Below are 288,358 nucleotides of genomic sequence, written 5' to 3' on the forward strand. Positions count from 1 at the left end.
TCTAGAGGTTTACAAGTTGATTTCTTTTTTTTTTTGAGAGAAGGAAAGAAAAATAAATAATAAGTAAGGGAGAGGAAGAAAGAGGAAGAGAAAGAGGGAGAGTAAATGGAAATATTGCTTTATTTTGAAAAAAATTGAGTATTAATAATGGCCAATCAATGTTTCATTTAAACTTATGGGTAGGTGTGATGTGGTATTGACAAGAATGTATATTTTGTGTATTTGAAGTGGAGAGCTCTATGAATATTTATTAAGTTTACTTGTTCCGGATCTGGTTCAAGTCCTTGATATCCTTATTAATTTTCTGTCTCATTGAATCTAAGTCTCTATGTATCTGGGTGTTAGGATCGTTAGCTCTTGTTGTTGCATTGATCCTTTTACCATTATATCTTTGTTGCTTTAAAATCTATTTTCTCCGATAAGAGAATTGCAACTCCTGCTTTTTATTTATTTATTATTTATTTTTGCTCTCCATTTGGTTGGTAAATCTTTCTCCATCCCTTTGTTTTGAGTCTTTGTGTATCCTTGCATGTGAAACAGGTCTGGATGTAACATGCCATTGGGTTTTGGCTGTGTCTTTTGATTGGGGGATTTAGTCAATTTAAATGTAGGTTTACTGCCATTTGATGTTGACTGGCTGTTTTATCCATTCGTTGGTGTAAATTCGTCTTTATGTTGGTGCTCTTTACTTTTTGGTGTATTTTTAGAAAGGCTAATACTGGTTGTTTCTTTCTGTGTGTAAACCTTCTTTCAGAAGCTCTTGTAAAGCAAGCCTGGTGGTAATAAAATCTCTGAGTTCTTGCTTGTTCATAAAAGATTTTATTTTTCCTTCAGTTGTGAAGCTTAGTTTGGCTGGATATGAAATTCTGGGCTGAAGGTTCTATTCTTTGAGAATGTTGAATATTGGCCCCCACTCTCTTCTGGCTTGTAGAGTTTCTGCTGAGAGATCTGCTGTAAGTCTGATAAGCTTGCCTTTGTGGGTAACATGACCTTTCTCTCTGGCTGCCCTTAGTATTTTCTCCTTCGTTTCAACCCTGGTGAATCTAACGATTATGTGCCTTGGGGTTGCTCTTCTTGAGGAATATCTTTGTGGTGTTCTCTGTATTACCTGGGGTTGAATTTTGACCTGCTTTGCTAGTTTAGGAAAATTTTCCTGAATAATATCCTGAAGGGTATTTTCCAGCTTGGATTCATTCTCTCCGTCGCATTCAGGTACACCTATCAAACGTAAATTTGGTCTTTTCACATAGTCCCACATTTCTTGGAGACTTTGCTCATTCCTTTTTATCCTTTTTTCTCTAATCTTTTCTTCACGTTTTATTTCATTAAGTTGGACTTTGACCTCTGATATCCCTTCTTCTGCTTGAACAATTCGAGTGTTTAAACCTATGCATACTTCTCGGAGTTCCTGTATTGTATTCTTTAGTTCCATTAATTCACTCATACTCCGCTCTAAGTTGTCTATTCTCAATAGGATTTCATCAAACCTTTTTTCAAAGTTCCTAGTTTCTTTACGTTGGGCTACAACATGGTCTTTTAACTCACCGAAGTTTCTTATTATCCATTCCTTGAAGAGTGATTCTGTCATTGGGATGCGCTCGTTCTCCATCAAGCCTTGTTCCATTGTTGATGTGGAACTGTGATCATCTTTAGAGGGAGAGGCGTTCTGATTTTGAGTATTCTCAGCTTTTTTACGCTGGTTTCTTCCCATCATTGTAAATTTATCCTCCTGTCTCTTTGAAATTACCAACTTTCAGATTAGGTCTCTTGAGTGGACGTCCAGGTTGTTAGTTCCCAGGGCCAGAGCAGCGGCGTTAAAACTGATGGTGCTTTTCTGCCCAGGATTCTCCTGTCGGGCTTCCTTCTAGTTTCCGTAGTAGGCGACTCTGCCTTCCCGGGGCTCCAAACCTCGGTCAGAAGGGGAACCGGTCCTGTTTGCTCTGCGCCGAGCGCTCCCGCGCCGAGGTGCCGTCGCAGCTGCTGCCGGGCTCTGGTGTCCTGCTGGGGACCCGGGCTGGTCCTCCGAACCTGTTTACTTTGCTCCGAGAGCTGCCGCGCCAAGGTGCCGGCAGAACCGCTGCACCGGCCACGAGAGTCGCGCTGGCCACCCGTGTGTTTCCTCCACTGGGGGATCTCCTGCTCCGTGAGCGACCAGAATTTGTCTGAAAGTGTGGCGTCCTCTAGTTCTCCTCGCCTTCCCTGAGAGCTGCAATCCTGGGATGTTAGCGATCGGCCATCTTGGCTCGTCCCCTATTTCTTTTCTTTTCTTTTCGAAGTTTTTACTCTTGTTGCCCAGGCTGGAGTGCAGTGACGCAATCTTGGCTCACTGCAACCTCTGTTTCCCAGGTTCAAGTGATTCTCCTGCCTCAACCTCCCAAATAGCTGGGATTACAGGGGCCCGCCACTACAAGCAGCTAGTTTTTGTATTTTTAGTAGAGACGGGGTTTTGCTATGCCGGCCAGACTGGTCTCAAACAGCCGACCTAAGGTGATCCGCCCACCTTGGCCTCCCAAAGTGCTGGGATTACGGGCATGAGCCACCGCTGGGCCTGGTTGCCCTTTATTTCTTTCTCTTGTCTGATTGCTCTGGCTAGGACCTCCAGTACTGTTGAAGAGGAGTGGTGAGAGTGGCATCCTTGTCTTGTTCCCATTCTAAAAGGGAATGTTTTCAACTTTTTCCCATTCAGTATTATGTTGGCCATGGGCCTGTCATAGATGGCTTTTATTACATTAAGTTATGTCCCTTGTACGCCAATTTTGCTGAGAGTTTTAATCATAAAGGGATGCTGGATTTTGTAGAATGCTTTGCCTGCGTCTATTATCATGTGATTCTTGTTTTTAATTCTATTTATGTGGTTATCACATTTATTCACTTGCATATATTAAACCATTCCTGCATCCCTGGTATGAAACCCACATATTAGGGTGGATTATCTTTTTGATATGTTGTTGGATTCAGTTACCTAGTATTTTGTTAAGGATTTTAGTATCTCGTTCATTAAGGGTATCGGTCTGTAGTTTTCTTTTTTGGTTATGTTCTTCCCTGGTTTTGGAATTAGGGTAATGCTGGCTTCATAGAATGAATTAGGGAGGGTTCCTTCTTTCTCTATCTTGTGGAATAGTGTCAAAAGGATTGGTATCAATTCTTTGAATGTCTGCTAGAATTCTGCTGTGAATCTGTGTGGTCCTGGACTTTTTTTGTTGGTAATTTTTAAATTACCATTTCAATCTCACTGTTTGTTCTTGGTCTGTTCAGGGTATCTAATTCTTCCTGGTTTAAGCTACGAGGGTTGTATTTTTCCGGGAAAGTATCCACCTTTTCTAGGTTTTCCAGTTTATATGAGTAAGTGTGTCCATAGCAGCCTTGAACGATCGTTTGTAATTCAGTGGTGTCAGTTGTAATATCTCCTGTTTTGTTTCTTAGTGAGCTTATTTGGATTTTCTCTCTTCTTTCCTTGGTTAATCTTGCTAATGGTCTATCAATTTTATTTATCTTTTCAAAGAACCAGCTTTCTGTTTCATTGATCTTTTGTATTTTTCATTTGTTTGTTTGTTTCAATTTCATTAAGCTCTGCTCTGATCTTGGTTATTTCCTTTCTTCTGCTGGGTTTGGGTTTGGTTTGTTCTTGTTTCTCTAGTTCCTGAGGTGTGACCTTAGAATGTGAGTTTGTGCTCTTTCAGACTTTTCAATGTAGGCTTTTAGGGCTGTAACTTTCCTCTTCGCGCTGCCTTTGCTGCATCCCAGAGGTTTTGATAGGTTGTGTCGTTGTCATTCAGTTCAAAGAATTTTTAAATTTCCATCTTGATTTTGTTTTTGACCCAATGCTCATTCAGGAGCAGATTATTTAATTTCCATGTATTTGCGTGGTTTTGAAGGTTCCTTTTAGAGTTGATTTCCAGTTTTATTTCTCTGTGGTCTGAGAGAGCACTTGATATAATTTCAATTTTCTTAAATTGATTGAAGCTCATTTCCTGGCCTATCATATGGTCCTTCTTGGAGAAAGTTCCATGCACGGTTGAATAGAATGTATATTCTGCAGTTGTTGAATGAAATGTTTTGTATATATCTGTTAGGTCCATTAGTTCCAAGGTGTAGTTTAAATCCATTATCTCTTGGTTGACTTTCTGTATGAATGATCTGTCTAGTGCTGTCGGTGGAGTTTGAAGCCCCCCATTATTATTATGCTGCTGTCTATCTCATTCCTTAAGTCTATTAGTAGTTGTTTTATAAATTTGGGAGCTCCAGTGTTAGGTGCGCATACATTTAGGATTGTGATCTTTTCCCATTGAACAAGGCCTTTTACCATCACATACTGTCCATTACATACCGTCCCTCTTTGTCTCTTTTAACCACTGTTGCTTTCAAGTTCGTTTTGTCTGATGTTAGAATAGCTACCCCTGCTTGCTTTTGGTCCATTTTCATGAAGTGCCTTTTTCCCCCCTTTTACTTTAAGTTATTGTAAGTCCTTATGTGTTAGGTGAATCTCCTAAAGGCAGCAGGTAGTTGGTTGGTGAGTTCTCTCTCTTTTTTTTTTTTTTTTTTGAGACAGAGTCTCACTCTGTTGCCCAGGCTGCAGTGGTGCAATCTCCACCTCCCAGGTTCAAGCAATTCTCCTATCTCAGCCTCCCACGTAGCTGGGACTACAGGTTCATGCCACCATGCCCAGGCTAATTTTTTTTTTTTTTTTTTTGTATTTTTAGAGATGGTGTTTCACCATATTGGTCAGACTGGTCTCGAACTCCTGACTTCAGGTGATCCACCCTCTTTGGCCTCCCAAAGTACTAGGATTACAGCCATGGGCCACTGCGCCCAGCCGGTTGGTGAGTTCTGTATCGTTTCAGTGGAGCATTTAGGCCATCTACGTTCAATATTAGTACTGAAATGTGAGGTACCATTGATTCACTGTGCTCTTTGTTGCCTGCATACTTTGGTTTTTGGTTTTGCTTATTAATTTGTATTTTTGTTTTATAGGTCCCATGTGATTTATGCTTTAGAAAGGTTCTTTTTTGATGTGTTTCCAGAATAGGTTTCAAGATTTAGAGCTCTTTTTAGGAGTTCTTATAGTGGTGGTTTGGTAATGGCAAATTATCTCAGCATTTGTTTGTCTGAAAATGATTGTACTTTCCTTCATATATGATGCTTAGTTTCACTGGATAGAAAATTCTTGGCTGATACTTGTTTTGTTTGAGAAGGCTGAAGGTAGGGTGGCAATTCCTTCTAGCTTGTAGAGTTTCTGCTGAGAAATCTGCAAGGTTTCTTGCTAATCGATTAATCTGATCGGTTTTTCTGTTTAAGTTACCTGGTGCTTCTGTCTCACAGCTCTTAAGATTCTTTCCTTTCCCTTGACTTTAGATAACTTGATGGCAATGTGCCTAGGTGAAGATCCTTTTTGCAATGAATTTCCCAAAAAAGTGTTCTTTGTGCTTCTTGTATTTGAATGTTTAGGTCTCTCACAAGGCCAGGGAAGTTTTCCTCAATTATTCCCCCGAATATGTTTTCCAGGCTTTTATAATTCTCTTCTTGCTCAGGGACGCCGATTATTTTTAGGTTTTATAACTTAATGTAATCCCAGACTTCTGGGAGGCTTTGTGCATTTCTTCTTATTCTTTCTTCTTTGTTTTTGTTGGATTGGGTTCATACGAAGACCTTGTCCTCAAGTGCTGAATTTCTGTCTTCTACTTGTTCAATTCTATTGCTGAGACTTTCCAGAGCATTTCGCATTTCTAAAACTGTGTCCAAAATTTCCTGAAATTTTTTTTTATTGTTTTTTCTTTAAGCTATCTATTTCCACGAATGTTTCTCCCTTCACTTCTTGTATCACTTTTTAGATTCCCTTGTATAGGAACTCATCTTTCTCTGGTCCCTCCCCGATTCACTTAATAACTAATCACCTGAATTCTTCTCAGGTAAATCAGGGGTTTCTTCTTGGTTTGCATCTATTGCTGGTGAACTAGTGTGATTTCTGGGGTGGGGAGTGGGGTTGAGAGCCTTGTTTTGCCACATTACTAGGGTTGGTTTTCTGGTTCCTTCTCATTTGGGTAGGCTCTGTCAGAGGGAAGGTCTAAGGCCGAAGGCTGTTGTTCATATTATTTTGTCCCATGGGGTGTTCCCTTGATGTCGTTCTCTCTCTTTTTTCCTGTGGATATGGCTTCCTGTGAGCTGAACTGCAGCGATTGTTGTTTCTCTTCAGAGTCTAGCCACCCAGCGAGTCTACCCTGTTCTGGGCTGGTACTAGGGGTTGTCTTCACAACTGCCCTCCTGTGATGTGAACTGTCTATGGGTTGCTCAGCCATGGATATCAGCGCCTGTTCTGATGGAGGTGGCGGAGGGTGCAATGGACTTAGTGAAGGTCCTTAGCTTTGGTAGCTTAATGTTCTATGTTTGTGCTGGTTGGCCTCCTACCACGAGGTCGTGCTTTCCAGAAAGCATCAGCTCTAGTAGTGTGGAGAGGGACCAGTGGTGGGCATGGCCCTAGAACTCCCAAGATTATATTCCCTGGGCCGGGTGCGGTGGCTCACGCCTATAATCCCAGCACTTTGGGAGGCCAAGGCGGGTGGATCACGAGGTCAAGAGATCGAAACCATCCTGGTCAACAAGATGAAACCCCATCTCTACTAAATATACAACAATTAGCTGGGCATGGTGGCGCGCACCTGTAGTGCCAGCTACTTGGGAGGCTGAGGCAGGAGAATTGCCTGAACCCAGGAGGCGGAGGTTGCGTTGAGCCGAGATCGCGCCATTGCACTCCAGCCTGGGTAACAAGAGTGAAACTCCGTCTCAAAAAAAAAAAAAAAAAAAGATTATATGCCCTTTGTGTTCCATTCAGGGTGGATAATCAAGGACCATCAGGTAGGGGTGGGGCTCAGCATGTCTGATTTCAGACTCTCCTTGGGCTGGTCTCGTTGTGGCTGCTGTGGGGGATGGAGGTGAGAGTCCCAGGTCACTCAAATTCTGTACTTAGGAGGATTATGGCTGCCTCTGCTGAATCATGGAGGTTGTCAGGGAATTGGGGGAAAAGCTGGCAGTCACAAGCCTCACCAGCTTCCGCACAAACGAAAGGACCTGTCTCCCTCCCACCGTGCCTCCACCCAAAGCCCCAAGTCTGTTTTCAGGCTGCAGGTAACAGGGTTGAAAACTTGCCCGAGGCTATCCGCCAGCTGGGAGAAAAAAAGGCTTCAGTTCTTCCCCTGCCTGTGAAGTCTCCACGATTCACACCCTCCCCAGCATTCTGGCCAGGAGACTTCTTGCCCAGTTCAAGTTGTTATAAAGTTCAACTAGAGAATTGCTTCTTCCTGTGGAGTTTTACCCCCTGCTCCTCTGGCCACCCTCCCGATGGAGCTCTGTGGTGCCAGGCAGGAATGGGCTCCTTGGGGACCCAGAGAGCTCCCAAGACCTTTCTGCTGCTTCCTCTACCCCTGTCTTTCCCTTGGCTCTGTAACTTGACTCATCGCCAGGTAAAGTCAGAAACTTCTCCCACAAACAGAACTTCAGCTTCTCCACTGGGGGTGTATGTTTGTGAGAGGAGGATCTCTCCCTTTTCCACGTGCACAGTTGGGACACTCACAGTATTTGGAGTGTCTCCCGGGTCCTGCATGAGCAGTCCGCCTCCTTCAGAGGGTCTGTGGGCCCTCTTGGGATTGCAGGTTTGTTCTTGCAGTGGATCTGGGGCTGAAATTCACAATATGAACCTCTGCGTGCTGCTCTTTCCGGAGCTGCACCCTAGTCCTGCCTCCCACCTGCCACAACCCCTTCTAATCTACATTTAGCTACTTAAAAGATATTTAGTCCCTGCAGCAGTCCCATGAGATGGGTACTAATATTATGCCCATTAGGCAGATGAAAAAATGGAGGCAGACAGAGAGTAATCCAATGTCTCACCTCAAAGGGGGACAGGATTTGAACCTGAGAAGTCTGGTTCAGAGGCATCAAAACACACCAGGAATGCGTTGAAAGCTTTAGGTCCCAAACTACTGAGCCCAGGGAAGGTGCCTCATGAGATGGGACTTGACACATAAACCAAGTAAAGACACCAAGGCCCAATGTCACTGTTTTTAAGATTTTAAAATGTTAATTATATCAAAATGGAAGTTTTCGTCTTTTTCCTCCCCACTTTGGCGCCCCTGCTAGGAAGAGCGGAGAGGAGGGCGTTGTACCAGGTCCTGGCCACCAGGGGGCGCGCGGACACCACCCACCCCACGAGGCCAGGCCACCCTCCCAGCCGCCTGGAAGCGGGAAGGACCGCAGGGACGCCTTGTGCAGAGCTGGCCCTCAGGAGTCCTCCAGCCCACCCAGGTCTTTCCTAGCCCAAATCGTTCCCAGGGCCGTCCCTGGGATAAGCAAACCTGCTGTGACAGTCAGCTGATACCCGGGTGGGACCCTCCTAGAGTCGCAGAGACAGAAGGTGCCACGGGGGAGATGGTCTCTGAACACCTGCCTGCCTTGATGATTTCTGGGAACACCTGTCGGGGTTTCTGCTAGACGAAAAGGTTCAGGGCGCCCCTCACGCTTGCAAACTTTAGCGCTCACACCCAGGCGTGCTCCCCACATTCCAAAGACGCCAAAAACGACGTCTGGCTTTTCCCTGGCGCCTCCTCGCCCAGGCGGTGACTCCGAGGTGGCACTCTCACAGCGGGTGGGTGCGGGAGAAAGGAAAGCCTCTGGCATCCTCACCCCCAGGGCCAGCGGGACGAGGGGTGCCCTCCGCCCCGAGCCACCTGCGTCTTGAATTCCGTCCCTTCACAGAAAGGGCAATGCTTAAGCCCATGGAAGTTGGGCGAGGGGCAGCATTGGAAGTCAGAGGCTGAAATGCTCCCATAAATGCAGAAGACGGTTCCTTCTTTCAGTGCCAGTGAGAAGGGTATCTGGAACATGAGGAATACAGCAGCAAGCAAGACAGAGGTGCCTGCTTTCCCAGGAGACAAACAACAAACAAATAAGCACCACACTTTCCTGCCGAGCTAAGTGACATCCATGAAACAAGGCAACGGGATAAGAAGAGGCTGGGGAAAGGCTTGGCTGTGATTTTGCTTTCCGCAGTTTGAGTTGCCCATGTTCAACTGAGGTTCAAAAATATTAAATGGAAAATTTCAGAAATAAGCAATCATAAGTTTAAATTGCATGCCATTCTGAGCAGCGTGATGAAATCTTGCGCCCTCTCTCCCGGTCCTGCCCCGGGTGTGACGCATCCCTTTGTCCAGCGTGTCCACGTTGCACATGCTCCAGGCCTGTCAGTTACTTAGTAGCCATCTCAGTTTTTCAGATGACATCCTGGTATGGTAGCTTGCGTTCAAGTCACCTTAATTTAATTAACAATAGCTCCAAAGCATAATGACCATAGTGATGCTAGCAATCTGAATATGCCAAAAGAAGCTGCAAGGTGCTTTCTTTAAGGGAAAAAGTCAAAGGTCCAGACTTAATCAGCAGCCTTAGCTGAGGATGCTAAGATCTGTGATAACAAGGAATCTTCTATTCATGAAATTCTGAAGATGGAGAAAGAAATAGGTGCTCGAACTGCAAAGTAATGACCATGGTGCATTATAAGAGCTTAGTTAAGATGGAAAAGGCGTTGGTGTGGATAGAAACATGACGGAAATGTGTTCTGATTGATGGCAATCAGGATCAGTATTATCCATGGTCCCAGCATGCACTGGGGATGTTGGAATGCATCCCCCGTGGATAAGAGGAGACTATCGTATCCTTGACTGGGGCATTGCTATGGATGGATGCATTTGGCCAAACTCTCCCAACTGGTCACTTCAGATAGGTGTGTTTCATTGTATGCACATTTTTCAACAAAAATATTTTCCTTTTCTCAAAAATGGGAAAGGAAGACATTAACTAGGGTGGTCAGGATGGCCTCTTGCAAAGGGGACATTTGAGCTGAGACCTGAAAAGTGAGAATGAACTAGAAGGAATTATCCATGCCAGGATCTTGTCTCTTCCCGCCAAGATACTGCCCGCAGAGGAAATGCTGCATGAGAAGGCCCACGGCAAGAATACAACGAGGGCATGGGGAGATCATTGTGAGCAAGGGGAGCAGGAGGGCAGGGAAGTGAGAGGAGGTCAAGGCCAGGGGCTGCTGCTGAGGGACTTGAAGTCTGTGTAGGAGGTCTAAGTTCATTCTAGGTGCAATCGAAAGTCAATGGAGGACCACATGGAGGAAAGATACAGGTCCCCAACCTGATCACCCTTGGGACCACCTCCAGGCGGTCTAAAGAGGGAGAGCGGGCGCAATGGCTTACACCTATAATCCCAGCATTTCAGGAGGCTGAGGCAGGCAGATCCCTTGAGCTCAGGAGTTCGAGACCAGCCTGGGCAACATCGCGAAGCTCTGTCTCTACAAAAAATACAAAAATTAGATGGGTGTAGGTATGCCTGCATTCCCAGCTACTCAGGTGGCTGAGGCAATAGGATCGCCTGAGCACAGGAGATTGAGGCTGCAATGAGCCAACATTCTGCCGCTGCACTCCAGCCTGAATGACAGAGCAAGCGCCTGTCTCAAAAATGAAAAAAGCAAAAACAGAAAAACCTATAGCCTAAATTCCAAATACCAGAGACCAAAATTACCAGCCTTGCTAAGGGAACATCTCAATGTTTGAAACTTTATTGTGTTTTTCTTTGTTTGTAGATGGGGTCTCGCTATGTTGCCCAGGCTGGTCTCAAACTCCCATGCTCAAGCAATACTCCCACCCCAGCCTTTTGAGTAGCTGGTACTACAGGCAGGCACCACCGCTCCCGGCTTACTGGTGGTGTAATAAGTCATTCTCTGTACTGGTTTGTTGTGGTTACAAAGATTAGCTGCTTTATAACCACAGAGCAAGAAGAGTCAAGTTGAATATCTCAGGTGGGGCCATCAGAGAATGGAGGTGACCTCATCCAAGGTGGGACAAGTCGGAGCAAATCATTTGGGAGGAAAGCAAGGAAACAAAGGGGCAATTTCAGCATGTCACTCAGGCTTCCACAGAGGAGGGTCTGGCCCTCCCAAAGGGCTCCACTCCTGGGAGGCACTCTCTCCAGAGGGGAAAACACTCTTTCTTGTCTCTCTCTGCCTGAGATCTTGTTTCCAGTGTCAAATGAAGGACTGGGGAAAGAACCAAAGCTTCCCCAGTTCACTAACTGCTCTGGGAATTACCCAGAATTTCGTGACAGCATTGAGCAGTTGGCATAGAAGAAGAGAAGAGGGGAAGTGGGGTGCTGAGAGCTGGTCTGAGGTTAGCCCTGCTTCAGCCACATTCACTCCCTTTATCGCTCATGACTGGGCAACGCATCAGACTTCCCATGTTGTGTATCTTCTTGTCTGTTAAACAGGGTTATCCAACTGATTGAGGACATTTCTTTCTTTTTCCAACCTCCCTTTTTCCAAACTAGTTCAGATCTTCCAGAGTGTGGTAGGCTGAAAAATATCCCCCCAAAATATCAGGTCCTAATCCCTGGAACCTATGCATATTGCCTTATCTAGGAAAAAGGGGTCTTTGCAAATTGCATTACCTCGAGGATCTTGAGAGAGGGAGGTTGTTTTGGATTATTAATATTTTTAGGCAGACCCAAAATAAATTCCAAGAATGTCATCTGGAGTGGAGGAAAGGGTATTTTTTAAGGATGTTCAGGAAATTAAAAGATGATGAAATGCCCAAAGAAGTATACAAAAGTGTAGAATAGTTTAATATCCACTCGCCATGTCTGTGCACATATGCCTCTAATGGCCATCCACTGTGTCCCTTGGCCTTCAGGCTTTTTTGGCCACCAGAGCCTGCTCTGCCTGTCTACACAGCAGATGTGTCAGGGAATTAATGCCTCTCCAGCCCCCAAGAGCAGCCCTCAACCAGTGCCTAATGGAATTTGGTATATAAATACCCCCGCTCCCTCACCCCCAGGTGGAAGAACTCCGAGGTACCTCCCACACTGGCTCGCAGAGGTCTCCACTGGGCCTGAGCTCCAGTTGGCCACCATCAGAACTTACTTAAGGACACACCCTAATCAGCTTCCTTCCCCTCCCTGTTGCACTTCCCCACTCCACTTCCATTGTTTTCTAGAATCAAGTCCCAAATAAACTACTAGCCCTCAAATCCTGGTCTTAATATCTGCTTCTGAAGGACCCCAAACTAAGACACTCTTGCATCTCATTTAGGGAGAATGTCAGAAACATGTATTGAAGGCCCTTCATGAATTTGAACCTGAGTCAATGGTCCTCCTGGCCCTCTCACATCAGGAGGCAACTGGAGCAGAGTTGGGAAAGCTGACCCAAGCCAGGGTAAGATTTCAGTGGCTTGAAGGTGATGGAATGCATAGCTATGTGTGTGAAAATGAGCACACGGGCCTGTGGGGCAAGTGCACGGCCAGGTGCCTGCCAGACCTTGAGGCAGAGGTGCTCCCCTGCTGGGACTTGAGGAGAGAGGCTCTGCTGCCTCCCCACCTTCCAGGCCACGGGGACATCCAGGGTGTTCTGCGGAGATGGAAAGGTTGTGCCCTGATAGCCAAGGGCATGCACCTCACCTGCAGTGGCTGGAAGGATGGAGATGCAAGTGTGATGATGGCAAGAGGAATGAACTTTATCTCAGGGAGGGGGTGAACCCAGGCTCCACAACCAGTACCTGTCTCAAATGTCAAGCTCCAAGTCAAACCCTTGTGACTACAGAAACCCTCAACAAATCTTGTAAGGCCAGCAGCTCCCCTCCATTTGTTTTTGGATGGGGAAATACATGTGTTTTCTTCTAATCTTCTAAACATATAGAATTCTAAAGTTTTTAAATTTTTGTTGTTGTTTTGAGACAGAACCTCTCTCTGTTGCCCAGGCTGGAGTGCAGTGGCACGATCTTGGCTCACTGCAACCTCCACCTCTCAGGTTCAAGAGATTCCCCTTCCTCAGCCTCCTGAGTAACTGAGGGCACAGGCATGTGCCACTATGTCTGGCTAATTTTTCTATTTTTAGTAGAGACAGGGTTTCACCACGTTGGCCAGGCTGGTTTTGAACTCCTCAGCCTCCCAAAGTGCTGGGATTACAGGTGTGAGCCACTGTGCCCAGTCTAAACTCTTAATGATCTTGAACTATAGCACTCAAGGATATAGGCATGGCCCGGGAGACCAGTTTAATGTTAGTTAGATTGAGTTAACCAGAGTAGCGATAACAAAATGGTAGCCTACAAGCCAATCGAGGTGACAGTCTTTCTCTGTCTGGCATAGTGTTTTTTTTTTAAAAAAAAAAAAACAGATTCTGATAATAATCTGTGTTTCTGTGTTTTCTTGAAAAATCAGAAACTCCTGAATCCCATGGGGCTTTCATTCTACAGGATGGCATTGCCTGAGAAGTCAGAATTTACAATCCTGCTAGGATTGTCAATCCAAAAGAGGAAGGTGTGGTTTGCAAGAAAGAGGAAATAAAGATGAAGAGAGAGTGTGTGTGTGTGCAACACAAACCCCAGTAGATGATGAAGAGAGACCCCTGCTGACAGCCAGCACTGGGCTGAGAGTCACCCCCAGGGGACGGGTATCCAAGGAGACACAGTGGGTAGAATGCTGGGGGAGACTGATGAGAGGTTGAGAGAATTTGGGACAAGTATGAGGCTGAATTCATGAAAAATACATTAAAACCTAGTCAAATGAAAGGACAGTTTTTAACTTCAAGGAAAACAAAAAGTTGTGCTAAAAATGGAGAAATAAGCCCAGTGCAGCACACATTCATCTTTGCAGAGCATGTTTATACAGCTATACAGCGCAAAGGCTTGACGTGTGTTAACCACAAATTATGATCAGCAGGATGGAGACTCAAGAACTGGGGAGGGAGGTGGAGAAAGATAAGGCCCCAGATGAGCAAATCAGGAAGAGCGATACCAACATGCTACTTACAGATAAGGTGGCAAGCACCAAAGAATCAGCTAGAAGAATTGAAGCGTGTGGGGAGGAAGGGGAGGTAGAGGGTGGAAGGAGCAAGAGACAGCTGGTTTTGTTTGACTTTCTAAACCATGCGCATGTCTGTCATTGAATAAAAGACAAACTATGTTTCAAAAAAAGTTAATTGAACACAGGTAAAGCCATGACCCCCAGCCCCCATCCTTGCCTCATGATAACCCTTAACAATTATATCCTTCCAATCTTTATATATACATGAAGACTGTTGAGGTTTAGAGTCATTTAAAGCAAATTTTAATTTGTAAGGGCCCTTAGGGAGGTATAAGGCTTCAGATCTGGCTGGGCCCAGTGGCTCACGCCTGTAATCCCAGCACTTTGGGAGGCTGAGGCAAGTGGATCACCTGAGGTCAAGAGTTTGAGACCAGCTTGGCCAACATGGTGGAACCCTGTCTCTACTGAAATACAAAGAATTAGCTGGGTGTGGTGGCGGGCCCCTGTAATCCCAGCTACTCAGGAGGCTAAGGCAGGAGAATCGCTTGAACCTGGGAGGTGGACATCACAGTGAGCTGAGATCCCGCCATTGCACTCCAGCCTGGGCAACGAGAACAAAACTCTGTCTCAAAAACAAAACAAAACAAAAGGCTTAAAATCTCTTAGTCTACTGAGATCTATCTATCTATCTATCTATCTATCTATCTATCTATCTATCTATCTATCTAAGGATTTTGTATATATATAAATTAACTTTCATGTATATGTGATACATAAATAGTATCATCCTGTATGTATTTTTTAACCAACTATCCGTTTTCACTTAACATTATGTCTTGGCATCTACTTTTAGCTAGTGGAATTGGTATGGTGATAGGTCTGTCAGCTTTAATATCCTTCCTCTACAAATTCAGAATAAAGAAATTTTTACACAGACCAATTTTTATTACCAGGACTTGAATCTCGTTTATGTAGCCCATTGAAAATAAAATGCTATCTTTCAATATGTCCCCCCAAGAAAGACAGTATCATGGATCTTGAACTTCCTGGGAGATCCATATTTGCAGCATCTTCCTTGGTCGGGATAAAGCAGTGTAAGTCATGATCCCTCAGCATAATTCATTTATAATATCACATGTGAATTACTGTCCTTTGAGTACCTACTCCTGGACATTCTCCCCCTCTTTTCTCAACATGCTGAATGTCACACTGTCCTGAAGAGCAATGTTACCGCTGCAGGGCTAACTTATATTTCATCTCATAAAGGCCCAAATCTGCATTATTTTTTATCTCAATTCAGGATGAATTTGGTGATTAAATTGAGAAAAACATGGCTCGTGATCCTCAAATGGATTTTTGGATCCCAGTTCAAAAGTGGAATGTTAGAAATATGAGTTCATCTTACCTTGTAATAATGACCTCGGTGATAGGCATGCATGTGGGCTTAGAGTAGAGAGCGCCGTGGTAAAGCTTGATGATGGAATATCAGAGTTAGCCTCACAGTTGGCTATCTTAATACTGCATTGTCATTATTTAGGGTTTAGGGTTTAACATTGAGATTATTAGAGTTTAGGGCCCTTGGGATCAGAGTCAAAGTTACATTTAGGAACAAGAAAAGCCTCAGGGCAGTCTCTGTTACTCTTACGTCACTGGGATTATTAGGTGAAGGTACCTGATCATTAAGAAGAGAGATGTAGGGTTTGGGTTCAGGTCAGGGTATATACAAGTCTGCTCCAACCTTTTTACAGAATTTAGGGTTCAGAGTCATTGCTTTATAATAATCAGACTTTTAGGGTTATCAGCGTCAAGGGGGTCAGGGTCAACCATCCATTAATTTATCATCATTTAGAATTCAGAGTCTTCTGGTGTAACATCAATAGGATCCCTAAGTCAGGGTTCCAGTCCGAGCACACAGAGCTCTGCTCTTTGGGTAACAGAGGAATCACTGAGGTATGGGGTAATGAGGGTCAGGACAGGTCACTGACGAGGTGTCTGCTCCATTGCCTGTTAGGGTTTAGGATTGTTGAGTCGTTAGTGTCAAGGCCACTGGAGTTAGCATTAATGTTGTTGAGGCTGAGGAGGTTGGGCTCATTAGATTTGGGTTCCTTTGAAACTATTTAAGGTCACTTTAGGTTTAGGATAATTTTGGAGCAATTAGAATAGTTTAGAATAGTTTGGGTATTTTAGGTGCAATTATCATCTCTTGGATCTTTTAAAGTCTTTTGGACTGTTGGGGTTTACAGTCATTTAAAGCAAATTTAAATTTTTAAGGGCTCTTAGGGAGGTATAAGGCTGAAGATCTCTTAGAGTCTATTGAGATCCTTAGGGTCATTTAGAGTTGTCTGGGTCAGTTTAGGGTTATGTGAGATAATCTAGGGCTTAACGTTTTAAGCATCACTTAAGAAACTTTAGCATGTTTAGAGTTGTTTAGGATTTAGGATTGTCTGGACTCTCTGAGGGCGTTTTAGAATTTAGGGTCGTTTTAATTGGCTTAGGATCCTCTGGGTTTGTATAGCTTGTAGCTTTGCTATTCCAAGTGTGGCCTCTGGATCAGCAGCATCCACATCCCCTGGGAGTTTGGTAGAAAGGTGGTGCCTCACACCTCACCCCAGGTCTGCTGAATCTGAGTCAACGTTCTAACGAGATCCTCTCCGGAATCATAGAACTTGCATATCAAGTTCTGTGGTAGTTTAGGGGCATCTGAGGTCACTTCCGAGTATTGGGTCTCTAAGGTTGTTAGATACATTACCATAGGGTCATTTAAATGATTGGTTCTTTAGAGTGCTTAGACTCCAAAGAATATCCTGAAATCATTCATTCAGGATATTTTATGCATTTGAGTTAGGATTGTTTAGGATTCAAATGCCTTAAAAGTCTTATAGAGATTTTTAAGGTTTAGCTTCTATTTTGATTGCTTAGAGCTTTTTAAGGGTGATTTTTGTCACTTGGCACCATTTATATTCATGGAAAATTATTTAGCATTTAAAGTTGTTTTTTTTTTTCTTTTTTTTTGAGAGAAGGAATGAAAAAAATGAGTAAAGGAGAGGAAGAAAGGAAGAGAAAGAGGGAGGGTGAACGGAAATATTGCTTTATTCTGATAAAAAATGGGTATTAATAATGGCCAATCAATGTTTCATTTAAACCTATGAGTAGGTGTGATGTGGTATTGACAAGAATGTGTATTTTGTGTATTTGAAGTGGAGAGCTCTATAAATATTTATTAAGTTTACTTGATCCGGATCTGAGTTCGAGTCCTTGATACCCTTATTAATTTTCTGTCTCATTGAATCTAAGTCTCTATGTATCTGGGTGATAGGATCGTTAGCTCTTGTTGTTGCATTGATCCTTTTACCACTATATCTTTGTTGCTTTAAAATCTATTTTATCTGATACGAGAATCGCAACTCCTGCTTTTTATTTATTTATTTATTTTTGCTCTCCATTTGGTTGGTAAATCTTTCTCCATCCCTTTGTTTTGAGTCTTTGTGTATCCTTGCATGTGAAACAGGTCTGGATATAACATGCCTTTGGGTTTTGGCTGTGTCTTTTGATTGGGGGGATTTAGTCGATTTAAATTTAGGGTTATTGCCATTTGATGTTAACTGGCTGTTTTATCCATTCGTTGATGTAAATTCTTCTTTATGTTGGTGCTCTTTACTTTTTGGTATATTTTTAGAACGGCTAATACTGGTTGTTTCTTTCTGTGTGTAATGCTTCTTTCAGAAGCTCTTGTAAAGCAGGCCTGGTGGTAATAAAATCTCTGAGTACTTGTTTGCTCATAAAAGATTTTATTTTTCCTTCAGTTGTGAAGCTTAGTTTGGCTGGATATGAAATTCTGGGCTGAAGGTTCTGTTCTTTGAGGATGTTGAATATTGGCCCCCACTCTCTTCTGGCTTGTAGAGTTTCTGCTGAGAGATCTGCTTTAAGTCTGATAGGCTTGCCTTTGTGGGTAACCTGACCTTTCTCTCTAGCTGCCCTTAGTATTTTCTCCTTTGTTTCAACCCTGGTGAATCTAACGATTATGTGCCTTGGGGTTGCTCTTCTTGAGGAATATCTTTGTGGTGTTCTCTGTATTACCTGGGGTTGAATATTGACCTGCTTTGCTAGTTTAGGAAAATTTTTCTGAATAATATCCTGAAGGGTATTTTCCAGCTTGGATTCATTCTCTCCGTCGCATTCAGGTACACCTATCAAATGTAAATTTGGTCTTTTCACATAGTCCCACATTTCTTGGAGACTTTGCTCATTCCTTTTTATCCTTTTTTCTCTAATCTTGTCTTCTCGTTTTCTTTCATTAAGTTGGACTTTGACCTCTGTTATCCTTTCTTCTGCTTGAACAATTCGAGTGTTTAAACCTGTGCATACTTCTCGGAGTTCCTGTATTGTATTCTTCAGTTCCATTAATTCACTTATATTCCTCTCTAAATTGTCTATTCTCAATAGGATTTCGTCAAACCTTTTTTCAAAGTTCCTAGTTTCTTTACGTTGGGCTACAACATGTTCTTTTAACTCACAGAAGTTTCTTATTATCCATTCCCTGAAGCGTGATTCTGATATTGGGATGCGCTCATTCTCCATCAAGCCTTGTTCCATTGTTGATGTGGAACTGTGATCATCTTTAGAGGGAGAGGCGTTCTGATTTTGAGTATTCTCAGCCTTTTTACACTGGTTTCTTCCCATCATTGTAAATTTATCCTCCTGTCATCTTTGAAATTACCAACTTTCAGATTAGGTCTCTTGAGTGGACATCCAAGTTGTTAGTTCCCAGGGCCAGAACAGCGGCGTTAAGACTGATGGTGCTTTTCTGCCCAGGACTCTCCTGTCTGGCTTCCTTCTTGTGTCTGTAATAGGCGACTCTGCCTTCCCGGGGCTCCAAACCTCGGTCAGAAGGGGAGCCGGCCCTGTTTACTCTGCTCCGAGAGCTGCTGAGCCGAGGTGCCGGCGAAACCGCTGCGCCGGCCACAAGAGTCGCGCTGGCGATCCGTGGAGCTCCTCCACCAGGGTTCTTCTGCTCCGTGAGCGACCAGAATTTGTCTGAAAGTGTGGCGTCCTCCAGTTCTCTGTGCTTCCACTGAGAGCTGCAATCCCGAGATGTTAGCGATCAGCCATCTTGGATCGTTCCTCCTAAAGTTGTTTTGAGTAATTTACACCTCTTCAGAATCTCTAAGAGGGTCTGAAGTCTTATACCACTTTGGGTAGTTTAGGATCACAAAGGATTTAGGACCATTTGAGGTGATTTAATAGCTTAGGATCATGTAAGTACATTTTAAGGATTACACTTGTTAGTGAGTTTGGGTCAGAACTTAGAGGCTGTTAGCATTGGCACGTGAGGTCTTGGTGTTTACGGTACATTTGGATATTCATTCATTACACAAATATTACCACAGTGTTGCAAATCAAAGAAAATGACCAAGGTGGGTCTCGGTCATTTTAAGAGATTTATTTGTCAAGGTTGAAGGCACACCCAGAAAAAGAACACAAAAGCTCAGGAAAAATCTGTGGTCCTCACTTTTTCCAAAGAGTATCCAGGGTCCTCAATATTTAAAGGGGAAAAAAGCAAATATTGTAGGGAAAAGAAAGGAACTTTTTTAACGGGTAAGCAATAAGAAAGGCAAGCAGTTGCAGTCTTTTCAGTCTTCTTTGCTCACTGACTGCACATCATACATGTGAGAAAGGGGTAGAGGAGTAGTCAGTTACGCATTCGTCTGGTGCTCAGTGAATCGGCATTTTTACATAAGATAAAATAGACACAGGGATGAAGAAGCAGTTACACATTTGTGTCGGGTGAACAAAGGGATGACTTATTTATTTATTTATTTATTATTTTTTTATTGCATTTTAGGTTTTGGGATACATGTACAGAACATGCAAGACAGTTGCATAGGTACACACATGGCAGTGTGTTTTGCTTGCTTTCTCCCCTTCACCCACATTTGGCATTTCTCCCCAAGCTATCCCTCCCCACCTCCCCCTCCCACGGGCCCTCCCCTTTCCCCCCAATAGACCCCAGTGTTTAGTACTCCCCTCTCTGTGTCCATGTGTTCTCATTTTTCATCACCCGCCTATGAGTGAGAATATGCGATGTTTCATTTTCTGTTCTTGTGTCAGTTTGCTGAGAATGATGTTCTCCAGATTCATCCATGTCCCTACAAACGACACAAACTCATCACTTCTGATTGCTGCATAATATTCCATGGTGTATATGTGCCACCTTTTCCCAATCCAGTCTATCATCAATGGGCATTTGGGTTGATTCCAGGTCTTTGCTATTGTAAACAATGCTGCAATGAACATTTGTGTGCATGTGTCCTTATAGTAGAACGATTTATAATCCTTTGGATATATACTCAGTAATGGGATTGCTGGGTCAAATGGAATTTCTATTTCTAAGGCCTTGAGGAATCGCCACACTGTCTTCCACAATGGTTGAACTAATTTACACTCCCACCAACAGTGTAAAAGTGTTCCTTTTTCTCCACATCCTCTCCAGCATCTGTTGTCTCCAGATTTTTTAATGATCGCCATTCTAACTGGCGTGAGATGGTATCTCAATGTGGTTTTGATTTGCATCTCTCCGATGACCAGTGACGATGAGCATTTTTTCATATGATTGTTGGCCTCATATATGTCTTCTTTCGTAAAGTGTCTGTTCATATCCTTTGCCCAATTTTGAATGGGCTTGTTTGTTTTTTTCCTGTAAATCTGTTTGAGTTTTTTGTTAATTCTGGAAATCAGCCCTTTGTCAGATGGGTAAACTGCAAAATTTTTTCCCATTCTGTTGCTTGCCGATTCACTCTAGTGACTGTTTCTTTTGCTGTGCAGAAGCTGTGGAGTTTCATTAGGTCCCATTTGTCTATTTTGGCTTTTGTTGCCAATGCTTTTGGTGTTTTGTTCATGAAGTCCTTGCCTACTCCTATGTCCTGGATGGTTTTGCCTAGATTTCCTTCTAGGGTTTTTATGGTGCCAGGTCCTATGTTTAAGTCTTTAATCCATCTGGAGTTAATTTTAGTGTAAGGGGTCAGGAAGGGGTCCAGTTTCTGCTTTCTGCACATGGCTAGCCAGTTTTCCCAACACCATTTGTTAAACAGGGAATCCTTTCCCCATTGCTTGTTTTTGTCAGGTTTATCAAAGATTGTATGGTTGTAGATATGTTGTGTTACCTCCGATGCCTCTGTTTTGTTCCATTGGTCTATATCTCTGTTTTGGTACCAGTACCATGCTGTTTTGATTACTGTAGCCTTGTAGTATAGTTTGAAATCCGGTAGTGTGATGCCCCCCGCTGTGTTCTTTTTGCTTAGAATTGACTTGGCTATGCGGGCTCTCTTTTGGTTCCATATGAAGTTCATGGTGGTTTTTTCCAGTTCTGTGAAGAAAGTCAATGGTAGCTTGATGTGGATAGTGTTGATTCTGTAAATTACTTTGGGCAGTATAGCCATTTTCATGATATTAATTCTTCCTAACCATAATGACTTTTAGTTCTGTTCTTTGTCCTGTATGTGTGAAGATCAGGGTGTAACTCAACAAAACTGCTTTAAAGTAAAGATCCTGGGACCCATGCTCGCTTCGGCAGCACATATACTAAAATTGGAATGATACAGAGAAGATTAGCATGGCCCCTGCACAAGGATGACACACAAATTCGTGAAGAGTTTCATATTAAAATAATAATAATAAATAAAGATCTTGGGACCCACAAGGAATTTCCCTGTGGTCATATTGCGAGGGAAGTATGTAGCTCTTTCTATCTTTGTAGCTATCTTTTTCTGAACAAAATGGGAAGCAGGTTTACATGACCCATTTCCTAACTTGACTTTTGCCTTTGGCTTAGTGAGGTGGGGGTCTTGAGGTTTATCTTCCTTTCACAGTGTGTACCAAGGATCAAGTGCTGCTCTAGGTGGTCTGGATGCCTCCACAGAGCTTAGATTCTAGTGGAGGAGATACATAAATCAACAAATACATTCAGACTGCAAAAAGCACTTTGAAGAGTGTGGAAGCAGAGGATAACTGGCAGGAGGGCAGCTGATTCAGGTGTTCAGGAAAGGTCTTGCTAGGAAAGAATAGTTTAGCTGAGACCTGAATCAAAAAGGAGGCGAGCATGTAATGTGCTGGGGGGAGGAGTGTCCCAAAAAGACCAAGTGGCAAGTGCCAGTCCCAGAAGCAGGACAGGTCTGGATATGCTTGAAGGGCAGCAAGGCCAGTGGAGCTGAAGCCCAGGGACCCTCTAGGAGGGTGGAGGCCATGGGGTCCCAAGAAGAGGCCTGAGGTAGACCATGTAGGTCTGAAACTAACCCAGTTGGTCCCATAGAGCTGATGTTTATGATTTCTTTTTTGTTGTTGTTATTTTGTTTTGTTTCCTGAGATGGAGTTTCGCTCTTGTTACCCAGACCGGAGTGCAATGGCGTAATCGGCTCACTGCAACCTCCGCCTCCTGGGTTCAATCAATTCTCCTGCCTCAGCCTCCCGAGTAGCTGGGACTACAGGTGCACACCACCATGCCCAGCTAATTTTTTTATTTTTAGCATAGAGATGAGATTTCACCATGTTGACCAGGATGGTCTCAATCTCTTGACTTCGTGATCCACCCACCTTGGTCTCCCAAAGTGCTGGGATTATAGGCATGAGCCACCGGGCCTGGCCTGGTTTCTTTGAAGAAACAGAGAAATTGATCCTCTCAGTCTTAAACCTGAGAAAGTGACACTTGTCTTAGCTGAGTTCCTTTCTCAGGAAACCAGCTATCAGGCCTCCTAGACAGCATCAAGGATCTGACACTCACCAGATCATTGCATCTGGTGAGGCAAAACCCCTCGCCCATCATGATTGCCTAAGCGACCACCTGCCTCCTGTTGACCAACTCCTCTTGCTTACCCCTCCCTAATTCCTGTTTTCCCATGCATGGTTACATTTCTTTCTGGCTATATAAACTCCTAATTTTAGTCTCTCAGGGAGATGGATTTGAGACTGATCTTCTGTCTCCTCAGCTACAGCACTTGACTGAAGCCCTCTTCCTTGGCAAGGCTCATTGTCTCAGTGATTGACTTTCTGGGAGGCAGGCGTTAGGACATAGCCTGAATTCCTGGTGTTTCAGTAGCAGGTCCAGGTAGGCTAGATAAGGACTTGGGATTAAAAAAAAAAAAAAACAAAAACAAGATTTGAGGTTATTTAGAATCACTGAATAGCATTTGGATTCTTTGTTTTTTGTTTTTGTTTTCGTTTTTGTTTTGATACAGAGTCTCAGCCCAGCATGGTGGCTCACACCTATGATCCCAGCACTTTGGGAGGCTGAGGCTGGTGGATCATGAGGTCAAGAGATCAAGACCATCCTGGTCAACAAGGTGAAACACCGTCTCTACTAAAAATACAAAAATTAGCTGGGCATGGTGGCACGCACCTGTAGTCCCAGCTACTCGGGAGGTTGAGGCAGGAGAATTGCTTGAACCCAGGAGGCGGAGGTTGCGGTGAGCCAAGATCATGCCATTGCACTCCAGCCTGCGTAACAAGAGTGAAACTCCGTCTCAAAACAAAAAACAAAAAACGAGACAGAGTCTCGCTCTGTCACCAGGCGCCAGGCTGGAGTGCAGTGGTGCAATCTCAGCTCACTGCAACCTCTACCCCCGAAGGTCAAGCAATTCTACTGCCTTGGCCTCCCAAGTAGCTGGGACTACAGGCATGTGCCACCATGCCCAGCTACTAATTTTTGTATTTTTCAGTAGAGATGGGGTTTTTACCATGTTGGCCAGGATGGTCTTGATCTCTTGACCTCATGATCCACCCACCTCAGCCTCCCAAAGTGCTGGGATTACAGGTGTGAGCCACCTCGCCTGGCTGGGTTCTTTGTTTTTAAAGTTGGGTCATTCAAGGTTTAGGAACCTCTAGGGGTGTTAGGAGTCACCACAGGTCATTTAGAATATTTTGTGGCTATTTAGAATCTTTTACTATTATGTATGATTTTTGAAATTCATTTTTGGGATGATTTAGGGTTATTGTTTCAAGGGTTTGGTTTCAAAGTTTTTAGATTTACAGTTGGTAGGACCCTGGCAGGTCCATTTGTTGTCATTTAGGCCTTTTTGTTATATCTTAATTTTATTAAAGTTATTTAGGACATTTTTCAATTATTACAGCATTTAAATTTGTTTCTAGAGTTTATGGTCACTAAAAGTTATTTCGCATCTTTTAGGGTCCTCTGGGATCATTTAGGGTTGACTAATAGTATTTAGGAATCTTAGTGTCATTTTATTGTTTGTCATTTTAATTGTCTAGCCCAGCAAGGCCAGCATGTCCGGCCAGCAGCCGTTAGCTCCTTCAGCTGAGTGGCCACGGACACCCCCAGCCCACTCTTTCACTGTATCCTGTGTCTGAGTGAATTTATTCATCTGTCGTGGGGTTGGGGTCTGCTTGTCAACCCTGACAGGGACAGAGTCAAACCATATCAGTTAGTAAGGAAGAGGCAGTATTAAAAATTCTACTGCCAATGCCACAGCCCAGAAGAATTGAACCACAATCTCTTGGTATGGAATAAAGACATCGGTGTTCTAAAAAACTCCCCAGGTGATTACAGTGTTCCCCTTAGACTCATTTAGAAAAGTTAGTGCACCAGAAACATCAGCATCACCTGAGAACTTCATTAGAGATGCAGATTCTCTGCCCTACTCCATCTGCTGAATCAGGAACTCTGGTGTTGGGGCCCGGCAATTAACAGAGGTCAAAGCCACTAGCATGAGGTTTATAGAAATCTTCAGGATCCTTGAGGCTTTTTAGGGTGGGGGAATTCTAAGGGCATTTTAAGAACACTTAAGTCATTTGGGTTATTTTGGGGTTATATATTGTTAACTTAGTGTGCGTATCCTGAAAAGGTACCAGTAGGTACCTGAGTGAATTATTTTTAAATTCAGTTTATTTGACAATCATCTGAGTCAGCCCAGAAATCATGTTCACCACCAGTGTCCCTGCCTTTATGGGGATGAAGGTCAGAACAGCTCCTCAGCTCCTGACTCAGGCCCCAGGTGCATGGGGTGGGCTGGGGGAGCAGGGGGTGTCCCATGTGCCCAGGCAGGGCGAGGCACACATTTATCCAGAAGACACCAAGCAAAGGGCTTTGTGAATCAGGCACTGCATCTGGTACCCAATTCCTAATCAAGAGAACTTCAGAATGTAAGAAACTGAAAGTGAAACTGTCCAACGGCACACTCTGGCTAACTTCAGATTAGAGTATATATTTTTCTCTTCTTTTGAAAAGTTTCAAGTGTCCAATTTCTGAAAGGAGAATTGAGAGCACAGTTTCAAAGTGCGTTTGGTATTCAGGGTGACTGACCCTAAACGCAGGGAGTTTCCCAATTCCTCACATAGGGTCTCCATCCTCAGGCTCCTGCATACTCAAGATGGCATGGCATGGTGGCTGGTTTTCTCAAAGGCCCTAGAACTATTGATGTAATCTTTCCGTTTTGTGTGTGTGTATTACATATGTGTGTATTTACATTACATATATATATATATATATATATGATTTTGGTATATGGGACTGCATTTCCATTGCATAATGGGCCTCCTATTTTTCTAGGAATTCTGAAGTCTAGTGCTTGGAAAAACTGACCCTACCAGGGACACAAAGGCCTGGTCTTCTGGCCATGGTTTTTGTTGTTGTTTTGTTTTGTATGTCTTTATATGTTTTTGGATTCTTAACATTTTTGGAGTTACTAAGCAGGAAATTTTAACTTAAAAGCCAGTGTAATAGAAGCATTAAGAAAATCTAATACCACTCCCCAACATAACTTTTTTCATAGACCTTTACATATAGGCCTACAATTATATTGAACATACTATTTTATTTACTTTACATAGCAATATTTTCCATGGCTCTACATAAACTATTATGTAATTTCACCTAGTCTCACTCTGTCACCCAGGTTGGAGTACAGTAGCAAGATCTTGGCTCACTGCAGCCTCTGCCTCCCAGTTCAAGTGATTCTTCTGCCTCAGCCTCCTGAGTAGCTGGGATTATAGGCACCCACAACCACACTTGGCTAATTTTTGTATTTTTAGTAGAGATAAGGTTTCACCAAGTTGGCCAGGCTGGTGTCGAACTCCTGACTTCAGGTGATCCACCCGCCTCAGTCTCCCAAAGTGCTGGGATTACAGCTGTGAGCCACCATGCCTGGCCTTCTACATAAACTTGATAATTATACTTTCAGTAGCAGAATAATATTCATGCTTATTGTTTTTATTTTACCTATACCATTATCACAAGGAAGGAGGAAAGCAAGGAGAAAAACGTACTTGGCTTTTTATTTGGATTACTTAAATCTATAGACAATTTGGGGGAGATCTCCTAAATTTTGAATCCATAAATGAGGTATATCTTTCCATTTTATAAATTTTATTTTTAATCTTTTATTAGATTATACACCTAGAAATGCATAGAAATACATTTTTATATATTTTTCTTGTTTTAGCAACCTTGCAAAATTCATTTCATATTTGTAATAATTGATCTCTAGATTATTATGACCAACTTAATTCAAATTTTATTTGCTGGTTTATTTTGATGGGTCATGGATGTTATAGTTTGCTTTTTTGCTTAGTGATTTTTGTGACAACTTGTATTATAGCCATATTTAGCTATGGAACTTTAACGCTTGAAGTTGAACACAAACGGGAAAGCTTCCCTTGTCCCCCTTGCCGGGCTCAGGGCGTGTGACAGGGGGTGTGGCTTCCTTCTTCAGTGCCGGGCTGCTCAAACCTCTAGAGGACCATACAGACGGGCAGGCTGTGGGGCTGCTATCCCACAGCAGGGTCTAGGAGGGTGAATGTTTACAGCTCCTGAAGCCCCAATGGGCGTGTGTTACAGGGTCCTCTTTTAGTTTAGCCGTCCATAGGCGGCTTGTGTTAACCAGCTCAATTAGACCCTCTACCTTGTGGCAAGTACAGAGGGCTTTTCTGTATACCGGGGTTCTTGCGTTGGTGTACCGGAAGAATTGGATCACAGGTGGGCTTGGAGAAAGAGTGCAAGGTTTTTTTTGAGTGGAAGTAGCTCTCAGCAAATGGGGGAGACAGAAGGGAGATGGATTTCCCCTGGAGTCAGGCCACTTGGGCCCGGGCTCTCCTCTGATTGCCCCTGCCAAACTCCACGCCGTTCTGCCTGTTGGTGGCCTGCTGGCGTGCCAGTGCCTGCTGATGTGATCCTCTCCAGGTCCTCATGCGTTCCTCTCGATGATCAGCCGCTTCTGTCTCTGCCTTACTAGGGTCTCCGGTTTTTATAGGCACAAGATGGGGCACGGCAGGCCAGGGTGTTCTTGGGAAATGCCACATTTGTGCAGGAAAACAAAAATGCCTGTCCTCACCTAGGTCCGTGGGGGTAGATCCCTCACTAGGGACCACGCCCTCCTCTACCCAGCACTTCACTTCCCCACTTCGATATCATTTAAAGGGACCATGCTCTTCCCTTCCCAGAGCATCAGTATCAATTACATTTCTCAAATGTGCCCTTACCTTTAAGATCTTCCCTTGGTTTCATTTTGGAATCAAGGCTCTTTGTAGTCCCAGACATCCAATATCCACAATGCTTGGGAGTTAAGCAGTTTGTTCCCAAAACTATACTCCAGACATCGCTGAGACATAATTACTTTCCATCAGCAAGACATACCCACACTCTCATGTTTGCTCCGCTCCAGTGTTGGTCACCAGCTACCTCTCAGAAACCCAGGGTTGTCCCAAGGAAGGATGTTGTAAAATACCCCAATCTAGGTGCTGTTGACCCCATAGATGGCTCTGCAGGTGAGGTAGGTGGCATCAAGGGAAGCTTAGAGAGGCTTAATGACTAGCAGGGGACATTAAAAATCATGAATTATTGAGTTGTGGAAATTTGAATGTTAACCCCTTATCAGATACATGGTTTTTCTTCCATTCTGACGAGATCAGGTGTATTCAGGTTGGTGTGGCCATAGACTATTTTCTTCCATTCTATAGGTTGTCTTCTCATCTCATTGTTTCCTTTGTTGTGTAGAAGCTTTTCAGTTTGATGTAGTCCCAATTGTTTATTTTTGTCTTTTTTTTTTTTTTTTTCTTTGAGACAGTATTTCACTCTGTCACCCAGACTGGAGTGCATGTGATTTCAGCCCACTGCAACCTCAGCCTTCTGGGCTCAAGCAATCCTCCTACCTCCACCTCCCAAGTAAGTGGGACTACCAGTGCATGACACCCTGCCCAGCTAATTTTGGGGGGTATTTTTTTTGTAGAGATGGGTTTTGCCATGTTGCCCAGGCTGGTCTCAAACTCCTATGCTCAAGCAACTCACCCACCTTAGCCTTCCAAAATGCTAGGATTACAGGCATGAGCCATGGCACCAGGTCTATTTTTGCTCTTGTTGCCTGTGCTTTTGGTGTCATATCCTAAAAATCAGGGAACAAATACTCAGTAACAAGGAAACTTCTAGGGATCTATACAGTGCTGTGACTATAGTTAATAGTACAGTATTGTTTACTTGAAATTTGCTAAGAAAGGAGATCTTTGACATTTTGGGCCAGATGAAAAAAAAAATCAGTAGATCTGAAGTGTCCTCATATCACACACACACACACACTGGCAACTGTGTGATGGTAGATGTGTTAACGTGATGTGGTAATCATTTCACAATGTATGTGTGAAATGTACCTATACAACAATTATCAGGTTATACACCTTGAATATGTCATTTTTATTTGTCAATTATACCACAATAAAACTGAAAACTAAATAATTTTCAAATTAAAAATAATATTCATGCTTATGGCTTATGAGTTAATCAGTCCAAGTTTAAAACTCCACTAAGAAAAATTTGTCGAGCCAGGCATGGTGGCTCACACCTGTGAGCCCAAAATCCCAGCACTTTGGGAGGCTGAGGCAGGTGGATCATGAGGTCATGAGGTCAAGGGTTTGAGACCAACCTAACCAACATGGTGAAACCCGGTCTCTACTTTAAAAAATACAAAAATTAGCCAGGCGTGGTGGTGCACACCTGTAATCCCAGCTACTAGGGAGGCTGAGGCAGGAGAATTGCTTGAACCCGGGAGGCAGAGGTTGCGTTAAGCCAAGAGCACACCATTGCACTCCCGCCTGGGCAACAGAGCAAGACTCTGCCTCAAAAAAAAAAAAAAGTCTACTCTAGTGCAAGAACAATTAAATCAGGGTTAGCAAAACACTGATATATAAAAATCCATATTATATTCTGCATTAAGCCAAAACATATGTTTAGCTTCCAGTTTTTCCTGAAGTTTAAACTTAACACTTAAATTCCAACTTATGGTTGCTGCTTTAAAAACATCTCAACAAAATTATGATTAGCTGCTCTTTGGCCCACGCATAGGGTGGTCAGATTTATCATCCATCCTGGACATTTTGAGAGTAAAAGGGGATTCTGTTAATAATTACATATAACCACAGAATAAAGTGGAAGCATCCCAAGCAAACCAGGACTTATGGTCCCTACCAGTGGGTCTACCTACCATTTTAAAACTCCTAAAGTTAACTTATATACTTATAAAGCATACACTTATAATTTATTACTTATATAAAGTTAACTTACTTATATAATGTAACTACTTAAACCATAAGTCACAATTTCTATTCTGCATTTCTTCTTTTCTTCTTTCTGTCCCATATGATCTGCAGAAAACTTTGCATGGTTTTAAAAGGAAAATAGCAATGTCAATTTTACTTAAGTTCAATTTTCAGCAGTGTTTTCTTTCATTTAAACATTTCAGCAACCTACTCAAATGTCTTCAAAGCTTCACAGGGAGGTCTTGTACTCACAGCAAACTCCATTCAGTAATAACTTCCTTACCTAAAATAGACAAAACCAAATTACTTCATAAAATCTGTTTCCGTAAAACAAGCCAAGAACTGCCAGCCCCTTTGGCAGAAGGCTATTAGAATTTTCCGGGTGATTTTAGGCACTGTAACTCCTACAAGGCTCACTGCCTTTTGGGGAGTCTTGGTTGGACCCCAAATGAACCATTTATCTTCAGTCTATATCACCTACATCTACATGATGAGCTGTACAAAAGTCTCACTACTTTGGAGGGTAATTGCCTGCTCATCTGTTTCACCCAACTTAGTCAATGCAGCAACTGAAAAGCTATCTTTGAATTAAAAACTCTAAATATGGGAAATCAAAACAACACTCAAAGGGAACTGTGATGTATCCAAACTTTTTGTCTCTCTCTCCCCACTTCCCCACCTCTCTCTCTCTGTCTACTTACATATGCATTGTTTACAGAAGCATCATTAAAAATCTTGTCTCGGTTGTTTCCTTCTTCTAGAGGCCAAATTCCGACGGTCACTATTTATGCTCCATGGCCAGATTTCTTAGGAAGACACTGTCAAATCACATATTAAACTTTATGAACCAATGAAGTAATTTCTGTGTATTAGGGTTCTCCAAAGGGGTGTGTGTCTGTGTGTGTGTGTGTGTTTGTGTGTGTGTGTGTGTGTGGAGAGAGAGAAAGAGAGAGGTGGGGGTGTGAGGAGACAGAACTGAAGGAAATGGTTCACATAATTCATGTTGCAGTTCAAGTTCAAAGGCAGTCTTGAGGCAGAATTCCTTTGGCTCTGGGATCTCAGTCTTTTTTCTTAAGGCCTTCAACTGATTGGGTGAGGCCCACCCACATTATGGAGGGCAGTCTGCTCAAAGTCTACTGATTTAAATGTTAATCTCAACTATAAAAAAAAAACCAGATTCACAGTAACATCTAGACTAATGTTTGACCAAATATCTGGGCTCCATGGCCTAGCCAAGTTAAGATATAAAATTACATATGCTATCTCCCCCATACTGTAGGGTGAAACTTGGGCCCTAGTCTAAAAATCCCACAACTGGGGACCCATGAGGTGATGCTTCCAACAGAAGCAAGCCCAGGCGCCCAGCCCCTGCAGCGTGGCTTGGCCATTTTACACATGAGAAAACCAAGTCCTAGAGAAAGGCTCACTGAGCTGGTCCCAGGGTCCCAGAGCCAGCAATGGAGTCAGAGTGGAAATCCAGCGTCACTGAGCAGGCGTTCCAAGCTCTTTCTTCCTCAACTCCTCGGTCTCCAGAGCCCCTCAACTGGGAGCTTCTAAAACAACCTTCTTATTTCATGTCCTATTTTGGACGACCAGCCAGCCCCAAGCACGTTCAAACCATAAACTGCAGGGAAAAAATTAACTCATCTGGTGGGTGCTCCTTCCTGTTCCTGCCCCCAACTTTACAACCACCCTCTCACAACACAGAGCTCCTGCGCCCAGCAATCACACACAGACTCATCCTCCGGGGGGCATCTCTTTGAAAAGTGCTTTATTTCAAGAAGATCTAAGTCAGGTGCATTAAAACATATCAAATTGTTACAAAAATGTATGGCTCCCTAATGAGGCCTTGTCAGATTATGTTTAGATGAGTAAACACATCAGTGTGTAAGTTCAAAACCAAACATTGAACCAGGTCATGTACCATTGCGAAAGGCAAGTTATAATTAAGAAAAGAATACTTCACAAGGCTAAAACAATTGGGGAAACCTTCAGAAACACTAGCAATTACACACCAGCAACATCAGCCTGGATACAGGTCTGTGATCTACAGGGAAGACTCCAAAGGTAAACTGAGGCTTTCCTGTCATAGCTCGTGCATCTTGTGCTCAAACACAGTTAAAACGCAAGGGGCACTTAAACCCCACCCCTTGTAATAGGGTGAAGCTTTCTATTACATCTGAACAAAGGGGCGCCACATTCATTTTTATTTTTACGTCTCTAGGAAATCATATTTCATCTCTTCTGACTGAAGCAAGACTTTGTGCTCAACAACTTAAGTGAAAATGTGAAAATGTGTGCTGCTTTATGAGGGACGCTCATGGTGATATCCTGTCTCCCATCTCATTCTCCACGTCATGGTTTGGCCGCTTTAAGACACTGAAATTGCCTCGTCCATGTAGAAGTTTCTCTCTTGACAATGTATCTATGACATTCTTTTTTTTTTTTTTTTTTTTTTTTTTAATCCTGCCTCAGGTTTATTTGTACAAATAGCACAGGAGGACCCCAGCCCCATGCAGATGGCAGCCCCAGGGGAGTTACACCAGTCCTTCTGTCCTCACATTGGCAGACAAAGATATCTATTCTGAAGCCTTTGTAGGGGCCTGGGCACCTTTGAGAGCCTGAGCTGGAACTGAAACTGGAGCTGAAGCCTGGGCCTTGGTTTGATCCTTGGCCTTGGCCTTGACCTTGACCTTTGGCCGGCAGAGCCTGAGCCCCTTGGCAATGCGTGCCCGAGCACGCTTCCCAAGCTTGGGGTGGGCAATGTAGGCAAGTCGATCGAGCTTGCGGCTGACACCCTTTGGGATCTTGGGCTTAACCTCCTTGGGCTTTACGAGGGCCTTGATGGCCTCAGCTCGTGCACTCATGGCCTTGGCATTGTTGGCCTGCATCTTCTTTAGGCCCTTCTTGTTGTGCTTCTTGGCAAAGCGCATGTTCCTCAGGAACTTGGGGTCCACCCCCTTAAGAGACTCGTATCTTTGTGATCGGGGTTTCTTGATACCATTTCTGTGCCATTTTCGGGACTGGTTGTGTGTGGTGTGGTTCTTGGACTTGGCCATGTCTGCACCCAAGCCGCGGTTCCCCACACATTCTTTGTGCTATAGAGCTTTGACGTAAAATGTAGTTTTTGGTTGATATGGTGGTGGTGCTGGTGTTTTTTTTAAAGATAACTTCCCTTTTCTTAAGAGAGCTTCTTGCCCTTCTGTGGTCACTTTCTTTCTTCACCCTCCCAACTTTGAAATAACCAGTCAACTCCACAGAATTCTTATCGAGATTTTTTTGCATGGAGAACAGATTGGGAGGGGCCATTGTATGCCACCGATATTAGGATAAAATGTCTTTACCTAGAGGTTTCTAGCAGAGAGCACTGTTTCGTTGGTGAGGGAAGAGAGGATGGTGAAAATATTTCTTCTTGAAGCATCAGCATGTCTCAGGCCAAAATCTTGGCGCAAGGCCCTGGCATTTTTCTTGGAGATGGGTGGCTAATATCCTGAAATCCTCTTGCCTCATCTCAACTTCAAGACCAATGTGTGCGTTCTTCACCAACACGTACGGGTAAGACGTCCTTTGTGCCTTTCAGCCTCTCCCCAAGATAACCGCCCACTGCCCCAGCCCCCACCATTTCAGTCATCACCTTCCCTCTCATGTGATCATGGAGAATGTGACCTTGTGCTTAATTCCACCATCCCAGCCAGATGGGCTCAGGTTTTTCCTTCACTTGATCACGTTGTAACATAAGCCCCGGGGAGGGGAAAAAAAAAAAAAAAAAAAAAGCCAGATGCAACTAAACTGCTTTTCACAAATTGGGGGGAAAAAAACCCTATAAATTGGTATTTTGTTCTTTATGCAATTTCAGGTTCCTTGTACACAATTACATAAACTCCCACAAGTCGGTCGAAGAGTTCAAAACTGCAAGACTATGTGATACCAGTGAGAAAATCTGTTCCATGCTGTGGCAAAGCGTCTCTGTTTCAACTGCTGCTATTCCAAAGGATCTTTCCAAAATTTCTCATCAGGTTCTTAGGATGTGAGAAATGACCTCTAAAAAAGGCAGGACAGAATCCAAAAGTGTGGTCTGCATCACGTGGAAGTGTGTTGTGTAAGATGGGATCTCCTCTTTCACTTCCACCTCCTGACCTCCCATCTTTAAAAAGGCTGGTCTGCCTTAATATTGCTCCCTTGGAAAGTGACCTGGCCAACTAAATATGTTGCACTATTTCCATGTTTAACACTGTCATAGTGCTGGTGCAAATCAAAGAGAACTCTTATAAACCAGAAATCGCTGTCCAATAATAGTGGTTAGTAGTTTGCTTTGTGGAAATTCTTCTCGCAAGTCCTCCAAGGAGAATTACTGGAGCCAACTAAGGCTTTGAACATTCAAAATAAAAATTATCAGAAGAGTTCTCCAAATTATTTTCTCAAATGCAAAACTCAGGAAGTGTTTGCATTCACAGAATGGTTCTTTCCCATCTGTAACAAAGGAAGCCTCTCCTGGTGCCCACTCCTTGTCTTCCTACACCAATTCTGTGCAGTTTGCAGAAGCCCTTCTGGGTTTCCACTCTATGCCCCACAGGGCTGGTGCTGCTGACCCTATGGAGGAAGGAGGCTTGCTATAACACCCATGGCAAAATGCCAGGGGCAGCATGCCATCTCTTTGCAGTCTACATTGAGACCACAGCTTTGAGGCTTTCAAAGATGCCATAGGTATGAATAGGGGCAGGAGGGTGCCTGGGGTAGAAACATCTCCACCAAAAAGGTCCACCTTCCTTTGGAGGCACCAACCAGCATCTGTCCTTTCCTCAACTGCCCAGCTCTGCAAACCTTCCTTGGAGAGAAGGTGAGAAGAGATGGGCAGTATCTTACCCCAGCTAGGCTCAGAGATGTCAGAGACGCCCACTCTTAGAAGCTCCTGGTCTTGCTTGATTGATCTCTACAGCCAGGTACCCAGGTCCAAGCATCTGTCTCCCTCCTCAAACTGGATCAGCCACACTGATGCCCCGCTGCCTGGCAAGCTTCCTGATGGGAGTCCCAGAACACAGACTGTTCTTGCCCTTTCCCTGCATTGGGGTTGACTCTAAAGATCACCTAGGTGGCTACTAAGAGAAGCTAAGAAAGAAGCTCCATCTTCCCCATGCACCTTCACCAGGTGGCCTAAAGAGCTTCCCTGAACCCCATAGTCAGTACCAAGATGAGGCTTCATTCTTGGAATGCATTTCCACACACAAGATGAGGGCAACTTGCAAGAACCCAGAGGTTGGAAAGAATAAAGTCTTGACTGCAAACATGGCCCCAGCTTCAAGTGCAGGAAGACCCTTGATGCCGTGAAGATGGGCTGGGTTCAAGGCACCTGTCATTTCTGCAGGTAGCCTCGACACTTCCCTTCAGCCTGAAACTTCCTGGCCACGAGGCCCTGGCCACACTAGCTGGGCAGCACCATGTGCACACCAGTGAGATCTTTGTTTCTTGAGACCTTTCCTTTCACTCAAAGAAGTGCCAGAGAGATGGGTTGACAGCTGGGTACAGAGAAACACACAGGATCCTCTCTGTCTCCTAGAGGTAGCCATGGAGGCAAGGACGGAGGCAGAATCCACTTTTTACAGGTTTCCACGTAGAACATCACACAGGTCTTTGTCATTTAAAACGATCAAAGTTTCCAGTGTAAAAACATGGGGGCTATTGCATCTACCCCCGGATGGTTTATCTTTTTATTTCCATCAGACTGCCCTCAAGATTATGTGGCTGTTATTTTGTTAATTTCCAAGGCTCTCACATTCACTGGTCCTTCCAGGAATACAGGGAGAATTTCTACCAACATATAAACAACCCAAATGGTGAACCTGGAGAACCCTCTTCCCTTTCTAAACACAGGCAGACATGTGGCTTCTCCCTGGCACTTGAGAGGTGAAATCTTTCCTTCAACCTAAAAGCTCCTCAGAACGTGGTTCCTCTGTTTTCTGGCCCATAAGCAGCACATTGGCCAGGCTCATGGCTCTTGTGCTGGTTGCCTGGAATTTAATTACATGTGAAAATATCAGGTAGGCACATGGACACGTACCATGTGTGCACACACATGTACACACACACATTTTGGGTCCTCCTTATAACCAAAATCAAAAGTCCTTATGAGTGGAAAAAAGGAGAACAGGGGTCCAGGGATGGGGGGGCTGTCTGCTGACTTCTACATCCAGCTCCTCGTAGCAAATGGTGGCTTGGCCGCAGCTGGGGAGGTTTGCATCTAAAAGTTTCCATGGAAAGAAAGTGCCCAGCTTCCTGGGGGTCTTATGGCAATGGCGGCTCCTGGGGTGCCCAGATCCCCTCATTCTCGTGGCTCAGATTGTTGCTGGGGTCTCGGCTATCTCCTCTAGCCTCTGCCGAATCATCAGCCGGAGCACAGTGTACCTGGAGACAAGAAACAGGCTCAGGTGGAGAGCAGCCAGCAATGCACACTTCCCTAGGACCTTCCCGGCCACCCAGGTAACACCAAGGTCACACCAGGTACCAGTGCAGTCAAGTGCCCTGCTCCTTTGCTTCCATTACTGACCCCTACCCCTCTTTAGCTACTTTGTTGCTTATGTTCATTCCTACAACACAACCAGAGGAAATAAAGAGGCCAAATCCAAATTAGATTATTTTACTATGGGTAGAACATCTGGTCAAAAAAAAAAGGTAAAAAAAATAACAACAGCAATAACAAGCATTCTACAAATTCAGTGTGTTTGCTTACTATGTCCAAGACTGTATGCATAGTACTTCATATGTACAGTAGCTCATGAACCCTCACCTAGGCTAGATGAGATAAAATTGCTAACAGTTGACCCTCTTGGGGAGTCCCACAAAAATGGCAACTCCATATGGTCCAACCCTATATCAGAACCTGCATTTTGCAGAAGCCATAGCAGCTACTAGGCATGGAGGTCCGTGGCTTGGGGGCAGTTCAGTTTTCCCATGACTTCCCTGAGCTACGGCACTGCAGCTGCAGGAGTGGGCACTGTCATGCAGGATAAAAAGACATATTCCTTATGTCTTTAAACATATTCCTTTAAACTTTAAACTCTTTAAAGTTTAGGACAGAGTTGGCCAGGCACAGTGGCTCACGCCTGTAATCCCAACACTTTGGGAGGCCGAGGCGAGTGGATCACTTGAGGTCAGGAGTTCAAGACCAGCCTGGCCAACATGGCAAAACCCCATCTCTACTAAAAATACAAAAAAAAAAAAAAAAAACAGCAGAGATCGTGTTACCACACTCCAGCCTGGATGACAGAGTGAGACTCCATGTCAAAAAAAAAGTTTAGGACATAGTAAGTGTTCAGTAAATGTTATCAGACTAGTTATGGTCATCGATACAGAAAATCCAGCACTGGCTCTATTTTCCAGTGGCAAACATTAATCACTTATTCAACCACATCTATGAAAGGCAATCTCTTTTATGACTACACTTGGCAAATAAATCACAAAATCCTCCCCAAAAAGAAGCTTTGGTTTTCAGTCAAAATGCAATTTCCAGAAGAGAAATGTTACCAAGGGAGGAAGGGGGAGAAGAAAGGATTTTAGAGGTCAGTAGGGCAGGCTACTTCCACTGCTAAGACAGCCTTCCTGAAATCTCAAACCTCCGGGTCTTGGTTAGCACTCTTTGCCCTCACCCCTCAGGCAAGCGGTGATAACACTAGCCCCAGGGACTGCACTACCCCTTGAAGTTACCCCAGACTCTGCCCAAGTCTTTATAAATAGCCCCTCTATCAAACACCCTTCCAAGACCCTCATCGGAGTGAGCATCTATCTCCTGCTGGGAACCTGATCATATACTTCAGAAACCAGGGCACAGTCACCTCCCCTATTTTTGAATCTAGACCCCAGAGAAATTTTAAACCAACACCTTTTCAGAGTCTTTCCATAAGAAGGAGGACAAAAGACACTCTGATGTCCCATCTGATGTCCCAAAATGAGAAGCTGACACAAGAAGTAGAGAGATGAACACATGACACTGTCATGTCCGCACTTGAAATACAGATTTGTCAACGGGCAGCCCTCCCGAAGAAAGCCCAGAGACCCAGGCCCACGCAGCAGCTCAGCACAGGCCCAGGAGAAGTGCACCCCGGGCCCCAGAGGCCACTCGTACTTGCGCATCAGCTTCTTCACTTCCCGATCTTCTTCCTCCTGGAGCTTCTGAATGAAGCTTTTAAGTACCGGCATCTCAAACTTTATATACTGGGCCACCTGGGGAGAAAGAAGCGAGTCTGGGTGCATGCCCTTCCCAGCATCAATTCCTTTCAGGGCTATCCTCATACAAGGCACAAAGCCTTGGGAAGTCTATTTTTTTTTCCCAGAAACCCAGGATTTACTTAAAGGCAGGAGCTAAGTCTCATTCCTCTCCAGGCTGGGAAGGAGTCTGTGACGATCACTTCACTTATGTGACACCATCTCACAACTTCTCATTTTTCATGTAATGCATTCAGTTCATGATGAAGTGACGCCAAACATAGAAAAGCACTTTCTCTTGATACAGGAATGCAGAGAAAGAACTGAATCCATTATGTTTAATAAACCCCTTTGCTCTGCCCTAAGAGAATGGAAGGAACCAGGGTTCAGAATGACAAATTGGGTCTCAAGTTTTAAACAAGCATCCAAATATGAACTTGCTTTGGAGAGGCTGTGGGTGCCTCTGGGGTGAGTTAAAAGTTTAAAAATGGCACCAGGCACGGTGGTTCATGCCTGCACTTTGGGAGGCTGAGGCCAGTGGATCACTTGAGGTCAAGAGTTTAAGACCAGTCTGGCCAACATGGTGAAACCCTGTCTCTACTAAAAATACAAAAATTAGCCAGGCGTGGTGGCACACACCTGTAGTTCCAGCTCCTTGGGAGTCTGAGGCAGGTGCCACTGCACTCCAGCCTGGGCAACAGAGCGAGACTCCATCTCAAAAAAAAACATTAAAAAATGGCTTCCCTTCCCCCACCAGAATCCCCACCCTGCTCTATCAACTCTCTGGCCTGGGAGAAGTATATTTCTCTACCCTATTAATGTTGAGCTCATCCATGTGACTGGCTTTGGCCAATGGAATGTGTGTGGACATGACACACCAAATCTGAGTGGAGGCTTCAAATATGCTTACATGATTTGGCCTGGTTTCTCATGCTCCACCATCTGCCATGAGGAGCACCCCTATGAGCAGTAACTACTGCCCCAAGACCCTGGGGCTCTGGATGAGTCACATAATGGCAGACCTGAACTCAACCCACACTTAGAGTAGACCCATTGCTAACAGACCACAGAATCATGGGCAAAAAAGTAAATGTTTGCTGTTCTAAGCTATTAAGATTTGGAGATGTTTGTTACCATAGCAAAAGCTGACTATTACATGGCTCACTTCTTGTATTTTTTTTTTTTTTTTATGACAGGGTCTTGCTGTATCTACCACCCAGGCTGAAGTGCAGTGGTGTCATCACAGGTCACTGCAGCCTAAACCACTTGGGCTCAACTGATCCTCCCACCTCAGCATCCCAAGTAGCTGGGACCACATGCACACACCACCATGCCTGATTTTAAAACTTTTAAAAAGTTTTTTGTAGAGACAGGGTCTCGTTTTGTTGCCTGGACTAGTCTCAAATCCCTGATCTCAAGCAGTCCTCCTGCAGCGACCTCCCAAAGCGTTGGGATTACAGGAGTGAGCCACCACAACCAGCCAACTGCTAACTTCCTAGCATCGCTAAGAGTGTTTGCAGACATTTCTCATCCCTCTCACAGTACCCTAGGAAGGTTCAAGCAATTTATTCCTTCTATGGAAATCACTTTCTGCCTGGGCATTCCTCCAGTAACTCCCACCTTCAACCTGGCTTCAAGAGAACCTGGTACTGAAGAACAGCAGTAAAAGGGAGCATTGGTCAAAAATGTCATTCTATACCCTAGTTGCAGGTGACCCAACCAAATCCCCACCCTCCTGAGGACAGACCACCTGACCCAAGGGGGACTCACATCATAGGTGACTTCCTCCACCTGGTCCTTCTCCATGAGAAACACTTTGGAGACCTGCTCACATGGGCCCTGGAGGATTCGGGCAATCAGCGGGTAATCGGTGGTCTTCAGCTTCTGTTTCTCTGCAATCACACACAACCAGGGGCAGCCCTGAGTTTGGCCTGAGGCCTTTCTCACATTAAGTAGTGGTCAATGCAGGGGTTCAAATGGACCAGGACCTTAGGAGATGCTGCCATATAAGTAAGGAGACTGATTTACAAATGAACTATTCCATAGATGTAAAAAGCAACCTACTCCCACTCCCCGCCCCTCAACAGTACCACCATGCCTCAAACCCCTTGGAGGAATTGGGTTTATCTGTCTCTTGAGAAAATCTAGTTCCTTTTTTAATAGGCAGTTAGGTTTAGGATTTTTTTACTGGCCACATAAGGCAATCCCCGGTGGACTCACACAGCAAGCCCATCAGCCTTGAAAGCAAACAACATTTGGAAGTTTCCAAAACCCAAACAACAAGAAAAGGAGACAGAGGTATTTTTTTAACTTGCTATTTTGAGATAATTAGAAGTTTTAAAGTACACTGTGTCCTTCAGACTTACCACCACTCGTATGGACCACGTACAAGGCAAACTCCTCTGCTGAATTCTCAATCTGAAGCAGGAACAAAAGATACTTATTGAAAGTATCTATTTAAACATCCCAACTTCGAGGCTTTTTCTCTTCTTTAACAATACAAAGCTAAGTATATTTTAGGCTGTTCTGAGGGGAGAGCTATTTATCTACAACTCTCAGAAGTGATGAGAAGATCGAGAAGGCAGATGAGTTTATCAATAATACAGTCATGCGCTTAACCAAGAGGATGCATTCTGAGAAAGCGCATGTTAAGCGCATGACTGATTTCATTGTTGTGCAAACATCACAGAGTGTACTTACACAAACCTGGATGGCAGAGCCTACTACACACCTAAGCCATATGGTACAGCTATTGCTCCTGGGCTACAAACCTGTACAGCATGTTACTAAACTCAATGCCGTAGGCACTTCTAACACTGGGAAGCATTTGTATGTCTAAACATACGTCAACACAGAAAAGGTACAGTAAAAAAATTGATTATAATCTTAGTAAAAAAAATAATAATAATCTTATGGGACCACTGTCGTATATGTGGTGCATCATTGACCAAATGGGTCGTTCTGAGGCACATGACTGGGACAGATAATAGCTGCCATCTATTGCAATATGCCAGGCATAGTTCTACAAGCGTTAAAGGTTTCAACCCATCTAATGCTCCTGACAGCTCCTGACAATACCATAGCGAGGTCCCATTATCCTCATTTTACGATGATGAAGCAGAGGCAGAGGTACGTTAAGTCGCCCGCCCAATTCATCCAACTCACAGGTGCTCAATGGAGATCTAAACCCAGAGCCTGTGCTCTTAGGTTGCTAGGCTACACTGGCTTCCATTAAAAATAAGAATACCTGGTCTCCAAGAGATTGTGGAAAACACAGAGCAACAGGACTTTAAAAGCACTCCTGCACTATAATTTGCACATCTATTTAAGTATCATATTTCATATCTCAAAGTAGGTTTCCCAGCTGTGTCCCAGAAGTCAATCTTTGCACTGAGCCCAAAACCAGTCATCAGGCCCTAGGGTCCTTCTAAAGTAGCCAGTAGCCCATGAAGGATTTGAGGACTGATGTTTCTCAAACTTTGGTAGGCACCGAACCCCCTCCCCTGCAGGTTTGTTAGACGGCGTCCCCGGCCTACCCCTCACAATTTCGGATTCAGTGGGTCTGGGGTGGGGACTGAGAATCTGAATTTCTAACAAGCACCCAGGTGATGCTGATGCTGTGGACCTTGTCTTGGATCATGAGAATCTAAAGAACCCAAGCCCTTTGCCCAGCATCCTGCAAACCATACCATTCCCATAACTCCCCGCACAACCACTCTAGGGGTCCCAAGGCACATCTGTGACCCTATCTGTGGCCAGCCAACAAAGGGAACTTGCCTTAAATTTGTTGAGCAGAAGCTTCAGGACCTGTGGGGTGGTCATGGTGCTATTGATGCGGACGTTGGTGACAGAGCCATAGGCTGGAGTGAACACGGATGTCTGTCAATAGAAGGGGCCAGCTCAGGGTGGGAGTGGGAACAAGGACCCAGTGCTAAAATCCAGGTGCGGTACAGGGCACAGTGACGATACTCACAGTGTACCCCCTGGAGCCCTCGGCAGCCTGGCAAGCAGCAGGCTTTACAGACAAAGCAGCCCTCCGGGTTTGCATAATTCAGTTCATGCTCTACACTCACAAAGACCCTTCCTCTGGGACTTCAGCACAAGGCTGTCTCTGACTATTCTCCCACCATGCACTTCCCTCCAGGGGTAGGATTTGAACAGAGCAGGAGGAAAGGAGGGGTCAGCTAGCTCGGGCAGGGTTGGTGGTGCACTGACACCCCCAGGACTGAGACCTGCAGCTCTGCTTCGGAAGCAGCCCTGAGCTCCAGGAAAAGCCAGACCATACACCAACTAGGGGCACAGTGTGCAAGAAGAGGGCGTAACATGGATTTTCTTGGGAGGGACTGAGAAGCTGTGTTTATGGGATCTTCAAGGATACGGCAGGGACTGCTTTGTATAACCCCACTGAATTCACCCACCACCCTAGGGGGGAACCCACAGGGGGACTCTGAGCCTTCTGACCTGGGGTCCCTCCACCCTCAGGAGCCAGCAGGGCTTGCAGCCCACCCACAACCCAAAGACTAAACAGCAGCACACACTTGGCTTCCCAGGCATGGCCATGGCTGTAGCCCTGAGGTGGCAGCTGCCCAGGAAGGGGTCCTCCCCCTCCCTGTCCCCCCATCCACTTTACCTTATGGTTGTAGAAATGGCCATTGATGGAGAAGCGATGGCGTCTGATTCGCCGCTGGTCACTAGGCGTCCTCACATTGCCACGGCGACGCACCCCAACATCACTGCGTGTGCGCATCAGCTGTGGGGTGTCCTCCTGCAGGGGCTTCAGGCCCCTGGAGTCTGAAAAGTAGAGGCAAATGAGCTGTCTGTCTGGACCTGGGACATGGCACATGGTCCTCTCTTTGTGGCCAGTGCTACAGCACGCACTGTCTCCAAAAACATGTATTTTATACAAATAGTATTCTCTGCTGGGAGAAGACATAATGCAGCATTTACTGAGAATCTACACAGTGAAAAGTTCAGAAAACACTTCAGACCCGAACTCCCTGGGTTCAAATCCCAGCTCCATGATTGCCATATATCACTAACCTGTCCGGGCCTCAGTATTTTTATATATAAAATGGGGATAATAATAATATCCATCAGAGGAATGAGTTGATACACATAAAGTGCTTAGGCTAGTGCCTGGCACAGGATAAGCACGATATAAGGGCTAACGAGATACTGCAAATGAACTCTGACACATGCTACACAGGGATGAACCTTGAGGACCTTATGCTCAGTGCAACAAGTCAATTACAAAATAGCGAATACTGAATGATTCCCGCTGTATGAGGTACTTAGAGTGCACCTCACATAAGTGTACTTCATATAACCGAGGTACACTCTTAGTACATTCTAGGTACATTCAAAATTACAGAGACAGAGAGTAGAATGGTGGTTGCCAGAGGCTAGAGGGAAAGGATATGGGGAGCTATTGGGAGTTTAACGGGTACAGTGTTTCAGTTTCACAAGATGGGAAGAGCTGTGGAGATGGATGGTGGTCATGCTTTGCATTATGAGTATATTTCACACCACCGAACTGTACATTCGAAATGGTTAAGATGGTAAATGTTATGTAGATCTTACCACAATAAAAAAAATTAGAAAAAATAATGCTTAATAGAGCATACATATAAAAATACATGGTGTTCCCATGGCATATTTCTATCTTGTATGTATATAAATATAAAATATTGACATTAATCATAAGCAGGTTAATCTTATTAAAATATATTTAATCCATGTTATCTATAAAAGATTTTGCAAACTGACAATATCCATGAAAATTTAAACCCAGAAATTCCACTTGAAAGAATCATATGTGCTGACGAATGTGTGACGTGACACATGTGTAAGGCTACCGACTGCAAACTTGTCAGAGCAGAGACTGAAAATGACTTAACTGTCTACCAAAAAGGAGTGATGACATACATTATCCTTTTTCCATACAATGAAATAATGTAGAGCTGTAAAGAATAAGGAAGTTCTTTATAAATTTGTAAGGAAAAGTTCTCCAGATAAACCGATCAATGAAAGCAAATGTGCAAAATGCTACCACCTGCAGAAATAGGGAAAGAAAAGAGACTACTTCTGACCAGGCACAGTGGCTCATGCCTATAATCCCAGCACTTTGGGAGGCTGAGGTGGGCAGAGCACTTGAGGCCAGGAGTTCAAGACCAGCCTGGCCAACACAGCAAAACCCTGTCACCACTAAAAATACAAAACTTACCTGGGCTTGGTGCACATGCCTTTACTCCTAGCTCCTCAGGAGGCTGAAGAGGGGAGATCACTTGAACCCAGGAGGCACAGAGCCAAGATTCATGAAGGAAGGAAGGTAGAAAGGAAGGAGGAAGGGAGGGAGAGAGGAAAGGAGGGAGGGAGGGAGAGAAGGAAAGGACAGAAGGGGAAGGAGGGAGAGAGAGAGGGAAGGAGGGAGGGAGGGAGGGAGGGAGAGAAGGAAAGGACAGAAGGGGAAGGAGGGAGGGAGGATGGGAAGGAAAGGAGGAAAGAAATGGAAGGAGGGAGGGAGGGCAGAAAAACTACATCCGCCCATAAAGGTATGTCGATGTGTTTTGCCTGTATTTGGATAGACTATCTGAGGAAGGATGTTCTTGGGATGCTTCTAGGTAGGTGGATGAGGTGGGTGACTTCATTCTCTCCCTTTGAATCTTGAACCATACACATTTTATATTCTCAAAAATAATTAACAGTTTATACCATGTACCACAGCGGTCTTCACATGGTTGGTCCCTAGCTGGAAGCACCTTCCCCCACACATGTACCTGTGGGGCTTGGCATCTGGTCACCCTCCGGAGGCGCATCCACCTCTGAGATCTGAACATTGGGCACAGTCAGGGGCTTCAGGATGGTTCTGGGGGTGGAGAAGACAAAGGGGAGAGGAGAGACAAGTTTAACCCCTGTGGAGAGATGCCCCCACACCTGCTGGAGAACCCCACTCCTGCAAGGGGAGAACTTTGCTATGCCAGGCTGGGTACTGGCACACATCAGGTGATGAAGGGTGCAGATGGGCTACGCCGAGCATCCCATGAGGCTAGCCCAGCTCCTAGGCCAAGCGGTGGGTGGAGAGGGGGCAGTTCTGGAGGGAGAAGATGTTCTTTTCCAGCAGCTGCAGCAACACAAGCATCCACTTCATCAAGCCCAGGATAGAGGATACCAAAGAACAAAACCCATGTGCTGCCTGCACTGCTTCTAAGCTTGTATGGGTTCTGTGGCTTATTTGGAAAACTCCAATAATAGCCATTTGTTTTGCAGGGCGATTCCCGTTCAGACTCACTGCTGTTGAAGAAATAACTCATAATTGCTTCTGCCATTGAAAAGGAATGGAGAATAATAGGTTGACCACTACAAGGGCCAGGACAGCTTTGGAAGGGGCACTGACAGTGCTCTCAGGGTTGCAAGGACGGAGTCCTCATCTAAGCTGAAGAAAGGGTTACGAGGAGGCAGTCCAAGCTGAGACCCTGGTTTGCCATCATAACTGGCAAATAATTTCTTGAAGCCAAAAAGGACAAAGAGAGCCGCTCAGAAAAACATTCAAAATCAACAGAGGATTTGGCTGGAAAGGAGAATCATATTTGACCAATGAGGACCAACGCATGGTGAGAAGAGCATGGGCTCCCTGGGGCCCAGCAGAGACAAACTTCATGTTCTAGGTAGGATAGTTTTAAGGGAGGACAATTAAAATGGAAAATCTGAAAGAACTTCCTATTGTAATTTAACTCATATACTTCTGAGCCACAAGATGAACCTGGCCAGAGCCTCTGGGGAATGGTGAACCCTTGGCAGCCAGAGCAGCCAGTCCCCACTCCCTGATTTAAAGCCCTCATTCTTGCTGAAGCAGGAACTGGTCTCAGTATCCTTCACTTTTTTTTTTTTTTTTTTTGGCAGGGGTCAGGGGGCAGAGTCTCTGTCACCCAAGCTGGAGTGCAGTGGCGTGATCTTGGCTCACTGCAATCTCTGCCTCCCAGATTCCAGTGATTCTCCTGCCTCAGCCTCCTAAATAGCTGAGATTACAGCCGTGCACTGTGCCCAGCTTATTTTTATTTATTTATTTATTCACTTTGTAGAGTCAAAGGTTTCACCATGTTGCCCAGGCTGTTCTCAAAACTCCTGAGCTCAAGTGATCTGCCTACCTCAGCCTCTCAAAGTGCTAGGGTTATAGGTGTGATCCTCAAAGTGCTAGGGTTATAGGTGTGATCCTCAAAGTGCTAGGGTTATAGGTGTGATCCTCAAAGTGCTAGGGTTATAGGTGTGATCCACCATGCCCAGCCTCAGGGTCCTGCTATACACAGTAGTCTAGGCATTCAGTTTATTATAGCTGACATCTAAAGGACATCATTTACCAGTCCTGAAAATTCTACCAAAGTATTTTGCAGGTTGCAAGAGTCAACCAAGACGAGCCTGATACCACAGGGAAGGGAGAAGAAGCAGGCGGAGTGAGGGAGCCCTTGGCAGCCCAAACCAAAGGCGGCAGGGCCAAATGAAATCTTCAAAGTCATCTCACTTAGGGAATAGAATATAAGTGTGAGGTCAGGGTCAGGCTGTGAAATGGACTTGGCCATTGGAAATCAAACACAGCCATAACGTTGGGCGTGGTGGCTCACAGCAATAATCCCAGCACTTTGGGAGGTCACGATGGGAGGACTGTCTGAGGCCAAGAGTTTGAGACCAACCTGGGCAACATAGTGAGACCCCATCTCTACAAAAAATACAAAAATTAGCCAGGTAGGGCTGGGTGTGATGGCTCACATCTGTGGTCCCAGAACTTTGGGAGGTCAAGGTGGGTGGACAGCTTGAGGTCAGGAGTTTGAGACTAGCCTGGCCAACATGGTCTCTACCAAACCCCCTCTCTACCAAAAAATACAAAAATCGGCTGGGTGTGGTGGTGGGCACCTGTAATCCCAGCTACTCAGAGAATCCCTTGAACCAAGAGGCAGAGGTTGCAATGAGCCGAGATCACACCACTGAAATCCAGCCTGAGCAACAGAAAAAAAAAGACAGAGGGTGTGCACCTGTAGTCCCAGTTGCTGGGGAGCCTGAGGTGAGGGAATCGCTTGAGCCTGGGAGGTTGAGGCTGTAGTAAGCTGTGAATATGCCACCGAACTCCAGCCTGGGAAACAGAGTAAGACCTTGTCTCAACCAAAACAAAACAAAAACACAGTGATAGTGCTGAAAGCAAAGCAGAGCATGAAACCAGCAAAGTTAGATGAAGCCAAAGAACCTGGGGGTATAGCTCAGTGGTAGAGCATCTGACTGCAAGAACAAGGAACCTGAACCAGACACCTAGCGCCTATGGGGTGGGCAACAATTTTCCTCCTTAACTCCCCTTGGAAAGAAACCAGACCAGCTCCAGGGTTTGGCCACATAGTAGGGTTCTCTCAATTGTAGAGAAACGTAGATTTGGCCACGGAGTTTAGCAAAGTGTTCAATGTGGCCAACAGAGATGGTTTGGTTCTCATTTAAACCAGAAAAATAAAGGTCACTGTGGTTTTGGCTGAGAGGCAAGCATACTCCACCCAGGCTGGGGCCGGAGGCAGTCAGCATCGGCAGGTTTCAGGATGGAGCCAGGTTAGTCACTTGATCCTAAAACTCAAGTCCCAGAAAGACAATAAAGAAGGCATTCAGCAGCACATTCGGTGGCTTACTCAGCCATGGAGGATAACAACGGACAGCATAGGTCTTCCCGGCGCTTCTGGTGGGGACTTGGACTACCCACCATCATACCACACCCTGGCTCCCCATGTGGTCTGCAGGGAGCACACCCCTGGCTGATGTCACTTGGCTGACTCTGACAGAGCCTGACATTCCTTTTCCTCTTCCAGTTTCCCCCAAGATTCAGAGAGTTTTGGTCAGAAGTTTCAAGTCATAAATGCTTTGGAGCAGGGCCATTCTATGAGGAATGGTCCCAGTGCGGAGGATGCTGGGGCATGTGGTGCCCTGTTAGAAATCTGCAAGCTGGGCCTCACTAGCCACCAGCAACTCTGCTGAGAGCTCTCCCTGAGGGAGGACTCTGTGACTCAACAGCTCCCTCCTATGACTCAGCGGCTCCCCTCCTGTGACCTCATCAGTGATTGTGGTGACAGGAAGGGGGCCCAATCACAACCACATCTGCCCCTTGTTCCTCATTCCAAGCCCAAGACAGGTGGAGAGTAAAGGTGGTAGGAGGAGGAGCCAGGATCAGGGCTGGATAGAAGAAGTCAGCTTTATCTGCTTGAGACACATAGAATCCCCAGGCATCCTGGTCATCTCCCGTCCCCATCTCTCCTCACTCACCCCTGAGCCCCCAGGTTACAGCCAGAGTGCCAGGAGGAAGAGGACGGAGGGGGCCGAATGCGCTCGTTGTCATCCTGCATCTGCAAGCGGATGGGCCGGCGTAGGCCCCAGGAGATGTTCAGGAGCCCCTCCACGATGAACTCATCTTCTTCCTGCCCACAAAGCAATTGGAGTGGTGAGCCCAGAAAAGCCCCCACCGAAGCCAAGACTGTGCTGAAGGACAAATGACACATTCTTCATATGTCCTAGCTGGGTGCCCCCAGTTTGTATTCACAGGATGGGGGAAGCTGCCCAGTTCACACCCCAGCTCTGAAACACCTTTCCCCAGCCCTGAAGCTGACCTCACAGATCAGCACAAAAGTTGCGGTGAAATTCAAATACATATGTGCAAATTATAAAAGCATTGTTTTTCTTTTTATCCTAATGACTTTTAAAGAAAGCAGAATACATGTCTTAAAAGAAGTGAGACTGGCCTTGCTAACAGAAGCGAGAACTGAATGCTTGCGTTAGCTACATCCCGTCCCCTACTACGGAAAACGATGTTTTGAGCTTTAAGTGTTTAGCAATCCAACCCAGTGGTTGAAGGAAACTTAAAGCAACACTTCCTGAAGTTTATTCAACAGAACACAAGCTCCTCTAACAGATGAACTGTTGTCTTTAAGAGGGTGTCGAGTGATCACGAGCTGGGAGAGGCTGTGCTAATCAGATTTCCTAACAGCAGACCGTCCCAGGTTCTGTAATAAACTAACGGGCTACATGACAACTTTCCAGCAGGTGAATAAATTTTGCAGGAGTCCCTAATTCATACTCAAAGGTTGCTGACTAATTAGAAGTTAAATGTAAAACCATTCTAAGGCCATTTATAAGTTCTATCGCAAAGAATTGGGACTCACGACTATGAAATCCTTTACTCATGGAGCACTTCTGATCATTTCTTCTATAGGACACACCCCAGGAAAGCTATTTAAGAACGAAAATCTTGCATAGCCCTGCTACTGATTAGTAAAAGCTTGGAGGGAAATCCCTAAACGAATCAGCTCTCCTCTCCCTAGTCTCAGAAAAACCTTTCTCAACCCATGTTTTATGGGCTGAACTAGTGTCAGTTCTGGGTCATGGCCACATCTTCAGGACAAGCCCCATACATGAAAATGACATCAGCCCAATGAGCAACTCACTTGGGCCCCAAAATCATCCTCCAAGAGGGAGGAAGGAATAAAAGAGGGCAGGAGAGACATGAAACCATTTTAGGGCACTTAGGAGTCTTGGGGAGAAAAGCTTCATGTAAACACAGGCGATTTACACGGCCTTCCCCCGGTCAAGTTGGGCATCATTAGTTTACATAATTGTAGGTCAAAATTTAACCCAAAACAGGATTTTTGTCTAAGTGGAGTGGTTTGAAGGACACGGAATAGGCCACTACATCCTAGGTACTGTCCCCAAGCAACCTGCCCTAGCAGCTGAAATTCTACCATCTGTTATCTCTATCTATGGATTAAATCAACACAGCTTGATAACCTGAAAATGTGTTTCAAAGGGCATTACACATATGGACCTTTCTATCAGTCAAGAGTGCTTGAGTATAAAGTGCTCCATCAGACTCCTTCATAACTCATCATCTATCTGATAACAGCCTGCAGAGAAATGGATACGGGAAGAGTAAGCTCGGTTTCGGGATGCAGGCCAGATGAGTGACAAAGGCAACCTAGGATGACCAGGTGTGGGGACAGGCCGAGTGCTACCATCCTGAGCTTGTGTGCTTTGCCCAGGTCACTGCAGTGACAGGACTTGGGCCCAGATGTTTAAACCCAGAGGACTGGGTGAGTTCCCAGATTGCCCAACAAGAGGAGTCTGCTTAGGAGCTACCTAGAAAGGTCATTTCATGAAAGTTCCCTCTGGAGAATCTCCTCCATGAGACTGGGCTAGCCCAGCCACGCATCTACAGGAACGTCTCTGGAACACATCTCTGAAAGCTTCATCCTTTTTAGAACAAAACTGGGCCTGGAGTCTTCTTCCAAAGGAACCCAAGGACTCTCACTAGCATCGTAAATGAGAAACAGGAGAGGCAGGGATCTGTTGGGACCTCAGGGACCTTCAGACCCAGGACAGATGGTGACAAGGCCTGGACTAGCCAATCAGGGTCTTCTCTGAAGACTCCTTACCTCCCGGTGCCGGAGCTGTAAATTCTGGCCTTCATAGTATAAGTTGTAGGTCTTCAGATGCAAAAGAAGTTCATTTCTTAGGAGAAAAATACAAGAGATATAACATTAGCAGCTGAAGCCACTTATTATGCAGTTGTTCCCTCTTTCTCTCACCTCTCACCTGGCCTTCAGTCACCCCACTTTGGGCGTTTGTCCACATGTACATACACACACATGCACACGCACACAGGATACTGCCGCCGCCACCCCATAACCATCTTCCCCCAGGGTCAAAGTCAAGAGTGAGCAACAAGGCTGAATGTAAGGAGCAACTCAGGATACCAAGGTGGACATTGGCGGCAAGACTCCCAAACCCAAGCTGAATGAGCAGGTGTTAATAAGCCACAGATTAACTGAGACAAGCACTTCAGAGCCCGCAAACAGCGATTCTCCTGCCTGGCTGTGGGCTCTTCTCCCTCAAGCACGCTGTGAGTAAGGAAAAGACAATAACGAAAAGCCTTCACAAGACTCAGAAGCTGGCCAGGCGCGGTGGCTCACCCCTGTAATCCCAACACTTTTGGAGGCCGAGGCCGGTGGACCACTTGGTTGGGAGTCCGAGAGCAGCCTGGCCAACATGGTGAACCCCCGTCTCTAATAAAAATACAAAAAATTAGCCAGGCGTGGTGGTGCAAGCCTGTATTCCCAGCTACTCAGGAGGCTGAGATGGGAGAATCACCTGAACCTGGGAGGCAGAGGTTGCAATCAGCTGAGATCACACCACTGTACTCCAGACTGGGTGACAGAGTGAGACTCCGTCAAAAAAAATTTAAAAAAAAAAAGAAAGAAAGAGAGAAAGAGAGAGAGAGAGAGAGAGAGAGAAAGAAAGAAAGAAAGAAAGAAAGAAAGAAAGAAAGAAAGAAAGAAAGAAAGAAAGAGAAAGAAAGAAAGAAAGAAAGAAAGAAAAAGAAAAGAAAAAAGGAAGGAAAAAAAAGACTCAGAAGCTTCCAGGCTGTTCAGAAGCTAAACAGGACAGGTTTGAGCCACACTAACTTATGCTTCATGGGGATGACCTCATCATGTGTTTAAAAACTTGCCAACTCCCATCAACAGCAGAATGGATGAATAAAGGAAGCAATAGCCACACAACAGAACACTATCAGCGAAGAGAATGTGAATGAACTACATGGCTGGGGGTGACTCTCATGGGAATTATAGGATATGTGCTTTTTCTTAAATCTAGCCTCTTTCACAAAAAAGCAAAAAAAAAAAAAAAAAGACACAAGAAAAACATGTCATATTCCATTGATATAAAGTTCAAAATAGGGTGTTAGAATTCAGGATAGTGGTTCACCTTGGGGAGTACTGACAAGAAGTGGGCATGAGGCAGCTTCCAGGCCCAGCAATACTTTTTCAGGTCATAAAATTAGGGCAGGGAGTGGTGGCTCATGCCTGTAATCCCAGGACATTGGGAGGCTGAGGTGGGCAGATCACGAGTTCAGGAGATTGAGACCATCCTGGCTAACACAGTGAAACCCCATCTCCACTAAAAATACAAAAAATTAGCCAGGCGTGGTGCCAGGCACCTGTAGTTCCAGATACTCAGGAAGCTGAGGCAGGAGAATCACTTGAACCTGGGAGGCGGAGGTTGCAATGAACTGAGATCGAACCATTGCACTCCAGCCTGGGCGACAGAACCAGACTCCATCTCAAAGAAAAATTAAAAATAAAAATAAATAAACCCCTAGAAACTCCCCCTCTGAAGCCTGGTACTGGGCTTCCTTAGCCACCAGGTTTTCCAAGTGGTTGCCATGGGAGTCTAGCTCTACTGCACATGGCCAGAGAGGAGGTTTCACCTTCTCTGTGATCAGGGAAATCCCTATCAACCCTGAGAATGCATGAGTCAAGTTTCACCTAAAAGTGGATGTTTTCTACTCCATGTGGGATGAGAGGGGAGAGAGGTGGAGGGGGTCAGGGTTGCTGTGTGCCTTTGTTTAGTCTCAGGTAAGAGGTGACAGAGTTCAGCTCCTCTGAACCCAGCCATTCAGTGGAGAGATCTGGGACCATGCCAGGAGTCAAAACCCACTGGAAGGCCAAGAAATTCCTGACGAGTTAAACCTAGATAGATCAGTATGATTCTATGCAAGCTGAAATGAATTTGTGGAAAATGAGATTCCAAATAATCTAAGACAAAAAGCTGTTTGGTACTTTTGAACACACAGATCTGAAACTGGGAGAGAAAATCACTGGTTGGTACAAGTCCCTGGGGATATCTGTCCATAAAGAGATAGGAATGGTCAGATGATACCAAACATGCTCACGCCTGTAGCTTTGGGAGGCTGAGGCAAGTGGATCTTGAGGTCAGAAGATCAAGACCATCTGACTAACACAGTGAAACCTTGTCTCTACTAAAAATATTTAAAAAATAGCTGGGTGTGGTGGCAGGTGCCTGTAGTCCCAACTACCTGGGAGGCTGAGGCAGGAGAATCACTTGAACGTGGGAGGCAGAGGTTGCAGTGAGCCGAGATTGTGCCACTGCACTCCAGCCTGGGCAACAGAGTGAGACTCCATCTCAAAAAAAAAAAATTGTCAAGTGTGTCTGAGGACTTAAAACAATTTAGTCTCAGATAAATTAAATATTTAATTAAGATAGAGAAATCCTGGCTGGGCGCAGTGGCTCACACCTGCAATCCCAACACTTTGGGAGGCCCAGGCAGGTGGATCACTTGAGGCCGGGCCAACAAGGTGAAACCTTGTCTCTACTAAAAGTACAAAAATTAGCTGGGTGTGGTGGCACAGGCCTATAATCCCAGCTACTCAGGAGGCTGAAGCAGGAGAATCGCTTGAACCCAGAAGGCAGAGGTTACCATGAGCTGAGATGGCGCCACTGTACTCCAGCCTGGGTGACAGAGGGAGACTCCTTCTCAAAAAAAAAAGGAAAAGAAAAAGATAGGGAAATCCCTATGCTGGACATAAAAATATGTCCTTGAACTTCCAATTCAAGGGTCTATTTTGGCTCAAGCCTAGTCACATTAGCAAAAAGCCTGAGCTTAAGAGATTTTAGTGCATAGAAAGCAATTAAATTGTCCCCTTCTATTCAGAGGCACCTGTGCCAATTTTAGCCAGAACCAGAGCAGCCCAGGGACACACTACCCCAGCCAGAACTCCCCGGGAACACCACGGACAGGACAGAGAGCAACGTCTAAGTTTGTTCTGGCTGCCGTACCACACCCTGGGTGGCTTCTAAACAACAGAAATTCAGTTCTCACAGTTCTGTGGCCAGGAAGTCCAAGGTCAAGGTAGAGTCAGTGTCTGATGATAGCCCTCTCCTCACAGACAGTGCCTTCTCACTGCGTCCTCACACCGTGGAAGGAAACACAAGCTCCCTTGGCCTCTTTTATAAGGGTGCTTAGATCTAATCATAGCTCGGAGGTCCCAGCTCTTATACCATCACCTTGCGGTTAAATTTCCACATAGGAATTTGGGGGAGACACAAACATTCAGAAGATAGCGAACAGCCACCAGCCAACTCCTCCTCCTAGAAGCCTTGCAGGACACCACACCTTTTGAGCCCCCAAGTCAAAGGTCTTGACTTCCCATTTACTTCCCCTCCAGGCTGGGCTCTGGGGCATGTTTTTATCTCTAGCAGCAGCCCTGATGCTCTCACAAGCCCAAGTTCAGCTTGACTCTTTCCCACACACAGGAGCCCTGCCAGTCTGACACACAGGGGAGGCCCCTGCCAGTGGCTGCCATCCACCCCCAACACCCCAGCAGGGACTGGCCACTGGGGACACAACACTCCAGCAAAATGTCTTACTTGGAAATGTATTTATCTTGTCCACATGGGACTAGGGACGTTTGGTGACTGTAATCCATTCTTCCTTTCTCTTTTCATCGGAAGGAGAGGCCTGTATTTGAAAGGAGAAGACAGACGTTAAAGTCAGGTTGTGTCCTTGGGAACTCAGCAGATCTTGGGGTGGGGGGGCACGACACTGGACACCATGGTTCTCCATTCCTCCTCACCCAGATCCCAGCTAACACTGACCCAAGGCTATGAGAGGCAACACTGCTGACTGCTTCCTCTGCTGGCCACAGCCTCTGAGAATAAACATCCAGAGGAAAGACAATGCAAGCACAAATGCCCCAGCCACAGAGCACACGGACACCCTTGCTGGTTCCCAGAATGACGGATGAGTCCTCCTCTCTGAAGAGACCGATGCAACACAGAATAGAGACTTATCTCGGGGACAGGCTGATTGTACTGAAGTCTGCTGGGGACGGGTAAACCACCTAAAAATGCCTAATTGCAGCCAAGCGCGAGAAATCACAGCATGTGTCTACAGTTGCCACTAAAATATGACAATGTGAAAGACAATTTAATTATAACAATACATTATAAAAACACAGGTAACAAAGCTGTCAGTCCAATTTTGTTTAAAATCTATGTAAAAACACTTTGGGAGGCCGAGGCGGGTGAATCACGAGGTCAAGAGATCAAGACCATCCTGGTCAACATGGTGAAGCCCTGTCTCTACTAAAAATAAAAAAATTAGCTGGGCATGGTGGCGCATGCCTGTAATCCCAGCTACTCGGGAGGCTGAGGTAGGAGAAGCCTGAACCCAGGAGGCAGAGGTTGCGGTGAGCCGAGATCGCGCCATTGCACTCCAGCCTGGGTAACAAGAACTCAAAAAAAAAAAAAAAAAATCTATGTAAGTATAAAATATGCAGATACATACACACATTTACATGTATAAATATTCAGATAGGTATAATATGTCAGGATTCTCAACCTTGGCACTATTACCATTTGTTTTGTTTTGTTTTTCTGAGACGGAGTCTCGCTCTCTTCGCCCAGGCTGGAGTGCAGTGATGCAATCTCAGATCACTGCAACCCCCATCTCCTGGGTTCAAGCGATTCTCCTGCCTCAGCCTCCTGAGTAGCTCAGATTACAGGTGCCTATCATCATGCCTGGCTTCACCATGTTGGCCAGGCTAGTCTCGAACTCCTGACGTCAGGTGATCCGCCCGCCTCTGCCTCCCAAAGTGCTGGTGTGAGCCACCATGCCCAGCCACATTATTACCATTTGGAACTGGCCCATTATTTTTTTAATTTCTATTTGTAGAGATGGGATGACATTTTGTCACCCAAGCTGGGAGTGCAGTGGCATGATCATAGCTCACTGCAGCCTCAAATCCCTGGGCTCCATCGATTCCTCCCCCGCCCACCATCTCAGCCTCCCGAGTAGCTGGGACTACAGGTGTGCCCCACCACCCCTGGCCTTGGACTGTTCTTTGTTGTGGGGCTGTCTTGTGCGTTGCAATTGTTCAGCAGCAAGCAGCATCACTCCAGCAATGATGACCAAAACGTTGCCAGACACTACTAAGCGTCCCTGGGGCAAAGTCACATTATTCACAATAGCCAAAAGGTGGAAGCAACCCAAGTGTCCTCTGATGGATGAGCAGATGAGCAACATGGAGTATGCATCCAATGGAATATTATTCAGCCTTCAAAAGGAAGGAAATTCTGACACACGGCAGAACATGGGTAAATCCTGAAGACATTATGACAGGCCACACCCAAAAGGAAAAATACTGTATGATTCCACTTTTATGAGACACCTAGAGTAGTCAGAATCAGAGACTGATTTTGTAGAATTGCAGTTCTTCAAAAAGTGGAATGGTGGTTGCCAGGGGCTGGGAGGAAGGGGAAATGGAGAGTTGCTTAATGGGTACAGACTGTGCAAGATGAAGAGAGTTCTGGAGATAGAAGGCAGGATGGTTACACAACACTGAAGGTACTTATTGCCACTAAACTGTACACTTAAAAATGGTTAAGATGGTAAACTTGAGGTGTATTTTACCATTATGTGTGTGTGTGTGTGTGTGTGTGTGTGTGTGTGTGTGTGTATTTTTGAGACAGGGACTCACTCTGTCACCCAGGCTGGAGTGCAGTGGTGTAATCTCAGCTCACTACAGCCTCGACCTCCCCAGGCTCAGGTGATCCTCCCACCTCAGCCTCCCAAGTAGCTAGAACTAAAGGCAGGTGCCACTATGCTCAGCTAGTTTTTTCCATTTTTAGTAGAGATGGGGTTTCGATTAAAGGAAGACTCAAGGAATCTGCTTGCCTGGGCCTCCCAAACCGCTGGTATTACAGGTGTGAGCCACCACACCCAGCCCACAATATATTTTTTAAGTGGAAGAGGAAGACACAGATGCCAGTATTATAGTGACACAATGTGTGAAGGATTGGGCCTCCTGGAAGAAGGATCCATCACCCAAGGGATATAAACAGCCTCTAGAAGCTGGAAAAGCAAGAAAACGGACTTGCCCTAGAGTCTCCAGAAAAGAACACATCCCTGTTGATACTGTGATGTTAGCCCAGTGAGATTCACGTCAGACCTTTGATCTACAAAACTGTGAGATTATCAATTAGTGTTGGCCAGGCATGGTGGCTCATGCCTATAATTGCAACTTTGTGAAGCCGAAGCAGGAGAATCACTCGAGGCCAGGAGTTCGAGACCAGCCTGGGCAACAGCAGTAGACTCCTGTCTCTACAAAAAAAAAAAAAAAATTTAAGTTAGCTGGATGTGATGGCAAGCATCTGTAGTCCTAGCTACTTGGGAGTCTAAGGTAGGAGGATTGCTTGAGCCCAGGAGCTCAGGGTTGCAGTGAGCTATGATCATACTGCTGCACTCCAGCCTGGGCTACAGAATAAGACCTTGTCTCTAAAAAAAATAATAAAATAGCCGGGCATGGTCCTCACACCTGTAATCCCAGCACTTTAGGCGGCCGACGTGGGTGGATCACCTGAGGTCAGGAGTTCAAAACCACCCTGATTAACAAGGTGAAACCCCATCTCTTATTTAAAAAATAAAAAAAGAAAAAAAGAAAGAATAATAAAATAAGGCCAGGCACAGTGGCTCACACTTGTAATTGCAGCACTTTGGGAAGCTGAGGAGGAAGGATCACTTGAGCACAGGAGTTCAAGACCAGCCTGTGCAACACAGGGAGATCTCTTCGCTACAAAAAATAAAAGATTAGCCAGATGTGGTAGCATGTACCTCTGGTCCCAGCTACTAGGGAGGCTGAGGCAGGAGGATAAATTGGGCCCAGGAATTCAAGGCTGCAGTGAGCCACAATCATGCCACCGCACTCTATCCTGGTTGAAAGAGTGAGAGCATCTCTTAATTCATTAAATAAAATAATAAAATAAAAATAAATTCATGTTGTTTTCAGTCACTAAGTTTTGGTAGCTTGTTACTGCAAGTGACCATGGGCTGATTCCATTCAGGAAACTGAGACCCTACCAGTGTACCCAAAGTGGTACCCTGAGAACACAATTGGTCTCTCTAAATTTTAAATTTTATTTTATTTTTTTACTTGTCCAAAAAGGAAGAATAATCTGATCATGAAAACCGGAGTACACATGTAATGCAGAAAAAGAAAAAAGGGAAGTCAGGCTAGTGAGAAAGCTTTTCTTGAAGTGATAATTCCCCATAACTAGGGAGTGCCCCTTTTTCTAAAAAGGTGCCCCTTCCACACATGTGTAAATTGACACATTCAACAAGCATTTATTGTGTGTCTACAATGTATTAAGCATCGTGCTTCATGATGGTGGCTCAGCAGCCAAGGAAACAAGGTATGTGGAGGAGGGGAATGCGTGGGGGCAGAGGGCTCTGTCAAGGGAGGGTGAGTGCTATGGTAGCCAACAGGAAGGAGGCCTATGGGTGAGCACGGGGTCCTGGGGGGCTTTCTAGAGGAGGAGACCTCTAAAAGTAAACTTCAGTGTTGGCAAAGATGAGGGGTGAATGGGTCCAGGCAGAAAGCACAGGCATCTCAGAACTGCGCGAGACAGAGTGGCACCAGCAGAACCCAGGCCTGGTGAGGAGTCTGGACTTCAGCTGGTGGGCAGTGCTGGGCCATGTGAATGTGGAGGATGAAGAATGCCCCCAGAGATACCCAGGTGCGGACCCTGGAACCTGTGAATATCACCTTACATGGAAACAGGGAGTCTGTGGATGTGATTAAATGAAGAATCTTGACATGAAGAGACTATCCTGGATTATCTAGGGGGCCCTAAATGGAACCACTGGTGTTCTTATAGGGGGGAGGCTCTGCTGCACATAGCAGAGAGGAGGCGACAGGACAGCTGCAGCAGAGGCAGGAACGTGCAGACGTCGCATTGTGGACAAAGGCGGAGGAGGGGGCCACGAACCCAGAAGGCAGCTCACAAGCTGGGAAATGCAAGGACATGGATTTGCCCCAGAGCCCCCAGTGCAAGCAGAACCCTACCAACACCTTAGTTCTGGCCCAGAGAAACTGGCTTAGAAACCTGGACTCCAGAATGTGAATATTAAATTTTTGTTGTTTTAAACCACCAAGACCAGCTGGGCGCGGTGGCTCATGCCTGTAATCCCAGCACTTTGGGAGGCCGAGGCAGACGAATCACAAGGTCAGGAGGATATCAAGACCATCCTGGCCAACTTGGTGAAGCCCCATCTCTACTAAAAATACAAAAATCAGCTGGGCATGGTGACAGGCGCCTGTAGTCCCAGCTACTCAGGAGGCTGAGGCAGGAGAATTGCTTGAACCTGGAAGGTGGAGGTTGCGGTGAGCCAAGATCACACCACTGCACTCCAGCCTGGGCAACAGAGTGAGATTCCATCTCAAAAAATAAATAAAGAAACCACCAAAACCGTAGTCATTTTTTTCAGCAGCAAGAAGAAAACAAGGGGAATTCCAAGGGGAGGGATATGATCTGATACATATTTTTGAAAGGTCACCCACCCAATGCCTTGCTTTGTGGACAAATAATCTGGGAGAAGAGTGGCCAGGGAACCAGTTGAGAGGCCAGAGGCTGAGTTAGAGAGACAGAGTCTAGAGAGTTCGAAGAGGTAGAGGAAAGTCGTGATGAGTTAATGAAATTTGGGGAAAGGGAGTGCTGCTGGATTAAACGTGAGGGGACAGGCAGAGTCCTGGTGACGCACGGGCTGCTGGAGAGGACCGCAACGTAGGCAGAGGTGCCACCTTCACAGTCACTGATGTGAGGACCAGGGCTGAGTTTCAGGCAGGCCTATGGAAACTTCCGGTGCCAATAACCAGAGGTACAGCGGGCCTGAGGCCCAGGAGAGTGATTCCCGGCACGTGAGGTCAAGGGAAGAGGACGAGGGCATCGGGAAAGAAGAGAGGGGGCAGGGCCAAGGGCAGGGCTTTGAAGAATCCAATGGGTCAGCATGGGCAGAGGAAGGAGTCCCTGGAGAAAGAGAAAGAGGGAAAACGGGAGACAGGGCACCAAGGAAGCCCAGGAAACAAGGGGCCTTGAGGAGGAGGCCAAGCTCAGCAGAGCCGGGAGCTGGTGGTTGGAGCCCAAGGAAGGGGAATCTCAGCAGCTTCTGATTTAAGCCACACAAACGTCATGCGGGATCTCGGCTAAGGCTGATTGCGCAGCCTGGTTGGAGTGGAAGTCAGGGGAACGGTGCCTGCTGTTGGCAGCCCTTCTCACTCTCAACACTGGAGTCTTTCTTCAGCCAGAGGAAATGTTATTCTCCTTCTTTGATTACTTTCCTTTCTTCCTCCCATTCTTGGTTCCTTTCCATTTTTGTGACAGGGTCTTGTTCTGTTACCCAGGCAGGGGTACAGTGGAGTCATCATAGTTCACTGCAGCCTCAAAATCCTGGCCTCAAAAGATCCTCCCACCTCAGCCTCCTGAAGGAACTACCGGCATGGGCCATTACACCCAGCTAATTTTTTTCTTAATTTTTCTTTTATAGAGACAGGATCTTGTTATGTTAACCAAGCTGGTCTTAAACTCCTGGTCTCAAGTGATTCTCCCACCTCAGCCTCCCAAAGCACTGGGATGACAGCGAGCCACAGCACCCGGCTCATTCTTGGTCCTTCTGCAATCTCTTCATCTCTTCTCTCTCTAGCATTGGCCATCCATCCACCCCGGCAGCTACCCTCCATCTCCTTATTTTTCTCAGAATTCTCCAACTAATCTTCTAATTCACCAATTGAATTTTCTCCAGGGCTCTCTCTTTTATTCTTTGCCTTCTACATAATCCATGACTTGGTAATTGAGTTCTGCATCGGTCCTGCTCTTAAGACAATTCTTTTTGTTACCATGTCTTCTTAAATATACTGAGAATACCAGTTAGAGAATTTCATTCTTAAGACTATTTGGTTCTACAGAAAAAAAATAGGCAGAGCAATGAAACAATAAACATATAGAAATAGATCCAAATGTTGAAGACATTAATACCAACCTGTGAAAATTTTAAACTTCTATTTAGAAAAAAAAGTACACTACACAAGTCAAAAAAGCAAATTAAAAACTGGGGAAAAATATTTACAAAACATATGGGACAGGGCTAATGTCCTTAATACATAAGGGCTGTAATCAATCAGTAAGAAGGCCAGGCACGGTGGCTCAAGCCCGTAATCCCATAACTTTGGGAGGCTGAGGCGGGTGGATTATCTGAGGTTAAGAGTTCGAGACCAACCTGACCAACATGGAGAAACCCCATCTCCAAGGGCATGGTGGTGCATGCCTGTAATCACAGCTACTCGGGAGGCTAAGGCAGGAGAATTGCTTGAACCTGGGAGGCAGAGTTTGCAGTGAGCCACCTCTCCAGCCTGGGGAACAAGAACAAAACTCCACCTCAAACATAAATAAATAAATAAAATCAGTAAGAAAAAGGTCCTATGCTCATTTATAAAATGGGCAAAGGACATGCACAATAGTTCCTGGAAAAGTCAATTCAAGAATTAACAAATCTATGAAAAAGTGTTCAACTTCCCTCCTGACCCTGCTTTTTCCCTGCCACACTGATACAGATCAGACAGTGTGATGCCCTGACTGTGGGATTTTCTAGGGCACAGCCACTCTCTACCTGTTGGGTGATCTCACTGAGGTCATAGCTATAATTCCAACCTATGGGCTCATGTTGTCCCATCTTGGTCTATGGCCTGACTTCTCCCCACCTTTTTTCTGAGACGAGTCTTGCTCTTGTCACCCAGGCTGGAGTGCAATGGCATGATCTTGACTCACTGCAACCTCCACCTTCCAGGTTCAAGCGATTCTCCCGCCTCAGCCACCCGAGTAGCTGGGATTACAGGCATGTGACACCCCCAGCTAAATTTTTGTATTTTTAGTAGAGATGGGGTTTCGCCATGTTGGCCAGGCTAGTCTCAAACTCCTGACCTCATGATCTGCCTGCCTCAGCCTCCCAAAGCGCTGGGATTACAGGCGTCAGCCACCGCACCTGGCCTCTTTTTCTTACATTTACATGTCTTGGGAAAAGAGTGTTAAGAACATATTCACATAGCCTTCCCCATAGTGCAACTGAAATTACAGGCAGGTGATTCTGGGATCCAGTTCCTCTTTTGCCCCCCTCAGGGCATCCACAGCTTTCTTCACAAACTTTCCAACCACACTCACAAAGCACTGGCTCCCGGCAGCCAGACGAGGCTACATTCGCATCCACCTCAAGGCAAACAGCAGCAGCAGCAGCAGCAGTACTTTTGGAGGGCCGGAAATTCACAGGGAATTCTGATATTTCTTAAACAGAGCATTGTTCCTCACACAAGGAAGCTCAGAGGAAGATGGTCTGTGGAACAGGAATGTGGATTCAATTGGACACTTCCTTCAAGGGCACCTGCCGGTATCTGTGGCCTTGGATCAGGGATTCGCTCAGCTGGCAGGCCCAGCGCTTCTGCCTCGCTGTTATTATCCAGACCTTATGGAGCGCTCCTGGGCCCCAAAATGCCTTGTAAGAACCATTTATGATCATCACTTCCCACAGTGCCTTGGGAATACAGACTGATGGTTGTCATGTCTTATAGGAGGGAAACTGAGGCAAGGAGGAAAGAGGGGCTTCCCACATCAGCCAGTATCTAGGCACAGAACCAAAACACCTCATAATCTACCAATACAGCAAGAAGAGGGGCAGAAAGGAGACAAGAAAAAAGGAGCAGATTTTACACATATCTTTTTCTTTTTCTTTTTTGAGACAGGGTCTCATTCTGTCACCCAGGCTGGAGTGCAGTGGCACAATCACAGCTCACTGCAGCCTTGACCTCCTGGGCTCAAGTGATTCTCTCACCTCCGCCTCCTGAGTAGCTGGGACCACAGGTGCACACCATCATACATGGCTAATTTTTTATTTTTTGTAGAGATGGGTTCTCACTATGTTGCCCAGGCTGGTCTCAAACTCCTGGCCTCAAGCAATCCTCCTGTTTTGGCTTCCCACAGTGCTGTGATTACAGGCGTGAGCCACCTCTCCTGGCCCAAAACTCATTTTTAATGTAGAACCACTCTTTGGAAGTCTAAAACATATTTAAATCTACTGAACTTCCTGTATGAACATGGTTACTTACCCCCTCTAGAATTTTAAATCAGTACTTCTTTTTAGAAAAAACACTTTAGAAAATACAGCATATATTGAATGTCTATTAACCAAAAAGCATGTCTGCTAAAATGGCTGGAGATGTGACTACAGCTGGGCTTGCCTAGTTGAGACAAGAGCCTCCCAGGTTCCAGTTATGCTGGAACCCTGTTGGGGCCACCAAACCAGTCAGTTTTCCCCTGGCACTGGCTTCACGCTCTGGCAGAATGTTCTGGATTCTCCTCAACTCCATTAAATGCCTGGGCAATGCCATTCTGCTTGTCAGTCGAATTCAGCTGGTTACATGGAGACCCATTCATGACTTCCTGACTGCCTGAAAGACAACTTGGGGGTGTGACCTTCCCTAAGACCCAGGAGGACGTTTTTACAAACGGAAGGTCCTTCAGCTGTTCAGTATGATGACATCCCAGCCACAGAGAACTTTCCGGACCCACTTTTCCCGCTCTTTGAGTGTGCCCATGCTCCCGCTTAGCCCCAGATTCACATGTTCTAGCCTTGACCCTAATCAAAACTTACCTCCCACTATAAACGACCCCTGAGGCCCCTGGACAATGTGGGGACAGGCACTCCAACTTTGTCCTGCCCTTCAGCACAGCACATACCCCACACAGAAGTCATCTGCTGGTGTTTCGGTCCCTTCCTGGGCCTGGAGCTTCCTCTCTGGGCCACCAGCTCCCAGCTCCCAGCCTGTGCCTCTCTCTTACACCCGTTCCAGTTATCATGATTACTGCTTCCAGGAAGGGAATGGGATCAACAGTCTGCCCAAGGACACTAACCTGCTCTCTCAGGCCAGGGGATTCCTAGAAGCAGAGCCTGAGAGACAGCTGACACATGATTTATTGTGCAGGTGTTTTCAGGAGAAATCTGTAAGGGAATGGGGGAGGCTGGGCAGGGGCAGGGGGAGGAGCTAGGAATGAGGTGGGTTCAGGTGAGTCCAGCCACAGCTGATCCCCTGGGGAGCTCTGGGGTGTGAAGGGCCACCAGAGTTGTCCTACCTGGAGGCCGGCAGGTGGGGCTTCCGGGCCCCTGCATGTCAGTCATTGGCTGAAAGCCAGCCCTAGGCATTTCCCTGCAAGAGCAATTCTCAGGAAAAGTGTGCAGCTGAGACCCAGCACTGTCAACACTCACAGCACACAAGAAAGGGGACCTGGGTGGTCCAGCAGCAGCCATTACACCTGCTCCATATCTGGGATTGAAGCAACTACTGGGTCTGTCACTGTCCTCCACCCACTCTCAAGTTGGGAGGAAACAGCTGCCCCCTCAGGACCAGCCTGGCGCTGGAGCCTAGGCTGCAGGAATGGGGTCAGAGTCACCAGGCTCTGGACCAGCTGAAGCCCTGCAGCGGTTGCACAAAGGATCCTTTCCCTTCCTTCCCACAGACCCCACTCACAGGTGTTTCCAGCCTCCCACACAAGGCCTTCCCAAGAATAAATGCAGGGCTGTCCAAGCCCTTGAAATTCACAGGCTCAGCTTCCTGAGAGGAGAGCAAACACCAAGTCCTCAAGACGCTCAAGGAGGTGGGAAAGGAATCTGCAGCTCTCACCAAAGACAGCAGAAGCCCCTCTGCTCTTAGGTCTTGCTTCCTCCAAAGGTCCCGTGACCAGGGAGCCCAGAACGCGCCACCGTTCCTCAGTCTCAGAGCATCCCCAGGGTGCTCACCCTACATGGTTTCAGTTCCAGCTGGAGACCCAGCACCTCTCCTCTTATTTATGAACTGGAAAGTCCTCCGAGGGAGGGGACAGCCCTAGTGGGAAAGTCCAGGGTGAGAGAGGTGAAGCGCTCCCTTTGGTGATCACTTTTGTTTTTTATTTCCTGAATTGTCTTCCTGGTTGTAGAGCAGGGGCCCACCCCCACCTCAGCTCCTGGTGGGGGTGGGGGAGGGAGAGCAACAGTTGATCTGTAGGACTCAGGCAGCCCCAGTCTCTGAGACAGGCTTGGGAAGGACAGGGCTTTCCATAGAGAATTCCTGGGGTGGCAAACCCCACTGAGCCACCACCAGACCAGTGGGAGGGCCGGGCACTTGCCAAAGCCTTGACTGAAACCAAGGATGTGGGGCGGTGGGAAGTTGTGGCTTAGAGACACCTGACATCAAAGGGCTTCCGACTCCGGGTGCTCATGAGACTCTCCCAGAGCAGGGGCAGGGAGGGGATGGGGAGAGAGGTTGTTTTAAAAATCCTGATGTCAGCGAGGCATGGTGGCTCATGCAACACTTTGGGAGGCCACGGCACAAGGACGACTTGGGGCCAGAAGTTCAAGATCATCCTGGGCAACACAGTAAGACCCCATCTCTACAAAAAATTTAAAAATAAAAAATTAGCCAAGCACAGTTAATGCCCATAAACCTAGCTACTCAGGAGGTATGCCCCTGTAGTCCTAGCTACTCAGGAGGCTGAGGTGGGAGGATCACTTGAGCACAGGAGTTCTAGGTTGCAGTGGGCTGTCATTGTACCACTGCATTCCAGTCTGGGTGATAGAGTGAACCCTCGTCTTCAAAAAAATAAAATTAAATAAAATCCTGACCTGATGGCAGCCAGATCAATTACATCAGACTCTAGGGGAGGGGCCCAGGCAGAAGCATTTCCAAAGCCTCCCCAGGTCATGCCAGGGTACGTCCAGGGCTGAGCGCCACTGTGGAATCTGGTAGGAAAAAGAGCTGTTTAGATTGAGGACACCACCATAAGTATTTCAAAGCAGCCCTTCAAGAAAGGAAGGGGTGGAATTTTCTAAAAGCAAACTGAGTTGCGTATTTAGCCCCCTCTCCCTACTATTATTTCCAAGGAGAAGAGGGACAGTGTAGAGCATCCCGCAGGGTCCGTGTGTTCAGGCACTGAACCGATGCAAAGGGCTCCTTCTTGCAAGCCAGAATCCCAGCCCCAGGCCCCAGGTCTCTTGCAAAGGAAAGGCTCATTGGAGGCCCGCAGCTTCCCCTTTTGGGGCCTGTGCACGCCTCTTCTCTGAGCCCTGCCCCCACCCCCAGGACACCCTGGATCTCCTGCATTAGAGAAGTTGCCGGACACAGAGCTTTACACTACAGTGTTAAAGACCGACTGGCCAGGTGTCCTGAGGGAACCTGCTCTTTAACCAAGCAGTGGGAGAGGAGATAGTGCTGATCCCTCTGCGATTTGGCCACCTCATAGCGGGGCAGGAAGCCATGTGGATGGCAAACAGGAAACCCCAACCCATTGCACCACACGAGGAAGGAGACTTGAGCTGCAGGCTGGGGCTCTGCCAAGACCTAGAGTTGACAAGAGATGCCAGATCATGCTTCCCAAACCTGAGCCTGTCCTGGGCATGGGCAAAATGTGGGCTGCCTCGGAAGGAAATGGCACACTCTGCCTTCTGCCCTTCTGCTTCATGCAATAGAAGGCCCCTCTCTGATTGGGCTCCTTTAATCCCTATGGCAACCTCATTAAGAAATAACTTTATTATCCTCATTTTGCAGTTGAGCAGCTGAGGCACAGAGAAGCTAAGCCACTTGCCCAAAGACACACAGCTAGGAAAGTGGGGGAGCTGAGGCTCAAATCCAGGGCAGTGCAGCTGCAAAGCGGAACCCCTGGAGACTACAGCTTCTCTTGGGGTGATAAGGAAGAAAGTGCTTTCAGCCAAAAATCAGCCACCCAACTATATTCTGGAGGAGCGTGTATCGGAATCCCTCCAAGGGCTTGTTAAAATACAGATTGCAGGTCCCATTGCCCTAGCTTCTGATTCAGTAATTCTGGGGTGCGGTCTGAGAAGGTGCAGTTCTAATAAGCATCCCGGGCGGCTGCTGCTGCTACTGGTGGTAGCAGGCTCTAGGCGCTTTATCTTAGTCCCTCCAAGAACCCCAGCGGGGAGGTTTTACTTTCACCATTTTACAGATGAGGAAACAGAAGGTCCCAGAGGTTAGGTGGTTTGTCCCAGGTGACACAGCTGACACGAAGCCCTGTGCTCCCGTGGCTCCCTGGCTGAGCGCAGGATCTGAGAAACTCACTATGTGAGCAGCAGATGCAGGCTGGCTTCAGTTACCAGCCTACAGCAGGCTGGGGGGGCCTGGGGGTGGGAGGAAAGTGAGTGACCAGCCCAGAGGATAAGCTGTGGGAAAGGCAGACCCTGCAGGGGCCGCGGGGAGAGGCCCAGAGCCGCAGGTCCAGGACGTGGGCACTTGCAGTCACAAAGCCACTGACTCTCAGTCCCGTATTACCCATTGGGTGGGACACTGAGGGGACAATGAAATACCCCTCCCACTCACAGGCCCCACAGACCATCCCCACCCCATTCCCAGAAAAAACTTGATGCTTGGTAAATGACAGGCACAGGCCCTTCCTGGCAAGCTGCCCCACTCCCATCCCTGGAGCTGCCCCTGCCCAGCCCACGGACACAGAAGGAAATGAGACACAGTAAGGGCCATGCTGGAATTTCTCCTTTAAGAAGTTCAGCCCCCTCTTCCGCCACCCACTGGGGCCCCAGCCCAACCTTCCCTGGCAGGGCCTTCTGCACAGGTCGGGTTCCCAGGCGTGACTGCCAGAGATGGAAGGAAGCGGTCCTTGGACTCCTGCTGGGCAGTGGGCTGGTGGCCAGGTGAGTGACCTGGAAGGCCACCAGTGGGCCCACCCAGACAATGGCCTTGAAGGCTGGAGGAGCAGCCACGTGTTTATAGGGAAGCCCCACTGGCGTCCACAAATGCCTGACCTTTAGGTTGGATGTTTAGAAGGAAACTCAGAGCCCTTATCCTCTAATCAGAGAACCAGGGCGCTGGAGCAAGACGGAGAAGGAAGCACAGACTCCAGAGAAGCAGCTGTGTGCGTGGGTGCGAGCACAGGCCCGGGTGGGAGTGGGAGTCCAGTGTGGTGTGTGTGTGTATATGGAGGGCATGGTGGGGGGGAGTTGTATGGCTGTGTATGTGTGCGTGTCCACATGTATTGTGTGTGTGCTTGGGATGTGTAGAATTAGACTCTGGCTCAGAGAAACTAAAGACCTAGAATGCTAACCGGCCAAGACCCAGCCCCTCGTGGGCTCAAATTCAGTCAACTGAGAAATTCCGTGTGACTGTGGGACCCAAGGGGAGAGTGAAGAGTTGGTAGAGACAACACTGGCCTCAATAAAGCAAATAAGACAAGACACTCCCTGACCTGCATTTCTTAAAGCTGGGGCCAGTTTATAGGGTAGTTTTCATGTCCCTGCTGGGGAAGAGCAAGGTAAGTTTCTTTTTAGTCAAGTAACTACAGGATTTAAGTGGAGCCCTCGTTCCACAGGGAGGCCACTTTGCAGGGAGGGCCCAGGGCCTGTGTCCCCAAGTGCTCCCCGCTCACCCATCTGAGGGTTCATCTCCTAGCTGTGCAGAGACAGAGACAGACTGATCCGGGCAGGTAAGGAGGGGCTGCCTCCAGGTCCCCTATTTCCTATAAGCTCAGATTTCTTTGGTAGCCACACTTCCTGTTTACCGAGTGGTTTCCAAGTCACAGGCCACTGTGAGACTCATTTCTGACTTCACATCCCCTTCCTCAAGGGAACCCCAGCATTCTTCCTTTTTTGGTGCTATAGGCTGAGACTCTGAGCTCTGTGTGCAGAGATCTACTCACCACCTGGGGCCAGGACTAAAAACCCAAGCCAGGATCGCTGGCCTCCTCCACCCCCAGACCTCGACAGGTTCCTTGGACTTGAAAAGCAGTGAGTGGGATGAGTAAAGGAAGCACTGGGTGTGTCCAGAGCCCTGGGGTGGGGAGCAGCCACTGCGGCCCATCTGACACCCACCCTCGTTTAACCTCGAGTTAACGCACTCACAATATGTGTGAGGGAAGTCCCTGCTCACAGCAGATCTCAGACCCCTCCAGTGCCAGGAGAGATGGCACATCGGGGGGTTTCCAGACAAACCATTTCCAGGGGAAGTTTGCCACTGCAGCACATTCACACTGTCCTCTGTCCGCCCTAGGTCCAGCTGACCAACCCTAAAGGAAAGTCAGCCCCGTGAAAAGCAGAACTGCTCCTCCACGTGGCCCGCAGAAGCGACTCTGTCAAATTTCTGTACAACCCCATGACTGCCTAAGATGAAAAGGGCAGCCGCCCACTGGGCAGGGCCAGGTGAAGAGACCCTGAGCGCCCTCCCAGACCCATGCTCTCACCAACTCACCGGAGGAGCCACGGGCGTTTCAGGGAACTCATGTAACAAGGAACTTACAACATTTGCCTCAGAGCAAATGTCCCAGAGAAAAGCTACCTGACTCACTCCCATGACCCCTGAATAGAGTTATGTGACTTGGTTTCCCAGTTCTGGGTCCTGCAGCTTCCTGAGCTGACCGGAGGGCATACTCTGCCTCATCAGCTCCCCAGCCTGTGGCACCATGGCCCCAACTGGCCACATGAGAGCCATCCTGGCCCCAAATGTCTGTATGATCAGTTGTAAGACCCGCATGACACTTTAGGAAGGGGCGCGGATTATCCGAGGCTACTACCCATCTTCCAGAGTACCTGAGGCCTCGTGAACCCCACTGGCTAAAGTCCCTGCACCCATGCCACACTACAGACCAAACATTCAACAGCCAGCCCCACAGCCACTGGGATGGGTATCAGCAAGGCAAGGGTTTGGTACACACAGGATGCTTGAAATAGAAAGGCAGAGACAGTAAGTAGTTACCAGGAGCTGGAAGGAGAAAGGAATGAGGGGGTTATTGTTTAGTGGGTACAGAGTTTCTGTTTGGAATGATGAAAAGTTCTGAACACAGATAATGGTGACGGGTTGCCCAACATTGTGAATGGAGTTAATGCCACTAATTTGTACACTTGGAAATGGTTAAGAGGGTAAATGTTATGGTATGCATATTTTACAACAATAAAAAATAAAAATAAATTATTACATATGAAAAAAAACGAAAATCAAAATCTCCCCAAACTCCACCACCCAGAGTTAATCCCTATTAATGTTTTACCACACATCCTTCCAGACGCCAATAGAAATGGGTGATATATTTTGCAGAAATAACACACAATTTGGCAAACTGCTTCTTAAAAATATATTGTATTCTGGTGGCTCACGCCTATAATCCCTTCATTATGGAAGGCTGAGGCGGGTGGATCGCCTGAGATCAGGAGTTCAAAACCAGCCTGGCCAACATGGTGAAACCCTGTCTCTACTAAAAATCAAAAAATTAGCTGGGCATGGTGGCACATGCCTGTAACCCCAGCTATTCAGGAGGCTGAGGCAGGAGAATTGCTCGAACCTGGGAGGCAAAGGTTGCAGTGAGCTGAGATGGCACCATTGCACTCCAGCCCGGGCAACAAGAGTGAAACTCCGTCTCAAAAAAAAAAAAAATCGGGGCCGGGCGCGGTGGCTCAAGCCTGTAATCCCAGCACTTTGGGAGGCCGAGGCGGGTGGGTCACGAGGTCAGGAGATCGAGACCATCCTGGTCAAAATGGTGAAACCCCGTCTCTACTAAAGATAGAAAAAATTAGCTGGGCATGGTGGCGCATGCCTGTAATCCCAGCTACTTGGGAGGCTGAGGCAGGAGAATTGCCTGAACCCAGGAGGCGGAGGTTGCAGTGAGCCGAGATCGCGCCATTGCACTCCAGCCTGGGTAACAAGAGCGAAACTCCGTCTCAAAAAAAAAAAAAAAAAAAAAAAAATCATATTCTTCCATGTTAATAGCCACACATCTGCATCCTATATTTTTGTAGCCACATGGTATTCCAAAGTAGAAATATACCATGGTTAACTAATTTATGACTAATTATAAATTAGTTATAACTAGTTGGCCATTTGGTCTCCATTTGTCACTATGGAGTGTTGTTATTATTATAAATAATGCCACAGGGACATCCCCACACACATATTTTTCTGCATTTATCCAATTACATCCCTAGGAGAATTCCTATGGGTGGAGCTGCTGAGTCAGGGACTTATTTGGGAGGGTTGTCAACAGAGCATTAAGAGTCAAATTACACCCAGATGCTGAATTCTGTCATATAAAGGTCTCTTTCTCCACACGGACTTTCCTCTGAACCCCTGTCCAAGGGCCATGTTCAACATTTACCAGCACATCACTGGTCACAACCTAGGCATGCAAACCATGAGCAGACTCCACTTGGGCACAGTGATTCAGAAAGGAAGGGACAGTCCCTTCCAAAAGAAACCAGTCCTGGCAAGGCACGGTGGCTCACGCCTGTAATCCCAGCACTTTGGGAGGCCGAGGCAGGTGGATAACAAGGTCAAGAGATTGAGATCACCCTGGCCAACATGGTGAAACCCCATCTCTGCTTAAAATACAAAAATTAGCTGGGTGTGGCGGTGTGCGCCTGTAATCCCAGCTACTTGGAAGGCTTAGGCGGGAGAATCACTTGAACCCATGAGTCAGAGGTTGCAGTGAGCCAAGATCGTGCCATTGCACACCAGCCTGGGTGATGGAGAGAGACTCTGTCTCAAAAAAAAAAAAGAAAACAGAAAAAGAAACCAGTCCCTCCCTCCCCACCTCCCCAGGCATCGTCTGCAGACACGCCAGGCCCGAACCCTGAAACTGATATACAAGATAGGCAGGATTATACTGGGTTAATGTCCACTGAATTCTCAGCAGGAAAGACTCTAGGATGGCCCCGTGCTGGGTGTCCCATGGTGGGCACCACAAGTGTAGTCTGCATGAAAGGCTTTTGACGTTAAAGGTTTTGTTCTTGTATAGACAGAAGGACAAGGCAATGACTCTTCTGAAAGAGACCAAGGGTTAGAAGGGACATGTGGAATCATTTAATCCCTTGCCTTGGAGATGGGGAAACCAGAAAGACTCACAGCATAAACATTTCAATAATCACTAGCTAGGTGCTGTGGCTCATGCCTGTAATCCCAGCATTTTGGGAGGCTGAGGCGGGTGGATCATTTGAGGTCAGGAGTTCAAGACCAGCCTGGCCAACATGGTGAAACCCCATCTCTACTAAATATAGAGAAAATAAGCCGGGCATGGTGGTGCATGCCTGCAATCCCAGCTACTTGGGAGGCTGAGGCAGGAGAATCGCTTGAACTTGGGAGGTGGAGGTTGCAGTGAGCCAAGATCGTGCCACTGTACTCCAGCCTGGGAAACAGAGTGAGATTCCACCTCAAAAAAACAATCATAATCATAACCATTAAATGCACCCCAGAAGTGTCTCACATGTGATGATCCAACCGGTTCAGGGGAGCACTTTAACATATCCCATGTCTTGGATGCCCAGTACAAGTCTTATCCTCTCCGCCGCCCGCCACCCCCTCCCCCCCGCCATGTACAGAATTGGAAATTGAAATAACCGGGGTCACCTGCTGACTCAGTCATGGCCAGATGTGTGCTGGGGCAGCTCCCACTGGTTCTCAAGGGCCAATGATGCACCACTCTCCCCAGCAGTGCTCACTGACACCATGTTGGCAGAGTGAAGTCGGCTATAGTGGGAATACTTCTTTTTATTTACATCACATAAAATGGAAAACATCACAAACCCCCTTCCAAGAGCCAGGTGTTAAGCATTTACCAGCACATCACTGGTCACAACCTAGCAATGTAAAGCAGGTGACCTCAGTTCCGTCACCTAACCTAAGAGCAGCCTCTCTCTCCAAAGCACGGTAACCCTCCACGTTCCACCAGAATACACACTCTCAAATCCACTGTAGCCTGCTTCTTGCCAGCAAATGGTTTTCTACATGCTTGCTGTGTGCCAGGCCTGAGCACATATGATAGCTCATTTGACCCTTACAATATTGCTGTGAGATAGTTACTATAATTTCATCTGACAGTTACATTTTATTATAATATATAGTTATTATAATAGTTATCATTTCATCTTACAGTTGGGGAAACTGAGACTTTTAATGACTTTTTAGTATAGGTTAAAGCCTGTCATAAGGTGATTTCCCCCAAAAGTAGATCCTAAGATAAGAATTCAAGTTCAAGTACAAAGCGGGGTGCGGGGGAGGAGTGAGAAGAGGAAGGGGGAAAGTTAACACTATGAGCCATCGGGATTCAGTCCTGCAAGGGAACTCTTAGAGACAGCACAGAACATGCCTCAAACTTATCCCAACAGAGAGGCTTCCTTTAGAGGAAGCTGGAGTATTTGCACACCATCTTCGATTGGCCATTGGCTGAGCAGCGGAACATGAGCAGGAGGCTGACAGTATCTATTATGTTGCCCTGTACCCCAGAGCTAGGAAATGGTAAGACGCAATTCAAACTCCAAATCCAATACTCTTTTCATGGCATGTATAAAAGCGAGTAGTTAATCACACTTGGCTGAATGCCAACTAAGGTTGAAGCACCGCGCTGATGAAGGAAATCTACATCCTCTTTCCCAAATCACTTTGGGTTGACACGTTCAAAGAAAGCACAGGTATTTCTCTGCCAGTTTTCACCAACTGAAGGAACAGGAAAAGCCCTTGGAAGTCACTTTGCCCACTCCACAGGAATGGATGAGAGGAACCCTCTCTGGTTCCGCCACAGCTGCCTTGGCAGCAGTTCCCCAGCCCCAAGTTGTCACCACAAATAGCTGCACCAACCTGTGATGACAGGCTTTAGAGTCTTCCATCCCAGCAATGATCAAAAGTGACCCACTGGCTGCCCAGCCTGAGTCAGAGGATGTGCCACTCTACTTCCCTGGTGCCTCCTGCCACATTCACTTACCCCCACCTCACACGGCCATGTGGTCCACGGGAACGCACAAGCAGACCAATTCAATGAAACCAGTAGCGAGACCTGGGGGAGCTCACTCCACCTTGAAGACCTTTATAAATTCTTCTGGGCCAGGCACAGTGGCTCACACCTGTAATCCTAGCACTTTGGGTGGCTGAGGTGTTTGAGACCAGCCTGGGCAACACAGCAAGACTTCATCTCTATTAAAAAAATAATAAACTAGCTGAGTATGGTGGCATATGCCTGTGGTCCCAGCTACTCAAGAGGCTGAGATGGGAGGATGGCTTGGGCCCTGGAGGTTGAGGCTGCAGTGCGCCATGATCGCCACTGCACTCCAGCCTGGGCAACAGAGAGAGACCCTATGTCGAAAAATAATAATAAATACAAATAAAAAATGAGAATTCTTCTTGGAGTCAGGGAGGTGTTGAAATAGGACAGTGAATCATTGGAATAAAAGCTGGACCATACTGTGGAGAGCGTTAGGGAGGTGGCAGCAGGGAACTGCTACCCTTGCTTTACAAATCCAGCTGGGGCAGCTCTCGGCCACTACAGATGGAAGACAGAGGCTGAACATCTTGTTCTATTCCAAGCACACTACTGAGACCTGCCCCGTGTCTCACTCTGGCAGAGAGGAGGAGATGAACCCCGGGACTGCTCTTGGGGGTCACCCAGTCCATCTCCCAGCCTCTCTGTGGGACTCTCTGACAACCTGACCCTGCCTCTCTGCCCCACCTCCCACTCAGTAAGGACACTTCCTGCCAAAATATCCTAAAGACAGCTGAAAGCAATAATCAGGCCCAGGTTCTTTTGTGCTTTGATGACAGGTCCCCCTTCTGGCAAGCAGCACCGTCCAGCCCTCTGAGGCAGCAGATGCACGCCCTGGGCACCTCTCCAGGCAACTCGCTCAGCCATTCCTAAGCAGCTCACACATGGAACGCAGACATGGAGCCTGGCTCCGGGACCCTGGGAAATAGACCCAGAAGTAAAGGCAAAACCAGTGAGTACCTGCGATGTCTCAGGTGGGCCAGAGCCTCCAAAGGACTGAAAACAAGGTACAGGGTTGTCCGACACACCAACTGACTCCTAAGATGGCACAAACTGGTGAGAAGACCTGAACCTCCAAACAGAGGTCATGTGGAGATGCAGAGAGATGGGCTGTGGAGTGCCAGGGATGGAGTGGGCGACGCTCAGGAAAGTGGGGATGATGCTGGCTGGAGATACAGTAGGTGTGGGAGCAGGCCCACTTGGCCAGATGCAGAGGGCACTGGCCTGTTCCCCTTCCCCTAGAAGAAGGCATGAAAAGGGACTTCAGATTCCTGGTCTCCTCTCAGCCAGCCTCTTCAAAGGGGCCATTATCATTCTAACCCAATTTCAACAGCATAGAAACAAGGGGAGTGGAGTACTTGGGATATGTCTAGGCTGTACCCCAAGGCTTATCATGCGTCTCCCCGATATTCCACCCCTGCTCTTCCAACTGCTGAAGGAGGAGCGGGACTCACCTTGCAGCCTCCCCAGCACAGGGAATCCCAAGCTGTACCACTCCAGGTGCCCAGGCAGGCTGCATGCTATGCCTCCATCTTCCACGAGAGAACTCCTGCTCTTTCCAAAACTACCGCCCTCTCCAAGCTCAGCTGTCATTTGAGGCACTCTTCTACCCCTGTGAGGCCTGCTGGACTGCCACAGCCCCAAGGCATCAGGCTGACCTGTCCAGAGGAGAAAACACAGCTACTGCCCACCCCCAATGCCTCAAGGTCTCTGATCCCAAATGGCCACCACCCAAGTAGATGCCACACTGTGTCCCTGGGACATTACATTTGAACACAAGTGTTTTGGTTTTTAAAAAAAAATTAACTCTCCTCAACCCAATATATCTTCACCATGCCAGGTTTCTTTAATTCTTCAGACCTGCAGAAAAACTGCCTAGTAAGTAAATGTGGATTTGTTAGTAAAATAAGCCTAGCTACAGATTCCTCATCCAGATGTTCCAGAAAGAAGGCCCCTGGCTCTGTCTTCCCGGCTGTTTAAAAGAATGATTGTTTCTAATTCTTTCCTCCCATTGTACTAAGATCAGCTGTGGCAGTAACCGGGTCCCCCTCCGGGACAAATTGCTGTTTGTCAGCTGATTGGTTCACACATTCATTCATCACTTACAAGGCACTTACTGTAACCCCAGCCAACCGTAGACACCGCCTCTGCTCTCCCAAAAAACACGTTCTAGGCGCGGGATTCCAGACACCTGGGAAATAGAGTGCATGCAGCGTTGAAAGGCCTCGCGCTCGGCTTCTCCTGTCACTGACGCACAGAGGTGCTGTGGACAGCCCAGGACCCACGCAGAGCCCCAGAGGTGAAACAGAACCCTCAGTCTCCCGGTGAGGCCACCGGCACTCTCTGCTGTTCCCAGAGCTCTCTGAGTTAGAGCTGAATGCAAAGTAAGCGCGCGAACTGCGGACGTAGCCGGGGCCGCCCACAGCACCTGCCTCGCTCTAGGGGTGACAGAGGACGCCAGGAGGAGGTCCGGCGACCTGAGACACTAGCTCCTAAGGAGGGCGGGGAGACCGCAAAGGGGAAGTGCCTGGAGGGCCGAGGGCCCCCAAGCACCCTGCGCCCTTCCGAAGCGCGCCGCCTCCCCGCGCCGGGGACCGGGACCCGCCTCTGGGGAATCCGCCTAGAAGACGACAGCGGATTGGGGTTCGGCACTCTCTGAGGCTGTCAGGCCCTACCCAGCCCTGCACCTGCCACGCCGCCCCACCTCACCAGGAAGTCTCAGAGACCCGGAGGATGGGGTGGGAGCGCCTTACCATCGCAGGCGCGAAAAAAAGGAAAGACGCCCCCAGGGGTCGGAGAAGGAGGACTAGCTCCAAGCCACAACTTTCTTAGGACGGACCGTAGGCCGGCTGGGGCTCCGCGTCGACCCGGCCCCTGGGCGGGGGCGATCCGCTCGCCCCGGGAGCCCAGCGGCTGGGAGAGGAAAGAGGCAACAAGAGGCAGGCGGGGACTAAGGCGCTGACCCCGCCTGGGTAGGGACCATCGTGGGAAAACTTTCGGGAGGGTGGAAAGAGAACCGCCAGCGCCCTCACCTTGAGCCAGGCATCCCGCGCCAGTGCCTCGCTCTCAGCGCCCCGCGCCTGCGCCCGCGCCCCGCGCCCCGCGTCCCGCTCCTTGCCTGCACCCCTGGCCAGCTGCGTCGCGCGCGCCTCCGGAACCTTGGAGTTGGAAAGTGGAGGGCGCCGCGGCTGGGGGGCTGCTCCAGCTGCGCCTCGGCCAGCGATCGGCGGGCTGGACTCAAATCCAGCCAGGCTGGGCAGACGGTGGCCGCGCGATTGGGGACCGGGCGCCCCGCCCTCCTCGCTCCCCGACTCCCTCCTCTCCCTCCCTCCCATCCCTTGGCCTTTTTCAGTCCCTACCCGGTCTGCTAGTCCGCAGTCCCCTCTTTTCTCTCGCTCTTCTTATCACTCCCCACCCCTCCGCCTGGCCTTCGCCTTTCTTCCTCCCCTTGTCTCCCGCCCCCTCCTCTTCTCCCCTCCCCTCTAGGGGCGGAGCTTCTCCCCTCCCTCCCAGACAATGCAGTGGCTGCGTCCCCATCCCCGCCAGCTCGTCTAGGCTCCTGCCGCCAGGGATTCTTCCAGGCTGGGGGTGGGAGTGCAGGGTTGGGGAGGTTGAGCTGGCTCCCCTCACCTCCTTGCTGCTGCCCTCTCCAAGCGGGATGGAGACTTGCCTCAAGCTCCTTGGTTCACCCGGCGCTGTGACAGCCACTCCCAGGGAACAGTCACGCTGCCCCACCAAGCCCACCTCCTGCGGCCCGGATTCCCCAGGCAGAGGCTGTGGGATTTTTTTTTCTAACACCCAGCTTATTCCCAAAAGGGTTTGAGCCAAGCAGGGGCTAAACAGGCCCCTTCGACTTGGCGGGCCGGCCAGACGTGACAGCAATGCCAAGGAGGCCAAGTTTCTTTGTCCATTTCTCACCTCCCCCTTTTCCATCCCTGGACCTCCTGGTGCCCTCAGCCTGCAAGAGGCCCTCGAACAGCCTGGCTACGGGTTCCCTATCTGCTCAGAGCTCTCCCCCCATATGCCTACCCCCAACCCTGTAGAGTTAGCGGGCAAAAGGGGAAGGGAGCCTCAGGCCAACCCCCAAGATACAGCCAGACCAGCTCATCCAGCTTGGAAGCCAGGCGTTCTTTACTAAATTCATTGTTTGGATCTTGGAATGTGTCTCCCTTAGAAACAATGTTATAAATGGTGATCTGCTTCCAGGCTGGCCACAAAACTCTGTTGAACCCAAATGCAGCTGTAGGGTGGTGCTGAGAACTGTGTCAGCTACCCTGAAAAAGGAGGCCACTGATAAGCTTTATTTATAGAAAAAATGTGTATATATCTTCTGGTTCTTTCTTCTTGAGCTATAAACACTATAAATTAAATAAGTTACAGCTTTCCCATGAAGTTTCTCCATCTGGAACCGCTACTCTATTAGTTAAGCTTCTTTCCTTTGCGGGTAATAGAAATAACCTTAGGGAAATGTATTTGTGGATGCAGTGGTTTCTTGATAATCTATTCTCAGTGTCAGAACTTCTTGGAGAGCTCAGTAAGAGGCAAATCTAGAGCCTAAAGGGCTTCCAGTGACCCAGAAAGTCTTTTCTCAGGGGTTCCTTCTTGTCTTTCATCACAGACTGGCCCTCCCTGCACCCCCAACACATGGTGAAGGGTGGCCATGGCTTCTATCACTGGGGCTTGGAGCTCCGCTGCTCAGGAAAGCAGCCAGATGCTGCTAGAATCCCTTAATCTCTAATCTAATCTCCCAAAAAAGCAGCTCACTGTTCTGTGGCTGTACAGCTACTGATGAGCTCAGGTTGTCCAAACTGGGCTGCCAGAAATCCTGAACCTAGGCTCTATTTAAAACCAAACCCATTCCTTTTGTTTTTGTTTTGCTTTCTAATTTTGAGATGGGGGTCTCACTCTGTCACCCAGGCTGGAGTGCAGTGGCATGATCATAGCTCACTGCAGCCTCAATCTCCTGGGCTCAAGAGATCCTCCTGCCTTAGCCTTTTGAGTAGCTGGGACTACAGGCATGTACCACCATGCCCGGCTAATTTTTGTATTTTTTTTTAGAGATGGGGTCTCACTATGTTACCCAAGCTAGTCTCAAACTCCTGGCCTCAAGCAGTCCTCCCCATCGGCCTTCCAAACTGCTGGGATTACAAGCATAAGCCATCTTGCCAAGCCCTGAACACATTTCTCTCTACTTAGATTCTCCATCTTGGTGAATAAATTGATTCATTGATTGATGGATTCATCTATGCAAGATACTAGAAATCAATTTTTCATTCATCAATTTCCCCATACCAAAGCCACAGGAGAGAAAGGAATAGCCCTTCATCCTTCAAGGCAGAATAGGGCAACACATCAGAACAGGGATAATATTTTGCATATATTAAACTAATAATTAAAGTCTACCCTTAAATCATGTTTCCTTATAGTCTTCTACCACCAGAGGCCAGACCAGGAGGCTCATAGCCCAGGAAGCATCAGGTAAGCATTGTCTAGAATTGTCTAAAATTCTCCAATAGAAACCCAACTCATGGCTGGGCACGGTAGCTCACGCCTGTAATCCCAACACTTTGGGAGGCCAAGGCAGACAGACCACCTGAGGTCAGGAGTTTGAGACCAGCCTGGCCAACATGGTGAAACCCCATCTCTACTAAAAATACAAAAGAAATGCAACTCACCGGGTGCAGTGGCTCATACCTGTAATCCCAGCACTTTGGGAGGCCAAGGCGGGCAGATCACAAGGGCAGGAGTTTGAGACCAGCCTGAACAACATGGTGAAACTCTGTCTCTACTTAAAACACAAAAATTAGCTGGGTGTCATGGCGTGCACCTGTAATCCTAACTACTCAGGAAACTGAGGCAGGAGAATCGCTTGAACCTGGGAGGCAGAGGTTGCAATGATCCGAGATCACGCCACGGCACTCAGCCTGGGCGACAGAGCGAGACTTGGTCTCAAAGGAAAAAAGAAGAGAAATACAACTCAAGCCACAGGTGCAATTTTTAACTTTCTGGCAGCCACACTAAAAATGGTAAAAAGAAACAAGTGAGATTAATTTTAATGATATATTTTATTTAACTTGATATATTACAAATACCATATTTCAACATGTAATTAATGTACAGAAATTGTCTGTGAGATATTTGACATTCTGTTTTCATACTAAGGCTGAAATCCAGTGCAATTTTGCTTCAGGACATCTCAATTTGGACATTAAATTTTCATCAGAAATATTGATCTGAATTCAGATTTTGTAACACTTGCTGTTGAAAAAGTAGATTCACACGCCCAGCCATTCCAAACATACTTAAATGTTGCCAATAACTGAACGGAGGACCGTCGTATACATTTTCATTTTAATTAATGATGAATAAATAAAATTCAGTTCCTCTGGGGCATTCACCATATCGCAAGTGTTCAGTAGCCACATGTGACCAGTGGCTACCAGATTGGGACAGGTTTACAGGATAAGGAGGCCACTAATGAGCTTGGAGTCTCAAAGCTAAGTTTTTTTTTTTCCTTAGCAAAACAGTAGTGAGAATGACAAACATGGCCAGAGAGAGTAAAGGAGCTTCTACATTTCTTCGTCTCCGCTCTGACATCTGGAGAGGCAGACCTTGCTACTAGATCAGAGTTCTGTGTGGCTTGGGAGAAGGAAGCTATACAGAGAACTGGGAGGCCCAAAGCCCACTCCTCAGTTCCTCAGTTCCCAGTGGATTCTGGGAAAGTCCGGGATGCTGCATCTCCCTGATTTGTGACTTTTGACCTTAGAGCAGGGGTATGTTGGTGAGTTAAGTGGAGTTCTGGGGATAGAATCAAGGATTACAGACTGGGCACAGGTGGCTCACACCTGTAATCCCAGCACTTTGGAAGATGGAGGCAGGTGGATCCCCAGAGATCAGGTGTCAGAGACCAGCCTGGCCAACATGGCGAAACCCCGTCTCTACTAAAACTACAAAAATTAGCCGGGAATGGTAGCATGCCTGTAATCCCAATTACTAGAGAGGTCTGAGGCTGGAGAATTGCTTGAACCTGGGAGGCGGAGGTTTCCCTGGCAGCCACTGTACTCCAGCCTGGGCAACAGAACAAGACTCTATCTCAAAAAAACAGAGGGGAGGGGAGGGGAGGGGAGGAGAAGAGAGGGGAAGGGAGGAGAGGGAAGAAAGACAGGAGCCAAGAAAGACAGGAGCAAAGGAAGGGAGGGAGGGAGGGAGAAAGGGAGGAAGGAAGGAAGGAAGGAGGGAGGGAGGGAGGGAGGGAGGGAAGGAAGGAAGGAAGGAAGGAAGGAAGGAAGGAAGGAAGGAAGGAAGGAAGGAAGGAAGGAAGGAAAGAGAGAAAGAAAGGAGCCATTGTTGCTTAAGGAGGAATGAGTTCCTGTTCCTGGAGCTGCTGCCACTGCTATGCTGGGATGAGGCGTGGCCTGAGGGGATGCGACACAGAACCCACAAATCATCTGCTCTAAGCTCCAGGATGAAGAGGGGCAGGTAGCCCCTGGCTAAATCAGGGGCTAGCAGGAGGACATGTTGGAGACCCAGAGGGAGCATCAGCGAAGGCCAGGTGAAGATCAGTGTGCAGAGATCGGAAGGAGCCTGGAGCACTCAGACCCTGAACTGCACATGATGCAGGCATCATCAGTATATGTCAGCCAAGCACTCAGGAATGGGACCAGCACGCCCAGCATCCTGCTTTCAAGGGAGGGTCCAGAGCAGGCCCTCTGTAGCCGGGCCCACAGAGGACCTTGAGGCCTCCCTGTGATCCTGAGCACCAGCCTCACTAGCCACCACCAGAGTAAGATACAACCTCTCCCAACGATGCGTCTTAAAAAGAACTGGGCAGGAAGGAAGAACTCTGAGAGACTATTTACATAAGAAGACCAGAGGGACCGTTTAGATTATTGCATAAAAATTCATTTATCAGACTAATATTTAGGAATTTTTTCCTCTGCTATCCAGGAGGTAAGAATTTACAGAGGAAGATCCAACAAGATCTAGAGGGATAAGGAAGCCTAAGTGAGGTCTACCCTGGCTGCAGCCACCTCGTCACACATCTGCTGCACCAGCATGGTGGGCTGGCCAGACATCTGCTTGAGAGGTGGAAAAAGACCCTCTTGGGAGAGAATTTGCATTCTAAAGAAAGAAAACTCAAAGCTTAGTTGACAGAAGGCCAATGAGATTGTCACTCAACTCTGCCCCCAATCTGCTCTCCTGAACACACGGGAGGGTCCTCCTGGGAAGAAAGGGCTCTAGGTAACAACTGAAAGGTCTGTTTTATAAACCTCCAGGTACTCTGGGGCCCAAGCAATTATGTTTCGGGAACCCTCCTACTGAGTAATACTTAAGGGGCCAAGACTCCACTGCTCAGCTTCTCTATTTCAAGAGCTTGTTATGTTGACAGAACTACCCAGAAAGAGATAGCTTGATTGCCAAAATGGTCACAACTACTGGGTCCCCGAACACATGCTGTTTGCAATGTGACTGCGGTTCTTCCAATGAGGAAGTGGGCGGGGCGGCGGGGGTCTATCTACTTCTCCACCTTAAATCTGGGCTGGCAGTATGGCTTGCTTTGACCAATAGGAGACAGGAGGCAGGTTGTGCCTTTTCAGAGCCTGGGCCTCAAGAAGCCTTGCATTCTCCCATTCTCTGTATTGGCACATTGCCTCTACCATTGAACAAGCCCGAGCTAGCTGGCTGGAGGATGAGACCACATGGCCCAGAGCCAAGTGAGCCCAGTTGTCCCAGTCAAAGCCCCAGGCATGTGAGAGAGCCCAACCAAGATCTGATACCCAAATCCAGAGCTGACCACCAATGCATGAGGTAGTCCAGCTGAGGGTAGCCCAAAAAAGCCAGCTGGTAAAAAGCATCAGCAAAATAGATGGTTGTCACTTTAAGCCACTAAGGTTTGGGGTGGTTTGTTTTACAGCGATAGTGAACCGTTAAAAAACTTAACAGGATCCTGCGGTCAAGGCTGACACGACCAGGATATTGAGCAGACACAAGTCCGAAGTCCCTGGATTTGCTTATGAGCTTATATGTGAGATACCTCTAGGAATTCGTCCCCATGACCAGCCCTGCGCCCCCGCCCTTATCCCCCACCACCAAAAAAGCATAAGTGGTATTTTCAAACGGCTCAAGTCTGAGTGAGTTGGTGACATTTAGATTTACGGCTGTTAATGCGACTCCATTTGTTCTCACAAACTTGAGAGATGTAGAGAAATCTGAGTAACAAAGATTTTGTCACTGAACTTTACAAGTTTATCTTTCATGGGGAAGGAGTATCTTAATTAAAAGAGTCCATTTTATCCACCACTAAGAACTTTCCATAGCATTTAAAGTATTTATGTGACACAGTGTCTGGATCCATCCTTGCAGATGGGACTGCGGATTGAAGCTCTTACTCAGCTGATCTCTAAGGAGGCTCATATGCACCGGAGACCTATCATACTAACCTCCTCAGTTAAAACACAAACAGGGGCTGGTAAGAGAAAACAAAAGAAAAGAAAAGGACCCAAAGTATATAACCTAAACTTATTCATTTCCACCTTTTGTCTCTTTTCACAAAACGCGTTTGATAGACAACCTCAAGGCTAAATTCCCCTTGGCCACCTTCCTGATAAGCAAAGTGCTTATAACTAATTTGAACCATGTTTCAAATTGGGTGGGATATATCATATAATTTTCCTAGGAATCCATTCAAGTTTTTTTAACCCCAGGATTACATTCCACCAAAGCTCTGCTTCCATTTTTGGGAGGAAATACCAATTACTTGGTGGGAAAAATGTTACTCCATCAATACAAATTGAATACACATCCAAAATTATAGATATTGATGTGATACTATATATATTACCATGGTGAAACTATGCAGTCTGTGATTGGCCCACGCGCACACACACACACATGCACACATAGACACACATGTGCACGCACACACAAAGCACTATTGTTCAGAGCTTTCCAATGAGCCAGAAAGAGACTTCTTGCTAACAATTGAGAAAGACTTTGTCTTGGGTAGATGATAATTGGGACCAAGAATTTTCTCATGAATTCAGTAACTTAATGAAAAAAAAATCACCTATAAACAATTACTCAAAGAAAAGCTACAGGACAGGTGTAGAGGCTTGCACCTGTCATCCCAGCACTTTCAGAGGCCAAGGCATGCAGATCATTTGAGTCCAGGAGTTCAAGACCAGCCTGGGCAACATGGCAGAAACCTGTCTCTACAAAAAAAACCTAAAGCTTAGCTGGCATGGTGGTGTGTGCCTGTACTACTTGGGAGGCTCAGGTGGGAAAATTACCTGAGGCCAGGAAATCAGGGCTGCAGTGAGCCACATGATGCTGCTGCACTGCAGCCTGGACAACAGAGTGAGAGCCTGTCTCAAAAGAGGAGGAGGAGAAGAGGAAGAAGAAGAAGAAGAAGAAGAAGAAGAAGAAGAAGAAGAAGAAGAAGAAGAAGAAGAAGAAGAGGAGGAGGAGGAGGAGGAGGAGGAGGAGGAGGAGGAGGAGGAGGAGGAAGAAAAAGAAGAAGAAGGAAGAAAGAAGAAGAAGGAGGAGGAGGGGAGGAGGAGGAGGAAGAAGAAAAAGAAGAAGGAAGAAAGAAGAAGAAGAAGAAGGAGGGGAGGAGGAGGAGGAAGAAGAAAAAGAAGAAGAAGAAAGAAGAAGAAGAAGAAGAAGAAGAAGAAGAAGAAGAAGAAGAAGAAGAAGAAGAAAGAAGAAGAAGAAGGAAGAAGAAGAAGGAGGAGGAGGAGGAGGAGGAGGAGGAGGAGGAGGAGGAGGAGGAGGAGGAGGAGGAAAGTAAAGAAAAAAAAAGAAGTTATAAGTACACCAGAAAAGAATTTCAAGACAAGGGAAAGAGGAGAAATATAAGCTACCAGAACTCAGGAAAAAAGTGAAAGAGAAGAATAAAACTATCACAAAAATGAAAGACCCAGTGAAGGAGCAAAACACTATGAAAATTCAGCTAGCAACTGGAAGGTACATTTCAGAAAAAGGATGCAGTAACATGGAAAATAATGAATTTTAAGATGAGAAGAAATAATAGATATGGAACAAATACAGAAGAAATTCAACGTATGTATAACTGGCATTCAAATATATAAATGAAGAAACCTTTCCTAAACTGAAAACTGTGAATTCATAGATTGAAAGACTATACTATGTTCTGGGAAAATGGATATAGTTTTTTTTTAAACTATACCCAGTGTATGTTTACACCCAATTGTATGTTCCATGAGATATGAGGATGGGGATCTTTGTCCTCTTTTCTTTATTGCTGTTTTCCCAATGCTTAAAATAATGCCTGGCACCTAGGAGCCCCCAGTGAACATTCACTAGCTGAATTGCTAAAGGAACATATTAACCAATACCAACATATCCTATTAATATTACCATACTTCAAAGATAAAGAGTTTTTGGTTACTCAGCAGAAAGATCAGATCATTCACTACAAAATAACATCATGTGTTTGCTATTGTGAATAGTCCTATAAGGGCCAAGTGTGGTAGCTCACACCTGTAATATCAGCATTCTGAGAGGCCAAGACTGGAGGATCCTTTGAGTCCAGGAGTTTGAGACCAGCCTGAGCAATGTAGTAAGACCCCAAATATACAAAAAAATTTAAAAGTTTTAGAAAATAGTGCTATGATAAACATATATACCATGGAATACTATGCAGTCACAAAAAAGAACAAGATTATGTCTTTTGTGGCAACATGGATGGAGCCGTAGGCCGTTATCCTAAGTGAACTAACACAGTAACAGAAAATCAAATGCACATGTTCTCATTTAAGTAGGAGCTAAACACTGAGTACTGGGACCTACTTGAAGATGGAGGCTGAAAGGGAGGGGAGGACTGAAAAACCTTCCTATCAGGTATATGCTTATTATCTGGGTAATAAATCATCTGTATACCAAACCCCTGTGACACTCAATTTACCCATATAACAAACCTACATATGTACCCCTGAACTTAAATTAAAATTTTAAAAAATCAGATTGGCGGTCAGGTGCGGTGGCTCACACCTGTAATTCCAGCCCTTTGGAAGGCCGGGACGGGCAGATCACCTGATGTCAGGAGTTCGAGACCAGCCTGGCCAACATGGCAAAACCCCATTTCTACTAAAAATACAAAAAAATTAGCCTAGTGTGGTGCCAGTTGCCTGTAATCCCAGCTACTCGGAAGGCTGAGGCAAGAGAATCACTTGAAGCCAGGAGTCGGAGGTTGGAGTGATCGGAGATTGCACCATTGCACTCCAGCCTGGGCGACAGAATGAGACTCTGTCTCAAAAATTTAAAAAGACAGGATTGGCTACAAACAGCATCATGACAACATTCAAAGCTGGAATACAATGAGACAATCTTGTACCACATATGCTGCTATGGTGTCTCAGAGAAAGTTTTTTTCTTTCTCCGACTTGGGATGACTGGGATGACTTGATATGACCCAAGAGCCTCATATCAATCCAAACTGTAGTCCAAATACAGAACATGCACATATTTTTCAAATTACAAAAATGCAGCCACCTTGAAGAAAATACAAAAAGACCAAGTTTGGAAAACAAATGAAAAACAGAAGCAAAAACACCAATAGTGAGCACCGAATACATTATGTTTGAGATTACAATGAAAACAACTATGGGAATGATGGTTGTAAAACAAAAGGAACGTGATACGCCATTACCAAGCAGAAACTGTAAAAACCAGTGAGGGTAACAATGTGTTAAGTATCTTGAGTTTCTCATGTTTTTGCCCAGCTATTAGAGATTCAAGCAAGTGTGAAGTTATGCAAGAATCCTCTAGAGAGGCTGTTGGCCGGGGGTAGCATCTGCTTCTTTGGTGGTCTTGGAGCTTGAGCAGTTTGATGTCACTTAGTGTGTGGGGACCAAAGATAATGAGCGAACTGCAAAATGCTTGACTGTCTTGGCTGAAGACGATTTTTCTCATACAAACATTCACAGTGCCCCTATGGAGCACTAAAGCACTAGAACTCATAATAGCAAGAACCAGCCCAAATTGAATGGAGGAGAGAAGAGAGAGGATTTGGGAGAAAGTGGAAGCAGCCAGCTGGTTTTTTAATTACTCATGGTGAAGAGTCAATTGGTTGTATCCTAAGAAATGGAGGATTAAATAAATTATACACAAATATGAGTGTTCCTCTGTACTATCTGACTTTCTTTTGTTCCATGTGCATATATTAACTAGTCAAAAAACGCAGTTAAGCCAAGGCAGGAGGAGGTTCAAAATAGAGATTAAATTGCTTGAGGCCAGGATTTTGAGATCAACCTGGGCAACATAGCGAGACCCGATCTCTACAAAAAAATTAAAAAATAAAAAGTTTTCTGGAGATAGTATCAGATAAAATTTAAAAAAAAAAAAGAAAAAATTTGCAAAGCATGGTGCCTCGCACCTGTAGTCCCACCTACTCAGGAGGCTGAGGTGGGAGTTTCACTTGAGCCTGAAAGATGGAGGCTTCAGTGAGCCGAAATTGCACCATGCGCTCCAGCCTGGATGACAGAATAAGATCCCAGCTGGAAAAAAAAAAAAAAAGTTAAAAAGTAAATATCCTAGTGGCAGGGAAGAGGGTCAGGGAAAAGGCAGGTAGGGAGTGGTGAGCTGGGGAAGCAAGTCATTTAGATGCTGGAGGCGATGGATCCTGAGAAGGTATCTGGCATGCTGTCCTCTCTCTAGGGTTATATCTGGAAGGATGGGAGTGGACAATAAGACGCTCAGATTTCAGACCAGTTTGGGATCTGAAGGTAGAGACCTGCCCCACTTTCCATCAATTATCTAAAGCAACATGGTATCCATGGCATAGGGCTGCCCAGGCATCTTTGGCAGCGGAAGGACCTATGTAGACCCAGAGAACTTCTAGGGGTTGCAAGAAGTTATAGGAGAGCAGCTAACATTTCCCATAACCCTGAGAAGGGCATGGAAGCCACATGGAAGAAAGCTAGGGAGCTGAGAACATCTCATGGTTGGAACAAGTGGACCCACGAGTCTTGCCAGGGACCACATGGAAGCTCAAACATCTTGGGAGTAGTCAGGGAGGAAGGATGCTATGGATGCCCAGGAAGGTTCTGGATGTCCAGAACCATGATGGCACCCATGTTCCATCAGCCCACCATGACCAAAACAGAGATGAGACCTGGCAAGAAGCTGGGAATGGGACCGCAGAAAGGAACATTTCAGAATTAAGTGAATTTTAACCTAAAATGACCACATTTCTCAAAAATTCACCAGCATAATTTTTGCTGCCAGCCAAATGGAGGTTCAAATAGAGATTAAATTATATGTTTTTAAAAGTTTCAGGTGCTCTGTGTGCAGGTTAAAGGTAGAGGCCGGGATGTAATACAGTCACTACCCAGAAGCCCCTAGGAAGACAGGACTCAGTGTAGAAGGGGAGGCCTCGCTGAGGGAGTGACATCTGGGTCAGGTCTTAAGGGTGAGATGGGGAAGGACATTCTAGGCAGAGGCAGCACCAAGTTCAAAGCAATGAGGAGCCTGGCTCAACCAGAGAACAGCGTGTGGTCTAGTGTGGCTGGAACAGAAGGTGGGAGGTGAGAGGCGTTTCATGTTCCACTTATGCAGCCAAGAAACAAAATTCAAGACAAATCAAGTTCCCTGTTTTCTGTGGTGTTTCAGGGACACAGCTCACCTTCCGCTCTGTGTGTACTTGGTCCAAACTGCAGGGCCAGACGGGGAGCCAATGCCACCTCTCATGGCGATGCAGAGCCGGCTGAGAGGAGCCAGCTGGGAGAAGTTTCTTGGAGAACAGATATGCTTCCTGGGCCAAGAAATCTCAGGAAGAAGCCGAGGAGGGGAAGGCTGGACAGCACAGCCAGCAGGACTGGTCCATTGACCCGTTCCAGCCTGTCATGAGATGCCTGAGATGCTGACCCTTCGCCCAGAGCTGGCCAGATCTCTGCAGAAGAAAAGCCAACTTCCAGGGTTTTACCACTTTGAGACCTTGGCCGTCCTTCCTGCCCCTGGCCCAGCCCACCCTCCTCCATGCACAGAGATGAACGTTCAGCATGTTCTCTCCCACACTTGACCTAATCACTTTGCTATGGAGACTTCCCGACCCAGCAAGCAGCCCCACGCCTTCCTGCTGTTCTCTGATTGAGATCAGGCCCAAGCTATTGAGGCCTTCCAACAATCTTAACCTCTTCCTCCCCAGACCCAGCCAACCAGGGAAGGTGGGGAGGAGAGGCCTGAAGCAGCTAACTGACAACAGAAAATGCAATTACAATGTCCAGTCAATTGACTCTTGTTCTGAAGGAATGGTGACTCCATACCCAGGCAAGCAGGGAGGAGATGGGTACAAGATGAGATGGGGGAGGCCATGTCAGGCCTTGTATCGCAGGCCATGATGAAGAGCTGGGGGCTTTGCTCATATTGCAATGGGATGCCCTTGAATCATGGATTTATTATAGGAGTTAGACCTTATGTCCTTGTGGGAAAAGCTGGTGAGGTAATACCTATAAGAATCACTGGGGCCAGGCACAGTGGCACACGCCTGTAATCCCAGCACTTTGGGAGGCTGAGTTGGGTGGATCATGACCTCAGGAGTTCAAGACCAGCCTGGCCAACATGGTGAAACCTCATCTCTACTGAAAATACAAAAATTAGCCGGGCATGATGGCGGGTGCCTGTAATTCGTTATTCGGGAGGCTGAGGCAGAGAATTGCTTGAACCTGGGAGGCAGAGGCTGGAGTAAGCCAAGATCACGCCACTGCACTCCAGCCTGGGCAACAGAGTGAGACTCCATCTCAAAGCAAAAAAAGAATCACTGGAAGATCAGAAAGATGTCATAGGGGAAATGAAAAATATCTATGGAAGGCTGTTCTTTGTGTGTAGTGGTAAGCCTGGGTCAGCAAAGGCAGGCTACAAAGAAAAGCTTGACACGACGTGGGAAAAGCCAGCATAAATGGAGATCCAGGAAGCCACAGCAAAACCCATGAGGACAAATTGGAACCTGTCTGTCTTTCATACATCTGGGGTGACCTGCAGAAGATGACTGTGGGCCAGGCGTGGTGACTGACACCTGTAATCCCAACACTTTGGGAGACTGAGGCAGGAAGATTTCTTGAGCCCAGATGTTCAAGACTAGCCTGGTCAACATGGAGAAACCCCATCTCTACAAAAGCAATAAAAATTAGCTAGGCATGGTGGTGTGTGCCTCTAGTCCCAGCTACTCTGGAGGCTGAGAAGTGAGAGGATTATTTGAGTCCAAGAGGTCGAGGCTGCAGTGAGCTGTGATTGTGCCACTGCACTCCAGCCTGGGCATCAGAGTGAGACCCTGTATCAAAAAATTAAAACATTAAAAAAACCCTCAGAGCTGCAAATGTAGGAGATCCAGTGTGAGGAGCAGGAGCTGTTGGTCTGACCGTCCTCAGGCACATGAAGCCATGGGGATGGGGGCAGATGCAGCTGTAGTGGCATCTAGAGCCTGCACTCATTTTCCAAATGTAACTGCCACTGATGCTGCCGTCTGTCTCTTTCTAAATCTCGTACAAGTCACTCCTGTGGCCACTAGTGGTCTGGACACACAAAGGGGAGGGAATTCTGGGAAACAGGACTCCAGCTTAGCTTGGTTGACACAGTACAAGCTACTGCAGAGTCCGAAACAGAGACGGGGTGTAGAATAAGTTGAGAGCTTTCTGTAATTCTGGTTTTGTTTAGTGTTACACACACACTTATATAAACTTAGCATTGTTTCTGAATGTGGTTTGAAAATTTGTATTTGTAAAAGTGATGGCCCCCACAGGATTTCTTGGCCCCCAACTTTTTTGTTGTTGCATTTCTTCCTTTACTTGATAAGTGCATTTGCCTTCTGTTTTTCTTTTTGAGATCTGCATATTTAAACCCTTTAATGGCTGTCCTGTTAGAAGTTTTTGATCTTTAAGAAAATTACAATGGGATACCATTGAAGTCCTTTAAACTGGGAAAAGATTCAATCAAATTTACAATGAAAATATCACAGTGGCTACTGTTTAGATAAGGGAGTGGCAAGGGACAAGATTAAAACATGTAAACTGGTTAAGAGATGATTATGGAAGTTAAGAAACTGTGGCCAGGAAGGCAACCCGTGAGCCAGACCTTGCGGGTGGCTGCATTTCCTCACTTTCTTCTCTCTGGTTCACGCTGTATCCCCAGCAGGGCTGGAGCGCTTGCTGCTCCCTGCACTCACTCTGCTGGTTTTTGCTTCCCTGACTTTGCTCAGTCAGCTGTCAGACCCCAGCATGAGCAAAAAAACGGGAAGAGTTCCTGGACAGAGTTGAGAACAGCACCAAAAAAAAATTTCTGGAACTAAAAAATTGAGTTTTGTCATGAATATTTACGTACACACATAAAATGTATAGTAGACCTCCATATGCCATCAGCCAGATTTAACAGCCACAAATATTTTGCTACACATGCTTCACCAACTTCTTGTCTTCTCTCAGTATTTTTCCCATTAATCTTTAAAACTGTGATAAAATGCACATAACATACATTTTCCATCTTAACCACTTTTAGCTTACAGTTCCGTGGTATGAAATACATTCATAATGTTGTCACCACTATCCGTCTCTGGAACTCTTTCGCGTTGTAAAACTGAAGCTCTGTCCCATTAAACAGTAACGGTCCATCTCCCCTCGTCGCTACCATTCCCTAGCAACAGCCATTCTACTTTCCGTCTATGATTCTGACCACTCTAAGTACCGCATATAATTGGAATTACATAATATTTGTCTTTTTGCGACTGGCTTATTTCACTTAGCATTATGTCCTCAAGGTACATCACAGATTAACGTACCATAGGTCAGAATTTCCTCTCTTTTTAAGGTTGAGTGGTATTCCATTGCATATTTATACAATTTGCTTATCCATCCATCCACAGGTTGAGTGGATTTGCTTATCCACTCAGCCCATGAACATTTGGGTCGCTTCCACTTTTTATCTTGTGAATAATGCAATAATGCTGTTGTAAACATCAGTGCACAAATATCTCTGGGACCCTGCTTTCAGTTCTTTGGGGTATGTACCCAGAAATGGGACTGCTGAATCATACGGTAATTCTTTTTTTGTTTTTTTGAGGCAGCGTCTTGCTCTGTCTCCCAGGCTGGAGTGAAGTGGCGCCATCTGGGCTCACTACAACCTTGGGCTCACTACAACCTCTGCCTCCCAGGTTCAAGTGATTCTTCTGCCTCAGCCTCCTGAGTAGCTGGGATTACAGGCACCCGCCATCACACCCGGCTAATTTTTGTATTTTTAGTAGAGATGGGATTTCACCATGTTGATCAGGCTGGTCTCAAACTCCTGACCCCGTGATCCTCCCGCCTCAGTCGCCCAAATCATATGGTAATTATGTTGCCAGTTTTCTGAGGAGTTACCATAGTGTTTTGCATAGTGATATACCATTTTGCATTCTCACCAACAAAGCACAAGGATTCCAAAATCTCCACGTCCTCACCAACATTTATGATTAATATTTTCCATTCTGTTGGTAGTAGCCATCCTGATGGCCATAAGGTGATATCTCATTGTTGTTTTGATTTGTAGCTCCCCAAGCGTGACTGGGGCTCTGTCTAAAAACAAATGACTCAGGCTGGACACGGTGGCTCATGCCTGTAATCCCAGCACTTTGGGATGTAAAGGCAGGTGGATTGCCTAAGACCAGGAGTTCAAGACCAGCCTGGGCAGTATGACAATACCTCATCTCTACAAAGCATATTAATAGAAAAATTAACTGGGTGTGGTGGCATATGCCTGTAGTCCCAGCCATTTGGGAGGCTAAGGTAGGAGGATCCCTTGAACCTCGGAGGTCAAGGCTGCAGTGAGCTGTGATCATGCCACTGCACTCCAGTGTGGGTGACAGAGAAAGACCCTGTCTCAAGAAAAGGAAGGAAGGAAGGAAGGAAGGAAGGAAGGAAGGAAGGAAGGAAGGAGGCAGGGAGGGAGGGAGGGAGGGAAGGAAGGAAGGAGGGAGGGAGGGAGGGAGGGAGGGAGGGAGGGAGGGAGATAGAGAAGGAAGGAAGGAGGGAAGGAAAGAAGGAAGGAGGGAGGGAGGGAGAGAGGGAAGGAAGGAAGGAAGGAGGGAGGGAGAGAGGGAAGGAAGGAAGGAAGGAGGGAGGGAGAGAGGGAAGGAAGGAAGGAAGGAGGGAGGGAGGGAGAGAGGGAAGGAAGGAGGGAGGGAGGGAAGGAGGGAGGGAAGGAAGGAAGGCAGGCAGGCAGGAAGGAAGGAAGGAAGGGTGGTGAGGGAGGGAGGAAGAAAGGAAGGAAGGCAGTGAGGGAGGCAGGGAGAGAGGAAGGAGAAAGAAAAAAACACAAATGGCTTAAAACAGACATTTCAAGTTGAGATAGAGTAAAGAAAAGAGGAAACAGTGATGAAAAATGGACCTTTCAAAACACACAGTGAAATCTAACAGAATAATACACTGTATAAAACTGTGCAGTATAGGCACACAGTAAGAATTTATAGATAGAAGATATACTACAAGATAAATTCAAATAATCAGCTGAAATGCAGAGTATTAACCTGTCCCTGCAAAATTTAGGAGTCACCCCAGACATGACGGCTCAAACCTGTAATCCCAGCACTTTGGGAGGTTGAGGCAGGCGGATTGCTTGAGCCCAGGAGTTTGAGACCAGCCTGGGCAACGTGGTGAAACCCCATCCTTACAAAAGATACAAAAGTTAGCTGGGTGTGCGGTGGTGCATGCCTGTAGTCCGGTACTAGGGAGGCCGAAGTGGGAGGATCACCCAAGCCTGAGAGGCTGGGGACTATTTGCCAAGATCCAATATGAATTTGCCTTATTGTAATAGAGGCACATAGAGAGATTAGTAGAACAACCAACTAAAATATAAATTCCAGAAGCATAAAACACTTCCATGTAAAATATTAAATGATAAAATCAAGAATGCAATATTGGACTACACATGCAGCCTAGGGATGGAGAAGTTATCTAAACCAAAACGGGAAGCTCACTTGCTCTGCAGATCCAGGTAGCTGACTAAGCGTTTATAAAAGCTCTTTATTATGTATATTCAAATCTTTATCTATATTGCAAATATTTTTCCCTAATTAATTTGTGTATTGAATTTTCTTTGAGTATTTCTTGCCAAGAAATAGCAATAGACAAATAAATTTGGGAAAGAAATATTTGCAATACGGATTAAGAGTTAAATACCCATAATAAACAAATAACTCTCACAAAATAAAAGATAACCTAAAAGATAAATGGCAGACGATCCATGCAGCAAACCACCATGTACGTGTTTACCTATGTAACAAAACTGCACATCCTGCACATATACCCCTGAACTTAAAATAAAAGTTAAAGAAAGAAAAAGAAAAACGGCAAAGAATATACATAGAAAATCCATAGAAGGGCAAATTGAAATGGCTGAGAAACAGAAAGGAACTACTTGAACACATCAGCAATCAAGGAAACGCAACTTCAAGGAAATACCACTTAAGTTACCATGAAATATGTGACATTTATTAGGCCGACAAAATTTAAAAGTTAACAGTATGATTGACAGAGATGAAGGTGTGAGGAATCGGGTAAGGTCCTTTCATACTTTCTGGCGGAAATGTAAATTATTATAGCTTTTTGGAAAGCAATTTGGTAACAACATCCCTTAAAATTTAAAATACCCAGCCTGGCGTGGTGGCTCACGCCTGTTATCCCAACACTTTGGGAGGCCAAGGCAGGTAGATCACCTGAGGTCAGGAGTTCAATACCAGCCTGGGCAACATGGTGAAACCCCATCTCTACTAAAAATACAAAAATTAGCTGGGCACAGTGGCACATGCCTGTAATCCAGCTACTCAGGAGGCTGAGGCAGGAGAATCACTTGAGCCAGGGAGGTGGAGGTTGCAGTGAGCCGAGATTGCGCCATTACACTCCAGCCTGGGCGACAGAGGGAGACTCTGTCTCAACAAAATAAAATGAATAAAATTTAAAATAACCAGACTATTTAGCCCAGCAATACTACTCCTGGAAATGTATTTTATCATTTGTTTAAACCTAGATAAAACAATGTTTATTATAGCTGCATGTGATGGCTAAACACTAGGAATATGAATATCTCTCAAGTTTGAAGAAGCTATGGTGAATCCACAGCAACGAATATTGTGAAATCATCAGGAAAATTAATTCGAGTGATACCAGCTAAACTGTAGGGATTTCCACAAGATATTGCTCAGTAAACAATGCAAACGCAGCAAAGCATGTATGAGAGCAAACAACGATAAGACATGAAGGAATGTGTGTGTGTGTGTGTGTGTGTGTGTGTGGTGTATAGTGTACACGCATGTAGAATAGCTCGCTAGCTAGTTGTCTTCATGGTTGTGATCATGGAGAAATGTACGAATGATACCTAGCACACTGCTCACGTGGATTACTGGTACGGCAGGAGGATGGGCAGAAAGAGGGGGATGGCAGAGGAGAAGCAAAAAGAAAAGATGGAAAAAAGCTGCACTAAAAAGAAATCCATGTGTATATGACGTTGGTTACATTAAATTGTATTTCGATGCATAAAATATTAGAAAAAGAAAAATTAGATCAATATCTTCCTATTGGTAGAAATGAGCACAGTATATTGTCAAGGACAAAAAGCAAGTGGCAGTGTAGTATGCTCGTATTTATAGGTGATATGAATTGGGATTTTTGAGGCTCACAGTGTCTCCAAGGGGTTGGAAGGTGGGAACGGCAACGGAAGACAAGTCTTCTTGTCGTTCTGCCCGGGGACACGTCTGGAGACAACATTGATCCTGTTAAGGCAAGGGCTGCCTTGGTGTGTGTGTAGGGGAGGCGTAGGAGTGGTCATTGTGGACTTCTGGGTGCAGCTCAGAGGCAGATGCCTAAAGACCACCATGTAAGTCATTCCTCCAGTCTCAACCTGTGGTTCCAAGACTTTTTTCCAAGGATGGAAGGTTCTGGAAGACTTTGTCTACTAAACCATGTGATTTGTTAGTCAAAACCTTTCCCATACTGGACAAAAGGTAGCAATACCTAAGAGGTGGCTTTAGCACTCTCTTATTTATACTGAGATATATTTGGCCACAAGTGTTATTTTTTGTTTGTTTTTTTTGAGATGGAATTTCACTCTTGTTGCCCAGGCTGGAGTGCAATGGTGCAATCTTGGCTCACCACAACCTCTGCCTCCTGGGTTCAAGTGATTCACAATTCCCCAGCCTCAGCCTCCCAAGTAGCTGGGATTACAGGCATGCGCCACCACGCCCAGCTAATCTTGTATTTTTAGTAGAGACAGGGTTTCTCCGTGTTGGTCAGGCTGGTCTCAAACTCCTGACCGCAGGTGATCCACCCACCTCAGCCTCCCAAAGTGCTGGAATTACACGTTTGAGCCACTGCGCCTGGCCCTACATGTGTTTTTTTAATGTCAAGCACAATCTGAGGAAGTACAAGTTTTCATATTCGTATTAGAGAAGTACAGAGGGTTTCCCGTTTCTTAACCTGTAATACAGATTGAGTGTCCTTTATTTAAAATGCTTGGGACCAGAAGTGTTTTGGGTTTCGACTTTTTTCAGATTTTGGAATATTTGCATTGTACTTACTGGTTGAGCACCCTTAATCTGAACATCTGAAATCCCAACCTGAGATGCGTGGTCTCCATGGTTTCTCATGCTCATGCTTTGAGCATGACATCAGTGCTCAAAATGTTTCAGACTTTGGAGCATTCCAGGTTTTAAATTTTTGGCTAGGGATACCGAACCTGTATTACCAAATACAGGTATGTGTTGACTAACAACAGGGATATGATCTGAGAAATGTGTTAGTTGGGCGACTTTGCTGAGTGAACATCATAGAATGTTCTTACACAAACCTAGATCGTATAGTCTATTACACACCTAGACTACAGACCTGCACAGCGTGCTAGTGTACTGAATACTGCAGGTCAGGGGTCCGCAACCCCGGGCCGCAGACTGGTAGCAGTCCATGGCCTGTTAGTACTGGGCCACATAATAGGAGGTGAGTGGTGGGTGAGGGAGCATTACCGCCCGAGCTCCGCCTCCTGTCAGGTCAGCAGTACATTAAATTCTCATAGGAGCATGAACCCTACTGTGAACTGCATGTGCGAGGGATCTAGGTTGTGGCTCCTTATGAGAATCTAACTAATCATGGATGATCTGAGGTAGAACAGTTTCATCCTGAAACCATCCATCACCCCATCCCCTAAATCGACGGAAAAATTGTCTTCCACGAAACCAGTCCCTGGTGCCGAAAAGGTTGGGGACCGCTGCTGCAGGCAATTGTAACGCAATGGGAAGTATGTTTTTATTTATTTTTTCTTTGCTTTGTCACCCAGGCTGGAGTATAGTGGTGGGATCTCAGCTCACTAGCAGCCTCAGTCTCCCAGACTCAGGTAATCCTCCTACCTCTGCCTCCCAAGTAGCTGGGACCACAGACATGCACCACCATGCCCAGCTAATTTTTTTCTTTTTTTGTAGAGATCAGTTGTTTTTTGCTTTTCCTGACTTATCACAGACTTTTGTAAAATATATTTTTAAATAAACTATGGAATCAAAGATAAGGTTGGGCATGGTTGCTCATGTCTGTAATCTCAGCACTTTTAAAGGCTGAAGTGGGTGGATTGCTTGAGCTCAGGAGTTCAAGACCAGCCTGAGCAACATAGACAAACCCTAACTCTACAAAAAAAAAATTAGCCAGGCATCATCAGAGCCCAGGTCGAGGCTGCAGCGAGCTGAAATTGCACCACTGCACTCCAGCCTAGGCAATGGATTAATAATGTCTCCAAAAAGAAAAAAAAATAAAAAGCAAAAAATAAGCCCACATATTTTAGTATTAGAGTCAGCAGTCATAAAATGATTGTCAAATTGCTTAGAAAGCTTTAGAAAGTTGCTACGACTCCATTTCTGAACATATCTTGTGGCAGTCCTTAACAATCCAAGACCACACTTTGGAACACCAGTGTTATAAACAGGATGTATCCGGATTTTGTTTTGACATTTAATCTGACAATCTAGAGAGTTTGGTTCATTTATAGTTATTTGTATATTTGGGCCTGTTTCTAGATCTCACATCTATATATGTCCTCTTTACAACACCATAGTGACAGGGCCTCCAATCACATTGTGATATTACGAGTATTTCTTTTTTCTTTCCTTTGGCCCTGGCTGCTTTTCAGCGAGCAGGCTTACCAAGATATTTGTTGCTCACCTTTCCTTCAGTTTTCTCCTACGGCACCTCCAAGGCTTGTTTCTCTTTAAGTATTTTACAAAAAAATATTTAAAGGTGGGCATTCAAGTACCTAGACATAAAACCGTAAGTTCAAAGTTCCTTTCCTTAAGTTCTTAAAAAATTCTGCTGAAAAATCTGATGCTCTTGATCAGAGCTCTTGAGGTTTTGAATCTGTTCATTCTCTCTGAAAGCTTTCAGAATGTTGTCTTTGTTCATCTTAAATTTTACTACCCTGTAATGAAAATGAAATGCACTATATTAAAGAGACATATCACCTGGGCGCAGTGGTTCATACCTGTAATCCCAGCACTTTGGGAGGCTGAGGCTGGCAGATCAGAGGTCAGGAGATTGAGACCATCCTGACCAACATGGTGAAACCCCGTCTCTACTAAAAACACAAAAATTAGCTGGATGTGGTGGTGCATGCCTGCAATCCCAGCTACTCAGGAGGCTGAGGCAGGAGAATCACTTGAACCAGGGAGTCGAAGGTTGCAGTGAGCTGAGATTGCATCACTGCACTCCAGCCCACTGACAGAGCAAGCAAAAAAAAAAAAAAAAGAAATGTAACAATAAAAAAGCATCTCCTAACACTGCACAAAGCATGACAACCCATGTATAATTCCTTTTACATCATGTTCATAAACCATGCAAAACTTAATAGGTTATTTGGGGATGCCGTTATGTGGCAAAATTGTGAAGGAAAGGATACATTCAAAATTCAGGGTAGCAGCTCTCTTCATGAGGATGAAGATGCAGTAGGAGAAGGGGTGGGGGGCATGGAGTGTCTGAAGCACTGTTAATGTGCTGTGGTCACATGAGCTGGGGGTGGAAACATGGGTACTCGTCAGTTTTGAAATACCTTACAAAATCTTTTGTATTTACCTAACTTCAGGTAAAATGATCCCCCTTGTGATGGACTCACCAGCTGCGATTCATAGGTCAGGATACTGGGATGGTGGCAGCTGGCTGCAGGTCTTGCAGGAGTGGCTGCAGTGGTCACTCACGGCTCAAGGGGCCAGAGAAGAACCACGGGTGGAGATGGGAATGGGGTAGTTCTAAGTTTGCCCTAAACCTGGGGTGTCCAATCATCTGGCTTCCCTAGGCCAAATTGGAATAACTGTCTTGAGCCTCACATAAAATACACTAACATCAGCTGATGAGCAAAAGGAAAGAACGAAAGAAAGGAAAGAAAGAAAGAAAGAAAGAAAGAAAGAAAGAAAGAAAGAAAGAAAGAAAGAAAGAAGAAGGAAGGAAGGAAGGAAGGAAGGAAGGAAGGAAGGAAGGAAGGAAGGAAGGAAGGAAGGAAAGAAAGAAGGAAAGAAGGAAGGAAGGAAGGAAGGAAGGAGGGAAGGAAGGAGAAAGAAAGAGAAAAAATTCAGCCAGACTTATAATCCCAGCACTTTGGGAGTCCAAAGTGGATGCATCAATCACCTGAGGTAAGGAGTTAGAGACCAGCTTGACCAACATGGTGAAACCCCATCTCTACTAAATACAAAAAATTAGCTGGGCATGGTGTCCCATGCCTGTAATCCCAGCTACTGGGGAGGCTGAGGCAGGAGAATTGCTTGAACCTGGGAGGCGGAGGTTGCAGTGAGCCAAGATTGTGCCATTGCACTGCAGCCTGGGCAACAAGAGTGAAACTCCATTTCAAAAAAGAAAAAAAAATCTCAATGTTTTAAGGAAGTTTATGAATTTGTATTGGGCAGCTTTCAAAGCCATCCTGGGCCGCATGTGGCCTGTGGGCAGCGAGTTGGACAAGCTTGCTCTAAGTGAAAGCACACATCTAATCACCCCTGGACCCATCATTATACCCTAACCCCACCAGGGAGTCATGTTGGGGACAGAATGGAGCTGCTCTCACTCTCCCACAACTCAGCATTTCCTGGCCCAGTCTGAATACTTAGCCTGAAAGTGGGCATGGCTGCTGAGACCCTCTCTGGTCACCACTCCCAAAATGTCTTCCACCTCCAGATGTGTTACTGAAAGAACAGACTCAGAATTTCATCACCGAAGTCCAGCATGGGCGCACTCTGTAACTTTTGAGGCCTCTGGGACTTTACTTGCTCCTCCCACATCCTCACAAAAGTCCTGCCCATCTCTCTGGTTCTCTGGGAACAAGGACTGATTGATTGATCAGTCTGCCGGGCACCTGACGATGATGCTCATAAACTTGTTGAATTTCTTAGAGTTGATTCCTTCCCTAGGTGATGACTTTTAATTAATTACTGTCAGCTTTCCATACCCGAGGCTTCTGTATCCTTGGATTCAACTGAAAATTGAAAATAAAAAACAGCTGGGCACGGTGGCTCAAGCCTGTAATCCCAGCACTTTGGGAGGCTGAGATGGGTGGATCACGAAGAGCTCGAGACCATCCTGGTCAACAAGGTGAAACCCCGTCTCTACCAAAATACAAAAATTAGCTGGGCATGGTGGTGCACACTTGTAATCCCAGATACTCGGGAGGCTGAGGCAGGAGAATTGCTTGAACCCAGAAGGTGGAGGTTGCGGTGAGCCGAGATCACGCCATTGCACTCCAGCCTGGGTGACAAGAGCGAAACTCCATCTCAATAAAAAAAAAAGCAAAAAGAAAAAATAATAAAAATGTAAATATAGAATACAGTATAACAAGTATTACATCTGTATCTGATAAGTCATTTAGAGATGATTTAAAGAATACAGGAAGATTATGCGGACGTCAGATCCAAATATTATACCATTTATTTTTTGAGACAGTCTCACTCTGTCACCTAGACTGGAGTACAGTGGTGTGATCACAGCTCACTGTAGCCTCAAACTCCTGGGCTCAAGCAATCCTCCCACCTCAGCCTCCCAAGCAGCTGGGACCACAGGCGTGCATCACCATGTGTGCCTAATATTTTTTAGATAAGGGGTGTCTCACTATGTTGCCGAGGCTGGCCTTGAACTCGTGGGCTCAAGTGATTTTTCCCACCTTGGCCTCCCAAAGTGTTAAGATTACAGACCTGAGCTGCTGTGCCTGACCCATTTTGCCAGTTTATATCAGGGACTTGAGTAGCTTCGGACTGTGGTATCTGAGGAGGTCCTGGAAGCAATCCCCTATAGATTTCGAGAAACGACTCTTCTTAAAGAGTAGCCCAAGAAGGAGGCACGTGAAGAGCAAAACTGTGTCCAGGAGAGCTTTTATTTGTACGGAACAGTTTTAAAAATACAGAATAAAATAGCTTTATCTCTACCATTATTCACAACATCTGGTCCAAATATTACATATTTTTAAAATACTTAAACGTTTAATGAAGCCATGTTAGAAAAACAATATGAAAATTCTTTTTAAAAACTCCGTAAAAGAATTACACATCTCAAAAAACAACCCCACCCCAAATACCCTCGGTATGCAAAATAAAAATAAAAAAACAAACAAACAAAACCCCAGAAAGGTATATATAGCCAAAGTCAGTCACAAAACTCAAGGAAAATATAGGCATCCCCACTGTTTTAAGAACAGTCAGAAATTTATTAAGGTGTCAAATGAAGATTGTTACTAACAGAAAAGGAGAGTCATTTGAACCGTAAGACGGCAACATGGGGAAGGGCGTCCCAAGTGCCTGGAAACACACACAGCAATGCTAAGGATGCGGGATGGTAGGGTGATGCTGAAACACCGTCAACACCAACCAGAAAGGACAGGAATGTCTGCGAAGCTGCTGAAAAGAGACTCCCAGTGCTAATGTGCTTTATGGGCAGATGCTAAACGCTGGCAAAACTGGGTGGCCTTCTTGCACTACTCAGGTTCTGACTGCAGGAGGGGCAGAGGGTGGTTGATGTCCTAGTCCCTGTATCTAAGTCATGAGGGGACAGAGTACCACAGGCAACACGTAAGTCCTTGGGCTCTTTTCTAAAGCCAAGGGGAGGCTCCCTGGAGAAGCGAGCTTTGTGAATGCTCGGGCCACAGGCAGCTGCACACTAGTGCGGTGTGCAGCAGGTGTGGCTGGGCATGCACAGCTGGCATCCAGCGACAGCCATGCCGGGCCTGTGCCTGTAGCGAGTGTATACCCCATGCATGGCCACTGCCCAGGATGCTGCTTCTTCTCTGGCCAGATGGGTTCTGGAATGAGGCTTCTGCTATCGCTCCATATTCACCTTCGATCTGGCCTGGCCACTCCCATGGCATCTGTATTACTGAAGATGAGACTTGCCAACTTTAAGTCTAAGTTGCTAGTACCAATATTTCAGCAGGGACATGAATGAAAGAAATCACAACTTAGCTCATGGTCATAAAATACACGTATGGGTAAATAAAGTATACACACATACTAGAGATTCATCAATGGAGAAATTCTATCATCACATGACATTGTCATGAAAATTATATCATTCCCTCCCTGGAAAACTGTGGCTATTATCCTGGGTAGAAATGTTATTTTACTATATGGAAATACTGCAATATTCATGCATAAACCAAGTTATCATCATGAAAGTCAGTATTCTACAGTATAAAGCAAAATCTGTGTGCGAATTTGTTACCATGAAAACGGGAAACCATCAGGACCCATGAGGCTTCATTCTGGCCGGCATGGTTAAGCCCCTTCTCCTGCCTTGATCAATCCCAAGAAACCAACTATAAGTTAGCACGTGAAATCCTCTTTAAAGATTCTGAAAGTAAACGTATCAGTGAATCTACATTTAACTCCCTAATGAGAATGAGAATTGCTTGCAAAGACTAGAGTCACTTCCCATTGTCTGTGAAGCAGTGCTGCGGGCTCCCCATCCCGCACAGTGACATAGCATCACCTCCTGTCCATATTAACACTCTCTAGGTTTCACGCTGGGACTGCCAACGCAAATGCTTCCTTTTAAGGACAGGCAGGTGACCTGGGAAGGTGGTGGTGGTAGGTGGTCTCTGTGGAAACTGGAGACGAACTGGCCTGCAAGGACATTCACATCTAATATATTTTAGAACGCTCTACAGGCAAAACCAAGTACAGTGGTGGTTCAAGGCCCCAGCAATGCAGGCCAGTGGTGAGAATGGGCAGTGCCACAACACAGACCATGTGCGGCCACTGTGCCCCCCAATACCCCCCCTTCAGGTATGTGCTTAAACCCAAGAAGCAGATGAATACATTCTTTTTCTTTCAATTACAAATTTTCCTTCTGTAGCATATTTTCCAGCAGAATAACCACTTCCTAAAATGGTGTGTGTGTGTTACATGTTCAAGTTTATTAGTCATTAGGGGACGTCAATCACTCAAGGCTGTGCAGAAAGTACCAGATTCAGCAGGGGCATCTTTGCCCTCTTTGCTCCCCACCTCCTATCCCCTTACCCCTCCTTGGACAGAATATCAGGTTGGCCCCAGTGGAATAAGAAGAGCAGGAAACCCTCATTCCAACAGTTGAAAGTGTAGGGCTTCCCTCCCCATGTGAAGGCTCACAGAGGGCACCCCACACACTCACGGAGTTGAAGCCTCCCGATAAAACCCAGCCCAAGGAGGGGCTTCAGAAGGGGGTGGGTTTCTGGATAACTGAAGCACACACCCTGAGTGTTATGCAGTGGAAGATGCCCAGTCAGCTGAAGAGAAGATGCCCCTGGATCACCACTGGCTCTCAGGCTTTTATTTGGGTATTTGGTCCTTCTGCTCACCTGGAGAGCTAGAAGATTGCAAATCTCTGGGATGTTTAGCAGTTTTCCCCATTTTCCAGAGCAGAGAAACTGGAGATGTTGAGCAAAATCCAAATAGAAGGAACTGAGAGCAACTCAGGGCAGGAGGGCCGCCAGCCTCGAGGGCATCCCAAGGCAAGAGGGATGGAAACCTTGAGTCAGTGTGCTTCTAAAGTATGCATCAAAGACACATTTAAGAAAACATACAAAATTAGATGTAATTTAGCATCTAAGTTCTTTACTTAATCTGCAGTAAGATTTTGGCAAAACAAAGCAGTGGCTCCAAGGTGTTCTTGCCAGAATAAACCTTGAAGCCCTGAACTTCGAGGAGTGAAGTGGCTACAGTGACATAGCAATGCTGCAAAGACAGCGCCGCAGCACTGCAGAGCTGAGCCAGTCTGGGGCCGAGGGGGACCGGAATGCACCGTGTGGACACCAGGCTGCTGAGAACCATGCCCTGCTGCTGGAGACAGGGGACAGGCAGCCATGCAGTCAACCAGAGCTCCACCAGGTCAACGGCGCTGAAGATGCGCCCCCTCATGAAGCGAGGGCACTGCTGCTTATCTCAGGCTTTTTCCTTTGCTGAAAAGCTTCAAACCAAACCAACAGGAGTCATTTCTCAGAAAGGATTTAGTGTTATTCATTAGAACTCTCTTAACAGAGACGGAGCCTGTTGGCTGCTTTTCTTACCTCCTTCGGCCACCACGCTCACCTGTAAAATCAAGATCTAATGGACGTGCAACATGGCAACCCACAGAGAGCCTCCTAAAGCCACGACTGCCAGAAACAACTTGCAACAGAAGCACGGGTGTGCGGGGCCGGCTGGGCCGACAGACCATTCCACATGGCGGCTCTGCGTGTTACCCCTACCCCGCCTCCCTTCTTCACAAAACAAATTCACGTATAACTTGACCCTTGGTTTCTGGGCTCTGGTCCAGTAGTCAGTTTTGATAAATAGATTAGGCATTACAGTATTTACACTTTCATGGTATCAAGCAATACAAAACACAACCACAACAATGGTTACTGGCCTTTAAAAGCCGTTATAGTAAGCTTCCCTGATGGTGTCCACAGCTTTACAAATGCTGGTTCTTTTCTTGATGGGGAGAAGGGTGGCGGCGGGGGGGACAAGGAAAAGGGATGCAAGGAAAGAGGGTCACATGGAAAACACTGATTTCCAAAATCTGCTATAGTCAATAACATTAAATAGGAATAAAACCTTGTAATTATAGACGCACGCGACAATAACATCCACATGACGGCAGAGCCAAGACGCCTGTCAGCTTGTCTGACTGGTGCCTTGTGCGGCACTCCATACTCATCACACCGGCCAAGAGTGACAAGTGCCAGATAAGGTGTCTCCGCCACTAGTGAAGTGAAAAGAGGCCAGTGTGCATGTGCTGGCCCAACCAGGGCCAGGGTGGCCAGGAGAAGACGCAGCTGAGAATCAGATATTGGCTTCAGGGTCCCTTCCTTTCCCCTCCAATGCCCCAAACAGATGTTCATTCAACATCTGTACAGACCTTAGCCACAGCCAGAGCTGGGCACAGGACAGCCACACCACTGTTTTCAAGTCAACAGCCTCCTCCTCCAGGAGATCAGGGACAACAGACTCATATTGGGCCAGTGTGAGGATACTGGTGCCCCTTGGTCAGAGGAGGTCTCTGCAGGCATGGACCACGGTCAGATGATAAGGAAGCAGGTCTGGGGCCTCGGAGAGAAAGAGAAAGCCCCTGGACCCTGGAGGCGGCTTACAGGAAAGCTGGCCCTGGGTGGTGGAAAGGAACTGAAGCAAGGAATCGCTGCAGATTTTAAATGCCCACTCCCCAGGGAGAACTGGAACTTCAAATCTAGTGACCATGGTCAGCAATGGACACTCTCAAGGGGCAAGGGGTCAAGGGATTAAATAAGGAGATAGGTGAGACACCGTATCAGGCACCATCATCCCCACAGCAGAAAAGTGATTCAGTCTGTCTTAGCTCTGGGGCGCAGAATGTAAATGTAGATATACAAACATGTATTTTACTTCTTGTTACCCAGCAAGGAACTACGGATACATGCCTCACTGCGGCTGGGCCACAGGGCACAGCGAAGGCTATCCTGTGGCCTGGGAGTCTTCGTCTGAACTCCGGCTGTTGTCACTTTTCCTGAGGCCTTTCCACCACGTGTAGCCCATGAAAGTTGGGCTGATGGGTAAGTAGCTGAAACACCTGTACTTTTTAATAATGTTCATGCCAAATGGCAAATTGTAGGACTCCATGCCGTCGAGAGATTTGTTCCCTTTGCCCACGCCCTTCTTCCATTTCCTGATTCCTCTTTCCTCTGGAGTACCTGTCATACACATCCCAAGACAAAACAAAGGAATGCTTTGTTTAGCACCTCAATGAAACTCCCGTTTCATACCACACACACACACACACACACACACACGCGTGTGCACGCACACACACGCGCATGCCATCCCACAGATCAAACCTGCCCAGATGACAGCAAAGAACACCTGAGGAGTTGAAGGCGCTCAACTATCCAGGTGCCCAAACCAGAAGCCTAAGAAGCACTAGCCCCTCCATGTCCCTCATTCAAGCAATCACCTAATGGCCTTCCAACCTCCCTATCCTTCTATGTGACCCATATTCTCAATTTTCACTGTTGGGTCCAGCCCAGGACACGTTATTGCTTTTCTGCTTCATTCTATTGGTCTCCCAACTGGTTATCTAGTCTTCTGGCTCATCACCTCCTGCCCCAAGTCTGTTCAAAAAATACTTTTCTAGGCCGGGTGAGGGGCTCACACCTGTAATCCCAACATTTTGGGAGGCCGAGGTGAAAGCAGCACGTGAGGTCAGGAGTTCAAGACCAGCCCGGCCAACATGGTGAAACCGCAACACTTCTCAAAATAAAAGAATTAGCCAAGTGTGGTGGTGCACACCTGTAATCTTAACTACCTAAGAGGCTGAGACAAGAGAATCGCTTGAACCTGGGAGGCAGAGGCTGCAGTGAGCTGCGATCATGCCACTGCACTCCAGCCTGGGCAATGGAGCAAGACTTGTCTTAAAAACAACAACAAAAAACTTCTCTGAAAAGTAAATCTGAAAATCTCAAATCTGAGTTTGCAAAACAGGGCCGAGTCTTTATTGTATCACACAATTCCTTCATCAATCAGTCACTGCGCAGTCACCCCCCAGTCTAGATAGACCCACACTTCATGCTGCTTTGCTCCATTTTAGCATGGGGCTGTGGGGGGACACACGGGTCATGTACCTGTCATGCTCCTGTGGGGATGAACGCCCACTGGCTGGAAACTCCTGGCCACTCTGCACCCTGACAGATGGGTCAGGGAGAAAGCTCTGAGCACACAGGACTCAGCAAGGAAGCTCATGATGTTTTTATATCTAAGCTCTGTTCTCTCATCTGTCTTTCGGAAATAAAGCTGACTTTAGTTTCCATCTGCCTGACTGCTGCACCCTCTCTCCATTCCCACTGGCTTAGGAGAAAGAGGGAGGTCCTTATGGACTCTCTTAAATCCAGTGCCTTCCATCTCTTCATGTTTGTGATTCCTTCTGCCTTGGTTTCCCCAGCAATCTCTTGATTGAGGATTTTTATGGAGATGGGTTGTTTCAAGGGGGAAATCTCAATAAAGCCTTCAAGCCTAAGAATAAGTATCACCCTTCCTTGAAGGCAGGGAAATCTACCAGTATATCCATGGCAGCATTTTACAATGGTCCACAGCAGCCACCTCCAAGGCAGGATGCAACCCCAAGCTCAGCACAGAACACATCCATAAACAGGGCTCATGGGTTTGGAGAGGCAGATGCCTCCAGGCACCTCTCATCAATGATCTTGGACCCCTAATCTCAGCCTTTGACCAAGGTCTTCTATTGCCTTTTGGTCTTGCTTGGCTGGAAGCCCACCTTAGGAATGACTCATTTAAAGGACAGGCTCCCCACGCAGAAGTGGTGCAGGCTGTTCCCACCTGTCTCAGATTAGATGAAAGCCACACTGCAGGCCCCTGGGCACAGGATGTGCAGGGAGGCAGGAGCCTGGGCTGTGCCCACCCCACTGCCATCTCACCACATGCAGGGAGCTCACCTGCTATCTCCCAAAAGTCATTCAGTAGGAGAAACAAAATTAATCAGTTTATTTAGCAAAAAATGGATTCATACATGGAGGCTGAGAGTGCCATTGCAACTGTTTTAGAAAACAGTTATAACCAGCGATGGCTTTGAACTCATTTACTCTTCCTGTTTCCCATTTCTATTTGGCAAAAAAGTAACTCATATGTTAAAAAAAAAAAAAAAGTGTGTTTGCTATATACCACGTACCTGGAATGGTGTTATCCAGGATAAAAGCCACACAGCCCCCTACAAACATAGCCGTCGTGAGAAGGACGTTCAACACTTGATCGATTCCTGTTATCCCTAGAAAGAGAACACAGCCATAAAGGTCAGTGCCACAGCAGGGGAGAGCCTGACTTGGGAAAGGGCAATGGTGTGGGCAGAACTCCGCCAATCAAAGCAGGAAAGTGCAAATTTCTTAGTTGTGCACGTGTAGATGAATTTTTGCCAGTAATGTTTTAAACTATGATGAATACTTTCAACAATAATCCAAAGGTATTTTCATAAGGAGAATTCTCAACAGTGATGCATACAACGTGAATCTAACAGAATGGTGTTCTCCCTACGAGGAATTGTGAAGCCGCAGGGGTGTAGTCTGTGGATTAAAAAATTCAAAATAAAAAAAAAAGGTAGTCATAGGCTGATAAAAAATTACAAAGTGAAGAAGATGACGACAAAATTGTTTCTGGCACCTGCAACCATATAAGAGTTTTCTGTATCCTGGGTTACCAATAAGTGCTTAGCTTCTCTTTAATCAGGAGCAACCGGATTTATAAAGATGTCCTCCCATGAATATGACATATTAAATGTAAAAAGTGCCAAGAATCTCATTTATCCACACATTTTCCGTATTGAAGATCGAACGAGCCTCAACAGAAAACCACAGGCACTGGTGAGGATGTGGAGAAACAGGAACCCTTGTATATAGATAGCAAAATGGTGCATCCGCCATGAAAAAGTTAGGCAGTTCCTCAAAAGGTTAAAAACTAGAAGTACCGTATGACCCAGCAATTCCACTCTTAGGTATATACCCAGGAGAAATGAAAACAAGTACTCAAATACGGCTCACATTGATTATTCATGAATTAAAGTATTTGTGAAATTGCTACACTAAAATTTATTTGTAAACTAAAAATGAATGCCCTTGGTGCCTTCATGGGCATACAGAGCAGTGAAAAATCTGAGCCATGCCACACACGTTCCCAGCTGATGTCAAACGAGCTGCCGAGCTGCCTCGTTCTGGCCTCCTCCTATAAATGAGAGTCTGTTTTGCAGACAATTGAGTGCCCTGTCTGTCATACTGTGTGTTTTCTGCTGGCAATCTCAGTGTTTAAAATGTCAGCCAAGTGGTGTGAAGTGCTCCCTCATGTTCCTGTGCATGAGGCAGCTGTGGCGTTTTAGAGAAGATTCATCCCAGCACAAGTGTAGCACTGCTGGTTGTGTTTCTCCAGCACTGGTTCAGTATTTGCTAATACTGTTTGTGGCAACTCTATGGAACATAACTTCATGAATAATGAGAACTGACTGTACTTGTACATCAACATTCACAATAGCCAAAAGGTGGAAACATCCCAAAAGTCCATCAATGGATAAAGGGATAAACAAATTATGGTATATACACACAATGGAATATTATCTGGTCATAAAAAAGGAATGAGGCCAGGCATGGTGTCTCACTCCTGTAATCCCAGCACTCTGGGAGGCCAAGGCGGGAAGATCACTTGAGGTCAGGAGTTTGAGACTAGCCTGGCCAATATGGTGAAACCCCGTCTCTACTAAAAATATAAAAATTAGCTGGGTGTGGTGGTGACTGCCTGCTATCCCAACTACTTGGGAGGCTGAGGCATGAGAATCGCTTGAACCCAGGAGGCGGAGGTTGCAGTGAGCCGAGATCATGCCCAGACCTGCAATCCCGCCTGGGTAACAAAGCGAGACTCCATTTCATAAAAAGGAATGAAGTACTGCTACATACTATGACATGGATGGATCTTGAAAACATGCTAAGGGAAAGAAGCCAGACTCGAAAAGCCCCATATTATGACTCCATTTATATGAAATACCTAGAATAGACTGTGAATCCATGGGAACAGAAAGCACACTGGTGGCTGCCAGGGACTGGGGGCAGGGGGTAATGAGGATTTACTGCTTCATGAATTTGGGGGTTTATTTGGAGGTAACAAAATGTTTTGGAAACTGGACAGAGGTGATGGCTGCACAACACTGTACTAGATGCCACCAAACTGCTCACTGTAAAGTGGTTAAGTTTGTTAAGTGAATTTCACCCACAGAAAGTCTATATATAAACAAACAGTCCTCAATTCTGCGCTGGCTAAGATGTTACCAGTAGCGATGGTTGTGTCTCGAGATGGTTCCTCCTCTCTACATTCTTCATCACACGGCAGTATTAAAAGGAGGAGTTAAAAAGGTTAATCTTGAATGCACAAGCCACATCGTTTTGCTCTGAGGATTTAATAGGATAGGCATAAAATAGTAGAAAAATGTGTTAAGTCTATGAAGTGGAGTTTCAAAAAAATTATATTAACAGAGCATTCGTCTATTAAGATAGACTAATGTAATCAAAAGGGTTTACAGAGAGGCATTCTCCCGAGGAAGACGGTCCCAATGAAAAACAGACCTTAGTATCCATGACCATCATATGAACACGCCAGTGGGAAGCCCACAGGGCTTCCAGGTAACTGGTGAAAAGGGAGACTCAAGAGAAATGCATGTACAAATCTCCACAATAGTTCCTGAAGGTCCAAAGTCCTCTCCAATGGGCAAAGAGCCGAGCGTGGACTGGAGGCTGTGGTTCGAGCTCCCACTCCAAGATGCAAAGCCCGTTGCTTACCTGTGACAAGAGGGTTCTGTCTGAGGTAACTCGGAAGGACGAGTCCAAAGAAGATCGAAAATCCAAGCACAAAGAGGTTCCGGGAAGAATTCAAATCAATGAACTGCAGGTTGGAGAGGCCAACAGCTGTGATCATTCCTGGAGAAAAACACACCAGATCACAAGCTCCAGCACCACTGCAGTGTGTACAGCAGACTGCTCAGGGCCGGCGAGGGCAGGCTCCCCGGCGCCCCTTCTCTGTCCAGCAGAAACCAGGGAGACCAGTGCAGGGACAGGAAGGGGGATGTGTGGGGTTGGACTGTGGCCACCCTGGGCTCTGAGCCAAATGACTCTTGGTCTAAGCACTATTTGGGCTCATACGGAGCATAAATACCATGTGGCATTTTGTCAAGTAGAGAACTAATGACATTGGTTCCCTCTCTATACAAACATTTTGATTATAAACAGGGAGACCTACCCAAATATGTGGTGCATGTCTGGTTATTACAGCTAAATGGCGCAGAAATCAAATGCAGAGTCCCGCTGTAAAAACGGTCAGTTTTAAGTAGCCCATTCAGAGGGATGGTATTTGAGTTAAGTCAGTCAGAAATACCAAAGAGATTAGATTTAATCTAAATGTTCATAGCACAGTAAGATCTTATTGTTGGTTTCATCTTTAGCATAAATTCAACTCAGAGAGTGATATAAAGTTTTCATTTTTTGAAGGCATATCCTTTGTTATTTTAAAATAGAAATTTATCATTATCTTCTTACTGAAGGGAGGCAGCAAAAACACCATGATCCCGATTAAAAATCCATAAAAGTAAAGGAAAAAGCCAGAGAGAGGAGTTTTACCAAAGAGCGTGCAGAAAAGGGCTCCCAGCACAGGATCTGGAAGGGAGGCGAAGAGGGCGCTGAACTTCCCAATCATGCCGAGGGCGAGCATGAGGGCCGCTCCGCACTGTATCACGCGGCGGCTGCCGACCTGCAGGGCACATAGGAGGCCAGGAAACAGGGACTGATCTCCATGCCGCATCACCGTAAATTACCCAAGAACCCTGAGGAGAGATACCCATGGCCTGGCTTGCAACCTTCCCCTTCTCCTGGGCCAACTCTTCTCACCTCCACTGTGGGGACCCTGAGGGTCACCCTCGGCATCTCCATGTCATGATGATGCTCCCTGCACTCAAGCCCCGGGTCCACTGCCCAGGCACAGTCGTCATGGGCGGGGATGACCCTGTGTCTTGAATGCAAAGGCCACGCTTTGCCCCTGCCTACCCACTGGCTTCCCAGCACCACATGTCACCAAAGAGACCTTCCCCAAAGCACTTCAGCCTCAATGCCAATTTCCCCACACCAGAAATCAGACCAAACCCCCAGACATTTCCGGAACCTCCTCTCCTGATGGCACAATTCCCATGAGAGGTGGCAAAGAGAAAGACCTATGGGTGAGGACATCTGGAGCCTGATAACAGGCTCTTCTCCTGGCCTGCCTCTGACTCTATGGTTGGGCAGACCCACAGCCTCTAGGATCTCAGGGTCATCTCGGTTATACATAAGCCTTGTGGTTTTGCTTTGAGAAATGGGACCTGCATGAAACCACCTGAATGGTAGCTGGCACACACTGAGCCATCTGAGGGCCACCCACCTGGGCCTGGCTGCCTCTGGCCTTCCTGCACCCACTCGTCCTCCATGCTGCCATGGAGTGACCTTTCTAACACATGGAACTGGGGAGGTTGATCCCCTGCTTGCATCCTCTGGTACTCATGAAATAAAACCCACTTCTCAGGCTCTTTCCAAACACTCCAGGAAGGCCTGGGCCTGTCTACCTGGACATCCTTCGCTGTGGCCCCTTCCTAGCCAGATCCCAGACACATCCTTTTAAACATCATCCAAATGCTCCACAGAAAAGCATCCCCTGACACCAGGACTCTTCCCCATTAAAGGCTCCCAGAGCACCACATAGGGCGTTATCTGCTACTACTGATCTCTGCCTCCCCGCAGCTTCTGTCTAGCCTGCTGTCACCCGGATAGTAGGAGGTGGCACTGGCATCTGGCTCAAGAATCCTGCACTATGGGCCCCTACTCTCTGCTGCCTCTTCCAGGAAAACACGCAGAGGATGTAAATTGGGTAAAGGAGGTTTCAGAGTGTTTGGGGGAATGTCCACAAGGCTTTATGTATGACCCCAGTGAGGAGCAGAAGAGGGCTGCTTAAATTTTAAGTAAAAATGAGATGAAATTTTAAATGCAATTCCCCCTGTACACTGGTTGTATTTCAAATGCCCACCAGGCAATCGTGGCTGGTGCAGCTGTGTGTGACATGTTGACCACTGCACAAAACTCTCAAAGGACCAGGGTCAGCCAGTCAAGCATAAGCATCAGAGCCTGGTGTGAGGCTGTGCATGTGGGAGACGGCCGTCCAGCTGGACTCAGTCACTGTCCCACTGTCCCTAGCCTGCCCCTCCTCACCCCACAGAGGGCAGGGAAGCAATGGAAAAGATCACTCAAACTGACAAATCAAGTAAAAATGACTCATGCTTGGCTGTTAATAGGTAATAAGGAAGGCTGTCATTCACTAATGGCTCCATCTTTAGCAAACATTTTTGAGGAACTACTATATGACCAACACTTGTTAGACTGGGGCCGGTGAATGAAGGATGAATAAGTCACAAATTTGATTAAATAATCTCACTGCTATACTGTTCTGCTGTGGGGGAGCGCAGCAGCAGGGAAGAGAAAATCTGAAAATTTAGGGCAGGTTGTTGGAGACTGTCCTGAGGGGTGAGTAAGAGTTTACTGGAGGAAGAACATCCAGGCAGTCTATGTGAAGACTCCCAGCAGGGTCAGGCAGCCCTGTTAGGTATGAGGGGCTGAAGTGGCCCCAGGGATACCTGAAACTAAATCTGACACCAAAGTGACATCTGGAAGACTGATCTGCCTTTGATGCTGTCAAAAATACAGGCAGCAACTAAGTCATTCTTCCATTCAACGAATATTGACCAAGTTCGTACTGTGTTTTATTCTAACTACCAGAGATAGAGCCCTAAAACCCCAGCCCCCCCGCTGCTTCCCCAGGACCTTTGTGTCCCCTCTCACAGGACCCATTCCCTGGAATCTCCTTGGTTCTTCCCTCGTGAACTGTGGCTCTGCCTCTAAGTCCTTGGAAAATAGACCCTAGGAGTATGGTTTTCCAAAGTCTTCCACAGTGGTGCAGAATGTGGCAAAGAGAAATGACCAAAGAGATTTGACAGCCAGGGAGATAGTACTTGCTCTGTTCCTAGAAATAAACTATGATAATGATAATGATGAACCTTGCAGGTCCAGGCAGGGAGGCACTCAGGTGCCATCATTCCTTCATGCAATATCGATATTTATGAAGCACCCACTCTGCCAGGCTACTGTTCTAGACGCTTGGGATATATTAGCTCATTAAAAAGTGTTGGCAAGGTAACTTGTCAGAAAAAGCTAGCACCATTCAAATTTTAATAAAGAGAATGATTTCCCAAACCACCTTGGTGGTCATGTTATACGATGATGTGTTTTAAAGGGGCGCAGAAGGAGGAGGCTTGTTAGACTGTCTTCCCCATCTTCTACAACACTTTTACTCCTACAATTAGGTATCCTTTAATTGGTTCCATGACCGCCACTTCCTTCGCCTCAGATACCAACAACCATAGATGCTCAAGTACCCAACAGAAAATGATATAGTATTTCCATGTAGCCTACATACATCCTCCCATATACTTATTTATTTTTATTTGAGAAAGAGTCTCGCTGTCACCCAGGTTGGAGTGCAGTGGCACGATCTCAGCTCACTCAGCTCACTGCAACCTCTACCTCCTGGGTTCGAGCTATTCTCCTGCCTCAGCTTTCCAAGTAGCTGGGATTACAGGTGCCTGCCATCATGCCTGACTAACTTTTGTGTTTTTAGTAGAGATGGGGTTTCACCATGTTGGCCAGGCTGGTTGGTCTCAAACTCCTGACCTTGGGTGATCTGCCAAAGTGCTGGGATTACAGCTGTGAGCCACGGCGCCCAGCCGACATCCTCCTATATACTTTAAATGATCTCGATATTACTTATGATACTTAATACAATGTAATTACGCTGTAAATCATTGTCAGACTGCACTGTTCAGGGAACAACAACAACAGCAATAAGTCTGTACATGCTCACGCAGAACAGTACAGAAACAAACAACACTGGTTCAGAAACAATATTTTTGAATTGAAGTCGGTAGAACCCACAGATACAGAGGGCCGGCTATCTTATTTGGGATTTGGGGTTAGTTCTATGCCTGTAAGCTCACGGCAGCAAACTGGCTAAAGAGTGGCATGGCTTCGGCCCCATTCCATGCCCACAAGATCATTCCCTAATCTCCCTGTGCTCAGCACTGGCTTCTCACTGTGGGCAGCAATAGAACCCCCAGGATGGTGCTGGAGGAAGTGCCCTCAGGCAACCTTCCCTCTCCTGCCCCATATCAGGAACAGCAGGTAGATGGGGCTACTGGTACACCTGAGGTCGAGCTCTGGCAGGGCCCTGTCAACTTAGGGAAACCAACAAACAAGCCAGGCGTGCAGGTGCACGTATGGCGGCTCCCTCGCACCTGGATTTGCAGTCAAGATTAATCAAACTTAGTATCTGGTTTCTCTTTGTCTGGTTACAGATCTTATATGGCAAGGGAGAATTCTTTCAAAATCCACTCCACCCTCCCAATTTTACAGAGGTCAACCAGTTCTAGAAGGTTTCTGGGCTCACCCCAAGTCCTCGGTGAGGGAGACACGTGAGTTGGAGGCCATCAAGGAGGGTGAACCAATTTTCATGGTCTCAGTTGCACAACATACAATGGCCAATGCTGGGTCATCTCTTAATTTAAAACTAGTGACACCTCCCAGTTGGGATCCCATTTCTACCTTTTGCCCACCCTCCCCCCACCCCCATGGTCTATTCTCATCATTGCAGTCAAAGAGATCCTTAAAAAAAAGAAAAAACAGGGCTAGGCGCAGTGGCTCAAGCCTGTAATCCCAGCACTTTGGGAGGCCGAGGAGGGTGTATCATGAGGTCAAGAGATCAAGACCATCCTGGTCAACATGGTGAAACCCCATCTCTACTAAAAATACAAAAAATTAGCTGGGCATAGTGGCGCGTGCCTGTAGTCCCAGCTACTCAGGAGGCTGAGGCAGAATTGCCTGAACCCAGGAGGCGGAGGTTACGGTGAGCTGAGATCGCGCCATTGCACTCCAGCCTGGGTAACCAGTGAAACTCCGTCTCAAAAGAAAAAAAAAGGAAAAAACAATCAGATCAAGCTGCTCCCTGCAGCATCTGCTTCCACTCAGCATCTGTGGCTGCCTACTTACCTGCCTGCGTGACCTGGTCCTCAGTTACCTGGCAGACCTCACCTGTTCGGATTCCCTGACCCGCACTAGCCTGTTTGCTGACCTTCCACTCCCAGGATAGGGTTCTGCCCTGGCCACATCCCAGTCTGGAACGTTCTTCCCACATTATCTGCAAGCTCCCTCCCTCCATCCTTCAGGTCCTTCTTCAAGGTCATCTGAAGATCAGCCTATTTAACACCTAGTCACCCTCTCCCCAAGCTTCCTGTCCCATGTTTCCCCCAGTACTTATCACTGGCTGACAAACTGCATCATTTGTGGACCTAGTATGCTGACTGTTGACTGTCTTCCCACAACGTAAATCCACTTTTTAATTCACTGATGTATCCCAAGTGCCTTGAATGGTGGCCTGGCAGAGTGGGTGCTTTATAAATATTGCATGAAGGAATGACAGGACTAAGTGTCTCCCTACCTGGACCAGCAAGAGAAGACAGACTTCCAAACAGGCATTGTAAACACTTAAAAAGGGAGATGGAGAGAAATGATTTTTTAAAATCAGAGGCCCACCCATTTAGAACTTGCAGTGGCCAGACCAATCAATAAAATGGATGAATGCTTAGAGGCCCAATCATTTAATTAGAAAAATCTGTGTACCTTTGTAATTCCCAAAACTCCAATGTTGGGACTGGATGAAGTAGAGCCATTTCCAGTACCAAATATGCCATCAAGAACACAGGAGAGGCCCTCCACGAAAATTCCCCTAAAATGTAAAGGAATAGAGGAAAGAAAAATATTCATTTAACTAGGTGATCCATTCACTCTGAAACAGCCTCTACACATCTGCTATCCAAAAATGTGGCCCACAGACCGGCAGCTTCCACATCTCCTGGGAGGGGGATTAAAAATAGAGAATCCCAGACGCTGAAGCAGAATCTGCCTCCTTTTTTTTTTGAGATGGAGTCTTGCTCTCTCACCCAGGCTGGAGTGCAGTGGCATGATCTTGGCTCACTGCAACCTCTGCCTCCGGGTTCAAGCGATTATCCTGCTTTAGCCTCTGGATAGCTTAGATTACAGGTGCCCACCACCACACCTGGCTAATTTTTGTATTTTTAGTAGAGATGGGGTTTTTGTCATGTTGGCCAGGCTGGTCTCAAACTCCTGACCTCTGAGTGATCTGCCCACCTCAGCCTCCCAAAATGCTGGGATTACAGGAATGAGCCACTGTGCCTGGCCAGAATCTGCATTTTAAAAGAACCCCCAAAACTCTTTCAATTTTGAGAAGCACCTCTCAAAGTCAAATGTCAGACTCGAGTGTTTTTAAATCACTGCAAATGAAAGCAAAGGATTTTAGCCAGAAAATAAAGCCATCTGTTGGGGTATAAGACAAACATGGGCCATCTATGGAAATAAAACACTGATGTGATATTTTACTATTAAATCCAGTTTCATCAGGAAGGAAATGTTTTATAATTTCATAGGTACTGACACTTTTAAACATATTGATATGTGGGTATTTAATCATATCCAGCAGCTCCATTAGAGAAAAAAATGTGGACATCAGGACTGGAAGCCCCCTAATAGAGCCAAGGCAAGACATGCCAAACCAGCCCACTGATCTCATCACATATAGTCCCCTTTGGGGTGGCAGAGCTGGCTGAAGAACAGGAGGGGATCTGGGCTTTCTTTTCTCTGCAGACTCTTCAGGGGCAATTATCTAACAACTTCCCAAAGCTAAAGACCAAGTATTTTGAGATCATAAACCCCATAGTTCATAAACCCTAGATTTCACAGATTTCATTCACTTCTGCTATTCCTGTCCCTATTTATATAAACTGTAACTGTGCATAGATTACACAGTGCATAGCCCTGGGGACAGGTGGAATGTATCTAACTGATAGGCCTGGAGCAGTTACAGCCTGCTGCTACGGTTTCCACTACACAGGAGAGAAAAAGTATCCTTGTGCTTTCTGTCTGTCTGACTGTGGCAGCCAAGATTGGATGGGGAAACACAGGGAGAAAACAGGTAATTTTTGCAACGTCTAAACAGCACTGTATAGCCAAGCAAGGTGGTGCACACCTGTAGTCTCAGCTACTCGGGAGGCTGGAGGTGGGAGGACCGCCTGAGCCCAGAAGTTTGAGCATGTGGTGCATGATGATTGTGCCTGTGAATAGCCACTGCAGTGCAGCCTGGGCAACACGGTAACACTCCAGGTCTTTACAAAACAACAACAGCAACGCTGTAAACAGTAAAGAGCTTGTTTGGCTCTGAAGAAAATTTTCAGATTATGGAAAAAAAAACACAGCCATATATATATATATATATATACACACACACACACACACATACATACATATATACACGTCTTTTGATCCTCTGTTGTCTTGTTTTGTGTGTGTGTGTGTGTGTGTGTGATCTCCAAATGATGCACATACACACCAAAAAAAAAAAAAAACAAGTGAAGAACAAGTGCAGTGCTTGGCATGTGTTTTTTGAACTTCAGGCTTCCAGTGGTTTTGCAGTGTTGTTTGATGTCACTGCAATTAAGGAAGGGTAGGAATTCTGTTCCACGTCATGAACAAGGAGGAAAATGAAAGTGAAAAAGAGCAGTGATGTGTCCAAAGACAAACAGCCACTGGAGTCCTGCTGCTTGGCTGGCTCCTGCTGAAACTCTTGGTTTTGTCTTCAAGGTAATCTAAACCTAAGAACAAAGTAACAAGACGACTCGGGAACTCATCTTCTCAGGAACATACCTGTTTATTGCGTGGATAGGGGGCGGTGGGGCACAGGATAGCCGTGCACAGGCGTAATAGTCACCGATAGACTCGATGATGCTGGCGACCACAGCACTGAGCATGCCAATGACACCAGCTGCAGACACGGTGGGTAGTCCCCACTGAACTGTGGGAGGAAAACAACCATGAACGCCCCCAGAGGGGCAAGCAAAAGTGACCAGGCCCAGTTACCCAAAGTCCTTCTGAACGCTGGAGGACTCTACAAGATCCACTCGGATTCTGAAGCTCATGGAAACTGTTCATTTTAAAATCTTAAGCACCAAATGTCTGGGACAGGTGCTGAGTCAGATGAAGATGGCCATAAAGAGGACTGATCCCCACTGTGTCTTTATTTAAAAGAAGACCATCATGGCTGGGCACAGTGGCTCACATCTATAATCCCAGCAATTTGGGAGGCTGAGGTGGGTAGATGGTGTCAGGAGTTCGAGACCAGTCTGGCCTACACGGTGAAACCCCATCTCTAATAAAAATACAAAAAATTTTGTGATGACACATGCCTGTAATCCCAGCTACTCAGAAGGTCGAAGCAGGAGAATCTCTTGAACCTGGGAGGCAGAGGTTGCAGTGAGCTGAGATCGTGCCACTGCACTCCAGCCTAGGTGACAGAGCAAGACTCTTATCTCAAAAATAAATAAATAAGAAAAAAAAATAAGAAGATATTATTGGGCTGGAAGAGGCCCAATAAAGAGAAGGAAGGCTTCTCTTTCTTGCTTCTAAGCCACACTCAGTATCTACTAAATAACAAGTGAAAGTGGCCTGCTGTGTTGGGAAATTTGTATGAGGGATTTATAGCCCTGCTATACAGAGCAGGGTATAAAGAAACAGTGGCCTTCCCCAGGGCTGCTGCCTAGTGAAAAAGCAGTGAGGAATCACCAGTTAAATTTAAATCCCGACAGTAAAGCATCCATAAGGTATGGACAGTCCTTCTCTATTATAATACCAGAACCTTATTTTTAAATCATAAACCATGTTATAGGAACTTAAATACTTTCATTTCAGAAAGCAGTGAGGCCCCACTGCAACTTCATTTTAAGTCCTGCGTTCACTTAATTCTTCATTTGATATTTTTTTTCTTTAAAAGAATATTAATTTGGACTTGAAAGCTATAAATCTTACTTAATAAAAAGCATGGGTCTCTTTCAATGTGAGAATGAACAGCCTCCTTTGATAAAGGAGCTAGCCCTTCTTCTCTTGAAGCATTAGTTATAATACACCCACTAAGCAGGAAGCACAGTGGAAAAAGAACGAGGGCTAAAACATGGTCTCTCACTCAGGAGCCAACAATGCAGCTCCGGGAACAGGACGCTCCAAAAGATCTGGGGAGAGGGCAATGGCTCCACTTCAAATGAATTCAAGCCGAGCTGGGTCACAAGGAGTGTAAGGGAGGACGTCAGCAAAAGGCAAAGTCAGGCCCTGGCCAGGGAGGATTTGAGGAGGAGGTAGGAATGGAGGTGTCCCCCAGGGGTGGGGAGTTCTGGGGAAGGGAGATGAAAGAGGTGGGCGTTCTGGTGGACACAGAGCTCTCATGCAGGTCAGGGGGCAGGAGGCAAGTTCTGGAAGAGTTCCAAAAGCCATCTAAGCCACCCAGAGGGGTCTGGCCTGTGTTGTAAGTAGCCTAGAGCAACCATTGGATTGGAAAGAGAAAGAGGATACAAAGTCAGATGTGCAGAATAAGCCTGGAGTGCAGTTAAGGGCAGAACTGCTCCTGTCTTGGGCTGGTTCACTCGTGGGAGCGGCCAGGGGATACAGAGGCAGCCCTCAGTAAGGGGTACAAGGTACGCAGGTGGCTCGGCACATCCCATGCACCAGCAAGAGGCCTGCTCACCAGAGCAGCTCCAGGTTGATTTGGAATCCACTTTCCTCATTCAGAGGTCTTCTTCACCAAGCAACATTTTGCTTTTACTAAATCTTTTATATTGTTACCTTGTTACTGTTGCAGTATTCTGGTTTCAGTTTCCTGTCTTGATTTCCAGGGGGGATTCTTGTTTTGATCTTTTCTCCTTCATATATATCCCGCCCGCCCCTTAAAGACCTCATTAGATTCCAGCCCTCTGTCTTGAATCCATTATTTCATATCTCTTTTTACCAAGAAACTTTCATTTAGTTTGTTACTTGACAGCAGGGTTTCTCAGCCTCGGCACTGCTGACATTTTGGACAAGAAATCTGTATTATATTAATAATCAGTCCTAGCGTACTACAGACTGAAAAGCACTGCTCAGGTATTTGAAAGCATCTCTCTGGATTAAGGCAAAGCACTGGAGAGTACTACATATGTACACCGTGGGACTATATCCCTGGGGTGGCTTTCTAGCTCCATACTTAACAGTGAAGCTCTGGCACCGCACCAGCCCTTGGCAGGCCAGGAGCCCTATGTGCTCACTCCCGGCCAGCACAACCTCGGGTGCTCTGTCCACTAAGTTTTGCCATCCTGTGCGTGGCCCATGGGCCCTAGGAAACTCTCTCTGGCCCCAGCACCTGTACAGCTCTGCCTCTCCTGGACAGCCCAGCTTGTGCTCCTACTGGCGCCCACCTTGGGAGCTGCCTGCACAGGCAAAAGACCACCCTATATGTGCTTTGGGGGCTTCTACTCATCCGCTACCCCGGCTTCTCCTGGCCTCGCCCTGAGTGCCTCACCAACTAGTTTGAAATTTCATTTTATCTCAGACTATAGGTGTGTACATGAACCATGCACATTCTTTCTCGGAGAAAGGATAGGTATGTTTATCGTACTTAGACCATACAATCCGATGAGAAAGTTATTTTAGAAATATGAAACTTTTTTTTTTTTTTTTGATAGAGTCTTGCTCTGTCACCCAAGGCTGGAGTGCAGTGGCACGATCTCGGCTCACTGCAACCTCCACCTCCCAGACTCAAGTGATTCTCCCACCTCAGCCTCCGAGTAGTTGGAATTACAGGCACCCGCCACCATGCCTGGCTAATTCTTGTATTTTTGTAGAGATGGGGTTTCATCATGTTGGCCAGACTGGTCTTGAACTCCTGACCTCAGGCGATCCGCCTACCTCAGCATCCCAAAGTGCTTGGCATCATTACAGGCAAGCCCAGCCTGAAAGATGAAACTCTTTAAAGCTTTCCTAAGTGCGTTGAGAACAAAAGGAACAGCCAACACTCATCATTCAACATGATCAGAGCAGTCACCTTTAACCCAACCTTAAAATTTTTGGCTTCTCTCACTTTTTCTCCTTGTCATTATAAAAAATGAAAATAAGATAGTTAAACAGGGAAAGAAGTAGGCTGAACCTGACTGAGCTCAGGCTCCAAATCTAATAAAAACCCAAATGCTGGGACTAGAGTCTTCACAATGGAACCAAGCATGTAACAACCACTGGGATCACCTAGACGGGGCTAGCCGTGAGTCCAGGCAACACCCCCAGCTGGGGAATGTATTCTCACCCCCAAGGAGTTACCCAACACTCAAATTAAGATACAGCTTTTGGCCATTAGTGACTATCAACTTACCTCTACAGCTCTGACCAAATTTAAAAGATTATAGCTGCCCATTAAGAGATTATATAAATTCCATTGTGCTTGAGCAGGTTGCTTACTAATCCCCAGGCTGTTCCCACTCACGTCTTTCCACTTTGGCAGCACTGGGACCAAGCAGCTCTATACTTGCCTTTCTAAGCAGCTGCCCTCAAATTCTGGCCACCAGAGCTCAAAGCTGGCAAGAGACCTCTTGTCCAGGATTTCGTCCTAGCAGAGCCAAAAGAGAGCTAGCTAATCTGAGAAGGGAGCCGGTCAGTCTGTGTGTGTTGGTTTCTGCCCTCTGGGGACAGGGCCTCCCTTTCTTGCTGTCTAATCCTCTCCTGACCAGAATGGCAAGACCTCCAGGGGACATTTTGGGACAAAGAAGGCTGTTCTGCCAACTTCCAACCCCTCTCAGTTGGGCCCTCCTGGGCTCCTGACCCCTCTAGCCATCAGAATACTTACATGGGTATGGAATCTTAAACCACGGGGCTACCAAAAGCACACCCTGCCTGGCATCCGTGCGAGCATAGAAGCCATACTTTGTGCTGTCGGGAGGGAAGACATCTGTCACTGTGAAGATGAAGCAGAGCAGCCAGGATACCAGGATGGCCAGGATGATCTGGAATGGTCAAGGGGAAGCTCTGTCAGGCCAGCATGGTTCCCAGGTGTTGATGAAAAACACCCCTTTCCCACGGTCTGAACATCACCCCCAGAGCCCACTATCGCCAATACTTTGCAGACCTATTCTTCCTTGAATGGAATCTCACTGATAGAGCAGTTTCATTCAGTTAAATTTGTCTTACCCTTTCCAAAGTCTGGCTAGTAAAACAAGAATGGATATCATGTCCGCAGAGGCCACGTGAAGTCAAATCTCACTCAGTCCCAAGGACAATGTCCCATTCCTTTGGCACTGCTAAGCGGATGTGCTCCCATTTCAGAATCAGAACCTTTAAGTCTAAGATGATCTGAGTGGTCATTTGTACCCTGATGTCTCTGCACAGACATGGTCCCCGAAGCGGGGCCTTCTTAAAACCCTCCCTTTACTTGATCCTCTTACATATGAACCAAAGGCAAAAATGTCAGCAGGGGAAGAAGTCAGCTACTCACAGGGAACATTTTGAACAGCTGTAACTTGTACGCAGTCCATCCTTTCTTGGATTTATAAATCGGGAGAGGAAATTTAACATTTCTGGCATATTGTGAAAACAGTAATACTAGGAATATCGTCCTGAAGAGAGAAAGAAAACAAACTAGGTCAAAGGCTGTTACGTCTTTGTTATAAAATAACACTTGAAGCCTCTATGACAAAATTGACTGTATGTGTTCAATTCATTTACCTAGAAAGCTGCTAGTCTTCTGAACTACTATTTGAGAAATAGTACATCTCTTGGAATGTACATCTTTTGGAAATACTACTTTGGGGAAGATGTTACAACTAATTTGCCTAGCATTTCTTGATACGGAGATGAAATTGTGATGTAAATACCTTAGGACAGCTTTTCCTGAATAGAATAAGAAAACCCAAAGAATGTACACATTGATGGGAAAAGCTTACACTGTGTAAGGGGAAAGATGCCAGATGCAACAAAGACTGTAAGACTGCAACTATGAATTACCTACAAAGCAAACCGAGAATCTACTGCATGCGCACACAAACAGGTAAGAATGACATGATCCAAAGTTCTCCCAGGGATTCTCTTCGGGTAGTTATATGATTTGCAACTGGTTTTCCCACTTTTCTGTATTTTCCAATTTACTTACAACAAGAATAAATTACTTTTAAAAGAGCGAAAAGTAAAGCTTCACTACTTAAGAAAACTAGATCCAGTAGAATTCAGAATTCAGTATTAATAACATTCCTGAGAGGCTGCTGCATGCCAGACATTATACTAATGTCTTCCTGTGCATCATCTCAACCTTATGGGGTGGCTTCCATGACCGTCCCCTTTGTACAGAAACAAAGCCAGAGGTCCAAGATCACACAGTAAGGGTGGCAGGGTTGGGGGGAAAGGAATCTAGCTCCATGGCTTGAAACAAACTCGGAACTCTAGCCACGCTGGTCACAGGGCAGGGAGGCCGGGCTCCGGAAGTCCCTCCCCTCTGAGCCTCACAATCCTGACTGAACTGCACTAAGTGCTATGGAAGGCAGCAGCAGACGCTGACCCTGCCACAGCAGGACCACGGCACTTCCTGACACACCAGTCCATGACATCGGTCTGGTGTCCTATGTGGCTGGCAGGTGTGGGGTCACGTCCCATCCTCCTGGGTGGATTTACTTATCATCGAAACAAAAACGGTGCACAACAATGCACCTCAGTCTCCACGTGGTCTTGCTCTCTCACTTACGACCTGAGGTAGAGCTGGCAGAAAGAGTGGGTTCTCAGTTAAAGCTAAGCTTAATTGTTCTTGGGCACAGTTCCAATTGCTGAGATGGAATCATTAGCTCCATCGACAGCTGGTCAAGTGTGACTCCATTGTCACATTCCTAATGAGGCGTGGATGGCAGCCCAGCTGGAGAAAAGGCACACGTTGCTCCATGGGCCTCCCTGACAACTCAGGTACTGCTTCGGTGAACTGGTGATCAATTGGGGCCACTGCTAGTATCAGTTCAAGGTTGAAAACACACACAGTGCCCATGTTACTTCACTTCCTCTGGGATAGTGAAGTTTAACAAAAAGCAATATGATAACGAGGGATACTAAAACTGGAATACTTTAAAGTTAGACCTACACACAATTTTCATGTTTGGAAAAAATAAATGCTACTTATATGTTTTGGAGTGATTATTAGGAGCTCTAAAGATGCCCCAAGTCTGCTGTTTATGTCACATTATTTCGGGCAACACACCTGCACATTTAAGAGGGAACAGAGCCCTCACAGAATTTGAGGAGGGACACCCAGATCTCCGGCCCAAATCTGACAACTCCAATTTAGAAAGTAGATTAGGCAGCAGATGAACATGACTCTTTCTGCTCTAAAACCTGTCTACTTCAAGTTTATTTTTATTCTCAAATACACCTGAGGGTGGGCACCCCTGTAACAGAGAGGCAGGGGCTTAGAGGTGCAGACCTACCCATGTCCACACATTTGAAATGAGCAAAGGGATGAAGCGTAGCCCCGGTTCTCAGGATGGGCTGCTGTGTACTCCACTGGTTGCTTTCCGCCTCACCGTTACCTTTGTTAACTTATTTTAAAATTTTATGCAAGTAATGCATACTCAATTGTAGAACAAATTTAAAAGAGAAAGATAAAACCCTAAAAATCATCCATAATCCCCCCTTGAGTAATAAAATCACGTAATATTGTGGTGTGTCTGTTCTGAATGGCTTTCCATCCCTGGATATTTGCTGGGTGCTGGAGGAAGACAGATTGTTAACTTCCTTGTCCCCAGGAGGTCATTATCTAACCCAAATTGGGATCCTGCTTTATGTAGCTTCCTGACCTGCCTCAGCACCTATTGTTAATACTAAGAACACTTTTCCACCTCATCAGACAGAGATTTGCATCAGCACCTTAGTGACTGCTTAGCATTCAGTTTTAGGGACATACCACAGTTTGTATAACAATTCCCATACTGTATGACATCAGAAGCAATATAAACGGCTTTAATCGACTGTATCATCACTGCTTCTAATACTCAATCTTTACACACGGAGGTATGCATTTTAGCATTTTTTGGCAGTAGCAAAAATTTAGTAGCGACATGCATGAGCATCAATTAAGAAATGACTGAGGCCCGGCGCGGTGGCTCAAGCCTGTAATCCCAGCACTTTTGGGAGACTGACGTGGGTGAATCACAAGGTCAAGAGGTTGAGACCATCCTGATCAACATGGTGAAACCCCATCTCTACTAAAAATACAAAAAGTTAGCTGGGCATGGTGGCATGTGCCTGTAATCCCAGCTACTCAGGAGGCTGAGGCAGGAGAACTGCCTGAACCCAGGAGGCAGAGGTTGCGGTGAGCCGAGATCACGCCATTGCACTCCAGCTTGGGTAACAAGAACGAAACTCTGTCTTAAAAAAAAAAAAAAAGAAATGGCTGAATAAATTATAGACCTTTATTATTAAACACTGTGCAGCTTTAGAAAGAAAGAGATCAATCTAAACATGCTGTCTTGGAGAAGCAAACCCAACAAATTATTGGGGTAAAAACAAATTATAAAATAAAATAATATTGAAGCTGCGTATATGCTAGTTTGTACTTATTTGCTTAAAAATATAAAATTATGGAAGGATAAAAACTAAATTTTTTACTAGTTAACAATTGTGAGATTCTTTTGAGAGATGGAGTAGGAGGGGACTATTATTTTACTTTAGATTTCTGTGCTTAATTACTGTTAAATTTCAACTGCCTAGAATTTAACTGAATTGGAGGAGGATGGAAAACAGTGGGATGTAGATAAAAATATACTGTTTTGGAGTGCCTGGTATTGATATGTGGAGGTTAATTAAACTCTCTTTACTTCTGAATAGGTTTGAAATTTTCCATAAGAAAAGTAAATTAAAAAGTAAGTTTTAAAATGTAGATTCTACCAATGCACTATGTACTGTGCTAGGAAGAGCAGCCACTGACTGGCTATGCTCATGCTCCCCTGAGGATCTGTCTCTAACCTCTATCTCTATTGGAGTGACTTAGTTTGTGCAAACTTATTCGCTCTCATTTCCAATAGAATCATGTGGATAATATACATTTTAACACATTGGGAGGATAAATCTTTTTCACACATTAATGAGCTAGGTATAGTTCCTATTTTGCTAAATGGCTACTCCTATCACACCCTTCATCCATTACTCCGCTGGGATCCTCTCATTTTTAAATTAACCAGTAGAACTCTTTACAAGTTAGGAACATTAGCCTTTCTGTGACATTTTTATAAATATTTTCCCAGATTTTTTTTTTTTTTTTAAAGACAGAGTCTTGTTCTGTTGCCCAGGCTGGAGTGCAGTGGCGCAGCCTTGGCTCACTGCAACCTCCACTTCCTGGGTTCAAGCGATTCTTGTGCCTCAGCTTCCTGAGTAGCTGAGATTACAGGCACCTGCCACCAAACTTGGCCAATTTTTGTGTTTTTATTAGGGACGGAGTTTTACCATGTTGGCCAGGCTGGTTGAGAACTCCTGAGCTCAAGTGATCTGCCTGCCTCAGCCTCCCACAGTGCTGGGGTTACAAGTATGAGCCACTGCACCAGATTTGTTTTTAATTCAGTGTTTTTTGATGTTTTAAATGCATCAAGAGTAAAATCTATCAACCTTTCTCTTTTCAATATCTTCTTTAAGAAAGATCTTCGTTCCCTTAGGATTACATAGTTATTTAGGTTTTCTTCTAGCACTTTAAGGTTATTTTGTATATTTAAGTCTTTAATATAACTGAAATATAATTTGGTATTTAAGAGTCTTTTTCCCCAAAATAATTATTTAGTTTTTCCTACACAATTTGTCCATTCCCCGCTGGTTTCAAATATGACTGCCATCTATACCAAATATTTATTTTTCCATTTCCACCCTTCTTACGCTGCTCTACCAATGTCTATCCCCGTCCCAGGACCACAGTATTATTTATGAAGCTGTGGAATGTGTTTAATTCCTCTGCAGGAAAGTCACCAACCCCTTTCCTCTCTGATGTTTGTGGTATGGATCTACATTATTTTACTTTCTTGTTTTATACCTTGACTAGCATATATGTAGAACAACTTTAAATGATACCAGTGATAATAAACAAGCTTATTTAATTTCCTGACTTCAAAAGACAGGATTGGTTTGAGTCTTTCATCATTTAAATATGAGGCATTTTTATCTTACACATAAAATCCTTCTATTCGGCCGGGCACAGTGGCTCACGCCTATAATCCCAGCACTTTGGGAGGCTGAGGCGGGTGGATCATGGGCTGGGCAACATGGTGAAACCCCGTCACTACTAAAAATATAAAAAATTAGCTGGGTGTGGTGGTGGATGCCTGTAATTCCAGCTACTCAGGAGTCTGAGGCAGGAGAATTGTTTGAACCCGGGAGGCGAAGGTTGCAGTGAGCCGAGATTGCCCCACTGTACTCCAGCCTGGGCAACAAGAGCAAAACTTTGTTCCCCCTGGCACCCCAAACAAAAAAATCCTTCTATTCTCACACTGCTAAGTTTACAACAAGAACATAGGTTGAATTTTAAAAATAAAATTTAAAGGAGGGGACTAGTACCGTAGTTTTTTATCAATAAGAGCTGATTAATAAAATCTACCCTGTAGTTCCAGCCACTCTTGGGAGGCTGAGGAATGAGAATTGCCTGAACCCAGGAGGCAGAGGTTGCAGTCAGATGAGATCGCACCATTGCACTCCAGCCTGGGTGATGAAGTAAGACCCTGTCTGAAAATTTAAAAATAAAATCTACCAGGGAGTCACGATTGATTTCAACACATTTTCTAATATTTGATCATCTGTGAATTCTTGGAATGACACATTCTGTATTGTTCTTTCAGTGTGTTATCTGTAGCAGCCTCTTCCCAAACAACGTTCTAAGGAACAGTCTGTCAAGATGTGCTTAGAGATGTGGCATTTAAGACAGGGCTGGATGCGAAGACCCTTTTCTGAAGGTGAATAGATTCTTCTGCACACTTGCATTTTTAAAGATTGCAAGGAGCCTTACAGTAGAGAATGATGCTGAACTTTAGCAGGCTACCTGAAGACATCTGAACGCAGGGCTCATAGCTTGGAATGTGCCCCAAACATCCATCGGCTCAGGATTTTTTTTGTTTTTTAACAAAACCCCAAGAAAGAAAATAATGGTTCATGGTTCTCCTTTGGTATTAGTTCAGTCAGAATTTGCCACTAAGATTGGCTGGGGAGTTTCCTTCCCTCTTTTCACAGAGCTTTGAAACAGTTTAAACAGTGCATATGTTCTTTCTTCCTTGAAAACTGAATGTCTAACCATTTGGGCCTAGGGATTCTCTTAGGAATCAGAGTCCTTCAGCAACTATCTTGGCCGCTCTTGTGGTCATGGTTTTACTGGGCTTCCTGGGCTTCCCTGCATTCGTCCACAACCTGCTCACTGAGCGCTAGCTCAGCCATGGGAGGGGCAGGTGCTGGGGGTACCAAGGTGACCCACCCAGAGCACAAGCCCTGCCCTCACAGAGCTGACAGCCCGAGGACCCAGAAGAGAGTGTAAATGACGATCTTGGCAGAAGAAATAAGAGATAAAGCAAAGGAGAATTCCTACAAATAGAGAAAATAACCTAGAGATAGAAAACAGGAGAGGAAAGAGGAAGGGTCCAGGAGGAGTCAAGAAGAGGTTCCAGAAAGAGACAAGTAAGGGTGGAGTGGAGGAAGGCATGGAAATAGTTCAAGATCATGTCCTACCTCTGCATGTCTGGGTGCCCAATGCAAAAGGCCCCAGATGTCCAGGCCAAGAGATGCATACAGATCCAGCAAGGGCAGCACATGAGGTTCCAGACATTGGAACAACAAGATGACCCCAAAGCTTCTAGAATTCTAGCTTGTGTCTAACTGATGTTTCAAAAGGAGGGGACAGAGGAGGACACCTGGGAGACATGAGGGAGAAACTGGGGGCAGTGAGGAATCAATGGCCAAGGGTGAGGCCCCCTCCTCCAGAGGGAGGCAGCAGTGAAGGCCTGGAGAAGAGAACAGGTTCAGAATTTGTTCTGGAGGAGGAAGGGCAAGATGGGCTGTATTTGGGACGGGGGGAAAGGAAGACTCAAGAGCAGATACGGTGTTTCTGGCTGAAGCAACTGGGAGCACAGCTGTGGAGGAAGGCAGAAGAAACTGGCTTGGGGGGCAGGAAAAGAATCAAAAGTCTGGGGATTTTTGTTGTTTTTGTTCATTTACAGTTGGAGATGTCTTGTGTAACAGCAAGTGGAGAGGGCAAGCTGGGGGCTGGATCTGTAAATCTGGAGTTCATGGGTCCGAACTACAAGTTTCCACAGAAATATCCACCATCAAAGAGATGCGTGGGTGCCATGTACTAGGTGAGATCTCGGGGGAAGTGCATGGAGAGAAGGGGCCAGGCAGGATCAAGTTCAGAGATGCTCCAATACTAAGACATAAGAGCGAAGCTGAGTCCATTTTGGTTACTTAGGCTTTTCTGAAAACCACTATTTTCTTACTTTTTGTTTTAATTTGGGGGAGGTAACAGTTTAGCTCCCTCTGACTAGCTCTGTGGCAGATCTATGTGCAAAGGCATCCTCTTATCCTGCTTAGCTTTGCCAGAAGTTTGTATATATTGGGATTGCCTCCTCTTAAGAGACCAGCTTTTAGATTTATACCTTCTATTTGTTTCACATTTTCAGTATCTTTAATTCATTTCCCCTGCTTTTACTAGGTTCATTTTTTTTGTCCTCTTTTCTTAGCCACTGAAATTCCTCATGTACTCTGTTTGCTTTAAAGGTTATGGATTTCCTTAAGAACAACTCTGGCTACTAAGTGTGACTACAGCTGCTCTTGCCATCATTTCCTAAACTATCAGTAATTAATTGTAAAGCTTCAATTTCCTCTCTGAGAGTGATTTTTAACACTCTTTTTTTTTTTTAAGCTTCTAAGTGGTTTGGGGGTTTTGTTCAACCTTTTGTTACTGGTTTCTAATTTTACTGTACTATACCTACAATTTATCCATTTTGACATTAATTAAATTTCGCTGGAAGAATATTCTTACATGCCATCTTCCCACCTCTGCTTGTGTGAAGAATGTTTTGACCAACCTTTGGCGAAATAAGAATATTAAGAACAATTTTGGGCTGGGCATGGTGGCGTATGCCTGTAACCCCAGCACTTTGGGAGGTTGAGGCAGGTGGATCACCTGAGGTCAGGAGTTTGAGACCAGCCTGGCCAACATGATAAAATCCTTTCTCTACTAAAAATACAAAAATTACCCAGGCATGGTGGTTGGTGCCTGTAGTCCCAGCTACTCGGGAGGCTAAGGCAGAAGAACTGCTTGAACCTGGGAGACTGAGGTTGCAGTGAGCCAAGATAGGGCCACTGCACTCAGCCTGGGTAACAGAGCGAGACTGCGTCTCAAAAAAAAAAAAAAGTTGGATAAGCATGATGATTGGGTATTCATGTTCTTCATGCTCATGTATGAGGTGTGCCTCCTTCAAGTCTTGCTTAAAGGAAAAAAACTTGATATTTTCACACACCTTAATTTGTAATGTGTAGATAACAATTCTGCTATGGTTCACTTTATTTGTACATCATGTTCTAATATACAGAACAGGATTGAGAGTGATGGGTTCAGATTAATTTCTAACACTTGGGTTTTGAAACCCACCTTGGCCACTTAACTCACTGTGACTCTGGGCAATAACATTACATCATGATGCTCAGTGTCCTCTGCTGTTAAATGGGGTAACAGTAGGATGTACCTTATCTGATACTATATACAGTGTTTTTTTTTTTTTTTAATTTTTTCATTTTAAAAAATTTTTTTCTATACAAGTGTTATATAAAGGACTGATACATAGTAAAAGATCAATAAATACCACCTGTTATTAAATAATTGCAGAACATTTCACAAAACAAAACAAATGAAGAATCCTCTCATATGTGATGACTTATTTTGTTTTAGGAATTTTACTGGCTGGTTAAATTCCAGAGTAATGGAACCATATACCTGCATATGATCAGTTCTTAAACATGCTCTGCAGACACACAGAGAATGTGGAATCTGTATTACACAGAGTTCTGTGACTCTAATCATCAGTGATATTATCAAATTCCCATATGTCTTCATTAACACAAAGTGTTAACTTTACTTAAAGGGCAAGGGGCATCTTTGATGGATGTGATTTCTATATGAAAGGACAGGCAATGACTACCAGGACCCTGGCAGAAACAATGTCCCTCACCCACCCACTGCCAGGAGTGCAGAGCCCAGTGTGGCCTGGGCAGAAGAGTCACATCATCAATGCCAACAGATCTTTCCTACGACTTCTCTGGAAATACTCCAGACTGCTGCCAGTCTGGAAGCATTTTTGAGTCTCATGATATAAAAATTTGGCTTCTCAGTATGTCAATTCATGCTCATGAGACTTGGCAAGACCTCAAAAGTCAAGAACAAATGGCGCCACCACCTTACCAAAGCTTAAAACCTTACAACCCACTGTCTTCATATTGCTGCTAAGTCTGTCTTTGTAATACCTCAACTGCATGCCAATTTCCAACCTCTGGGTCAAAAACCCTTTGACTGTTCCCTAGCATGAAGCAAATAAAGTTGAAACTGTCAGACCATTCTTATTATTCCAAAACATGATCTCCTGAAGTCTGTGTGAATATTCCTAAAGGCTGCCCCACAGTGGTGGGACGAGGGGAGAAGTTTCCACTTACAGCATGGCAATGCCCCAGTGCTTCCCGGCTCTCTCCCCCGCTGCCTGGAAACCAGAGAGACCGATGAGGGCCACCGTGGGTGTAATAGTCAAGGGCCCGATGTACTTCAGTAGAGCTCCAGGCAGGCCTAGGAGGCCAATGACTACTTCTATCAGTGAGGACATGATGATGGCCCCCTGGATCTGCAACGAGAGATGGCATAGACACAGGCGTGAGCTGCTTGTACATTGCACACTCAGAATGTTACCCGCAACCACAACTGATAATTCTGCAAGGCAACAAGTTATTATATCATCTAACCTGACAAGAAACTTCAGTGAGTGCTAACTGGGGCCTGCATTCCTGATACAGGTGTATTACAGAAATGGGCCCGGGACACAAAGCCCACGTGCCTTTTCCACTGCTAAATGATGCAGGCAAAAATTTATAATTCCCATTGAAGAAACACAACATTTTAAGACCAGCCTTAGAGGAACACTGCAGCACAAAGATTTTCAGCTTTAAAGAATGAGCACCCCTCAGGACATCAACAAGACAGTGTTCTGACAAAAATTCGAAAGGGATGTTTTCAGTGTGCAGAATGGCCACATCTGTGCTCATTCTGAACTGACGGTGAATTATCTAACAGGTTTGGGAAAACATTAATACACTGTCAGCTGTACTTCCTATCTGCTTCTGTTCAATTGCACTTTGGCAGACAAATATCTTTAGTTCTTTCAACCAACAGAGGCAAACACTGAGGCCAGAGTGAACAATTCTGTCGATGATGAGCCTCTGTAGCTCTGTCCAGTGAGCCACGAACCTCAGCTAGTTGTGCTGGCAGGTGTGTGGCCAGGTCTGTGGGTGAGGGGGAAAACCATTCCTTCTGGTTGCTCAAAGCATTTCCATATTGCTTTATTTTAGAGTGTTGCTTAACTACATTTACTTTAACAAGAGAAATAAACATTATCAGTAATTGAAAAAGAAAAGAAGGACCCAGTAAAGCAAATGCGATTTCTTGGGTCAACCAACAGTGAAGCTGAGAAGAAAAATGAAGATGCCAAAAGCAGAGAATGCTTGTCTTTTACCTCTCGGATCCGGGGATACCAGATGTGTTCTGTGTGCAACAGCTCTGCTGTTCCATTGGCAACTGAAACATCTTGAAAACAAAAACAAAGTTTTTCTTGGAGTGAAACTGATGTCTCACATGGCATATTCATTTTACCCTTTAAGCAGAATCTTCTCCCTGTTTTTATTATATTTATGTCAATCCCATCCTCCAATTCAACCTCCAACAGGACAGCTTATCTTATTGAAAGGTGGATCCTCAAACGTTAATTTAACGAAATGAATTCATCGACTGAGAGCTCCCCAAATTGTCAAAAGCTAACTGAAGTGGTGATACACGTTACTAGCACCAGCCTCACACAAAAAAACCAACCTTTGCACACACCTCATTGAAATGCCCGACAGCAAGGTTGCTGGACTGAGGTCTGAAAAACTTAGATAAAACAGAGGGTCTTTTCCAGTTCCCAGATCAAATCAATGGTCACAAAGTAACTCCTAGGAGCAAGGAAGGAAACGAAGGCTGGAAAACTTTGCTCCTAGAAGGTCAAAATGTAATTGTATTTTTGACAGGACAGGTCTGACTCTGATTTTCTCAAATTCCCTATCTTTTCCTGACCTTATCAGGTTCCTTAAGGATCTTTGCAATCACTAAGGAAGGGGAATGAAAGTCATTTGCAGCAAACCACAGTAGCTAGATCCTTAAAAAGCAAAGATGTTTCAGAGAAGGGATGCTGACGCAGCAAGGAAAGTGATTACTGGTGGGTCATAAAATCCACTGAAGAGAGAGGCAGAAAAATAGCACAAATATTTTTCTATTCCGTTTCCATGTTTGTCAATTTCATTAACATAGAGAAATGAGATCAATTCTAATCCTTTCTTGCTCTAGGGTTAGGGATGAACAAGTGGATAGAAAGAGAGAGACAGACACGATCCACAGATTGGAGCATTCTAAGCTGTTTGTGGGTTTGTGTGCTTTGTCCATAATTCCAGAAAGGATTTAGCGCTGCTGAGGGCAGCATGTCCAGGCCTCCCTTTACACCTGCTTTAAAGGACCCCAATGACATATGTGGAAATAACTGCAATTACCTGTGGTGTTACATTTCCATTTATCTAAAGACAGGATGGCTCGAGCAGGGGCCAAAAATGCAAAAGCACTGGCCTGAAACAGGGGTAACCTAAAAGAAACGAGACCAAAACCATGATCACGGCATCGGGAACTACCGAAGTAGTTCACTATTTGACAGCTTAACAGTCTTTTCCATAGACATACAGCACATGAGTAAATGCAGGCACACCTAGAAGAAAAAGCCCCAGTCTGCAAAGGTCTCCTGTGCCATGCAGCCACAGCCAGTGGCTTCCTCATCCTCCCCATTGCCACTCTCCTCCCATCCAGGCAGCTCCAGGGTGGGCCCCATGGTCAGTGCCAACACCCCAACACTGGTCCCTGCCATCACCACCTTTCCTCTTGCAGGTGGGGGACTGCAGGCATTTGGGCTTCCCTCTTTCCTACTGAGCTTATAAACTTTTTAAACATTCAGTGCATTTCTGCTTTTTTACCTCCCTCCTCTTCCCTTTAAATTCTTATCGGTTATCACAGGAAAAAAATTCCTTCCGTTGTTTCATTTTGTGAATCAAAACCTGCCTTAATCACAGATTAAGGAAAAGACAATAGCAGATATAATAAATATTCTGCTTAATCAAAAAAATACTTAAAGATATTCTAACATATTTTAAAGGGCCGAGAAAACTTGCAGAAATCTCCATTAAATTTGCTGCCCACATCCTCAAACTAAATGCAGAGATCCTCAAATGACATGATTTGATTATATTTTAGATATTTTCATATTGACTTCATGAACCTGTTAGCTATTCAAAAAGACCATTTTTTAATGGAAATGTACAGCATTTTAGATAAGTCACATTAAGGTGGCTTTATGGGTTAGCATGAAAACTTAATCACTATTTTTCATATAATTTTGATGGTAAAACATTAAACTGGCTCCTCCTATTTTCAGAGCTAGGAAATCTCACACATCTAAATCCTGAAATGCCCCAGGAAGCCTGGTCAGTAGCCTTGCCAGTGAGGCAGGGACGCATCCCTCCCTCTGAGCTGTCTGGCAGCAAGTCCTACCCACAGTGAAACAGGAGCTGGACTGAGAAATCGAACTGTCTCTGGCTAAAGGACAAGCAGCCTCGATGCAAGTCCAGAGCCCAGCACACACCATTCTGAGCCAGTGAGCTCAAGACTTCCTTGTTACAGACGCTCTCCTGGCTGTTTAATCATGCAATGACATTAACCCAGAGCAGGCAGGGTGCTGGTTTTAAGGCACGTAGGCAGGCTATACCGTACAAACCAGATGCATTGCTGATGGCCACTCCCATGGGCATGCCCTTCAACAACCATCCAGTTATAATTACCTGCCACAGGGGCCCAGAGGATAGCGGAAGTGAAGGTCACCTGAAGTGGGAATGTACGGCAAAGGGAAAACACTGACTTTTAAGCATTCCGTAAGCACAAATTTTCAGGACTGTACTGAAAGGACAGCATTTAATTAGGGACGGAAGGAATGGTCCAAATGCCACCTGGTTTACTACGGTTTCAGATTTTAAGCAATGCATCCTAAGGCAATGGAATACGAATAGTGAACTGCGTTTAGAGATTTTATCCTTAGGAATGGCCATCACACATCACACTACATTGGTAAGTCACTGGAAATGGCAAAAGGAAAGACTGTATCTGGCTTCCACTCCTCAGTTAGACCTCAGTCTGAACCTGACCTTGGCATCTGACCTGGGCACCTTTCATCAGAGCATCTGATGGCTTAACTAGCACTAAAAGTCACGAGAGCGCTGCCGCAAAGACACTCGCTTATTGGCATGCTGTTGGGGTCCTGGGTTCCTCTGAAATAGGCGACGACAGAAAACGTCTCCTGAGATGATCTCAAAGGGGCTGCTCATGCCAGCATTACGTGTTCACATCTAGTCAGGCAAACACCACCTGACACAAGCTGTTAAGACGCCAGTACTAAGTGTGGACTCTGTCACTGGCTTGACTGAAACATTCTTAGGGACAGTTGCAACAAGAGCATTTGAACACATTAAACAAATGAGAGCTTCCCTAGATCACAATTAACAAAACCAACTTTTCAAGAAAACAACTGAAGATGAAAAAATGGCTTATTTAGGTGCTTGTCCAGTGTGATGCTGGTCGATTCTCAGTTCTCTCTGCATCCACAACACGGCTCCTGTTGTACTCATGTGACCACGTAAACCTCAGGCACCCAGGTGGGTCTCCTCAGGCCAAGAATACTGCCTGCTCTTTTATTTTGTACTAATTAGTGGAAAGGAAATATAGTGAACTGTGCTTTTCTTTACACCAGGGGCTGCCAAACCAGCCACTGGGCCAGATCTGGGGTGCTACTGGTTTTTGTAAGTAAAGCTGTACTGTAACAAAAAACAGTCATTTATTTACTCATGGTCTACGGCTGCTTTCACGCTACCATGGTAGAGCTCAGCAGGATATTTACACAAAGCACAGGATATTTACTGTTGGCCTTTTACAAAGCAAGTTTTTCTGAACTGTCTACAGGGAAAATATATCTTAAATATGTGAAGAGGCAGTGGATGTCTGCAGCTACAAACGCTCACAGTTAATAGTGGTCACTAGTATTAGTTTAAAAAAACAAAATCCTGAGCAGACCAGCATCTTTCTCATGAGGAGATCCCATGTCATGCTCCTGCCTCAGGACAGCAGAAGAACCTAAGCAACCTCCGCAAGTCCTTACTTTATTCAAAACCCTGCCAGAGGCTCCCCCATGCCCAGGTAACCTGAACCCCGCTCCTTGCCTGGTGTCTCTCACTAGCTCCTTCATACTATTTGTCATTTAAAGCACAGAGAAAATATCACCTCCTCCAATAAATATTCCAGGATCGGCCGGGCGCGGTGGCTCACACCTATAATCCCCAGCACTTTGGGAGGCCGAGGCGGGTGGATCATGAGGTCAAGAGATCAAAACCATCATGGTCAACGAGGTGAAACCCCGTCTCTACTAAAAATACAAAAATTAGCTGGGCATGGTAGTGCGTGCCTGTAATCCCAGCTACTCGGGAGGGTGAGGCAGGAGAATTGCTTGAACCCAAAAGGCGGAGGTTGCGGTGAGCCGAGATCGTGCCATTGCACTCCAGTCTGGGTAACAACAGCAAAACTCTGTCTCAAAATAAATAAATAAATAGATAGATAAATAAATATTCCAGGATCTCCTTTGAATCTGTAATGTGTTTCCCTATAACTTGAGACATTTTGTCAAGATTTCTGCAAGTCACCTCCCAAGTTACCAGGTTGCTGCTTCAGGATTCTCTGGGAGTGCTGGTTAAATGTGGAAATTTCTGCATCTCATCCTGGTTAGCCAGATTCAGGGGTGGGTGGCACCAAATCTGCATTTTCAACAGTGCCTTCTAGGGGTGGCAGAGACTGAAAACCCCTATGCCAGGTAAAGGGATTTATCATTTTGTCACCTGATAAACATTCTTGGGTACTGCTTGACATAGGCACAATTATAAGCAGACAGACAATGGAAAACACGCCATGAGCCCTTCTGTTTTTGCTGCATGAAGACACTAATTATGATCACATATGAGGGACAGTGATGTGACGGTGTGAAATGTCATGGGGCTCTGCAGGTGCCGTCACTTGAGTGGGTCTTAAAGTACGAGAAGTGCTTTGCCACATGTGTGGGGGTTATGGATATTAAGGGCAGAGAGAGGAGAGGCGCAAAACAAGAGCCACAGGACAAACCCAGGAACCCTCAGAGGACCGCAGATTCTCCACTTGGGAGAAAGCACAGGGAGCTCATGTGGTGAAGGTCAGTGGGGACCGGATGACAAATGTCCCCTGTGTTCTTCCTGCAGCAAGAGGAACACGAGTGAAGGGCCTGCTCTGAAAGGACCACTGGAGGCGAACTGGGAGGGGTGACCTTAACCCTGAAGCTATTCTCAGTATGGAAGGAACCAAGCAACAGAGGATATTCCAACAGACTGTGGCATGGCTCTGTGCGTTGTCTTTGCTTTTTTTTTTTTTCTTTTCTATGTCTTTGCTTTTTACCTCTCTTTGGCATTGGCTCACATGACGAGCCAGCCTGAATCAAGTCTCCACATGCACCCAGCCTCTATCTGCTCCCTTCCTCAGGTTGCTGCTGTCTGTGTTGGTTGGTACACTCCCCGCGAGCTGTCCTGCCCATCTCAATCTTGAGGCAGGGGTCTCCCAATAGCAGAAGCGGATAGGCTTCACCCACCATCTTTACACACCATGTATCCCCAGTACCAATGAACACTTAATGAATTGAAGGAGCTATTTACCAATATTCTCAGAAAGGAATTCTAGTAAACTAAAAATAAGAGGTTAAGCCTTTTTGACGAGTTGATTTTGACTGCGAATTTGGAATAGAGAGATGATTAGATTAAAATCATTCAGAGTTGGGGGCGAAATGTGCATGGGTTTTCATGATTCACCCAGATACGCCTCCAGATGCTGGGGGGCTTCCAGTCCTCCTCTGGTGCCATCGGAGAAAGTTCAAAAGCTGATGAATGGTTTCGATGGGAAGCACCATGAAGGTACAAACAGTATCTGCCCAGAACTAAACTTAATGAAAATGAACAAAACAAAAACGAAATTCACCAACACAGAGCATATATACTCTGTGCCTGGCTTCCTTAATCTACCTAGACGACAACCAAAGTTGGTACAAAACCTTGCATTGTCAAATGAACATTGACTTGAGATGTAAAACTCAGTAAAACATTTTGAAAAAATAATCCCTAAGTGATGTAACAGGTTTGGCTTTGAGGAGCTATAGGTTCATTATTGAATCTACCACTAGGAGTGTGTGTACCAAGCACTTTTAAAGAAAAGCAAGGCCAGGTACAGTGGCTCATGCCTGTAATTTCAGCACTTTGGGAGGCTGAGGTGGGTGGATCATGTAAGGTCAGGAGTTCGAGACCAGCCTGGCCAATATGGTGAAACCCCGTCTCTACTAAAAATACAAAAATTAGCCAGGCATGGTGGTGGGTGCCTATATCTCAGCTACTTGGGAGGCTGAGGCAGGAGAATCGCTTGAACCCAGAAGACAGAGGTTGCAGTGAGTTGAGATCATGCCACTACACTTCATCCTGGGCAACAGAGCGAGACTCCATCCCCTCCCCCTCCAAAAAAAAGAAAAAGAAAAGAAAGACATAATGTGTCAAAAAAAAACGTTTTCTTAATTAACATGTTCTGTCATTTACTGTATCTATCCATTCATCCATTCATCCATCCACTGATCTGTTGAACTGTTGGAAAGTAGCCTGTATAGTTCTATCAGTAGATCGTGGTGCTGGTGATGTGATTCTGTGAGCTTATACCATCTGTATGGTATAAGCTCAACTAACTACACAGTTTAAGGCTGAATTCTACCGCATGTCTCTTGTCCCTCAATAGAGGTGACATTTAAAAAAACTATGTCTATCAATCTATCAAGTGTTTTGGACAGTGGATGCAGGGAGATGATAACATATTCCTTAAGACACCATGGTCATGCCAAATATTGAAAAAACTCCCCAAATTTAAAACAGGAAAAGAGCTTCCGTCCCTATTTGGTACTATTCACTCCGGTGTAGGGCTGCTTTTGCCAGGGAAGTCACCTGCCTAAAACGAAAGAATTGGGGTTAGGGCAGGGAATGGGAGGGTGGGGAGGAGCAGAAGGCCATAAGGAGGAGGATGAGCAATTCAGAGCACAGGGAAATACATTTGGGGCAAGTGGGACCCGACAGTTGAAGAAGAAAAGTTGTAGAGAACTAAATTCATTAAACTTACAAGCAACAAGAGGACTCAGTTGGACTCCCAGGCCCCTGAAACATTACAAATACCAGCAAACATAGAAAGGGTGTAGTAACTGAAAGGAGACCACCCAGAGCAGACCCACCCTAGAGAACAAGCTCAGCTCAGGCAAGAGGGACTCAGGCCTCAGGAGGGACTGGATCAAATGTCCTTAGAGCTTTCTGACAGCCTCTGCCACAGACTCCAGGGTCAGTGGGCCCACCCTGACTAGGGACACTGGCAGTGAGGCTGTCCCAAGCCCTGCTGCACTCATCAGGTCTGTGTTGCTCCACGAGGATGCCCAGCCCTTGCCACTGCACAACCACTGTACTACCTGCCTCCTTCCCTCCCAGGGGGCTCACTAAGATAGAGTCAGCCAGTGAGGGTGGACAGGTACCAGGCATCATCTCACTTGATGCTAACAACCTTTCTTTCGAGACAGGGTATCGCTCTGTCACCCAGGCTGGCGCAAATCACGGCTCACTGTAGCCTTGACCTGGCCTCAAGTAATCTTCCCACCTCAGCCTCCCGAGTAGCTGGGACAGGTGTTTACCCCCTCACCTGGCTAATTTTTTTTTTGATGTTTTTGTAGAGACAAGGTCTCCTTATGTTGCCCAGGCTGGTCTTGAACTTCTAGGTTCAAGCGATCCTCCCACCTTGGCCTCCCAAAGTGCTGGGATTGCAGGCATGAGCCATGACACCTGGCTCACTAACAATCTTATTGTCAGTTTACCATTGAGGAAACAGGGCTTGGAGAGACCTGTTTGGAGAGAGCTTGTCCAGAGTCTTTTTTTTTTTTGCTATGAAAGTGCTTTATTAGGCCAAACTACTTACTATGAAAATGCTTTAAAATGTAGCAGGAGGAAATGTAAAGACTCAAAGATGTGCATAGTGACAATGGCTATCAGAACACACTAAAATCCACACTGCTTCCCCCTTTACCTAGAAAAGGAAGCTTCTAGGCTAACTCCTCCTCCTCAGCACACTCCTCAAACTCCTCCTCCTCAGCTGTGGCATCTTGGTATTGCTGGTATTCTGACACCAGGTTGTTAAGGTTGCTCTTGGCCTCGGTGAAGTCCATCTCATCCATGCCCTTGCCCGTGTACCAGTGCAGGAAGGCCTTGCGCCTGAACATAGCTGTAAACTGTTTGGAGACGCGTTTGAAGAGCTCCTGGATTGCTGTGTTGTTACCAATGAAGGTGGCCGACATTTTTAGCCCCCGGCTAAAATAAATAATGCAAAGGGAACCCAGCTGCCTCTGAATTCAAGGACTCCAGTGCAGCTGGCAGAGGGGAACAGAGCAGAGACTCTCCGTCAAAGCCATTGCCTCTGCATTCTCACTGGTCTCCCTTATCTCAGCTTGCTGCAATCTCCACCTCCCAGGTTCAAGAGATTCTCTCGCTTCAGCCTCCTGAGTAGCTGGGATATATAGGCACCCACCACCATGTCCAGCTAATTTCTGTATTTTTAGTAGAGATGGGGGTTCACATGTTGGCCAGGCTGGTCTCCAACTCCTGACCTCAGGTGATCTACCCTCCTTGGCCTCCCAAAGTGCTGGGATTACAGGTGTGAGCCACCACGCCTAGCCTGGATTCCCACATAAATGTATGATAATTCTTTTTTAGTTAAATGGGTGGTAAATTTTTTTTTTATTTGGGCCCCAAACCCTATAGCCTGCTATTATGTGCCTGCTTGACATGACAGAATACAAAGGATTTAACATCTCCTACATGGTAATTTTGGCAAAAATGTTTACCCTAAATCAATCACGCCTCCAGGCCCATCTTCTGGTTGACAACAAATGAGAGGGATTGTGGGACAAATCAAACAATGTGACAGGGACACGGATCAGACAAAATCAGACCACGGGACACTCATGAGACATCAGTTCTGGAAGTTTTTAAAAAAGATGATGATGTGGGGAAGAAAAGGTGGAGACAGCAAAGAGACACCACAAACAAAGGCACCACATGAAGGTGACTGGTTTAGGGAGGGAATAATTGTGAAAAGTATTTTAGGGACAACTGAGAAGTTAAATATGAACTGCATATGAGATGATGTGACGGAATGATTGTTAACGTCCTTGGGCGTGATAAATGGTCTCTTGTGATGCGTAAGAGACACCCTCATTGCTCATTGCTAGGAGAGTATGTAGGGGTTGGCCATCATGCTATCTGCAACTTTACTTCTTTTTTGTTTAAGACAGGATCTTGCACTGTCTTCCAGGCTGGAATGCAGTGGGGTGATCACGGCTCAATGAAGCCTCAAGCTCCTGGGCTCAAGAGATACTTCCACCTCAGCCTCCCAAGTAGCTGGGACCACAGGTGCACATCACCACACCTAGCTAATTATTTTTATTATTTGTTGAGACAAGGTCTCACTATATTCTCCAGGCTGGTCTCAAACTCCTGGGCTCAAGCAATCCTCCTGCCTCAGCCTCCCAAAGTGCTGGGATTACAGCCCTGAACCGCCTTGCCCAGCCTGCAACTTTGCTTTCAAGTGGCTCAAAAATTTTAAAAATTACACTTGTACCCCAATGCAAATACATATAAAGAAAGAGAAGTGGGGGAAGGAAGTCCAAGTCTCACCCACCCCAATCTAATCACTGCATCCCTCCATGCTTCTAAGTTTTATAAACAGTCATGAGTTCAAAGTCTTCAGATGTAAGACCTTAAAGTCTCCTGGAGCCACTCCTTGTACTCAGTGAACGTATCATGAACAACGTTCCAATAGGGCCCCAGGAACTTGACAGATAGAAGACAGAGGAATTCTCTCTCCTTAGAGCAGACAATCTGTTTAGAGACCAGGTTCCTAGACCAGCTACAATGACGCTCTTGGCCAAACGCTACCTTTTCTCAGCACATCAGTGTGCTGTGTGCTTACAGCAGGCCTGAGAGTGGCCAGGAGGGGCTCCTCTGAGAGGGGACATCCTACCTTTCATATTGCTGGAGAGGTCAGAATGATGCCTCTAAGAGGGGCCTGGATTGAAAGGCTGGGGGTAGCCCCTTAAACACCATAAGGCTCTCCTGCCAGCCTGTGCGAGAGACAGTGTTGGGACAGTGGGGCAGGGTCTCGGAGGACCCTAGAGACACCAAGGGTTGGGGTGGGAACTCTGGGAGCTTGGAGGTGCCACAAAAGAATGACAGCTGCAGGTTGCAGCATCTCGACAACCTGCCCTGATTTCTCTGGATTTTAAAGGCTTTGTACTAATACCTAAAACAAGGGTTAGCTGGAATTGACATCTCAGACCAGCCAGAGTGAGAACTGTTGAAATCTCGCTCAGGGTAACTCGGTAATGAAGACCCGCTTGAAGTAAAGCTCAAGGGATCCAGGTCAAAGGAGAGGAGGGAGAATGAAAAGGCAGGGAGGGAGAGGGAGAGGGAAGTAGCACCCATGAGGAACTGCCTTTCCCTGAACAAAGGCTTGGAAAGCACCAAAGCCTTCTAAGTTCATGACAACTGGGGCTAAAGCCCACAACCTTCAATGCAAAAGGACAACGGCCCCTGGAGGAAAAGAAAACATTCTAATGCCAGGAGAGATGTGCAGTGAAGGAAGGGCCTGCAGCCTGCCAACCCAGACGCGCTTCCTGTGGCTTTGGCCAGTCAGCCTTGGGAAACGTGCCCATGCTGTGGCATCCTACAGTGGGCCTTCTGTGCTTGAATGAGGTCTGCAAAGACACACATCTGTTTCACCTTCACGGGTTGTCATCAACTCTGGTCCTTTTTATAGAATGAAACAGGTTTCCAGGATAGCATTCCACTCAGATCAAGAGCCCATGTGAAATGAGGAGGATGACCTGACCACAGCACTTTGTTCTTTCCTGTACTCGAGACGCTTCTGCAGAATAGGGCCCACCCTTCAAGGGCACAGGCCATTATTTCTCCTCAGGCTCCCTTCCCCCTCAACATCCAGTGACCGTCAAACAAGCTAAGCAGATACAGAACTGAAACACAACAGGGGAACCTTGGAGCTGGAGAAGTCTGAGACTGCCTTAAAAATCATGAAAGCTGGACAGGAGAAACTTTTCCTTCTGCTGCTCTAAGCCTAAGGAAATGAGTGGTGAGCTGCTCAGAAAACAAAAACAACCCAAAAGAGCCTACAGAGGCCATCGGCCACCCTTCCGGTGGGGTGCTGCTGGGAGTCAGGCCTGCACCCTCAGCTGCGCCTGCCTTTCCTTCCACCTTGCTCCCACTCACAGCCTCTACCCCAACTGCTCTATCTATTTATTCCATCCTTTTTTGAGCAGAAAATAAACACAGGAGTCTAAAAGAAATGATAATTCACAGCCTATGATGGATCTATCTAAGCAACTAGCAAAACTAGAAGTCTAAAATACGAGCTCACATTTTCATATGCAAAAACTCCCAAAAAGTATTCCAGGAAACATAATAATCTACAAAAACACAATAAATTCATTAAAACAAAAGCTAACTATATCATTCCCAGGACATCTTAGGAAGAAGCATCCTTTGATTTTCACAAAGGAAACAGGGCTAGAGGGGTCACTTGTCCATAATGCCACATGCTATAAATATCTCTCTATCCTCAGAAGTGTAGATTCTGATGTCCAAGGGGTTAGAATTCCATAAAAGTATCCCAAAACCTGACTTTCTCGAGCACTGGCCAAGCGCCCAGCTCTGGCAGCATTGATCTTGGTGAGCACCCCTAGACCAGATGCTGTCCTGAGTAAGATGTGGGAGTCCAATGACCAGAGGGGACCTCACCCTCCTGAGGTCTGGCTGCCAACTTTGCTCTGCTGGATGGGAATAGGGCGTATGCTCATGGAGTAGCTGGCCACTTTGGGGATTTCTGCTCTTCTCTCACTAAACCCATAGAAAACCTGAGGCAAGGGTGTGAGAGGTGGTGCAGCTGACGAGGTCGCCCGGCCTCTTCTGGCCCAGTGCAAAGATGGGAAGAGGAAGGGTGGAGGAGTCTGAGTCCCAACAGGTAGGGATGGAGATGGAGAGACGTGGGGGATTAGAGAGGAGGCACACGAACATGGGGTGCCGCACATGCCCCCAGATGGTGACTGGCCAGTCAGGGAGGGAAACAGCAGCCTGTTCCACTGCCTCAGTGCCCTTTCGCTGCCTCAGACGCGCAGCCCCACACATAGCAGGCCCCAAGCACACCCAAGACCTACACAGAAGAAGATCTGCAAACAGGGTCTAAGGCCGTGCAGAGCAGGAGCCCCCACCCGAGCCCCTGCTCACTGCCTACCTGCTGGTCGGAGAGGCAGCAAGGGGTGCAGGCAGCACACAGCACTGCAGGCTCAGAAGAGTCACAGCAACCACCTCCCCCCAGCCTGGAGGGCCCTGCTGCTGGTGAGGTACCAGCGGGGGTGCTCCCCTCCCCCATCCCAAAGGCTCTCTCTAAGCCGCTTAGCTAGAAAGACTTTTTTTTCCATGTCTTTTTCACATGTAAAATACATTCAGAAAGATTCCTTAATCAGGACACATGAGCACATTCCAAAGAGTGGAATGCTTCTCTTTCCAGCTAAGGATTCAAAGCAGGAAGGGACTTCCAAAATGAGGAAGAGTAAAACTGGGGGATGAGTTCAGTCCCGCACAGTTTCCTTCCTATCCCACACCCCTGAGGCTTGCCTGGGCCCACGTCACCTTTCTCATGGATGCCACCGATCCCCTAGGACAGTCCTCACCCCCTATGCTTAGTAACCAAGTAACATCCTTCAAGGCACAGCCCCAGAGAGTGTGTCCCCTGCTAACGAAGCCACTGAAGGTCCCCTGTGCCTACTGATAAGGCACAAGTCCTGGCCTCTGTGTGCATGGTCAGGGGGATCATGCCAGGCTGTGGCCTCCTGCCTTTGCCCCTGCCCCTGCTGGGATGGAAGCTGTTCCCTCAGCCCTCCTGGCCAGAGCCCCTGGAGCCTACAGGGCCTGTCTCAGATATCACCTCCTCCAGGACTCCCACCATGTCCCCTGGAGGATGCGTTGCATCTCCCTGATGGTGCTGCCCTTTGTGCTATGGGTCATGTGCTTCAGTGTCACCACTGCTCCCACCACGGCCAGGCCCCAGTCACCCACACCTGCTACACAGACCAGTCACTGAATATCTGCAGGGCTGAGCCAATACTCTTCCTCTTTGCCCAGGTTAAGAGCACAGGTACTACCCATACCCCAACAATCACAGAAAACCCCTACCACAAGCCCAATGCCCCACCAAAGCCCCCAACACACCCTCGCCTCGTCAGCAGCAGCACACAGTAGCTGACGTGATTAGTCAGCACCACCTGATTTATGACTAAGCAAATGGCCACACTGCGGGGAGGATGGAAGCAGGGGTGGGGGGGGGCTGCCACTCCTTGCACAGCCAAAGGTCATGGGGGACTCACTCTGACTCCTCACAAACACGGCAAGTAAGGCTGCTTTCACCCAGCCTCATGGGCACGGGGCACACAGACACACCCTCCACCAGGCCACAGCTCTGCATTTTGGGTCCCTGAGCCATCCCAGTAAGGTGTCAAATCCCTCTCCTGTTCTTCCTCCACTCAAACTGCTCCCCAGGCCAGCAGGGAGGTGAACCACGCTGACCTGGGTTGTCCCAACAGTGGGCAAGATCATGCCCTCCATGACCAAAAGTATTTACCCCAAGTGCCCCCGGGCCTTCCTTTCTGTGTCCCATTAGGCAACTGTGCCCATCAGGCTCAGCTGCTGGCCAGGCCTGGCCTCCTTGGCATAAGCTGGGGCAGAGCTGCACACAGTGCATACTTCACTGCAATAAAGACGGCTTTCATTCCCTATTCAGGTCAAACCACAATGCTCAACGAAAAACACTGACCAAATTCACAGAGGGATGGTGCCTACAAATCCACAGATAAGTCAGCTGTTTAGAAAAAGAATGTTTCTCCAGAGAACAGCACTCCATGGGCAAAATAAGGGTCCTGAGTCAGCCAACAAAAGCTTTGCCGTGCACTCTGGACTTGAAGTACAGAGTCCTGAATGCTGTACCCAAAGAATGACAGGGTGCCAGCCAGGTTGAGCCCTCCTTGGAAGGCCCAGACCACATATCTTTCCCCTAGTCGGTCAGTGATACCCCTGCCCTACCCTCTGGGGGGCTTGAAGAGACCCTCCTCCCTTTGGCCCTGCTTGGTGGTTGTGGGCAGAGTATCACGGGCTCGGATCCGGGAACCTTAAGTTCACCATCCTCCAAGGCTCCCCTATCCCTCTGCTGTGTGAAAGCAACCCTGCGGTCCCGAAGGATTCTGACTTATCAGAATGCAGTCCCTGACTTTAGCTCACACCCACCTTCCCCCACAGGCAGGGCCAGATCTTACTCAGCCTGTCTTTGAGGGAGCAAGAATCAGAGCTGGCAGTGAACTCAGGACAATCCTGCCAGAGCAGGCTTCACCCCCTGAGCAGTGCCCTGGAGTAAAGTAAGAGGCTGCACCGTGAAGAGGGTAGAAGAGCAGGAAAGGAGAGGAAAAGGCAAGCTTGCAGGAGGAGGGAGGAAGGTAGGAAAGGACATTTTTTTCTCCTTCCTTTGCCAGCTTCATTTAAGCTGGTAGCTGGAGATGCAAAAATGAACAAGCCCAAGCCCTGGCATCAAGGAGGAAGCACCATGGGGAGAAAGGCATAGAAACAAAAAGGACAAACTGGAATAACAGCCACACTGGAAGAATGAACACAGGTGGGAATTCAGAGAACAATGAAGGGCTCCACAGAGTCGGGAGGGCAGGACAAGCTGGGCCTGGAGGATGAGCTGGCATGTGCCAGGCGGGTGGGGAGAAGACGCACAGGAGGGTAGACAGCGGGCCCTCGGGAGTGAGGCCAGAGAACAACGAAGGGCTCCACAGAGTCGGGAGGGCAGGACAAGCTGGGCCTGCAGGATGAGCTGGCGTGTGCCAGGCGGGTTGGGAGAAGACGCACAGGAGGGTAGACAGCGGGCCCTTGGGAGTGAGGCCAGGCAAGGCAGGAGGCAGGGCTCAGAGGCATGGTTGGAAATAGAGGTGGGGCAGAGAGCAAGGACAAGCCTAAAAGCTAGGTGCAGCCTGGTGTATAAAAAGGGAGGAGAGCTGCAGTATGGCTCACCCTCAGGAGGGTGCAGAAGTAGAAAGACGGCACTGAGTATGGGGCACAAAGTGAGTCTAAGAGCAGTGCCCTGGAGGCAGACAAGCCAGTGGGGAGCCTAGTGGGACACTGTGGTCTGAACTCAAGGAATGGGGGCACAGAGGGGTGCTGGGGAGCGAGCATGACTTGCCAAGGGGGCCGGGAGAGGAGAGTGAGGCTGAGTTTCCAACTTGGACAACTGGGTAGGGGAAGGTGGTGGTGGTGCCACTCACCAAGAGAGGAAACGATTGGGAGGAATACTGTGGGGTGGGGACCAACAGACACTAGGACACTCCCTCACCTCCATTCAGTCCTTGCAAACAGCCCTAGGCAAATGGCATGGCTCAACGCCTTCTGGGGGCTCTGGCATCCCCCATTAGTACCCCAATCTCACCTGCATCCAAATGTTGTCTGCAGCAAAGTAGTGATTCCCACGCAGAAGAAAATGGTCCCGATGAGCTGACTGGTGGCCCACTGGTCGTATCCCACACACATGGCATCAGCCAGCAGGAAGGGCACCGCGATCGTGCCACTGAAGCAAGTCAGGTAGTGCTGCAGGCAGGAGGAGAGACACAGGAAAAACAGTAAACCGTTCCTTGTTTATTCGGGATTTCATCCTGACTCTTCCCTCTTGTTGTTAAAAAATAGCCCACATAAAGAATCTTCCTGGTGTTTTAGATATATATTCTTGTATACCAAGCCATATTTTTTCCTTCTTTTTCAGCATTTCTCCTTTTTTGTTGTTGAGACAGAGTTTCACGCCTATTACTCTGGATGGAGTACAATGGCACGATCTTGGCTTACTGCGACCTCTGCCCCCTGGGCTCAAGCAATTCTGCTTCAAGTAGCTGAGATTACAGGCGCGTGCCTCCATGTCTGGCTAATTTTTGTATTTTTTGTAGCGATGGGGTTTCACCATGTTGGCCAGGCTGGTGTCAAACACCTGGGCTCAAGCAATCTGCCTACCTCTCCCTCCCAAAGTGCTGGGATTACAGGCATGAGCCACCGCACCCAGCTGCATTTCTCCTTTTTATTACATTTTCTTGCCTTATTACTCGCCGTCATTATTACTTATTACTTGGATGAATCCATGCCTCACAAAGGACAACAGTCAATACGAGTACTGGTGATAGTTTACTCATGTAATTTTTATTGGAAATATGTGGGGTTTTTCCCCAAAATGCTTTTCTGGCATAAATTGCTAAAACCATAAGGCCTTTCTCCTCTAATCTGTTATCGTGAATTGTGACGTGCTGAACTATTCTGGCATGCTTGAAACAAACCCTAGCTAGTCATGCTGCATTATTCTTCTGGGATTTGATCTGCTAATATTTTATACAGAATTTTGCATCTACATTCCTAAGTTAATTAGTCTACTTCTTTAAAAAAGTTCTTTCGTGTCCGGAGATTAAAGTTACATAAGCTTCATAAGTTACATACGCATGGGGGGGGGTTTCTGTCTTTATCTGTGAGCTGGCATTGTTTCTGCAAACAAAGAACTCATCTGCTCCAGTCAGGGCAGGGTTAAGGGCATATGGTAGCTGTGGGAATCTTCCAGAAAGAACTCCATCCCACTATCCTTTGGGAGCCCCTCTGCCATACCTGTAGCCCTGGTAGGATAGTGCCAGCACTCACAACTCACTTCCCTCCATTCCCCCGTTGATCAGTCCCATTTCTGTTCTGCAAATTTCCTACTTTTCTTCCAGCAGCTTCCTATTTCTGCCCACATTTGCCAAACATGCCACATGTAGCCCATGAAGCCCAACTGTGTAGGAGTTTCCTGGGGTGAAATATTCCTGTTCAGGATGTCTCAGGGCTGCTCCCATGCATATGTACTCCAAATGGTCAGGAAGGACATGACGCAGGCAGGGTTTCCCACTCCTATCTGACCAGGGAAGACTGCTAGAAACATCTATAAGATAAACATTCCAAAAAGTATGTTTCCTGAATCTGGTTCAGAATGCTTGGCCCAAGGTAGATTATTTGCCAAGGCCACTCAGGTCCTTTGGGACTGACTCCTCCTCTCCTCAACAGACACCTGCCAGTCCAGGTTACCATGTGCTTTGACACCTGACAGAGGGTGAGGGAAGGGCAGGGCAACTGGAAACTCGACCAAAGCACCCAACTGTTGGCAGGCACAACCCTGCCCCAGGGTGAATAAACATCTCTGGACAACGAGATGGATTTTCTCAGCACCTGAGATGCCTTAGGTTGAACAGATCGCACAAACTTGAGAAAGGAAAAATGCTAAGTCAGACCACAGAACAGAGTCCAAGTTAAAACCAAAGCAAATACAGGCCTGGGGTGTCCATTTAAGAAAAGACCCTCCCCATATTGTCCCGTTTCTCCAAAACATCCCACGTTAATCCTATAAAAGAAAACAGGGTGCTGAAGACAGAGGAGGGAAGTACCAAAGACGCTGGAGGCCTCCATCAGCTACGATACCCACCCACCTTGTCCCTCAGCCCGCCTGCCCTCCCCTCCCACTGGAAGCTGCAGTAGACGATGCTGCTATTACCACGGCAAGTTTCCCTTCCTTTAAGAATTAAGACTGAAACCTACCATTTGGGTCCTGGCCAACATGGCACTTCTCAGGGCAACTTGTGTTTCATGGCAGAGGTTACCATGATTTTGGGTGGGTTAACTAGGCCAGGGATGGGAGTTGAAAATTCATGTATCTTTTCTCTACTCTTCAACTTTTCTCCTTCCTCTATTCTTCCTATAAGTCTATCTCCTTTCCCTTACTTTATGTCACTGCTCTTGCTTGTCCCCTTAACTTCTTCCTTCTTTCTTTTTCCCTTGTAATCCACTCTATCTGTTCTTTTCTTTCTCCTTGCTACAATGTCAACAATTCCCATTCATCACTTTTTTATTTTCGAGACAGGGTCTCACTCTGTCAACCAGGCTGAAGTAGAGTGATGCAATCACGGCTCACTGCAACCTCAACCTCCAGGGCTCAAGTGATCCTCCTGCCTCAGCCTCTTAAGTAACTGGGACTATGGGCACACACCACCACACATGGCTAATTTCTGTATTTTTTGTAGAGGTGGACTTTTGCCATGTTACCCAGGCTAGTCTTGAACTCCTAGGTTCAATTGATCTGCCCACCTCAGCCTCCAAAACTGCTAGGATTACAGGCATGAGCCACCATGCCCAGCCCCTACTCATCACCCTTAAAAGAGGAATGTATAAAAGTCTTCAATAAACAAAACTCAAAGTTGAATTTTTTTAAAATTCCAGACAGTAGACAATGCAAACACCTTCTGGTGGTCATACATCCTACAGGAACCGTCTTACCTGCAACCCCAGAAATATACACAGGTACCAGGGAGGAACATCTTCTATGGTGTAAATCATGTCCGATCGCTGAGGATCCAGACTGCCAGTGCTATCCAGGGTCTCGGCGAGAGAGCTCTGTGAGCGAGAGGGGGAAAAGGAAGTACTCATTAAACGTGAAGACCAATGTTAGCTCAGTCATGTACAGGCCATTGTTACAGATAAACAGCTTTATCAAGTGGCTGCTGTTTTCCTACAATTTTGAGCCTTGGCTATCTTTGAAGCAAGGCTCAAGTACACTCACTCCCTGGGATGGTCAATCCTCAGAATTCGGGGAGTCAGTGTCCTTTGGTAACAGCTCATCCCTGAGAGCACTGAGCTTGCTGAGAGCTTCTCCCAGGCTTGGGAACTTCCTGCATGGACAGACATGCTCCCAGGTTGAGACCACAAAACGATACCTTGGCACAAGCAGTTCGAGTGAGACCCGAAACCTTAGAAAATGCTAACTACTTTCAAATAGACAGCACACTGATCTGCCCCTCCCAGTCCACTTTATCCCTGCAAGTAAAAAGAATCTTGGTACTTTAAAGTTCTACATCTGCTGAAGTGAGAAGAAAACTTACTGCATCTGAAAAAGAAAAAAGGAAAAAAAGAAATTAAAAAAAAAAAAAAAAAGTTCTACACCCTCTTATCCAAACACTACTGCTCAGATAATGTCAGGTGAAAAAAGCAAAATTCCGAAGTATATAAACATGGTGATTTGAAATCTGTTTAAAAAACAAAACATTAAAAATGTATTGATCATTTAGGTGACAGGTTTTTTTTTCTTCTTTTTCCCCTAGCACTAGTTAAAAAAAAAAAAAAAAAAAAAAATTAACATTAGCGTGACATGCTTTTTAAGCCAAAATCATCACAAAGACCAGTCACTTTAGGTTAGAGTCCAGCCTCTTCCGGTCACCCCCAGCATCAGTTCTGAACTCATGCAGCAACTGAGCCAAACAGAAAACTCAAGGTAGCCCTGAGTTCCCCAAGAGAGCCTCAAAACTGCTCTGGTTTCAAAAACTACACAAATAACCTTTTCTCGGAATTTCTACAATCATTTCTTAGACTCTAGGATGTGCATCTCATTCTTTAAAATCTTTTATAACCTAGCAAACAAAGTGCTTAACAGGAAACAAAATGAAAAGACATCCCACAAAAAGGCGAAGATGATGGCATTCTGACCACTGACGGTATCTAGCCCAGTGAGTGCCCTCTGGTCTGCTGTATTTGGCCCACGAAAAAATGCTAATTCCATGTGTTTCACATGGAGGCAAAAGGGGTTTGGGGCCCAATACCTTAAATGAAAGAAGGGACACAGTTCACCCTCACATTCCACAGCCAGAAGGTAAATGTCTGATGGAAACTGACATCTGATCTAATCCAAATGTAACTGAATATGACCTTTTGGGTAAAACTTTCTCTTCCGCCCTAACAAGGGATACTGGCAACTTTGCATTGTTGAATTCATTACAATGGATTACGGATGTCTTTAAAAACTTGTTGGAAAAAAATGGTAGAAAAAGTATATATGTGTGTGAGAGGTGTGGAATGTAGTGATGTACAATAAAGATTAACTCAGCAGGTCTGGGCTGCCCAATCCTGCACATTTCAAAGAAAGGGTTGACTCTTGCCTGGCACATGGGGGATAACCTGAGCTCTTGAGATTTCTGCCTCTTAAACATGTCTTTTCAGGCCCAATGCAGTGACTCACACCTGTGGTCCAAGCACTCTAGGATGCTAACGTGTGAGGATCACTTGACCAGGGTTCAAGAACAGCCTGGGCAATATAGTGAGGCCCCTTCTCTAGTGTGTGTGTGTGTGTGTGTGTGTGTGTGTATGTGTGTGTGTGATTTTTATTTTATTTTATTTAACCTGAAATTTGGCAACAAACCCTGGACACCAAGGCTCAGGTGAGCTTCTCTGGTTGAATGAGTGTTATCACACATCATTGCTGGGAAAACTGAACCCTGCCTGGATGACTCCACTGAGAGAGCATGGCTACAAGATTGCACCTGGTGTCTCCCAGACCCTGCCTATGTGCCTAAGTTGCTGATTTTAATCTGTATCCTTTCTCTGTTTAAAAAATAAAACAACAACAACAACAAAAACACTTAACTGTGAGTAAAACAGCTTGCTGAATTCTCCAAGTCTTTCTAGTTAATCACAGAACCTGATCTGGGAACTGCTGAACTGAGGTCACCATTTTGCTAGCATGATAGAATTATGGACATGGGGCTCACTAGACAAACATCAGCTCAGCAGCACCACATTAGCTACAGCTACAGAGGCAGGAGTGCTGCTGCTCATGAGGTAACATGGACAAAATATTTCATCACAAAGAGAAATGTCTGAAGACAGAATACATAACACTAGCATAGACTAGTACACAATACCTGTTACACAATAATATAAGCAACTTTTCTCTAACAATTCCAAAACCACTAGTTTTAATTATAAGACAGATGAAAAGACTTTTTGGCCTGGCATGTTGGCTCACATCTGTAACCTCAGCACTTTGGGAGGCCGGGGCAGGTAGATCACCTGAGGTCAGGAGTTCAAGACTAGCCTGGCTAAAATGCTGAAACCCTGTCTCTACTAAAAATAAAAAAATTAGCTGGGCATGGGTGGTGGGTGCTTATAATCTCAGCTATTCTGGAGGCTGAGGCAGGAGAATTGCTTGAACCCAGGAGGTGGAGGTTGTAGTGAGCTGAGATCGCATCACTGCTGCCCAGCCTGGACAACAGAGCAAGACTCTGTCACAAAATTAAAAAAAAAAAAAAAAAGACAAGACTTTTTGCATTTGTCCTTTTCCAGGAAGAGGTTAAGATATACACACAGGCACATGTATGCACATGCACACACACAAACTTTTGTTATTAATGAGGATAACCCTACAACTCAGAAACAAAACTAGTGTAAAGCTCCACAGCTGTATGAAAACGACAGAGGAGGGGGCTGTGGTCAAGGGAATCAGACAACGCTGTGAGGCAGACACGGAGCAGCCCCGCCTGATGACAGAAGGACCAGTCTGGCCCTTGTGCACTCTGCGCATTGCAGTGTCACACTCAGCGATCACCGTGATCACCATGAGCTATTTTAAATATTGCAAAAACAAAAACCTCTAACAAGGGTTCTGTAAAAGATGAGTACATGAATAATTATGTCACTTTAAAAAGACTTTCCATCTTATTCCATGGTCTGAAATAATCTATTTTTTTTTTTTTAATAATCTAAAGAACAAAAAAATTACCTGTGCTCCAAAGAATAGAGTGAACTCAGAATGCTGTTCTCTGTCTGGAACCTTCTTAACATTTTTAGTAACCTGTGCTGTCTCCTATGCAGTTATTTATCTAGTCTAGCAAATCTGGAGTCGACTGTAGCCTCTCTCTAGGAAATCATTTCCTCTAGAGCAGAGTCAGCACATATTTTTTATAAAGAGCCGTGTGGTAAATACTTTAAGCTTTGGGAGCCACATGGTCCTGTCACTGTAGCACGAATGCAGCCTTGGGCGATACGTATGTAAACAAAGAAATGTGGCTGTGTCCCAGCAAAACTCTACTGACAAGAACAGGTATTAAACCAAATTTGGCTTGCCAAGCCCTGTTTAGCATTTCAAACTGATTATCAAAAAGTAGTATGTACTCTTTGATACTCTTATACATATCTTCTCCTTTTACTATACTAATGTATATTTGTACTTTCTAATTTTTTTTCTTAATCAGGGCCACCAAAGATTGGGTAGACTGCTGGAGCTAAGAAGTTTGAGACAAGCCTGGGCAACAGATCGAGACCCTGTCTCAAAAAACAAACAAAAATCAGCTGGGTATGGTGGCATACACATGTAGTCAGCTACTCAGGAGTCTGAGGTGGGAGCATCACTTGAGCCTGAGAGGTTGAGGCTACAGTGAGCTGCCATCAGGCCACTGCACTCTAGCATAGGCAACAGAGATCTTGTCTAAAAAAAAAAAAAAACAGGATGGTGGCCCACGTCTGTAATCCCAGCACTTTGGGAGGCTGAGGCAGGCCAATCACTTAAGGTCAGCTTGGCCAATATGGTGAAACCCCACAACCCCATCTCTACTAAAAATACAAAAATTAGCTGCACGTAATGGCATATGCCTGTAGCCCCAGCTACTCTGGAGGCCGAGGCAGGAGAATCACTTGAACTCAGGAGGTGGAGGCCGCAGTAAGCCAAGATCTCACCACTGCACTCCAGCCTGGGCAACAGAGTGAGACTGTCTCAAAAACAAAACACAAAACCAAAAAACCACCCCCAAAAATCAATTTCCTTATTCTTTTCAATAAGCCAGCTTTTGAGTTCTAGTTAAACATGGTAGATTGACCATATGTGTCATTTCTTCTAAGTCCTAAAAACGCAGAAGGAATAAATACAAATCTACAAGGACAAAGCAAAGAGGAGAAAGAAAATGAGATTAACATTTTTCTTTTTAATATGGAAAGTATTGGGCTGATTTGTGACCGATGTGGGAGAGGGAAGGAATGCACAAGCTGGGTGCTCATAGAAGGGTGCTGTGAAGAGGTGGGCTAGCTCACCAGCAGGAACCCAGGGAGAGCTATGCTTGGATGCACTAAACCTCGTGGCGATGGGGAGAGGACACATCTTAACTCTGCAAACTGGTCAGACGGCGTGTTAACTACTGCTATCCTTCTCCTTCAAGACACAAAAATGTATGGCTTGAAGAATATAAACTGGAAAGCACTCAAGCTGAGGAAAACCACACAGCGATCAAGGAAAACACCAACAGCAGGATACTCATCTTCTTCCAGAATGCCAAAAACCAGGTCACAGAAGCCAGACTTACACCCACAGGAGACCACACGATTCCTTTCCAGAGAAAGCTGATCAGCCCAAAGGCAAGACAGTGACATCTATAGATCCCACAGAGACAACACAGCTTTCCACCTGGTCATTCTAGGGCAGGCCCACAATTAGATAAACTTCATCACACACAAAGACCTCACAATCCTATCTTTCATTGTCTCATATCCTGGTGGCTCATGCCTGTGATCCCAGCACTTTGGGAGGCCAAAGCGAGCAGATTATTTGAAGCCAGAAGTTCCAGGCCAGCCTGGCCAACATGGCAAAACCCTGTCTCTACCAAAAAGAGAAAAATTATTCGAGTGTGATGGTGCATGCCTGTGATCCCAGCTATTCAAGAGGCTAAGGCTGAGGTATGAGAATTGCTTGAACCTGGGGGACACAGTTTGCAGTGAGCTGAGATTGTGCCACTGCATTCCAGCCTGGACAATAGACTGTCTCAAAAAATAAAATAAAAATGTACTGAAGTTACATAAGAGAATGCCTTTGTTTTAAGGAAATACACATGCAGTATTTAGGGATAAAGGGGCATTATGTCTGTAAGATTCGAACAGCTCAGAAACAATAATATGCTTACAAGAATGATGAAGAAAATACAGTAAAATGTTAACATCTGGGGCATCTGTGTGTGTGTACTTATATGGAAGGTGATATGGAATATATGAACAGGTTGAATATCCCTTATCAGAAAATGCTTGGAACCCAAAATGTTTTGGATTTCAGATTTTTGGGGATTTTGGGATACTTACTGGTTGAGCATCCCAACACGACAGCCTGGAATCATGTCATACAGGATTAGATGTGGCCCCAACAAGTCTGTGAAGAAGCACTTTACTACGAATGGGCTGTGTGAAAGCTGCGGCCTGGCGAGTGGGGCATGCCTCACTGCAGACCGCAGGCAGCAATCCACATGCCAAACACCACCGCACTAACCTCTGAGGAGCAGCTTGGAACCCCGCACTTCTAGAATTTCAATATCTCTGCATGAATCTACTTTAATTAACCTCCATAAAATTTATAATAGCTCCAAGCAACAGGAAAATAATAACAATATTGATTGAGAGGCAAAAATGAGATTTCCGCTTTCCAAACTGGAATTTTGTTTAAAAAGGCATACAAATTTGGTTATTCCAGAATTTCAATACAAGTTACTTGTTCTCAATCACTTCAGTGATTATACTGTGAATTACCATGCTAATACCCAAGTCAGGGACTCTGTTTGTATGTGTGAACTTCTGAGTGCTCTATTATTAGAATACATAGTAAACACTGTCTACAGTGCAATACAGTGGTTCCAGAATAGAATTTCTCATTACACAAATTGTTCAGTTTCTCATTATGTAAGTTGAAAATTAGTAAATTTTCACAGTAAAAATAAAACCTGTATTTAAAATCTATCAGGTAAAACTCAAATGAAAGTCTTGGAGCAGCAATAAAATTTGGAAATATCAGATTTTCTAACTTCTCATGTGTTAGGCATCATGGTAAATACAAGGAAAAAAAGAAACCAGGATATCTGTACCCACTTTATTTTTAGTTATGCATTTATTTATTTTATTTTTTAGAGACAGGGTCTTAACTCTGTCTCCCCGGCTACAGTGCAGTGGCATGATCACAGCCCACTGTAGCCTCAAACTCTTGGGCTCCAGCAATCCGCCTGCCTCCTGAGTAGCTGCTACTATAGGCACACACCGCGACACCTGGATAATTATTTCATTTTTTTGTGGAGATGGGATCTCACTATGTTGCCCAGGCTGGTCTCAAACTTCTGGCCTCAAGCAATCTTCCTGCCTCCGCCTCCCAAAGTGTTGGGATTAAAGGTGTGAGCCACTGCACCCAGATTGGAGCCACTGTGGGCAACTCTTTCCTGACCGATATGGTCACATAGTCTGACCATTTAAGGAGATGGAATGAGGCACAGAGCAAAACAAAAATAAACAAAAACAAACCCACAAACATGATTCTCCTCATTAGTGTACAATTTCCATTGCTTTGGTCAAAGCTCAAAAGCATTTTCACAGGCTGCATAAACTACTTGCTGATTTCCCTTATTCTCTTATTTACTGCACATGTGTATGTGACAGGCATGACGCAAATAGCTTCACATACATATTATTTCATTCTTTCACAACAACCATAAGATGGATGTTGATATTTTTATTCCCATTTTACAGATGGGGAACTGAGCCCCAGAGAACTTCTATAATTTCCTCAGTCTGACTCTGGCACCCAGACCTGATGCCAGACCCCAAGTTCTTAACCACTTCCCTCTGGCATCTTGGCTAAGGCCTTTTAACCTGTCTAGATGATGACTCCTCTATGGTTCTCACCTTAAATGCCATTAAAACAATTAAAAACTATTCTATTATTTTATTCCCTATGGCTCCTCCTATTTCCCTATGGCTTCTATTAACTTCTATTCCCTATGGCTCATCCTATTTCCCTTATAAAGAGAACATAGCCCTTGGGGGTCAGAGACCAAACCCTAGACAAAGGTCACGCAGGTGCCTGCATAGGATCCAGATCTGGGGCAGCACTTGTGGGAGGTGATGGAGGTAGGGATGGGGTACAGGAAGAGGGGGTACCTTTTCTGCAATGCCATTTTCCGTAGTGTAGATCGCCATAAGCTCGGTGTCCTCGTTGTCCTGCTCACCACTGGAGGTGGCGCCTCCATTTATCACCACCTGCAGAGACACTTTACTTAGAGACTGTTTCAGTGTGAACCACATTTCCCCCCCAACCCCCTCCAAAAGCCTTTTGTAATTCTCCTGGTGAGTGTCTGACCAAGCACGGTTTTGATGGAGAAACATACTCCAAGTCCCATATCGGGAGGCTGCCTGGGCAAGAGGCTCAGCCAGGGAGAACAGAAATAAAATCCCAGAGCATACTCAGCAGGGGGACCCCCACATCCTCCAGACAAAGGGTAGTTTGGCTCAGAGGCCCACGCTGCCTTACTTGTGTGACCAGGCCCTGGCTGAATAGGCGAGAGTGCCCTGAGCTGCCTCGGTTAAGATTCCTGCCCACATAACCATTTGAGGGACACTTCCTGTGCCCAGAAGGTGAAATGTTCTAGCTGGAGGAACTCAAGCTCTGCTGTTCAACCTAAGTAAACCAGCCCACTGGAGAGCACCCCTCTGTAAGGGGCTATACACCCTCATCCCAGGTTCTGCTAGCCAGTAGCAAGAGCCATAAAATATTTTTACTTTTTAGCCAAATGGTTCCACTTCTAGGAATCTATCCTAGAGAAAAATACTGAAAACAAAAGCTTTAACCCAAAGAAAGTAATTACTGTTTATAGTAACAGGTAACTAGTTTTTTTTTAAGACAGTGTCTTGCTCTGTCACCAGGCTGGAGTGCAAAGGCATGATCTCGGCTCAATGTAACCTCTGCCTCCCGGGTTCAAGCAATTCTCCTGCTGCAGCCTCCCAAATAGTTGGAATTAAAGGCATCCGCCACCACACCCAGTTAATTTTTGTATTTTTAGTAGAGATGGAGTTTCACCATGTTGGTCAGGCCGGTCTTGAATTCCTGACCTCAAGTGATCCCCCCACCTCAGCCTCCCAAAGTGCTGGGATTACAGGCATAAGCCACCATGCCTGGCCCAAATAACTAGTTCTAGGCCACTGACACCAAGAATACTACAAGGGAAAAGATTTTTACACAGAGTAACATCAAGAAAAATGCATATGTAATAAATATTAAAGTAACTGTACATATGGTTAATGGTGCAACAACATTTAAAAAATACAGATTAAAGAAGTATATAAAAAGTTCAAATTCTGGCATTGTGAAATACACCAAAAGCAAGCAGAAGACAAGTGATGGTCTAGGAGAAAATACAGTGCAGCAGATATAAAAAGAGTCAGTATCAATATTCATAAAGAACACCTCAAGCCAATCATAAAAACAAACAATCCAATTCATCCCTGAGAGGTCTAAGGAAAAAAGATCCAAAGAAAATGGGAAAGGGCTAAGAATATATCATTCATAGAAGAAAAACTTCTATATATAATAAAATGCATGAAAAGCTGTTTTATATCATTTTAAATTATGGAAGTAATGATTAAAATTTTATTTTTTAAAAAACAAATTTAGAAGAAACTTAAAAAATTGAATCTGGCGTTGACCAGGGTATGGGGGATAGTCACTCTCCTGTGTTCTTACAAAGAACATACTCTTGGTGGAATGGCCTTCATGGAGGGAAATTTGGCAATGGGATTTAAAACTGGCATTTCTGTGGATCCGGCAATTATACTCATAGAAGCTTATCCTCTAGAAATACCCATGCGGGTAATATGTATGTTGAAGGTTGATCACTGCTGCAATGTATGAAATCCTGAATACTTGGTGACAACATAAATGTTCATCAAAAAGACACAGTTACAGTATTATACACTCATTTAGAGGAGAATATTCAGCCACTGAAAATGGCTCACACCTGCAATCCCAGCACTTTGGGAGGCCAAGATGGGTGGATCACTTCAGGTCAGGAGTTCGAGACCAGCCTGGCCAATGTGGCAAAACCCCATCTCTACTAAAAATATAAAAATTATCTGGGCATGGTGACGGGCACCTGTAATCCCAACTACTTGGGAGGCTGAGACAGGAGAATTGCTTGAACCCAGGAGGTGGAGGCTGCAGTGAGCGGAGATAGTGCCATTGCACTTCAGCCTGGTCAACAGTGGAAGACTCCATCTCAAAAAATAAAAAAGTATGCAAGAGATCTCAGTTAATTAGTTCATACTCCTACAGAGCAGAATTCTATTACGTTACTCCAAATAAAGACCTGCTTTTAAAATTATTTCTCAAACATGTTATAGCTTTTTACACAAGCCAACTGAGCTTGTAGAGCTGGTTTGCCTATAAAAACTGGCTGCTAGCAGGATACGCATTCTTGGCCAAGATCAAGTCCACGTGATGAAACTCTTAATTTACAGAGAGAACCGAGCTCCAAGCCATATCGCAGCAGTGCTCAACCCACTGAGAAGCCAAGAGCAACACGCTCTCAGGATGAACTCCCTTAAAACACGGATTAGTTACTAAATCATCAGAAAAGCCCAGATCTGATTGAAAGTCCGATGCCAGCTAAACTAACCTTCACCTGCATTTATCCTGGGTTGCTGCAGGGAACAGCAACTTTACCGGTGTGGGGTTTCCTTTGCAGAAGATGAAAATGTTTTGGATCCAAATGGACGAGGTTGTACAACACTGCAAGTATGTTAAAATATCAATGAATTGTTCATTTTAATTTTTTTGAGACAGAGTTTTGCTCTGTCGCTCAAGCTGGATGGAGTGCAGTGGTGCAATCTTGGCTGACTGTAACCTCTGCCTCCCAGGTTCAAGTGATTCTCCTGCCTCAGCCTCCCGAGTAGCTGGGACTACTGGCACCCACCACCACATCCAGCTAATTTTTTATACTTCTAGTAGAGATAGGGTTTCACCGTGTTAGCCAGCTGAGTTCACTTTAATTTTATGTTATGCAAACTTTACCTCTATACAGTAAAAAGAAAAAAATCATCTGTATACATGGCACCAAAGAGGATAGATTTTAGAATGAGTTAACAGTTTCTACTGCTCCCCTGACACATCCCACACACTATTTATACACACGCAAATAAGTACAGATGATCCCCAACTTACAATGGTTAGACTCAGGATTTTTTGACTTTACAGTGGTGCAAAAGTGATACATGATCAGTAGAAACTGTCAAGTACCCAATACAAGCCCTCTGCTTTTCACTTCAGTATTCAAGAAACTGCATGAGATACTCAACACTTTGCCATAAAATAGGCTTTGTGTTAAATGCTTTTGCCTAACAGGCAAAAGGGTTCTGAGTACATGTGAGGTAGGCTAGGGTAAGCTACGGATTGCCAGTAGGTTAGGTGTATTAAATGCATTTTGAGGGTATAACCCTGTCATAGGTCAAGGAACATCTGTATTACAAAACGCAGATACTCCTAAGCCTAGGAAAAAAGCTCACATATTCATTCATTCAACAAACTGTCGTTGTATTCCAGGCAATAAGAATGCATTCCTGCCTCCCTGCAGGAGCTCAGTCCAGAGTGCATGCCCCCTCACACCAGGGAATTCTGCCGTTACACAGGAGACAGTAAGTAGCCATAGAGAAATGCCAAGAACAGGAGTGTCACAATCAGATGCTTGCACTGGACAGCCACTCTGGGTGCAGCAGGAGTGGATCGCTAGGGTAAAGTAATGACTCCTTGGCAAATGAGGAGACAGTGGCTGGGCCAAGGTGTTAACAGTGCTCTGGGAAAGACAGTTAGCTTCAGGAGACAACAAAGATGTGGACTTAATGCCCCCTGAAGACTGTCTCGATGGGAGCTCTGCATTGATTACAGGGGAGACACCGTCACAGCACAGCAAGGGGCACGGAGGTAGTGTCCAGGCTGCTGTCTGGGTTTCTCAGCTGGGAAGCTGGGTGGATGGAGGTGCCAGTCCCAAAGAAACTGGTGGAGGGAGGGGTGGAGTGTTTGTAAGCCAATTCAAAACGTGTCTGACCCAAAGAAATTTTCCCGAAAAGAAGCTTTACTGTGCCAGGCTAGTCCAGGAGTTAATTTACCTGTAAATACTACTGACGTAGATAACCTACAATTTGCACAGGTCCAGCTGTTCCTGAGGACCTCAGAGCCCAGCTTCCCCCTGCCACCTTCCTATTGCACAGCTGAGATGTAGCTGACCTACTGCTCCTCTCGAGGCTACCCCACACCCATCCCCTAAAGAAGCCGGTAATAAGATGGGGACACCAACACTCTTGTCTGATGGGCTTGTCTAACTGGCTCGTCTCTGATGTATTGACATGCAGGGAGCTGCCTAACTGGTTCTTGCCTAAATGGTTCTTACAGATGAAGAGTTCTATTGAAGTACTAGTCTATTTTACTAATACTTTTTCCTTTGGCTTATTAAAATAGATACTCTAATGGTCTATTTTTAAGGCAAAATTTAATTTTAAAAATCAACTGGTAAAAATCAGTTCTTGAGGACAGTTTTTTTTTTAATGGGAAAATGAACTTTTAAATATTATTTTAACTGGGGAATAAAACATGTCTTCGGAAGCTTTCTAAACTTAATAAAGTCTGGTTTTCTTTTGGGTAACTAATAGATGCCATAGAAGAATCTTGGCATCTTTCACCTCAGGAAATTGATCACGATTTTATGAAAATATTGGCAGATTATTATACTCCTTTTGGGAACAAAATGCCCTTTCTTCTCCAAAACTATCTGAAACTAAACTTGTGGCCTGAAGTTTTGTCTCCTAAACTAATATTGTACAATCATTCAATCCGCTATAAAAGCAGGTTTTCTCGGCCTAACCAGATGATTTTCTCTCCAATATGCCATTGCATTTGCATTGTATTTATTGAGCAATGGACACATTTCCATACTCAAAGTCATACACTCAAAGTGTATACTGGCTGCTAGCAGGATACACATTCTGTATATTGGGATATCCAAAGGATGCACAAAATGTATACTTTGAGTATATGACTTTGAGTATGGAAATGTGTCCATTGATCAATAAATACAATGTCTTTTTTGCTTGCATTTTATTTCTACTAAGCTAAGACAATGGTACTAAAGTATTTTCTTTTTTTTCCCTCTATTTTTTTTTCTAGCCAAAGATGAAGTATTTATTTCTAAACAGTTCTCCTGAGATGGTCAGAGGTCTAGTAAGCAGGAGTGACAGAAGTCATTGCCTCGGGGTGTCAGTATCACAGCAGTGCCAGGTGAAACTGGCAGCTGTGTGTGTCCACATTTCTCAAGCAGAAATGACAGTGCATGTGCTGCTTACTGACACCTGTCAAGCAGAGGGCACTGGCACCTGGGAAACCCCACACCTCCAATGTGAGTGTTCAGAACTGTATCTGACTGCTAAGAGAACCACTTTATACTAAACCAATCACTTTTAGAGTAGTAATCAAGTTCCCTCAATTTCTGCTTTCGGTTCTTTTAACAGGAAGGTAACACACACTGTTATGAATCCCCCTCCTCAACACATAAGCATACGGTTATTTCCTCTCACAGCCAAATCTATTCCACAATTAAAATGTGTTTTGAATATAGAATAATGTATTTTGAATAATAGTGTTTCCCAGCCTTACTCCAAGCCCCTTTACTATGAACATGAAAACTTCCCACCTACCTTTAATATTATTAGAAATTTCAAAATTAACCACTATGAAAAATAAGTACAAGTGAGTACAGTACAACAGATTCTAAACACCCAAAGCTTGTCAATCTTAGATTACATCACCCCAAAAGATGCGGCAGGAATAGAGCTAACATGACACTAGTGACCTTGAATCTGGCTGATGCAGGAAAGCCTCTATCTAATTTTGCTTTCACTGCCTCTTCCAGCAGGATGGCTCCTCTAACTCCCTAGTACAGGTGATGCTGCTGGGTGGCTCAGCCTCCACCACTCGCCCAGCCTAGTCTGGTCTTCTTATGGCCACCTTCTCTAGAATGCTAAGGCTGTGGCAGCCAGAAGCACCCTGGGGGTTCTAGCTGCATCTCACCTTCCCCCAACAGGGGGACAAGAGGAGCCAGAAGGAGCCTCATCTCTCCCCGTGCCAGCCCACAGCAGAGCCGGGGCGGGTGATGTGTCTGCCATGGCCCACAGAGAAACACTCTGCAGTGCGTGCTCCTCCCACACCCCAGGCAGGTGGTGGTAGCGACTGTACTGTCTGCCTGGCACATATTCATGCCCAGCACTGGGCTGGGCACTTCAAACATCTTTCCTTCTATGTGAGGTTTCCAAGAGATGTTCTGGGGATCCTGTCCCCAGATGGATTCAAGAACAGGTCCTGAGGCCATGCGGCACCTTCAGCACCCCACCCAAAATGGGGCCATCCTCTCCCATTCTTTCCAGATGCTAACACATTGCAGAAAACAAACACATGTCTCTAAAATGTAAAGAACAGGGAAGGGACACAAACTCAATAAGAGAAAGGCTAACATCCCAATAGGAAAGTAACTAAGGAAATAAACATAGTTCCTGAACAATGAAAAGATGCTCAACTTTACTCATAAAAAGATATATTAAAACTATGATGAGGGCTGGGCATGGTGGCTCACGTCTGTAATCAGCACTTTGGGAGGCTGAGGCAGGTGGATCACAAGATCATGAGATCGAGACCATCCTGGCTAACATGGTAAAACCCGGTCTCTACTAAAAATACAAAAAATTAACTGAGTGTGGTGGCACGTGCCTGTAGTCCCAGCTACTCAGGAAGCTGAGGCAGGAGAATCACTTGAACCTAGGAGGCAGGGGTTGTAGTGAGCCAAGATGTCACCACTGCACTCCAGCCTGGGTGACAGAGGGAAACTCCATCTCAAAAAAAAAAAAGAAAAAGAAAAGAAAAAACTATAATGAGAGGGTGGGCACGGTGGCTCACGTCTGTAATTCCAGCACTTTGGGAGGCCAAGATGGGTGGATCACTTGAGGTCAAGAGTTTTAGACCAGTGAGGCCAACATGGTGAAACCCCATCTCTTCTAAAAATGCAAAAATTAGCCAGGCATGGTGGCACACGCTTGTAATCCCAGGTACTCAGGAGGCTGAGGCAGGAGAACTGCTTGAACCCAGGAGTTAGAGGTTGCAGTGAGCCAAGATCACACCACTGCACTCCAGCGTGGGTAACAGAGCAAGACTCTGTCTCAAAACAAAACAAAACAAAAACAACTAACCAGCCTGCCTACCTAATTTAGGTGAATAAAACTTAGTGGGGATGGGGATTAGCAATTTAGCAATGGGGAAGGAAGGAAATCTGAAGTAGTCCTGGAGATGCAAAAGCCACAGGCAGGAATAGCAGTCAGCAATCAGAAGAGAGCAAGGCTGTATGGGGCAGGGAGATCACAGGGGGGTTTAACATGGTGATCCCAGGAAGAACTGATGCTGGCCCACAGAAAGCAGAGGCAGCAGGATGAAGGCAGTGGAATCACATGGGGTAGGCAAGGCAGGAAGCTTTATCAGCTACTTCTGATGCATTCCCAATGCAGCATTTAACAAGAGCAGAACAAACAAGAGGTCCTCAAAGGCCTTTTCCATAACCACGATTCCATTAACCTAACCTCACACAAAATAAGAGATGGGAGTCTGGGTGAGGTGGGTCACTAGCACTTTGGGAGGCCAAGGCAGGTGGATCACTTGAGGTCAGGAGTTTGAAACCAGCCTGGCCCACATGGTAAAATCCCGTCTCTAACAAATAAAAAAAAAAAATACAAAAATTAACTGGGCTTGGTGGTGCACGCCTGTAGTCCCAGCTATTTCATAAGAATTGCTTGAACCCAGGAGGTGGAGGCTGCAGTGAGCCAAGATCACGCCACTGCACTCCAGCCTATGGTTGACAAAGCAAGACTGTCTTAAAAAAAAAAAAAAAAAAAAAAACGCCAGGCACAGTGGTTCATGCCTAGAATCCCAGCACTTTGGGAGGCCGAGGAAGGTGGATTGCTTGAGGTCAGGAGTTCGAGACCAGCCTGGCCAATGTGGTGAAAACCCATCTCTAAAAAATAAATTAATTAAAAAAAAATACACACAAAAAAGTAAGAGATGGCCAAAATGCTGATGACTTTGTAAGCCTGCTATAGTAAGAGATGGTAGCAAGAATCTCCTGCTATCTTCATTCATACCAAATTGTGTGCCTCCCAACTATTAGATGTGTACTTTGTATACTAACATCTTCCATTTCATTTAAAACTATCCCAACCCTGTTCAAATTAAAAGTATATTACAATATGATAGACTATCTGAAACTCAAAACCAGAGGAAAAAAATTAATTTTTAAGATAAAAATCTAGGGCTGAGTGCGGTGGCTCATGCCTGTAATCTCAGCACTTTGGGAGGCCAAGGTAGAAAGACTGCTTGAGCCCAGGACTTTGAGACCAGCCTGGGCAACATAGTGAGACCCCATCTTGAAGGGAGGGAGGCAGGAAGGAGGGAGGATAAGGAAAAGAATATCTTACCATGCCCAAAACTCTTCATTTGCATTCCACAGTTTCAATGTTTTCATTTCAAAGCATATATTAGCATATTCCTTTTCTAATACTTTTTCCCCCCAACTTACACATTTTAAAACAGAAAAGGCTGTTCATCTTGATTGTTTCACTTTAAGCTATTAAGAGCATCCCCTGCCCTAAATCATGGCTATTATGCAGTATATTAAAACTCTCATCTTACAGAAAGAGGAGAATTAAACCAATTCCCTGGGCCAACTCCAGGAAACAGCCTCTCTTCCTACTTGGAATCATACAGTCAATCCCAGGATCTATTATTCTTACAGAAAGAACATTTTCCCAGACAACTATCATTACCATCCAACCAAGACTTTTCATTTTAAGATCTAAGTACTCCAAACTCTCTATTTAGGGATGTACAAAAAGGAAATTCTCAGCACCTGGTGTAAAGTCACAAGAACAAGGACGTGTTCTGGGCTTCCTTGCTTGGTTTTTAGTATGAAAAGCATTTGCACCAAAAAACCTTTTTGCTTTCTTTTCACTGCTGAAAATGGGCATATTCAAATCTGTCATCACACAGTCAGGGGTTCACAAAAATGAAGCAGCCATTAAATGGTTTCTTCACTGTACCTCCCTACATCCTTCTGCCAAGGTCACCTGTCTTAAAAGAGGGACAGGAGGAACAGGGAGGGAAGGAACACAGAAAAGGAAAGAAAGAGGAGCAGCCACCGGTCCTGATGGCGGCACTCCTCCCCCTGCTGCAAGGCATCCTCACATGGCACAGCTCTGAGCACCGCCACTCTGTCTCACTCACCTCCTGCCTACTAGGCACACCCATCAGGTCACAGCCCCACCGGCCCCAGGTCTCCTCCTGCAGCTCCTTCCAGGAGTCTCTTCCAGGACAGAACCTCGCCCCTTCTTTTCAAAGCTCCTGACCACACCTCCAGCCAACACTTCCTCCACTGTGGCTCCTCCCTACTCTCCCTCCAGAGTCAGGGTTTCTGCTGACTTATTTTTCAACGCCTGGAATGGGTTTCTCTTTCGGAAGGGATTTGCTCTCACCCTCATCCAGCTGAAACGCAGAGGCCAGGTCTACTCCAGGGCCTGGTGGCTCCTCCCACCTCCACCGGGCAAGTACCCAGGCTGCAGCTGCTGTCAGATGCCTGTCCTAGGGCCACCAGCTCCTGCCTGGCCTCCTGCTTTTCCTCTTCAGCCTACTCTCCACTAGGCAGAGCATGTCACATCTCTGCTTAAAGGCCTCCAAAGGTTTTTCTCAGGCCAACATCCTGGTCAGAACTAGAAGGCCTACAGTATCTCTGGTCAATGCCCACCCTGGCCAAGAGGACTTTGCCATTGAGGCCCACACACAGGCTACCCACAACTCCTCCAGGACTTTACTCAAAGGCTGACTTCTTGGTGTAGCCTTTCCAGGCCACCTGAACTTCAGCATCCATACCTCTCTTATTTTTTTTCCCTAGCATTTGTCAATATCTAACATCTACACATTTGACTTATTTCTATTGTGGATTGCCTGTCTATCACATCAGAATGGAAGCCCTGTGGCCAAGCAAAGTGGCTCCTGCCTGTAATCCCAGCACTTTGGGAGGCTGAGGCAGAAGGATTGCTTGAGCTCAGGAGTTTGAGATCAGCCTGGGCAACACAGTAAGATCCCATCTCTAAAAAAAAAAAAAAAAAAAAAGATTAAAAATCAGCTGAGCACAGTGGCATGTGCCTATTCCAGCTACTCAGGAGGCTGAGCTTGGAGAATGGCTTAAACCCAGGAGGTTAAGTCTGCAGTGAGCTATGATGATGCCACCGCACTTCAGCCTGGGTAATAAAGCAAGACTCTCATAAAAAAAAAAAAGATGGAAGCTCAGGGATTGTTGCCTGTCTATTCGCTGCTGTTCTCTAGTAGAGCCCAGACCTGCGAGTGGCACTCAGTTCCTACTTTCGAAAGGATAAAATAATGACTATTTTATCATAGCTTGCAGGTCCTACGTGATCACTGTCTGACCTCAACTTCTATTTCTCACTATCCCCCTCCCTGATTTATTTTTCTTCACAGAATTAGTGGCCAGCTGCCACAAGATGGATGTATTTGCTTGTTGCTTTACTGTTTTTCTCCTCCTACCATCACTAGGAGGCCAATTCCAGGACAGCAGGAGCTGGGCTTGTTCCACAGCTGTGTTAGCTGTGTTCTCAGAGCCTCACACGAAGCAGGTGCCCCATAACCATCTGCTGAATGGAACAATTCCTTTCCTCCGAGCCTTCCAGGTCAGGTCACTATTAGCGTGTACCTGGACTGCACTAGCACCCTAACTTGCCTTCCTATCTCCAGACTCTTCCTGCCCCAGCACCCACCGCAGGAATTTCCTACCCAAAATGAGCAATTTTACTCTGATCTGTCCTCAGCATCCCCACTGCTCATCTCCACCTCCACTGAACTCTGCGTTCAGCTGCACCCACAGCAGGACACAGCCATGCCCACCCTCAGCTGAGAGGCCCTCAGTCTCCCTCCTCTTGACCTGCCATACCTAGACATTTTTTAGGAGTTCCATGTTATCTCCCCTGGGAACCTTCATTTGACCAGCAAGGCTTCCTACCTTACAACACAGCTGGGCAAGGGTCTCACATGGACATCATCACAGCACCCGTGCTGGATTTAAACCCTAACACTGATGGTATAGCTGGCTGTCTTGCCAGGTCTCCCCCACTGGGCTGTAAGCAGCTGGTCACCGGGTGTATGCACCAGCCACATTAAATCAGTGCGGGAACGTGAGGCTGTGGGCTTCCCATCACATGTTCTGAAGAACACACATGGAGGGAAGATGAAAAGTGGTAGGTTCTTATGAACACTCTGGAGTATTTCTCCCATTCTCTGCTAAGACTGAACCTTGTAACGCTACTCCTCAGTCCAAGCTGCTAATATCTCCAGACAGAATAATCTACTCTTGATACCTAAATACTCTCATAAAAGCTGTTAAAAGAAATAAAAGCTTAAGGAAGCTTAAATGCTTTTCCTGACTCTGAATGATGACGTGCTGAAATGACAGGCTGTGTCGCAGCCATGCCTGTGCTAACAGGAAGTGCTGGCTGTTAACTGGGCTTCCAGGTCCAGGTGGTTCCAGAACTGCTGAGCAAACACACAGCCTTTTACTGGCAGCGCATCCTTCTGTACTTTGGGACCAATGTCCTTAGGGTATGACCAATGTCATTCATCAGGACTTTTTTGCCTTTTTTTTTTTTGATTCCTATTTCTTACCATGGGCATTCACCCCTTTTAGACATTTCCTAGCTGGCTTTAAAACACAAGAATTTGCCTAACTAGATTCTGTGGGATAAGAAGAAGATCTTTTGTTATGTTCCCCCTATTTGATATCAACTCTGACCACATGATCTAATTTCCTAGTCGACATTCTCTTTCTAATATGGATGTGTTCTTTTTCTTTGTAAAATGTTTGTGTGGGTGTTTTGTTTTATTTTGTTTAAAGATTCGGGAAGCACTCATCCAACACAGGATGCCTGAGAGAATCTCTAAAGATGAGATATCCTTATCAGCCACACCCCTGCCTCCCTTTCCAGCAGACACCCCCCACACCTGGCTCTCAGGAGCAGCCAGATCTGGTTACTGGTGCTCTACCTGGTGCTGCACTCCAGCACGCCTCTCTCTAGATGCCTTGACAGCTGACAGCGTAAGGCCCAGCTTTGGATTCCAAGGCAAATGAAGAAATAAGAGCCAGCATTTCAGCCTCACAAAGCCCTTACCAGCAAGCAGAGATGGACTAACCACTAGCCATGTGTGGCTATGGAGCGCCTGACTAGTGCAACCAATGAAGTGAATTTCAGGTTTTATTTAATAGTATTTAATTTAAATGTAAACAGCCACATGTGGCTAGCAGCCATGGTATTAGACAGCACAGATCCAGACAAAAAGATAAAACCCAGGCTACCATGCTGGTTATTTGTCAACATTTACATTTGCAAAGGCCAGGATGAAACAAGGCACTAGCGGGAGGCAATGTCCTGGTGTGATCCTCCCAGTCACTCACATGTGGGTATCTCCAAAAGTGAGACCCTCGGCCCTGTCTTCCTCTGCCAGCTCTGCCTGGCAGCCAGCACCCTCTCCCACAGGTCAGCCATCACCCACATGAGCCGTCACAATGAGTCTTTACAGCTCTCCTGATCTCTGGGTGCTCCAAGTCCCACGCCCCCAGTGCTTGCAGGCTCTAGGAGCACAGCAGTTCAAATCCACAACTTCTCAGATAAAATCCAACATCTTCCATCTTCCCCACACTCCAAACTTACGGTTTTCCCTAGACTTCATATTTTTCTCCAAAGCCACCATTTGTCTAATCAGGTTCTTATGTATAAAATCTTGATGGGAATCTGAAACGCCCCCATCTTTGGCCCTCGAAGTCTCCTATTACTTCTTCTGTCAGCCTCACCTCTGTTCATACTATTCCCATGCCTTTGGTATCTCCCAGATCCACCAATTCTTCCTGTCTCAGCCCACTGCTCCTGCTTCCAACCAGCTGCCCCCACACTAATCCCATCCATCAGGCAGTGGGAAGTGGCCCACTGTAACTTAGCCCCCTCACCTCTTTCCTGACAATGGGCAAATCATTCAAAATGGTCTTCTACTTGAAAACTTGACTTAGGGTAGCAATTTCACTAGTGATTAAATATGGGCAGTACTGTGTTTCTGTTCTTATTAAATTTTCTTGCCTTTTTTTTGGGAGACAATTCTTGCTCTGTCACTAAGGATGGCTGGCATGCAATGATATAATTACTAACTCACTGTAGCATCAAACTTCTGGACTCAAGCAATCCTCCCACCTCAGTCTCCCAAGTAGCTAGGACTGCAGGCACATACCACCACAACCAATCCTCTGCCTGATCCTCTGCCTCCTGGGATCAGGCAATTCCCCTGCCTCAGCCTCCTGAGTAGCTGGGATTACAGGCACGTGCCACCATGCCCAGCTAATTTTTTGTATTTTTAGTAGAGATGGGGTTTCACCATGTTGACCAGGATGGTCTCGATCTCTTGACCTCGTGATCCACCTCAGCCTCCCAAAGTGCTGGGATTATAGGCGTGAGCCACCGTGCCCGGCCAACACTGTTAGATTTCTTAAGCAGCTGTGCAGAAATTCATTTGAGAGATAAAGAACTCACTGGCAAAACACATACTCTCCATTTTAGCCCTGGGCAATTTAAGACAGTTAAAGTGAATGAATTCTGAATCATTATTTTCACTTGCATACGTATTTAAGTAAACACCACGCTGCTGCCTATGAGGTGATTAACCTGTCCGTCTTGTTCTCTTAAAACAGAATGCGATTCACACCTTTGTGCAGTCCGGGTCTCACTTGGCTGCAAGGGAGAAGCTAATTTTTGAATTTTTTGTATAAATGAGGGTCTTGCTATGTTCCCATGACTGGTCTTGAACTCCAGGCTGCAAGTGATCCTCTGGCTTTGGCCTCCCAGAGTGCTATTACAGACCTCAGCATCCTCACCTAGCCTGTAACTTTTTTTTTTTTTTTTTTTTTAGACGGAGTCTAACTCTGTTGCCCAGGCTGGAGTGCAGTGGCGCAATCTCTGGCGACTATAACCTCCACCTCCTGGGTTCAAATAATTCTCCTGCCTCAGCCTCCTGAGTAGCTGGGATCACAGGTGCACGCCACTACACCCGGCTAATTTTTTTGTATTTTTAGTAGAGATGGGGTTTTGCCATGTTGGTCAGGATGGTCTCAAACTTCTGACCTCATGATCTGCCTGCCTTGCCCTCCCAAAGTGCTGGGATTAGAGGCATGAGCCACTGTGCCTGGCCACCTATAACATATTTTCTAACAAAACTGTCCACAACCCAAAACTCCATCCCACAAACTATTCCTTTGTAAACATTATTTGAGGAGCTTTTGTTTCTGTGTTTTCCTTCTTTTTTGTAATTTTCTATTTTATCGTGAGCTTTGGGAGTTCAGACTAAGACCCAGTTTGACATCCTGACTCCAAATCATCCTGGGAGCTCATGTTTGGACTCTCTGCCATCTCCATCTCTGCTATTTCTCTCCTTCCAGCAGCTCCATCCTATGATTCCAACTCTATTCCTACCCTTCGTGGTTCAATTTAGCATAACTTTAAAAACTATTTTCTTCCCTTTTTAACGCTTTCTTTTATAGCTCTAGACTGGGATAAAAATTCCATAACATCCATAATTAAATGGCTCTAGTGTTAAATCAACTTTAAAATTAACATCATATTTACACCCAGCTATGGCTTATGTCCACATTCCCAGCTCCCATGTTCCCACAGGGACTGCTACTTAGGTTGGATCTGGAAATTAGTGCTTTGAGCAATATTCCTTCCCAACCCTGCCCTAAAAAATGTAACAAGGATAGAAGGAAAAACCTCAAAATAGGCAGGCTGAAAAAGACAAATATTTCCATACACAAGAAACAGGTACAGGCTTGACACAGTGGCTCATGCCTGTAATCCCAACACTTTGAGAGGCTGAGGCAGGTGGATCACTTGATCTCAGAAGTTCCAGACTAGCCTGGCAACATGGAGAAATGCCATCTCTACAAAAAAAAAAAAAACACAAAAATTTAGCCAGGCCCAGTAGCACGTACCTGCAGGAGGCTGAGGTGGGAGGATGACCTGAGCCAAGGAGGTTGAAACTACAGTGAGCTGTGATCGCTCCACTGCACTCCAGCCTGGGCAACAGAATAAGACCCTGTGGTGGGGGGGAGGGGGGGTTGAGGGGGAGGAAAAGAAAAAGGGAAAAAAACACTTATGGAAAAAATGAGGCTGACATTGGGACCTGCTAGGCTGAGCCTGGAAGCCCTAAGCCAGGCAGCCTCAGCTCCAGCCTGGAAACAAGGTGGGGGCTGAACCAGGCCTGGCAGGCTTCCCCACTCTTCCACGCCATGGTTGGCAACCCTGGGGAAGATGACTAGGGCTCTACCATAGGACTGGATCCACAATGAGAAGACACAAACCCACAGGAGCACAGAGAAAGAGATGAAATTCCCAGAAGATTCCAGATGGAAAGAGAACAACTAGGTGTACGGTCTTTCAGGCTAACTGACAGTGCCATGGACATCATGTTAACCTCTGTGACCTGCAGATGAGTTCCTGGAAAATCTAAAGTAACTGGAAGACCATGAAAAAGGAAGAAATGATCAACCCCTGTGGCCTTACTTAACTTTGAGACATTCTCTATTGTTCCTTATTCCCACCCTAATTGATTAAGACTATTGGACTTTGTCACCGACCTTGGTCAACATTCTGACTCCACACCCTATGACCCCCTCCCAGCTTGCAAAAAACCACCCTAAACTATAACTTTCCACTGCCCACCCCAAACCTATAAAACCAACTCCTAACCCACGGCCCTTCGCTGACGCCCTTTTGTGCCTCAACCTACCAGCACCGAGGCGAATAAACAGCCGTGTCACTCACATAAAGCCTGTTTGTTGGGGCGGGGGGGGTGGTCCTCTTCATTCAGCCCATGAGTTTTAACACTAGGGAGGGACTTCATAAGTACATCAGGGTTCCCAGTGATTTACATGAAGTCACATTTAAAAGAAACACATATAATAAGAAATTAAGGACCAAAAGTAGACAGAAATGAATCAAATAAAAATTTTAAAAGAGGTATAATTATTGCAATAAAAATTGAACACAAACACATGACTGTATACAAAAAAAAAAGAGTAAACTGGAAAATACTAGAGGATTCATCCAGAAGGCAATGCTGGAAGATACCCACATCATTAGACAAAGCAGCTAGAGAAATGAGGACAGGCTGGAAGACTGGGGTGTATCATTCATAGAAGTCCATGTAATAGTGGAGGGCAAACTACAATTATTTCCAGATGCACAAAGACTAAGATGGTGACCATCCACAGGCTTTCAGTGTATCTTAAGAGGGAAGAAAAAGAATGTAAGAAACAACAGGGAATGAGGAAGCTGACAACAAACACAGATGAATTCAACTGCCAACTACAAAATATTACAAGTTTAACCTAGAAAAAGTAAATCTTAAATTCTAGACCATAATGACAGGGCAGGTGGTTGAGACATGCTCAAGTTTTTGTCCCCAAAGTGAAGGGAAGAAAGATGTATCATCTCCTGGGCTATAAGGCAAAATAAAGCCACAAAAGAACCAGGCAACCCCCATGCACGAAACCTTCCCATTCACACTTCACGTTGACCTAATTTAATTTTGAACAGCTGATTGACGCCTCTTCCCCTAGAAAACCTGTGGCAACCTTAAGGCTTTGACAGTGAAGGAAATCCAGTTTCAAAATTTTTCATTATAGGAAAAAAGGAAATGGTAATGCCAGTTGTAAAATTAATTAAACACCTCTCTGAGAATTAACACTATTTAAAAAATAACTAAATAAAGTATGAATGAAAGTAGTCAATCAACGTGCTTAAAGATGCCACGTTCAAGCCGGGCTTGGTGGCATGCACCCGTAATCCCAGCTACTAAAGCGTCTGAGTCAGATGGCTTTAGCCCCGCAATTCAAGGCTGCATTATGACTGCAACACTGCCCTCCGGCGTAGGCAAGCATGAGACTCAGTCTCTTTAAAAAAATAAATAAATAAATCCTCCAAGGCAGGAGGATTGCTTGAGCTCAAGCTCTTAAGTTCAGGACCAGCCTGGGCAACATAAGGAGACCCTGTCTCTACAAAAATAATAAAAAATATTAGCTGAGCATGGTGGCAGGCATCTGTGGTGCCAGCTACTCGGGAGGATGTGGTGGAAGGATTGCCTGAACCCAGGTCAAGGCTACAGTGAGCCTTAATTGTGCCACTGCACTCCACCCTGGGGGACACAGTGAGACCTAGTCTTAAAAAATAATCCTGACACCTCTGTAGATCCATTTGCCCTCAAAGTCTTACTGTGGAGTCCCTTTATCGTCAGGCCATGGGGCATGCCAATAGTTTCAGATGCAACATTGATAACAATAATCTTGAAACCAGACATGGTGGCTCATGCTTATAATCCCAGTGCTTTAGAAGGCTGAGGCAGGAGGATCACTTGAGCCCAGGAGTTCAAGACCAGCCTATGCAACATAGTAAGACCCCCATCTCTACAAAAAGAAGAAAAAAATAGCCAGCTGTAGACTACAGGCTGCACACACCTGTAGTCTCAGCTACTCAGGAGACTGATGGGAAGACAGTTTAAGCCTGGGAAGTCAAGGCTCATTGCTTTAAGGACACCACTGCACTCCTGCCTAGGAAACAGAACAAGACCTTGTCTCGAAATAAAAAAAGGACGAAATCCTGGAATACTATGCTTCCCATTAGCCCCATCTCCAGTATTAAGAGGAAAACATCTTGAGGCAAGACCTCTCTAAAGAGCATTTTTCAGTTTTTAAACCAACACTTTATAGGTAACTTTATACAAATCAAGTCATCATCCTACATCTGGGATAAAAATGTTCTTACTGAATATAATGAATGTGTGTAATCGGCTTTGTCTGACTGCTATCCCTTATTGAGATAAAACTACCTCTATGCCGGACACTGCTGCCGTAATACACACGGGCAGTGGGGTTCCACGCAGTAAGTCATTCATCCTCCCACCTTGCAGTGTGTGTGATGTTGGGTTGCACCTTATTTCCTAAGATACATTTTTGAAGATAAAACTAAGCCTTCAACATCCTCCAAGACACACTGGGCTAGCTTTAAAATGTTAACAGCAATGCATGCCTCCTTCCTGGAGTTAATCCCAGCAGATGACTTCAGGCTGAGAGCACAGCTAATACCCAAGAGTTAGCCGAAAGACTATCTCACATATAAAGTATTTGGTTTGCAAATGCCTTAACCTTCACCGAAAACATGAGTTTTAAAGCCAATCCTATGCTGATTCCATCCGGAAACTACTTTCAAGAGATTCGAGAAGAAAGGAAGACTGGGAGTACGCTTACCGGAAGGGTGAAGAAAGCTGGGTGCTTTGCCTCGTCTTCGTATTTGCCTTCCGTTGAACCTCCAGCCTCCATTGATTTGGATGTGGTGTTCTTACCAATACCCATCATTAAGACAAACGAGTAGTTTGCAGTGCCGTTGGAGAGCAGCTGGAAGTGAAGGCTTATTCAGGCAATGAGCCCAGGATCAGCTGGTTCTTCTAGCGCCTGGAGCCGATTCTCAGTCAGAGATAGGGCCCGCAAACGGCATCTCTTAGCACCTAGAAAAGAAGAGCACAGTCAAATAACCCCAAAGCACAAAAACAACACAGGCCATCTGGTCACTGAGTTTCTTGCTCAGAAAGAAAGTCATACTACACATTATATCTAAGCATCCAAAAAATACTTCACCTAATTACAGTTTTCAGGCACCCACCCCTTCTTCACTTAATAGTCAGTCACCCACTGATTCTGAATTGGCTGCTACAGAGGGTGACCATCAAACCAAATTATCAAAAATATCACAGTACTAGGGAGAAAAAAAATAGCTAAGGTACTTCTTTGATATGCATATTGTTTATATGCCACAACCCAGCATTACCTAATAGAACTTTCCGCAATAAGGGAGCTTTCATATATCTGTCCTGTCCAACAGAGTCATGTGGCTACTGAGAACCTGAAATGTGCCTAGCGAAAATGAGTAACTGAATTTTAATGGTATCCAGGTTTAATCGAAATCTAAATAGCTACTTGTAGTTTGTGGCTACTATACTGGACAATGCAGATACAGCCAGTTAACCATGATTAGGTGGGTATTAAAATAATTCTAAATTCCCTACATGTGCCCAATTAAAAGCAGGGGAAGATACTCAAAAGCAGTGAAAAGAGGAAGCTGCCAGACACAGTGGCTCATGCCTGTAATCGCAACACTCTGGGAGGCTGAGGGGGGCAGATCACCTGAGGTCAGGAGTTCGAGACCAGCCTGGCCAACATAGAGAAACCCTGTATCTACTAAAAATGCACAAATTAGCCGGGTGTGGTGGCAGGTACCTGTAATCCCAGCTACTCAGGATGCTGAGGCAGGAGAATTGCTTGAACCTGGCAGGCAGAGGTCTCAGCGAGCCACTGTACTCCAGTCTGGGCAACAAGAATGAAACAGTCTCAAAAAAAAAAAAAAAAAAAGAGGAGGTAAAACGAACCTAGGATTAAATGGCCACACAGGATTCCAGGACAAAACCAAAATGTGCTTCAAGTGGGCTAAAAAAAAAAAAAAGGCAAAACATTCCAAAGCAATCAAATGACAACACAGACCTAAAAAAAGAAACTCAATCCCCCAACACACCCCAAAAGGAGGTAAAGTGGCACAAAACAAGAAGGGGCAGGAGTGGGAAATCAATACCAGGAGACCTAAAATGGATCAGACATGCCCAGAGCCTCTGACACTGTTTACTAAACAGCACAATCCACCAAGGTAACAGAAAAACCTAAGAAAAAGTCAAATGTAGGAAGGCTCTGGAACAATTCTATGTAGCCAAGTTTCAATGAAGCAGCAGAAAATTCAAGAACTTCCAGCCTCTACTAATTTCAAACAACTGAAGTATATCCTGGACAATAAAAGCAATGAACAAACACCTGGAAGGCTTTTTGACTGGGCTTCAAAAATGAGAGGGCACAGGCCAGGTGCAGTGGCCACGACTGTAATGCCAGCAATTTAGGTGGCCTAGGCAGGCAGATCACTTGAGTTCAGGAGTTCGAGACCCGCCTGGCCAACATAGTGAAACCCCCAGAAAGAAAAAAATACAAAAATTAGTGAGGTGTGGTGGCGCACACCTGTAATCCCAGCTACTCAGGAGGCTGGGGCAGGAGAATCGCTTGAACCCAGGAGGCAGAGGTTGCAGTGAGCCAAGATTGCGCCACTGCACTCCAGCCTGGGTGACAGAGTGAGTGAGACTCTGTCTCAAAAAAAAAAAAAAAAAAAATGACAAGGCACAGAGTAACCCTCTAAGGAATGCCATTACATACAACAAAACATGCCTAGGTTGCCTGAATTTATTTTATAAAGAAAAGATAATGCAAACAGGTAGGGGTGGGAAGGGCAGAGGGCATCCCCTGGTACTCCAATTAAAGTGACATCAGATCTTACCATCAATTATCTTCCCACCAAGAATAAAGAATCCGACAAAGCTGTCCTGCAAACATGAGAACAGGCCTGCAAGAAGTTTGGAAATACAAGTACAGAACTTGCTGTTCAAGGAATGCTTCATGAGACATTTTGTTCAATAAAAACTTTGGATGAGCCAGGGCAAAAATTAAATGTGAAGAAATAAAGAAGAGAAAGAAATATACAAATTTTAGAGTTCAGCAATCAGAGGGTAAGAAAGGAAAACAAAAGAATCCACTGCCAGAACATGGAGTTCCATGAGGGGAGTACGGAGAGCTAGGTACATACATCAAATGCTTTGGGGTGGTCGTGCTTGTTTGCATATTCATGCACATTTTGCATTTTCATTCACATGCTATCCATGTTCACTTAAAGTAGTGGTTCCCAACCCAGGGTAATTTTGCCCTCCAGGGGACATCTGGCAACGTCTGGAGATGTCTTTGGCCATCACAACTGGGGAGAGCTACTAACACCTAGTAGGCAGAGGCCAGGGGTGCTGCTGAGCATCTTACAATGCACAAGACAGATCCCACTCCAAGATGTCAGGAAGGCTGAGACTGAGAAATCTTGGTTTAAAGACACTAGCCTCCTCCCAAGGATGCCATCCCACATGTGCCATGTTGATCCTAAGGATGAGATCAGGTCCTCCAAGGGATACACTCAGCAGTTGGAGGAGCAGGAACATGCATACAGCAGAGACTAAAGCCCACAGAGAAGATCATCTATGGGACTTACTCCAGTTTGGTCATTATAAGAAGAATTTTCTGGCTGGGCGCGGTGGCTCATGCCTGTAATCCCAGCATTTTGGGAGGCTGAGGCGGGCAGATCCCAAGGTCAGATCGAGACCATCCTGGCCAACATGGTGATACCCCATCTCTACTAAAAATCAAAATTTAGCTGGGCATGGTGGTGCATGCCTGTAAACCCAGCTACTTGGGAGGCTGAGGCAGGAGAATCACTTGAACCCGAAAGGCAGAGGTTACAGTAAGCCAAGATCACACCATTGCACTCTAGCCTGGGCAACAAGAGTGAAACTCAGTCTCCAGAAAAAAAGAAAGAAAAATAATTTTCCCTTTTCAATAACAGATGAATAGGTCATTATATTTTTCCTTAGCTTTCTGCCATTTTACTGTGCAGTTTCCAATCTATAAAAGCAGAGACTTCCTATAGTCAGAAGGAAAATTATGGACATTGCTTAAAAAACCCTAAAGGCTCTACTCGTAGCCCTGATGGTGTATGCATTAATTACTTAGAACTAACCCTTTTCCTATATTATTACCTAATATAGGAACTAACCCTACATTATTACCTAAAATGTTACATGACACTCCAGGAAACCAGATCCTAGCAGAGGCGAAGTTTGCACAGAGGCAGAAGCATCTGGCATCTGTTGCTCGCCTGCTATGACTGTTCCTTTGCATGGCTGCTCAGGTTCCTATGACCAGGGACCTTTCCTTGGACTACTTACTGGTCCTTTCCTTAAATACTTATTTTGGCTTCGCCGTCAGCATGGTTTGTCTGCTTCCAGAAGCACTTGGAGACACCTCTCTGTGAATCTGTGTCATCCTCAGGCTCTATCCTTCGCCTGGGCCTCCCATAACTGACGTTACAGGGCCAGCACTCAGCTTGCCCATTTTGTTGCCAGGATACCACCAACAGGTTAAGTCTACCGATGCAATGGCAGCTTCCTGTCACTGCCAGACTCCCTGTGCCCACTGACATCAAGCAGACCAAACCCAGTCACATACCAAGATGACTCAAAGAGGCAGGAAAATGGGTCAACGAGCATTACACTCCACAGGAGCTGGCAGGCACATTAGGCTAGAACTGACTAGTCCATGGAGGGTATCAGGATAAGGTGTCCAATTCAGCAGGAAAACGAAGAGAATCTAAAGGGTTTCAAAGAGGATGAAGATAATGGTCAGATTTGTACTTGGGCAAGGTAAAGTTTGGACAAAGTAGAAGATGAAGGCCGGGCACAATGGCTCACATCTGTAATCCCAGCACTTTGGGAGGCTGAGGCAGGAGGATTATTTGAGGCCAGGGGTTCAAGACCATCCTAGGTAACATAGCAAGACCCCCATCTCTACTTAAAAAGAAGGAGGAGGAGAAGATAATGAAGTGGAGGCCAGAAGACCAGAAGGCTGGAGTATCTGTGTAGATGAGAAATGGGGGCTGCAGGGCAGCCGCAATGTGGAAGAAAAGGAGAGAAGGCGGTGAGAGAGAAACTAGAGAGTGGAACAGAGTTAGTTACCACTTGCACAGTGGGCAAGGGCATGGGGAAAAGCAAGAATTCAAAAGGGTACTGAGATAGATCTCCAACCAGAGAGTCTAAAGATGGTGATAATTTATAATAATATTTACTTTATTTCTGATTATAAGAACACTGCAGAAACTTCCTAGTGAAAGCATACATCACATTCAAGAACCCCCCTCTCCCCCTGCTGCAATCCCCACCAAAAGGAACAAACACTAAACAGTGAACAGTATACCCACCTGGCCACTAAGAAAGGCCCCAACTTCCAAAGGCTTGGTATGGTACTATGAATCCCCCACCCCCAAAGCCTTTCACTTATGAGAGTTGGCTCTAGCATCACACCCAGGTCTCAAGCATGGATCCACAGGTTGGTGGATGTCAGAGGGGAATGAACAAGCAGAAAGCAGACCCAGCTGGGCAGTCAGAGTGGAGTTAATGTCCAATGAGGCAAAATGAACGCAAGGATTAGGAGTGGGCCTTTAAAATAATTCGAATTCATATCCTAGGGGAATTCAAGAAAAAGGAGTAACTCCAGGACCAAAGGAGTTCTTGGAAATCATACACGACAGTCAAAATAAATCTCTTGGTAGATACACAACTGGGGACCACGTTGATAAATTATTAGACCAATTCCACGAACTGTCATTACAGCAAGAACCAGCATCGGTACAGGAGTAGTTTCCAGTTGATGGATGAGGAGTGAGAATGATAAAGACACTTTCCTCACACTGAAGGACAGCCTGGGGTCTTCAGACACAAAGGCAACCTTATGCTGGAAAGATACTGAAAGAAGTCACCGCTGACACATCCTGGGGAAATGCCTGGACTCTGAAGACATAAAATCTTGAAACTTCTTGTCAGAAAACAAACAAACAAACACAAGCAGGTTACTGATAAAGGAAAGATACTATTAGCCGGGCGCAGTGGCTCATGCCTGTAATCCCAGCACTTTGGGAGGCTGAGGAGGGTGGACCATGAGGTCAAGAGATCGAGACCATCCTGATCAACATTGTAAAACCCCGTCTCTACTAAAAATACAAAAAATTAGCTGGGCATGGTGGTGCGTGCCTGTAATCCCAGCTACCCAGGAGACTGAGGCAGGAGAATTGCCTGCACCCAGGAAGAGGAGGTTGTGGTGAGCCGAGATCACACCATTGCACTCCAGCCTGGGTAACAAGAGCGAAACTCCGTCTCAAAAAAAAAGAAAGAAAGATACTATTAACATCAACTTCTTACCATTAACAGTAAAAACTGGAGGAAAAAGTGACGTTCACAGCATCCTGAGAGAAATGAATGCAGGGCCTAAAATGCCACATCCAGAGCACCCTCAGGGGTCCCACCATCCTGCCACAGCCCTCATAGGTCCTAACTCATTCATCACAACCCTACAGTTGAATAAAGACATGAAACTCTACTGCAGGGATCACTAGAACACTGCCAAGTCTGACAGCCCTTAATAGATAAAATCTGTACAAGTGGGTGATTTTTCAGAAATGCTGCCATGCATGGATTCACGAGTTTTTCACGTCTGCAAGCACAGAGCCTCTTTTGTGGTTTATCCCCTTATGTCCTTTGCCTATTTTCTACAATGTTTACAAAGCTTTATTATAAGGATATTAATCCTTTAAATCTTTGTTGTATTTGATGCATTTTATCCCTGCTTTTTGTTTTTATGAATTTGGGGGGTGACCTTTGAGCTGCCAGAGTTGTCATCATGTTTGTGGAGCCACATCCATCAGCCTTCTACATTGTGATTTAGCCACTGCCACCCATCATCTTCCCAAGATCTATAAAAAACCCAGAGTGAAAATGAACACACCCAAAAATAAAATTTGCCTGAAGGAGTCACAATAGATCTCTACCTTGAGACCACCAGAAGTTTATTTTTTCAGGAGATAAAACAGGCAAAGAGGATACTGAAATACTGGTAGATTTTTACATGGCCACTTGCCATATAGTCATATTCCAAGGGGCCCATAAGCACTTTGTCCCATATCTAGCCTATCAGTAGAGCTTTTAAATCACCCTTATCTATATCAACTTTAGGGAAAATGAGGGGACATTTTTTCTTCTTCTTTTTTAAAAATTTTATTTTTTTCATTCCCCTAATACACTTATATTTTTCTTAAAGAGAAAAAAAGGTCTCACTGTGCTGCCCAGGCTGGACTCAAAATCCTGGCCTCAAGCGATCCTCTTGCCTCAGCTTCTCAAGTAGCTGGGACTACAAGTGCAAGCCACCACGCCTGGCTAATGAAAATAATGGGACTTTTTAAAGCAGAATAAATTGACTCTCCTAGGTTAAGTTCATCTTGGTGTTCCAGACATGAACATCCATTGCAGCAGGAAACCCCTCCCCACCATCCCCAGCACTAGGAACGTACAGGGATATTTCCATTCGACAAGAATACCTTCCAGCAAGTACTCACAAGTTATAGTGGGGGAACCACCCATGCTCTTCACTCACCTCTTCCAGAGTAGTACCTGGACTATCCTGAAGCCTTAGATCTGAAGAGCACAGGAGAGGCTAAGAAAGCGCAGAGCAGTGATGTTCTGAGAAAAGCGTCGGGGAAGAGGACTGCAGGGCTCGGGAAGAGGGGAACACCTTTGGTCAGGGACAGTATATGGGGAATAAAGGAAGAAGGGGAGAATGCTAAACAAAGAAATGTATCCTTGAACACTGCCGTAAAAAGCCCAAAAGGACAGAGCATTCCACACCCCATGCACAAGGATGATGCGGACACACTCAAGGTCGGAAAGAATGCGACAGCCTGAGATCAGAGGGTTTATCAACACAGGATGAGCGTGGTGTGCATAAATGCCAAGGTCCAGTGGCAAAATGCAACAGATAGAGGGGAGAAGTGAGGGAAGAGTGGAATTTAACATCTGTATAAAAACAAGAAGCAAAATCTCCCTGGGAATCTGACACTGGGGAAGTGTGCCAACCCGTGGTCCTTCATTGCCCTTCTTCCTACCCCTTGAAAAAGAGAGAAAGAGAACGAGTAAATCCACTCACTGTCTTGCCCTTAATACACGACAGTAGGAAAGGAGGAGCTGAGAAATGAATGATCATGATGGTAGCGGCAATGGCAGTAAGAACTGCAGTTTTCCAGTTGCTAAGTGTCTGTGTGTGCCAGGCACATCTCTGACCTCTTATTAAATAAATGACAGTTATTTCTGGCCAGTAAGCATAGTATTATTTGGTTTGCAAGAAACTCTACAAAAGTAGAAACTGAGCTTCAGAGAAGTAAAATAACTTGGCAAAGGACATACGGCTATAAGCAGAACAGGATTCAAACTTGAATCAGTAATTTGAACTTGCTTTACACTGTTTATACAAGCAAGACATAAAACTGTCCTTTAAGAGCTCAGCTTACAGCTATTCTCCCTGGCCAAACATAGCCCAGGCCAGCTGGCCTGTACACACTCCCTCTGTGAGACTTGCTGGTGATTTCTGCCCTCCTTGTGATTTTTAAGGGGGCACTGAGGGGCAGGGACCACCTTCAAGCTCCTTTTCCAGGGCTGATACCCATCCTCCTCAGACTAGAAACTCTCTACCCTGTGCAAGTCTAGTCGCCTGCATGGATGCTCCCTAGCACACGTCACCACAACATCACAATTGCCACTTAACTCTGGTTCTCATTCCACCTTTTTTTTATGAGATAGGATCTCACACTGTTGCTCAAGCTGGAGCGCAGTGGCACAATCACAGTTCACTGCAGCCTTGACTTCCCGGGCTCAGGCGATCCCCTCAACCTCAGCCTCCTGAGTAGCTAGGACTACAGGCATGTACCACCATATCTGGCTAGTTTTTGTAAAGATGAGGTTTCACAATGTTGCCCAGGCTGGTCTTGAACTCCCAAGCTCAAGCAGTCTCCTGCCTCGGCCTCCCAAAGTGCAGAGATTACAAGTATGAGCCACCGCACCTGGCCCTCATTTCGTCTTTTTTATTTTCATTTTTTGAGATGAAGTTTCGCTATTGTTGCCCAGACTGGAGTCCAATGGCGCAATCTCAGCTCACCACAACCTTCACCTCCTAGGTTCAAGCAATTATCCTGCCTCAGCCCCCTAAGTAGCTGGGATTACAGGCATGTGCCACCATACCCGCTAATTTTGTATTTTTAGTAGAAATGGGGTTTCTCCATGTTGGTCAGGCTGGTTTCAAACTCCTGACCTCAGGTGATCCGCCTGTCTCAGCCTCCCAAAGTGCTGGGATTACAGGTGTGAGCCACTGCTCCCGGCCCCTCATTCCATCTTGATAGCTCTAAACACCTGCCCAAATGGTAAGTAGCAAGATGCTTCAACAGAAAATTACCATGCTCTTTGACGGCTTCCTAATTTAGAGTGACACCGAAATTCCTTCACAAGAGATGACTATGGGCCTATCCAGGCCCTCTTTACCAGTCCCTTGTAGCCCCTACTGTGGTCATTCACGGACCTCTCCTAGCTCTCAGGATGCTGCTCATGCTATCCCTCCAAAACGAGCCTCCTTCACCTCACCTCTTCTCACTGGGTGACTCCCATCAATACTTCCTCTGATCACCACCTAATCATGGTGTCGGAGGACCATGTGGAAGGCCAAGTGTGATGGCTCACATCTGTAATCCCAACATTTTGGGAGGCCCAGGCAGAAGGACTGTGCTTGAGGCCAGGACTTTGAGACCAACCTGGGCAACATAGCTAGACTCCATCTGTACAAAAAAAAACTGAGGTAAAACTTTAAAAGATGGTTGTAATAAAGCAAGATCATGTCCATCTGTCTGCCCAGCCAGACAGCTGTGGGAAACAGAAACAGTATCATATCACAGCCTCACCGTCTTACCTCCACCCTTGGTGCTGAACTTGGCACGTATATGAAAGGTTATCCGAAGTCTGTGGATTGATAAATGATGTTTTTTTAAAGGCATGTGGTATAATGTAAGGGTGGTTCTCTTTAATAATCTTACTACATCAAAACTATCTGTGACACAGCAGACACACTGATGTCAGAAACAAGTCGGGGGTGTCAACGTCACCACCGTTGATGGACGCCAATGGAGAAGGATGAGGGAAGTATTGGAAAAGTCCAAATTATAACTATAACAAAAGATATGAAAAACCTCAGAGAGAGTGAGGTGGCTGAGTTGGTTGGTGGCGGCGGTCGTGTGGCAGACGCAGGGATGTAGATCTTTGTGAGGACCCTCAAAGGCAAGACCACCACCCTTGAGGTGGAGCCCAGTGACACCACTGAGAATGTCAAAGCCAAAATTCAAGACAAGGAGGGCATCCCACCTGACCAGCAGCGTCTGATCTTTGCTGGCAAACAGCTGGAGGATGGCCACACTCTCTCAGACTGCAACATCCAGAAACAGTCCACCCTGCACCTGGTGCTGCACCTGAGAGGTGCCATTACTGAGCCTTCTCTCCGCCAGCTCGCCCAGAAATACAGCTGCCACAAGACGATCTGCCGCAAGTGCTATGCTCGCCTGCACCCCCGTGCTGTCAACTGCCGCAAAAGGAAGTGTGGCCACACCAACAACCTGCACCCAGGAAGAAGGTCAAATAAGCCTCTACCTTCCTGCAAGGGCAGCCTCCTGCCCAGGCCCCATGGTCCTGCAGCCTCAATAAAGTGTCCGTTTAGTTGACTGGAGCAGAAAAAAAACAAAACAAAACAAAACAAAAAACCCACCTCAGAGAATCTACAATTAGATAGCGAGTTACAACACACACAAGCAAGCCTCTTTCTATGTGATTGAATCACACATTTTCCAAATGCCAGCGACGAGCATCTGCATCAGAAGCTGGCTAGCCACCACCTGGCCTGTTTCTGTTTTTACGTGTTTAAAGGATTGTGGACAACAGCAAAGAAGAACATGTGAGCGAGATCACTTGGCCCCTAAAACCGAAGACATTTACAGAAAGGTTTGCCCGTGCCTGACAACAACAGGATGAAGGAATTGTGCTCACCACGGCAAAAACAATGTTAAATACTTAATAAATGTAATAAAAATATGTGTGACCTTCATGAAGAAAATTATAAAATACTATTGAGGAACATAAAGATTTGAGTAATCAGAGAAACAGATGATACTCTTCAATAGAAAAGGTACTGTAAGAATATTCATTTCTAATTAACAATCTATACAGATTTAATAAAAATCCATTAATAATCCTCCAAGGGGTCAAGGGAGCTTGCTAAAAATTCCTCTAGAATAATAAGCAAGGGCTGGGCATGGTGGCTTACGCCTCTAATCCTAACACTTTTGGGAGGCCGAGGCAGGTGAATTACCTGAGCTCTGGAGTTCGAGACTAGCCTGGGTAACAAGGCAAAACCCTGTCTCTACCAAAAATACAAAACATAACTGGATGTGGTGGTATGTGCCTGTGGTCTCAGCTACTCGGGAGGCTGAGGTGAATCACTTGTGCCTGGGAGGTGGAGGCTGCAGTGAGCTGAGATTATGCCACACTGCACTACAGCGTGGGTGGTAGAGCGAGACCATATCTCAAAAAATAATAACAAGCAAGGATAGCCACAAATATCTGAAAAATTGGAGGAGTGTGATCAGTGAGATAGGAACCCTAATGTAAAGCTGTAATAAACAGAAGTTCAATAGGTATGAAAACAAAGTAACTATTAGTTATTAACACAGCTTTTCAGCTTTCGGCTCAGAGGAAGCCAAGGTGTGTCGTTCTTCGGTCGTCCTGAATCTGGGTTCATCTGACACCAGCCGCCTCCACCAAAGTCCGACCCCAACGAGGTCAGAGTCATATACCTGAGGTCCACCAGGGGTGAAGTCAGTGCCACTTCCACGCTGGGCCCCAAGATCGGCCCCCTGGACTTGTCTCCAAAAAAGGTTGGTGATGACATTGCCAAGGCAACGGTGACTGGAAGGACCCGAGGACTACAGTAAAACTGCCCATTCAGAACAGACAGTCCCAGATTGAGGTGGTACCTTCCACCTCTGCCCTGATCATCAAAGCCCTCAAGGAACCACCAAGAGACAGAAAGAAACAGAAAAACGTTAAACACAGCGGGAATATCACTTTTGATGAGATTGTCAACATTGTTCGACAGATGCAGCACCAATCTTTAGCCAGCGAACTTTCTGGAACCATTAAAGAGATCCTGGGGACTGCCCAGTTTGTGGGCTGAATGCTGATGGCCGCCACCCTCAGGACATCATAGATGACATCAACAGTAGTGCTGTGGAATGCCCAGCTAGCCAAGAAGCACAAGGATAAATATTTCAATAAAGGATCATTTAACAACTAAAAAAAAAAAGCACACAAACACACAAACTGATGGACATGATATAGCAGCATTTCAAATCATAAAAGGAACTATGGATTTTTCAATACAAATACCAAGACAATTGGTTACTACCAAATAATAAAATCCAGAAAAAGACCTAAGGTCTACATTTTAACATTGTTAAGAATGCACAGAAATATTTAGTGACATGGAAATATGTTCACCCTGTTATGTATGTGCTATTTTTCTTTCTTTTTTTTTTTGAGACGGAGTTTTGCTCTTGTTACCCAGGCTGGAGTGCAATGGCACGATCTCGGCTCACCGCAACCTCCGCCTCCTGGGTTCAGGCAATTCTCCTGCCTCAAGTCTCCTGACTACAGGCACACGCCACCATGCCCAGCTAATTTTTTTGTATTTTCAGTAGAGACGGGGTTTCACCATGTTGACCAGGATGGTCTCGATCTCTTGACCTCGTGATCCACCCGCCTCAGCCTCCCAAAGTGCTGGGATTACAGGCTTGAGCCACCGTGCCCGGCCTGTTTGTGCTATTTATCAACTTGCTTTTTACATAACACATGGTGAACATCTTTCCATGAAGTGAAACAAGCTAGCCACAGAAGCACAAATACTGCATTATTCCACTTACGTGAGGCATCTAAAATAGTCAAATGCAGAAGCAGAGTAGGATGGTGAATGCCAGGGACTTGGGGAAGGGGTCAATGGAGAACTGCTACTCAACAGGTTAAAAGATTTAGGTTGTCAGGTACGGTGGCTCACACTTGTAATGCTGGCACTTCGGGAAACCGGAGCAGGCAGATTGCCTGAGGTTGGGAGTTCAAGACCCGCTTGAACAACATGATAAAACCCTGTCTCTACTAAAAATACAAAAATTAGTTCAGCAATGGTGGCACACACCTGTAATCCCAACTACTTGGGAGGCTGAGGCATAAGAATCACTTAAACCCAGGAGGCAGAAGTTGCAGTAAGCCGAGATGGCACCACTACACTCCAGCCTGGGCGACAAACAAGACTCTGTCTCAAATAAAAGCAAAAGTTTCAGTTACACAACATGAGCAAATTCTAGAGATCTGCTGGACCAAACTGTGCTTATAATTAACAATGCTATAGTCAGGCATGGTGGCTCACACATGCCTATAATTTTAGCACTTTGAGAGGCTAAGAGTGGGATAATTGCTTGAGGCCAAGAGTTCAAGATCAACCTAGGCAACATAGTAAGATTCTATCTCTAGAAAAAATTAAAACTTAAAAATTTGCCAGAAATAAAAGAAAACAATACCACATTATGCACTTAAAAAGTCGTTGGCCAGACAAAGAAGCTCACGCCTGTAATCCTAGCACTTTGGGAGGCTGAGGCAGGCGGATCACCTGAGGTCAGGAGTTTGAGATCAGCCTGGCCAACATGGCAAAACCCCATCACTACTAAAAATAAAAAAATTAGCCAGGTGTGATGAAGCATGCCTGTGATCCCAGCTGCTTGGGAGGCTGAGGCAGGAGAAACGCCTGAACTCAGGAGGTGGAGGTTGCAGCCACTGCACTCCAGCCTGGGTGATAGAGACTCCTCCGGGATTGGGGCGGGAGGAGTTTTTCATAAGACAGATCTCATGTTAAATGTTCTTATCACAATAAAAATTTAACAAAAATAAAAAGAATGGTAGAAGATACTACTTTCCTTGAGTGAAAAAAAAGTTCTTTCATAAGTAAAAAGAATTAAAGGCAATATATACAATGAAATAGAATGTACAGCATTCACCCATTGTGCATGTGTATAGTATGTATGTGTACACACACCAAAATGTTAGGTGATAGAAACACAAATGACTTATTTTTCTCTTTTAACTCCTCTATATTTTCTAAACTAACCTAACAACAAAAGATGGGTCCACTTTCTCCCCTAAGAGTCTCGTGATGTCCACATTGCCACCAGTTCTTCCTTACTGCTCAGACTCAAGTTCAGGGGAAAGGCGGGTTCTCCTTACAGCATCTACCCCTTTTACAATGTAATACAAGCAAAGAAATTCAGTCCTTTCTGTTGTGAGCTCAGAATACAGCAATGTGGAATAATGACCTCATGTTTAAAGTTCTAAAATAACTCTGGGTTTCAGCAGAGAGTGGAGAAAAGCCAAGGTTCTACAAATCACACTTGGCATATAGATTTTTTTAAAGCTCTCTGCAGCCAAAGTTAAAAATCACTACCTTAGAGCAAGCAGGAAATCACTAGAGTCTCAAAAAGAAAAAAGTCACCTCAAAATAAATGTAAACCTGACAAAGGAAAAAAATCAGCAATCTGGCCAATTCTATTATGTGGAAGTAGAAAAGTAAAATAAGCAGAAAATCACTACAATCTCAAAAAAAAAAAAAGTCACCTCGAAATAAATGCAAACCTGACAGAGACAAAAAAATCAGTAATCTAGAAAATTCTATTATGTGTAAGTAGAAAAGTAAAATAAAATGTTTGGATCTTTAATAGATCTTTCAATTCCCTGAGAAATGAATCACTAGCTCTCCAGCCACTAAGAATCATGCACAAATGCAGAATGACAACAGCTTTCAATCAGTACTTGTTTCATCAGCTACTCAGCCGGTAATGATTTCTTTTCAACTTCATTTTATCTGACCATTTTTCCCTGTCCAGGAAACAGAGTCACCCCTCTCAGTGCGGCTTAGCAGGGCCACTTGAAAGAGAAATGTGATAGCACCAGAGGTTTTTAGGGCTGAGCTTTTCCTGGAGTTAAATATCAACACTTTGTGTGTTTCTTAAAAGAACCACCAAATCCTAAGAAAAACCTGTCCTTTCAAGATCAGCACCTAACAGAGTCAGCATATAACATACAAAGTGCCCAATGGCTGAATGAATTATCACTGAGAGTCTTCCCAAAGAGTAGAATCCCCCGATGTAAAATTCATCTTTAAGGCTGGGCACAGTGACTCATGACTATAATCCCAATGCTTTGGGAGGTCTAGGTGGGAGGATTGTTTGAGGCCAAGAGTTCAAGACTATCCTGGGCAACATAGCGAGACTCTGACTCCACAAAAAATGAAAAATAAAATTCATCTTTATATTCCCGGCTCTTAGTACAGAACAGACAGATGCTCTTTACAAGAAAGTACACGAGGGTAAAGGGGAAAGATAGATGCTTGGTAAATGCTAATGAAATTTACATTTACTCCAAGTGGATGGTACTGAATAAATACTACATCAGAAATATAAATCCATAGCAAATCCATCATTTGCTCTAGACATAAAAACCTACAGTTCTCCAAAAGGGATAGTAGAGAGAGAAATAGCCAGAATAAGAATCAGTGGCTCATGTGCTTAAGACTCACTGGGAACCCTTATTTAAAATGCAGATTTCTGGGCCAGGCACAGTGGATCACACCTGCAATCCTAGCACTTTGGGAGGCTGAGGCAGGCGGATCGCTTGAGCCCAGGAATTCAAGACAAGCCTGGGCAACACGACAAAACGCCATCTCTACCAAAATGTAGAAAAATCAGCCAGGCATGGTGATACATGCATGCAGTCCCAGCTATTTAGGAGACTGAGGTGGGAGGATGGCTTGAGCTCTGGAGGTAGAGGTTGCAGTGAACTGAGACTACATGACTGTACTCCAGCCTGGGCAACAGAGCCAGACTCTGTCTCAAAAAGAAAAAAACATTTTTCACACAAATACATGTAAGACAAAAATTCAACACTGTTTTATTCATAACAGCCCCAAACTGGAAACATCCAAAGAGTCGTCAAGATGTGGACAGATAAGCAAACCATGGTGGGTCCATCAGAAGGAACACTAGTCAGCAATAAACTGGAGAGCGACTGCTGATGTGCCTGACAGCACGAGGAGTCACACAGACATTTCGTTGAGTTAAAGCAGTCAGACACAAGACACACAGCCTGAGTCTAAAAGACAAAATCCTGCTACAGTGGCACAGGAAGCAGAGAGTGGTTACCTAGGGCAGCAATGGAGGGAGGGGCTCCCCAGGGAAAGGAGTGATAGAAATCTGTTTTGACTGTGATTCTGATGGCTCCATTTAGATGTGTATCCACTTACCGTATGTAAACACTATCGAAATAAAATTGACTTTAGAAGACTAAAAGAATTCAAAAGCCCCTGTAATCCCACCAATTTAAAAAATGTCCCCTCCTCAAATTCTAATCCTGGAGACCTACCTTGGGGGATTGGGAACCTATATTTTTAACAAATGGACAAAAATTCTCATGCTAACAGTCCTCAGATCACCCAGACCTTGGGAAAGGCAGTCTTGGCTGGGAGAAAGCTATTGTCTCCACTTCTTTAAATTGACCCAGACAGGGGAAGAGTATGACTAAGAAGGAAGACTTTGGGATAAGGACACTCAAAACCTCAACCTGCCAAGTGCTACTTTAGTTCTCACCAAGACACAAACAAGAGCTTTCAGGGCCGGCCAGGTTCAATGATAAAGCACATTCCAAAACCCAATCCATGGCTCTGCTTAAATCCCATAAGGGGATTATAGTCAAACTGTGGCTGCTCCATTAAGTTCTGTTAAATGCTAACATTTGACCTAAATCCTTTAATCCAAGTCAAAAAAGATTGTTGGAACAAGTATCTTCAACTTGTAGGTGTGGTGAGGTCTGGTTTTGAATGAAACGCTCTGAATTCTCAAAACAAAACAAAACCCTCAACTTGCATATGATCAACCCCCTTTGAATAAAATGACTGAACTGGTTACCTAATACACAGAGTCTGACTTCAGGGAGTTTGCAATTCTGATGCTGATCGTACCTATACTTATTCCATTTAAAGCTCTAAAGCAGCAACAAATGAACTTATAAGCAGTGGTAATTATTTGATCTTGTGATGACAACTATGTCATCATAGTGTGTGACTAAATAAAAGAACAATCATTCTGTAGTCTTCTCCAAATTGCTGCAGGAACTCTTGCCCTTATTTTTCTTTTTTGGAGACAGAGTCTGGCTCTAGCATCCAGGTTGGAGTGCAGGGGAACAATCGCAGTTCGCAGCAACCTCCCACCTCAGCCTCCTGAGTAGCTGTGACCACAGGCATGTACCACTAACCCCAGGTAATGTTTGTATTTTTTATAGAGACAGGGTCTCACTTGTTGCCCAGACTGGTCTCAAACTCCTGAGCTCAAGCAATCCACCCGCCTCGACCTCCCAAAGTGTTGGGATCATAGGCATGAGCCACCATGCCAAGCCAGCACTCATTTTTCAAACTACAAGTCAGTATCTACTACTGCGTCATGAAATTAAATTAGTGGATCTTGACCAGAATTTTTAAAACAATGGCATTTGACAGAACAAAAACCTTCAGAGCGTATCTCAAAAGACAGGGGTAACCAAGATTGTCAAGGTAAAATGCTTCATGCTGCGGGTCAGGGGAAAAGAGTCTGGAAGTCACTGATGGAAAAGTTCTGCACACTGACATGAAAAGCATGTTCCAGGCCCGACTTAAATCAGATGATTTAGTGACCTTAAACTATCATGCCCATAGAAATATTGTGCCAAAGTGAGAAAGTGGTACCAGACGATGGCACTGATGACAAAGTATCACATTCCCCTGCCACAATGATGGAGAGAGTACCCAGAATCGAAGCACCAGGGTGGCCTTATAATTAATTACCATAATCTACCAGAGCCCTTAACCAAACTACCTCCAATGACTGCAACGGAAGGAAATCTCCTTTGCACCCTAATGTGCCATCTCAGCCTTCTGTCACTATCTCGGTTTGCAGATTTAATTCTTTTAAAGAATTAAACATGTTTTAAAAGAAGCCAGATAAAACCTGGATTTCTGAGAGGGAACCATCACAGAAACCGGTTTCCATCTGTAGTGAGCCCCAGGAGTAATGATCCCTTAGAGGCCACTCCCAGGGCCCCAAGAGGGGTCCTGACAGCAGCAACCCTGCTCTGACAGAAGAAAAAGGGTCCCTGGGCAAACACTGTACTAGTTAGGACTCATCTAAAAATGGGTTCTCAGATCCTCACCAGTGGGCCAGAGAGGACGCAAAACCACCGGATAAATGTGGGAAATTTTCCTGAAACATCCATGGGGGTGACTTGGGTAGAGAGGATCATTCCTACTGACAGTAAATAGTTTATGGCTCATGAAGTAAAACGGACAACAGACAGAATGAAACAAGATGTTAAAGAACGGGCTCTGCCTGCAGAAGATCCCTTCAGTTTGTCCCAAAGACTTGGTCCCAGAAGCACTGGTGCAGACAAGCTCTGGTCCCCAGATGAAATGCTAAATCCTAAAGAAGCTCCTAAATCCAGCCTGAGACACGTCATTTTGCTGACATCGAATTACGCATGAGCCATGAGAGGTGACGGTCATGGTGTCTAGGTGACAAGACAATAACTCATTTGACTGCTTGTTTAGAAGAGATGGAGTCTGAGACAGTAAAATGTCAAAGCGGTGGATGCTTTGTTTGTTTGGGGGCTTTAAGATACAAAGTCATCCACAATCTTTCTTTTTCTAACCTAATGCTACAGCAAACAGATGCTACAGGGCCTGCTATCCCTGGTATCTTTCAGCAGGGATAAACTTTCTAAAACTTTATTTAAATAAAATTATAACAAGACCACCTTGAGCCTCGTCATCCTGGTCATTTCTCCTTGGTGCCAGGTGCTGCCCACACTGACCTCCAGAGTTCCCAGGTCTGGGCTCAAGAGGCCTCCTCCTCCAAGGAGCACTCCTGGGTTAGCTGTCCTTCTTCTGTGTTTCCATGGTTCCCAGCTTCCTGTCTGCTCCCCACCAGAATGAGATGGCAGCAGGGACACCTTGTCCAATGCATAAAAGGCATTCAAATATTTGGGGAATCCCTGACTCATTCAGGGAAATCTTGTGGCTGGGACATGAAAGGAGAAGGGGAGGGGCAGTGTGGCAAAAAGTGCAACCCGCGTGACAAAATTAAAATCTGAATGTGTATTTTAGCAAACTAAACAGAACAAAAATGAGCTTTATTGCATTTATTTCTACTACGTCGCTGGGTGCAGTGGCTCACGCCTGTATTCCCAACACTTTGGGAGGCAGATGTGAGCAGATCACGAGGTCAGGTGTTTGAGACCAGTCTGGCCAACACGGTGAAACCCCATCTCTATTAAAAATACAAAAAATTAGCCAGGCTTGGTGGTGCACACCTGTAATTCTAGCTACTTGGGAGGCTGAGGCAGAAGAATCACTTGAACCCAAGAGGCAGAAGTTGTGGTAGTTGGAGATCACTCCAACCAGAAGAGAGCAAGACTCTGTCTCAAAAAAAAAAAAAAAAAAAAAAAAAAAGAAAAGAAAAATTTAAATATTTAACACACACGGTGTTTTTTATTTAAACATTATTGAAACTATATTAATCAATCATCACACGAGCCACTGAAAAGCTAATTTTACATGGAATTTTAACAAGATAAAAACATGCATAATGAACTATCAAGTCCCAGAAACAAACATGATTTCACTTAATCCTTACAACAATTCTGGGAGGAACTGTTATTCTCTTCATGTCACAGATGAGAAACTGGGGCACAGAGAGGTTGATTTATCTCTGCACAAAAGCTCAGGGCCAATATTGTAGGTCCAACGATCACTCTGAAAAGACAAACATTGCTCGTGTTACCTTCCAGGCTAAGAGAAGAAGGCACCGAATAAAAGGCCAAAAGACCAGAAAAGGCCTGAGAAGGTCATATCTAAGGGTCATTCTGAAGGGAGCCGAGGAAAATTTATGAGTTACTTTCAGGGAATAGAAAGAATGCTTTCTTCTCTTCCAGGTCTCCAGATGGCCTTCTCATTTGATGCTCCCCCTGGGGGCTCAGCTAACTTCCAGGAGATAGCTCTGCCCTGCTGATTCAATCCCACTGTGTCTGGGCTGCCTGCTCCATCCTCCTTTTCCAGCACAGCCCCTGAAGAGGAAGCCTCAGTAGGACACTTGGTCACCTCCAGCTACTGTTGCCAGAGCTGCCCTGCTGGGAGAAGGCAGGCTCGGGTGCTGGGAGAAGTATGTCAAATAACTGCTCACCCCCTCGCCTCAAGCTCAAAGGACTCACCAGATCTCTCTCTCTCATCTGTTCTTCAGACCACATCATTTCCCAAGGGCCAAAGCCAAATTTCCTTTTCTCGCCTGCAGAGAAAGGTCCAGCTCCACTTTGCCCATATTTCCTAACTGCCCAATTATGCCTGCTCAGTTTTGCTGGACTTTTGCCCATCGATTCAGTCCTCTCAACACCACCCACTTTCCCGTCTCATCTGGAAGACATTCCACTTTCGAGTCTCTTTTGCAGTATCATTTCTCTCCACCACACCCCACGCCTTCTGCCCGCCTAGTCCAGTACACAAGAGTTCCTCTTCCCTGCAGACTCTCCCAAGGAAAAGGGAGCTCTGAAATTTCACCTGCTCTGATGGATTACCTAACGGCTGAAGAGTAGGTTTGCCTAAAGTGCACCGTGATTATCTGGGGCTGGGACACTAACTCTTCCCCAGGTTACCACCACGCACATGGTGATCAAAATTATTGCAAAGCTTCTCCCTGATCTTCAATAAATGGGAGGCTTTGAACACTACATGCCTGTATGTTATACATTTCTTTCCCTGCAAAGGAGTGTGTTCTTCCTAAACAATTCATTAAACATATATCCATTAAATACAGAGACTGCAATCACTTAGAATAGTATGCTACAGATATCTTGCTTCTTTTCTGGTGTCTGAACCTGACATTTTAATAACCCAAAGACCTGAAAAGAATTAAAAATATATCTGCACTCAGCTATAACAGACTCTAGCTCTCCAAGAAATTTGTTTCACTTAGACCCCTTTTTGGTTGTATACTTTTCATCAAACTCTTGAAATTCTACACAGAAGGAAAACATAGGTCTGGCGCGGTGACTCACACCTGTGATCTCTGCATTTTGGGAGGCCAACACAGGTGGATCATCTGAAATCAGGAGTTCGAAACCAGCCTGGCCAACATGGCAAAATCCCATCTCTATTAAAAACACAAAAAAATTAGCCAGGCGTGGTGGCAGGCGCCTGTCATCCCAGCTATTTGGGAGACTGAGGTTGCAGTGAGCTGAGATGATGCCATTGCACTCCAGCCTGGGTGACAGAGCAAGACTCCATCTCAAAAAACAAAAAGGAAAACATAAAAGAACACATAGAACTTTGGCAGTCCTGGCACTGGACTGGACCCTGAAAATAAATAATTTACTTATATATTTTTTAATTTTACTTTCTCTGACAAGTAAACAAGCACCTGAAAAACACAGAAATTTCCCTTGCTGCAGATCAAGTTTTTTTTGTTACCTTCTCTCGCATACCTAATTAAGGGTATTGCCTTCTAAGAATTGCATAAATGTTAATGTTCAGTTTTTGATATTTAAATTATGTCTGACGCACTAAGAAACTCTAGAGATTTTCTAGTAATGCAGCTGCAACCAAATTGGGGGCTTCTCACCCACCTACACAGGCAGTTAGTCACACACACACACAAACAGATATTTATGCAGAAAATCAGAAACATCACCAGAGATACAAATACTCAAGATACTCACATGGAAACAGATACGCAGACCCGAATACACAGACACAAACGGATATTAATCAATCTGTGTATCCTAACAACTCATTCCCCAAAGCAGAACCACCAAAAGGCCTTACCTTCAGAGTAAACCCCCAGCCTTCCACAGAAATGTCCTCTAATCAGTGAGTGCCTTACCCACCACTTCTGTGTTGGTGTCTGTGCAACACTGTGACTGTCCTGGTACTCAGCATGAGATGCTCTCAGGTGCTGAAGGAATTTCAGCTTTTATAACCCACTCGGGCTAGCCAAAATTGTATAACCACACCACCTCATTAGAAATGCTATTCGTGTTTCACAACAGCCACCACCTGGTTACAAACGGTTACTGCATGCTTCTAGTATGGTCTCCTTAACATCGATCTGTAGCAGGTTTCCCCATGCGGGCTGGATAGTCTGTTGTAGAAACCAAGCAGCTGCTGAGAATATACATCTCAAACCTGCACTAAGAAGGAAAATTGAAACCTATCTTTGTAAACCCTGCAGTTCAGATGAATAAGTCCAACCATGCTGCTTCCAGCTCAGTGAAAAGGGGGATTAATTTTACTCTCTGATAAGTTTCCATTTCCCCAGTCAGGGCCCAGAGACAATTGTCTTCAAAGCTCAAAACATTTCAGATCTCAAGGTAGGAGCTCATCATTAAAAGGGAGGCAAAGCCTACCAATAACTGTCACATTGAAGAGCTGACTGCTGGGGTCCAGTTCAACACGGCATCCAGTGTGCAGGACCCCACTGAATCCTAATGAACTGTGGAAGTACCCATGAAGACAAATGTGGTGAATGCACACTGACAGTCTAACAACAGGACTAGGGAAGAAGCCACACCTGTGGCCAGACTTTGCCCTTCCAGTCCTGACTCCAGGCCAGAGCCTGCCAGGAACCTGGGCAGTGGGCACCCTCTGCCCTATGGAATATGCAAATACCTGCCTCCATCTCCCTAACACCAGACTGCCCTTCCCAAATCCAGACAGGGAACTTGAAGCTCAGAATGCAAACAGCCAGGCAGACGGGGCATCTTAGAGGATGGAAGTCCCTGAGAAAAAGACAGAAAAAGAACCAGGACTATTCCTGGAGAAAAGCAGCTATAAGCTTCCTCATTCAGGCAAACTTTGAGGAGCTCAGCAGTGAGGTAAGAGGATGATACCACCAGACCAGAAGGGACACCTTAAGAGAAACTGGGGAGAAGGTTGGGAGCCAGGTGCTTCAACTGCTCAGGGCAGGAGACCCACCACCATGCGTGCTTAGAACACAGGTCTGCACATGATACCTCCAACCCATCAGGTCAACACACCTAGGGGAGCTGAGAACTGTATTCAGGACATGCTGTGAAGACTAACATCAGAGAGGATTTGTTGCAGGAGCCAAAAGAAAAATTAAAAAAAAAGACAGTTGGAATAAAGGAGGAAAGAATATTTTCAAGTTGGATTTTTTTTTTTAAAAAAGTAAACAAGATTGACAATTATATGAAGAAAATGGATCAAGAACAAAAACAAGAAGCTGAGGAGGGAAGAACTGCAGGGAAATGAAGAGCTGGCATTCACTCAGAAGCAAGCAAGAGAAATGGCATCGCCAAAGACTGAAAAGGAGGTGGGTGACAGGCCTGAGAAACTCTGAGACAAGGAAAAGTACAGAAAGGCTAAGGCAGTTCCGAGACAGAGCTGGACAGGAAAAAGCAAAGAGTAAGGCCAAGCCGTGACTCATCAGTGCCTCTCAACCAGACTTAGAAACAAAAGGGGCAATGAAGCCAGCTGTGCTGTACAATTCCATTTACACAAAACCTCCAGAGTAGGCAAATCCACAGAGACAGAAAGTTCATCAATGGCTGCCTGGGGCTGGGGCGGGAATGGGAGTGACTATTCATGGGTTTCAGTATTCTTTGCAGGATGAAAAAAGTGCTAAAATTGTATTGTGGTGATGGCTGACCAGCTTTGTGAATAACTGTATACTAAAAACCACAGAATTGTATATCTTAAGATGATGACTCTCATGGTGTGTAATATACCTCAATAAAAAAAAATTTTTTTTGAACCAGAGTCTTGCTCTGTTGCCCGAGCTGGAGAACAGTGGCGTGATCTTGGCTCACTGCAACCTCCAACTCCTGGGTTCAAACGGTTCTCCTGCCTCAGCCTCCTGAGTAGCTGGGAATACAAGCTCATGCCACCACGCCTGGCTAATTTTTTGTATTTTTAGTAAAGATGGGGTTTCACCGTGTTAGCCAGGATGGTCTCCATCTCCTGACCTTGTGATCTGCCCGCCTTGGTCTTCCAAAGTGCTGGGATTACAGGCATGGCCACCACATCTGGCCAATAAAACTTTTTTTAAAACAACAAATGAGGCTGGGCGCGGTGGCTCACGCCTGTAATCCCAGCATTTTGGGAGGCTGAGGTGGGCAATCACCTGAGGTCAGAAGTTTGAGACCAGCCTGGCCAACACAGTGAAACCCTGGTCTCTACTACGAATACAAAATGCAGCTGGGTACATGCCTGTAATCCCAGCTACTCGGGAGGCTGAGGGCAAGAGAATCACTTGAACCTGGGAGATGGAAGTTGCAGTGAGCTGAGATTGCACCACCTCACTCTAGACTGGCAAAAGAGCAAGACTCCATCAAAAACAAAACAAAACAAAAAGAACAAATGGAGCAGACTTAAAGAACCTAATAACCTAATATAAAAGATAGAGACTAAAAAACTATTCTGAGATTAATAAAAATCTGAGTAAAGGGAACACAAGGGCATTCTAGGTTCATGCGAAATCATACACTTGGACACATGCTAGCAAAATAAACCATAGGATGAAAGAATCGTAAACACATCCAGGGAGAAGGAGAAAATGTCTGGTTTACTTAAATAGTAGCTTGAATTAAGCTTAGCACCTGAGTTGTCCACGAAAGTATTAAATATCAGAAGACGGTAACACAAACACAAACCGAGGGAAAGGTCTTACCAAGGAATTTTATACCCAGATAGGGGGTGCCCTTCATGTGAAAAACCAAAAACAAGACGTTTTGAAATGTGCATGAGCTCAAAAGAAAAGGAAGGAAAGAAATCTTGAAGCTATATTCCAACCAGGTTGGAATACAGAAGTGAAATTCACAGAGGCCACTAAGAGGTATACAAGGCTTCTAAGCACATATGCTAAAACCATCAAGGTAGGGACAAGGCTAAATAATGAATGCAAACCTGGTTATAAAACTTAACTCATAAGCCAAATTGCTCTCTGAGCATATGCTATATAAAAAACATAATTAAATAAAGCAGACCTTTTAAACATAATTAAATAAAGATTACATTAATAAAATTTGAAAACAGAGAGTAAGAAGATGCTAAAGCCCTTCTGGCAGATAAGAATCAGAGGTCTTAACTATGACAACTAGAGAAATGAGTTTTTTAAATGTTTTTCACTTAAAACCACTATTAGAATTTGAAACAGAACACAGACTAAAACACAAGCTAGATCTACAAATGAGTTCAACTCATTTAATTAAAAACACTCAGATTGCATCAAAAAATAAATGCCAACCAGACCCAGTGGCTCACGCCTATAATCGCAGCACTTTGGAAGGCTGAGGTGGGCGGATCACTTGAGGTCAGGAGTTCAAGACCAGCCTGGCTGACATAATGAAACCCCATCTCTACTAAAATTACAAAAATTAGCTGGGCGTGGTGGCGCACACCTATAGTCCCAGCTACTTGGGAAGCTGAGGCAGGAGAATCACTTGAACCCAGAAAGCAGAGGTTGTGGTGAGCTGAGATTTTGCCATTGCACTCTACCCTGGGAAACAGAGAAAGACTGTCTTAAAAAAATAAATAAATAAAAATAAAATAAATGCCGACTCCCCCCACCCAGATACAGCTTAAAGTGGAAAAAAAAAAGGAACATTAATACTGCCTTATTATTTTTGAAATATCAGACACAATGGAATTCACGCCAGAAAGTATTAAGCAGGAAAAAGGAGGTCATTTTACATTGCTAAAGTATAAAATTCAAAAGAAAAATATGTCAGTCTATATTTTGAACATTCTTTCACTGAAATAAAGTCTATAATGGCTAGAAATAGAGAAGAAATGATCAACACTTCATAACATATATGTCTCCAAGAAGATAGGGGTAGGAGGATAGACAAGCATAGGCGCCATGCCCATATTTATTTTATTTTGCATTGATTACAGAATCTGACAAATAAAATGAATAAGGCTAATATAACAGATATCAAACTTTACACTCCATAGAAAATAGCTTCATTTCCAATGGCTAAAGAGCATTTGTGAAAAGTGACCATCTACCATGCCACAAGGAAAATTTCAAACCCCACAAAAAAGGGAACATTTCAGCTAGCTACAGTGGCTCATGCCTGTAATCCTAGCACTTGAGCAGGCCGAGGCAAGTGGATCACCTGAAGTCAGGAGTTCAAGACCAGCCTGACCAACATGGTAAAAACCCCATTTCTACTAAAAATACAAAACATTAGCTGGGCATGGTGGGAGGCACTTGTAGTGTCAGCTACTTAGGAGGCTGAGGCAGGAGACTCACTTGAACCTGAGAGGCAGAAGCTGCAGTGAGCTGAGATCATGCCACTGCACTCCAGACTGAGCAACAGAGTGAGACTGGATCTCAAAAAAAAAAAAAAAAAAAAATTCCTATTTCTCATTGCCTGATCATAATACCAAAAATAAATGAAAAATCATCATCAAGAAAGTTTAACAACTTCAGTTTTAAATCTTTTTCCTAAATAACCATTGAGCCAAAGAAGACATTAAAATTGTAAAAATGTCTCTATGTTAAAGAAGAAAAAATAAGTAACAAAATATATTAAGAAGGAAAAAGAAATTAAAGAGAAGCAAAGAGGGAAATTAGTTAGAAAAGAAGCAACAAAACTGATAAATGTGATAAACACATCCAAAAGGTTCTAAAACCTCCAGAGACTGAGGAGAGTAAAGACTTCCCCTCAAACAGGCACGAGGCCCAAGTGGTTTTGCAGGTCCACAGCACCAGCACCCACAATATTAAGGCATAGTCACTCTCCATGCTACTCAGCTCCAAAGCACTGGAAAAAGAGGAGAAGCTTATAAAAATCCAGCATAACGGACAGCAGGGGGTAGGGAGGTTGGGGAGGGATAACACAGGGAGAAATGCCAGATACAGGTGAAGGGGGAATGGAGGCAGCAAACCACTTTGCCGTGTATGTACCTAGGCAACAAGCCTGCATGATTTGCACATGTACCCCAGAACCTAAAGTACAATGAAAAAAAAAATCCAGCATAACCCTGATCCCAAAGTTGACAAAGCACAAGGAAAAGAGAAAAGCTAGTATTTTAACAACTCACATCAACAGAAAGAAGGAAGAACGGTAAGGTCAAAAGAAACCAAAAAGCCATGACAAAACTCAAGTTCAATTTCTGAATAAAACTCTCAGCACATTAGACACAGAAGAAAAAAGTCTGCGAAAAGAATCCCTACCTCATACCAAAGGCACTGAAATACACAACCTGAACAACACCCTGAGGGGTGCCCTTTAAAGTCACTGGTTAGTAACACATGACAGAAAATAGGGCAAAACAACTAAAATGCTAAACATGGACAAATACAATGAAAAAAGTTTTAATTCTTCAGAAATAATTTTGCATTTGAAAATATCTAATCTGATTAACAATCTCTGATTTGTTCTCCTTTTATGAATAAAATCAACAATGTTTTTCTTTTAATTCCACATTGGTAATCATTTCTGTCTTTTCAGATAAATGTCAGATATTGAAAGTTCAGCTCCCCTGCTGCTGTAAACTGAGTAAAACAACAAAAGAGATTCAAGATTATCAGCTGGACAAAATCTACTGATTCTTTAATAAGACAAGGGGGAGTTGGGGGCAGATGATATAAATGCTAAAAGCAAATGCATTAATTAACAGCACCCTCTAGTGTTATAAAATCTAACTGGCACTTGGTAGAAATAAAATGTAAAATTTTTGGCCAGGCACAGTGGCTCACACCTATAATCCCAGCACTTTGGGAGGCTGAGGCAGGTGGATCACAAGGTCAAGAGATTGAGACCATCCTGGTCAACATGGTGAAACCCCGTCGCTACTAAAAATACAAAAATTAGCTGGGCATGGTGGCATGTGCTTGTAGTCCCAGCTACTCGGGAGGCTGAGGCAGGAGAATTGCTTGAACCCAGGAGGCAGAGCTTGCGGTGAGCCGAGATCGTGCCATTGCACTCCAGTCTGGGTAACAACAGCGAAACTCCGTCTCAAAAAATTAAAAAAAAAAGTAAAATGTTCATTTCATATTCAATTTGATTCTAATTACCGACTGTTCTTATTCTTGCAGAAACTTTTATATTTCATTAAGAGGCGTCAGAGACAACCAGGTGTCTCTATGGACCCTTCTCTGCCATTTGATTAGTAATTCAACTAATAAAATCCCTGGTTTTAAGTTGGCCATACAACCAACTAAAATAAGGCAACATTTTCCAGCCTCTCTTGCAGCTAGATGCTGCCAGCCTTCACCAATGGATATGGATGAAAGTAAGCATGCCCTCCCCTCTCCCTTCCCTCCTCTTAACTGGCCGTAGGGACCACCTTGGACTATGTAAAAGAATCAGTACTCTAAGAAGCTGAGCATGGTGGCTTATGTCTATTAACCCAGTGTTTTGAGGGCGCTTGAGTCAGGAGGACCACTTGAAGATAGGAGTTTGAGACCATCCTGGACAATATTGCAAGACTCCCATCTGTACAGAAAAAAAAAAAAAAAAAACCTTTCTTTAAATTAGCTGGTCATGGTGAGGTGTGCCAGTCATCCCAGCTACTCAGTAGGCTGAGGAAGGAGGATTGCTTGAACCTAGGAGTTCAACTGAACATTCAGTGAGCTACAATCATGACATTACACTCACGACTGGATGGCACAGCAAGACACTATCTCTAAAACTAATTTTAAAAATAAGAATCGATACTTTAGAATGGAGGACAGATTATGTGAGGAAAAAACTGTGTTATCCGAGCATGTCACAGCAGCCAAAACTATACCCTCCAAAAAAAAAAGAAAAGAAAAACCAATAGGCCAGACACGGTGACTCACGCCTGTAATCCCAGCACTTTATGAGGCCAAGGTGGGCAAAACCCCATATCTACTAAAAATACAAAAATTATCCAGGTGTGGTGGTGCAGGCCTGTAATCCCAGCTACTCAGGAGGCCGATGAGAACTGCTTTAACCCAGGAGGCAGAGGTTGCAGTGAACAAGACTGAGCCACTGCACTCCAGCCTGGGAGACACAACAAGACTTTGTCTCAAAAACAAATAAAAGAAACCTGGCTGGGTACAGTGGCACTCACACCTGTAATCCCAGCACCTGGAGAGGCTGAGGTGGGCAGATAACTTGAAGCTAGAAGTTCAAGACAAGCCTGGACAACATAGTGAAACCACGTCTCTACTAGAAATACAAAAATTAGCCGAGCATAGTGACACACGCCTGTAATCTCAGCTACTCGGGAGGCTGAGGCATGAGAGTCGCTTGAACCTGGGATGCAGAAGTTGAAATGAGCTGAGATCGTGCCACTGCACTCTAGCCTGGGTAACAGAGCCAGACTGTCTCAAATAAAAAAATTTGTTAAAAAAGAATAAAGAAACCTGACATCCAGGCGGGCGCAGTGGCTCACGCCTGTAATCCCAGCACTTTGGGAGGCTGAGGTAGACAGATCACTTGAGGTCAGGAGTTTGAGACCAGCCTCCAGCATGGTGAAACCCCGTCTCCACTAAAAAATACAAAAGTAAGCTGGGCATGGTAATCTCAGCTATTCAGGAGGCTGATGCAGGAGACTCGCCTGAACCCGGGAGGCCGAGGTTGCAGTGAGCCAATATCAGGCCACTAAACTCCAGCACCTGGGTGACAGAGCGAGACTCTGTATAAGAAAAAAAGAAAAAAGAAAAAAAAGAAACCTGACATTTGAGGGAATAAAAAACCATATTAAACTATAATATGTCTATTCTAAGAATAAAAAAAGTCAGAAAGAAAATCTGCAAAGAGCACTAATAAGAAATCACATTTGGAACAAGCCTAGTTTCCAAATTTTTCAAACGAAATACAAGATCAGTACATATTCTTAATCTAGGGGTATGATGGGAAAATAGGGGGTTGACGTTTTCTTCAGAGGAACCAAATAGTAGGTTCATGATAAAAGCTAAGCATCTGGGTAAAATGAATAAATTCATTGTTCACCTTGACTACGGAAAACTTATTAATAAATTGGCTTCTTTGGCAGACACTTAAAGCCTGGCCACTCAACCATAATCTCAAGGCATGATTCAGAATGTGTGCTGACAAGCACATACCACAATTCTGCCAGTGAAGTAAAAACACTTCATCCAATTCTCAAAGCAAATCCACTGTGAAGACTAACTGCACCCTTCCAGCTCAAGACTCACATTACATGTGTCCTACTTAGCAGGCTGCAGAAGGGTTAGCGGTAAAGCATCACTGCACCGGTGTCTATACCCCTCACTGGAAACCATGCATGGTGCTGTTTGTGCAGAAAAGTCATTAACCAGTGAGCCAAAAATGCCTCTGTAAAATAAGATTGCTGCCCTACTACTGTAGTTTCTGCACTTCTGTTTTTAGTAGTGGAACAAGTATCCTCAAATTAAATCTTACTTAAAGCCTGGAGGGGAGGGGGAGAAATCACACCAGTAGGTAGATGGGGTCATTCAAATGGAGGTCTGACATTCTTCACTATAAAGTTTTATGACACATTTTCCAGAAATAAAATAGTCCAACTAGTAAATGAAAAATTCCATGGTTTAATGAACGTATTAACTCTCAGCAAGAAGATACATTCATCTAATTTTCTAGCAGTAGCTACAAATGTTTACTTACTTCTGTTTTTTATTGTTTTTGTTTTTTTGAGACCAGGTTATGAGACTGGCTAAGTTTTCTATTTTTGATAGAAATGAGGTTTCACCATGATGCCAAGGCTGGTCTTGAACTCCTTGTCAAGTCACTTCTAAAATACTGTCTTTTATAAAAACACAGGCTGGGCGCAGTGGCTTATACCTGTTATCGCAGCACTTTGGGAAGCAAAGGGGTTGGATCATGAAGTCAGGAGTTCAAGACCAGCCTGGCCAACACAGTGAAACCCCGTCTCTACTAAAAATACAAAAAATTAGCCTTGGTGGTGGGCATCTGTAATTCCAGCTACTTGGGAGGCTGAGGCGGAAGAATCACTTGAACCTGGGAGGCAGAAGCTGCAGTGAGCCGAGATGGCACCACTGCACACCAGCTCAGGTGACAGTGCAAGACTCCATCTCCAAGGAAAAGAAAACACAAACATATTCCCCTCAGCCAGAGACTCTCTATGCAAAAAGCAGTTCTCATGTAACCTTGATAGAAAAACTCTTCAAATTTGTTTGGACAGTTCCACACAGACCATCTGTAGTGATTGCCTCATAGCCTCTGTGGGTAGAGATATATGCAGACAGTTGCCCTTACGCAAGGCAGCATGAGGTGAGAGGAGGGCAGGAAGCTGGGGGGCGTGCTTATCTGATCACTTGTTTTCTTAATGAATTAAGAAGCAGAGGTCATGGTTGCGAGTAGAAAGGCTGGGTATGGGATTGGATAGAAGTGGCTACGGAAGAAGAAAAACGATGAGAAAAATGATACTATTAAAAAAAAAAAAAAAGTCAAGATCCAACTGAGCCCAGAACTCAAAATGTGAAATTGAGAAAGTCACCCTGTTACACGGTTTCTCTCCAACAGAGTTCAACTAGCCCCTGCCCCCTCCCTGCCAAAAAAAAAAAAAAAAAAAAGAACCAGAATAATAAAAATTAGCAGTAGGACCCGGGCACTGAGGGAGCTTGACAAGTTCTAGAGGCACCTCAGAGAGGGAGGAGACCATGATGTTAGTCTGGCAGCCACAGGATGGCAGCCACCTGATTACCTATGGCGTCTACAGCAGGTAAAAAGGATTGGGGAGGCAAAGGGAAGCCAGAGAACACCACAAAGCTGCAGCACTAGGATTGATGAAGGGGAAGAATGTGGGCTGGGAAGGACGGGCTGTGCAGACATACTCCCGGCTCAGGATCCCATAGTGCCATCTGGGAGACGACTGGGCCTGGAAGAGCTTATGTGAACTGCAAGTAAAACTCCCTGCAAAAGGTAAAGGGACAGTGAGGTCCCCTGGCCAGATGAGTCAACAGTTGAGACACAGTGGAAAGAAATGTGGCAGACCAGGAGCCAACACTCAAGGGACATAAACAATGGTCAAGAAGTTGCTAGATGGCCGGGTGCAGTGGTTCACACCTATAATCCCAGCACTTTGGGAGGCCAAGGCGAGTTATTCACCTGAGTTCAGGAGTTTGAGACTAACCTGGCCAGCATGGTGAAATTCCATCTCTACTACAAATACAAAATTAGCCAGGCATGGTGGCAAACACCTGTAATCCTCGCTACTCGGGAGGCTGAGGCAGGAGAATCGCTTAGAACCCGGGAGGCAGAGGTTGCAAGTGAGCCAAGATCGCACCACTGCACTCCAGCCTGGGTGACAGAGCAAGACTCTGTCTCAAAACAAAAAAAAAGTTGCTAGATGATGGCAAAGAGGAAAAAGGGGATGTGGGTGTCTCACTGACTGGCATGGACTTCCAAACTAACAACTGTAGTTGAATTAAGGCTAGAGGACATAGCCTGCAATTCCCTCTACCTGGAAATACTACAACACCTGGAGAATGTAAATATCAATTCCTCAGCCCTCAAAAGCCACACCCCTCAAAATCCAAACTACTCATTGCACTCTCTGCTGCTCTCCCAAAGCAAGGAGCACAATTCATGCCAAATGTCCTTCGTTATCCAAAGTTATACTTTTCTCAAGTTCATGAAGCCAGGGATCCACATTTTCCAGGTCTATCCAGTTCCTAAATTGTGGTCAGCAGAAAATAAGGGTTCAGAGAGTGAAGGGTATAAACCTAAAAATGTATCCAGCAAGCCACTGGATCAGGAAAACAGGTGCTCTGGCAGGCTGGCTTCAAGACCCTTTAGCCACAGCCACACGCACTTAAAAGTAGTCTGCACGGCTATAAGAATTCCTAACACTGTTGTAACTCCTTTAATATGATTATCTGTGTTGTCAATAGGAATATGACCATATATAAGCTTTTATATTAAAAAATGTAAAAAATCTGGCCAGGCATGGTAGCTCATGCCTGTAATCCCAACACTTTGGGAGGCCAAGGTAGGCGGATCACTTGAGGCCAGGAGTTCAAGACCAGCCTGGCCAACATGATGAAACCCTGTCTCTACTAAAAATATAAAAATGAACCAGGCATGATGGCACATGCCTGTAGGCCCAGCTACTCCTGAGGCTGAGGCACGAAAATCACTTGAACCAGGGAGGTGGAGATTGTAATGGGCCAAGATTGTGCCACTGTACTCTAGCCTGGGCAACCTAGTGAGATTCTGTCTCAAGAAAAGCAAAAAAATCAAAAAGCAGAAATCAAATAAAATGTACCATTTATAATTTACGCAACAAATTGTAAATTTACTAAATAATTTTTAACATCCCTTTAGCAGGCAAGCACTTTGGATGTACTGCTAGTTGGAGTAATAATTACCATAACTTTTTTTTTTTCGAGACAGAGTCTCACTCTGTCGCCCAAGCTGGAGTACAGTGACACAATCATGACTCACTATAGCTTTGGCCTCCCTGGGCTCAGGCAATCCTCCCACCTCAGCTTCCCGAGTAGCTGGGATTACAGGCATGTGCTAATTTTTCTATTTTTTGTAAAGACAGGGTCTCACCATGTTGCCCAGGCTTGTCTTGGAACTCCTAGGCTTTAAAAATCTGCCCATATCAGCCTCCCTCCAAAAGTGCTGGGATTACAGGCGTGAGCTACTGCACCCGGCCATAACATTTTTAGATGGTAATTTACCATCACCAATCAAAGGCTCTAAAAATACACATAGCCTTTGGCCTAACAATTTTACTCTTAAGGAATTTATCCTAGCAAAATAATTAAAACAGGCTTAAATTTTTCATTTTGTGAGTGTTCATTAAAGTAATGCTTAGAGTAATTCAAAACCAGAGGGGGAAATATTATTAATGCCTAAAAATAGAGGACTGGTTGGTATAATTGTGGGTACATTCTTATAAAAGCATATTGCGGAGATTAAAACATGGGTGACTGACACGGCAACGTGTGGAACGTGTTATTGAGTTGAGAAAAAGCCCAGCTTACAAAACACACTTGAAAATCCCATTTCAGTGCATGCAAACATGCAGAAAATTAAGGCACACCAAAGAATTAGCCAGGTGTGGTAGCGCACTCCTGCAGTCCCAGCTACTCAGGATGCTGAGGCAGGAGGATCACCTGAACCCAGGAGGTGGAGGTTGCAGTGAGCCGAGATCGCACCACTGCACTTCAGCCTGAGTGACAAGAGTGAGACTCTGTCTCAAAGAAAAAAAAAGAAAGAAAGGAAGGAAAAGGAGAAGAAAAGAAAGGGAAAAAAGGAAGGAAGAGGAGAAGAAAAGAAAGGAAAATGGAGGGGAATACCAAAATGATAAATTATCTCCAGATGATTCTATTTTTCCTCTTATTTTTCTACAGGTACATGTGTCACTTTCATAATTCTTAAGAGCTTGAGCTATTACCTAAGGACAACACAAATATACAGGTAGAAATTCTGGCAGTCAGTACCAGTGCTGAGGAAAGACACCCTATTTATATAGTCAGTATGCTCCGGAGACAGTGCTCGGACGGCTAGCGATTCCTGGTAACTAGGAGCCTAAATTTCTCATTCCTAAGGGCTTGCTGATGACACCTGAGTAACTTAGAAAACCAAAGGTGTGGTCACAAGGTAAATGGTCTTCATATTTGGTAAATCTACTGTGTTCAGGGATTCCCGATTTTCCTTAAATCCTTTATATTCTTGGATCTCAACTCTTCCAAGGGCTATTTTTATCTAACATTAGTTACTATACTTCTTCACATTTCCTAGATCTTCAATTCCTTATGTAAAGAGAAATGAGATTCATCCATTGCAATCAAACTTGAATTTATCCAAAATTATAAGCTGGCTGGGCCCAGTGGCTCACATTAGTAATCCCAGGACTTTGGGAGGCCAAGGCTGGTATATTACTTGAGCCTGAAAGTTCGAGACCAGCCCAGGTAACACAGCAAAACCCCGTCTCTACAAAAAGTACAAAAAAATTAGCCAAGTATCGTGGTGCATGCCTGTACTCCCAGCTACCAGGGAAGCTGAAAAGGAAGCATCATCCTAAGCTGGGTGTGGTGGCTCACACCTGTAATGCCAGCACTTTCGGAGGCCGAGGGGGGAGGATCACTTGAGGTCAGGAGTTGGAGAGCAGCCTGGCCAACATGGAGAAACACAATCTCTAGTAAAAATACAAAAATTAGCTGGGTGTGGTGGCATGTGCCTTTAATTCCAGCTACTCAGGAGGCTGAGGCAGGAGAATTTTTTGAACCCAGGAGGCAGATGCTACAGTGAACCAAGATCATGCCACTGAACTCCAGCTTGGGTGACTGAGACTCCCACCATCTCAAAAGGAAGATCACTTGGGCTCAAGAGGTCAAGGCTGCAGTGAGCTATAATCATACCATCACACTCCAGCCTGGGTAAGAGAGGGAGACCCTGTCTTAAAGAAAATAAGAAATACAATTATAAGCTATAGAACATATTTGTGATTCTTGGATAAAAAAGGAAAATATACACATAGACTGTGGTGGGGGTAGAGGGAGGATTAATTTACTTTGTTGAACTGGTTCAGATGCATTTTCCAGGCAACAAAAAATCTAAATTTGACAGGAAAACATGAGGAAGGGGAAGCTCTGGGGCATCATGCAATTGTGAGTGTGTATTACTATATAGTCCCTGAAAAGGAAGGGACTTACTTTATGAAACACTGAAAAATCTAAGAGCTTGGAAGTTGAAAACATATTGTTCAGTGGTAAATAAAGCAACGTGGGGTCTAAACTGTGCTACCCAATGTGAGAGTCACCAGCTCCAGGTGGCTACTAAGCGCCTTAAATGTGTTGGAGAAACCCCATCTCTACTAATAATACAAAATTAGTTGGGCACGGTGGTGCGTGCCTGTAATCCCAGCTACTCAGGACCCTGAGGCAGAGAATCGCTTGAACCTGGGAGGTGGAGGTTACGGTGAGCCAAGATTGTGCCATTGCACTCCAGCTTGGGCAACAAGAGTGAAACTCCATCTCAAAAAAAAAAAAAAAAAGTGTTTGTCCAACTGATCTGTGCTATGATGTAACATATACAACAGACTTCAAAGGGTTGCTGTGAAAAAAAAGAGAATGTAAATGTCTTATTAATAATTTATATTGATTGTATTGAAATACTATTTTTAATATATCAGCTTATAAAATATATTACTAAAATTAGTTTTTCTTGTGTTCCTTTAATGTAGCTATCTGAAAATTACATAGGTGACTTCCATTTTAATGGTATTAGGTACTGCTAAAGAATGTGGATACCAGGGAAAGAGAAAATGCTATTTCAGAGCACACAACCAGGGTAATCATAAGACCGCATCTTACGACTTCTGATACTTTGATTTTACACACACACACACACACAGAGGTATGGCCATCTTTATCCAAACATCAAAGCCAGCCCTATCATTAATATCCTACACAGTCAACTGGGCAGATTACACGATGTGGAGCAGGTGCCATAACCTAGTTTTCCACACACAGAACTGAGAGGAGGGAAGGAGGCAGATGTAAAAGAGATCAAAGCAGAAATCTTGTGCTGACAAGAAGCGTAAGCTGAAAGGTCAGAAGGGCTTGAGGCAGGGGCTCTTTGCAGGAAGCCAGAACCAGCACAAGTAAAGGTAAACATTACTCAAATCCAGAAAGGCTTTATCACTATTGATCTGCAGGTTCCAGTTTATGGCAAACATAAAACAAAATAATATGTGTATTTTAAAGAGGATTATCATTAGACGTCATGGGACACATTTATTGATGAGGTTTTCTTTTTTTACACCATACAGAAAAATCAGCAAACAACTTAGACAACTTATAAACAGCTGGTCTTAATCCAATACTAAGATGTTGATTTTTCAAAATAACCAGTTGAAAAGGCCAGACTTGTTCTAATTTGCTTGGAATCTCTTTCACAGTAACTGTTACACAACTGTTCCATCATCCTCCCTTACCTTCTTACGTAAGCTCTGTAATCACCATCAGTGTTTACATACATTTGTGAAACCACCACATTTCTCCAGTAAATATTTAATTCTCTTGTTGCTACTGATCAAACCATAAGCAACACAACATTTTTATACTACATGTTTAGTAATGAGAAACTGAGACACTGACATCAGTCAACAGCAGAGAGTCTACAAACCAAAAATACCAGGATTTCCCAATACAAAGCTTCTTAGAAATTAGGCCCCAATAAAATAGAAAACTCTCTCCACTGCTCAAAGTTTTTGATCCAGTTTCTATCTGGAGCAGCATCTGTGGTGGTTCTAGCACATGCTAAAATACCTTCAACCAGAACCAGACACCCAGTCTGCAGGCACAGGCACCAAGCAGAGTGGGTGTTCTCAGCTATGAAAGCCAGGCACTAAACCATCACCTGTATGTTATTAACGACAAAAATGAAAGGTGTCAGCAAGCCTCCTCTTTACTCAGTAAGAGCTTGATATTTTAGGATCTGTATTGATCATTCCAATTCAAGGCAAATTGGAATGAAACCAACCATCCAACTATATTCCTGACTGCCTTCAGTGGGCTGGAACATGAAGATGGAGATGCACTATGCTGAGGCTCTTTGCCATCTGATTGTACAGCCCAGACACCAAGCAAATCAGAGAAAACACATACAACCATCGGGCTGGGCAGGAGAGCTCAGGGACACTTGAACTCCAGGCTTCAGGTTGTCTGAAGTGACTTTTAGGAAGTGAGATTAGGGTCAGCCTTCAAAATGGCGGGAATCCCAAGAGGGATGCCACCAAGGAGGTCCAGAGGTAGGTGGCATATGTTGTTTCAGGCACGAAACACAACAGCCTAATCCCAGCACCTGGAGGTCAGAGGGCAGGGAAGCAAAGGAAGAAAATCTCTTGTGGAGTCAAAGTAGCTTTGAAAGACAAATATCTAGGGAGTGCAGTGGCTCACGCCCATAATCCCAGCACTTTGGGAGGCCGAGGCGGGTGGATCACGAGGTCAAGAGATTGAGACCATCCTGGTCAACATGGTGAAACCCCGACGCTACTAAAAATACAAAAAAAAAATTAGCTGGGCATGGTGGCGTGCCTGTAATCCCAGCTACTCAGGAGGCTGAGGCAGGAGAATTGCCTGAACCCAGGAGGCGGAGGTTGCGGTGAACAGAGATCGCGCCATTGCACTCCAGCCTGGGTAACAAGAGTGAAACCTCGTCTCAAAAAAGAAAGAAAGACAAATATCTACACAGAACGGCTTCATGCAACATGAGTTTCTGGGCAGGCAAGGACAGCAGTCGCCCACAACAGGATAATCTCAAAATGGGGATCAAGAAGCTACTGAGTTAATCCAAGGAGAAGGACCTTGGCAACTGGGACGGTAAAAGTGCCAATGAAAAAAATGAATGAACTGAGGGAGTGATTTCAAAGATAGACCTGGTGTTAAAGGTGACCTCTAAGCAAAGAGCCAGGTGTCCCCTTCAGAAATAAGTAAATGGGCTTGACAAGGTAAATCATGAAAAAGGTCAGGATGTGGGATTTTGTTGTTTGTTTTGTTCTGTTTTTTTGAGAGGGAGCCTGGCTCTGTCCCCCAGGCTGGAGTGCGGTGGCACAATCTTGGTTCATTGCAACCTCAGCCTCCCAGGTTCAAGCAATTCTCCTGCCTCAGCCTCCAGAGTAGCCGGGAATACAAGCGTGTGCCACCCTGCCCACCTAATTTTTGTATTTTCTGTAGAGATGGGGTTTCACCAGATTGGGTAGGCTGATATTGAACTCCTGACCTCAAGCATATCTACCCTCCTCAGCCTCCCAAAGTGCTGGGATTAGAGGCATGAGCCACTGCGCCTGGCCAGGATGTGTTGAATTTGAGTTGGTGATATGTACACTCCAACTAGGACCCACAAGAGACGACCAGATAAATTTGAGAGAGTTCTGCGAAATGACAGAGAAAGAGATTCGCAAATTGAAATATAAAGAAGACAAGAAAAACTGGGAGTTTGAAAACCATTTATTTTGAAGGTATCCCCGGACAGAACACTCTTCCTCTCACTTCTATCATTAATAAATGCTACTTTTATGACTAGACTTCCAGGGATCATTTCTATCTCTAGTTCAATATTAGAGAAGTTTCTCTGACTGTATAGAGCAAAAAATTTTAATATTACTTTTAAGAATGGGCCAGGCGCAGTGGTTCAAGCCTATAACCCCAGCACTTAGAGCCTGACATGGGAGGATCTTGAGTCCAGGACCTTCAAAGTTACAGTGGGCTATTGCTCCACTGCATTCCAGCATGGGAGACAGAGCAAGACGCTGACTGCAGGGGTAAAAAAAATGATGATGATGGCTTAGGGAAAAACAAAAATAGTGGAAAGAGATACACAAAAAAACTTCGCTGTGGTGTTATTAGGTGGTAGGAACAAGAATTTTTTTGAGACAGGGTCTCACTCTGTTACCCAGGCTGGATTGCAGTGGCGTGATCTCAGCTCACTGCAACCTCTGCCTCCTGGGTTCAAGCAATTCTTGAGCCTCAGCCTCCCAAGTAGCTGGGATTACAGGTGTGCACCACCCACGCCCAGCTAATTTTTTTTTTTTTTTAGTAGAGACTGGGTTTTGCCATGTTGGCCAGGCTGGTCTTAAACTCCTGACCTCAGGTGAGATCTGCCTGACCTTCTTTCTAATTCACAATTTCCCACGTGTTTTATTTTGATTTTCATAGTAAATAGAGACTTCTTTATTAGAAGTTTTTTTTTTTGAGACTGAGTTTCGCTCTTGCTGCCCAGGCTGCAGTGCAATGGTGCAATCTCGGCTCCTTGCAACCTCCACCTCTCGGGTTCAAGCGATTCTTCTACTTTAGCCTCCTGAGTAGCTGGGATTACAAGCATAAACCACCATGCCTGGCTAATGTTGTATTTTTAGTAGAGCCAGGGTTTCTCCATGTTGGTCAGGCTGGTCTCGAACTCCCAAGCTCAGGTGATCCGCCCGCCTTGGTGCTGGGATTACAGGCATGAGCCACCTCGCCTGGCCTTTATTAGAAGTTAAAAAAAAATTTTTAAAGGAGTGATCCCCTCTACATATTTGTAAAAGCTCTTTTTTTTGAGAAAGAATTTCACTCTTGTTGTCCAGGCTGGAGTTCAATGCCACGATTTCAGTTCACTGCAACCTCTGCCTCCCAGATTCAAGTGATTCTACTGCCTCAGCCAGGCACACGCCACCACGCCCGGCTAATGTTTTGTATTTTTAGTAGAGATGGGGTTACACCATGTTAGTCAGGCTGGTCTCAAACTCCTGACCTCAGGTGACCCACCTGCCTCCCCCTTCCAAAGTGCTGGGATTACAGGCGTGAGCCACCATGCCCAGCCTTATAGAAGCTCTTATAAGTATACACGGAAAGTAAATTTTACTGCACATAAAATTTTTTTAAAATACTGATGTAACATTTTACATCCACCATACTGAACAAATCTAGTTTTAACAAGTCAATGTATCTCACAGCATCCTTTTTTTTTTTTTTTTCTTCCTTGAGGCAGGGTCTCACTCTGCCATCCAGGCTAGAGTGCACTGGCACAGTCAGACCTCACTAAATCCTTGAACTCCTCAGCTCAAGCGATCCTCCTGTTTCAGTCTCCAAAGCAGCTGGGATTACAGACATGCACCACCAGACCCAGAAGCAGAGGATTTGAGAGAATGTATCAGTAGATGTGTAATTCTTGCAGCTTTTCTGCAGGATAATTTACCAATACAGATCAAGTTTTAAAAAGGTTTTCTGCAGGTTAATTTACCAATATAGATCAAATTTTAAAAAGGCCATGCACTGTGCTTAACATTGTTACTGCTAAGATGTTTTCCCCAAGAAGAAATTTGACTGCAGCATGGTTTATAATAGTAAAATATTAAAAATAATCGAAATATTTATCAAGCTTTGGGATAAGGGAAACAGTAGGAGCAAAAAAAGAATGCTCCTTAATAATGTATATGTGGTGAGTCTCAGTAATTAAACTGCAGAGAATGCTTGAAAAGGGGTGAGGAAACAATTCTTAAATCTCTTTACACCCCAGGGTCCTCACGTATAACCTTCATGGAGGGCCCCAAGAGCAGGAGGTACTCAAAAAATGTTTGCTGATAATAAAGTCAAAAGCATGGAAAAAAAACTGAAAATATTTACCTCCTACTTTGTAATTAGTATAAGTGGCAAGACTATGCCTGTTTATTTTCTAATCTACTTATATGGGATTTGGCCTAAAGAAGTCCATTACCTTATCATTAGCATTAACCTAACAATTCATTCTTCCAAAGGTTGTGCATTTAGACCATTCTCAACATGTAAAAAATGTACAAAAGGTCAAGTACAGAAGGGTTCTAATGCTACAGAGCTGCCCGCCCAATTCTACCACGAAACTGCACTGGCCAGGTGTTGGAAATCAGCCTGGATAACACAGTGAGATCCCCAACTCCAGAAAAAAATTTTAAAAGTTAGCCAGGCACTGTAGCTCATGTCTGTAGTCCCAGCCATGTGGGAAGCTGAGGTAGAAGGATCAAGTAAGCCCAGCAGGCCAAGACTGCTATGAGCTGTGATTGTGCCACTGCACTCCAGCCTCGGTGACACAGCAAGACCCTGTTTCAAAAAAAGTAAGAAAAGAAAAAGGAAACACAACTGGAGATTGTGTTTTACACGCACCTAAGTGATGTGGCGTAGACCTGTCCATATGCTTTCCATTAAAAGTCGGTGAGCTACATTTGCTTATGCACCAAGGTCCAAGCTCAAAGCCGCATGAGAAGTCCCAGTTAGTGGAGTCAAGACCTAGCTGGAGAAAAGCAAATGGTAAATTAAAAGTAATAACAAACCTAGCAGGAGGCACTCTGCATGAATGGAGTCTATTTTTCATTCAGCCATGCCCAATCCTATTATTTATTCTATTACTTTTTTTTTTTTTGAGACAAAGTCTTACTCTGTCACCCAGGCTGGACTGCAGGGGCAAGATCTCAGCTCATTGCAACCTCTACCTCCCAGGTTCAAGCGATTCTCCTGCCTTAGCCTCCTGAGTAGCTGGGATTACAGGGGCCTACCACTTTGCCTGGCTAATTTTTTGTATTTTTAGTAGAGACATGGTTTCACCATGTTGACCAGGCTGGTCTTGAACTCTTGACCTCAGATGATCAACCCACCTCAGTCTCCCAAAGTACTGTGATTATAGGCGTGAACCACCGTGGCCAGCCTTAAGCTATGTTTATTAGAAATCTGCAATGTCAGAAGGGAGGCACAAAGGTGACATCCATCAATGTTTAGTCAAGGGGAATAAGGAAAAGAACATGAAAAAAGAAAACAAGAGAGACACTTTAAAAGAATGGCCTACTTTCAGTTAAATTGTAATAACATACACTTCCTTCAAAAATACAAGTTGCACAATATGTGTGGTTATGATTTTACTTTTATTTAAAGGATAATTACATAGTATGCATTTGTGCACACAGAACAGGGCTGGCAAGGAAACAGATCAAACTGCTTTGAAGAGGTGTGGGGGGCATAAGAAGAGATTGTGTGACTTTCTCAATTTACTAAATACAAGTCTGACACGGTAGAATTATTTTTCAACATATGTATGTTTCTTACGTAAATCTTTTGAAAAAAACTGTTAATTAAAAACGGCTCCATGAGGGCGAAGTGCAAATTAACAGAATGTCATTTCTAGCTACACGTCGTTGGAAAATTCTGAATGGGGAAGTGAAAAGTACTATGACTCCTTAAAGACATGTTTTCGGAGAGTATTTTTCTAAGCTGAGAGGCAAGATGACTGGAAGGACTTGACTCACTACTGCACGGAACAAGTATTGAGAACAAACCACAGAACTGGGTCAGAAGTTCTAATACTGGGAACATGTAAATACATTTTTGAGAAAGGAATCTCTGAGGAAGGAGTTAAGCAGAAGGAATCACGATACAAACAAAAACAAGACTGAGCTATCAGTGAGCATCCTTGAAGTTCTGGCACAGCACCCGGCTGAATGCCCCTCCCATCCGCAGGCTTCACCACACTCTGGAAACATGAAAATTGCCCTTTGCACGCCAGGTTACAGGGCTGAGATCAAAGCCCAGGCACTGCAGCAGGTCAGAGAAAACATCACTTGGGACACATTGACAGCCACCTGCCTTTCCTCCACCAAGGCCCACTGAACTCTCAAGAATCTGTTCACAGAGCTTCAGTTGCTTCTTAATTAGGATATGCAAAAGTACATACTACATGCTATGGTTTCCAGACACTGACTTCATACAGAAAACATTCAACAAAAAATTGGGGAGGAAATCATACAGAATTGCCATCTGTGTATTTTACTATGTTAGTTAACATCTACCACTGACTCACCATCATTTCCTTAAAAAGGGATGTTAACTCTTCAAAAGCAGGAAGGAGAGAATGCCAGGGCCAGTGTCATACACAGGCCGGAAGCTTTGAGCAGCCAAATCATTATATCAATTCAGTAGATGCCAAAAAGGCTGACAAAACACTTCCTCCTGATTTAAAAATCAAAAACCAAACATCTTCAATGAAAATTAAAACATACTTCCCGAATATGACAAATATCTTCTGAAAACAAGGGCAAACTAAAAACACTACATATTCCTCATGCTTTTGTATTTTGTTTTTTAAGTTTATTTTTAACTCCTTATACTATCATTCCCAATGTTTGTATATTTTTCAAGGACTTCCAAAAGAAACACATGTATGCACCTGAAAATCTTGATGAAATGGGCAATTCTGGGGGAAAACTATTTTTTCAGTTTTTTGTTTGTTTTTGAGACAGAGTCTCGTTATGTCACCCAGGCTGGAGTGCAGTGGCTCGATCTCAGCTGTCTCCCGGGCTCAAGCAATTCTCCTGCCTCAGCCTCCAGAGTAGCTGGGATTACAGGCATATGCCACCACACCTGGCTAATTTTTATATTTTTAGTAGAGATCAGTCTCAAACTCTTGACCTCAAGTGATCCACCACCTCAATTTCCCAAAGTGCTGGGATTATAGGTGTGAGCCACCATGCCTGGACAAAAACTATTTTTTGGAAACCCGAACAAGTAACAATAAATGGAGAAAATTACAAAAGCAAATTACTCTTCTCCAAAAGGTGCTGGGCGCAGACAAATTCTTAGTTATTTCCTGGTAAGAAATGGGAAATAAAAGAGCTTCCCAATTCCTTCTGGGAAAGCAGACAAACTGACAAAGCACAAGGGAATAAAACTATGTATTTCTTCACTGGTGCACAGTAAGAAATAAAGAAAAAGAAAGAATACTATGTTAACCACATTTGCCATTCCTAGATTCTTTTTCTTATTTTTTTTATTTTTTGAGATGGAGTTTCACTGTGTTGCCCAGGCTGGAGTGCTGTGGCACCATCTTGGCTCACTGCAAACTCCACCTCCCAGGTTCTAGCAATTCTCCTGCCTCAGCCTCCCTAACAGCTGGGATTACGTGCATGCACCACCAAACCTGGCTAATTTTTGTATTTTTAGTAGAGATGGGATTTCACCATGTTGGCCAGGCTGGTCCCAAACTCCTGACCTCAAGTGATCCACCCTCTTTGGCCTCCCAAAGTGCTGGGATCATAAGCATGAGCCACTGCGCCCAGCCTGTTTTAATGTTTGCAAATTTGGCATGTAAAGAATGACATCTGGCTTTGATCTTGATTTCTTTGATCCATGTGTCTATAGTTCTTTTATGAACTGTATCTTTTACCCATTTTTTTCAGTACATGTTTGGGTTTTTCTGATTCATTTGCAAGTTTCTATTTTTTTTTTCCTACTTTTGTTTTTTCCTTTCTGCAAGAATTTCTTAGAGGTTCAGGATATTAACCCTTTGTCTATTGCAAACATTTTCCCCAGAAAAAGCAAATGACTGCTTTTTCCATTTTGTTTATACCACTTGAAATAGAGGACATTTTTTAACTCTCTCTGAAGTGATACCTAATATCTTTTTGCAATTTCTTCTATTACTTTTGTGCTAGAAAGTTCCTCTCCCATCCCAAAATAAGAGAAATATTCACCATAATTTTCAGTTAAATGTTTTTGGTCAAAACCATTTAAAAATGTTCAATAGGCACCTCCTTTAAAATGCGTATCCAACAAAATCACTGTTCTAGAAAAATAACTGGATGAATTTAATTGTATATGCTCAGTTGTAGGCCAAGTAGGGTCTGCTACGTAAGGGCTGCTTGAATAAATTCTGATGGTAAAATTATGATAAAACACTGCAGGGCCGCTCGGCAGTACACTATTATGACATAGGGAACATAGCTAAGATTATTACAAAGTAGGGTGAAAAAAGGCAGAACATCTCTCTTTATGAACACGACTTGCTCAGCAAGACAGGCATTCTGGGACACTCACTTCAACTTTAACTGGATCCTCCCAGGGTTTCAGATGCAGGTGGTGTCCTATTTCTTTTTGCTTTTCCATTTAACCCATGATTAATGAACATGTATTATATTTCTATTTTTTTAGTAGAGACAAGATCTCAGGCTAGGCACAGTGGGGCTCACGCCTCGAATTCCAGCACTTTGGGAGGCTGAGGCGGGAGGATCACTTGAGGTCAGGAATTCGAGATCAGCCTGGCCAACATGGTGAAACCCTACCACCCTCTACTCTACTAAAACCATACAAACATTAGCTGGGCATGGTTGCATCCACCTGGTAGTCCTAGCTACTTGGGAGGCTGAGGCAGGAGAATCACTTCAAAAGGGGAGGCAGAGGCTACAGTGAGCCGATTTCGCTCACACCACTGCACTCCAGCCTGGGCAATAGAGCGAGACTCTGTCTCAAACAAACAAACAAAAAAGAGAGACGAAATCTCATCAGGCTGCCTGAGGTTGGTCTTGAACTCCTGAGCTCAAGTGATTCTCCTGCCTTGGCCTCCCTAAGTGCTAGGATTACAGGTGTGAGCTACCACATCTGGCCTATTTGTGATTTTTTTAAAAGCTCAAAATTAAAAAATATATATGCAAGACAAGTCACTAAAAATAGTTTTGCTCAATGCCTAAGTTGTACTTATCAAAAAATTTAAGATACTGGCAGTGGCGCACACTGTATAATCTCAGCACTTTAGAAGGCTGAGGCAAGAGGATTGCTTGAGCGGAGAAGTTCAAGACCAGCCTAGACATGTAACCAGTCTCTAGAAAAACAAACAAAATTTAAAGACAACTTTCTTTATTTACTCCTATATTATAAATGGGATAATAAAATTTCTGGTTCAAGAAAAATAGGGGCTTTGTCCATCCTCCTAATTACATGAAGATCTAAGGAGTAATGCCCCAATTTACATTCCTGGCCAAAGGACAAACTTAAAAAAAAAAACATTCCCATGGCAACTATCGGTGCTAGTAAGTCAAGCTCGGCTAACACAAATGGCTCTATTTTTCCCTTCATAAACTGTGTCTTTGCGTGTGAACAAGTACTGCTGACCTTCGACTAAGCTGAAAAGCCTATCTGATGTCTGTTAGCCCCAAAACTTTCTAAATCTCTCCAAAATGTCTAGGAGTGATCACGATTAGACAATAACCAGATTAAAGTAACTAGAGGTCAGAATTGGGAACTCAAAACAAGGACGACCTAGAAATGGCTAAGCCTGTCAGGCTGCTTCTCCCCAGCACCCTGCCCAAAGACAGTGCTCAATGAAGGGGGTGGAAAGAATGAACACAAGGGGCTTAGATATCCTGCAACCCAGCCCTCCATTGGCAATGGAAGGCACAGAGGGGAAAGAGAGTCTCTCACACCCAGCTGGAGGCAGCCAGAGAATCAGAACCCATACTTGTCTCATTTCTCCCAGAGACTGTTAAAGGGAAGATGCCAGAATATGCAGAGAGGGCACGTGTAGCCCCTATCCTAAGCTGTGCTGAGCCAGATGCTGCAAAGCTACACACATTGAGTTCCCCTCCACAACCTCCAGGAACCAACAAGACTAGCAAGTCCTTAAAACGTAGCTAGGACAAGTGTTTCCCAAGAGCTGGAATACAAGTGGATGCCAATTTTTAAGTAAGAAGCCTAAAGGGTAAAATTAGAAAGACTTATTTAAGGCTATTATCTAAGTATGATGCAAAAGTCTCGAATTTAATATTACTGGAGCAAAACTAAGAAATTAAGGCAAAAGAGCACCATCAACCCAAAAGACATTATGTGTGCCCAAAGGGTCTAAACGCCACAAGCACTCAAACTTAAGGTTCACATTTACTCAGACAATGGACCCAGCATGGTGCCTCATACCTATAATCCCAACACTTTGGGAAGCCCAGGTAGGAGGATCATTTGAGTTCAAGACCAGCCTGGACAACACAGAAAGACCCTGTCTCTTGACCAGGCACAGTGGCTCATACCTGTAATCCCAGCACTTTGTGAAGCTGAGGTGGACGGATTACAAGGTCAGGAGATCAAGACCATCCTGGCCAACATGGTGAAACCCTGTCTCTACTAAAAATAGAAAAATTACCTGGGTGTAGTGGTGCATGCCTGTAATCCCAGCTACTCAGGAGGCTGAGGCAGAATTGCTTGAACCCGGGAGGCGGAGGTTGCAGTGAGCCAAGATCATGCCACTGCACTCCAGCCTGGGGACAGAGCTAGAATCCGCCTCAAAACAAAAACACACAAACAAAAAAAGGCCCTGTCTCTACAGAAAAAAATTTTTTAATATATAAAAAATATATTAAAATAGATAATAATATTAGAAAATCTTCAATTCCAAATTTTACTTTTCCTTTTAAAAGTGGCAGTTGGCTGTTCAAGCATATTTTAGTATACAAGCAAATAAGAAATCTATAAAACACTTTAAACAAAATCATGCTCTGACAGATTTTTATTCATCCCTAAGAAAAATGTTTCCTTTGAAACTTTAAAATTTGAAAAATGAGATTTCTATTTTGAAAATTAAAATAAGAAAAACAATCTCCAAGTAACACTTAGTTCTCCAATATATCATAAAATAAAACTACAAGGCAAATGGGGAAAATATGTATAACATTTATTAAAGTGCTCATGTCCTGATATAAAAATAACTGCTATAAATCACCAAGAAAAAGAGACAGATACAAGATTAGAAAAACTGGCAAAAAACATGAATAAGCCAAACAAAATATACATGGCCAAAAGAATTGTTAAAAAGCGCTCAAACTCACTAGGTATCAAAGAAAAGCAAAATAAACATGATGATTTCATTCTTCACTCAAATTGGCAAAAAAAAAAAAAAATTTTTTTTCAGACAGAGTTCAGCTCTTGTTGCCCAGGCTGGAGTGCAATAGAGCGATTCTCAGCTCACTGCAACCTCCACCTCCCGGGTTCAAGAGATTCTCCAGCCACAGCCACCCTTAGTAGCTAAGATTACAGACACCCGTTACCACACCCAGCTAATGTTTTATATTTTTAGTAGAAAGAATGTTTTAATATGGCAGTACCTCCCAGTGTGTTAACCTGAATGCAGAGGTCTCTAGGATGTATGTTACATTTGTGTTAAAGCCTTAAAAATGCAAATGATGCACTTTGCGATGCCGAGGTGGGCCAACGGTGGGTGGATCATGAAGTCAGGAGTTCCAGACCAGTTTGGCCAACATAGTGAAAGTCTATCTCTACTAAAAATACAAAAAATTAAGCCAGGCGCAGTGGCTCACGCCTATAATCCCAGCACTTTGGGAGGCTGAGGCAGATGGATCACGAGGTCAAGAGAGCGAGACCATCCTAGTCAACAAGGTGAAACCCCGTCTCTACTAAAAATACAAAAATTAGCTGGGCACGGTGGTGCGCGCCTGTAGTCCCAGCTACTCGGGAGGCTGAGGCGGGAGAACTGCTTAAACCCAGGAGGCGGAGGTTACAGTGAGCCGAGATTGTGCCATTGCACTCCAGTCTGGGTAACAACAGCAAAACTCCATCTCAAAAAAAAAAAAAAAAAAAATTTGCTGGGTGTGGTGGTCTATGCCTGTAATCCCAGCTCCTCACTGAGGCAGGAGAATCAAGTGAATCCAGGAGGCGGAGGCTGCAGTGAGCCGAGATCACACTATTGCACTCCAGCCCAGGCAACAGTGTGAGACTCTCAAAAAAAAAAAAAAAAAAAAAAAATGCAAATGATATCCGTTCCAACAATTTAATCAGAAAAATGCACACAGATTTACATACAATGCTGTTCACCAACTGTATTATGTCCACCACGGCAGAAAATGACTCATAAGCTAAATATCTAATAGAAGGATTTGTCAAATAAAGTATGATATATTCAGCACAAATTGGCTTTGAATAATGTTTTAAAGGACTATTTAGTCACATGTCTAAGATGCACTGCTAAGTAAAAAACCAGCTTAAATAACCTTCATATAATTTCTATTTTGAAACAAACAGTTATGTATATATGCATTTTTTTTTTTTTTTTGAGATGGAGTCTAGCTCTGTTGTCCAGGCTGGAGTGCAATGGCACGATCTTGGCTCACTGCAACCACCACCTGCCAGGTTCAAGAGATTCTCTTGCCTCAGCTTCCTGAGTAGCTGGGTGGGATTACAAGCACCTGCCACCACACACAACTAATTTTTGTCTTTAGTAGAGATATGGGGTTTCACCATGCTGCCCAAGCTGGTTTCAAACTCCCAACCTCAGGCCTCCCAAAGTGCTGGGATTACAGGCGGAAGCCACCACATCCCACCACATTTTACATTCAAAATAACCAGATAAAAGAATATTCAATGAGTAAAATAAGCTAATGTATAAGCATTCCACCGCAATCCTAATATTCCTTAATCTAAGACAGTAGTCCAGATATTTTTCCAGTAATTCTGACCTTAATTCTGACCAATAGCTTCATATACTTCGACAGTAATTCTAACCAATAGATTTACTGCTCTCTATATGACAATTCCTAAAATAGCTGTGAATTTCCTACATATTCTTATCAATCAATTTCCTACTGCAAAAGGGCAGACACAAAAATTCCTGAGAAAGGACAGATGATCTCCAAACATTCTGCTCTATCATTGCTCTCTATACAGACCAGGGACAACCCAATACACCCACCGGCAAGTCAATAGCATCATCATTTAATTTCTCAGGACTGCATCACGGATCATATCACGTTCAGAGAAAGTGTACAAACAAACCTCTCTAATACATTTGTCATCAAAGTGACACCGAAGGATCTGTAAGTTAGCAATACGTACATTTCCATCCCAGTCAACTATGAAAAGGCTTTAAAAGCAGTATAAATATCTGAATTTTAAGTTTATTTACAGCAATGGTGCTCAGCTCTGACTGTAGCCTGGAATCACCTGGAAGTGCTCGGGCTGAATTCATCAACTACAGCCAGTCTCATGGATGTGTCCAGGCATCAGTAGTTTTTTTTTTTTTTGAGACGGAGTTTCGCTCTTGTTACCCAGGCTGGAGTGCAACGGCGCGATCTCAGCTCACCGCAACCTCCGCCTCCTGGGTTCAAGCAATTCTCCTGCCTCAGCCTCCTGAGTAGCTGGGACTACAGGCGCACACCACCATGCCCAGCTAATTTTTGTATTTTTAGTAGAGATGGGGTTTCAGGCATCAGTAGTTTTTTAATGTTTCCCAGATGACTGCAATTTGCTGTCAAGGTTGAGGACCACTGACATGAAGTATATTTTTCAAGCAATAGATAATGAATGGTCCATGAGAGTGAGTACTCAAATCAGTGCCTCGGGTCAGCAATTCCTTAATTTTAAAAATGGCATGAACTAGACTAGACTATCATAATGTACTGCTCCTTATGGAGATAAATATTGTCTCAAGAAATTTTTCAGTTAAAAATATGTAATTCTTGGCAATACTACCCAAACTGATCTTCAGAATCAATGCAATCGCTCTCAAAATCCCATCTGCCTTTTTGGCAAAAATTGACAAGCTGATCCTGAAATTCTTATGGAAATACACAGGACCCAGAATAGCCAAAACAATCTTGAAAAACAGCAAAATTGGAGGACCCCCACTACCCCATTTCAAAAGTAATACAAAGCTATAGTAATTAAGACAGTGTGGTATAAGTGCAAAGATACACTTAGTATACAAAGATACTAAGATATGGGTAGCCATACAGATTAACAATACAATTGAGAATCCAGAAATAAACCTTAACGTGATTTTCTAAACACGGTATCAGGACAATGAAATGGGGGGTGGAGTCATCCTTTAAACAAATGATGCTGAGACAGCTGAAAGTTCATATGTAAAAGAATGAAGGTGGACCCCTACCTCAAACATACAAAAATTAACTTAAAATGGATCACAGACCCAACTTTAAGAGCTAAAACTACAAAATCCTTAGAAGAAAACCAAGGGGGCAAATCTTTATGACCTTGAGTTAGGCAATGGTTTCTAAGATATGACACCAAAACCACAAGCAACAAAAGAAAAACAGATACATGAAGACTTTATCAAAATTTTAAACTTTTTTACCGCAAAAGACACACCAAGAAAATGAAAAAGAATCTTACAGAATGGGAAAAAATATTTGCAAATTACATACCAGATAAAGGACTCGTGCAGAACACATTAAGAACTCTAGGCTCGGTGTGGCGGCTCATGCCTGTAATCCCTGCATTTTGGGAGGCCGAGGGGGGCAAATCATGAGGTCAGGCATTCGAGACCAGCCTGGCCAACATGGTGAAACCCCATCTACTAAAAATACAGAAAATTAGCTGGGCGTGGTGGTGAGCACCCGTAATCCCAGCTACTCAGGAGGCTGAGGCAGAAGAATCGCTTGAACGCAAAAGGCAAAGGTTGCAGTGTGTTCAAGACCAGTCTGGCAAACATGGCAAAACCCTGACTCTACTAAAAATACAAAAAAAGGCCAGGCGCGGTGGCTCACGCCTATAATCCCAGCACTTTGGGAGGCCGAGGCGGGTGGATCACGAGGTCAAGAGATCAAGACCATCCTGGTCAACAAGGTGAAACCCCATCTCTACTAAAAATACAAAAATTAGCTGGGCATGGTGGTGCGCGCCTGTAGTCCCAGCTACTCGGGAGGCTGAGGCAGGAGAATTGCTTGAACCCAGAAGGCGGAGGTTGTGGTAAGCCGAGATCGTGCCATTGCACTCCAGTCTGGGTAACAACAGCGAAACTCCATCTCAAAAAAAAAAAAAATACAAAAAAATTGCCCAGGCATGGTGGTGGGCACCTGTAATCCCAGCTACTCAGGAGGCGGAGGTTGCAATGAGCCAAGATTGTACCACTGCACTCCTGCCTGGTGATAGAGCGAGATTCTGTCTCAAAAAAAAAGGAAATTTCAGAGTACACAGCATAAAAGGTTATCTGGCTGGATCCAGTGGCTCATGTCTGTAATCCCAGCAGAGGCAGCAGGGGCAGGAGGATGGCTTGAGCCCAGGAATTCAAGACTAGCCTGGGCAACACAGCAAGATCTCTTTCACCACAAAAAGAAAAAAACAAAGGTTATGTGCTATGGTATGAAACTTTTTGGGGGGGTGGTGAGACAGATTCTTGCTCTGTTGCCCAGACTGGAGTGCAGTGGCACAATCTCACCTCACTACAACCTCCATCTCCCAGGTTCAAGTGATTCTCATGTCTCAGCATCTGGAGTAGCTGGGATTACAGGCACAGACCACCATCCATGCCCGACTAATTTTTTGTATTTTTAGTAGAGATGGGGTTTCACCGTGTTGCCCAGGTTGGTCTCGAACTCCTGAGCTCAGGCAATTCACCCACCTCAGCCTCCCAAAGTGCTAGGATTACAGGCATAAGCCACCGCGGCTAGCCATTAAACTTTTTTTTTTTGAGACGATGCCCCTCTGTTGCCCAGGCTGGAGTGCAGTGGTGCGATCTTGGCTCACTGCAACCTCTGCCTCCTGGGTTCAAGCTATTCTCCTGCTTCAGCCTCCTGAGTAGTTGGGATTACGGGTGCCCACTACCACACCCGACTAATTTTTGTATTTTTAGTAGAGATGGGGTTGCACCATGTTGGCCAAACTGGTCTCGAACTCCTGGCCTCACGTGATCAACCCACCTTGGCCTCACAAACTTCTGGGATTACATGCATGAGCCACTGTGCCTGGCCTTGAAAATATATTTTAGCATTTGACAGACGACCAGCCTGACTAACATGGTGAAACTCATCTCTACTAAATACAAAAAAATTAGCCAGGCATGATGACACATGCCTATAATCTGAGCTACTTAGGAGGCTGAGACACAGGAGAATTGCTTCTACCTGGAGGCAGAGGTTGCAGTGAGCTGAGATGTCACCATTGCACTCCAGCCTGGGTAGCAAGAGTGAAACTCCATCTCAAAAGAAAAGAAATAAAATAGTAAGTATGAGATCTAAGAGTCAAAAAGAGAAATTGAAAAAAGCTGAAGTCACTTTGAAGCATCATTGTAAGATGGAAACTAAACACCAGAAAAAGTATATTTGACCCTGGTGTCTATTTTGGCAAGTCAAGTAATAAGTTTCCCTCGTCCATCCACCTCTCAGGGCTCAGAGGAGCTTCCTACTCCCACTAAATTCAGGCCCCTTCTGGTGAAGTCTACTGCAGATCGTGCAGGGAGCTCTGGAGGGAAGGATGCACTATCACTGGAAATGGGGACTGCAGGGCTGCAGGTGGGCAGCCTGCACTTGCAGGCCCCAGACTCAGACTAGGGGTCCAGAAGCAAGTGCAAAAAGAACTCAAACAGAAGCTAAGGGTCAACTGGAGGAAAGAAAGGAGATGAAACAAAATCGATATTGCTAACTTGTTCAGTTTATCTTTGCGTGAATGAAAGAATAAAGGAGGGCCAGGTACGGTGGCTCATGCCTGTAATCCTAGCACTTCGGGAGGTTGCAGCAGTGAGCCGAGATCGTGCCACTGCACTCCAGCCTGGGCATCAAAAGCAAAAACCTTCATCTCAAATAAATAAGTAAAATAAAATAAAGGAAGAGGAACAAGAACCCATCAAACTTCTCTGAGGCAGAGAACATTTTCAAAGAGTGCAGGTCAGGATCTCTGACGCAGAAGATGCAAGCAGCTATACAATCCAACAGCCTGGGCTAAAACAGAAGCCCTGGGGACAAACCTGAAGAAAGATCACTCGTGAAATTCCTTGCAGCAAGAAATCAGAGGTCAACTTCAAATCAGCTGGGAAACAAAAATTTAGAGAATCATCACTATCAGGGAGAGACTACCAAGAATATTTGTGAGGATTCCAGGGGTCAATGTCAAGATGCTGAGCTTTGTTCCCTAAAAACAAACAAAAAAAAAACACTATGTATGAGACTGTAATTAGGACACTTATTGAATACCACTAAAGACTATTTACAACACTGCATTCCAGTAAAAATTGAAAATAAGAACTATGGGGCCAGGCGTGGTAGCTCATGCCTGTAATCCCAGCACTTTGGGAGGCTGAGGCAGACGGATCACCTGAGGTCAGGAGTTTGAGACCAGCCTGACCAACATGGAGAAACCCTGTCTCTACTAAAGTACAAAATTAGCTGGGCATAGTGGCACACACCCGTAGGCCCGGCTACTCCGGAGGCTGAGGCAGGAGAATCACTTCAACACAGGAGGCAAAGGTTGCAGCGAGCCAAAATCAACCCATTGCAGTCCAGCCTGGTGACAGAGCAACACTCCATCTCAAAAAGGTAACAAAAAAAAAAAAAAGGAAGAGAGTTTGGTTTAATATAGCAGAACTACGGTGCAATGACATTTTCCTCTAATAATACACAACCACATCAGCCTCCCAAGTAGGTGGGACCACAGGCACGCACACCACCACGCCAGGCTCATTTTTTTTTTTTAGATGGAGTCCTGCTCTGTCACCCAGGCTAGAGTGTAGTGTGATCTCTGCTCACCACAACCTCCACCTTCTGGGTTCAAGCGATCCTCCTGCCTCAGCCTCCAGAGTAGCTGGGATTACAGGCATGCACCACCACACCTGGCTAACTTTTTGCATTTTTATTAGACACGGGGTTTCACCATATTGGCCAGGCTGGTCTCGAACTGACCTCATGATCTGCGCCTTGGCCTCCCAAAGTGCTGGGATTACAGGCATGAGCCACTGAGGCTAATTTTTAAAAATTTTTGCAAAGATGAGGTCTTAACTATGTTGCCCAAACTGGTCTTAACCTCCTGACCTCAACCAATCCTCCCACATCAGCTTCCCAAAGTATTTGGATTATAGGCATGAGCTACCATGTCCAGTTCAGCAAATATTTTTAAATAAAGAATAAATAATCTATAGACCGTATGTTAGAAAAAAATCTAGAGACACTGACTTGTTCTGTTCATGGGTAGAACAAGTCAATATTATAAAGATGACAAATCTCCCCAAATTAACTTACATATTTAATGAAATTTCCCATTGAAAGTATTTTGACACACTGGCCAACTTGGTGAAAACCCGTCTCTAGAAAGAAAAAAAAAATTAGGCATGTGCCTGTAATCCAGGCTACCGAGGGGGGGGGGTGGGGGGGCGGCTGAGGCAGGAGAATTGCTTGAACCCAGAAGGCAGAGGTTGCACTGAGCCAAGATCTCACCACAGCACTCCCTCCTGGGCGACAGAGCAAGACTCCGTCTCAGGGGGAAAAAAAGTATTGTGAAACTCTAAATTGAAAACGCTGGAGTAAACACTGGGCATAGCCATTACCAGATAATAAATCCTACTATAAAGTGATTATAATGACTAAAACAGTCAGGTCTTGGCAAAAGAGCAGACAGATAAACTGAATAAAACAGCAGATCCAAGGATTCAGCATATGATTAAGGTGGGGTTTTTTTTTTTAGTTATTAAGGATGAATTAACAAATAGCACCCAAAAAATATAAACTAGAGGGGACAAATAATCCTTGATACCACACTCCAAAACAAGTATCAGATTAATTAAATTATAGCCCATATATTTTTTTAAAGAACTAAGAGAAAATATGGGTGAATATTTATAAAGTCTTGGGATAAAGAAGCAATGGGAAAGAAAAAAAGATTGACAGATTTAAATTCAAGGCATAGGAAAAAATATTTGTGAAGTGGAACAAAACAATGCAAATCTTGAGTGCTACTAATTCAAAAACCCAAAATTTGAAATGCTCTGAAATTCAGTAATTTTCTGAGTGCCAACAAGACACTCAAAAGAAAATGCTCGCTGAAGCATTCTGAATTTCGGCTTAACAAATTAGGAATGCTCAACTGATAAGTTTATTGCAAATATGCCAAAATCAAAAAAAAAAAAACCCAAAATCCAAAACACTTTCTAGTCATAAGGGATACTCAACCTGTACATGTTTCTCAAGCAGGTAAAGATCAAAAACAACATGTCTAGTAGCATCAGCTTTACTCAAAGAATATGGAAGAAAAATGTTTTATATTAAAACAAACACTGATGTTTCTGAAATAGAATGAAAAATTCACATTAATTTTAGAAAAAACAGAAGAGACTTAAAAGAAGTATCATGCTTGTCATATTCCCAACACTTTTAAATATGCATATATTCCCCCATATCATACATCTGTGGAATAATTTGTGAACCAATGTCTATAAAAATAAATATCAGAAAAGCTCTTGATAAGAAATATATGAACTTGGGGGCTGGGCACAGTGGCTCACGCCTGTAATCCCAGCGCTTTGGGAGGCCGAGGCAGGTGGATCAGGAGGTCAAGAGATCAAGACCATCCTGGCCAATGTGCTGAAACTCTGTCTCTACTAAAAATACAAAAATTAGCTGGGCATGGTGGCACGTGCCTGTAGTCCCAGCTACTCGGGAGGCTGGGGCAGGATAATCACTCGAACCCAGGAGGCGGAGGTTGCAGTGAGCTGAGATGGCGCCACTGTGTTCTAGCCTAGTGATAGATTGAGACTTTTTGAGACAGGTCTCAAAAAAAAAAAAGAAATTTTGTTGGCCAGACACGGTGGCTCATGCCTGTAATCCATTCCCAACACTTCAGGAGGCTGAGGCGGGTGGATCACCTGAGGTCAGGAATTGGAGGCCAGCCTGACAAATATGGTGAAACCCTGTCTCTATTAAAAATACAAAAAAACAGCTAGGCCTGGTTGCGGGTACCTGTAATCCCAGCTACTCAGGAGGCTGAGGCAGGAGAATCACTTGAACCTGGGAGGTGGAGGCTGCAGTGAACCAAGATCAGGCCATCGCACTCCAGCCTGGGCAACAATAGTGAAACTCTGTCTCAAAAATAAAAAAGAAAAAAAAAATTGTGTTTCCTCTGTGAAGATCCAAGATCCAGCAGTGCTTTCGGTCTCAAGCAGAGTGGAGAAGACCCTCAGAGTCACAAAGCCAAGATCTCTGAGATGAAATGATGGTCCAGAATGAAAAAGCTTATTCAAACTTAATTAAATGGAGCTGGGGTTATGTATATATTCACTCAAACAAAGGAAAGTCAGTAGGGAAAAAAAATGTGTGAGGGTTGAGGTGGTGGGTAGAAGATTTCTACAGGAACAAACAGGAATTGACAGAAGGAATTCAAGCTGGGGTGCAAAAAGGCAAACACCGTAGCCAGGAATGAACTACAGGCAAACAAGGCAGGATCGAGAGCAAACAGTCCTGCTCCCATTCAGCCTCCTCCCAGTGCACCCTTTACTCCACCCCAGAATTTTCTAAAATACACATCTAAACAAGTCACTCCCCTCTGGGAATCTCCCCGTGGCTTTCCAGACAAAGATTTAGGCCCCATAAATACAGTGTCAAAGGACCTCTCCACCTGACTCCCATCACACCCTCAGCATCCTTCCAACTGTCCTGACTCAGTCATCCTCCTCTCCCAGTCACATGCCTCTCCCGCTCCACCCTTTGCTTACACTGATCCTTCCATCTAGCCCAACCCTGCTTTCTATCCCAAGTCCCTGAAAGTCATCCTGGAACACAGAGACAAAGCATGACTAGAGCCTAATTTCGAGCTTGGCAACTGACCAACCTAGGGTCCAATCTTGACTCTACTTGGCAGTGCTAAGACCCTAGGCAAGGAGCTGCCCTCCTGCCACACGTCAGCATCCTCAGCTGTAAGATGGAAAACATTAGTACCCAGACCACAGGGCTGCCGAGACATGAGAGAACACAGGAGTGCTGGGCAGAGCTCCTTGGCACTCAACTGACACTGGCTTCTCTGCCCTCGTTTATACTAACAGGAACTTAGAAACCCTGAGTTTCAGATGAGAACTGGGAATACTGCCCTACCGTGGTTTAATGGAACAGAATTCAAGACCCAGGAATTAACTTACAGAAGTTACCCAAGCCTTCATCAATAAAGTGAAGGACCAGAAGCCACCTTGCCTGCCAGTTGCTAGGACTAGCAATAATAACCTCCAGTGACCAACACATAATCAATATCTATGGGCACCATCACTGTTTCACTGGCCCTATCGCATGGGGCTGTCTTGTCTTTCTAGGGTCCCTTCTATTGCTTGGAGAAGGTCCAACACAGAGGTGCACCTTATCAAACTGCACTCCCCGTTCAACTTAGAAGATGGAGAGATTCAACTCTGTAAGAGTTACACACATAGGTAGGTGACCTCCACCAGGTGCTCAATGAGACAATGTCTTTGGAAAGCTGCTTTGGGCAAAACTCATGAGTGAACCAGGCATAGTAGCTCACACCTGTAATCCCAGCACATGGGAGGCCAAGATGGGTGAACCACAAGGAGTTCCCCGTCTCTACTAAAAATACAAAAATTAACCAGGCATGATGGTGTGCACCTGTAGTCCCAGCTACTCAGGAAGCTGAGACAGGAGAATCACTTGAACCCAGGAGGGAGAGGTTGCAGCAAGCTGAGATCACACCACTGCACTCCAGCCTGGGTGACAGAGTGAGACTCCATCTCAAAAAAAAAAAAAAACAACTCATGAGTGAAGATTTCCTGATCACTGACCAGAGAAAGCCACTCTCCTTTAATGGTGGAATTTCCATAGAGGGCCTTAGAGATGCCTAGATCTCACATACTTGGCTGAGGTCAAAGTCCAGAATTAAGACAAAGGACAATGAGAAGCTCCAAAGATTTGTATTTCCATTGAGGATGACCTCCTCCAAAAATCTCCACCCTTGCTTTTCTGCTGCATTTGGGTTACGTTGGGTTGTCACTACAACTTAACATGGCCTACACTGGCTCTTTGGGCATCTCAGTTAATGGCCACTTTCTTTCTAGGTGCTAAGACCAGAACCTCGGAGTCCTCCCTGATTCTCTTTCTGGTTCATCAGCAAATCTCAATCTCACTTTGAAATCCCACAGGTCTCTTTCCTTAGCCCTGCACTGGCTGTCTGGCTGGTCCCCTTGCTGTCCTGCCTTCAATCTATCTCACACAGCAATGCCCAGAGTGTGCTTGCTAAAAGCTAGATCAGTCCACCTCCCTTCTTTACCCCAAAACCCTCCAATGGCTCTCAACACCCTCAAGGAAAAATCTACAGGCCTTACAATAGCCCAGGTGGCCTTACATCCTACCCACATGGTTTCTCTGACCTCAAAACCAAATTCTCCCCTCCTCCTGCCTTAGGGCCTTTGCATCTGCTGTTTCCTCCCCTCAGAATGATCTTTCCCCCAGATCTCCACATGCCTCACTCCCTTAATAGCTTAGTCAGAGGTGACTCAAGTCTTCTGCTATGAACTCAATTGTATCCCCCACCCCCACAGGTTGAAGCCCTACCCCCACAAAGTAGCTGTATTTAGAGATAGAGCCTTTAGGAGATAACTGAGTTTGAATGAGCTCTTAAGGATGGGGCCTTGATCCAATAGGACTTTTTTTTTTTTTTAAGATGGAGTCTCAGTATGTTGCCAGGGAGGACTGCAGTGGTGCAATTTCGACTCACTGCAACCTCCACCTCCCAGGTTCAAGTGATTCTCCTGCCTCAGCCTCCCAAGTAGCTGGGACTACAGGCATGCGTCACCACGCCCAGCTAATTTTTTATATTTTAGTAGAGAAAGGGTTTCACCATATTTGCCAGGATGATCTCGATCTCCTGACCTGACCTTGTGATCCGCCCGCCTCAGCCTCCCAAAGTGCTGGAATTACAGTTGTGAGCCACCTCGACCAACCAGGGCTTTTTTCTTAAAAACAAAGTCTAGCTGTGTCTCCCAGGCTGGTGTGCAGTGGTGCAGTCATGGCTCACTGCAGCCTCAACCTCCTGGGTTCAAGTAATCCTCCCACCTCAGCCTCATGAGTAGCTAGAACTATAGGCATGGGCCACAATGTCCAGCGAATTGTTTTTTTTTTTTTTTAGAGACAGAGTCTCACAATGTTGCCAATACGGGTCTCAAATGATCCTCCCTCTACAAGTGCAGGGATTACAGGTGTGACCAACAGTGCCTGAACAGAAGGAGATAAATGGCACCGAAAAAAGACCATATGAGGACTCATCAAGAAGACAGCCACCAAACAAGCCAGGAAGAAAGCCCTCACCAGAAACTAACAAGGCCAGATACCTGACCTTGGACTTCCCAGACTCCAGAATTGTAAAAAATAAATTTCCATTGTTTAAGCCACCTACACTGTGCTATTTTTGTTATGGCAGTGTTAGCAGACTAATATACCTTCCTCCCTGTCTACCCTTCCAAAAATATAAACTCCCATCCCCACTTAATCCCCTGAGCCTTGCCAGATTCTTCATAGCACCAGGTCTCACTGTCCACCTCCCCATACTGTGGGCTCCATGTGGGCTGAGAATCTCCCTGCGGCATCCCAAGCACCAAGAATATTAGGCACTCAAACGATGTAATAAATGTGTGAAAGGCCCATGAAAGGTGCAATCTGAAAGCAGACCTCAATTACAGGAAAGCCAAGAACCTAGAACCTGTGACGAAATAAGAGATTCAAAATAGCAAAGCCAGAGAGAAAATGAGAAGAACGGTACAGAGCACACAAAGGGCTCGTTTCAACCCAGAGGCTGCAGCGCACAGCTTAACCTGGACAAGGATGGTTTCCTACCGAAAGAATAAAAGCAAGCCCAGAGAACAACTGGAGGAACAGCAGGGCATGAAAATGAATTAATGAGGTTACTGGGCACTGGGAACCAACAGACTGGTGTGTGGGAGTTTTATGGGCAAGGCCAGGAAACAGCTCAGGGAAGGACTGTAAGATGTTTAAGTTAAAAAAGCCTAAGAGGGTTCATCATCTATCCACTTAAAATCAATTAATAAAAAATAAAGCCTAAGAGGATTAAATAAAAAATACGTTTTTAAAAAGCTTCAATTTACATGTACAAAGCACCGCATAATTTCAAATTATTACTGCTTTTATTTTTTTTGAGGAGACAGTCTCACTCTGCTGCCCAGGCTGGAGTGCAGTGGCTCAATATCAGCTCACTGTAACCTCCACATCCCATGTTTAAGCAATTCTGCCTCAACCTCCTGCATAGCTGAAATTACAGGCATGCACCACCTAATTTTTGTATTTTTACCAGAGACAGGGTTTCACCATGGTGGCCAGGCTGGTCTCAAACTCCTGAGCTCAAGTAATCTGGCCACCTCAGCCTCCCCAAGTGCTGGGATTACAGGCATGAGCCACCACGCCCAGCCCGGCCTCTGGCTTTTAATTGCCTTAACAAAAATGGGAAAATCCCTCAAGCTACCAGTGGTACCAGTGGTACCAGGAAACAGGTCTCCAAAAAGATACCTGGTTTGTCTTTAGAGACACTGAAAAGGATAGCAATCACCAACTCGGGATTTCAAACACCCCACAAACAAGACGTTACACTCTGTAAGGGCAGAAGGCAGAGTTTATTCAACAGGTATTTGTTCAGCAGCACCTGGCCAACAAGTGGATGGACAAATGGGCAGATGTAGATGGACAGAGTACTCGATGGGTGGCTACATGTGCTTGCCTGCCTCTGGGACACATGACTCATTTCTGCAATGCTACATCCACTAGAGTTTGCTACGTAAATGAGATACGTAGTATGGTATGAAACCTACCAAAACCATCTACATTTTTCTAGCCAGGTACTTTTTTTTTTTTTAAGCTGGCCACCACAGTTAGCTATATATTTTTTTAGAAACAGGAGTCTTGCTATGTTGTCTAGCCTGGTCTCGAACTCCTGGCCTGAAACAATACTCCCACCTTAGCCTCCCAAAGTGCTGGGATTACAGGTGTGAACCACAACACCTGGCCCAGGTACTTTAATAAGCTTTTTTTTTTCCCCCCGAGACGGAGTTTCACTCTTGTTGCCCATTCTGGAGTACAATGTCACGATCTTGGCTCACTGTAACCTCTGCCTCCCGGGTTCAAGCTATTCTCCTGCCTCAGCCTACCAAGTAGCTGGGATTACAGGCATGCACCACCATGACCTGCTAATTTTGTATTTTTAGAAGAGACGGGGGTTTCTCCATGTTGGTCAGGCTGGTCTCGAACTCTAAACTCCCGACCTCAAGTGACCCGCCTGCCTCAGCATCCCAAAGTGCTGGGATTACAGGCGGGAGGCACCTCGCCCAGCCAATAAGCATTTTTTAAACAGGTCAACAGATATTTACACTTAATTGACTTAATTGACCATACCACAGTCAGAGAATACAGAGAAAAAGACTGTCAAAATAATAAGTTCCTGAAATACCTATTTTCTTAAAAAAAATCACCCTCCACTCTTAAGCAAAGACAGCAAAGAGAAATGCCTTGGTATTAAAAGAAAGAAGCTAGTTGTCATTTTGGCTAAGGAAATAGCCTAGAAAGCAGATATCTCATGCTAAGGATGTCACGTGGAACAGGATGGACACACCTGCCGCCTCCCTTTAACTAGCAGGTGTGCCATGAGGGCTTACACTGGGCACACCCACAGGTGCCCAAAAGCTATTAAATCTGGAATGAATGAAAAGAGAACAGCAGCAATACATTCATAAGTGACCCTGATAGAGCCAACCATAATCCAGCACAGAATTCTGAATTTTTGAGCTGAAAGGGCCCTTTATAAATTTCACCAGGTTCAAACACTTTCAACGTCACTTGCAAAGGTGAAAAGGCAGGTGTAGACAACCAGAAATGGTGAGGCCGGAACCGACAGCATTCAAATACAAAAACAAAAAATAAAAATGCTCCAGCCACCCCGATTCCAGGCTTTTGCTTCTGAGAGGAGGAAACCGACTGAGGGAGGTCACATGGCCAGTTAGTGACAGCTCAAACCAGACTGTCTCCGGACTCCCGGTCCCCTGTCCCCGCACATCCCGGGCCTTCTCTGCGCGCAGATGACCCAATTGTCAGCAGGGACTGCATCTTCCCCCGCCCGTCTCCTAGCACTGCAAGAATAAAAGTAGCACCTACTACAAACGCCGCAGACCCAGAAAGCCCTTACGGGTGACCTTCTTCCACCTGGAGTTGCCCTCATTTACCCTTTGCCCTGACAATCGATCATTTCCCATCAGTCACGTTTAAATCCCCAGCATGAAGGCCGAGATCCTATCAGCTACCCATCCAAGGGAGACATCTAGGACCAAATGAAGGAGAAAATCCTGCCTGCCCCTTAAAGTAGTCACACTCGAAATGTCATTCTTTTTCCCCCGAAAGGTGGCAACCAGGGGGACCGCGACCCCCAGGGAACAGGCCAGAAAGGCCCCGGGGTCGGGGCAGCTGCTTCTAAAATTACTTGGCGCAGCCTTTGTAGAAGGGAAGAAAGCAAGAATGTAAAAGGCACCTTCTTGCCGCCCCTCCTGATGCCCCTGAATTACAGGGGGCGAGACGATGCCCGCGCGCAGCACCTGGGGAGGGGCGAGGGAAACGACCCCAGGACGCGCGGGCGCAGGGCCCGGGAGGAGGCGGCGGCGGCCAGTGGGGTCCTGGGGTAGCCCCATTTGCCTCCCCGCTGCGCGGCCTGAGGGCCCGAGCGCGCTGTGGCTGCCGCGGCGGGCAGGGGTAGGTACCCCGAGGGCCCGGCCCGGCCGGCCGGGTGGCAGGAGCTGAGGGCCGCCGGGCATCTCGGGCCCCTGGGCCAGGGTGGCCGGCAAACGCCGGGTCCCAGGAGACGGGTCGGGGTGGGGGCGCGCAGGCCGCTCCGCGGGGCCGGTGGGTGACAGCGCGAGGGGGCCGTGCCAGGCCGGCCTCGTGGGCGCGGCGGGCACCTCGCGGCTTGGCCGGCAGGTGCGGCCCACGGGCCGGGCAGGGGACGTGGCGGCCCGGCTCTCACCTGGCTGCAGCTCGCGTGGTTCCTGTCCTGCCGCCGCGCCTCGGCGCCGCAGTGCCAGCTGCCGCCGCCGTCTCCGGTCCCCGCCACAGCCGCCTGCAAAATGGCGCCGCGGAGGGGCGGGTCGGGGGCGGGGAGCCGCGGAGCCGCCCGCCCCCGCGCCGGCCTGGGGCCCACCTCCCTCCCCGCCCCCGACCCCTGCCCTCGGGCCTCCCCCGGGGGAGGGGCTGCCCCTGGCACCCCGCAGCGCCCCCCGGAACGTCCCGGGCCTCGCACCCAGCCGTCCGGTGCCCGTTCCTTTCATTTCCCTCCCCTGCGCAGAAAGAACGCCCCCCTTCGCGACCCTTCCCTTCAGTCACACCTGCTCCTGGGGACCCACCTGGCAAGCAGAGCGCTCGTCCCTGAGTGTCCTGGTCCAGGTCCCCCTTTTTAACCTGCCTGCCACCGAGCCCTGTCCTTGCTCGAGCATGGTAACCAGGCAGTTTGTGGTGCACTGGGCTCAGTGGGTTGGATGTTTTAAAACAATTTCAGCTCTTCTTCAGTTAGGTTTTTTTTTAACTGGAGAAGTAGTCCTCTTTACGTCATGCATAGACTAAGGCTTTTTCAGACTTGAATTCCCTGGGAGTCGTGTTAGGCTAGGGGCGGATTCACATTCAGTGGCTCTGGGGTGCAGCTCGAAAGTCTGCACTTCTAAAGTAACCCCAGGTGATGCCCCCGGGTGAGGTTCTAGGACCGCGGAAAGGCCAAGTGTAAATCCCTGGCCTCGGTCTTCAGCGCCGGGCAGCCTCACTTGAGGACTTCATTAAGATGCAGATGGCTGGGCCCCACCCCCAGAGTTGCTGAGGCTGTAGGTCTGGCCTGAGGGTCCAGAATCTGCGTTTCTGGCAAGTTCCCAGGTGAAGCTGATGCTGCTGGTCCGGGGACCACAGGTATGGAGCCACTGCTGAAATCCGAATTCATTTTTTAAAACGTTCTAGTAATTAGTACTTTCTTAACACCTTCCACCTTGAAACCATTGGCATAGTTGCTTTACTAACTGAATTATAATTTACCAGTTCCCGGGCAACTCTTGAGAAACAACTGTGGACACTGTCTGACCTCGTGGAGAGGAATTAATTTTATAATCGGAATTATTTGTGTGTTTTTTTGGAAACTGACATCACACATATCAATGGCGTTGGGGGGGCAGCAACTATAGGAATTTTATGAAATAGGCAAAGTGTAGTCTGTCTTGACAATAATGTGTCTTCCCATTTATTTCTCTAATAACTGCATTTTTATTTGCTTAGATTTAATTTTTTTCGAGACAGGGCCTCACTCTATGACCCAGGTGGGAGTGCAATGGCACAATCAAGGCTGCAGTGTCAACCTTCCAGGCTCAAGGGATCCCCCCCATCTTGGCCTCCTAAGTAGCTGAGATAAGAGGAGCACAGTACATGGCACAGTACTCGTGCCACCACGCCTGGCTAATTTTATTTTTTGTCGAGATGGAGGTCTCGCTGTGTTGCCGAGGCTGGTCTCAAACTCCTGGACTCCTGGACTCAAGCAGTCCTCCCAAAATGTTGAGATTACAGGCGTGAGCCCCCGTGCCCGGCCCAATAACAGTTTTGTTTTTTTTTTCTAAAGATGGGGTTTTACCATGATGGCCAGGCTGGTTTTGAACTCCTGACCACAGGTGATCCACCCACCTCAGCCTCCCAAAGTGCTAGGATTACAGACGTGAGCCACCTCGCCCGGCATGACAGTATTTTTTAAATATAAAAGTTGGCTGGTGGGGCACAGTGACTCATGCCTGTAATCCCAGCACTTTGGGAAGCCAAAGTGGGTGGATCAGGAGTTTGAGGCCAGCCTGGCCAATATGGTGAAACTTTGTCTCTACTAAAAACACTAAAATTAGCCAGGCGTGGTGGCACGAGCCTGTAGTCCCAGCTACTCGGGAGGCTGAGGCAGAAGAATCACTTGAACCCAGGAAGCAGAGGTTGCAGTGAGCGGAAATCGCACCACTGCACTCCAGCCTGGGCGACAGACCAAGACTACAGAAATTCCACAAGGAAGAAGGACCGACAGAACTCAGAGTCATCCCTCTGCTCATGTGAGACAAATGCCTATCTGATTGCTTCCTTCGATTCCATGGAAGGCTAATCAGAAACTCAAAAGAATGCAACCTTTTGTTCTTTATCTATTACCTAGAAGCGCCCTCTCCACCTTTCCCGCCTTTCTGGATGGAAAAAATGCACATTTCACATATATTGATTGATGTCTCATGTCTCCCTAAAATGTATAAAAACAAGCTGTGCCCTGGCCACCTTGGGTACATGTCGTTAGGACCTCCTGAGGCTGTGTCACGGGCTCGCATCCTTAGCCTTGGCAAAATTAACTTTCTAAATTGACTGAGACCTGTCTCAGATATTTGAGGTTCACAATTCCTACTGGGTGACAGCAAGGGGAAAAAAAAGTGTTGGGTTGCAAACTTCAGTACGCACTGGAATGTCGAATGTTTTCATCTTCATCAGAGATGGAGAAAATAAAAAACAAAGATGCTGTAACCGGCACCCACAAAAAAACTCATGTGTTGCCAGTAACCGTCTTTCTACACCAGTGAGAGCATAGAGCATATTCCAGCCAACCTTTTTTTTTTTTTTTTGCAAAAAAAAAAAAAAAAAAAAAAGAGAGAGCGATCATAGATGTGTTCTGCTTAGCAAGGAATGCGGAATCTTCTGATTAGAAAGGAAGTTCCAAGGTCCAGACCCCTGAGCTTTTAAGTCTATCCCCTTCCCATTGTTATTTCATGAACTGTGGAATCTTCAGTATCTCCCTCTCCCTCTCTAGGCATTTACCATTTTTCTCTACCCTGAAAAACCTTCCAGAGTCCCAGTCTCCCTAGCTGTCCTGCCTTCCCTTTCTCTCCCCAACCTCCCCCATCACCCCTCAGGCACTGCCCCTTCCTGTTTTATCAGATGTCATCTGTGACCTTCTAATTGCCAAAAACAATTGCAGGTTTGCAGTCCTTTGACGGCTCTGAAATAGTCCATTGACTTCTCACTTGAAACTCTATTCTTGTGATAATAGCACTTTCTCTCACTAACTATCCATACTTCTCCCTTCCCTCTCAGTGAAGTGAGTTTCTCAGGCTCCAGTCTAGAAATATTAATAGCCCTCGTATCTCCTTTCTCCCTTGCCCTCTCCTTCTCTAACCCATCTATCTCCTTGTGGTTCCCAAACCGCTCTCTCTAGAAACATTTCTGAACAAGTTCTTTCTGACCTTGTAGACACATTTCCAATTTTCACTTAATCAACCTGCCCTGAATATTCTCCAGGAATTGCAAATAATCTCTAATTTTGATTTTTGATGCATGATTCTCTCCCATAACATAAACTGGGTTTTTTTGTTTTTTGAGAGGGAGTCTCACACAGTTACTAGGCTGGAGTGCAGTGGTGCGATCTCAGCTCACTGCGACTTCTGCCTCCTGGGTTCAAGCAATTCTCCTGCCTCGGCCTCCCCAGTACCTGGGACTACAGGTGCTTGCCACCATGCCCCACTAATTTTTGTCTTTTTAGTAGAGACAGAGTTTCACTATGTTGGCATGGAGGGTCTGATCTCTTTCCCTTGTGATCCGCCCACCTCGGCCTCCCAAAGTGCTGGGATTATGGACGTGAGCCACCGAGCCGGCCCTAAACTGGTTTCTTATCTGACTTCTCTCATTTTGCTACCAGAAACTTCGAACAGGTCTGTGAGTCCTTGCCCCCAAGCCTACATGTCCACTCTGTCACCTATGGTCAAGCTGGGAAGTATTTCTGGAATTCTCTTCTCATCCAACACAGACTCTCACTGGCTCTTTCTTAGACTGTTAACCATCAGAAAAGTTTCTCTTTGGCCTGTTGGCCTCAAGACTAATCTCCGACAACTATCCTTGTTATCATCCCAGAACATGGAACTGATACTCTCACACCCTTTCTGAAAATCCTTCAGGGCCTCCCAGTCAAAAGGATAATTAGGGGCCAAGGCACAGTGGTTCAGGCCTGTAATCCTAGCATTCTGGGAGACCAAGGCTGGAGGATCGATTTTGCCCAGGAGTTTGAGACCACCCAGGCAACACAGGGAGACCCCATCTTTGAAAAACTAAATAAATAAATAATGTAATAGCTAAATAAAGAATTAACAATATAGGTCCTTTCCCAGTGTAGCATTCAAGGTCCTTAACCTCTAATCTCAAGCTTCCTTTTCTTCTTCTTTTTTTTAATTGGAGATTTTACTGCTGACAAACTGGCTTTGGTATCAGCAGATAGCTCTGATTTCTGTCTTTCAAAGTTCTCACAAATATTAGATGTGTATAAAGTGCTTATTCAGTGCACGAATATGTAGGTGTTTAATGTCATTATTTTTATGTAATTATTTTTACCACTATCATCAATTTAAAAAAAATCAAAATTCTCCCATTCAGTTCCTTTTCCTTTTATTTTCCAGTCATCTTCCTATTACAGCACAGACGAGAGTTTTTTCCTCCTCCTTTAACTTCACTAAACTAAATCAGCAGAATGTATCAAGAACGTTTCATGACCTGGTTAATTTGATTGAAATTTCAGTCATTTCCAGGCTGCGTTATTTTTGAGAGGTAATTGTAGCTTTGGGCTATTTCAGCTCATGCAGTACTTGTCAATGTTATTTTCAACATCTCTCTGGAGTCTAGACCTGGGGCAAACTTTCTCTGGAAGGAGCTAGATAATAAATGTTTTAGGTTTTGTGGGTCAAGAGGTAAAATTGATATTATGTAGGTACAGTACTAATATAATGATAGAAAACAAATTTCCACGGATTTCTTATTGATGAAATTCAAAATACAATAATGATTGAGTGTAATATTTTTATCATACAGGTCTACTAATGAAAACGATAGAATTTGGGGGGTGAGGAAAATAAGATTTTGCTTAATTGGGATTCAAGGTTAGTCTGTCTTATCAAATTGAGGGCAAATGTTCATTGGTAAAAGCCAATTTTATTTATTTATTTTGAGATGGGTCTTGCTCTGTTGCTCAGGCTGGAATGCCGTGGTCCAAGCTCGGCTCACTGCAACCTCCACCTCCCAGGTTCAAGCGATTCTCCTGCCTCAGCCTGAAGTAGACGAGATTACAGACAAGTGCCACCATGCCTGGTTAATTTTTGAATTTTTGGTAGAGACAAGGTTTTGTACGTTGCCCAGGCTGGTCCTGAACTCCTGACCTCAAGTGATCCACCTGCCTTGGCCTCCCAAAGTGCTAGGATTACAGGCTTGAGCCACCACGCCCGCCTTGTAAAAGGCATTTTTAGATGGTACAAAAACAGGGAGTGGGCTTTAGTTTGTGGATTCCCGATCTAGATAACTCCCTAAACTATGGGTTGTCTCGTCAGGGCAATACACGACAGATATGGCCTTTAATTTTTAATAGAGCTGATTGACTGGGCACTGCGGCTAACACCTGTAATTCTAACACTTCTGGAGGCCAAGGCAGGAGGAATGCTTGATCCCAGTTCAATACAAGTTTGAGCAAAAAAGTGAGACCCCCCATCTCTATAAAGCATACAAAATAAAAACTAGCTGAGTGAGGTGACATGCACATTTAGTCCCAGCTACTTGAGGGTATGAGGCAGGAGGATTGTTTGAACCCAGCAGTTTGAGACTACAGTGAGCCATGATGGTGTCACCATATTCCAGCATGGGTGACAGAGCAAGACCCTGTCTCAAAACAACAACAAAAACACCCAAGCCAGACTCGGTGGCTCATGCCTGTAATCTCAGCACTTTGGGAGGCTGAAGCAGGTGGATTGCCTGAGGTCAGGAGTTTGAGACCAGCCTGACTAACGTGGTAAAACCCCATCTCTACTAAAAATTCAAAAGTTAGCAGGGTATGGTGGTGCATGCCTATAATCCCAGCTACTTGGGAGGCTGAGGCAGGAGAATCACTTGAACCTGGGAGGCGGAGGTTGCAGTGAGCCAAGATTGTACCATTGCACTCCAGCCTGGGCAATAAAAGTGAAACGCTGTCTCAAAAAAAAAAAAAAAAAGGCAAACAAAAAAAATCCCAGCTCCGATTGAATGATAGAAGAAAGCAGGCTGGTTTCCGTGGCTCACGCCTGTAATCCCAACACTTTGGGAGGCCGAGGTGGGCAGATCATGAGGTAAGGAGTTCAAAACCAGTCTGACCAACATGATGAAACCTGTCTCTACTAAAAACACAAAAATTAGCTGGCGTGATGGCGGGCGCCTGCAATCCCAGCTACTTAGGAGGCTAAGGCAGGAGAATAGCTTGAATCTGCAAGGCAGAGGTTGCAGTGAGCTGAGATTGCACCACTGCCCTCCAGCCTGGGCAAGAGAGCGAGACTCAATCTCAACAACAACAAAAATAGAAGAAAGCAAAAGTATGATCTAACTTGGAAAATACTTGTGACAGAAGGCAGTAACTCCATGCGTACACCATCTCTCTTTCCTTCTTTCCTTCTTTTTTTATTTTTTTGAGACAGAGTCTCACTCTGTTGCCCAAGCTGGAGTGCAGTGGTGAGTGGTTGAAGTGATTCTCCTGCCTCAGCATCACGAGTCGCTGGGATTAGAGGTGTGTGCCATCACCCCCGACTAATTTTTGGATTTTTAGTAGAGACGAGGTTTCACCATGTTGCCCAGGCTGGTCTCAATCTCTTGGCCTCAAGTGATGCACCTACCTCCGCCTCCCGAAGTGCTGGATTATAGGAGTAAGCCACTGCACTCGGCCTACACCATCTCTTGATGTCAGCAGAATTCACACTTTCTACATCTGTCTCATACTAAGACATAACAGATTTAGGGCTGTATGGCAGGGCCAAAACCTGCCTGAAATGACATGTGTGTGCATGTTCAATGATGTTCACTGAAGCATTGTTTCAAGTACAAAACAAAAACAAAACATCTGAAAACAACCCAAACATCCATTGATCCGGCAATGGTTGGATGATCTATCAAATAGGCACTGTATAGCATGTATACCGTGCATCCTTTTCCCCACTCCACCCCCTTGCTTGCTTCTATTTTATTTAAGACCGGGGTCTTGCTATATTGCCCAAGCAGGTCTTGAACTCCTGGGCTCTAGCTCTCCTCCTGCCTCTGCCTCCCTAAGAGCTGGGATTATAGGCGTGAGCCACAGCACCCAGCCTCTTTTACTTTTTTCGAAATATACTTCATATACCATAATACTCCATTTTAAAGTGTACATTTTAGAACATATCATTTAAAGTAAACAATTGTGGCTGGGCCTGGCCACAAGACCAGCCTGGCCAACATAGTGATACCCCATCTCTACTAAAAATAAAAAAATTAGCCGGGCATGGTGACACACACGTGTAGCCCCAGCTACTTGAGAGGCTAAGGCAGGAGAATTGCTTGAACCCCAGAGGCAGAGGTTGCAGTGAGCTGAGACCAAGACACTGCATCCCAATCTGGGCAACAGAGCAAGACTCAGTCTCAAAAGCAAACAAAAAGTAAACAATTGTAAAGTATACAATTCAGTGGTTTTCAGTATGTTCACAAAGCTGTACAATCATTACCACTAATTTTAGAATGTTTTCATCACTCCTAAAAGAAACTCCATCTCTGTTAACAGTCATTTCCTATTTATCCTCTTCCCTCAGCCCCTGGCAACCACTAATCGTCACTCTCTTTCTATGGATTTGACAATTCTGAGCAATTAGTATAAATGGAATTATATACTAATATGTGATCTTTTGTGACTGGCTTCTTTCACTTACCATGTTTTCAAGGTTCATCTATATTGTAGCATGTTTCAATATTTCATTCCTTTTTTCGTTGTGATAAAATATATGTATAATAAAGTTTTCTTCTTTTTTTTTTTGAGACACATTTTTGCTCTTGTTTCCCAGGCTGGGGTGCAAAGGTGTGATCTTGGCTCACTGCAACCTCTGCTTCCTGAATTCGGGTGATTCTCCTGCCTCAGCCTCCTGAGTATCTGGGATTACAGGCATGCGCCACCATGCCTGGCTAATTTTTGTGCTTTTACTAGAGATGGGGTTTCACCATGTTGGTCAGGCTGGTCCCGAACTCCTGACCTCAGGTGATCCGCCGGCCTCGGCTTCCCAAAGTGCTAGGATTACAGGTGTGAGCCACTGCACTGGGCTGAAATTTACCTTTTTAACCACTTTTAAGTATAAAACTCAGTGGCATTAAATGCCTCTCCAGGTTGGGCAACAGAGTGAGACCCTGTCTCCCCCGCAACCCACTGCCCCCTGAAAAATGAGAGCATTAAGGCCAGGCGTGGTGGCTCATGCCTGTAATCCCAGCACTTTGGGAGGCCAAGGCGGGCGGATCACAAGGTCCTTAATATCCTCCGGATCATTCTTCCTCAGAAAGTCGCACCCTGGCCTCTCCTGGAGCCCCCCTGAGTCCCTAGGCTGGTGCAAGTATACTCCATGCATCACAGCTTTTAGAGTGAAATGTATGGAAATGAGTTGTTTTTCTGTTTCTCTCCCTCACTGACTGTCAGCGCATCCAGGGCAGAGATCTTGGTTTAATTAATTCCGTATGCCAGTTCCTCAGGTGGTGCCTACCACACAGTAAGTATTCAGTGACTCTGTTAGTACTGAAGTACTCAGTTAGTACTCAGTGACTTCAGCTGTTCCACCAAACCAACAGGGGCTGCCCACTGATGAGAGGTGAGATGTGAAGGGAAAGAACTCAGGATTAACCCCCAGGTCCGGGAGAATTGGAAACTGAATTAGTCAGGGCTCTCCAGAGAAACAGAACCAACAGGTTAGAGAGAGGGATATATAAGAAGATAAAGAAGAGGGGATTTGTGGCAGGAATTAGCTCACGTGATTCTGAAGCCCAAGAAGTCCCACTGTCCGCAAGCTGAGGAACCTGGAAAGCTGATGGTGTCGTTCAGCCTGAGTCTGAAGACCTGAGTCCCTGGAGTTCTGGTGTCCAAGGGCAGAAGATGGATGGCCCTGCACCAGAAGAGGGTGCGAATGTGCCTTCACCCTGCCTTTTTGTTCTGCCTGGACCTGCAGTGGATTGGATGATGCCTGCTCAGCTTGGCAAAGGCAGAACTTTTCTGTCTACTCATTTAAATGCTTATCTTCTGCAAACACTGTTCCAGATAGACCCAGAAATAATGTTTTACCAGCTATCTGGGCATCTTGTAGCCCAGACAGGTTAATACCTGTAATTAACCATCAGATAAGCCAAGTGGAAAACATAGGTTACAGGCAAAACACAGAAGGCTCCAATGCCAGGGTTCAGAAACTATGCTTTTGGGGCGGCCACTGTGACTCAGATATGTAAACCAGCACTTTGGAAGGTTGAGGTGGGCAGGTGGCTTGAGCCCAGGAGTCCAACCAGCCCGGGCAACATGATGAAACTCCATTTCTATAGAAAATACAAAATTCGCTGGGCGCGGTGGCTCACACCTGTAACCCCAGCACTTTGGCAGGCCAAGATGGACAGATCACCTGATGTCAGAAGCTTAAGACCAGCCTGGCCAACATGGTGAAGCCCATCTCTACTAAAAATACAAAATTAGCCAGGCGTGGTGGCGGGCACCTATAATCCAAGCTACTCTGGAGGCTGAGGCAGGAGAATCACTTGAACCCAGGAGGTGGAGGTCTCAGTGAGCCGAAATCATGCCATTGCACTCCAGCCTGGGCAAGAAGAGTAAAACTCCATCTCAAAAAAAAAAAAAAGAAAGAAAGAGAAAAAAATACAGCCAGACGAGGTGGCTCACACCTGTAATCCCAGCACTTTGGGAGGCTGAGGTGGGAGGATCACTTGAGGTCAGGAGTTCAAGACCAGCCTGGTCAACATGGTAAAACCCCATCTCTACTAAAAATACAAAAATTAGCCTGGCATGGTAGCACCGGCCTGCAGGCCCAGCTACTTGGGAGGCTAAGACAGGAGAATCACTTGAACCTGGGAGGCGGAGGTTGCAGTGAGCCAAGATTACGCCACTGCACTCCCACCTGGGTGACAGAGCAAGACTGTCTGAAAACAAAAATTAGCCAGTCATGATAGTGCACCCCTGTAGTTCCAGCTACTGGGAAGGCTGAAGTAGGAGAATCATTTGAACCTGAGAGGTAAATGTTGCAGTGAGCCGAGATCGTGTCAGCCTAGCAGACTGGGAAACAGAACAAGATCTTGTCTCAAAAGCAAGAAAAACATGGGGCTTTGTGTTTTTTTTTTTTTTGAGACGAAGTCTCCCTCTGTCGCCCAGGCTGGAGCACAATGGCATGATCTCCACCCACTACAAACTCTGCCTCCCAGGTTCAAGTGATTCTTCTGCCTCAGCTTCCTGAGTACCTGGGATTACAGGCGTGCACCACCATGCCTGGTTAATTTTTGTAATTTTAATAGAGATGGGGTTTCACCATATTGGCCAGGCTGGAAAACTGGGCTTTTTTTCAATAAGAAAATCATTTGAACCTAAAACCTCATTGACACACTTAGTCTTTGAGGGGGAAATAAGGAAAAAGAACAAAAATCCATCAGTAGTTATATAAAGTAGAAAAGAGGTTGAATGGGAGGAGGAGGTAAAATGAAAAGAAAAAGAAAAGAGGTTCAAACAGGAAGTGGGAAGAGAACTTTTTTTTTTTTTGAGACAAAGTTTCGCTCTTGTTACCCAGGCTGGAGTGCAATGGTGCGATCTCGGCTCACCGCAACCTCCGCCTCCTGGGTTCAGGCAATTCTCCTGCCTCAGCCTCCTGAGGAGGAGGGACTACAGGCATGCGCCACTGTGCCTAGCTAATTTTTGTATTTTTAGTAGAGACAGGGTTTCACCATGTTGACCAGGATGGTCTTGATCTCTTGACCTCGTAATCCACCCACCTCGGCCTCCTAAAATGCTGGGATTACAGGCGTGAGCCACTGCGCCAGGCCTCTTTTTTTTTTTTTAAAGAACAGAGGCAAACTAATCTAAACTGTTGGAATTTGGGATACTGTTCCCTCTGAGGATATAGTGACTAAGCAGAGGTGCGGGGCTCTTCTGAAGAGCTGGCCATGTGTGATGTCTTGATATGGGTGCTAGGCACACAGACGTATGCACTTTGTGAGATTTCTTTCTTGTTTTTCTTGTTTTCCTTTTTCTTTTTTGTGATGGAGTTTTGCTCTTGTTGCCCAGGCTGGAGTGCAATGATGCAATCGTGGCTCACAGCAACCTCTGCAACCCAGGTTCAAGCAGTTCTCCTGCTTCAGCCTCCCGAGTAGCTGGAATTATAGGCATGCACCACCACATCCAGCTAATTTTTTTGTATTTTTAGTAGAGATGGGGTTTCTCCATGTTGGTCAGGCTGATCTCAAACTCCCAACCTCAGGTGACTCGCCCGCCTCAGCCTCCCAAAATGCTAGGATTACTGGTGTGAGCCACTGTGCCTGGCCTTGTGAGATTTCATTAACCTGCACATTTAAGTGCATTTTACTATAAGTATACTACAAAAAGTTTTTTTTTTCTTTTTGAGATGGAGCTTCCATCTTGTTGCCAAGACTGGAGTGCAATGGTGCAGTCTTGGCTCACTACAACCTCTGCCTCCTGGGTTCAAGTGATTCTGCCGCCTCAGCCTCCCAAGTAGCTAGAATTCCAGGCACCCACCACCATGCCTGGTTAATTTTTGTATTTTCAGTAGAGACGGGGTTTCATCATCTTGGCCAGCCTGGTCTCGAACTCCTGACCTCAGGTTATCCGCCTGTCTTGGCCTCCCAAAGTGCTGGGATTATAAGTGTGAGCCACTACGGCCAGGCTTGCTCCCTGTTTTAAGCAGCTTGGTCCTTCTCTGAGGTGGAGCCTGCGGCACAAGGACAGGCCGAGCAACTTGAACTGGTTCCAGGTATTGTCTCCAGGAATGTGTGCCTTAGAAAAGAGCGATCTTTGTAGTGTACGGCAGGATGTAAAGGTTTAAGTTTAAATATTTCTTTGATCTAAAATAAATGGGTTATACAACTCATGAAGCCTTGGAGAAAAAAGGCACAGGGTCCCTTCCGTGCCTCTGCCTTGCTCGGTGACCTTGGGGAAATCGTGTAACCAAACTACACATAGTTTTTCTCATATGCAAACTTGAGATAACTTCATCTGCCCTATACACTACCTAGGTTGGTATGAGGGTTAAATGAGGTAATTGATGTGAATGTGCTTCCTGCAGATGTTTTTATAGCCTTTTACAAATACTGTATAAGAACCCTAATCTAGCTATGGAACTGAGCCCACAATTGGTCTTTGAGCCATAATATCCAACACTCAGTCTTTTCCTAGGTGATATTTGTCCTCCGTCTATATTAAATTTTGTTCTCTTTGTTTTTGATAAGGTCTCCAGTTTGTAAGGTCACTTGGAATTCGGGTCCTTTGTGCCCAGACTGTCGGCTGCACCACTCACTTACCTCCTATAAGTTAATACAGCTACTCCTCATTAGTCATGTGCTATCTGGCAGACACTGAGCTAGACACCACTGACAAAATGGTGAATAAGAAACTTACTGGCCAGGCAGTGGCTCACGCCTGTAATCGCAGCACTTCGGGCTGAGGTGGGTGGATCACTTGAGGTCAGGCGTTCGAGACCAGCCTGGGCAACATGGTGAAACCCTGTCTCTACTAAAAATACAAAAAGTATCTGGGTGTGGTGGCACACACCTGTAGTCCCAGCTACTTGGGAGGCTGAGACAGGAGAACCAATTGAACCTGGGAGGTGGAGGTTGCAGTGAGCCAAGATTGTGCCCCTGCACTCCAGCCTGGGCGACAGAGCAAGCCTCCATCTCAAAAAAACAGCAAAAAAAGAGACTTACTAAGTCTGCCCCCAGTGAGCCTGTATGTTGGTAGGTATGAGAGGACAGAAGATAACTTACTGCATAACTAGCATCTGGCTGGGCTCCTGGTACTCAGTGGACTTATGTTCTAAGACATGAGATGGCAACCTAGAAATAAGCAAAAAATAATGATGTGCTTTCTCTGCTCATACGTGGTGTGGTGGCAGCAGGTGTGGCCTCAACATGCAGAGCAATGCTAGTGAGTTTGTGGACATGTATGAAATGCTCCACCAGCAACCGCATCATCAGCACCAAGGACCATGCCTCCACCCAGATGAATGTGGCTGAGATTGACAAGGTCACGGGCAGGTTTAACAGCCAACTTAAAACCTACGCTCTCTGTGGGGCCATTTGAAGGATGGGTGAGTAAGATGACTGTTCTCCAATTGTCCAAGGCTGATGGCATCGTCTCAATCTTTTTTTTTCTTGAGATGGGGTCTCCCTGTATTGTTCAAGTTCAAGTGCAGTGGTTCAATCTTGGCTCACTGAAACCTCTGCCTCCCAGGCTCAAGTGATCCTCCTGCCTCAGCCTCCTGAGTAAGGACCACAAATATGCAGCATTATGCCCAGCTAACTTTATTTTGGTAGTGACAAGGTTTTGCTTGTTTCCCAGTCTGGCCATGAACCCCTCAGCGGAAGCAATCTGTTCACCTTGGCCTCCCAAAGTGCATTGCAGGCATGAACCACCATGCCTGGCCTCAAATACTGTTAACTAGAGAGAATCATGAATGTGGAATATTTGTCATAAATAGTGAAAACCTAAGAACAGTAATTATTATTCCTATGTTGGTGATAAATCTAAAATGAACACGAGGAACAGGCTGGGATCAAAGTTGGGACAACTTAGATCTAAGATGATAAAGGATGAAGAAGGTGACATTATTGCTGAGACTCAGCAAAGCCAGTTATGCAGAGACCCGGGAGAAGAACATTTCGGGAAGTACAATAGCAAGAGCAAAGGTCCTGAGGCAGGAAAGAACGTGCTGTGTTCAAGGAATTGAAAAGCAGTCAGTGTGACTGGGACATGGAAGGTAGGAGGGAGAATAAGATGAGATGGATTAGAGAAGAGGTAATGAAGAGGCCAGGGAAAACAAGGCTCCTAAATATGATGGGGAGTCAGTAAAGGGTTTGAGGAGGGGTTTATGTTTTGTTGTTGCTGTTACAGGGTCTCAGTCGCCCAGGCTGCAGTGCAGTGGTGCAGTTACGGCTTGTCGCGGCCTTGAACTCCTGGGCTCAAGCGATTCTCCCACCTCAGCCTCCCTAGTAGTTGGTACTACAGGCCCATGCCACCATACCTGGCTTAATTTTTAAATTTTTTTCCAGAAGGGGTGTCCCTGATTATGCTGAGAACAAAATACAGAACAAAAAAAAAAAAAAAAAAAAAAATAGAAAGAGGCCGGGTGCAGCGACTCACACCTGTAATCCCAGCACTTGGGAGGCCAAGGTGGGCAGATTGTGAGGTCAAGAGATCGAGACCATCCTGGCCAACATAGTGAAACTTCGTCTCTACTAAAAATACAAAAATTAGCTGAGCGTGGTGGTGTGCATCTATAGTCCCAGCTACCTGGGAGGCAGAGGTTGCAGTGAGCCGAGATTGTGCCACTGCACTCCAGCCTGGAGAGAGAATGAGACTCCACCAAAAAGAAGGGAGGGAGGGAAAGAAGGAAGGAAGGAAGGAAGGAAGGAAGGAAGGGAGGGAGGGAGGGAGGGAGGGAGGGAGGGAGGGAGGGAAGGGAGGGAAAGGAAGGGAAAGGAAGGAAGGGTTACAACTTTTTTTTAATTTTAAAGAGATGGCATCTCTCTGAGCTGCCCAAACTGATCTCAAACTCCTGGACTTAATTGATTCCCTGCCTCAGCCTCCCAAAGTACTGTGCTGGAATTATAGGTGTTAGCCACCATGCCTGACCTATATAGATTTAAGAAGATCTCTTTGGCTGGGGTGGGAGAATGGATTGAAGTGGCAAAGTGTAAAGCAAAGAGAACAGGAATTACAGGAGTTCAGGTTGGAAGACAGTGGTCTGGCCTGGGGTAAGAGCAGTGGAGGTGGAAATATGGAGCAAATTCAAGATACACTTTAAAGACTCGTTAGGTGCAGTGGCCTTTAATCTCAGCACTTTGGGAGGCTGAGGTAGGTGGATCACTTGAGATCAGGAGTTCGAGACTAGGCTGGTCAACATGGTGAGACCCCCGTTTCTACTAAAAATACAAAAATCAGTCCGGTGTGGTGGCACATGCCTATAATCCCAGCTATTCGGGAGACTGAGGCAGGAGAATGGCTTGAACCCAGAAGGCAGAGGTTGCAGTGAGCTGAGATCACACCACTGCATTACAGCCTGGACAACAGTGAGACTCCATCTCAAAAAAAAAGGTTGGGCACAGTGGCTCACGCCTGTAATCACAGAACTTTGGGAGACCCAGGCAGGCAGATCACCTGAGGTCAGGAGTTTGAGACTAGCCTGACCAAAATGGAGAAACTCTGTCTCTACTAAAAATACAAAATTAGCCAGGCATGGTGGTGCATGCCTGTCATCCCAGCTACTTGGGAGGCTGAGGCAGGAGAATTTTTTGAACCCGGGAGGGGGAGGTTGTGGTGAGTCGAGATCACACCATTGCATTCCAGCCTGGGAAGCAAGAGAGAAACTGTCTCAAAAACAAAACAAAAAAATTCATAGAAGCAGATTTGAGATAAAGGTTTGTTTGTAAGTGATTTATGAAGGAAAGGCTCCCAAGAGAACCTGGTAAGGGAGTATCTTTCTTGCTGCCTTGAATGGTCTTGAGCTCCTGGAGTCAGGAGATACGCTCACCTCCCAAAGTACTAATATTACAGGCACGTGCTGTCACGCCTGTCCTGGTAAGGGACTTTCTTATCAATGAGTGAAAGTAGAATAGGAAAGGAGAAGGAACTAAAAGGAGGGTCATGGGCCCAACACATCAAGAGACAGAGGCAAGCAGATCACTTGATCCCAGGAGTTCAAGGCTGCAGTGAGCCACGATTGCACCGCTGCACTCCAGCCCCAGCCCAAGTGACAGAGGGAGACCTTGTCTCACAAAAAGAAAAAGAAGGATGGCTGATTTTAGGTAAGGTCTCAGCCTGAGCCTCATCTCCATGGAGTTCTGAAATATAAATTATGTCTAAGTTTGTTCCTATTCAAGGCAAGGGAGCTGGGCCTAATATCCCAGCACTTGTCAGTCAAGATGTAAACTCCTAGTCTCTCTGCGTTTTTAGGCAGGCAGAATGGAGGACAATTCTTCAAAGAGAACATAGATATAAGCCCAGCGAATCCAGGGCGGTCACCCATAGAAATGGTTGTTGGACCTTTCGGCATGTGGAGGGTGCACCTGGAGCATCCACTAACGCTCCATATAGGTTTAAAATGTGTCTCAGGGGCCAGGCGCGGTGGCTCATGCCTGTAATCCCAGCACTTTGGGAGGCCGAGGCAGGCAGATCACCTGAGATGAGGAGTTCAAGATCAGCCCAGCCAACATGGAGAAACCAGGCCTCTATAAAAAATAAAAAAATAAATAAATAAAAATAATTTTGAAAAACGACAGTGGTAGTGACATTTATTGAGTACTTCACTGTGATCTAGGTACCGATTGTTCCAAAGACTTGACAGCTGTCATTTTTGTTTAATCCTCACAACAACTACGGGGTAGGCACATTTATTGCCTCCATGTGACAAAGGGAGACAGTGAGGCTCTGGGAGGTTAATAATTTGCCTGGCACAGTGGCTCATCCCTGTAATCCCAGCATTTTGGGAGGCCCAGGCAGGCAGATCACTTGAGCCAAGGAGTTCAAGACTAGGCTGGACAACACAGTAAGACCCTATCTCATTTTTTTGTTTTTTGTGAGATGGATTTTGCTCTTGTTGCCCAGTCTATAGTACAATGGCACGATCTTGACTCACCGCAACCTCCGCCTCCCAGGTTGAAGCAATTCTCCTGCCTCAGCCTCCTGAGTAGCTGGGATTACAGGCATGTGCCACCATGCCAGGCTAATTTTGTATCTTTTTAGTAGAGACGGGGTTTCTTTATGTTGGTCAGGCTGGTCTCCAACTTCCAACCTCAAGTGATCTGCCCACTTTAGCCTCCCAAAGTTCTGTGATTACAGGTGTGAGCCACCGTGCCTGCCAGTTCCTTTCAAGACTGAATAATATTCCACTGTATGCATATATCACATAATGTCAATGTATCCATTGATGGACACTTGGGTTGCTGTCACCCCTTGGCTTCGCTGCTATGATTGTGGATGCACACATCTGAAAGACCTTGTTTTCACTTTTTCGGGGCATGTACCCAGAGGTGGAATTGCTGAATCATATTGCAGTTCTACATTTAGGTTTTTGAGGAATTGCCATACCATTTTCCGCAGCAGCTGCAGCATTTTATGTTCCCATCAGCGATGCATCAGGGGTCCAATTTCTCCCCATTCTCACTAGCTATCCTAGTGTGTGTGAAGTGGCATCTCATTGTGGTTTTGTATTGAATTTCCGTAATGATTAGTAATGTTGAGCATCTTCTTATGTGCTTGTTGTCCATTTTTATAATCTTCTTTTTATCTTTTTTTTTTTTTTTGAGACAGAGTCTTGCTCTGTCATCCAGGCTGGAGTGCAGTGGTGTGATCTTGGCTCCCTGCAACCTTCACCTCTGGAGTTCAAGCAAATCTCCCACCTCAGACTTCTAGGTAGCTGGGACTACAGGCACGTGCCAACATGCCCAGCTAAGTTTTGCATTTTTAGTAGAGATAGGGTTTCACCATGTTGGTCAGGCTGGTCTTGAACTCCTGACCTCAGGTGATCCGCCCACCTTGGCCTCCAAAGTGCTTGGATTACAGGCGTGAACCACCGCACCCGGCCTATATCTTCTTTAAAAAAAACATCGACCAGGCACGGTGGCTCACACCTGTAATCCCAGCACTTTGGGAGGCTGAGGCAGGCATATTGCTTCAGCCCAGGAGGTTTGAGAGTAGCCTGGGTAACATGGTGAAACTTCATCTCTATACAAAATACAAAAATTAGCTGGGTGTGGTGCGTGCCTGTAGTCCCAGCTACTAGGGAAGCCGAGATGGGAGGTCTGATTGAGCCCGGGAGATGCAGGCAGCAGCAAGCCGTGATTGTGCCACTGTACACTCCAACCTGGATGACAGAGCAAAACCTTGTCTCAAAAATAAAATTAAAAAAATAAAGAAACATCTCTTCAAGGCTTTGCTTTTTTTTTTTTTTTTTTGAGATTGGCCTTGTTGTGTTGCCCAGGCTGGCCTTGAACACCTGGGCTCAAGTAATCCTCAGTTTCCCAAGTAGGTGGGACTATAGGCATGCACCACCATGTCTGGCTTCTTTGTCTACTTTGGAATTGGATTGTTTGTTTGGTTGTTGAATTGTAGGATTTCTTTATATATACTGGATGTTAATATTTTATCAAAAACATGTTCTGCAACTATTTTCTTCCATTCTGTGAGTTGTCTTTTCATTCTCTTGTTTTCTGTTGTGTGGTTTAAAATTTATTTTTAGAGACAGGGTCTCACTGTGTTGCCCAGGCTGGAGTGCAGTGGTGTGATCGTGGCTCACTACAGACTCGTTGAACTCCTGGGCTCAAGTGGTCCTCCCACCTCTTGTTGCTTGCTTTTCTTTTCTTTTTTTCTTTTTTTGAGATGAGGTCTTGCTCTGCCACCTAGGCTGGAGGGCAGTGGCATGATCATGGCTCCCTGCAGCCTTGACCTCCTGGGCTCAAGCGATCTTCCTGCCTTAAGCTCTGGAGTAGTTGGCACTTCGGCCATGTGCTATCATGCCTGGCTAATATATATATGTGTGTACACACACACACACACACACACATACATACCTGCATATAAAATACATATTTTTTAGTTTTTGTAGAGATGAGGGCTTGACAAGTTGGTCTGGAACCCCTGGGCTCAAGTGATCCTCTCACCTCAGCCTCCCAAAGTGCTGGGATTACAGATCTGAGCCACTGTGACCAGCCTCACTCTCTCACGCGCTCTCTTTTTTCCCTGAGGCATAGCCTCAAGAAGTCCCAAGAACATGTGCCTCCTGGCCTCACTCTTGATAGTGTTTTCTTTTTTCAGTTTTTACAGTTTTATTTAAATACTGAATGTGCTCAAGAGCTGTCTATTCATTTTCTTCACTGTGCAGCCTGGCATTGGGGTGGTGATTCTGATGGCCAGATGGGCAGTTCTTTCCACAATGGCTTTGTGGTTCTTGGAGGAAACATTGTGAGCAATCTCAGCACAGTAAGATGTGTTACACATCAACAGCACTTCCAGCTCCTTCATATTGTGGACCAGGAACTTCCGGAAGCCACTGAGCAGCTCGTGCTTTGCTTTTTGTTGCTCCCATAACCAATCAATGTTGGGCATCAAGATCTGGCCCTTGAAGCTTCTATGAACCTGTTGTCAATACCTCTGGGTTACTGCCAATTACGCTTAATTTTGACATATCAGTCTGACTGGTGCTGGATGAACTTCTTGGTTCTCTTTCTGATGATCTTGGGCTTCACAAGGGGTCTGAGGGTGGACATGATGCCAAGGAGGAGATGGCTGCCACATCCGTAGGCAGCGCCAAGGAAGAGAGACAATAGTGTTTATTGATGTACAAAAGTTTTTAATTTTGATGAAGTCCAATTTATTTTTCTTTTGTTACCTATACTTTTAAGGTCATATCTATGAAATTATTGCCAATTCTAATGTCATAAAGATTTTTTTCTAAGTGTTGTGTAGTTTTTACTGTTATGGTCTTTGATCCATTTTGGGTCTTATTTTTACATATGGTCTTAGGTAAGGATGCAACTTCCTTCTTTTGCATGTGGATATTCAGTTTTCCCAGAACTATTCGTTGAAGAGACTGTCTTTTCTACATTAAAAGGTAGTGGCTCCTTTGTTGAAAATCAATTGATCATATATATGAGGGTTTATTTTAGGGCTCTCTATTCTCTTCTGTTGGTCTATACATCTGTCCTTATGCCAGTATCACACTGCTCTCATTACTGTGGCTTTATAGTAAGTTGTGAAATCAGGAGGTATGAGTCCTTCAACTTTGCTCTTCTTTTTTAATGCTGTTTTGACTATTTGAGGAATGCAGGTACTTTTTTTTTTTTTTTTTTTTTTTGAGACACAGCCTCCTCTGTCGCCCAGACTGGAGTGCAGTGGTGCGATCTCGGCTCATTGCAACCTCTGCCTCCCAGGTTCAAGTGATTCTCCTGCCTCAGCCTCCTGAGTAGCTGGGATTACAGGCACACACCAACACATTTGGCTAATTTTTGCATTCCTTTTTTTTTGCATTCTTTTTATTTTATTTAATTAATTTTTTTAAGAAGGAGTTTCACTATGTTGGCCAGGCTGGTCTCAAACTCCTGACCTCAAGTGATCCACCCGCCTCGGCCTCCCAAAGTGCCGGGATTACAGGCGTGAGCCAACACACCCAGCCAATTTTTGCATTTTTAGTAGGGACAGGGTTTCACTATTTTGGTCAGGCTGGTCTCGAACTCCTGACCTTGTGATCCACCTGTCTCGGAGTTCAGCACTCTCAAAGTGCTGGGATTATAGGCGTGAGTCACCGCACCTTGCAGAATGCAGGTACTTTTAAAATAGGACTCCTAGAGGTACCAAGGAAAGAATGATTCATGACAGCTGCTGCTTACATACTTTAGGAAGAATGTTGTGGCTGTGTCTGGCCCATCTCATGGGTTTGGTGACCCTACTGCCTGTACCAAGAAGTATTAATAGAATGCATGGTCTGATAATGGTAAAAGCATTACATTACATAGTAATATGCTATACATATTTAACTTATTAAAATGTACAAAATAGGCCGGGTGCAGTGGCTTATGCCTGTAATCCCAGCACCTTGGGAGGCCGAGGTGGGTAGATCGCTTGAGGTCAAGAGTTCAAGACCAGCCTGGCCAACATGACAAAACCCCATCTCTACTAAAAATATGAAAATTAGCCAGGTGTGGTGGTGCTCGCCTGTAATCCCAGCTACTCGGGAGTCTGAGGCAGGAAGGGAAGGGAAGGGGAGGGACAAGGAGGGGAGGGGAGGGGAGGGGAGGGGAGGCTACAAGATAGCATGGAATCAGAAATCTGAGACATCTGGTCTCTGTACACACACATAATTTCAGTTTATCCGAACACTTCTGCTTCTTTCTGTTCTCCGCTTTCCTGACCCACCTCCTACCTTCTTTTTCCTGCATTCAGATGCTACATGCAAGTCATTTTTATCTATTTTTATTTTATTTATTTATTTATTTTTGAGACGGAGTTTCGCTCTTGTTACCCAGGCTAGAGTGCAATGGCGCGATCTCAGCTCACCGCAACCTCTGCCTCCAGGTTCAGGCTATTCTCCTGCCTCAGCCTCCCCAGTAGCTGGGATTACAGGCACGCGCCACCATGCCCAGCTAATTTTTTGTATTTTTAGTAGAGATGGGGTTTCACCATGTTGACCAGGATGGTCTCGATCTCTTGACCTCGTGATCCACCGGCGTCGGCCTCCCAAAGTGCTGGGATTACAGGCGTGAGCCACCGCGCCCGGCCCCTATTTTTATTTTTTTTCCTCTGCAGACGACTTTTTAAAACTCTATGCTGTAATTGTACTGATTAAAAACAGGGAATACATTAGCTGAGCATGGTGGCGCGTGCCTGTAATCCCAGCTACTCAGGAGGCTGAGGCAGGAGAATTGCCTGAACCCAGGCGGCGGAGGTTGCAGTCAGCCGAGATCACACCATTGCACACCAGCCTGGGCAACAAGAGAGAAACTCCGTCTCAAAATAAATAAATAAAATAAAATAAAAACAAGGAATACATTTACCTGGTTCCAAATTCAAAGGTAAAAAGGCCCAGGATGAAAGGCTCCCTGGCATTCCTGCCTCCCTCCTTCCGATTTCCTCTCTCCAGCAACAAACACTCTTAAGGCTTTCTTGTATTTCCTTCTCAATACATATATTTATACATATACATTCATGAGCTGGATGCAGTTCAAGAATGAATTCCAGCAACTCAGAAGGCTGAGGATGGAGGACCACTTGAGCCCAAGGGTTCAAGGCTGCCGTGCAGGAGTTCACACCACTACACTCCATCCTAAGTGACAGAGGGAGACCCCAGCTCTAAAAACAAAACAAAACAAAAACGTTCTGTGCATAGCCAAGTAAAAAGAACTTCCTGACCCAGCAAAAAGGCAACTCATGTGCCGTGTGCTCCTACAGACTTCCATCTGCCAGCAGGTAGGCCCCCGCCCCTGCACCGGAGGGCTTGATGGGAACCAGGAAGATCCTCAGCAGCATTGTGGCAGGCTGTGCATGGGGGTGGGGGTTGAGGGTTGAGATTACTTCCACCCTGGAGTGCCTGCATCCAAGCTCTCAGGAGGTGGCATCTTTTTTTTTTTTTTTTTTTTTGAGACAGAGTTTCGCTCTTGTCAGCTAGGCTGGAGTACAGTGGCGTGATCTCGGCTCACTGCAACCTCCGCCTCCCGTGTTCAAGAGATTCTCCTGCTTCAGCCTCCCAAGTAGCTGGGATTACAGATGCACACCACCATGCCCAGATAATTTTTGTATTTTTATAATAGACAGGCTTCCTCCATGTTGGCCAGGCTGGCCTCGAAGTCCTGACCTGATTACAGGCATGAGCCACAGCACCCGGCAGGAGGTGGCATCTTCACACCCCTACTTCCCTGCCCAACCCTCTGGTGAAATAACTCTGGGAGGCCATTCTATGCTGGTGCCCAATGCTTCTCCACTGGTTCAGTTTTAGTTGCTCTCAGGAGTTATTTGTTGGATCACCCACCTGCTATTTCCTTCCCTGTCTCACTTCCTTACTCCTTTCCTTCTATTTAGCCAGTTTACTTCCCAGATCAAGTACTTGCACTCGAATCCTTGTCTGAATTTACTTTGGGAGAAACCCAAAGGAAGACCCGTGTATGCACTGTTCTATACCTTGCTTGGTTCACTTAACATGACCTGGAGATACGCCCCTATCACTACTCCAAGGCTTCCTCATTCCTTTTTTGTTTTCTTTTGAGACAGGATCTTGCTTTGTCACCCAGGCTGGAGGGCAGTTGCACAATCAGGGCCCACTGCAGCCTCAGCCTCTCAGGTTAGGGCGATCCTTCCCCCAGCCTCCTGAGTAGCTAGGACCATAGGCACGTGCTACCATGCTCAACTAATTTATATTTATTTTTGTAGAGACAAAGTTTTGCCAAGTTGCCCAGGCTGGTCGCAAACTCCCGAGCTCAAGTGATCCACTCGCCTTGGCCTCGCAAAGTGCTGGATTTACAGACATGAGCCTCATTCTTTTTTTTTTTTTGAGACAGAGTTTCGCTCTTGTTACCCAGGCTGGAGTGCAATGGCGCGATCTCGGCTCACCGCAACCTCTGCCTCCTGGGTTCAGGCAATTCTCCTGCCTCAGCCTCCCCAATAGCTGGGACCACAGGCACGTGCCACAATGCCCAGCTAATATTTTTTTTTTTTTGTATTTTTAGTAGAGACGGGGTTTCACCATGTTGACCAGGATGGTCTCGATCTCTTGACCTCATGATCCACCTGCCTCAGCCTCCCAAAGTGCTGGGATTACAGGCTGGAGCCACCATGCCTGGCCGAGCCTCATTCTTTTTAAGGGCAACACAGTATTCCCTTCCATGCACGTGGGTAAGCACTGGGCTCTGGAGACAGCATGCAAGTCATTTTTTCATACCTAACACAGGACAAGCCATCCTTTCACAGAGGGCACCTGCTTTCCCTCCACTTTTTGTTTTTCCTTCTTTTTTTTCTGAGATGGAGTCTCACCCCATCACCCTGGCTGGAGTGCAATGGTGCGATCTCGGCTCACTGCAACCTCCGCCGCCTGGGTTCAAGCAAGTCTCCTGCCTCAGCCTGCTGAGTAGCTGGGATTACAGGCGCACGGCACCACGCCTCGCTAATTTTTTTGTATCTTTAGTAGAGACGGGGTTTTACCATGCTGGCCAGGCTGGTCTCAAACTCCTGACCTCAGGATCTGCCCGCTTTAGCTTCCCAAAGTGCTAGGATTACAGGAATGAGCCACCGCGCTAGCCCCCTCCACCTTTTCTACCTTCATGATTCCCCCAGGCACTTCTTCCCAAAATCTGGGAGGCTTGCCTAACTCATTGCCATAGTCTTGCACATAGTCTGTAAATTACCAAATCTACAGACTGGCACTCCCAGACGCGTCTGTCTTACCTAGAGTTTATTGGTCCTTTGCTCTTTTTTTCCTTCCATCCCTCCCTCTTTCCTATTATCTGCCCCCCTACTCTAACCCCAGGTTAGAAAAACAAAAGTTTGAGTATTCTCTTTTCAGTTTCTTTAATTTCTCAAAGTTAAACACTGGTTACCAGGATTAATAAAAAGTCAGGAGATTTCACATTGGAATGCGGATTTTATGTTTCTCTTGAAAAATCAATGCTGTTTCTTAATAGTCTCAATTTTAAAAAAAAGAAAGAAATCAGGCTGGGCACAGTGGCTCACTCCTGTAATCCCTGCACTTTGGGAGGCCGAGGTTATACAGATCACCTGAGGTCAGGAGTTTGAGACCAGCCTGGTCAACATGGTGAAACCCCGTCTCTAACTAAAAATACAAAAAGATTAGCCAGACGTGATGGCAGGTATCAATAATCCTAGCTACTCAGGGGGCTGAGGCCGGAGAATCACTTGAACCCTGGAGGCAGAGGTTGCAGTAAGCCGAGATCATGTCACACCACTGCACTTCAGCCTGGGCAACAAGAGTAAAACTCCGTCTCAAAACAAAAAGAGAAAGAAAGGAAGAGAAAAAAAAATCGTTAAGTCCCTGCAATGCCCCTGTTCTGGCATGACCACAAATCACAATGTCATGGGCCAGAGCTAAGGATCCCCTGTCCCCATGAGGTGGGCATCTCTCAACCTTTCACCACTCCCCACAAAGAGACCTCCTCTCTTGTTTATGGGACATCCCTGGCCCGGTGGGTGACTGGACGTGAAACACCCGGTTCAAGTCCTTATTAATGCAAGCTTGAAGGCTGGTTGGTTGGTTTGTTTTGAGACAGAGTCTTGCTCTGTCGCCCAGACTGGAGTGCAGTGGTGTGATCTTGGCTCACTCCAGCCTGCCTGGTTCAAGCAATTCTCCTGCCTCAGCTTTCCAAGTAGCTGAGACCACAGTTACCACGCACAGCTCATTTTTGTATTTTTAGTAGAGACAGGGTTTTTCAATGTTGGCCATGCTGGTCTCGAACTCCTGACCTCATGTGATCCTCCTGCCTGATCTCCCAAAGTGCTGAGATTACAGGTGTGAGCCACTGTGCCCAGCTGCAAGACCTTATCTCTTAAAAACAACAACAGCTGGCTGGGCACGGTGGCTCACATCTGTAATACCAGCACTTTAGGAGGCTGAGGTGGGTGGATCACAAGGCTAGGAGTTCAAGACCAGCCTGGCCAATACAGTGAAACCCCCATCTCTACTAAAAATATAAAAATTAGCTGGACGTGATGGCATGCGCCTGTAATCCCAGCTACTTGGAAGGCCGAGGCAGGAGAATTGTTTGAACCTGGGAAGCAGAGGTTGCAGTGAGCCAAGATCAGGCCACTGCACTGCAGCCTGGACAACAGAGTGAGATTCCATCTCAAAAAACAACAAGGCCGGGCGCGGTGGCTCAGGCCTGTAATCCCAGCACTTTGGGAGGCTGAGGCAGGTGGGTCACGAGGTCAAGAGATCGAGACCATCCTGGTCAACATGGTGAAACCCCGTCTCTACTAAAAATACAAAAAATTAGCTGGGCACAGTGGCGCATGCCTGTAATCCCAGCTACTCCGGAGGCTGAGGCAGGAGAATTGGTTGAACCCAGGAGGCGGAGGTTGCGGTGAGCTGAGATCGCTCCACTGCACTCCAGCCTGGGTAACAAGAGCGAAACTCCATCTCAAAAAAAAAAACAGCTGCATCATCAACAACAACAACAAAACCGATTCTGATTCAGTAGATCTCAGTGGCGCATGAGATTCTGCATTTCTCACAAGTTTCCAGGTGATGCTGGTGTTGCTGGTCTACAGACCACACCTGGAGGAGCAGAGATTAGTCTCCTTTTCCATAGTCCATTTTGCACATCACTGGGGATTTATTTTTCTAGTACATTATGTTTCTAGAATTCCAGTGGTTGTTGAATATCCATGGCAGTTACTGTTTACTGTTTGGTTTTTTAAAACCACAGAATCTTTTGTCTTCCCAGTGTTACTGCTCGGATCCCTGTGCACAGTGTACAAGTCAGACCTAATAGGTGTTAACTGAAGTCAAAGAAGAGGCTCGGCAAGGTGGCTCACACCTGTAATCCCAGCACTTTGGGAGGTCAAGGCTGGCGGATCATGAAGTCAGGAGTTCGAGACTAGCTTAGCCAATATGGTGAAACCCACATCTCTACTAAAAATACAAAAATTAGCTGGGCATGGTGGCGCATGCCTGTAGTTCCAGTTACTCAGGAGGCTGAGGCAGGAGAATCGCTTGAACCCGGGAGCAGAGGTTGCAGTTAGCCGAGATCACACCAGTGCATTCCAGCCTGGGTGACAGAGTGAGACTCTATCTAAAAAACAGTGAGAAGGCCCTGAAAAATATCACTCTGAAATCTACCTCCCCACCCCCTGATCTCCAGGTCCCAGTGTCCAAACCACAGGAATTTGAAACTGTGAAACTCAGTTAAAAATCAGAGATCTCATTCTGGTATTCCAAGGCTTTAGGAGTTAAGTAACTTGCCCAAGGCTACACAGCTGCAAAACCCTGGATTTCCCAAATCCTTTTGCATTTTTTTGTCCTAAGGCCACAGTCACAGCATTTCCCAGCAAAGCCCAGCCCAGATCCACTGACTTTCTGATTTTTCTTGACTTATTCACACCTGAGAACAAACACCTCTCTGCCAGTTGAAACTGTCTTTTCAAACAGGGTTAGGCTCTGTGGCTCACACCTGCAATCCCAGCACTTTTGGAGGCTGAAAGTGGGAGAATCACTTAAGCCCAGGAGTTCAAGACTGGCTTGGACAACAAATCAAGACCCCTGTCTCTTGAAAAATAAAAAACAATGGGCCAAGCTCAGCGGCTCATGTCTGTAATCCCAGCACTTTGGGAGGCTGAGGCACGTGGATTACCTGAGATCAGGAGTTTGAGATCAGCCTGGTCAACATCAAGAAACTCTGTCTCCACTAAAAATACAAAATTTAGCCAGGTGTGATGGCACATGCCTGTAATCCCAGCTACTCGAGAGGCGGAGGCAGGAGAATAGCTTGAACCTGGGAGGCAAAGGCTGCAGTGAGCCAAGATCGCACCAGTGCACTACAGTCTAGGTGATAGAGAGAGACTCTCTCAAAAGAAAAAGAAAAAGAAAAAAAATTAGCTGAGCACAGTGGTATATGCCTGAGTCCCAGCTATTCAGGAGGCTGAGGCAAGAGGCTGCAATAAGCTATGATCGTGCCACTGTACTCCTGCCTGGGTGACAGAGCAAGACCCTGTCTCAACATAAATAAACAAAGAAAACAAAGTTTATAAGGAGTAAGAAAAGGCTGTTTGTGTCTTTTCCTCCTCTTCTGCCCTCCAATTCTCTCCAAATTGGTGCATTTTTCTTAAACAAGGTGACGGGGGAGAGGGAGCGGGGGAGGAACGGAGGGGTGACGCAAAATGGTGCATTTGGCAAAACATTGAAGACCAGGTTATTCCGAGATAAAACTGGCAAAAGGTCGAAGACAAGGTTGGATAAAGTTCTACCTCCTTGACCGCCTGGTCTCCAGGTCTGCATCTCGTGGTCACAATCTCTGCCAGGTAAGCTGTTACCTTTATCTCTCTGCCTGTTGCAGGGAAGCCTCCTTCCTGCCAAGTTGGTGTTCACCTTTACCTAAATTCACCCTTGCTTTCCTGCCTACCATGGAGGCATGGGGGCCCTTGCTCACTCCATCTCCTATACATTCAGAATGTCCTTGTTTAATGAGGTTTGGCTTTGTCTGTTTTTTAGACAGGCTGCAGTGCAGTGGCACTATCTTGGCTCACCACAACCTCCACCTCCTCAGGCTCAAGTGATTCTACTGCCTCAGACTCCCGAGTAGCTGGGATTACAGGGGTGCACCACCACCGCCTGGCTAATTTTTGTATTTTTGGTAGAGACAGGCTTTCGCCGTGTTGGCCAGGCTCGTATGGAACGCCTGACCTCAGGTGATCCACCTGCCTCAGCCTCCCAAAGTTCTGGGATTACAGGTGTGAGTCACCTTGCCCAGCCGGCTTAAAATTTGTATTTGCCAGGCACGGTGGCGCATGCTTGTAGTTCCATCTACTCAGGAGGCTGAGGATGGAGGATTGATCGAGTCCAGGAGTTCTGGGCTGTAGTGCACTATGCCAATCAGGTGTCCACGCTAAGTTCAGCAACAATATGGTAACCCCCTGGGAGCGGGGCATCACCAGGTTGCCTAAGGAGGGGCAAATTGGCCCTGGTAGGAAACAGAGCAGATCAAAACTCCCATGCTGACCAGCGGTGGGATCGCCCCTGTGAATTGCCACTGCACTCCAGCCTGGGCAATATAGCGAGACCCTGTCTCTTTTAAAAAAAAATGTATTTTATTTAGAGACAGGATCTTGCTCTGTTGCCCAAGCTGGAGTGCAGTGGCACAATCGTAGCTCACTGTGACCTTGACTCCTGGGCTCAAGCAATCCTCCCACCTCAGCCTCCCCAGTAGTCAGGACTCCAATTCTCTCCACAGAGATGCATGTGCCACCATATGTGGCTAATTTTTGTGGGGATTTTTTTGCAGGAACAGGGGTCTCACTATATTGTCCAGGCTAGTCTTGAACTCATGGCCTCTTGCCTTAGCATGTCAGGTGTCTGGGATTACACACATGAGCCATGCCCAGCCATATTTAATGGGTTTTTTTGTTGTGTTGTGTTGTGGTTTGTTTTCCTTTGCTTTGTAAGATGGAATCTTGCTGTTACCCAGACTGCAGTGCAGTGGCAGGATCATGGTTCACTGCAGCCTTGACTTCCTGGGCTCAAGCAATTTTCCCACCTCAGCCTCCCAAGTAGCTAGGACCACAGGCATGCACCATCACTCCCAGATAACTTTTTACTTTTTTTAGAGATGGGGGGTGGGAGAGAGTTCTCTCCATGTTGCCTAGGCTGGTCTTGAACTCCTGGCCTTAAGTGATCCTCCCGCTTTGGCCTCCCAAAGTGTTGAAATTACAGGCTGAGCAACTGGGCACAGTGGCTCACGCCTGTAATCCCAGCACTTTGGGAGGCCAAGGTGGGTGGATCACCTGAGGTCAGGAGTTCAAGACCAACCTGGCCAACATGGTGAGACCCATCACTACTAAAAATACAAAAAATTCGCTGGGTGATGGCGGGTGCCTGTAATCCCAGCTACTCAGGAGGCTGAGGCAGAAGAATTGCTTGAAGCTGGGAGGTGGAGGTTGTAGTGAGCCGAGATTGGGCAACAAGAGAAAAACTCCATCTCAAAAAAATACAAAAAATTTGCCAGGTGTGGTGACATGCACCTGTGGTTTCAGCTGCTCAGGAGGCTGAGGCATGAGAATTCCTTGAACCCAGGAGGTGGAGGTTGCAGTGAGGCGAGACTGCACCACTGCACTCCAGCCTGGGTGACAGAGAAAGACTCTGCTTCAAAAGAGAGAGAAGAAAATAGATCTGAAGCCAATTTGCTAAAATGCTAACTTTTGCTGTATCTGAGTTGTAGGTTCCTAAGCATTTGCCATGATATTCTCATTATTTCTTTGGCTATTTATAATACTTCATAAATTAAAGATAAAGGAAGGAGATGTGATATTTTTTCTAAAGCAGCACTTCTCAAACTTTCCTGTACAATGAATCCCTTGGAGAGCTTGTTAAAATGCAGATGCTGAGTCAGTGGCCTGGGGTGGGACCTGAGAATCTACACTCCTCACAAGCTCCTATGTTGGGATGCAGCTGGTTCCAGGGCTCCATTTGAAGAGGGAGCCTTCCAGACCACTCAGCCTCAGGGCTCCTGAGATGAAGTGAAGGGCCCAGCCCAGAGGTCTCAGCGTGAAGGTTCACAGTGTTGGAGGCTGCAGATGCTGACAGTGCCTACGGCTTTCCTGCCTATTTTAGGACATGCTAGAAGCTTGGTGTGCCCTAAAAACTGTCTTTCAAGAGTATCCCCAGCTGCTGCTAGTGGGATTTTTTTTTTTAATTCTCTATCCTATTTAACCTTCTCACTGATGACCTTTTTATGCATTTTTTTTTTTTTTTTTGAGACAGAGTCTCACTTTGTCTCCACAGCTGGAGTGCAGTGGTGCGATATCTGCTCACTGCAACCTCTGCCTCTCAGGTTCAAATGATTTTCCTGTCTCAGCCTCCCCAGTAGCTGGGATTATAGGCGCGTGCCACTGCACCCAGCTAATTTTTGTATTTTTAGTAGAGACAGGGTTTCATCATGTTGGCCAGGTTGGTTATGCATAACTTTTTATCACAGATGTTTGGTTTTGGTTTGAATCTTTTCAAGCTTTGTAAACCCTTGGTTCATTATGCTTCTCCCTTGATTACTCATTTTAAAACTCTTGACCTGACATTGGGGAACTTTAAGCTATAATCTTGTCTTGATTTTTTCTTTTTCTCTTGCCTTCTATGCTAAAATGCCTTCCATTTTATTTTTATTTTTTAATTTTTTTGAGACAGAGTCCCACTCTGTCACTTAGGCTCGAGTGTAGTGGCATGATCTTGGCTCACTGCAACCTTCGACTCCCAGGTTCAAGCGATTCTCTTGCCTCAGCCTCCTGAGTAGCTGGGATTACGGGCAACCGCCACAATACCTGGCTATTTTTTTTTGTATTTTTAATAGAGACACGATTTCTCCATGTTGGTCAGGCTAGTCTCGAACTCCTGACCTCAGGTGATACACCCACCTCAGCCTCCCAAATGCTGGGATTACAGGTGTGAGCCACCGTGCTTGGCCTATTTCTTTATATATTTACTGAGACAGGGTCTTACTCTGGAGTGCTAGAGTGTGATGACATGATCAGGGCTTACTGCTGCCTTGACCTCCAGGGCTCAAGGGATCCTCTCACCTCAGCCTCCCTAGTAGCTGGTACTATAAGCATATACCACCATGCCCAGCTAATTTTCTGTAGAGATGAGGTCTCGTTATGTTGCCCAGGCTGGTCTCAAACTCCTGAGCTCAAGTGATACTCCTGCCTTGGCCTCCCAAAGTGCTGGAATTACAGGCATGAGCCACAGCACCCAGCATCCCTTTTTCTCTTAGGACTTATTTTCACATTGGCTGGGGAGGGAGTGGACCACCAATGTTTTATATTCCCAGCTTCCCTCTGGCTCCCCAGGAATCCTCAGCTGGGGTGAGAATGGCACTGAATGACTCACATTTCCTCCAAGACTGGGAAAAATAACTGCTTCATTTCTCTGTAGGATCACAGGCTCTAGCTTGTACATTAGATGTGCTGGGGCAGTGTTGATGTCTCCTAGCCTGCAGGCCCATGTAAGAAATTGCATGTCATGAATTCCATGTGCTCTTTGGACTGGGAGACAACAAACACTGATGAGAATCAGGGAGTGTTGAAGAGGAGCCAAGGGATCTGGGGTTACCCAGACGTCTCTGGGAATCGAGGTACAGTGGTCACATCTGGGCTGCTCCATGGAGGCAATGGCATCAGGAGCTTAAAACTGACTCCTGTCCCGAGTTTCAGTACCAAATGTTAAACACATGCTCTGAATGAAGAGACTTCCCCTCCAAAACAGGCTTTGTGTCAGCAACATGGCTGTTTATTCACCCGGGTGCAGGCAGGCTGAGTCCAAAAAGAGAGTCAGTAGAGGACAGAGGGATAGGAGTTGGTTTTATAGGTTTGGGGTAGGCAGTGGAAAGTTACAGAAGTTAGAGTTCAGGGCAGTTTTTGCAAGCTGGGGGAGGGTCGTAGGATCTGGAGTCAGGAGGTTGTCCAAGGTCGGTTACAAAGTCCAATTGCGTTATCAGTTGAGGCGGGAATAAGGAACAATAGAAGAATGTCTCAAGTTAATTAGGTGCCACAGGGGTTGATCATTCTTCCCCTTTGTGTGGTCTTCCAGTTACTTCAGACTTTCTAGTTCCAGGAACTCATCTGGAGTGTCCTTGCAGGTCACAGAGATTACCATGGCGCCCTCAGTCAGCCTAAAAGACCTTATACCTGTGTTCCCTTTTGTGCTCATCAGCAACGTCCTTGGTTCCTGGATCAGTCCAGTAGAAATGGATATATTTCTGCTTTTCTTTTTCTTTTTTTTTTTGAGATGGAGTCTCGCTCTGTCACCAGACAGGAGTGCAGTGAAGTGATTTTGGCTCACCACAACCTCAGCTTCCCAGATTCAAGCAATTCTCCTGCCTCAGCCTCCCAAGCAGCTGGCACTATAGGCACCTGACACCATGTCTGGCTAATTTTTGCATTTTTAGTGGAGACAGAGTTTCACCATGTAGGCCAGGATGGTCTCAATCTCTTGACCTCATGATCTGTCCGCCATGGCCTCCCAAAGTGCTGGGATTACAGGTGTGAACCACTGCGCTCAGCCTGTTTCTATTTTTTTGAAACAAATTTTCGCTCCATTGTCCAGGCTGGAATGTAGTGACACAATCACGGTTCATACCCTCAACCTCCTGGGCTCAAGCGATCCTCCCTCCTCAGCCTCCTGAGTAGCTAGGACTACAGCAATTGCCACACCTGACTAATTAAAATAACTTTTTTTTTTTAGAGATAAGAGTCCTGCTATGTTTCCCAGGCTGGTCTTGAACTCCTGGGCTCAATCAGTATTCCTGCCTTGGCCTCTCACAGTGCTGGGGTTACAGGTGTGAGCCACCATGGCTGGCTGCTCCTGCCTTTTACGTTTTTGACTCATTTTTCTTCTTCAGGGGAACTTGGGGCAGGATCATGGCAGGGTCTGGCATGAACCCTTGATGGCACAGCATTGTGGTAAGGGGCATGGGTACCAGAGTTCAAGTGGAGATAATACTCCATATGAACTGGGTGTCCTCGGCCAGCAATTAACCTCTTTGTGCCTCAATGGCCCCTCTATCAAGGATAACAGTAGATCTATCTCATAGGTTATTATGAAGTAAAACTTGTAGAATGGAGCTTGGCACAGAGTAAGCTCTCAATTAATGTCACCTCTTCATCACCCAACCTTGGCACTACATTAGGAACACCTCTGTAGATGGTTAAAAACTGCACTGCAGGTCACTTCTCTCAGAACCTCTGGAGTGGGACCCAGCCTTCCGTGTTGTTGTTGTTTTGAGGAGTTTTACCCTGTCGCCTACACTGGAGTTCAGTGGCAAGATCTCAGCTTACTGCAACCTCTACCTCCCAGGTTCAAGCGATTTTCCTGCCTCAGCCTCCTGAGTACCTGGGATTATAGGTTTGTGCCACCACGCCCAGCTAATTTTTTGTATTTTTAGTAGAAATCGGGTTTCACCATGTTGGCCAGGCTGGTCTTGAACTCTTGACCTCGTGATTCAGCTGTCTCAGCCTCCCAAAGTGCTGGGATTACAGGCTACCATGCCCAGCTCTAGTTTTGTTTTGTTTTTTTAAGCCCCTTAGGTAATTTTCCTTGTGTGAACTGGGCTGAAAACTGCCTAAGGCTGCAGTCTCTCAAGGGCTAGTTCCCACAGTACTGTTTTATTTATTTATATATACTCTATTTATTTATTTATTTAGATGGAGTTTCCCTCTTGTCATCCAGGCTGGAGTGTAATGGCGCAATCTCAGCTCACTGCAGCCTCCCCCTCCCAGGTTCAAGAGATTCTTCTGCTTCAGCCTCTCAAGTAGCTGGGATTACAGGCATGTGCCACCACACTGGGCTCAATTTGTATGTTTAGTAGAGATGGGGTTTCACTGTGCTGGTCAGGCTGGTCTCAAACTCTTGACCTCAGGTGATCCACCTACTTTGGCCTCCCAAAGTGCTGAGATTACAGGCATGAGCCACTGTGCCTGGCCACACACAGATAAATTTAAATGTTCCCTACAAGTCTTTGTTGGGTCCTTTTGGAAGCAACGCCCTCCCCCACCACCCCACAAAGGAGAGTTTTCTTCTTTTTGAGGAGGGGGTAGGGCAGAATTTTCTTGTATGTGCCAGAACCTTCCCTCTTTTCCCCCCACCCCGCTGTGAACCCCACCCAAGTTCAGAAGAAGAATACTTTCAGGAACTCTGATCAGATAGAGGAAAAGGACATTGACTCAACCTACCTCCTTCCTCACTCCCTTCTTGAAGGAGGCCCCTTCCCAGAAGACCTTCCTGGAAAAATCTTTCTTTAGTGTCTCCAAGGAACTATGCTTTCCAGGGAATGCAACAACAAAGTAAGAATTCATCTATTACCAAAGACTGAATATGGCATGCAGTATAAAATTACTTAAATGAAGGCAGGAGGTCAGGCTTGGTGGCTCACACCTGTAATCCCAGCACTTTGGGAGGCTGAGGTGGGCAGTTCATGAGGTCAAGAGTTTTTTTTGTGTTTTTTGTGGTTTTTTTTTTTTTTTTTGAGATGGAGTCTTGATCTGTTGCTCAGGCTGGAGTGCAGTGGCATGATCCGGGATCACTGCAACCTCCACCTCTCGGGTTCAAGCAATTCTCTTGCCCCAGCCTCCCGAGCAGCTGGGACTACAGGCGCATGCCACCATGACCAGCTAAGTTTTTGTATTTTTAGCAGAGATGGGATTTCACCATATTTGCCAGGCTGGTCTGAAACTCCTGACCTCATGACCCACCCTCCTCAGCCTCTCAAAGTGCTGGGATTACAGGCTTGAGCCACCGTGCCCGGCTTGATTTTAACTCTTAGAGTAGGATGGTGTATACACTGTTCTGCATGCTTCTTCTCACGTAACAGTATGTATCTTGGGAATCTTCCCATATATCTATCTTAAACATTTCCATGTTTTAAAAAAATAAGTGCGTATTTTTGTTTGTTTGAAACAGAGTCACTCTGTCTCCTAGGCTGGAGTGCAGTGGTGCAATCTCAGCTCACTGCAACCTCCACCTCCTGGGTTCAAGCAATTCTCCTGCCTCAGCCTCCCTAGTAGCTGGCATTACAGGCACACACAACCACACCTGGCTATTTTTTTTATTTTTAGTAGAGATGGAGTTTCACCCTGTTGGCCAGGCTGGTCTCAGACTCCTGTCCTCAAGTGATCCGGCCCCCTCTGGGAATCTTCTTTAAATGCAGATCTTTTCACTAATTTCATTCAGGAGACAGTAAGCTCTTTGATCTGCGTATTTCTTTATCTCAGGATAATTTTATTCTCTTGATGTTTCAATTATTAGGTCTAATCCTTTTTGATCTGATCTCGGCCTGAGAAACATAGATTATATGCATGCTAGCATAGCAGTTACGGATTTCAAGGAACATAAATTTTCTGAAATTCATGTTTCGGAAAACGCAGACACCAGTGGCTTAAAATAGGTGTTTATTTTGCTCACATAATGAATGTCTAGGGATGGGCGGTTGCGGATTGTGGTTCACTAGATTAAGGATGTGGGAGCCTAAACCCCCAATTCCCTCGGCTTTTTCATCATCGTCAAAATGTGGCCTCTCTAACACTAGCCTCACCTCTAACAAAACCAAAATAATGTCAAGAAAAGAAAAGGGAGAACGGATATTGCCACTGTGTCTCTGACCCAGCTTTGTGTTCTCTGCCCGCGACGATCCTCTTCATCTATTACTCTGTTCTTTTTTGTTGCATTCCAGGCAAATGTCTTTAAAGGTCATCCTCCAAAATGGATTTTAATGCATTCCTGAATTTTAGTTTTCCTGCAATCCTTTTTGATCTCATCCAACTTTCCTCTAACTTATCCTGCTGTCCTTTCATCTCAGTCACCTCTCGGTGTGTGACTTTCTGCTTGCTTTTAAAAGGAGTCAGGGTTTTTCCTCATCCACCAAGTGTGCTGTAATACTTATGGAATGCTTGCTCGACCTGTTATCCTTCCCTCTTCTCTAAAAGTAAGCTTCCTGGGTTTGGGAAAATTTTTCTTTTCTTTTTTTTTTAATTTTTAATTTTTTATATTTTTTAAGACAGAGTCTCCCTCTGTCACCCAGGCTGAAGTGCAGTGGCCGGATCTCTGCTCACTGCCTAGCTGGGATGACGGGTGCCCACCGCCAAACCCAGCTAATTTTTGTTTTATTTATTTATTTATTTTGAGATGGAATCTCACTCTGTCACCCAGGCTAGAGTGCAGTGGTGCCATCTTGGCTCATAGCAGCCTCTGCCTCCCAAATTCAAGCAATTCTCCTGCCTCAGCCTCCTGAGTAGCTGTGACTACAGGTGCATGCCACAATGCTTGACTAAGTTTTGTATTTTTAGTAGAGACGGGGTTTTACCATGTTGGCCAGCCTGATCTTGAACTCAAGTGATTCACCTACCTCGGCCTCCCAAAGTGCTGGGATCACAGGTGTGACCCACCACACCTGGCCTAATTTTTGTATTTTTAGTAGAGACAGGGTTTCATCTTATTGACCAGGCTGGTCTTGAACTCTTGACCTCAAGTGATCCTCCCACCTCAGCCACCCAAAGTGCTGGGATTACAGGTGTGAGCCACCACACCTGACCACTGTCACTGATTTTTGATGAACTCTTAACTCTAATATGAATATTGGTTGATATTTTCAACCAAATGCTGACCTCAGGTGATCCGCTCATCTCGGCTTCCCAAAGTGCTGGGATTACAGGTGTGAGCCACTGCGCCATGCCATGACACACTTTTATTAACATTTTCACTATTACTTTCTCTCTTTTTTATTTTTTGAGACAGGGTTTCTGGTTTCACAGACTGAAGTGCAGTAGCGCCATGTCGGCTAATCTCAGCTATTTGTGAGGCTGAGGTAGGAGAATCGCTTGAACCTGAGAGGCGGAGATTGCAGTGAGCCGAGATTACACTATTGCACTCCAGCCAGTTGACAAGAGTGAAACTCCGTCTCAAAAAACAAACAAACAAAAGAAAACAATGAAACATTCTGTTAGAATCAACTTGCTTTATGGAATTAGAAATATATGCATGTTTTAGGCTGGGCAAGGTGGCTCATGCCTGTAATCCACGCCTGTGGGTAGATCACTTGAGCCCAGGAGTTCCATACTAGTGAAACCACACCTCACAAAAAAAGATAAAAAAGTTTGCTGCCTGCCTGTAGTCCTAGCTACTCGGAGGCTGAGGTTCGAGAATTGCTTGAGCCCAGGAGGTCAAGAATGCAATGAACCAAGATTGTGCCACTGCATTTCAACCTAGCAACAGAGTGAGACTTTGTGTCAAAAAAAAAAGGAAAAGGAAAAAAAGAGAAACATATATCTTATCATCTGTAAATTGTATACCATATATCCCTTGTATCAGAAAAATTTGTAATAAACATGTATTAATACATATGCACATTTATTTTTTCTAGAAAGTTGGCTGTAAAAACATCTGTTAACCACTGGATGGCTACTCACATTCCTAAATAACATGCCTCTCATTTCCACCCAGATGAACACACTGCCTTTGTGTGTGTGTGTGTGTGTGTGTGTGTTTTGTTTTTTGGGTTTTTTTGAGACTCTCTCCTTCTGTCGCCCAGGCTGAAATGCCGTGGTGCAACCTCAGTTCACTGCAGTCTTGACCTCCTGGGCTCGAGCGATCTTCCCACCTCATCGTTCTGAGTAGCTGGGATTTTGATTTGGAGTCTCACTCAGTCACCCAGGCTGGAGTGCAGCGGCATGATCCTGGCTCACTGCAACCTCTGCCTCCCGGGTTCAAGTGATTCTCCTGCCTCAGCCTCCCAAGTAGCTGGGATTACAGGCAGCCACCACCATGCTTGGCTAATTTTTGTCTTTTTAGTAGAGACGGGGGTTTCACCACGTTGGCCTCGAACTTCTGACCTCAACGGATACATATCTGTCTCAAAAAAAAAAGCATATCTATATTAGGATCTGATCCTCCTTATCATCTGCATCTCATCACTGCTAGCCCCCTTCTCAAGACACCCTCTTCTCTCCTCTGGATTATTGCAGTCATCTCCTGGTGGGCCGCCCTCTGCTACCCTTGCCTTCTTACTCAACAGTGTAAGTGGTCCTTTAAAAAAGTCAGATGACAGCCAGGCATGGTGGCTTGCACCTGTAATCCCAGTGTTTTGGAAGTTAAGGCAGGAGGATTGCTAGAGCCAGGAGTTCAAGGCTGCAATGAGCTATGATCATGCCACTGCACTCCAGCCTGGGCCACAGAGCAACACCCTGTCTCTAGTATAAAAGTGTCAGATGAGACATTACAAAGTCCTTCTTCTGTCCAAAACCCTCTGTTACGAGCTGAATTGTGTCCCCCTCCAATTCAGTTCATATGTTGAAGTTCTAAGCCCCAGTACCTCAAATGTAACTGTATTTGGAGATTGAGTCTTCAAAAAGGCAATTACATTAAAATGAGGTCATGAGGGTGGGGTCTAACACAATATGACTTACGTGCTTATTAAAAAAGGAAAATTAGCTGGGTGCAGTGGCTCACTCCTGTAATCCCAGTGCTCTGGGAGGCTGAGGCAGGCAGATCACCTGAGGTCCGGAGTTCGAGACCAGCCTGACCAAAACATGGAGAAATCCCATCTCTACTAAAACTACAAAATTAGCTGGGCATGATGGCACATGCCTATAATCCCAGCTACACGGCAGGCTGAGGCAGGAGAATCGCTTGAACCAGGGAGGTGGAGGCTATGGTGAGCAGAGATTGGGCCATTGCACTCCAGCCTGGACAACAACGGTGAAACTCAGTTTCAAGAAAAAAAAAAAAAAAAGGAAAACTGAGGCCAGGTGCAGTGGCTCATGCATGTAATCCCAGCACTTTGGGAGGCTGAGGGGGGCGGATCACGAGGTCAGGAGTTTGAGACCAGCCTGGCCAACATGGTGAAACCCCGTCTCTACTAAAAACACAAAAATGAGCCGGGCATGGCGACTTGAGCCTGTAATCCCAGCTATTCAGGAGGCTGAGGCAGGAGAATGGCTTGAACCCAGGAGGCGGAGATTGTAGTGAGCCAAGATGGTGCTACTGCACTCCAGCCTAGGTGACAGAGTGAGACTCCATTTCAAAAAAAAAAAAAGAAGAAGAAGAAAATTGGACACTATATATAGAAGAAGATTGCCATCTCTATAAGCCAAGGAACAAGACCTCAGGAGAAACCAACCCCGCTGACACCTTGATCTCGAACTTCAAGCCTCCGGAATGGTGAGGAAATTCGTTTCTGTTGTTGAAAGCCCCCCAGTCTGGGGTACTTTGTTATGACAGCCCTAGCAAATTAATACATTCACCAGTGGCTCCCAATTTCACCCAGATAAAAAGCCAAAGTTCTTACTCAAACCTGCCAAACCCTAAACTTAGCAAACTTGGTGGCCACTGCTTGGAAACTTGTTGCTCAGCCAACTGGAAGGCTCCAGAATTGCCACTGTTATGTGGAAACTGGATCAACAGAGTTAGCGTTGCAACAAGAAAAATCCAGCACTGGAAAGAAAACCTTAAAGGGCCGGGTGAAGAGGCTCACACCTGTAATCCCAGCACTTTGGGAGGCTGAAGTGGGCAGAACACCTGAAGTCGGGAGTTCGAGACCAGCCTGACCAACATGGTGAAACCCATCTCTACTAAAAATACAAAAAATTAGCCAAGCGTGGTGGCACATGCCTGTAGTCTCAACTACTCAGGAGGCTGAGGCAGGAGAATCGCTTGAACCTGGGAAGCAGAGGCTGTGGTGAGCCAAGATCGTGCCATTGACTCCAGCCTGGGCAACAAGAGCAAAACTCCATCTAAAAAAAAATTGATCTTAATAATTAAAAAAATGGCTGGGCGCAGTGGCTCATGCCTATAATCCCAGCACTTTGCGGGGCCGAGGTGGGTGGATCACAAGGTCAGGAGATCGAGACCATCCTGGTGATGGTCTCTACTGGTGAAACCCTGTCCCTACTAAAAACACAAGAATTAGCTGGGCATGGCGGTACGCACCTGTAATCCCAGCTACTCAGGAGGCTGAGGCAGGAGAATTGCTTGAACCCAGGAGGCGGAGGTTGCGGTGAGCCGAGATCATGCCATTGCACTCCAGCCTGGGTAACAAGAGCGAAACTCCATCTCAAACAAAATAAAACAAAACAAATAATAATTAAAAAAATTAAAGATCTCACCTCAAAGAGTTTAGCCAACTCTGCCTCCTTCCCTTTATGATGCTCTGCCCCTCCAGGGAGATCATGGGAACAATTCTTTTTTTCTGTTTTTTTTGAGACAGAGTCTTGCCTTGTCACCCAGGCTGGAGGGCAGTGGCGAAATCTTGGCTTGCTGCAACTGTCCCAGGTTCAAGTGATTCTCCTGCCTCAGCTTCCTGAGTAGCTGGGATTGCAGGCATCTGCCACCACGCCCAGCTAAGGGAACAATTCTTAAGCTCTTTGTAGACTGGGCAAGGCCATGTCAATCCCCTAAGTCAGAACTGGGTATCTATGGTGGGTTAAGGGCTGAAATATAGAAACATATGCAATTATCTGATGGTTTATGGCTCATTTCAACCAAAAGGCCATTCCTAGCTCATTTGTACTGTTTTCACTGAGATGTCAAAAGTGCTGAAAGGAGGCTGGGAAAGCTGGTTGGCTCCTGTCTGGGGCAGGCAGCTTATGCAGGAAATTGACTGGTTCCTATAATTGGCACTGTAGCTCCCAGTGAAGAGAGGGCAGACAGATTTAAATGAACTGTTTTTGGGAGGAGGTGGGGAAGGAAAGGACAGATGATTTGGGTAGAGAGCATGCATGAAGATGTAGCGGAGGCCAGGCATGGTAGCTCACACCTGTAATGCCTGCACTTTCGGAGGCCAAGGCAGGCAGATCATCTGAGGTCAGGAGTTTGAGACTAGCCTGGCAAACATGGTAAAACATTATGTCTACTAAAAATATAAAAAAATTGGACCAGCCTGGCCAACATGGTGAAACCCTGTCTCTACTAAAAAATACAAAAATTGGCTGGGCGTGGTGGCTCACACCTGTAATCCAAGCACTTTGGAGGCCAAGGCAGGCAGATCACCTGAGGTCGGGAGTTCAAGACCAGCCTGACCAACATGGTGAAACCCTGTCTTGAAAAAAAAAAAAAAAAATTAACGGGGCCTGGTGGTTCACGCCTGTAATTTCAGCTACTTGGGAAACTGAGGCAGCAAAATTGCTTGAACCTGGGAGGTGGAGGTTGCAGTGAGCCGATACTGCATCACTGCACTCCAGCCTGGGTGACAGAGTAAGACTCTGTCTCAAAAAAAAAAAAAAAAAAGTAATGAATGTTGTTGGTGCCACCCAGATCCTGTTTTATCTGCTGTCTCAGTCAGCTCAAGCTACCATAAAGTACCACAAGCTGTGGTGGTTTAAACATCAGAAATGTGTTTTCCTTTTTTTTTTTTGAGATGGAGTCTCAGTCACCTAGGCTGGAGTGTAGTGGCATGATCTTGGCTCACTGCAACCTCCACCTCCCAGGTTCAAGTGATTCTCCTGCCTCAGCCTCCTGAGCAGCCAGGATTACAGGCATGTGCCACCACACCCAGCTAATTTTTGTATTTTTAGTAGAGGTAGGGTTTCACCATGTTGGTCAGGCTGGTCTCGAACACCTGACCTATGATCCACTCACCTTGGCCTCCCAAAGTGCTGGGATTATAGGTGTGAGCCACCGTGCCCAGCCTAGAAATGTCTTTTCTCTGCTTAGCTTCCAACCTGGGGTGCCATCAGTCTGCTATGGCAATTGGGGGCTGCCGAAATGTGTTTTCTCATAGCTCTAGAGGCTAGAAGTCCAAGATCAGGCACATGCAGAATCGGTTTCTTCTGAGTCTCTCTCCTGGGCTTGCAGATGACTATAGTGTCTCTGTGTCCTCGAACGGTCTTCCTTCTGTGCATACGTACCGTGGTGTTGCTCTGTGTGTCCTAATTCCTCTTCTTATAAGGATATCAGTCAGATTGGATTAGAGGCCAACCTAATAACCTCATTTTTAAGTTAATTATCTCTTTAAAGGCCCTGTCTCCAAACAGAGTCACATTCTGAGGTACTGGAGGTTAGGGTTTCCACATATGAAATTTTGGAGAACACGAGTAAGCTCATACAGCTGCCTGGTGCATCTCTCCCCAAGCTGCAGGGGGTGATGGTTGATAATGACTCACAACGGCCCCATTCTCTAGAGAGTTATTTTTGGCCAACTGGATTGCCTTGCCTGAGAGGTTGCTCACCCCCAGTAGCTTGCAACCAGTTCTGTGTGACTCTGTTGTATAAAGGCTGGTCCTCTTGCCCCAGGGAGGGACCAACACTGTGGTGCTATTCACACTTCGGAACTCTGGGTGGGATCATGCTAAGGCTAGATTCTAGATGAAAACCACATTATTGCTCAGCTTCTTCCTCTGCTGCATGGGGCTTCCCTCACTTCCCTTTTCTTGGGAGAACCCCCTGAAGACATCATATGCAGCTGAATCCCTGCCTCAGACTCTGCTTCTAGGGAGCCTGACTTATGACAGTTTTTTTTGTTTTTTGTTTTTGAGATGAAGTCTTGGTCTGTTGCCCAGGCTAGAGCGTAATGGTACAGGTTCCGCTCACTGCAAACTCCGCCTCCTGGGTTAAAGCGATTCTCCTGCCTCAGCCTCCCAAGTAGCTGGGCTTACAGGCGCCCGCCACCATGCCTGGCTATTTTTTTTTGACAGAGGGTCTTGCTCTGTCACCCAGGCTGGAGTGCAGCAGCATGATCAATGAAAAAAATGGAAGAAATATTTATCAAATTGTAAATGATTCTAAGCTTGAAGGAACAATCAGTATGTGAGATAATAACAGATGGGCATGGTGGCTCACACCTGTAATCCCAGCATTTTGAGAGGCCAAGGCAGGAGAATCACTTGAGATTAGCCTGGGCAACATAGTGAGACACTGTCTCAAAAAAAAAAAAAAACCCCCCACAGAGAGAGAGATAACACCAAGGTTTAGGGCAATCTCTATGAGCCAGAATGGTGGACTGAACAAGTAAAATCAAATTTAACAGGGACATGTGAAAAAGCCTGTATTCAGATTCACTTAATTATTTAAATATTTTTTTTTTTTTTTTTTTAGGGAAAAAGAGAAAAAGAAGGGGAAAAAAAGAAAAAGAGGGAAAAAGGAATATTACTTCATTCCTAAAATGGGTTTCAATAATGGCCGATCAATATTTTGAGTGTTTAAAGTGGTTAATGCATATTTTATGTGTTTAAAATGGGGACCTCTATTGTGTTTATTTGTTCTGGCTCTGAGTTCAAGTCCTGGATATCGTTATCAATTTGTTGTCGCGTTGAATCTAAATCTCATTATGTGTCTTATGTATCTGGGTGTTAAGATCTCTTATTATTACATTAATCCTTTTACCCTTGCATCCTTGTAGCTTTGAAATCTATTTTATTAAGTGTGAGAATTGCAACTCCTGCTTTTTATTTATTTATTTTTGCTCTCCATTTGGTTGGTGAGTTTTTTTCCATCCCCTTGTTTTGAGTCTTTGTATATCTTCAGATACATCGTTAGATTTTGTGGATAATATATATTTTGTGTGTTTAACATGGAGAGCTCTACTGAGTTTATTTGTTCTGGATCTTAATTCCAGTCCTGGGTATCATTATCAATTTGTTGTCTCATTGAATCTAAATCTCATTATGGGTCTTATGTATCTGGGTGTTAAGATCTCTTATTATTACATTAATCCTTTTACCCTTGTATCCTTGTAGCTTTGAAATCTATTTTGTCAAATGTGAAAATTGCAACTCCTGCTTCTTATTTATTTATTTTTGCTCTCCATTTGGTTGGTACGTTTTTGTTTTTTTTTTTCCAACCCTTTATTTTCAGTCTATGTATATCTTTGGATATACCGTTAGATTTTGTCTGTATCTTTTGATTAGGAGATTTGGTCAATTTAAATTTAGGGTTGCTGCCATTTGTTGTTAACTGGCTATTTTGTCCTTTCGTTGATAAAAATTCTTCTTTATGTTAATGCTCTTTACTTTTTGATGTATTTTTAGAAAGGGTCATACTGGTTGTTCCTTTCTGTGTATAATGCTTCTTTTAGAAGTTCTTGTAAAGCAGGCCTGGTGGTAATAAAATCTCTGAGTACTTGCTTGTTCCTAAAAGATTTTATTTTTCCTTCAAATGTAAAGCTTAAATTGGCAGGATATGAAATTCTGGGCTGAAAGTTCTGTTGATTAAGTATATTGAATATTGGCCCCCACTCTCTTCTAGCTTGTAGGGTTTCCGTTGAGAGATCTGCTGTAAGCCTAATAGGCTTACCTTTATGGGTGACTTGATCTTTCTCTCTGGCTGCCCTTAATATTTTCTCCTTCGTTTCGATCTTGGTGAATCTAATGATTATGTGCCTTGGGGTTGGTCTTCTTGAGGAATATCTTTGTGGTGTTCTCTGTATTGCCTGGGGTTGAATAGTGTCCTGCTTTGCTAAATTAGGAAAATTTTCCTGGATAATGTCCTGGAGAGTATTTTCCAGCTTGAATTCATTCTCTCCGTCACATTCAGGTACACCAATCAAGAGTATATTAGGTCTTTTCACATAGTCCCATATTGCTTGGAGACTTTGCTCATTCCTTTTTATCCTTTTTTCTCTATTCTTGTCTTGTCGTTTTGTTTCATTAAGTTGGTCTTCTACCTCTGATACCCTTTCTTCTGCTTGATCCATTCGGCTGTTTAAGCTTGTACATATTTCACTGAGTTCTCGTGTTGTATTTTTCAACTCCATAAGTTCATTTGTATTCCTCTCTATATTGTCTATTCTTTTCAACATTTCATCTAATCTTTTTTCCAAGTTCTTAGTTTCTTTACATTGGGTTAGAACAAGTTCCTTTAACTCCCAGAAGTTTCTTATCATCCACCTTTTAAAGCCTACTTCAGATAATGGAACACAGTCCTTTTCCATCAGGGCTTGTTCCGTTACTGATGAGTCCTTTTCCATCAGGGCTTGTTCCGTTACTGATGAGTCCTCTTCCATCAGGGCTTGTTCGGTTGCTGATGAGTCCTTTTCCATCAGGGCTTGTTCCGTTGCTGATGGGTTCTGATTTTGAGTATACTCGGCCTTCTTAGGCTGTTTTTTTCCCTTCATTGTAAATGAACCGCCTTTCTAATTAGTTTTCTGAGTCGACGTCCGACTTATTGATTCCCAGTGCTGGGATCCGAGCAACCCACTGTGGCAGCCTAAATAGCAGCGATAAGACTGATGGTGCTCTTCTGCCCAGGAATCTCTGGTCTGGCTTCCCTCTTGAGTCCGCAACAAGCGGCTCTGACTTCCTGGAGCTCCAAACCCCGGTCAGTAGGGGAAGCAGTCCCGTTGGCTCTGCATGAAGAGCTGCTGCACCGAGACGCCGGCAAAACCGCTGCGGCGGCCACAAGAGTCGCGCTGGCGACCCGTGGGGCTCCTTCACTGGGAATCGGCTAATCGGTGAGTGACGAAAATTCGTCTAATGATGTGGTGTCGTCTCGTTCTCTGAGCTTTCACTGGGAGCTACAATCCTGAGCTGTTAGTGGTCGGCCATCTTGGATCTAATCTCCATTATTTAAATATTTTAAGTCCTCAATCCACCTGACCCTTCTATTAAAAAGCATGCATGGTGAATCTTTTGAGAAATGCCCCCTCTTCGTTTTTTTTTTTTAATTTTTGAGACAGAGTCTCACTTTGTCACCCTGGCTGGAGTGCAGTGGCACAGTCTCAGCTCACTGCAACCTCCACCTCTTGGGTTTAAACAATTCTCCTGACTCAGCCTCCCAAGTAGCTGGGACTACAGGCACCTACCACTATGTCTGGCTAATTTTTGTGTTTTTAGTAGACAAGTTTCCACCACATTGGCCAGGCTGGTCTCGATCTCCTGACGTCAAGTGATCTGCCCACCTTGGCCTCCCAAAGTGCTGGGATAACAAGTATAAGCCACCATGCCTGGCCTCCCCTCTTCCTTCTTTTTTATTTTATTTTTTTTGAGACCAAGTCTCCCTCTGTCACCAGGCACCAGGCTGGAGTGCAGTGGTGCGATCTCAGCTTACTGCAACCTCTGCCTCCTGGGTTCAAGCAATTCTCCTGCCTCAGCCTCCCGAGTAGCTGGGACTACAGGCGCGTCTCACCACACCCAGCTAATGTTTTTATTTTTTAGTAGAGACAGGGTTTCAGCATTTTGGCCAGGATGGTTTCAATCTCTTGACCTTGTGGTCTGCCCACCTCAGCCTCCCAAAGTGCTGGGATTACAGGTGTAAGCCACCGTGCCCGGCCCCTCTTCCTTATTTCTGATGCCTCCTTCAGACAGGAACACCTTCCTCCAGGTCCTACATCCTCTCTCCAGGGCCAGACTAGGAGGGTCTTCAGGAATATGGGGAAGGAGATGCAGAGGACCTAAGCAAGAAAAATCCCTTCATGACTGAGTTGGCCCCACCAGCCTACCTTATCCTCCTCCTATTTGCTGCTCTCTTTTTCCTCACAGGGAGGCAGCCCATTCCTCACTCAAGAGTCTACCCATGGGGAAGGGTGCAAGACAGTCCTCTGCAGAGAACCACCAGTTTGAGTTTTCCTTTAAATCTTTTTTTTTTTGAGACGGAGTCTTGCTCTTGCAGCTCAGGCTAAAGTGCAATGGCACAATCTTGGCTCACTGCAACCTCTGCCTTCCAGGTTCAGGCAATTCTCCTGCCTCAGCCTCCTGAGTAGCTGGGATTACAGGTACCTGCCACCACACCTGGCTATTTTTTGCATTTAGTACGGACAGGGTTTTGCCATGTTGACCAGGCTGGTCTCAAACTCCTGACCTCGTGATCTGCCCGCCTTTGCCTTCCAAAGTGCTGGGATTACAGGTGTGAGCCACTGCGCCCAGCCAGGGTTTCCTTTAAACTTTAAAGGAACTTGACTTTCATCATTCTAGCACCTACAGACCCACCATAGTCACTCATGGTCAACTATCTTTTCTTAGAGAGAACAGGTTTAAAACTAGGTATGTGGTGGGGAGGGGGAAACTAGGTATGTGGGTATATTCATCAAAGGGAAAATTAGCTGGGCATGGGGTCACACACCTATAGTCCCAGCTACCCAGGAGGCTGAGGTGGGAGACGTGATTGAGCCCAGGAGTTTGAGACCAGCCTGGGCAACATAATGAGACCCAGTCTCTACCAAAAAATGAAATAAAATAAATTAGCTGGGCATGGTGGTGCATGCCTGTAGTCCTAGCTACTCTGGAGGCTGAGGTGGAAAGGACTGCTTGAGCCCAGGAGTTCTGGGTGACAAAGCAGGACCTTATCTCTAAAGATAATAGTAATAATAATACAATTTACAAGAAAGAGAAAATAAACCTGGAGCTCAAGCCCTTATGAAACAGTGTCCTTGAAAAAGCAAAGGCTCTATTTTAGTCAGCATAGGTTAGGTAACACTACAAAAACAAATAAATCCAAAATTTGAGTGGCTCAAAACTACATGTTTTATTTTAGTTTTCTTTCTTTTCTTTTATTTTTTTTTGATAGGGAGTTTTGCTCTTGTTACCCAGGCTGGAGTGCAATGGTGCGATCTTGGCTCACCGCAACCTCTGCTTCCTGGGTTCAAGCTATTCTCCTGCCTCAGCCTCCCAAGTAGCTGGGACTACAGGCACGCGCCACCATGCCCAGCTAATTTTTGTATTTTTAGTAGAGATGGGGTTTCACCATGTTGACCAGGATGGTCTCGATCTCTTGACGTCGTGATCCACCCGCCTCGGCCTCCCAAAGTGCTGGGATTATAGGCGTGAGCCACTGCGCCCAGCTTTGTTTTCTTTCTTTCTTTCTTTCTTTCTTTCTTTCTTTCTTTCTTTCTTTCTTTCTTTCTTTCTTTCTTTTCTCTTTCTTTCTTCTTTCTTTTTCTTTCTTTCTTTCTTTCTTTCTTTCTTTCTTTCTTTCTCTTTCTTTCTTTCTTTCCTTCCCTCCCTCCCTCCCTCCTTCCCTCCCTCCCTTCCTTCTTTCCTTCCTTCCTTCCTTTCACTTTCTTTCTCTCCTCTCTCCCTCTTTCTTTCTTTTTTTCCAGGTCTTGTTCCGTTGCCTAGACTGCAGTGCAGTGGTGTCATCATGGCTCACTACAGCCTCCATCTCCTAGCCTCTGTTATTCAGCCTCCCAACCCCAGTTCTCCTCTATGGAAGTAATCACACTTACCAATTTCCTGTGTCTTCTTCCAAAAAAATTATCAATAACAAATATAGGTTTATATACATAAGTCTGTTGTATATAGCATACGTTGTATGTAGCACATAGAAAAATGCGAAAAACTTGTATGTACGGTTTAAAAAATAGCTCAAGAATATCCAGGTGAAGGAAGAGAAATGACAAGTTTGATCCCCAGAGTTCCTGTGTGTGCTCCCTGAACACAGCCAGCTTATCCCTCAACACGCTCATGATTCTGACTTTTGTGATAG

At 45.4% G+C, this 288,358-nt stretch overlaps 3 protein-coding genes, 2 non-coding genes and 2 pseudogenes across 36 annotated transcripts; 4 read left to right on the forward strand and 3 right to left on the reverse strand.

Annotated features, from left to right (window-relative positions):
* Positions 1-21,390: 21,390 nt before the first annotated feature.
* Positions 21,391-21,497, forward strand: LOC118154231 (U6 spliceosomal RNA). The gene has a single exon (XR_004744122.2). It is a non-coding gene; the product is annotated as a U6 spliceosomal RNA (small nuclear RNA).
* Positions 21,498-31,118: 9,621 nt separating this feature from the next.
* On the reverse strand, positions 31,119-76,698 carry RASSF2 (Ras association domain family member 2). Of its 23 annotated transcripts, none has more exons than XM_035298302.3 (14): positions 76,398-76,449; positions 75,145-75,229; positions 74,493-74,696; positions 73,999-74,276; positions 53,797-53,887; positions 50,004-50,079; positions 47,845-47,996; positions 44,337-44,425; positions 42,191-42,351; positions 41,338-41,439; positions 39,927-39,978; positions 39,331-39,452; positions 37,481-37,578; positions 31,119-35,763 (listed from the first exon to the last, which is right to left on the reverse strand). In XM_035298302.3, the coding sequence occupies exons 5-14, from the start codon at positions 53,853-53,855 to the stop codon at positions 35,694-35,696; spliced, it is 981 nt and encodes a 326-aa protein (XP_035154193.1). In that variant the 5' UTR covers positions 53,856-53,887; positions 73,999-74,276; positions 74,493-74,696; positions 75,145-75,229; positions 76,398-76,449; the 3' UTR covers positions 31,119-35,693. The 23 variants fall into 23 exon arrangements, with proteins under 23 accessions (XP_035154193.1, XP_078227441.1, XP_078227443.1 ...); XM_078371315.1 differs by having other exon boundaries at positions 76,157-76,449; XM_078371317.1 differs by lacking the exons at positions 73,999-74,276; positions 76,398-76,449 and adding an exon at positions 76,669-76,698 and having other exon boundaries at positions 75,156-75,229.
* Positions 76,699-100,380: 23,682 nt separating this feature from the next.
* On the reverse strand, positions 100,381-240,684 carry SLC23A2 (solute carrier family 23 member 2). Of its 10 annotated transcripts, none has more exons than XM_035298317.3 (17): positions 240,572-240,684; positions 217,813-217,935; positions 176,760-177,016; positions 158,437-158,535; positions 150,991-151,107; positions 148,088-148,245; positions 133,867-133,955; positions 132,801-132,871; positions 131,734-131,915; positions 122,528-122,648; positions 121,883-122,039; positions 117,892-118,039; positions 115,795-115,900; positions 110,665-110,794; positions 109,831-109,968; positions 107,190-107,285; positions 100,381-105,201 (listed from the first exon to the last, which is right to left on the reverse strand). In XM_035298317.3, exons 3-17 carry the CDS (start codon positions 176,865-176,867, stop codon positions 104,966-104,968), a joined length of 1,956 nt encoding a protein of 651 aa, XP_035154208.1. In that variant the 5' UTR covers positions 176,868-177,016; positions 217,813-217,935; positions 240,572-240,684; the 3' UTR covers positions 100,381-104,965. The 10 variants fall into 10 exon arrangements, with proteins under 10 accessions (XP_035154208.1, XP_035154202.1, XP_035154201.1 ...); XM_035298311.3 differs by having other exon boundaries at positions 217,813-217,939; XM_035298310.3 differs by lacking the exon at positions 240,572-240,684 and adding an exon at positions 240,196-240,300.
* Positions 117,026-117,154, forward strand: LOC118154355 (small nucleolar RNA SNORA31). The gene has a single exon (XR_004744222.1). It is a non-coding gene; the product is annotated as a small nucleolar RNA SNORA31 (small nucleolar RNA).
* LOC144582452 (tubulin beta chain-like) lies at positions 140,418-144,919 on the reverse strand. Its single transcript, XM_078371322.1, has one exon. The coding sequence runs from the start codon at positions 140,838-140,840 to the stop codon at positions 140,589-140,591; it is 252 nt and encodes an 83-aa protein (XP_078227448.1). The 5' UTR covers positions 140,841-144,919; the 3' UTR covers positions 140,418-140,588.
* On the forward strand, positions 186,310-186,774 carry LOC118153554 (ubiquitin-ribosomal protein eL40 fusion protein pseudogene; annotated as a pseudogene).
* A 12,491-nt stretch (positions 240,685-253,175) lies between the features above and the next one.
* Positions 253,176-253,697, forward strand: LOC128932273 (small ribosomal subunit protein eS21 pseudogene; annotated as a pseudogene).
* The last annotated feature ends 34,661 nt before the right edge of the window (positions 253,698-288,358 follow it).

Source organism: Callithrix jacchus, chromosome 5 (genome assembly GCF_049354715.1).
Source record: "Callithrix jacchus isolate 240 chromosome 5, calJac240_pri, whole genome shotgun sequence".
NCBI classification, from domain to species: Eukaryota; Metazoa; Chordata; class Mammalia; order Primates; family Cebidae; genus Callithrix; species Callithrix jacchus.

Bases quoted from the DNA above. Each gene is read 5' to 3' on its own strand.
- RASSF2 (XM_035298308.3), bottom strand. From the start codon at position 53,855: ATGGATTACAGTCACCAAACGTCCCTAGTCCCATGTGGACAAGATAAA. The intron at 42,352-44,336 runs GTACATGTGTGG...TCTACTTTTCAG, and splicing joins CCAGATGCCAAGCCCCACAG to ACTCCAGGGGCCTGAAGCCC. The intron at 41,440-42,190 runs GTAAAGTGGATG...TTCTATTGACAG, and splicing joins GCCATTTCTACAACCATAAG to ACATCCGTGTTCACTCCAGC.
- LOC144582452 (XM_078371322.1), bottom strand. From the start codon at position 140,840: ATGTCGGCCACCTTCATTGGTAACAACACAGCAATCCAGGAGCTCTTC.
- SLC23A2 (XM_078371321.1), bottom strand. From the start codon at position 176,867: ATGATGGGTATTGGTAAGAACACCACATCCAAATCAATGGAGGCTGGA. The intron at 122,649-131,733 runs GTAAGTGGAAAC...TTCTCTCTTCAG, and splicing joins CACTGGGGCATTGCCATGCT to GACGATATTCCTAGTATTAC. The intron at 115,901-117,891 runs GTATGTTCCTGA...TTTACATTTTAG, and splicing joins CCTATCCACGCAATAAACAG to GGGAATTTTCGTGGAGGGCC.